This window comes from Xiphophorus hellerii, chromosome 22 (genome assembly GCF_003331165.1).
Source record: "Xiphophorus hellerii strain 12219 chromosome 22, Xiphophorus_hellerii-4.1, whole genome shotgun sequence".
NCBI classification, from domain to species: domain Eukaryota; kingdom Metazoa; phylum Chordata; class Actinopteri; order Cyprinodontiformes; family Poeciliidae; genus Xiphophorus; species Xiphophorus hellerii.
In genome coordinates, this window is record NC_045693.1 from 19,933,297 (window position 1) to 20,154,806 (window position 221,510).

At 37.3% G+C, this 221,510-nt stretch overlaps 4 protein-coding genes across 8 annotated transcripts; 2 read left to right on the top strand and 2 right to left on the bottom strand.

Annotated features, from left to right (window-relative positions):
* Nucleotides 1-1,459: 1,459 nt before the first annotated feature.
* rgs7a (regulator of G protein signaling 7a) lies at nucleotides 1,460-57,522 on the top strand. Of its 2 annotated transcripts, none has more exons than XM_032553676.1 (18): nucleotides 1,460-1,687; nucleotides 3,705-3,823; nucleotides 34,477-34,573; nucleotides 38,617-38,667; nucleotides 44,998-45,104; nucleotides 46,184-46,235; nucleotides 47,646-47,710; nucleotides 47,979-48,055; nucleotides 48,222-48,303; nucleotides 50,315-50,389; nucleotides 50,490-50,588; nucleotides 50,833-50,894; nucleotides 51,313-51,423; nucleotides 51,539-51,664; nucleotides 53,242-53,428; nucleotides 53,669-53,758; nucleotides 54,251-54,287; nucleotides 56,722-57,522. In XM_032553676.1, the coding sequence occupies exons 2-17, from the start codon at nucleotides 3,746-3,748 to the stop codon at nucleotides 54,269-54,271; spliced, it is 1,380 nt and encodes a 459-aa protein (XP_032409567.1). In that variant the 5' UTR covers nucleotides 1,460-1,687; nucleotides 3,705-3,745; the 3' UTR covers nucleotides 54,272-54,287; nucleotides 56,722-57,522. The 2 variants fall into 2 exon arrangements, with proteins under 2 accessions (XP_032409567.1, XP_032409566.1); XM_032553675.1 differs by having other exon boundaries at nucleotides 1,461-1,687; nucleotides 56,727-57,522.
* Nucleotides 57,523-59,264: 1,742 nt separating this feature from the next.
* On the top strand, nucleotides 59,265-69,084 carry grem2a (gremlin 2, DAN family BMP antagonist a). The gene is made up of 2 exons (XM_032553629.1): nucleotides 59,265-59,642; nucleotides 67,724-69,084. The coding sequence occupies exon 2, from the start codon at nucleotides 67,725-67,727 to the stop codon at nucleotides 68,301-68,303; it is 579 nt and encodes a 192-aa protein (XP_032409520.1). The 5' UTR covers nucleotides 59,265-59,642; nucleotide 67,724; the 3' UTR covers nucleotides 68,304-69,084.
* On the bottom strand, nucleotides 69,038-113,251 carry fmn2a (formin 2a). 3 transcript variants are annotated; one of them, XM_032553626.1, is made up of 18 exons: nucleotides 113,093-113,251; nucleotides 109,023-111,222; nucleotides 106,566-106,723; nucleotides 104,057-104,188; nucleotides 99,488-100,290; nucleotides 98,892-99,033; nucleotides 95,799-95,886; nucleotides 91,247-91,308; nucleotides 86,950-87,041; nucleotides 86,742-86,871; nucleotides 85,003-85,149; nucleotides 84,377-84,436; nucleotides 83,586-83,706; nucleotides 79,399-79,491; nucleotides 72,424-72,475; nucleotides 71,397-71,546; nucleotides 70,050-70,131; nucleotides 69,038-69,897 (listed from the first exon to the last, which is right to left on the bottom strand). In XM_032553626.1, exons 1-18 carry the CDS (start codon nucleotides 113,234-113,236, stop codon nucleotides 69,871-69,873), a joined length of 4,683 nt encoding a protein of 1,560 aa, XP_032409517.1. In that variant the 5' UTR covers nucleotides 113,237-113,251; the 3' UTR covers nucleotides 69,038-69,870. The 3 variants fall into 3 exon arrangements, with proteins under 3 accessions (XP_032409517.1, XP_032409518.1, XP_032409519.1); XM_032553627.1 differs by lacking the exons at nucleotides 69,038-69,897; nucleotides 70,050-70,131 and having other exon boundaries at nucleotides 71,446-71,546; nucleotides 72,392-72,475; XM_032553628.1 differs by lacking the exons at nucleotides 69,038-69,897; nucleotides 70,050-70,131; nucleotides 71,397-71,546; nucleotides 72,424-72,475 and adding an exon at nucleotides 77,878-77,987.
* Nucleotides 113,252-114,395: 1,144 nt separating this feature from the next.
* Nucleotides 114,396-200,932, bottom strand: chrm3a (cholinergic receptor, muscarinic 3a). 2 transcript variants are annotated; one of them, XM_032554111.1, is made up of 3 exons: nucleotides 200,685-200,932; nucleotides 168,165-168,279; nucleotides 114,396-117,713 (listed from the first exon to the last, which is right to left on the bottom strand). In XM_032554111.1, the coding sequence occupies exon 3, from the start codon at nucleotides 117,692-117,694 to the stop codon at nucleotides 115,835-115,837; it is 1,860 nt and encodes a 619-aa protein (XP_032410002.1). In that variant the 5' UTR covers nucleotides 117,695-117,713; nucleotides 168,165-168,279; nucleotides 200,685-200,932; the 3' UTR covers nucleotides 114,396-115,834. The 2 variants fall into 2 exon arrangements, with proteins under 2 accessions (XP_032410002.1, XP_032410003.1); XM_032554112.1 differs by lacking the exons at nucleotides 168,165-168,279; nucleotides 200,685-200,932 and adding an exon at nucleotides 146,756-147,691.
* Nucleotides 200,933-221,510: the final 20,578 nt, after the last annotated feature.

Below are 221,510 nucleotides of genomic sequence, written 5' to 3' on the forward strand. Positions count from 1 at the left end.
TCTTATTGTTATTAGTATTATTTTATATCTGTGAAGCCACCATGCATCTTTTTATTTTGTTTTAACTGAGTTTTTAATCCTTGTACATTTAAAATTTGCAATTTATCTTTCCTAGGTTTTAGGTCCTGAAAACAACTAACCATGATAATATTATCAGAGGATTAAAAGTTATTTTGGTTCCATAATATTTTAATAATCTTGTCTACAAACATTTAATGAAAAAAAAAAACCTCCTACCTTTATAAGTCAGTTAAATTCAATTTCTTTATTCAGCACCAATTCACGATAAATGTCATCTTAAGGCACTTTGCAAAACAAAACAGTCCAAATTATGCATTGAATTAATGTTAAATATTCAAATCAGCAAAAGCACACCGACAGAATAAAATTCAATTGCACACATTTCAGTTTGATCCTATGACATAGTGCAGTGAGGTTCTGTTTTTTTTCTTTCTTTTGTTTTTTAACCAGTTGAGGGGAAACAAACATTTCCCTCTAAAGAAACCCAACCAAGATCAAATCATTGATTTTGCAGCAGTGTTTTGTCCACACACAGACAACAGACAGCTTAGCAAAGAATCTATTTTAAATTGGATCTTTAGAGTCTGTTGTTAGCAGCCTGCAATTTCTTCACTTGAATCTAAAAAGAATACTAAAAATCCCACAAGTTGGCAGACCTAAACTAACATTAAACTATCAGCTTTACATATTTGAAGACCTTGGTTATTTTAGAAAAAATGGGCAAAAACTTAAGACATCTGCAAATTTTCATTATGCTTTTTGTCAGTTGTACATACAGTTTGGATTTACCTGAGCCAATTTAGCACATGTATAAGTTTGATCTAAAGCATTCCATTTTAACATTTGTTGTCCTGCTGGAAGGAAAAAACTCAAGACTTTTGCAGTCTGATTTTGTCGAGGCCTGCCCTGTATCTATCTACCTACTTTCAGCTATCTATAAAATATGACCAGCTTCTTTCTCTATACTGTTAAAAGACATTCCCACAGCATGGTCCTGTCACTGCCATGCTTAGTGGTGGGATGAAGGTGATTCAATGACGATGCAAAGACCAAAAATTAAGTCTCAGTTTCACATATTCCTGTGCACCATCTTCCTCTACATGGCTTTATGCAAACCTTAAACTGAATTTTTGAATGCCCTTCTTCTTACCACCTTAAATAAAGGTCGGCTTTGTGGACTAGCCGACTACTATCACTACCAGCTGGGACGTAAATTGCTGCAGCTCCACTATAGTTTCCATGAACCCTTTTAGTCTCCTTTAACATGTTGTAAGTAGTCTATTTCTATCGCTAAAGGACCTTTGACTGTCAGAGCTATCACCGCAGTTAATAACAGTCACATTTTGTGCCAGAAAAATAGCCCCACGCCTCCAAAACAGGTTGTAATTTATTCCTCACACACCATTGGTCACACAGATCGATGCGCGCTCGCGGCGCTCCGCGGCGACGCGCCCGCTCTTCTGAGCATCGTTTCGAGGGGACGAGAGCAGAGCCCGAGCCTGAACTGAACCACACACCGAGCGTCCGCCGAATGTTTGCTTCTTCCCACTGCCAATGCACACCCCTCACATTCCTATGTCCGCCAGTTGACACACTGAACTTGAAGGACCAGGCTTCCAACCCTGCCGGGATTCAGGCGTCCTAAAGCGGGCGGCTTGTTTTTCAGGTAAGCCTCTCCCTCTTCTCTCCCCTCTTGTCCTCTCTTTCTGTCTCTTCTCCTTCGGTGATCGTGGTTCCAACTGTATTCGCGCGTTGGTCGAAGGGGAGCGGATAATAACGGGACGAGGATTTTATTTTACGGTTGCTGTCCGTAGTGCTGAAAGGGCATCGACACTTTGTAGTAAAAGCCCAATACGGCACCACTCTATGGCCTCACGGTAAAAAGGCAGGTCGCATGACTTCGCTCTTTGAATGTTATAAGGTGGCTCTTTCTGCAGACTACACAAGGATGCCGTGAGCGTGTCAATGGGAGGGCAGAATAACAACGCTGCAGATGATTTTGCAAAGTCTTACTCATTTTGACAATGGCTGACCCACTCCAATGGATGTTTCCAAGCTGCGCTGTAGAGTATGATACCTCCTCTAGGGACGGTGTGTTTTACTGTTGTTAAGGTCTTTGTCTCACCTTATCTTTCCTCATCTTTCCATTGCAAACATCCAATCAATGCAATCTCTAATTACAATTACAATGTTTCTGTTTCAGACTAACGCAGAAAACGAGTCCATATGAAACAGTGGCCGATACAACAATTATTTTAGGGTGAACTTTTGTCCTGCCCACAGATAACTTTAACCACTGTCTCTATTTACCAAGCAGGGCTTTGTATAAAATCATTTTTGACACATTTTCTGAAACAGTGTCATTGAAGCATTGTCAGTTTCCTGTATTTATAAGATATATCATGTTTTTTTTATTGTCTTGAATTCATAATTTCCATATCTTTGTAACTTCATGTCCTTTGCAAGAGATACTGGAAAAAGTCCCAGAGTAATGTACTCATATGTATGAAGTAATGCAGTCCTGCCCCTTCCCCACCTGTTGTTCTGCACTGCTGCTCATCTTGCTAAGGCTCCTGCACATTTCCCTAACACTAAATGAGTAAAATGGACCCCTTTGCTGAGTTGTGGTTAAACATCATTTAGCTAAGTAAGAGCAAAATTTGCAACAAACTGCAGACTGGCTACCCGAGCAGATAACAACTAATTAACCGGTTCATATTGGCTAGAGATGTACCGATCCAATATTTATATCTGGATCAGTCCCGATAAAAAAAAAAAAAAAAGATAGATCAGCTATCATGATAATGCGTCCGATAAATGAGGACAGATCTATTCAGTCTATTTCTATTCTTTGTGCTGTGAGACAGGTCATGCTATTATTTTACATTATGTTTAGAATAACTAATTGCACTTTCTGAATCATTAGAAAAAAGGATTGTTGCTGTTAATTTTTTGCATGTTTGACCAAGCTAGTCAGCCTATTGTTTTTGTCAGTTTCTTTATAATTTGTTTTGACACTCGCTGCTATACAAATTGCACTGGCTGAACAAATTCAAGTTGTGTTGTTTTTAAATGTTTGACCTAGCATGTGAAGCTGTTGGTATATTTAAGAGTGCTCTAATGGTGCAGTTATAAAATAAATTTGTCATTTAATACATTAATGCGTTTCCTTTTTCTTTCTTTCTTTATAAGATCTGTTTTTGCCGATGCTGAACCTCAGATATATGTATCAGTATCAAAACTGAAAAAAGTGGATTGGTACATCCTTAATATTAGCTCGCTATTCTTGTGTTTACTTCTTCCAAAGAACATATTGATTCTACAAACTGGGCTTTTTTTATTTTATTTTAGCAACTGTAAAAAGATGGAATGCTTTGCTGTTTTAAATACAAGTTCTTATCATGGTATGTGATTTTGTGCAAACACTGTGAAATTGGGGCATTTTTACCTCTGGTTATCCCATCTCATATCAGCCAGTGCCTACAACTATATGAGTTGCCAATGTTTGAGGGTCTTCACCTTCACAATTCATGTTAAAATGTCCAATGTGTTGAAACATGATCCAGCCCACTAGCATTGTTTATGATTCCCGTCTTGCCAAAGGTAAGCACGAGTCACGTTTGGTCGGCTGCTGCTGCATTGTTTCTCTGATGGGCCAAAATATCCCTCTCTGCCTACAACAGGAGCTCCTGATATTTCCCGTGGCAGATTTACTCAAAGGATCATGGCACAGACCAACATCAGCGGGCAGGGGACCAACGGGGTGGCGGATGAATCCCCCAACATGATAGTGTACAGAAAGGTAAGACTGGCGCTATTTTTAGCTCACTCTTGTGTGAGCATGCATGACTCTCTGGAATCAATTTTGCTTGATAATGAGATGTGGCATAGAAACTGCAGATACTTGTGTCAGAACATAAGACATAGGAGATGTTGTCGTAGTTGTGTGAATATGGAAATCCAGAAATATATAACATACTTGTCTCAATGTAGAGTTGTCTCATTGTGATTTTTTTTTGCGAGTTAGTTAATGAAGTAAAGGTTTCATACATCTTAAATTTTGTTTGAAATGTATGTTTAAGAATCTCTGTGCACAGTAGAAAAATCTAGTTCAGTTTGGCCAGTTATAGTTTTTGATAAAATTCAGTCCAGATTTCTTAAAAACAGTGAATTCACCCTTTAATTAAGCATGAATGTGGAATCTCAAGTCAGACTTCGAATTGGGCATCATTTGCCAGTGGTGAAATATACTCTATATCATTACAGTGCTGCCGCTCTTTACAAGGAGGGGTCCACTCTGTAGCTCACAGAGCCTCCCCCCTAGACAGACTGGTGCCCTAAGCAGTCTGCTATATTTCTAAAATAAAAAAAAAACCTGAATCTGCATGTATTATATTGCCAGCAGTTGTCTAAATATCAGAATCATTGGATATTATTGGACGATGTCTTTTCCCCTTGTTATGCTGACATTAAGAGAACATAAAGGAAGTCAAAGGGAATTAAAACATTTCTTATTACACTGAAAGTCATGTATTTCTTCACTGTTAAATATGTTGCTACATTAGGTAATTAAAAGTAGCAGAGAGAGTGAAATGGCCTCACTGCTGAGACACCTTAATCTGGCACTGCTCCAACATTGAGCAAATTAATGAGATTTTAATCTGCATGGAAGATAACATTTGTTTACTCAAACCATGACAGCCAAGTGTAGTTGCTTTATTTATATATATTTAGGAGATTATTTACACTGCTTCTTGAAGGCGTTTGCATGTTTGCAATTTTTCTCCCTGCTGTACAAAAGCTGTAAAGCTCGATTTAAGATTAACCTACAAATAAGCCATTTAGAAAATTGCTTTTGCTTTAACCGGGAGGGGTTTTAGTTCCCTAGTGGCACTGCCTTTGTGTGATGGTTGGAATTTTTTTCCCTTATCTCCTAATGTAAACCATGCTGTGTATTGGCAAATAAAAGCCAATGCCAATGGATTAGAGCTGATGGCGACCTGCAAATGTATTGAATACCAGCAGGAGTGGTTGTGTATGAAGATATAATTGCCTGTTTTACTTCACTTTTAGATGGTCCAATGTGGTGATCATTTGGTCCCTTTACTTGTGGGTGACTCAAGCAATGATTGGATTTCTTTCTTTCTATTTTCTCATCCAAAAATGCTCCCACACAATGGAAAGAGGATGCACTTAGCATGATAATATAGACTGACAGGCTTTTTGTTTTTTATGGCACTCACACTGCGTTAAGCAATCTCTATGCCAGTGTGGGACAAGAAGTGTTGCTGTGTTTGTCTCAATAGCAACGCTTGCTGTTTTAGAGGTCAAAAGTTTCAGAAGCTAGATTTGAGGAGACTGGTTTGATGGAATTAGTTTAGTCAGTAAAGCCTCTATCCGAAGACTGTTGTTACAATTTGCTTTAGCCTATAGTACACACTACTAAAATATACAAAGTCATGAGGTTCTGACTGCATCCTGAAAGAATATCAACTTGAGGTCCAGATATATAGTTACATGTTATGTTTCTTATTTTGTCTACCTATTGATCTGCACGCCTTGCACTTTTTAATTGTGCAGTTGAGTCTCTGGAATTACATGTACAAAGAAGCAAAATTGAGGCTAACCCTGCATAATAAGACTGCTATTGAATTTTATATTATTTTTTTAATTATAGTTTTGCAAAATATTAAATAAAAAAAAAATCTAAAATTTTTTCAGACTGACAAAATAGAGCAGAAACTACAGTATATATATATATATATATATATATATATATATATATATATATATATATATATATATATATATATATATATATATATATATAGTCAGAAACTGTCTAATCTGATATCCCTAAATAAAACCTATTGCGACCAGTTAACTTCAGAAGTCACCTGATTAGAAAACAGTTTTGCAGCGTATAATTTAATTTCCATATTTTTCCAACTAAGACCTCAGAGGTTTTTAGTGAACACGAGTAAACAAACAGCATCATGAACAACAGCAGAGAGATGAAATCTGGCAAGAAGTCCATGACATCTCTGGAGGACCTGCACCTAAGGTGAAAGAATCTGTTGATAAGACAACCAGTAATTAATCACGGCACAAATTTGTCCTTTAAGGAAGAGTGACAGAAAGTGGTTGGTAAAAGAAAGCCTTTTTTTCCCATTAAAATATTCTGTTGTTCAGGTCACATGTAGAGATGATGATAAACATGTGGAAGAAGGTGTTCTGGTCACACATGACTAAAATGTAACTATGTAACCAATCCGAATGTTTTGCGTGGCAGAAAAATAACACTGCAGATCACACTGAGCACACCATCTGCTCCAAGAATCCTGCTATGGGGAAGACTTTTTTTTCTCAGCAGCAACAGGAAAGCTGGTCAGTGTTGATAGGAAGATAAACGGAGCAAAACACAGGGTAATCCAGTAAGAAAACCTTTTAGATGCCTCTAAAGACTTGAGGCTTTAGAGGCTAGAGGTTCACCACCCAGTAAGACTACAAGCCTAATCTTAAAATAGATTTATTTTTTTGTTATTATTATGGTTTCTCAATATTAAAAAACATGTAATTGTAATGCTATCACTGAATAATGCAGTATTATCCCAATGCCACCAGTGTTCAAGAGCTCTACCATCACTGTCACTAAACTGGGCATTAGATGTGGGCCGTGAAAGTCCATCCAACTGACTGGATTTGTCCATGGTAATTCAGAGCATACACGCATGACACTGAAATTTTAATAGCCTACCAAATATTTCATTAATGCATTCCTTTGTTTTTGTAAAATGTCAAACTTATGCTGTGATGACATTTGCTATTTGACATATTGTGCAGAAGTGTATATCAAAGCATATTCATGTGCTGGAATGGCCCCAACTGAAGTTCTTACACTAAAACCGACTGTGACTTTTAAGCAAGACTTGAAAATGGCCATTTCTTGATGCTCTACATCCATTTTAACTGAGCTTAAGCCATACTGCAAAGAAGAATGGGGAAAAATTTCAGTCACTGGATGATGGTCCCCTATATCCCGAAAGCTTAGCTGGTCCTACAAAGTTTAAACTCAGAGAGGGCTGAATGCATGTGCATTCCACGCTTTTTAGAGGTCATCTACTTAATAATTCGATGACATCTGAAGGCAGTAAAGTGCACTGCATTTTATTTAGGTACTTTAGATTAAAGAGGGCTAAAAATAAGCACGCATCCAAATTTTTATTACATAAAATGCCAATAAAATGCATTAAAGTTTGCTGCTATAACTAGATTGAAAATTAATAAATTCTAGGGGTGTGATTTCTTTTGAAAGTCTCTGTGTTATGCCTGGTGCAACAACATAACACCAGTTCAGCTGAAACCTCCATCTGTCAAGTCATCAAGTTAACGCTGTCAACTTTAGTTGCACTATGTTCTTTTGCTGCAAGTGACTGAAGGCAATTATATTGACATAAAAATTGTCACAATTATCTCAACTGATTGCAAAACTACATAATAATAGTGACGGATTCAACTGTTGCATTTTTATCTTTTTTTGTACAAGTTTGGGGGAACAATAATTGTTTTAAAACAATCCATTCACTGTAAGTCTGTTGTCCTCCTTAACGCATGCATACAAATGGCCACCGCTCGGTGTCCCACCCGACACAACAGACTGAAAGACATTAAGCACACAATCATAATACTGGAGTGGGCTTAACTGAAACTGCAATTGGACGAACACTCTCTGCAGACACGCGGATGCTGCCAAGATGAACAGGTGCTCTGAAGACTTTTCAGACAATGAGATGAGGTGAATTCTCAAGTGGGAAACACACTTCCAGGGTCCTGTTTTGCTGCTCAGACCTCCAGCACATCAATATCATAAGTACGCACTGAAAATGCTGCAAGAAACATTGATAGAGAGCAACGAGCCACATCTACTATGTATCTGGTGATGTGTGAATACAGCATAGTAGCGGATGTGTTATGTAATACGAGCAGAGGGAGCTTTATGGTCGAGGACAGCAGATAGTGGTTTGATAGTCTTTCCACAGGGAGCATAACTATATCCGTTCACTTTCTCAGTCTTTCTTTCTCTCCCTGCTTTGTCCATTCCTCTACTCCTGTCATTAATGTCTAATGAACATTGATATGTGGGGGTGGGCGTTTGTGTGTGTACTTGGATGTTGACCTGCTTGCAGAGGAGATGAGTGCACAGATGCCAGTATGCATCGAGGACAAATGAGAATTGCTTGAATGCACATAAGCAGTCTGAAAAAAAAACCAAGTGGTACAGATAAATAAACAAATACGGCTTTGAGATGAATCTGTCTTTGAAGGACTGGCAATTCTGAAAAATTAATCCCTCAACAGTGTTAAGTGAAACGATAAACTTGAAGTCCCCCAAATTTTTAGAAGAAAAAAATGCCAAAATAGTTTGCATTGACTGGATTTAATACCTGAATATATGATGCTGTTCCCCATTATTTACAATTTAAAGCCTCTTTTAATGTTAAGTCATGCCAAGTTGTGCTCTTTATGGGTCGTTTTATGCGAGCACCATAAATAACGCTGCAATGTGTGTGAGTGCTGTATGTAGGGCGAATGTTGCTAAGAGAGAGTTGTGAATTTTTTATGCAAGCCTAAAACAGCTTTGGTTCACAGCCACTCAGCATGGAGCAGGAACATCTTCTCTCACTTTGTGCGTGCGTCTGTGATTATGTTTGTGTCTTTGCATGTATGTGTCTGTGTGAGCACACATGTGCATTTGTAATCAAGTACAGGAAGTTTGTAACATTCTAATTATCAGATTCTTTTTGCAGAGTACCTGCCTGGTTTTTCTGGCTTGTCAGTTTTGGTTGCAAAAGTAAAAACCTGAGATGATTCTGGATGTTAAATCTTCTAAAATCGATTATTCAGCTATTTGTTGTCAAATGTTGCTATTACTAGAAATGTAATACAATACTTTTAACAACATTTCAGCCAACAGTTTCTCAGATATAAGTTAACGTCAATCGACGCTGCTTACACAGAAAGATAATTTTAGCTCTTGGGAAACGCATTCTCCAAAGACTCAAAACAAAACAGAATAGATTATTAGGTTTGGCGTATTTTTTGCAGTAAATTAGAATTTGATCATCCTCAGTGGCTTGCTAACTGACAGCTGAGACATCAGCCCATTCTTACTTACATCTGAGCTGCCGTAGGGTATCCAGTAATTGGTCCTCCAGCTGCCAGTTTGGATTCTATATTTGTCCAGAGCCATTAATCCTGCACGTGCCGTATTTATTAGTCTTGCTCTATTTTCTCCCAGTAAAAACACAGCGTATTATAAGTTTTTAATTTTGTAGTTAGTAGACACAGTTGAGTAGTGTCTTGCATCATCTATAAGTCCTTTGAGTTAAAAACATAAGCAGAAAAGTTAAATGGAAAAAAGAGAAACATATCTATTACCTAATTTAATAAAAAAAAACTTTAATATTTTATTTTTGAAAACCATACCAACAAAAGGCAAACACAGTTCAATATAAGTTCAAAACAAAACAATTATATTGTCTTCAGAGTAGCTTTAAGAATGCCATTAATAATTTGAAGAAAGACATGTCTCAAGAATTATATGTTGAAACTTATTCCAAATATGTGGCATAAATAACTTCTATGTTGGATATATCTATTTTCCTTGTTCCAGAATCTGCTGAAATCTGTCAAAAGTTGCTCGTCTTCTATGCGTTTCACAAACGGGAGTTTTTCAGGTTGATTCCTGTGCGTCTTGTGAAGCCAGTGACCCAGATACACACAAAGCATAATCGAGTATTTCTCTGTAGCCTTTGTTTAAATGCATTGTATTTTGTATTTTGTGAAATGCTTTGGCAACTCCTATTTCAATACCCTTCTGTGTTTTATAGCATTGTGAGAAAATACACTAATGGATAGCATTTTAAAGAACTTGCTGTCTGTTTTATTGTTCAGCTAATAACTATGCCTGAAGGAGTAGATAATACTTGTGCTGGACAATTAACCTTGTTAAATAATGAAATAAATGAAAAATGTTTTTTTTTTTTAGGCCTGATGTTAACAAAATACAGAGCCTTACTCATCTCATTATTGTGACTTTTTGTTTCACTCCTTTGCAATAATTGGTGTAAAATTAACCAGTCCCCAAGGGAAACATGCCTCAAATCGTCAGCATGTTGTGTAGTCATGCCATTGCTTCCACTTTACATGAACAAATAAAATGCGACACGTTATGGTTGTACTGTTAATGTTGCATCATTTTCAATATTTCATTTTCTGTGCAGAGGCTATGAAAAAATCCAGCTGTGTACCTCTGCTTTCAGACCGTCCTCTGTTCAAAAAACTGCCTTTAATGTAATAAATTAATAAAAACATGATCATTGTTCTAATTATTTCTGTCTGCCAATAGTTATTTAGATAACTGTTTCACAGATATAAATGTGATGTGATTGCTGTGTCCTTTTTTTTTTGCAGCTCAGTTTGTCAAACTGTACTGACTTGTGTTTTTAAGCAACCAAAATGAGACAATCAAGAGCGTCATCTTAACGTCGAGACCAGTTCTTTTTTTCTATTTATATAAATTACCTTGGGATAGATATAGGTAGGCAAGGGGTAACTTTTATGAAGACTACATAACGATTTATTCAGCAACGTTATCACTAGTAATAGATAGTACCACTAGTTATGAAAGACTAAAGCTAAATATTGGTGCTTGAGGAAAAAAAGAAAATAACACAAACACAATCCTATAAAATATGTTTATATCACTACAGATTTGTTTAAATTTTGTGTTATGTTGTGATTTTTTATTTTTATTTTTGCATATGTGTGTATTGTGAGTCTGGTACCATTATTTTCCAATTTGTGTGTTCAAAGCTGAGCGATTGCAAGCATTTACAACATTTAGCTACAATAGATATAGAAAGTTAAAGTAACAAACATGTTCATGTTCTTATGATTAGATTTGAACTGTTGCCCCATCAGCGAGTGTAAGTAATGAGGCACTGAACAAACAGAGAAGACAAACCGAGTCATCGAGTCATAAATTGATTTGTCAATTGATTAGGTTAATGTGTAAAAGAGATTGTTTTGCATAGACAAAACCCTCAATCTTCTCAGTATCACTACAGCACAGCCCAATAAACTTATTAAATTTACAGTAGCTGCAAATTTTTGAGGATTATGTAAATTGATATGTATGCATGACTCTGTAAAAAAAAGAAAAAGAGAGCGTTCACATTGTTACGTTTTATTACAATTTCGGATTACGTAGCTTGTGTTGGATTTTTTTTTTTTAAATGTTTCTCAGGTATCATGACCTAGACTCTTGATTAAGATGGTTAAAAATCAACACAGATCGTCTCATTGAAGGGCACTTCCTTTGTATTTTCAATCTGCATCCGTTAAACACCTGCTTCATCAGCCTTCCACGTTATCAACACAATTTCCAAACCATCCCACAGCGTTTATGACTCATAAAGCAGAGGGAACTGAATACATTTTCAGCGTTTTCTCAGTTAAGAGCCAGATTTGAGGGTTCTTGTAAAGCTTTTCTCCCTTGGCGTGCAATCAGAAGATCACTAAGACCAAGAGAAAATGGGAGCTTGAGGTGGAATGATCCATAATTGGTAGATCAGAGAGAAATCTTTGTGTAAAGTGGAGCGCTTTGTGTGTCAGATTGTGAGCCAGGTGATTTTGCTTTGAATGTATGCAGATATAGATGTTCTCTTTAACATGTCTTTGAGAAAACAAATGATTAGAGTTGGATTAATGGTTGACTTCAGTAGCCTGAGCTAGAGTCCCTAGAAGTTACCGGTATGTTATATTTTCTGGACGAAATGATAACTTCCCTGATGATGCTATATTCTTACTACAATTTAGCTAGAATATCTTAGAAAAACTTGTTGTCATTTGCATGGGTATGAAAAATTACGATCTCAAACTAGGATTCCTCAGTCTTTCAAAACCAGGATTTCCAGTCTCAAATCCTACACTAAAATCTGATGCTACAAGGACTGCTTGACACAGAATCATATATTTACAAATATACATATATATATTTTAACTTATTATGAGATAAGTTACATCAGCCAAAGACTGATTAAGAGGCTGTCAAGGATTTTGGAAAATAAGGATCTTAGTGAAAACTCAAGAAAAAGAGTTATGATCACACTGCAGTTGAAAAAACTCATAATTCAAGAGGCCTGAGAGAGGAACAAATTTATAAGGTGCAGCTAAAAATGAAAAACAATGAGGTTGTTTCAGCCCCAGGCTTTAATGGAGCATGTCTGGCCTGAAAAGGTTAGTTCGGAAACGGGATTTGGAGGAGTTGTGCAAATCAGAATTGGCGAGAAGCTGAGCAGCTTGTCCGCTACGGCCATTTTTGTAGTGGACAATTAAGCTGGCAGATGGGGTGAGATTGATTGCAGACCTGCTAGAATCACTGTGTACCTTAGTATGAATGTGCCCAGGAAGACACAGGGGCAAAGTTGTTGGCAGCCATGAAGGTCAGAAGTAAAATTTTACAAATGACCATAACCGATGCAGAGAGCCAGTAAAGCTGCTGTCAGACATTGGGCAATGTGGTTGAAGGTATTCTGGAAAACTCTGGGTGCAGTTGAGGTTTGAATCTGTGAATGGACAAAAATAACCCCATAAACTGTGGTTAGAATAACCACAACAGAATGCAATCAGAGGTTACCAGAACGGTGGCGCTCTTGGGTGTGAGAAAAGGGTACAGATGTAGAATAGTAGGAAATGGAAGCAAACTGATTCCATGAAATTGTGTATGTTGGATTGCAATGATAGGGTACTTTTAACAATAAAACCCAAACTTTTAACCTGGTTGGAAGGAGCAGTAGATGAACTATCAAGAGAAACAGCAATTTGTTTTGACTCCATTAGGTTTTGGGATGTTGTAAGAGAACTAGGATGTGATTTCATTTAAGTAATGAGATCCGGAGAGGCTCGAGCACATAGCCTTGGGGTACGCCAGTAGATATAGGGATGGGTGAAACTGAAACGACGTGAGTTTCATCATTTGAGCACTAACAAATAAATATAGTTTAAATAGATAGGATTTAAACCAAATCCTCTACAAGAATAATAATCAGACCTCTATCATTTCAGATTTTACCCCATGGCTACTTTTTTCACAGTGGAAAGAAATTGAAGTAATATGCAAAGCCAAACCCATTTCAGCGAGACAGGTACAGAAGACAGAGTGCTTTAGGGAATTAAAAAAAAACAAAGTGACATTTAAATACCATATTTGACTTGAGGGTTTCAATATGCCACCAGTTTGTAGAGTAGATGGTGGTTTATTTGGGTTGTTTCCTTCTTCCTGTTTTAATTTGTTCCTTCAAGGCAATATTACAATCTCATGAATACACATAATGCTTAGCAGAGAAAGAACAATAAATAAAATGACATTATCGGCTCCATATTTTAACTGTTACTCTGTATCTTACTGTATCTTAATACTTTTTTTTTTTCCTCATTTAGCAAAAACAACTCCTGAAACGCTTCAGCTTATTTTGGTTGAAGTTATAAATGATCCCAGGCTGTGAGCCAGAGCTGTTAAAGTGACAATCTGAAACCATTTGTAGAGAATTATTTTAATACTGTATGCCATTACAAGCCTGTTTCTAAAGAAGTGTGGACAACAATGTAAAGTTTAAATAAAAATGAAAACATTTGACTCTCAAACATTACCTAGTAACGAAACAGAAGGAAGTTATAAAGTTAGGACACTGAAAAACATTTTTATATTAGATGCTGATATGTGAGCAATAAAATATGTTGCTAAATACATTTAGAAGTATTTTTCTCACACAGATTACATCAAGAAAATGTCATTCTCATAGCTCTTTTTAATTCAACCAAAACAGCTTTAAATGGCCTTCTCCATATTATGCCAGTCTTTCATGTAGTTCAAACCTGTAAGTCTTTAAGCATATTTGACAGATTTAAAATACAGTGTATTTTAATGATGTAACGTACAATATAGCTCCAAACTGCTGTTAAAATACTATAGCTATAATTAGCTTAGAGTTGATTTTGAAAGTCCCCTAATGATTGCTTGTTTTTATCATGGAAAACCCCCAAATTACAATGATTTAGACTCCAGTTGACCTCTGAGGCAGAGCAGGAGGGAGACTGAGGAGAGCCATGATAACCAAGGATTCACACAGCTCTACAACTCCTAAATATTTTTCACATTTTGTCACATTACAGCTCCAAACCTTAATGTGTTTTATTTGGATTTCATTTGACAGACTGACACAAATTAGTAGAATAGGTGTGGCAGAAAAAATATTCTTTAAGTAGAAAATATCACAACAGTATGTGAATTTGTATATGTTGTATTACTCTAATACTGTAAATAAAAGTCAGCATAACCCGAGAGTTCAGGAGTTACCTCATTTGTTTCAGTATAAACTTTTTCTGTAAAGGCCTCAGAGGTTTAGTTAAGAACATTAATGAACATCTAGCATCACAAAAACCAAGAAACACAGCGAGCTGATCAGGGATAGCATTATGGAGAAGTTACATCAGGGCTAGACTATAAAACAACATCTTAAGCGTCAAGCTATTCTATTTATTGTCCAGAAATGGAAAACCTATAGCACAACTGCTTACATAAAAAGTATACAAAGTATTCAATCATAGGAGCTGAGTACAAATGCACACCCCACTTTTAATAGTTTTATTTTGAAAAAAATGTTCAAAGCTTTCAAAAGGTATTAAACTTTCACATGACACTTTTTGAATGTTGACTTACGAATCCTGCTTATGAACACTTGAGCAGATTGACCCTCAGCACTCGTGTGCGTCAGTGTCCTTGGGTAACATACTGAACCCAGATATTCGCTCCCATTTACCCAAAAGTGTGTGTCTGCAGAGAAAAAGTCTTTAAAGCTTTATCCAGACTTGAAAGAGCACAACAGCTCTGTAACGAAAGTGAGCTGCTACTTGCTTTAAGCCATTCCAGCTGAATACGTCTCCCACAGCTGGACTCTTTAGGGGTGTCTGTCAGGGTTACGTAATGGTGTAAGGAAGCTTGTGCATTCAGATAGAGGCTGACTCAGACATCGTCTTAGTCTAATCATTATTTCAAGTTCAACAAGTGCCCTGAACCAGATCTGCTAATTGCATGCTCTGTCATGATGGTGTTAATGAGCACAGAGATAGTAGGTTTAAAAAAAGAAAAACAACTTTATACAACGTACCGTGGTATTTTAAATTCACCTCTTCACATTAAGTGCACACTGTCTGTATATTCACATAAAACTACTGATAAGTTCTTGCTCTCTCCTCGTTTATAACCCCGCTCGCCTTACTCCTTCATTACAGCACACACCATCTGCAGCCAAACCGTGCCCATACAGTCTCCACTTCTAACACACCATCCAGTCACTTCTTGTGAAGCTTTGCTCCTTCCCACACACCGTCAACAGTGTATAAATTCCCACTTGCCTGCTTGTCTCTATGCCTTGATGTTTATGGTGTTGTGTCTGTTTATTGTAGAAGCTTGGTGTGTTACCTCCCTCATAGTTTCCAGGTATATATCTTAACTGTTCTGAAAGCAACTGCACAGACGTAGCTTTAAATGATGCATGGCGCAGCAAGTCTTTAACTATGAAACCGAAAAAAGAGAAATCTTATCTTCACTCAGTATCACGCTTGAAGCAAGTTCTTGATATTTAGATATGTCTGTCTTCCCAAACTTGTAAAGACAGTTCTTTCACTCACAAATTTGCCTTCCCAGTTTTCATCACTGCCTGTTTGTCACTGGCATTCACACTCTCATTTCTGTCTCTTTTATCCCCCTCCGCCCCGTCACACTCTCCCCCTCCCACCTTCATGCCCTCTTTTGTTCCATTTCAGGTCTTTGATGTTTCTCAAATGCTGAAAAGATCACACTAACTTTCTCTCTTTGTTTCTCTCAGGCTGTGCCCAACACACGCGTGCACTCTCGCCCTCCGCTTCCACAGAAGCATCCATCTATCCCTCCATCACTGTGTCCCCTCCTCTCAGATCCCTCGCCTCTCTTTGAAGTCATCAGAGCCCCGTGCCTCTCCAGTCAGCTTTTATCCTCACATACAGAAAAAGAGAGGAATGCATTTAGACTCTGCTGGAGTACAGTAATCTGTCCTCCTGTGTGAAGTGATTCACTTGTGACTCACAGCTTTATTGGGAGCTTTCCCTAAACAAACAACCATTGGACATAGCGTTTTCCGTCCAAATGGACTGTGGCTGTAGCTGAGAATGCGAGCCTGATTGTGCCCCTGCAGCTTGGTGACCCTCTCCACAATGAGGTGTTGTTTTCCTAGAAGCAATCATGTCTCAGCGATTAGCCTGCCACGACTGAGTGCCAATTCACATATCCAATACAGCAGAAATAATAAAAGCCAAATCACTCCAAAGGGTACATTTGAAAATGGTAGAGACATACTGCATTTTCATCTTAAAAAAAAAGACAGACTTTTGGTCTAAAATTGTGTTTATATGCACCCTTAGCTGCAACCCACTGATTCTAGCAGTTGCACTGTTAGTTAGTTAATATTAAAATGCAATCTAGTCTATGAGCCTAAACGTCATTTTGACTTAATCTGTTTTTGAGCTGGGTATTAGAAAACTTTTTTTTCACATCTAGACAAATGTCTTGCCATACATTTTTTCATTTAAATTCCAGAAGGAGCTGGCTCTCCTAAGTAGCTTAACATATTGCTCAACGTCAGTAAAACATAATATTGCATGTTTTAAACTGATTAACTCAGTAAATCTGAACCTTTTATCAACTTCTGAATATTATGCTATCTTGGGGTGCAATTGAGGTGCAATTGACATTGAAACATTTATGTTTTCTTCTTTTAATGGTTGTGACATCCACAATGGCATAATAATGATGATGGCTCCCTGGAATGTTATTCATGTTGTCCACATCACAGATAGATGAATACATTACCATTGTTTCCTTCAACAACGTTAATAAATTGAAGACATAACACTATATTGTACAGCAAAGATTAAAGGTCTAAACACTCAAACCTTTTTAATGTTTGTGATTCTGATTGTTTTTCTTTAGAAAACTAGATTTTAGGTGATTATTTTTATGTTTTGAGTCAATATCCCAAACTAAATGATGAAACAGCTTTGAACTGTGCAGCCAATATGACTTAGTAAATGACAATAGACAGTTCCCTTCTTAGTTCTTGAGAACATTTACCTCATACTAAAGGATCTGGTTTATTGTGATTCTGGAAATTTCCACTAGTCTGTGGTAAAAGGGATATTTTTATATACTGTTTGTAATTTAATCATCCAATGCATAAGAAAATAGGGTTGAAAGTTAATGAGTAGCTGTGAAAACAATACATTAACACACACCTTGTATATTCATAACATTTAGTCAAAAAAAATCAGTAAACATGGCAACTGTAGAGTGTTGCTAAATTTTACTTTAAAAACACTATTTCATATTATCTTCCTTTGTGGAATAATATAGCCGGCAGCCAAAACAAAGCAATTCTACCACAACATTCATTAGTTATTTGTCATTATTTCATTCCTCTTGGCTCCCAGACTCTGACTGCCGAAAGTGCCTCGTCTGCTAATTGAGAGATGGCATTCCTGTGGACACTGCTGCTGTGTGCAATGGTTGTGCTTTCTCCTGCCCTCTGTTTTGTTTCTGCTGTGTTATTCGCTGGTGGCTGTTTTGATCAGATTCCCAAGACCACCATGCCAGCCGTCTGTCAAACACAATTATCTCATAACACGTCCACGATGTGTCCAGAACCCCTTTAGCTAGCAAAATGGCAGAGCATGATTGTTTATACGCATGCGTTAGCTAACATCTGCCCATTTCAAAAAGAAGACTGTGCGGTCTGTGAAAGCCTGCACAGCAATATTCAAACATCTTTCTCCAGAATATTTTACTTATGAGTACACAGATACAAAGTGTAAAGGCTTATTCTTTTCATATTTGATCATATTATACCAGGTATGGTTGTTTATATTTTGTATGGCTTCTGTTATTTTATTTGCTACATTTCTACAGGTTTGATATCATTATATTTTTATTTTTTGAGATCAAGTCATGATGAGATCTAAGATTTAAGGGTGGAGGTTTGATAAGTTGTTTTTAGGGGGATTGCTCAGGTCTGCTGAGCTCATCATGGTTAACCTACTTCTCAGTGCAACACTCCTAGGAATGGTTGTAAAAGGCATCATGAAAGAGACTGTTGTGATGGCGTGGTGAAGGCAACATGTCGGAAAGAGTAGGAACTTCAAGAAAGAGAGGCCAATGTTATGACGTTAAATTGTGAAGTGAAATTGCAGCATACAGCGTTTTAGCACTGACTAAGGTAAAAATTAATTAAATGTTGCTTTGTTCTGCCTCCAATCTTTCAAATAACTACGACAGATGAAGAAGGTAGTAAAATTACAAACCATGCTCTTCAGTTACAGTACTTTGATGTAGGGCTGTTGTAAACAACTATTTTAGTCATACATGAGCGATCACTTTTCCCAGCCATTTACAGCTTTTGTGTCCATGGGCACAATGGGATTTGACTCCTTCAAATCAGCTGGGAGAAAAACATCTGCCAGCTGCATTCCGATATGGTATACTCTGCCACCCATTTATTGTGACCGGGATGATGGAAAATGAATTTTTCTGTTCGTCTGTGAAGCTATGCTAAGCTTTACAGACAGTCCATCAGCTGCAGCAGCTGCTGTGTTCTGTCTGCATGTCTCCGCTCCACCTGCATACATACACCCGACGTGCACTTCACCGCAATTCGCTAAAAACTAGACAGCAGCTCCCCCGAAAAACAATCAATCAATGAAATCCCCCCAGATACCACAAACCGAATTTGAAAATTGGGCGTCATGCAGCTAGCATTTAGCATTCATCGACAACTCATAGGCAGAAGTGACAGGGTTGCGCAACATTAATAATCACCTGGGTGGAACACAGTGGGCTAAATAGTAAAAGATAATTTAATGAAGCTTCAAAGCAGATAATTTGCATTGAGGAATTTTAATAATCGAGGTACTCAAATCATTTGAGGAATTGTTACAGCCCTACTTTAATGTTATATGGCACATCTAAAGGAGCAGGAAGAAGTCAGTTATTAGTAAATCCTACTCCCAATTGACTCATCCAGAATATACATTATGCATTTTAGCCTTAATACCTGTCTATACTATCCACAGGTATATGTAATTAAATCATTGTTTTGCAGTCTGCGATATTTAGACCTACAATGTAACTATGGACACCTTCCTTTAAGAAGTTGTCTAATCTTCAACCAAAACAAAAAAAACCTTTTACACCATTTAACACAATCTGGTTCTGTTTTCCCCAACAGACAAACTTAACATGCTGTACTCTATGTTCACTCTATAAAACAATAAGTAGTCACACGTTGATAGCGGTGCTTATTGTCGCCCAGTAAAGACCAGTCAGAAGAATAACTTTCATGCCACCTATATTCTATGCAAAAAACAAGAAAATAAAACATCACTGTCTACCCTTGAAAGGATAAAAAAAGACAAACAATACTTGCAAATGTGCTGAAAAGTGTCCTTCTGTTCCTTGCAGAGAACTGACTGGATGTGTTAGCAGTTGCTTTCCTCGCTTGTGTCAGCAGACCCATGTGAACATGAAGTTATCAGTAGTGGAGATTGAACAACACGACAGTGTGAAGGTGACGAGATATGCTATTAATAAAGCCTTCCACTATGAGCATATGAATCGAGACAATTTGTTTTCTGCCTTGGCTTCCTGTATATGGCAGCTTAATCTTTAAAGTTGTCCATGTTCAAAACATCTTAATCTTGTTTGTGAGGTTTTTTTGGGGGGGCTTACCATAAGGAGCACTAATCGTTCGAGCATTAATCATTCCTATCTGTAATCTTCTAAAATATCTACAGGATCATTTAGGTCTGTATTAATGATTTCTTCAGTCTGAGTCACTTCACATGTATTTAGTTCTCAACCATGATCCATGATCCATCATGTCCTCACTCGGCGGTTCAAGTGTCACTTGCTTCAAACACTCTGCCATTATTGGTTTATTGCCTATACTGAGTGATATGTCCTCTGATGTGCATGTGTGCGAGTCCTGTCGGACACCCAGTCCTTGTCTCGACTCTGCAGACAGGAGAAGACAGAAGGATGTCAGCCTGCCAGGATCCAGCTGCTTCTTGCCTATTGATATTCTGGGCACACAGAGTCGTCCCGAGTGTCTGTTGCACGTGCCAAGGAGGAATGTGAGAAATGAAGGGATAGTGAGTCCCACTCTCTCTTATATTGTGCAGACCTAAAAATAGACCGCATCCTCTCTTCTTTTCTATTCCCCGTGCATCTCGGTTTCCATACACAGCTTCTTTCCCTGTTTCTTTTACTTTCCTATCATCCCTATTTCCTTGTCTCCCTGTTTGGTCTACGTAAATATAGTTCCTGGTGCCCTGAGATAAGACTCCTCAAGAGTAATGCCAGACAGTTTGAAAACTAGCTTACACACATTCCTTGAAATAGGATTAACTGTGTGGTTGCTTTTGCTTGCCAGCACTGTATTGCCTTTGCCAGTTTTCCACAATAAACCACCGTAAAGTAAATAATCAATGTCATTAAGAGGTGCAAAAATCGATGTTAACAGTGCTGTAGATCTGTATATGAGCAAATGGGGTGTGTGTAAGAAGAACTGAGCAGTCACAAACGACGGGTTAAGCCACTGGGTAAATTGTTAGAAAAACTTCTGCAGGATTCGTCTGTATCAGGCCTCTCATATTATTATCTGCAAACTTATGATAGCATACTACTGAGTGATAAAATCATGGTGGGTGGGCAGGAGGGATATGGGCTTTCAGTGGATTATTGAGCGGATGGCTAACCTTGGCTTAGTCACTGCGCCCACTACCCGCCCACCGAGAAAAAGAGAGTGAGATGAGGACGATGAGAGTGGCCTCGCCCTTTAAACAATCCCACCAATTAGATCAAAGTGGATTTTGAAAAAGACAGTAAGAAAACAAAGTCAACTAAATAGCAGTGTGATGGGAGTGAAAACAGAAATCCTTCAGAACACGTGTAACCAGAGATTGTTGAGTTTTTGTTTAAGTTGTAGATACTTATTAGTAAATTCAAAAAATCTTGGGCAAGCTAGTGTTTAACTTACTTATTTAATTGATACTATTATTATAAGTTATACTTATTTAAAATACTATTTGATCCAAAATCTTAGTTAAACTTGTATTCACAAATACAGTAAATAATGCTTATTCATGACAATGTGGACTCTCAACATGTAAGCTGTGGATTCGACTATCTTAAATAAGAAGACAGGCAAAATACCTCTGAGTTGAATTAACTCTACTTCGGGTATTCCACTCTTCAAATAGTGGCACAGATAGGGAGGTGCTGGGAGGCACCAGAAACAGGATGTTTTTTTTGTTTTTTTTTTGTATTCTTTATGTATGCTTGAATGATAAATAAGCCTCCAGTCACTAGGTGGCAGCAGTACTCTTGCTAATCAACAGGCTGCCTGTTGAACCCAGTAGAAGAAGTAACCTACAAAGTCAGGCAGACCTATAATCTGATGGCGAAGGAGAGATGGAAAAATTTGTTACAGTGGGGGAAAAAAATGGTGGGGATGCCAGAAACAAGTAAAGCAAGTGACATTACCCACCTGAAACAAACCATGTGATATGACAAAACCTGCATAATAACCCTTGGGTTTACTGTGAAGGCAAAATGTTATGCACTTTACATCTCTTCTGGTAAAGTATAAGCAACATTGTGATGATGTGAATGGTTCACAAAAAATAGCAAAGGAATAAGCTGATGAAGCTGACAAGTTAGCAAGGTCTAGTTTCAAAAGACTTCTGAATGTTACTGCATTTAGATACATGCACATCCGAGTAAATCATTTGCAGTCTTTATTTAATGTTACAAGCTTAGTTAATAAAACTGACTTGAAAAAAATTCTTTTAAGACTTAAACATTAAAATGAGGTGCAATGACTCAAAAATTAAGCTGTTCTCCAGCAGCTCATTTACATGAGTAAAAATGTAAAAATGTCTTGAAGAACCACTGAGCCATTCACTTTTAGTCAGCTTTTTCATATGCTTTTATGAAGGTCTATTTTCTCCTCTTTGAACATTGTACAAGATTTGTAAATATGCTAAACTGTTGCAACATGTTTTACCATATTCCTGAGACCCAGAGAAAAAAAAGTTTTTGAATTTCGTTTTTTTTACACTACATGACTCTTTGGAGTGAAAAAACATCACTACAATTGAAACATCCCTGAAACATGTTCTTATTTATTTTTTAGAGTATGTCCTTTGGAGAGGACATCGGGACTCTCTTGTGGCAAATATGAACACATTTCGAGGCCCAGGATGTCCTCTCTAAGGACCAACAGGATTTAACACAGTGGCATGTATGGTTTCAGAGTTATGAACAAGAAAACCTATGTCCTCCACAGAGGACAAAAATGTATTGCTGGGTCTCGTTCAATATAATTTAAGTATGAAAGAAAACAAGTCACAGCATCAATTTGCTTCTGAAATGGTCAATGAAATAGCTGCTTGGTAAAAATATAAAGGGTTTTAATACACCGCAAGGCAACTAGAATGGTCGTGAAATAAAAAGTTAATCACTTTAACTAAAAAAGATATCACAAAAGGGTAAAGGCTGCCCTAAGATGTGAAGATGTGCTATCATTCTTTCAAAAGTCATTTTATATGTATTGCATAAAGTATAAGCTGGTATATTTGGAGCAGAATCTTCATTAACTGCAGCGCGGTCAAATGGGGACAAATGGTAGGGTTTTTTTTTTATCCTGGTAGCAGAAATATCTGGATGACTATCTCTCATCCATGATTCAATCCTCTTTCTCTTTATCTTGTTGCGGGTGATTAGAAGGAGCCATTGAAGAACAATGGAGAAAATCAAACATCCTTCTAAAGCCATACAGCAAGTACACTGATTATCATTGGATGTGTAGAAGAAAGCTGTTTTGCAGTAAATTGTTAAAAATGATGGGAATACTGTGACAATTTATAGCTTTCTGGAAAGCATTCTTAATGAAACAGTGGCAATACCATCTGTCCATCAAGCAAAAATGCTTCTTCAACAACTGTTTCTTATGCTTCTAGGCAACCTTGAGGGTTAGCTAATAAATATTATTAGACTTTGAAATAAATCATTTAAAATAAAAAAAGTTGAAAAACCAATGCAAGAAAGGGACAATTTAAAACAATGAATAATTGTGTTCTCATAATAACATACATATTTGCTCCTCTGTCTTCACAAACGCAAATTTTAGTGACATCCAATTTTTAACTCATTGGCAAACCATCTGTTGCTATAGCAATCTCAACTCTTTCAAGAAGGTTTTCCTCAAAGTTTAAGAGCATGTTTATGGGCATTATTGACTTTTTTTCCCCAACAACTCCACAACTGGATTTTATTGCACAGATGCCATTCACCGAGTTTCAGAGAGTGACCTGTTCTTTCACAAATGTTTGTTGAAGAGGTCTTCATGTCTTGGTGATGATTTTTATACACCTGTGGGGCTGTGGAAGGTATTGTAATATATGAACTAAATGACTTGGGGGTGGGGAGGCGGGATGAACAGATACTTTGGGCAATATAGTGTACCTTTGACTGCTAATTAACTGTCTTGTCTTTCTATGAAAAATGAAGATACACAGCTTTAAGAGGCTAACGTTCTAAGATCATGATTATATCCATTTGATGTTGTAACATCATCTTTTCATTTTCCGCTAAGCTAAGCTCCCAAAGATTGTTTGGATACTTAAAAAAATTTTACTTAAGTGAGAGTTGCAACTCAGAGACATAGTGTATGTGGGAAACAGATGAGAATGCTATGAAATTTAAATGAATGCTACTCAATTGTTGTAGCACTGACCTAATACTACAGTTGCCCAATCTCATACTGATGGTAGTTTATAGAATTATTTTTTATTGCACCTCCATACCACATCAACATGCTGAAACTTTACTCACTTCGGCATGGCGAGCGGTTGCAGTGAAAGCACCAAGACCATGGAAATGTCTGTGAAAACTCCATCTTATAATTTTTTTGACCACTTCAGGTCTCTTGATGGTCAGGCAATCACTAAGTATGGAAAGAGAAAAAAGTGAACAATGTTTTAACTTATGCCTTCAAACACACACAGTAACACACTGTAAAACACTGACACATCACAAACATCACGTACTTCAAAACATGAAGACAAAGTGCTGGTCTGTATGTCTTCATGTTAGAACTCATAAAAAGACACACCAAGTGTTTTTATGAGTTTTGAGAATAAATTGTTACAGAAAATTGACAAATATATGTCCTTTATTTCAATTGTGTACTTTTGATTGAAATTAACAAAATAAATGCATTGTAAGATATTCTATCCCTAAATGGGCCCACTATGCATCTATTTATGAAGTGTGAGGGATTCTGACCTCTGATCAAACCAAAATAACTACAGCCCACATGCTGCTCACAGATATTTTTCATTGAAGTCATAAAACCACATTTTCTTTAGCCGACATGTAGAATTCAGAAAATTACCAGAAATTGTTAGTTCTCAAGATGACTCATGTTTAGTATGAAATATGCATCAGTAGAAGTAATTCTTACAAAAACAAATTAGGTAGAAAGAAAATGGCCAAAGCTGCAAAGGTTTGAAATTGCAGAGGGAAAATGATCAACATTCACTTTTTCAGCTAGAAATTGTTGTACATTTCCTCGAACTATCAATGCTCCACCCACTTAGAAATGCATGTGGGAGCAATCTGCTTCTTTTTACTAATGCAGTTTGTGTTCACAAATGGTAAAAGTACACTTTATTGTACTGGATAACGTCAATGGTAATATAACTTTAAGTCAGGCCTCTATATCTCTAATACTAGGTAAAAAATAAACAAAAAAACAATGTCTAATTATTTGCACATTAATTTTAAAGTAAATACTGTATCACACAAATAGTTCACGAGTACAGAACAAAATGCAGAACAAACAACACAAGGCACTCAGTCAGTATCATTAAATTGGGAATCAAAGATCTGCTTGTTTGCCTGCAAACATCAGACTCGCTTTCATCCATTAGCCATTCAGCCCAAATCAGATCAAGCCATTAACAGGCTCTCAGTCACACCTCGAACATTTCAAAGCAGGGAAGGCATTATGGTTGACAACATCCAGGCGTAATCTTTCAAATAAATCGATGTTTGTCATCACTGTCCCACCAAAGCTCTCAGTTTTGTGAGAAAGAGGTCTCTCCTTAAATTCTCTCTTGTGTTATGGACAAAGAAGCAGAGTACCAGCTGGTACATTGTGTAGCATGTTAATTAAATTAGTCGTGAGAGGAGGTTTTAGAAACCAAAAATTCCATGGTTTCTTTATAATGTGTGATTAGTTTGTGATGTTATTGCTCATGTCACATGATGGCATATAAAAAGAGACAAGGAATGAAACTGCAGGGAGAGAGAACATCCTGAAATGTGAAACAGTAAAGTGTTCTTTTAAGAAACAGGCATTCACATTCGATTGATTGCTTGCTGGAGCGTGAGTGTGTATGCAAAGGCAGAACTGTATTGATGAATTCAACTGAAAACGAGGCTTACAAAGCAGCAAATTGCAGATGTTGTTAAACGGCTCATCAGTGTCTTTTCACAATCTCCCTCACAGAGAGCAGAAAAAGAAAAAAAACCCTTCTGCTTGGATAGAGTAATTGCCTTCTCTGCGGGCGCTGTTCTCACCTGGGCATCTGCTCCTCTCGTTATGTGACCCTGGCCTGCTGAGAAGCAAACTGTTGTCCGTTCTCCATCTGAGCACCCCCATCAGCAAACCTATGATAAATGAAGGGACAGAAAATCTTGGGCAAGGAAACAAATCAACCAATCATGTTTCAAGTGGGCTGTGTTAAGTTTGTAGCCTTTGTACAGTATTTACGAAGCCAGAATGTGCGTGTGTCTGTTTGTGTCTGAATAAAATCTGTTTTTTGTGTCTCTTCTAGGATATTGAAGTTTAAAAACAAATGTTTGAACAACAACAGCTTTTATGACCGTGTATTGGTTCACATTTTCTGTTTTAAGAAAATAGATCACAAAAATAAAGAAATAAAATCCTAGAAGGTGCTATAAAAATTTTTTTCTGGTTTTTGTAGAGCTTTGACTTGCAAATAAAGACATTAGCTTATTCTAATTCATTTTAGGAATTGTGGGAAAATATTAAAAAATGAAGAACAATAGTTTTTTCTTGACTTCCTGCCTAAAAGTCTTTTAGATGCAGTGACAACATCACACTGCTGTGTGGGAGAACAGTAAGTGTAATAAGGGGAATTACTATTATGTAAAAACAAAGAATAAGTGATTACATTTGAGAATTTTAAATTGTTCTTACAGTCTTGTATTAGCAATTAGCATAGTTATTGAGGTTAGCAGTAGTTTCTGTGTATGTTCAGGAGAATGTAGAGCCTTACCCAAGTCTCAATCTCCAGAAGGCCACCAACACATCCAAATCCTGCATGGATAAAAAAGGCAACTTTGCAGTACTCTGTCAGTCAATGCTATCTACTCAAAGTCACACTTTCTCTCACTTTCCTGCAGCCTAAAAATAGTTATTCTTCATACTTATTATGGTGTTCATAGATGATCATTTTTCATAAGAGCTGAGTGGCCCAAATATGAAGCAGAATCACCCCAGATGTTGCTTAAAATATTCTAAAATTATATTTGATTAAATTTAAACATGAGTTTTGAGTCATTTATGGTTATGAGTATTATCCATAATACTCTTAACATCTTCACAGAAGATTTAATATAATCAAAGCAAACACAGCTCAACTGATTTTCTTTCCTTTTCGTTTTTAGATAAGTATATTTTTGGCTCCTTGTTTTTCTGTTCTTACATAATTGTCCTTTTCAAGTTTTCCCATTACTCTGAATGCTTGATGGTTAACATGCTGTACTTTGGGCCTCTGGGTGATAACCTGTGCATAATGCATATCAGGACTCAGTTTAGATTTATTGCTTTCTGTTTTGTCTAAGACAAAACCACATTGAGCAGAAAGATACCTTTATTTTCTTGGGTAATTTCAGGCATATTTTAGTGTGTGTGGTTAAAAAAAGTATTAATTAAATGAAGTAATATTAATATATTTATGTATTTTTGCTTCAGCTGCAGTCTTGAATAAAATAATGACTGTAAAGAAATAACAAAAAACATGACCGTAGGGTATTCCATTAAATGTACCGTCCTATGCGCTGCATGACTTCTTCCCCTCGCTTTCCTCAAGACTCTCCTTTCTTTTTCTTTCTTTCTCTCATATGAATGAGTGGTGGCAAGCTGCCAAAGATATCCTTACGATAGTGGTTTTAGAATGTGTTGCTGTGGTAACTAATATGGCGACGTCAGTGTAACTTAACATGGAATCTATTCACCTTATCTGCATGACCCTATAATTTTTGCCCCCTATTTGTAGGGCAGTTTTGTCATTTAACAAGTGTTGAACTGCCTTAGTTAAAAGCTAAGGCAGTGTTTTTTATTATTATGTTTTTTTAAATCTTAAAGCACTGTATCCGGTTAGTCAAATTTTAATAATTGTTGTCATTTACTGGCTTTGAACAAAATATCTGCAATCGGTTGTACTGTGAAAATTTGGTTTTTATGCTTTTTCCTGCGTTATACGGCTTGTCCTGTTCCCCTTAGAATTGCACGAAGAACATTTTGTTTCTGTTTTTGCTCAATATGCAAATGCACAAGCCTGTTCAGAAGCAGTGGGTGATTCATGTGTGGCGACACAGCTTTTCAGAGTTATTTAACAAAGTTGTAATGTAGACATTATGTTTTTTTGTTGTTGTTTTTTTTGCGAAAGCTGATCAACTTTAACTGAATTCACTTTTAAAACAGTACATTCAATGCTATTTCCTGTATTTCATGTTGCATGCTGGACATTTTGTCATTTCCTGAAATCACAACTGGCTTTTTGGGGGCAGCAGAAGATAAATATTATCCCTCAGCCTTCACATAGGTTCACTGAGTCTAGCAGGAGTTCAGAGAAAAATAGGATCAACCAGCCTCAAAGACTGTTTTATCTGCTGGTGCTGTCATGGTTTATAGCCACAGGTTCTTCTCAGGCGGCTCTCACTCCACCTCAGGCAGCTGGTTTTTAACTGGGTTGCTCACCTATTTGATGCTGCATTTTTTTATTTTACAAGACAGTTTGCACTTTCAGGCTTAATAATCGTCTGAATACATGACATATATTTGCATAATTATATAATATGGAGTTAGGAGTACTTTTTATTTTCTCTTTGTAGACACATTTGTCCACTGTCAAGATAATACTAAGGTACTACCACAGCATTCAAGGCCGCAACATTTAGAAATCACAGCGATGCTAGTGAGAAGACGGGAGGGGAGTGAGATACAAAAACGTTGCACAAGTTCTTTTAATTTCCTCTCTATCAGTGTTGAACTGACCAACAAAAGCTAGCATGAACTCTAAATTAGTTTTCAGCTGACTGACAAGACTGTAATCATTAGATAAAAGGGAGATATGAATCAACATATTCAGATTTTAAAAAGGGGTTGCACTGTGAACTCTACACTTTATCAAGAGAATATGTAGCTAGATACTTTGAAAGTACATTTTTTGAATCAATATCAAAGCTAGTTGTAGGCACTGGGCTACATTGGTATTTAATGGTGTGCTAATTAGGCCCATTTTAAAAATGTAATTGGTTTATTAACTATTGAGCTTTCTTATTATTTAAACATTGGTTAGTCATGGACCAATACACACAAAAAACTGATTGTTTATATTTTAAACCTAAATTCTGGCTTCATGCTGTTAAGACAGAATTGATTTAGGTTTGACCAAATAGTGTCAAAAACTGTGGTTTAGAGAAAAGAGTTAAAGGCTACCCAGATCACCATTTTCAAGTTTTAAACAACTTGATTAGACTTTACTGAACCTCTTTCCCAGTATTAAATTAGATATGTTGCGCTAATAAAATATTCTATATAAATATTATTGATGGAAATCTATCATGATTCATTTACGATGTTCAAAATTAATGTTAGATTCAAAACAATTATTCATGATTTCGGCTTCAATCTATGGTTGTTCAAAAGATCCTCACTCATCTTTTAAAATTGATTTTGGGACATTTTATATTAAGTCTGAATCATAGTAAATAATAATCATTATTCTTATGTGAATCTCCTTTTAGGAACACACCTAATAAAAATATTAGTTGTCACTACAGAACAACTTTGTCCACAAATCTAAATAGAGTAAGCAAGTTTTATGTGTTTAACAATCACACTTTCACCAAAGAAATTGTGATAAAGTCAATATAGCCAGGTAGTTATTTATAGCTAAACAATGAGCTTGACTGTTGAAAGATCTTTTCATATATTATCAGATAGTCTTAAATTTCCCCCCTGATCATTTAGCACATGCACAGTGGTGCAATGTTGTGTCATAAAAAAGACTTCTGGGTTTCAGTCCTGTTTGGTTGCATGTTCTTCACTGGACATACCTGGATTCTCTACAGATACTCTGACTTTTTCCCACTTTCCAAAAGTATGTGTGTGTTAGCACTATAAATCATCCTTAGATATGAGAATGTGTATGGCAATATGTCTTGTTTGTCTGTGTGACTTGTCCAGGGTGTACCTGACGTCTTCCAATATGTTTATCTCAAAGGCCATTGCAGTATCATTGTGGGCATTATCACAATTGCATATATCATTATAATGTATGCTTACAATATTTTGCGGGATATTATATTCTGAGTGGTGTGCATGCAGATTCTGCATGCCAATCGTGGACACTTTCATTTTTCTCTTTTCCCACACTTATTGCATTATTGTAGTCTACAAGATGAGAAAACTTACAAAGACTGCCAATTGGACAGTGTGATAAAGAAAAGAAATCTGGACATTATTGTTAGTTAGAATCTGGAGGTATACTTTGTGCAGCCTCTCTTCAAACTCTTTGGCATCTCATTATGTGGCTAAAGTTTTAACCCAACCTTGCTGTGTTAACTTAACTAGAGCTGGATAACTATATTTTGCACAAAACTGAGCCAGGAAAACAACCCGGCTCAGGTGTTTCATTGCCCAGCCATTTTCAGAGTATGACCTACATTGTGTACTCAAGCCGTACTTAGAAATCTGCAGGTATTGCAGCCCTAACAACAAATGATCTCTCTTGGCTTGAGGAGCTCACTTAAATGTCAAGGTCATAGCAGTTCCCTGCAATTTCGAGCCGTGTCTCTTGAGGCATCTTGTAAGCAGCTGATTGAAGCCCAGAGAGATGTCCATCAACACTTCACCCACATTTGTATTTCTAAACGCATTAAGCTATAACGGTTCATGCATTAAGTGGAGACTTGTTTGACTGCCACCATCCTCACTGTGATAGCTATTTTTCTCTTGTTGGGGAAACTAACAATAGTCACCTCCACACGGACTCTCTTGAGATCAAATTCTAAAAATACAGCACCTTGCAGATTTACTTACTACTACACATTTAACATTATATTTTTTCATCTTATACTATTTAAACCTGGCCTTTTCAATGAGTGGGCAGGTTTTTCTTAACAGTGGCTTAAAAGAAATCCAAGAGGACAGCCCTGATTTACAAACCGCATTTGAGATGTTTTTTTTTTTTTTTTCTTGCTCCAAATGGTACTTCAGAACATTCTGATTGCACCGCAAGTGCCCTCACTGATAGTCTTTGAAGTGCTTCAAGCTCTGTACTGAAGCTCAGTGTGTGCTTATATCCGCAGCTTTTGTTAGTCACTTCATATGTACTGAGTCCAGTGCCATCATTATTCAGTGATTCACACTGTGCAGCCAAAACATTCACTCTTATCTGTTAAGAGGCTGCAGAGACGCAGTCAGACAGCGCTGGGTGGGTGGATGGGTGGGAGATGGAGAAAGAAAGACAGGAAGAGAGTCTTGGTCTCTCTCTCTTTCCCTCTCTCTTGAGGGAAATGATTTTCCTCTCTTCCTTTTCTCTACATGAAGCCAAAGAGCATCCCAACGTCAAGAGCTTTAGATCTTGAATATTCACGCTGGTGGCATTTTACCATCTGTGGGCGGTGAGGCTTTGCAGGGATTGGAGAGAGCGTGTGAAGTATTGATCACTGTTGCTGTTGTCCTTGTTTGCTCTGTCTCTGTGTGCCAGCTGACTCTCTGAGCAACAGTGAGACGAAGACAGACACAGAAAGACAGTTGGTGTTATAAGGGCATTAGCGGTCTGTTTAAACGCTGAACAAAAATGCCACCCATCGCACAAAAGCAGGTTACAGCAGCTGCATGAATATTGAATTATTAATCATGAAATTACTTATACTGTTTACGCTAAACGTTAGTAATAAATTTGACTGAAATGTATAGTAAAATGTGATATACTCAAAGAAAGTGTCAGAGTATGGTGATACATTACACTGAAATTGACCAAATAAAAAAGCATAAAATCTGCCACCATCTTTTTGGCTCACAAATTCAGATAGTGCTATAAAGTTAAAAACAATAAAACCAAAAAATAGGATGCTTCATTACACCATTTACAGAAAGTAGTGCAATTATGCTAGTAGTGAGAAAAAAATAAACATTTAAAAAAAATGTTATAGGAGGAGACAATAGAATTTCTTGCTGGAAAAGGTGAGTTGTACAAAGGTGACTTGCCTTCACAAAACCAGGAAGAAGTCACCAGAGCCAAACACACTAGACCAGGCATAGGGCACTAAGTGACCTGGAGCAGCAACAATAAAATGGGCTTGAGAAAAATCATTATAAAAGGTCATAATAACATATTTAAATGAAAATCTGTGAAGCATGGTAATAGATGTAAGCAATACAAAAGCAACAAATTTGCTCCAGAAAAAGATGAATCTCTACCAGCGTCCCAGTGGAACTCCCATACATACATACAAAATCCAACCTCCTCCCAGTGATCTATTATATTGTGTTTCATTTTCAAATTTGGAGAAGAGACAGCAGGATGATACTCTCTCACACTCTCTCCTTCCCTCCGGTCACCGTCTTATTCTACTTGATACGGTTTTGGTGGGGGTGGTACCACTGAGTATTTGTGCTTCAGGTGCCCTAATGACTAGCAACAGCCCTGAGAGCAAGCAAGCAATGTTTTAAAAGGGTGACACCATATGTTTACTTTCATCAGTTTAAGACTTGTTCCTTAGGATTGTTGAAAGTTCTGAATTGAAGAACATGTCAAATGGGATCATACCTTTAGGGGTTCTTGAAGTCCTTGAGGCAATCCAACCACTCACAATCATGATCTTAGGCAGGGGTCTCAAACTCCAGTCCTCGAGGGTCGCTGTCCTACAGTTTTTACATGTGTAACAGGTACAAAACACTGGAATGAAATGGCTTAATTATCTCCTCCTTGTGTAGATCAGTTCTCCCAGCCTTGCTAATGACCTAATTATTCTATTCAGGTGTGGTGCAGCAAAGGCACATCTAAAAGTTGCAGGACTGCGGCCCTAGAGGACTGGAGTTTGAGACCCCTGATTTAAGGCTTTCATCAGAAGCGAAGATCCGATTATCTGGAATCTTTAACAGTGTTAGAAAATATTTGTTTTGGTCTCTTTCCATTTTCAGTTTGGTAAAGGTTTTGTCAACACAATGACTTCATAAAAGTTAGGAAAAGACTCTCATTGTGGCTAGAAATTCCTAGTTTGCATGCACTAGAAGTCTTTCCAGGGTTCCTGAGGAACAATTCCATCAGCAAAATTAAGCACACTGTTTTTTTTTTTGAAGAATTAAGGATATGAAAATGATCAAGAAATATTTTTAAGAGTAAATCTGGATCTTTTTCCTTTCATCCTTGACTTTCTTGGTCCTTCTGACTGTAACCCATCAGCTATGTAGTTTCAGTTTTTGCCTGTTCTCTATCATTGTCAATTAGGCTCCAATCACTAACTGGCATGGTTTTTAGCTACAGGGTATTTGAGTAGCTAGAAGCTTTCATCATCCAGTACTGTCACACAAACAGCCCAATCTGAGTGGTTCAGCATTTACATATCTATCCCAGCCTTTTCTTAATCAAAACTGTTATTCAGTGTTGTCAAGAAACTAATTTTCTTCCACACAAAACCCTCCATAACATAAGAAGGAATTGGCCTCAAAGATGAGTTGCTCTGATAAGGTTTGCCTGTGTCATACAGTATTCAAGAGAGAGAGAGTAAACAAAACTGAGGAGGATGATCCTGCAGTTTGAATTTTATTATCTGAGACTTGTTAGATGACAGGTCGTACAATCAGTTCACTGGTCTGCCTGTACTCCTGCTGAAGCACATTAGCCACAACATTAACAGTGCTGTATCCTCTTCATTCAGGTTCCTGTGTTCCTTCCCTTAAATCCCAGGTTCTAAGTGTTTTGTTTAATTCAAAATGTTGGTTTTTGGAGAGTGAGAAGAAATCCAAACCTCCTCTCACCTACATTCATGCAAAGATGATTCTTGTGGCACATGTTTGCTACATCCTTTTTTTAAGTGGCATCTAATCCATTAAAAATAGTCAAAAGGTATTTTCCATAAGATAAATGGTTCTGCCTTCCATCTTTAGAGGACTTTTATGGAAACAGTGGAAAAGGCACTTTTAAAAATATTTCCTATTCTCAAAATTGATTTTCCTTCAACTTTGTTATGTACTGGTACATATTTTCTGAGTCATATGTTAATATCGAAGGAAGACTACGGGGAAATGATGTGGCGAGTGATCTGCTTATTGCATATCAGGTCTGCTCCACTATTTACCCTGCCCCCTTTGGCATGCTGTTGTTAAAGTGGTTGCTGTGTGCCGTCCTGCCAGCTCCTTGAGCTACATCCCAGAAGATTTCTGCCATAGTCGTGTGTGCTAATCTCTGTGTATGTTTGCGCTTTTGTCCGTGTGCTGCTGTTTACCCGCTCATGTCATTCCTGGAGGCAGTTTTTGGTTCAATTTTGTATTACAGCTTAACTTAAAACAGTTCTGCCTGATATATTTTGACTCTGTGCTGCGTAGTATCTGTCTGGTGGAAGACAGAATAATATTGTGGTAGATAATACCAATAAACTTTACAGCAAGGTTTCTAAAGTTCAGCACTCAATAAGCATAGCTTACAGCTTGGTTTATGTGACAAATGACAAGTATCAGTAAGATTTGTCATAGCAGCGGCAGAAATCTGACAGCTGTGCTTGTTAGTCACCAACATCATTGCTTCACTCTCTCTTGCCTGGAGACACAGCTGAACCACATAAGAAACTCTTTGTATTTGTTTGCCTCTTTCTGTCTTTGCTATCTAAGCTCACACTTTTTGGAAAAGGGTTATGGAATGCACTCTTACTTTCTTTTTGTTCCTCACTTTCTCCCTTTCTTCTGTTACTGTGCTGTCCAGATGGAGGAGTTAATAGCACGCATGCAGGATGAGAAAAACGGCATCCCCATACGAACAGTGAAAAGTTTTCTCACCAAGATCCCCAGTGTTTTTTCAGGTAAGTCCCCAACTCCCACCTGTCTGAGATCGCCACTCTTCCCGCCTTTTTGAGCATGACCAACGAAATTATTGTGGTAGTTGCCCAATTTTTGTTTCATTAGCTGTGCTGGTGATAATACTCCACAGTTGCTACTTAAAAAAAGAGAAGTGTTTAAGAGAAAACTCAAATAAAAAAGGGGTTAAGAAGTACCCATTTATTAGAACACAAATATTAAGAAAGCAAAAAAATAACAAAAAACAAAAAAAAAAAACCCAACAATACCACACATTATATTAGAATTCAGTCTTTTAAGTGATAACAGTATTATTCCGAGAACGCAATTAGGACAATTAGGATAATTAGGACAATTAGTTGGAAAATTAGGCAATAGGAGAACGTTTTTGTTTTTTAAAACACACTAAGAAATTTCTTGACATTGTTGCAATAACTGTAAATTGTTTGTGCTTGTATTAATACCTAAACAGGGAACAATTGGTATTAAATGGTGCAACTTTGACCTACATTGGCCAAGGAGATGAAGTTGATTTGTTTTTACTCCAATAATGACTGGTTGAGGTAAATAAGTACATTTCCAGCCATCAATACTGATAGCATTTAAAGATGCTGGACTTCTTTACCTCTACACTAACTATTTATCATCTAAACGTTGATATAGATGTGTTATATCTTTTTTCCCCAAATTATTTACTACTGGGGCAATATTTTTATGAAATGAGGAGTGTGGTACATTGGCTTGATAAGAAAAGCATGAATATCTCTAATAAATACATTATCTGAATGGTTGCATGCATTTCACCCGAATCAAACATGTTTCTTCATCACTGAACTACAATTTTAGCCTTTTAGAGCTCCTGCACACATCCTCCTGGGGATGTGTGTCTAATAATTGCAAAGAGATTCCATCCAACTGGTAAAGTGTATTCTTGGCATGGAGAGTGGGAAAGCATTATGCTTGAAATATAATAACCTGGCATGTTGTGCAGTCCTTGGCAGTTTTAATATTTATCTAATTTAAATTGTCAGTTTCATACTTTGAAAGAACTTTTGGATGTCCACTTTTACCCAACATTTCAGATGCTTCTCATTTAAAAAGACGTTGGTGTGACTATCAGAGAAAGTTAAAAATCTCCTCTAATGTTCAGCAAAGTTTAAAGTTATATTTGTAACTGCAACTGATGCTTAGGTACAGATGAATCCAAACAACTTTTTTTCTTATTGACAGCAAATTAGAAAGGTTTTCCGATCAGGAGATCAATTACCAAATTTGTAAATGCTTTCAGGGATAATTACCTTAATTTTTGAAGACATCTCCTGTGGTCTCGTGAAAGCAAATCTAAGCTGTCGAAGGACAAAGGAGAAAGATTGCAAGTCAGAGAACAGTGTCTGTATTGTGAATTATGGAGGGGCCGGAATCATGTTGTGGAATTCATAAATTTCATAAAATAAACTGCATCATGATGATACCATAATTAATCATCCAAATGGACAAATAGCCTAATCACCATATTACTTACAATGTGGTATAAGGACTATTATTTTTGGAGCGGCCATCACAAACCACCCAATCTCATAACGTTGTTTACAGAGCTGTAAGAACCAACTCAGTTACATCAGCGCTGTCATGAATAATGGGCCAAAATTCCAGTAAAATATTGCAAGAAACTTGTGGAAGAAAACCCAAGTCAAGCAGCTTAAAGGGGAAATTTTTCCACTATACTAAAGGAATGTATATAAATTCCTGAATTTGAAGAAAGCTCAGAAATATTCTCACAAAAATCTCTCTTCTTTCTGCCATAGAAATATGCTTTGACATTTTAACTGACCTAACAGTAAATATTCAAATCTGATATATCAGGCAGTGATGGGAAAATGGTTGTATCTTAATACTGCATATTTATCTAAAGATCTTGCTTCAACTTTATATTTTAAAGGTGGGGATGCAATTACATGCCACCTTCTAGTGAGAATCATCGATTACTCAGTCACCAGCTTTAACTTCACTCCGGCCCTTTGAGCAAAACTCATACAGAAACTAATGATACGATGCAATGTAGACATGCAAAGAAAAAAAAAATGCTTCCACACGACTGGAAATAATCTACTCCTTATACACTCACCGATGCAGGCTTGTGGTGAGAGATATGTTGACTCATCAATTGAAGGCAACAAGGAAAAACAAGATACTGTGAATTCAGTGTGCCTGAAATGAAACTAAATGTATTGCATTGAAATTGAATTGTATTGGCTGATAACTTGTCATTGTAAGATAAATTAGTTTTTTTAATTTGACTTTCTTTCTGATCCCCTTCTGTGCTTATTAAATAATTCAGATTTCAGTATAAAGAAATGGTCTACGCACTAAATATGAGAAACTATCTTGGTATGTTATTATTATAGCGTTCTTAGCATCAATATCAATATTATCAGAGTAGAATAAAGATATATTGCTGCAAAAGTTATGAATAAGAAGAAATATGTGTGAGGTTGCTGCAAACGAGCTAGATTTTTACAAGTTTATACTTCCATCTACTTCTTTGAACGTAACATTTATTGTATTAGTCATTTTATTTATTGTTTATAATATCTAATAAACTTACAAAATAAAATAAATCAAGAAATAAATACTTTTGGGCTTCAATTTTTTTTAAATAAATGTATTACCATTTTTATGTTTTGAAGCACAACACTGTGGATAAATAGATATTTATTTACCATAAGTGTGTCTCTTTAGTGTGAGTAGGTGACATATTATGATATATGTGGCACTTCGTCAGCAGTGGTACAACTGATCTAAAGCTAAAAAAAACATTTCAGCTGCTGTCGTCTGTGTATGCTCAAACACGTGAAGGTCAGTAAAGGATCATCTTCTCTTCTCTTTGCAACAGTAAAAATGTTGCACTTTCATTAATTTTCTCGTGTTTGGATTGCGCTGTGTTTTTAATTAGTTTTTTTTATGGATATGTAATGTTTTTTTTCTGAGCTGTTAAGTTTTTGATCATTTTGATGCAAAAAAAATTACTGCTCACTGAAAATGAATATACCAGTGTATCGCTGTGACTCTTCTCAATTTAGAATCAAGCCTTAATGGAAAATTAAACACACACTGTATTCAAGCTGGCTCTAAGAAAGTAGGTCAACCTTCACAGGATGAAAACGGGGTGGTGCTAATTACGTTTGTCCATCAAAACTCATATCTAGTTAGTGTATGTGCAAATGCAACGGGGGATGCAATAGAGGTGAAATAAAAAGCCAAAATTCAGCCGCACAGAGTAGCAGCTTGATGGACGTAACATCAGCCACAGGGCTACTCTGTCTCGTTGCATGAATTCCCCCATGTCTCCATTTCACACCTTTTTCCTGCCTTCTGTGCCTTTGGTCTGCTCAGCACACCTTCACCTGTCACTATGACAGACAGTAATGATTGCTCGGAAAATATATAGTCAAAGTGCTAAAGTCGCATGTTGTGTCGGAGTGTGAAAATGCTCGAGGGAGAGCAGAGGATGCTGTTATGCTTGTCTGGGATGTGAAAATGATTCAGTCACATTCTCAGCGGTAAAGATGCAAAAATGGCAGCCATCATAAAAGTCGTTTCACGTTCCTGCATGTAAAAGTGGCACATGAGTCACGTGGACAATCTCCTTTTCTCACCTCTACTTTGTTTATGCTGGTTTGCAACATAGAATGCAATCACTGACTTATTAAATGCTTTGAGTCACAAATTCTGTTGTTATGCGGCACATAATACGTGCTTCAACCTGCCTTTATACCTGGTGTCATTTATATTAATGGTTTGGAGCCAAAGAGAGCAAGCCTGAAGAGGGTGTCAGAAAAGAATATTGGATAATGGATGGCCTATTACCCACCTACATGGTGCAAGGCAAGATACATTTATATGCGCTGTGATAATGAAGGGAGGTGGACAAGGTTATGGGTGACAATGTTTTCTGTTTCACTCGCATTTATATGCAGAAGGCATTTGAGTGTATTGGTAAATTCTTAGCTATGTCTATGATTCATACTTATGTACTCTCTTATTACAGGTTCTGATATTGTACAATGGCTCATGAAGAACCTGGACATTGAAGATCAAGGTATGTTTTCGATAAGATGCATTCAATTTTATTTATTGGTGGACGAACAAAACCAACAAAACCTGATTTGGTAACTAAATTAGTGTAACCGCTGATATAGTTATCAGAAAACAGGGACAGCTAGAAGATCAAGAGCACAAATGTTGCTAAGTACTAAGATTTCAAGTCTAATAAACTACTTCTAGTGCCTACAAACTAAAAGTAGCTGTAGTAATAAACCTGCTACTGTAAAAATATCTCTATTTGCCCTTCTGTTCTTCATGGAGTAACCCAGGTAAAACAGGCTGCTGGGATGTTTGGGTAGCCAGCCTGCAGTTGGTTGATTAACCAGCATGCTGCTCGTATTTTGCTGCCGCTAGTCTTAAACAGAGTGAGAAGTGGTGTGATTGTACATTCCTATTATAACTATTCATACCATTTATAACCAGAAACTGCTACACTTGTGCTACATGTAAGTCACTTAAAAGTGTAATAACTTGCTTTTAGCCAGCTGTCAGCCAATGCCATGTAGTGGTTTGGCAGTCAAGGTGTCTAGGCGGCTAAACATGGAACTTCTCCCCAATCAGCGTTCAAAAATACCAGCAGTTTCTAGTGTAAACCAAGCCATGTAAATATTTAATGGTGGCTAATATTACGTCGTACACCATGAATGTTGTTGTTTTAAATAGTCAAAATCAGCTGATTAGCGTTTAATTTTTGTGTACACTACATAAAAAGAACACACTTAGACCTCTAAACATACTACCCGCTAGCTAACGCAAAGGTAGCAGTCCACAGTGTTACATTTCTCTTTCAGCTGTCTTTCTGACCCTAAACTTTTGAACATTCACAATTCCTACTCTTGTTTTTTCTTTTTAATATTCTTATTTGTCTTATTTATTTTGTTTGTGTGACAATCTGTAAGACTTGCATCACTATTTCAACATTTTATGGTACATGCAGTAAAATAATGAACATCAAACAAAGCACTCATTTAAACTGAAGATGGAAAGAAAGGCAAACTGGAATAGCAGCACTGAAGACTTATGTGAATTAAAGAGTGCATAGTAAGTATACCAAATGTGAAAAGGTGCAATCAGGCTTTCATATTGGTCGTTTCAGATGTGTCAACAGATTTTCCATTTTATACACAGTATGTGTAAGTATGTCAGTTGTCAAAACTTGGTGACAATGTATTGTAGATTCCAAGCTTTGTTTTACCATTCTGTCTTCCATCACCAGTGATTGTACTGAGCAAATTACTGGTTGTTGAAAATTTTATGTTTAGCTATATACATGAAAATGTCTTCCAAAAGATTTGTTCTTTCTCAGTTTAGACTAAAACATCCTGTGACAGTGACCTGTCTGAGAACATGTCAGCGAGCAACACTTCTTGTCCCCACAGACCATTTCTTTCAGATCTGAGCGCTTTCCACAGAACGGACACAAAACATGCTGTCAGTTACCCCGCAGTGGCAAACACTATGTTCTTTTTAAATCTCTGTGACTTTCGCTGTGGCCAACTCCTGCAGGAGTTGACAAACAACTAACAGAGATGCAATTAATTGGGCTCAACACAGCACAACAGCAGCAGCCACACAAAGTTTATTAAGTGAAGGCAAATGAGCTTATATTTGAGCTGAGTGGAGATCATGAGTTTTTTACTAAATGAATCCCTCAGATAATACACTCACCACCCCGTTTAACTCATTGTTCTCTCATTTAGAAGTCTCGGTTTATTCAGACCCATTTTAATGTGGCTTATTTTTATTTATTTAAATATAATATGTTAAGTTACACAGTGGACAACAATCTAATTCTAACTATATTTTCCCTATTTTTTCTATAGTTTATATAGGACCTTAAATCATGATGGACAAGGACCTGAGTTATGTTGCAACCACACAGTGAGCTTAATGGCAAAAAAAGCTAAAAACTTCACATTTGAATAAATTCAAAGTGTAATATTTCAATGCCACCAGATCTCATAAACAAATATTAGACACTGTCTCCAGCCCAACTTGTTGTTTAAGAGGCTTTTAGTGGGACTGTGTGCTTTGGTCAGAGGGGAGTAAAGCTTTATGAAGACTGTTATATACGATGCAGGATCTATGATGCTTTTGGCCTGTCTCAGATCCCGAAGCTCCAGAAACCTGACGTTGTGAGAGATGACTATTCTATAAATTTCTGTGCTCAAATTAAAAAAAGTTTGCAGATAAAATTTTCTATGAAACAATTCCCTTTGATTTCTCTGTATGTGTGGATTAATGGTGACATCTGGTGTGAATATCATGTCAGTGGCCCTACTACCTTAACTCAGGAAAATGTGGACATGTTCCATACCTATTTTACCCTGCTGCAAGTTAACACATTGAAAACATTGTTGTCAATTTGACATTATTATGCTGAGTGAATAAAAATCTCTTGATGATGAATTTATTTCATAAATAAGGCTATTTCTGTATTTTCCAAGCATATATTGAGATTTATTTTCTTAAATGAGAAGATAATTATTTCAGTTTTCTTAATTTAGTTAAAGAAATCTGTCAGACATCCAGCTTTTAATTTAATTTATGTGCAGTTCTGAAATTCATTTGAAAGAAATGTACAGCTTAATATCATCTGTTTGACAATGACAGGATAGATCCTTAAAAGATGACAGGTGGCTCTCCATTACGCAAACGCACCAAAATGCCAATATAATGTATGTAAATAGGGTTCAGGTGTAGCTTACAGCTTAATAACGCACTGAAAGTATGACTCTGTTTATATTCCACTGCATGCCTAATGATGAACCCTGCTGGGATAGCTCAAATTATGTTCATCCCACAGGAAAGAAAAACGACACAGATGTGAGAATGTAGAAAATTTACTGATTTTCAAGACTTTTTCCTATATCACTATTTTCATAATAGACCAGTTAGCTGTAACTAAAAGTACAAGTACTGATATAAAGTATATGATAATGCAAATAACTTTTACATAATAACTTGAAAAATTTGATAAAATTTTGCAGTGCAGTATATGGATTAAATTTATAGTTAAAATAGTTTAATGCATCATTGATATTTGCTGTGTAGGATATAATAATTCACCAATGTACATAGTGATTTTATTGTTATTTAAATACATGGTAAAAATATTTCTTGAATAGAACCAGTTATAGACCTTCTATGAATAAACAAATCTCGATAAACACCTGAGGGAAACTCAGCAGGAAGCAACAAATAAAAGGAAACTAATAATAATCCAACAGTGTGTTAAACTGTCAAGAGTGTGCACCAGGTAGGGTCTGATTTTGCATATGAAAGAGCATTTAATCCACACTGGTAGATGTAGCAGGAAAATGATCTCAGGGGGAGGGCACAGGGCTTAGCCTGGAGAGGATACATTTATTTCCCCGTCATGATCTTTATCTTCTGTGTCAAGCTTCTTTTTTTTCTTAAATCTTTTCCCCATCTGAGTCAAAACTCTTATAGAACTGTAGATAACATTTCCCTCTCTGCTGAGATTGCCCCCTTCACACATTGAAGCTGCATGATTAAATGGTTCATTGTCAATAATCACATTTTAAAATCATGTTTATATAAAATATGTCTTACCTGCTGAAAAATGCTAAATAAGAAGCACCAAGTCAAATAAGTGTATTGAATATTATAACATTAAACTTTTGTATCCAAAATCTTAAGCTCATTGAGGAACTGTGATGAAGTTGGGTAATCTCTAGGCTGTGACACTGGGTGATTAGAAGGGTTATGTGTACAAGCTGACATCCAGCATGCAGTAGATATAAGGAAGAAGGATAAGGCTGGTAGGCGACATTGATTGTAGCAATGTTGCCATGCCTCAAAGTCCAAAAACATGACTAAGGTTAATTGGTTACTATCTCTTAGAGTGTGTGCATGCATGGCTGTGTTGCCCTGTGATGAACTAGTGACCTATCTAGTGTCTCCTCCTCTCATCTAGTAACTGCTGGAGAAGGCCACCAGCCTCCCTGTAATGCTGAGAGAATAAGCAGGTATAGACAATAGATGGATAGAAAAGTAAGGCCAGACTTACAGTTTAACATTTCTCTGTGAATATAAAGGAAGCATAAATGTATGTTTTTTTTGTCATTTTTATTGTTTTTTTGTCATCATTGGATGAGATGTGTAAATTTAATCTGAGATGATCAAAACCGTTTTCGATATTTTGTGCTTACATAAATAATTAAAGCACAACTGAATTCAGCTTTTTTTTTTATCACCCCACAAGGGGTCTTTTTGTGGGCTCTAGAGTCCCTTTTTTCAAAGTAGGCTGACAGGAAAGGGGGAAGACATGCGGTAAACGTTGTCAGGTCCGGGAGTCGAACCCGCAACAACTGCGTCGAGGCCATGTTGCCTCTGAATGTGGGTCGTGCTAACCCTTCCGCCACCACGGCACGCCCTGAATTCAGCTTTTAATGACAGATAATGGCCAAGTCATTTTCTCTTTGTACAAATCAGGTAAAATACATAATATTGTATGTTATAGATGAATATTGCATCTTCATTAATGCAATATTTTTTGTTCTTCTACTATTTTAATGTCTAATAATGGTAACTATAATGACAAAACTATATATATATGTAAAATTGTTAATGCTATAGTAGACAAAAAATAAGTCTTGAAAAAAATGGCTTTTCTTTAAAGTAACATACAAAAAGCTGGTAATATTGTGAATTTGACAATGTCAGTGTAGATGGTAGATGCTAGATAGCTGTATGGATAATTTTTATTTTTTTTTATCTAGTATTTTCAGAAGATCTGACGAGCTTTGTCAGGTCCTTAGCTGCGTCTTAAGACTTTATAAATCTAAATGATATGAAGAAATCAGAGCCAATAGTTTATATAAGGAATTGCTCTTAGACATAACACTGAAGCTGAAGAGGAAGGGATTGTGTTATGAGTAAACAGATTTAAATAAAGTATGAGTCATTATTTATTAATAAATTGAGCCTTGTCACAAATGTGCTTATGCACAAACACGCACACACAGACATCCTGACCTCTTAAAGCTGCAACAGTCTCCTCAATGCTAAGGGAAAAGCTGGTCTATATTTATCCTTCACACATGCAACCGGTGTGTTTAGATGTGTATGTGTCAGAGAGTTAGAGGGCTGCGATGTACTTGTTTTCTGCAGTAAGTCTCTGTTAGTGTATTCTTAGACTATAACAGACATTTTAACTCCATCTTCCAGTTTTGTTAGAAACAGAGACTGAAGCTCTGCTTTATGGAAACTCATGTAAATGACGTGTTTCCTGTGCTGGCTGCTAATTAACAAAGTGTGTCAACACATTAAAAGACACATGAAGGTCTTGTAGATTTACAACTGCAGGAAATACCTGGTGGCAGATGAGACACCCGGTGGAGTATGATGAGATGTTTTCATTATCTGATGGTTTTAAATCAGGAACAGTAAACCATGTGCTGTGCAGCGCCTGGGGGGAAGCGGGTTTTCACTCCAACCAGGCACAACACCAGGTGATGTGACTGATGAGTTCCGCCTCTCCCGCTGAAGGTGGGCTAATCAGCCATACCCCCGGCTGTGCTGTGTGTTGTTGGAATGGAGGCCTGCCTATCCATCTGTCAAAGCACTGTCAGATGCTTTTAAAGCAGCACTTCTTGATTCAAGGACTGATGCTCAGAGTCATTATTTAGTTCAGGATGGATGTGCATCTTGGAAAGATGGTGGGCTGCATTAACTAACCTACCCTCTGAAAGCAATTCATGATAGTTGATTAAATTCACGTGTCTTAATAAAGTAGTTTAATACATGCTACCCCCTGTATCCGTCTGGCTTACTTATGGGCCAATTTATCATGGTTCTATCACATAAGGTCCTAATTAAATCTGACATGCAGATTGTTGTTTTTGAAAGGTGTTTTGAGTTAACTGTGATGATTTTCAGCTTACAGCTAAGTAATGCATGACAGTTAAGAGTAGTTTATCACTAATAGCCCAATAAATAATCTTTTTTTATACAGAAATGTGAGCTTAATAAAAAGTATGTTTAGTATTTGTTTAAAGGTTATTTTCAAAAGATGCCTTTTGTCTGACAAACATCTGAACACATAATCCAATTTATTGCACAATTCCTACCAAAGGAGAATTATTAAATAGACATCTCTTTGACTGGACTTTATGCACTATTCATTTTCTATGTGCTTTAAAGCAGAAAAAGTGGAGACCAAAACAATAGCTTGTGGAATATTAGTTGGGGTTTTTTTTAGACTGTATATAGCTATTTGTACCAGCACTTGGATCAACAGAACCAACACTGGAAGATCAAAATATAATCTGACTCTTCACTCTTATCTGTTTTTTCCTAGTGGAGGCTCTTCACTTAGGAACACTGATGGCTGCTCATGGTTACTTCTTCCCTATTTCAGACCATGTTCTTACTCTTAAAGATGATGGCACTTTCTACAGGTTTCAGGTAAGAACATTCGTGCTCAGAAACATTTCACTTTAACACCTACATAATTGGGATCTGGAACCTAATTCATTGCTGCCTGGTCTGGGGCTTTAACTTGATAAATTTTGAAGTTATAAAACTGACAGTTAAGTGTTGGGTTGTTTTTTGTCTTTTCAAAATTTGCCCTGTTATTCTTCCACATTTTTGTGCATGCATGATATTCTTTGAAGTATACTTTTGCTCATGTTTGATCCACTGATGAGTCATTCATTGCTCAAAGTTCATTTATAGCAATTTTCATGCAACATTGTGCAACAAAGTGTTTTGCAAATGTATAAAACAGATTTATATACATAGAAACAGCAGCAGACAATTTCAAGCTAAATACATTTTAAAATAATTTCCAAATAAACCAGGTAATTACAGAGGACACTGAATTGTAAAAATGCAAATAAATATGCAGAGCCACTAACCATAAGGTTTTAATCTGGTGTTATGTAAATCTCAGCCAAGAATTTACAGAAACCTTAACACAATTTAAGATGCGCTCTACACTCCAACAAATATACAGGGTGCCTTGTTGTGTGGCAGAAAAAAGGAATAAATCAGGAGCTGCAATACTTTATTGTTCTTAATGGTTCACAAATATAGAAGAAAAAGCACATTATTCTGAATGCCTGCAAAGACAGACAGTTGTAGTGATTTTTTAACATTTTTTTTATTTGGTTCCCCAAGTGTGCTACAAAGAGCTGACCTGAGTAAATCAATACCTAAGACTGTTTGTGTTGGTGGTTGGCGTCACTTTGCTTTTTATGTGTAATCGGTTCTCATCTGAGGCCAGTCTATACAATGCTGCCCTTAGGAGAGTCAAGATTCATGTTTGTGTCTGCACAGAGCTCTCTTTCTGAAGAGATCGGATGTCCTTTAGACCCAACACCAAACCCATTATACAATAAAGTGTTTTGTGTGACTGATGTCACACTGTAGTTCTAAGCCCCATTATCATGGTGGTAAAAAAATATTGATTTGAAAAACTGTGTTCTTTGTTATGTACCAGTTTCTTTGTATCTTGTTTCCTAATGTTCTTATCTTTCTTTCAGACTCCATACTTTTGGCCGTCAAATTGCTGGGAACCTGAAAACACAGACTATGGTGAGAAAAATGTTGCAACGTTTTCATATTCATGATCTTTTCATTAAAGTGCCTTGCAGAAGAATTCAGCCGCCTTGAACATTTTATTTTGCCAAATAACAACCATAACTTTAAAGTATTTCATTGGGGTTTTGCATAAACCCCAATGAAATAGACACAGGATAACACATTCAGATGTTGACAAAATTGTTGTTACTGCTCCGTTAATGACAAAACCGATTCCGTTGAATCACAATTCAAAAGCATTGTCTGACTTTCACTGGTCAACTTTCTGTATTTTTTTTCTTTTTAGTTTATTTCTACTTTTGTCAGTTTCAAGATATTTCAATGACCATTGTGAGTTTATGACCATTGTGAGTATGTTTATACTGCTCTAAATGATTGACTGCTAAGTGATTGTCCAAAAAGACAGCACCACAAAAAGACGGTGTCCTCACTCCGTAACAATTGAGCAATATGTTTATACTGCCAGAGCAGTGCAATTACATGATTCCACAAAGTATTCACTCAACAGGGCTAAATACAAATGCATGTCACTTTTTTTCACTGTTATTTGTACAAAGAAATTGATTTCTTTCCACTTCACAATTGTCCTTGACCTTCTGTTGCATAAAATCCCACGTTTTCACTTCTCATGTCACAAAATAAGAATAAATGAATGACCTTGAATGCTTTAGTAAATCACTGTGTTTAGACAACGTTATTAGAATTAACTTGTGCCTACATTGTGGTTTTATAAATATTCCTGAAACTGAAATTGTAGTCATGCTCCTCAATTCCATGGAGCAGTGTCCTCGACAGCAGCAATGTGATGTATCTGGACAGAAAAGCAGAGATGTGTCTGTGTGCATGCACCTGTTGTTCACAGTTGGCTGAGCATTTCAATGTTGATACAGGGAGGAGCTTTTTATTTCTACAGACAAGCAGAGTGGAGATGAAGCTTTCATAATGCCAAAAATGTTTTTTTGATGAATACCCGCACCCTGGTAGGTCTGTCATTTGCAGTAGAAGAGGGAAAGGGCTAAAAGCTCACTGTGGGAATAATCCCGGGAGCGCCAGGGGAACTTCGAGAGCAGCAGATGCCGAGGCTGATTCACGTGAATGATGCCCCATAATGAAAACAGTCTAATGGCATAATGAAGCTCCCGCATTACGGTCCGTTAACAAAGAGATGAAGGGACGATTATAGCACAGGAAGAGATCAAAAAGTCAGGGATGCACACACAAGCGCTCGCAGGAACAGACATGCTCGCAGCGCGCACAGCTAAATGACCTTTGCGATTTGCAGGCCAGTTTAAATGTGCAGTTGAGAGGATTAAATGCATAAACGCAGAGCCACTTAAGGCTGTTAAAGCAAAGCTGAGATTCTGTTCTCTTTTTATTACCAGTCTTTCCCTCTGTCTTTTCCAGCTGTTTACCTCTGCAAAAGAACAATGCAAAACAAAGCACGTCTGGAGCTCGCTGACTATGAAGCGGTATGTAAAAGATCTGTTGTTAGTGCCACCTCTTCAAGTATGGCTGCTATTTATGTGTTGGCACATCTCGCCAAGTCCTCTCCATTTACTTTCTTTCAAGATAACGAGCACAACTGTTTTTACTTCATGCTTAATCAGTGAGTTAGGTATTTTCTTGGGTCCTCTTTTGATTTGAAAGATAGGAACTAATCTGCCTGTCAAGCAAATATAAAAAGCCAAGTTTCCTCAAAACCTTTCTTTTCTTGTTGGTTTTTTGTTTCAATCACAGGAGAGCTTAGCAAGGCTACAGAGAGCTTTCGCCAGAAAATGGGAGTTCATCTTTATGCAAGCAGAAGCACAAGCAAAGTAGGTTACTAAAAGAACCGCATATGCATTGAGCCATGAAAAGCGAGTCCTCTTCTTGTTATGAATCATGTTAGGAGTATACCATCATGCTTGTTAACAGATGTGCACATTAGAGGGAGTATGGGGGTTTGATTAAGACAACTGCTAATTTTTTTTCCATCTCCAGGGTTGACAAAAAAAGGGACAAAATTGAGAGGAAAATTCTCGATAGTCAGGAAAGAGCATTCTGGGACGTGCACCGACCAGTGGTGAGTAAATCCACAGGCTGTATTGTTGTGACTTAATAATGCTGGAATTCATATTTCAGATGATCAACACTATGATCCCTTTAAAACACGAATCAACCTGCACACCCTGTTCCAGCATTCTCAATTGGAAATTAGTACCGTGAAGAAGAACATACCTCGTACCTCTTGCTCTTTTTTGTCATCAATCAATTTCACTGAAATTGTATCTGATAGGTGATAAACTGGAAGAAAAATCATGCAGTTTTTCAACATTATTACAAATAAAACTCTTAAAAGATATGTCACTCATCTGTGTTAAACCCCCATTATTCAAATAACCCAAATAAATCCCAATGCAACCAACTGCTGTCCTAGGTCAGCTCACATCATTAATTAAATCTCAGTGTAAATATGATTTTTCTGTGAAAATTAGAGCGGTTTCTTCAAGATCAGAGAACAAAAAGCATGAAAGACAGGGAACATGGTAGAAAAGTCAAAAATTAAGCTAGATTTGGAAAATAAAAATCTACCTAGTCTGACTGAGCTCTTTTTGAAAAGAAAAATGAACACATTTTTCAGTTTCTTGATGTGCAAAGACGATAGAGACAAACCACAGTTTATTTACAGCTAGTACTGAAATAAAAAAATGGTATTGCAAAGCATCAACTCCAGTAGTCTGAATACAAATGCATGCTAAACTTAATTATTTTTGTAATGCATCTTTTAACTTACACGCCACATTTAGACTTTCAAGTTTTTCCTTATAACATGACAAAACTCAAAGGTTAAACGAATTAGGCACTGAACATGCGATAAAGCATAAAACCCAATGTGTTACTGTTTCACACCTTTCATTCCCAGTAGGGATGTATCAAGGTGTTTAATCAAGAAATAATGTTTTGAAAATATTATGCACTTACAAGCACTCTGTGGATTATACAATGTTACGTGCTTCCTGCAACATTTAAATGTTGTAAAGGAGCAAAGCCACTGCAAAGCCACTGACGTGTATTTGCCTTTGTCATACACATGAAATGCCACATCAATAACTGTCACAACCCATCAGCTTCAGTAGCGCTTTTTACCGTGTTCTCTGCACACTTGCTTTGCATTAGCATTTAGTTTTCTCCCTCCTGAGTTTAAAGAGTCTCCTCTGCCGTGTTTCTCCCGAAGACAGTTTGGCGGTTAATTGGAAAATAACAAGTTCAATTTATGCGTCCTTGGAGCAACATAATTAATATTAATTCAAATTTCACAGTGATGCCGTTGAGCTTCTTAGCTCCGTTTTTCTGCAAGAGGGTTAGATTATGACCACTTGTTCAATCAGCCAGAAGCTGTACTCTGAAAGTCTGAGTTCCTGCTCCTTGACTTTTTTTTTTGCATCAGCTGGCACATTCCTTGTTTAATTAAACACCATTTGACAGATTACCTTATATATTTCACTGCATTAGGCATATTAGATTTGATTAGCTGATGCTCATTTAGTGTCGAAAAAATTGCACTTTGAACCCTGAGGTGGTGTAGACTGTAGAGGATCTGGGAATCTTCAGGGAGATAAAATAAAGATCAAATGGGCTGTAAAACTTTTTTTTTAATAATAGAAAAGACAGTACCTTGTGAAGGCCTTAGGGGAATGCCAGAGAACTTTGGAGAACAAGACCAAGAAACTAAAACTACTTAACATGACGAGTACATCTGATGAAGATTATCAAGTAGAATAATCTGTCAAATATTAGTGGTACTCATTACAAATCTGGACTTTGTGGAAAAGCAGCAAGAAGAAAGCCATTGTTTTTCAAAATTTACGTGATGAGCACAACGGGTCTTTTTTGACCCGTTGGAACCTGAATACTCCTGGTTCAAAAAAGACCCACTCACAGAAGACTGTGTAGTCAATCACTCAGCATCAGAGGGTTAACAAAGACTGTAGCTGTATGTAGAAATATTTCTAGTAGAAGGAAAATAACTATCTACAATTGAAATGGTTAAACTAAATTAAACCCTTATTATTTACATTTCTTTCTTATCACAGCCTGGTTGTGTGAATACAACAGAAGTTGACATAAAGAAGTCCTCCAGAATGAAAAATCCACACAAAACCAGAAAGGTATCCTAGTCCGTGCACTGTTCTTGTTCTTGCTAATGTTAGTCTGCGTATTCAGAGCTAATAATTCTGATGCATGCTTGTGACTGGTTTGTCATCTCAGTCGGTGTATGGGCTACAGAATGACATCCGTACCCACAGTCCTACCCACACCCCCACTCCAGAGGCCAAACAGCCCACAAAAGAAGAGCTGCAAGAACAGGTTAGATCTGAAAATGGTTATCACGCTTTACCGACAAGAGGACCTATGAGACAGTTCTGTAAATTCTTTCTAGGAGGTTTTGTTCATTTCAGTGTAATTTGTGCATCACTTCTATTTTCATAAAATGGAGTAAAAATTGGGTTGAATATGGTAAATTTAGTGCACGAAGTAAAATAATCTCATCTGATGGATATAATTTCTTCTGAGTTTACTGCATGCTTGTTGTTCCATGCTGTTGTTTCAGATCACCTTTTGGCAATTACAATTAGACCGGCATCGACTGAAAATGTCCAAAGTGGCAGAGAGGTGAGCAATGTTCCTTGTGTCTTCATTGAGTTTAGGCATCGATCTGTTTATTGAGGCGTTAAATGGTCGTAAAATGCAGAGGAACCGAGGACTTTAGTGACCTTGACAAGAGTTTGGGTTCAGATAAAATCTTTTCTTCTTTCCTGATCCCACAATACTTGATACTTCATGTGCATATTTGTCATTTATTCAATAAAAAGACTGGTGTACAATAATCAGAAAAAGTGCTTCTCTATCCTTGCATCCAAACGAGATAATAATAAATAAATCTTATTTAAAATTTTGGAAATTCTTGACATTGTAAATTTGCCTTTTATTTCTAAGATAAGTGCATGTTTTCCCTCACAATAATTTCATGATTTATATTTCTGATTCGTCACAGTAAAGTTTCTGTTTCCTGTTCTGTTGTTTGCGATAGTTTACTGGGTTACACAGAGCAGTATGTTGAATATGACCCATGCCTCACACCTCAAGACCCATCTAACCCCTGGATGTCAGATGACACCACCCTCTGGGAACTTGAAGCCAGGTAGCTACATGGCCTCATCAAATATTCAGTTCAATACCTTCACCTATTTCGCAAGATACTGCAGATTTATATCTTTTTAAAAAAATATATTCCTGCTTTCGGTTTCCTTCTCTAGCAAGGAACCAGGCCAACAGAGGGTAAAGAGGTGGGCGTTCGGTATTGATGAGGTCCTGAAAGATCCTGTTGGAAGAGAGCAGTTCCTGAAGTTTCTTGAGTCGGAATTCAGCTCAGAGAATCTCAGGTACTTCAGAAAATACAAGAAACGTCAACACAATATACTTTTTTAAATGTTTTATTTTTATTTTATGCGAAGCCTTGCATGGCTTAAAGTAGCTACCTGCGTTGCGTTATCTATGTTGCAACATAATGCAACATAGATGGATTAAATATTGCTTTTTTATTGCAGTAGAGTGAAACCACCAGATCCCAACTGGGTTGTTTTCTTTCTATCACCAAAGCAGCTTTGACTCATCAGAGTATAAACATAGGACATCACGGGTGCTGTGTGGTTTGTCACCTAACGTCTCTTGTGCAGGGGTTGAATTATTATTTGCTATGCGCAAAGCTTTTGTGGTTTCAGGGCTGAACTTTAGATTTGACTGTTATCATCTGGGAAACTTCAAAGATTGTCAGACATCCCTGGAGCTCTGTATGTTTATTATAGCCTCTCTACACACAGCTGGAAGTGTTCAGAGTTGATAATGAATAATAGTGCAAGATTTTTTATTTTTTTTTAGAAAGCATATTTATTTGTTTCAGTGTATATGAGCTACAGGGATTATTTCCACTAAAGCAGATGGCAATATTTAGAAAAAAAAATATGAGAAAGAGTTTCTAATAGTAAACTGGATTTGTTCTGTCCATCCACCCACAATGGTCCTTATGGACTACATGCAACATGGACCGATCACCACTTCAAAACAGGACAACACACGTACCATATACCATGCATTCCATGCACACACATGCTATGTTACACACAGAAATGTCATGCACTCACTGTCACTCATGCATAAGAGGAATTAGTAGAGACCAATATTTTTTTAAGCCATTTTAAAAATGCTCTCTTATAAATTTGATATAATTTGGTAAATCTGTTGAAAGTAACTTTGCAAAATATATGATGCTGTAGTCATATTTAGATATGAATATTTTTACTGTTCACATACCAAAGAAAGTGTAGAGCACCAAAGGGTCAGAGAATTCTTACAGACAGCAAATGGCTCATCAGCGCCCTCTGATGGTATGAGCTTGAACTGTAATTCTTCAAACACCACACAGTTTAACTAAAGTAAAATAGCTGTTCATCACTCTTGTTTTAATTCCTAGCATATATGTAAAAGAAACATGTTTTTAGAAAGTTCCCTAGAGCAGTCTCCTTTGTAGTTTGGATGACAAATCAGGTGTGGCTATGCTGTGACAAGACTACAAGGCCAGTGATTCAGGGAAGCAATAAGCAATTTATTTCCACACAAGCTGATGTCCTCTATAGTTAGGAAATTCAAATCAACATTTTGATTTTGCCATTCACCGACAATTCTTTCATCACAAGGAAGTGTATATTTCAAAAGACATAGCTTAAAATCACAGATTCCAATATACGGGTAAAATCCTCTGTCAGTAGAGCATTTGAACCTAACCACAGTCTATTGTGAAAATCAAAGTTAGGTAATCTATATGTAAAACTCAAGTGGCAAAAACACCAATTTGAGTTGGAAACAGGTTGTACTAGATTATTTTAAGTTGTAAACAAAGCAATCTCAGTACATTTTTAACAAATACGTCTGCACTGTTTTTCTCTCTACTGTTGGGATTCAGGTTCTGGCTTGCAGTCCAGGAACTAAAGAAGCGACCCATCAGAGAGGTCCCAACTCGTGTTCAGGAAATCTGGCAGGAGTTTCTGGCCCCCGGAGCGCCCAGTGCCATCAATGTGGACTCCAAGAGCTATGACAAAACCACTCAGAATGTCAAAGACCCTGGACGTTATGCCTTTGAGGATGCACAGGTGAGTTATAATGTAGCTATTTATAGTGATAAGCAAATCTGCATTGCGTATTTCAAATAGTTAGGCAGAAAAAGTTTGTCTCTGAATATTAAATTATGTCAAAACTATTTTAAAACTGCAGGTTGCAGTATATAGCTCCCTGCTGTTCGGTAGTTCAGATGCATCTGGCATCTCCTTATCTAAAGCACTGTTTTCACTGTATCTGCTGCTGAGAATGTTCTCATTCTGTTTCCTCAACAGGAACACATCTACAAATTGATGAAGAGTGATTCTTATAGCCGTTTCATTCGTTCCAGTGCCTACCAGGAGTTGTTACAGGCAAAGAAGAAGGTACAAGAAAACACAAGTCTTAATTTCAGACACTGAATAATACATCAAATTACATATAAATGTTAATAACTATATAGCATTGACAACATCTAGATGAAACTTGTTATTAATATCTATTATTGTTTAATGGAGTTCAGACAAAGGGTAATTTAAAACAAATATTCATTCAGTAGAAACTGGGACGCAGAGAGAGCAGAAATTGTTAGTATTTTTCAGGTGTGATTGTTGCAGCTCGCCACCAGTGATGTCAAGCTGGAAAAAACTGAAATAAAAGAGTGGGTAAACATGAAAACATGATAGACAATTCAGCATAGCAGTAGTGTATTTATGTTCTTCAAACCTCCTACATTTTCCTTTGCCTGTCATTTTGGCAAAGGTTTCAGGCTTATATTTAAAAAGAAGACATTGCATTATCATCTGCATATGGTGTGACTTTCTATTTTTGATCAAACTAAATGTAAATACATTAATTTGTCTTTTGTGTCTCCACAGAAAAGTAAAAATTTGTTCTGAAGTCTCTTACTTCCAGGTAATGTCTACGATAAATAAAGTATTGTCTGTCTTTCAAGTAATGCTGCAACAGTGCTTATATGATGTTGTATAGTTACATCAAGTCTCATTCTACACACCAAATATTTCAGGATGTAAAGATATATTTAATTATTGGTATAACTCAAATGTGTACAAGTTTCTGGCATTTGAAGGTGTAACGACTACTTAATTTAATTAGCAATAAATTCAGTAGGAAAGTTACTTTTGTTCTAGGGTCACACAGGAGGATGATAAGCATAAAAGTTTTAACAATTCAAGTTTATTTTTCTTTCCCCACAAACAAAGTAATAATCCAGGTAACACTAATTACCTTAATAAAATTAAGGTATAAAACTTAAATTGTCCACCCTTATATAAAAATATCACATTAATATATAGAAAATTGAGGGTATTTTTTTTTTTTAAACAGTAGCTTTAAAGCTTATTTCAACAAAAGAAATTAAATGTGCTGAAATGTGCTTAGTCTGCATAGTCTGCCATTTCTTTTTTCTTCTTCCCTCTTCTTAACTCTTCTTCTCGTACCGACACAGGAGAAATGTGGGTCAGGTGCCCCCTACAGGACATTCTAAGAACTAACAAACAAACACATTAAACATACAGACAGATCAGCATAGTTTATGGGGGTTACAAAGGTTTTGAATCTAAAGATGGGATGCATGCCAAACAGTAGATGTGTTGTTTCAAAATACAAATCAAAGAAAAATTAAAACCATTTATATTAAATGTTGAATTAAGGTACGCTTATTGAAATCAAATATTTATCACTGATAGGATATTTAAAATGCAGTTTGTTTGTTTTTTAAATATCAGAACGTACAGATCAGAGTTTTGTGGATGAATTTCCACCGACAACAATTTCTGATGAGATCTCACTTGCTATGTTTGTAATTTAAGACATTAATAAAAAGTGAACCAAAGACAAAAATGATTATTGTCTTTAGCATCTTAAGTTAGCAATAAGCACAATTGGCATTAATAACATACAATTAAGACAAATTAGAATTATATAATTAAAACGAGTTAGACTTTAAAACATTTCTACATCAATTATTTCTTATTATTTAGTGTTCTAAACTTAAATGTCAGATTTTATTAGCTAAAAGCAGAAAATCCTCATAGCTAACAAAAATATAGACTTACTTGTTTCACTTTGTGAGTAACTGAAATAAATAAACTTTTCAATAATTCTAGTTAGCTGCGGATGCTAAGCTAAACCCCGAGAAAAACAAAAGATTTCCAGCATTTCCAAATCCAGCATGTTCCATGACAAACAGATACAGAAAAAGATCAAAGAGAGCATCTGTGCTGAAATATGTTCTGGCATCTGCTGAAGTTTCACTTCCTGTTTAACAAAAGCAGCCTGAATAAACAGCTGACAAGCCTCGGTGGAAAATAATTAGCTTTTGATTAGTTTCATACACCTTTTGAGCTTCCTCTAACTTCAGTTTTGAACAACTTGAAGACATCTTTGCCTGTACTGAAGTTTTTTTGTAGTGTTCCTTTTAACTTATTTTGTAAGAAGAGCTGTTGGTTATGCTAAACATATACTCAAATGACACCCTAACCTAATTTGCATAATAAACTGTATTTGTGTAACTGCAATGGATGTTATTGGAGAGATACTATTTTAAAAGCGAGAATAAATGTTTATATAATGCCTTAAATATTGGTAGAATCTATTGGTGGTAGGTTTTGCACATCTGTAACTATTATCAGTCTGGATAAAGAGGTAGCAGTGCTGTCTCTAGCTGAGAGGGACTGTAACACGACGACTGGGCGGCATGTGAATGCTTCCAATTGGAATCTTAAAGAATTTAAAGTCAATAAATAAAGTGACAAAGCTGATTAACTGGCTAGCATGACAGAAACCACCTAGAGGTGTTACGTTTACTAACTGGAAAAATATTTAATTTAGAATTTTTGACCATCTCGACCAGTACCAGTTTCAAAATAATTTCCTGGTGCATTCGTTATAAATATATATTGTTTGTTAGTATAATTCTGGATCTCCCTATTCTGAGTGATAATGGTCATTATTTAGTCACATGTACATACCACATGCCCTCTATACATTTTAAAGGGAAATTCTTTAAAATGTCACTTTTATATGTTGTATTGTATTTAAGAATCCTCAATTTGTCATACCGAAACTAATTCAATCCTAAAAGATGTAGTTCATATTTAATTTGCAGGTTATCCGTTTATCGAAGCATAAATAATTAATGTAGATTACTTCTGATGACAAACATGACAAAGTCGATATAAAATGTGTTTTGGTTCTTTTGTTCCATTGGTTAGCAGAAAACTTTGAGAAATGTTGACTAGAAATGTCAATAGTGGGAAATAGGTTTTCCATGGTAACATTTCACAACTTTCTCTATTGAAACTCGACTTTCTTCTTTCCTCTCAAGCACAGGTGGGACCACTGGCTGGCGAGAGACAGTAAAGTTGTGTGCCATGCTAAAAATCAATGGCTTCCCTCTCCCCTGGGGTACAAAGAAGGGGAGCCATCGCATCTCATCATCTTCATCGTTCGTCATCTACTATTGGCTCAGCCAGACAATGAGCCAAGCTGCCTGTTTGTCTGTTGTCCACAAGATGTTGCATGTCCATGGAGAGGATGTTTCAGTTTCTCTCTCCTCTTTCAGTACAGATATTTCCAGTGTTCCCAGAAAGAAGGCGCTGTTGGACTCGAGGGGAGTGAGAGACTAAGAAACAAAATTGGAGAAAGTTCAATCCAGTGTCCCAGTTCTTTCCATGACAGCTACTCAGTTGGGGCACTTTCTCTCACTTCCAGCAGAAACAAATGATGTCAGAGAGAAAAAAGAAAAAGACACTGAGAATCCCCCCCCAAGAGAGCAGCAGCTTACACTGATAACTTTAAACAATGTCATTGCTTTACATGAGGTTACAGAAGCTTTGTCACGCTATGGGAAGTGTTGTGCAGAATGAATATACAAAATATATATATACATATATATTATGATTCTGATTATTTATTGTGCATTTAGTTTGCTTTTCATAATTTGGTTGCACTACAATATTTAGCACATATGATTCTCAATGCACCTGTAAGGTCTCATCCAGATTTACAAAGACACTGTCTTATGTAGAACATTATTCTTTGTTATTCTCTCCTGCATTTATTTTTATACCATATTTAAAGACACTTTTACTTACTTGTATTAATAAAGTTGATCCTCTATCTGTTACAGTGTGGTCTTGTACTTTTATCCATGGAGTTTGTATTTATTTTCCGGGGATCAATGCGCCTTCTGTCCTCTGTAACATGCAATGCAAAAATAGACACCAGGAGCTTTGTTTATGCTGTGCACTTTTACAGTCAAACACAAGAGGGCGATAAGTTATTTCTCCATGACTTGGAAGACTATGAGCATCTTCACAGATCAGTAAATATACAGATAAATGTGAATTTGTCATGCAAAAGTGCCATCATCGTCCGGCCTGCTGAAAAGGGTTATTGTTCATACGTTGGCCCTCTGATGTTTTGCAGGGTCTGTTGATGTTTCAGCTCTTTGATGCCAGAAGTGACCGTCTGTGTTTCCACTGTCTGTGCCCGGCAGTCAGTTTAGCAAGAACCACAAAACAGACAAACATCTTTGTCTCGACTGCATCAAGGAATGCGAACTGTGGCGTTTCTCAAAGCACGCTCTTCATAGATTTGTAGATGTGCATCCAATGATTTATGAACTGGAGGTTATGGGACTTAATGTGATGTGGTTTTGCTGCCAATGGAAGGTTTGCAGAAGACCTTTGTTTTTCCAGTGACCCTGCTTTTATTGTCTTTGGTGGCAAAGATGTAATGGCTGTCTTTGGAACTTACTTAGATATATAGAGACCAGACACACGCACACCTCCGCCCACACATATTGTTTTTTCACTCATTCATATGTGTCACTATGCATTTAGGCTAAAATGCACAATTTTGACTCATCTAATCTGAACAGGACTTCTTATTGCTATTTTTGCCTCTGCTCTACAAAAGGCCAGACTTGTGGAAAGCACAACATGATGTTTGTGAGAAACAACTGACAAACCCTCTTCTAGTTCAGCGTTTAAGTTGACGATGGCTTGATTATTTGCCATACATTTTGGTTTGAACATTATGCCATGACAAATATAAAGATTGGACAAATTATTTTGTAACCTAACTCTTCCTCAAACTTCTTCACAACTTTATGTATATCTGCCCCAGCTGTTGTGTTTCTTGGTCCTTATGATGCTAAGGATCTATAACAAACCTTCATAGTCTCAATAACACAGATGTATTCGTAGTTAAGATAATTTACAAACAGATGGTTATGGAAATTTCGTTGTCCTTGTGACAATGACAATAAAGATTTATCTTATCTTATCTTAATTATTTTATTTTTTTTTAAGGTGACCTTTGGATTCTATTTTTTTTCCACTCTTTTTTATTTTAGGTTATCAGAATAAAGAATATACAATTTGCACATTTTTCATATTTTTTAAATGTGAACCATGCATCCTTTTCTTTCTACTGCACAATTATTCAGTGATTTTTAAGATGTTTTTCTCATAAAATCATAATAAAATACACTGAAGTTTTAAGTTGTAACACATAATACTTATAAAAGCTCACGGGAAATAAACCCTTCCACATAGCCTAATCCGTTGTCATTTCTCTTTGGGAAAGACTGTTATTCAAGGTCTCTATTCTGCATTGACAAGCTTGATCTCTCATTCAAGTGCTTGATGGATTAATTAGTCAGCCTGAAGTGGTTTAGCAAACAATCAGCCTTTTCCTCTGAAAACTGACTGGACCGGAGAAAAGACAGACTGAGGTATATTGACTGAGACAGATATTCACTAAAGCAATGAATTTTGGTTCGATTCCCACAATGAACATGGCCAATAGGAAATAACCCTCCCAGTTTTAAGAAAGGAGGTGGGGTGCAAGGGATTCAAACTAAGGCAGGCTTTAAAGTGACTCAAACCCTCCCAAAGACTGAGTGCAGACAGTCTCCACAGCACTAAGAAGTGGGCTTACTGTGACTGAACTGCAGCTTTTCTTGTCAACCTAAAACAAAAAACAGGAGAAAACCTTAGACTTACTGAAGACAGGCAGATAAGGTGCTGCACACCCAGGACAATGGGAAACTGAGCAGGCTTAGCACTTTTTACTGTATTCATTGTGAAGGACAGAGGAGCAAGGACAAACTGGAGGATACTAGAGATTATATTACCATGGAAACCAAAAGCTGGAAGCGGACACAAGGACCACTGAAGGTGGATGAGCTCCCTTGAATGTATCTTCACGTCGTTATCCTGCTGCACACTGTGGTGAGAGGTAAATGGATCACATGTCATGCTTGAATATGGAGAACACATCTGTAAATGTTAAGGTTAGGGGTTAGAGAAGGATGTATACAAACGAGCAAGCTGAGATTCTCCCTGCCCTCCCAAAAATCATTTGCATAGTCGGTGGTAGTAAACATTTCCGACTTCAAATTGATGCAAATTTGTAAAATGTAAAATCGATAGGGTTTTGATTGATTATGTCACTCCGATTTAACATTCACATGAGGTGGTAACATTTTAATTATAAGCTATTTTACAGAGCATAAGAGGATACAGCTACATCATACCTTACAGTTTAATTGGGGGGAAAAAAAATCGTTCTTCTCTGAGCTCTGCTTTGACAATTCCCACGTGAATGTGAGACCGAGTGACTCACTGAGTCTCTTGGTGACTAAGCACAGAACCATGTAATTGGAACAGCACACATTCTGCAGTTATTCCATATTTCAGGTTTGACTCCCACCAGGGTCACTCAGTGTAAAGAAAAGAAAAAAAGTACACCTCTAAGGTGTCCGTTGGATAAAAGTACCAACTGAATTACTGTAATTAGTGGCTGGAGGTTGCAGATAATTAGTGTTATGAGTAAGAGAATTAGAGAGTGATGACAGCAAGTTGTACTGTGTCTCTTAAAGAGATTAAAAGTATTTTCCAGTGAGCAGAAAAGAAGAGTAAGAAACGTTATGATGAACATAGCACACTTGTGTTTTGCTTTTTAACCCCCGCGCCTGGTCTTTATCTCGTTGCTCGTTCGAACAGGTGTATATTTACAGTTCGTCTGGGTCCATGTTGAATCGTATGTGTGCTAACACGTATCCAAGCGAGTGTGTGAACATATTTGTGGGTGAATGCGTGTGTTCCTACGGTATGCGTCTGGTGAATGGTGGGGAGTTTGCTTTCTGATCCTGCTTACAGCTCCGGCGACTGCACCACCTTGTACAACTTGATCTGATGTCAAAGAGGATTTAGCGTACAGACACACTGCTGTTTCTTTAGTGACAGAAAGCTCCCCCCCCTTCCCCGAGTCAGTTTTAAATGGACGTTTGCCACAGATACCTGGACAAGATATGAAAAGTGTGCTTTGAATGTCAAGAGGCTCCTTCAAAAGAAAAACTAAGGCAAATGATTTAGATTATAGATTATAGAGTAAATCTAAAGTAATCTACTTGTGGTAACATTTACAACGTGAAGCAAATATGGTTTTGAGGAGCTAGTATAAACACTGGCATGCAGAGGCTTGTCGGCTCACTACTCTCTGCTAAGTCATGCCCTAAGGGCAAGCATGAGAAATTTATTTAAAATTCTCTTTGGAGATTTAACAAAAAGAGAGAACACAATTTATGGATACTAATGCTGATGGCATGACATATTTTATATGTGGCGTGTTCTTCAGGACTCACGTTTTTTAAAAATATATATATTTAACGTTAGAATCACAAAACAGTAAACAGTGAAAATAATTAAACATTAAGGGACATAATTTTACAACTGTGTTCTAGCTTGCGGCTAAGTTTTGTATTCCGCTTTTGTTCTGTCTCAGAAGTCGGAGCTCCAACTTTGGAGCATCGCACCCAATCTGAGTGTGTCATTCTTGCAAATCAGAAAACTGGGTTTTAGAACAGAACAGATTAGTCTTTATTGTCATCACACTGAGAGGCACTGGGTGCTCTCATCGAGTAGTTCGTAATGGAAACTTTCAATACATTGTTTATGCATTGGAGTGATATTGGACACTGAACTCTCGTCAGGTCTGCGAGCTCTGACTTTCGAAAAAAGGAGAACATTTGACTTCACTGAATATTGTCGTTGCTTTCCCAACTGCGAAGTCAGAAGATTTGGCTTTCTAGTACATAATGTACAGTTATATTTATTTATGTCTAAATTGCAGATAAAAAAAATATAGAAGAAAAAAAGGGCACTTAAAGCAGCTGAGAACTGAGCAAATAATCGCCAGTGATAACATTACTTTTTAGGAATCAGTGTAACGATGTCCACTCAAGACAAAAGTTGTGAAGGCAAAGCGTACATCACCAATTTTAACTCAGAAATTAAACATTTGAGACATGAATTATCCAATGAGGGGGAAAAAGGTAGAATAAGATTGATCTGAGCATAGGATTTTGTAAGCCTAATAAACCCACAACTTACTGTGGTATTTAAAAGTGCTCTATGGCAAGTTCAGTCTACTTGTAATTTACCAATATGGGAATTGAATGCTTATGAAAAAAAAATTCAATAAACAAAATTTATTTAGTTTGACCACTATTATTACTCTGAATGTACTGTAGATGGGTGTCAAGATCATCATTTTCCTAAGATACTGTTATCAGAATGATTTATGTAATAGAGCAACACAATGTTAATGCAAGTCTCACTTTTCTCCACATAATCAGTTTGTGATTTACTTGTGTGGGTAAATCACAAACTGATTTATACCTTTTCTCAGTGAAAAGTTTTTTTTAAAATCAGGAAAATAAACCATTCTATTGTTACAGTGAGAGACGTATTAGACAGTGCAGCTATAAATGCCACCCAGAAATATTAGTGGCTTCCTCTTTTAGTGGGCCTGACTCAATTTCAGAAAAGTGCTTTTAAAAATTCATTATCAACTTGAAAACCAAAGGACAATCGCGATTAACGTCCATTTAATTCAATCAATTAGTTTTTTTTTACTGAGTCTTAAACAACAAACTGCCGTTTAAAAACTCCTTCAACTATGGGAATACCTGTATTATCATGTTATCTTCAATTGCCTTCACTCTCCAGTAAAATATTTAATATTGTTGAGAGAGAGCCGCCAGCTTTTATACTTACCACTACTTAATTTCGTAAGCATTAGATCAGGGTTGAGAGTCATTATTAAGATGGATTGTGATGACAAATGGCATCCCTGAGTGCCTAAAGCGGCCTTCTGGCAATGTTGGAATTAGACACATTTACATAGCAAAGCCCCCCTAAAGAGCCTCCAACCACTAACTGTCAAGGAGCCAACAACCAAGTGTAGTTTGGGAAAATACAATCTGCAAACACAGATAATGACATGGTTCCTTTCTGTGTAATTGGTTCAGGGTGAAAACATTTCATTTACCTCTCTATACCGTTCCCCTACACTCCTTCCCCCTTCTATATTGTACATCCTGTGTATCTGTTTTAGTCTGTGTGAGACAGCAAGCATGTGGTTTAGGCACTGGTGTGTGTGGACCTTCGTGCGTGTGCATGTGTGGCTAGCCGTGAGTGATTGAGGTTTGTGCTGCACGGTGAATTAAATGCAGTTCTACTGTAATTAACTGCACTTACCAGTCTCTGTGTGAGACTTTCTGACGCACCAGTAATTGAGGCATCATGTTTTGTTTGTTTTAACCTGCCTTTGAAGAAATGCTGGGAAGACGTTACACATGGTTTAAAGGAAATACATCTGTGTGTACAAATTTGAAAGACTTTGAAAAACTTCTCTTTATTCTGTGATGTAGTATTCCAATATTTGGAATAGTCATACATCCAAGAGCCAAGCTGGAAACTGCAGTAGATGATTAGAAAAGAGAACCCATTGTTTTCCAGACATAAACCTCCACTATGGCATTATCATGCCATTCTAAAAAATAAAACACAACGCGTTCCCACTCACAATAATGGATGTTTTCAAAGAAGGTTTGTGTGGGGCTCAACAGCCTCTCTGGTATTCGAAATTTCATTAGAGGCTTGAATTTTGGAACCAGGGTCTTCCACAGTTCAGTGAAGCAAATCCAAAGAATTTGTGGTTCTGGTAAAACATAAAGCTGTGTTTGTGCCCAATATTAGTATTTAGCATACGGAAAAGGTCCAGCTCAATTTTGTCTGAAGATTAACACTGGAAACCACAGTCTCCTTCTGTCTCGATGACTGTGCCATGATTAGTGTCAAGGTGAAATGAAAAAGCAGGCCGATTATTTAAATGTGGGTCTTTTGAATATCCACAGAGCCCAAGAGATGTTGGTTTTATTTCCCAGAGGATTGTTTATCTCAAGCCCGCCTCATCATCTCATCCCTCTGCGCTCTACCCCCCAAACCACTAAGCACCCCTCCTCCACCTCAGGGCTCCCCCAAAGTCGCTGAATCCCAACCCAAAAAACCTCAGTTTGTTTTCCCACAGAAACTGATGAGGAAAGGTTGCCAGGGACTGTTGTGTTCAGGATGAGTTTGGGGTAGAAAGGAACCTGAGCTGCCAGCTGTACGGTTCATCAGTCATGTTCCTTATCCACGGGTACATCTCAAAACATTGGAACATTGCATAAAAGTCCAATATTTCTTGACAGTCATCTGTCAGTCACAAAAAGTGAAACTCACATATTATATAGAATCATTACACAGACAGATATTCTAAGCCCTTTCTCTTACAGATAATGAAAAACCAAAATCCAGTGTTTCAGAAAATTAGAATGCTATAAAAATGATCATTATTTGAGACTTAATATGTGAAATCATAATCAGTTGATTACTTTTCACTTTTTCAGCAATCTCTCATGCTGGGTCAGTAGGCTACACAAACATGGGGAATACTGCTGATATGACAGATGTCCTGAAGAAAGCCATAAACACCGTTCACAAGAAGGCGAAGCCATAGAAGGTCATTACTGAAGATGCAAGTTGTTCACAAAGTTCTGTATCCAACCCAGTAGCAGAAAATTGAGTGGAAGGGAGAAGTGTGGTAGGAAAGGGTCCACCAGCAACAAGCACAACCTTGAGAGGATTGTCATGGGCAACAGATGTTGCATTCTCTGCAACAGAGAGCTATTCCTAAACCAGACAATGTGAGAGGCGTCTTTCCTGGGCTTAGGAGAAAACCAACATTGTTTCCCAATGGTCCAGAATCCTTTTTTCAAATGAAAGTAAATTCCACATTTAATTTTGAAGTCAAGATCTCAGAGACTGGAGGGAAAGTGGAAAGGCACAGATGCCATGTTGCTTGAAGTCCAGTGTGAAGTTTCTACAGTCAGACAAGTCACATGAAGATGCTGATTTCATTTTCAATCAGAACCTGCCAACTGCCTAGACTGCCCACGGTACCAAAAGCTGGTTCAATGACCACGATGTTCCAGTTCTTGATTGGCCAGCAAACTCCGCTGACTTCAATCACATAGAAAATCTATGGGCTGTTGTAAAGTGGAAGATAAGACACACCAGACCCAACAAGGCAGATGACCTGAAGGTAACCATCATGATCATGATCGCCTCCTTGCCATGGCGCATTGATGCAGTAATTTCTGCAAGAGGAGGCCCAACCAAGTTTTTACTGCATAGAAATTTACATCATAGAAGTCTGACATTTGTGCTTTAAACATAAAATTTTTTGATTGGTCTAATCTAATGTGATCCAACTCTCTGAGACAGGAACTTCTTTACCTGAAAGCCGTAATAATAATTAAAATTGAACAAATTAAAACCATGAACTATTTATGCAATCTGTAATGACTCACTTTAAAATGACTTTCACTTTCTCAGATGACTGGTAAGAAGTATTGTACTTTTATGCAATAGTTAAATTCTTAGAGATACACTTGTTGACAATCCCGTCAGTCTTCAGTCTTTACTGAAATAGACTTTGGATAATCTCCAAGTTACAGGGCATATCTGAGAGTACAGGAAGAGAAAAAACTGAGTGAATGCAGATGCTGATCCCCAGGCAAGGGGTTCCTGCATTTAAAATGGCTGTCATCAGTGAAGAAGTTGATGGAGCTTTTGCTAAATGAGACTTCTACATGGAAGATAGATCACTGCGGGAAAAACGGAGGTCAGACTCCTGGATGCAGTAGGTGATGAAAGTAGCCAACGGGAGTCTTCCTCTTCAATTATTTGAACCTCTTGACTCGTGTGTGATGGTGTGGCATCCTAAGAAAAAAAAAAAAAAGAAGAGATGCGTCTGCATGCAACATCTCTACAAGACGAGCAAACAGCTGCTGTCTAGCTTATGGAAACACTGCTGCAATTACTCAAAGAGCACGGGAAAAACATAAACATAAAAGCCTTAAAAACAAAGTGGATTGTGACAAAGTAATTTGTTCCATGTCAGACTGAGGTGCAGGTCCAAGAAAGGAAGAAAGGCGAGCGTACGAATTTGCACAGCAAAGAAGAGTCTGCGAGTAGCAGCAGCCGCCAATGTCCTTGAGGCAGTTTGGTTTCACATCAGAAATTCTGACTTGATGTCATGCAATGCTTGTCAAGAGCAACATCTGTTGAAAAGATGCTTGAGTGATGGTCAAAAATGTGCTGGCACAAATACTGACAGTGCGCACTCAGGCGGATACTCCATCCTGAATGGCAGAGAGATCATTTCTCCAGATCTGGCCCTAGTATCATACATAATGGCATTTATGGACACCATGGGTCACTCTCAGTTCAGGTTTCTCCACAGTATATCACCACAGAGTAAAAGAAAAAAGTCGACTCCCAAAGGGGAACTGTACAATTCCTCAACTCTTCCCCTAATAACATGCAGATGGGCTTCTCTAATGCTTGTTTACATATCTGCGGCATAGTTCATGAGTAAAGTAAGCAAAGACCTAATTATTTTACTCAGCAACGGGACCAATAAAATCAACTTCCCCTTCTCGTTATGGGTGTTTAAGTGTATCCTTTGATGGTCGGGTTTTGTTTATTTTTGTAAGAGTTGCAGAGCCGAGAGGAAAGCAAATAGAAGTAATAACACAGAGATGCTGACAAATGGGGGCCCTGGTGATGGATTCATTTTCTGAATGATGCCTGCAGGGTTGGACTGCAAATAGGTGGTTCACCTTTAATAGGCCTACCACACTTGAAGACATGTTTGGAAGTGTGCGACTGCTTTACCTCACTCTTCAGAAAAACTGTAACCCCAGGTTATATTAAATGAAGGCCATCTTCATTTAATATACACCCAAAATGATTAGTCCATTAGAAGTTAATGATAACTGGACTAAACCTTTATAGCACTTTTATGGTCATATGGATTACTCAGAGTGATTTACAAAAGAGCTGCGTTTACTCAGCCACATTTAAAAATGTGCGTGCATTCATACCCAAATGCTCAGTGCAGCAGGGAACACTGGGTTCAGAGTCTTGTACATGGTCACATCATGTTGAAGGGATTAGTGTGGAAATAAACTCATTGTAGACAATATCATAACAGAACCCCAGTCTCAAAACATCAGTTATTAATGCACCATCACTGCTTCATGGACCCGTATCTGTCGTCTCTTTCATTGGCCTATTACTTACACAGGAAGTGAATGTTGGAGATAAGGCTCCACCAATGATCTCAAGTGAAACATGTACGAAAAGAACTTATGTACCTAACAGAAAAGTACAAACATGTAAAAAAGCTTTAAACTTAAAATAGTATTTTGTGATTGTTCCTTTGAAAAGAAAGGTTGAATTTCACACTGGAAGATAATTCATGATGCATCATGTCCTATGCTCAATTTCCAGTTTAAATACTCATCTCCTGAGTAAAAAAACTGCCTAATGCAAACATAACATTTTAAAGTTGATAAAATATACAAACTCCTATGAGATTTCTGAGTTTTGGAGTTGTTTTAGGCTGGCAGAAGTCCATTTGGGTCTTATTCCCTCTTGCATACAGGTGATATCCAGATTCCTTTATGAATCCTGGTTACTCGAAGCCATTCACTGCATAGAATTGATGTATTTTCATTCATTTAGATCAGAGTTGTTAGTCAACACCACATTCACCCCTAAAAAGTAGGTATCTTATTTCATCTTCTGCTCCTTCTTGGACTCGAGGATTTCTTTATGTGCGGTACCATTTGCACCGCGCATAAATCTGCCTTGTATACTTGACAACAACCTCACATGACGACTCAGATTAATGAAAGCCTTAGACTCAATTGTGAAAAGTGATTCAGTAGGAAATGTGAAATATTAACCTGGGTGACTCAGGAACCAAACAGCATTAATCTTCCACTTGTTATATTCCACATCCAGAGCCGACTAATCTAGAATTATACTAAAAGAGAAATTTGCAATAAAATCTCTTCAAAGTTCTCAGCAAATTGCATCTTTTTACCTTACATTTTATTGTATTTTATTTTTTTTTTGCAGAATGCTGTGGAGAATCACCATCCCCATCCTCTTTGCTGGGTTCTTCTGCGTCATTGCAGAGGCCAAAAAGCTCCGGCCCCAAGGCTCAATACCATCCCCACACAAGGCCAAAGGAAACCTGTCTGCAGATCACCCCCACAGACTTTTGCAGCAGAAACCAGAAGTCCTGTCCTCCAGCCGAGAGGCCCTAGTTGTGACTGAGCGGCGTTACCTCCGAAGAGACTGGTGCAAGACACAACCCCTTCGCCAGACAATCAGTGAAGAGGGTTGCCGCAGCCGCACTGTGGTCAACCGCTTCTGCTACGGCCAGTGCAACTCCTTCTACATCCCACGGCATCTGGGTCCCAGCTCGAGTCATGGACACAGTCGAGGTCAAGCTTCAGGGTCGGGAAGAAAGGGCCACAATAAAGCCCAGGAGCCCTTCCAGTCCTGCTCCTTTTGCAGGCCGCATCGCATCACACAGCTCACAGTGCAGTTAGACTGCCCAGATCTGCAGCCCCCCTTCAGACATCGCAAGGTGCAGAGAGTCAAACAGTGTCGATGCATGTCTGTGGATGTGACCGGTCATGGAAAACTGTGAAGGACTACCTTAAAAGATTTTTGTTGTCAGATTACTTGCCAAAGTAAGGGGTGAGGAACATTGTCAAGTCATAGTAAAAATGGCTTGTCCAACAAAAACTGAACATAAGAAACCTGTGTGATAAAGGCAGCATTGAACTAATCAGAGATTTGCGGCCAAGATGTCTCATCACTTTAGAAATTATTTTTGTTCAAGTTAAAGTTGGTATTCCGCCGTCTGGGTGGAACAGTGGGTATGTTTTGTCTCCCAGCTGTAACAAATTTTATATTTTGAAGGGATACAAGTCTAATGGACACAGGGTGATCATGCTGACCATTGCATCTTAAAATTATATTTTCTGAGCAGTGCAACTAGTTTGTTTCTTTGATATGAACTGTTTCATTGCAAATGAACTGACATTTACCTTGCCAGTTTTCGCCTTGTGTGCAGTCATACCATTACTTTTCAGCATCTTGATTGAACTGAAGCTGCGTTGAGTTGATATAGAGAAACTTCAAGTGCCACGACAGTGGCTTCAACTTGTTGGGACTCAAGCTTTGGCTGCAAGTTGAGCAAAATATACTGCAGCTTGTGTAATGGTTGTGCAATGAAATGTATACAGTATGACATATGTATGTGTGTAAGTATATTTCTTTAAAATATATTAAATCTATTTCATATAAAACAACTCCCTTTAGCGTGCATGCACTTGTGTATCAAAAGAGGACAATGTTAAATAACCAGCGGTTTCAATGCAAATTTATATATTTGATTTTATTCAATAAATATCACTTTTTATGTTCAATGTTATTTAAAAACAGTATTGGTATTGTTCATGTAAAAAAGAAATCTGATCAGGATTCAATTGCATGTCTAATGTAAAGGGATTCACACTGTCACACAGCTAGAAAGATGAATTACATGCGTAGGATTGTGTTTAAAATAAAGTATATTAATAAAGAAATGCTGTTTAACCGGAAAAACATAGAAATCATCAGATCACACCATGTGGATGTGTGGGTTTAAATAACAAAAGGTAATAGAGGAGGTCCTGCTTCTAAAACATTTCAGCCATCAGACATTTCTGATACTCGTGTGAAATTGACTAAATCCAAACCACTTTAGACCATGTAAAATTGATTATTCTCGTTATCATGCATATTATTTACATGAGAGGTTTGGAAAAATAAGACCTGTTTTGAATTGTTCATTTGCTACCTCTACCCTTCAATAAGGCACCATGTTCCCATATAAAAATCTAAGATGCGCCTTTCACCAGACCTAAAAATAAAATGTTTTTGGAATAAATATATGATAGGAAACTTGCACAAAAAAAGTTGAAACACAACTATACCAAAGTTTTAAAAAAATAGATGCAATTTGGAAATAATGCTAAAAAGACTATGTTCTAAGAACATATTCCTGCTAAAATGACTTAAGATTTTTGTTTGGTTGCAGATTAATCTTTTGTATTAAGTCCACTTAAATTCAAGAACCGACCAAGTACTTAAAACAAATTATTTTTAACATCCTCCATGGTAGATTGTGCTCGTGCTAAAAGCTCAGCGGCTGTTATCCATTTTCTGCCTCATATCTTCTTACCCAGCTTTGCTTTCTGTGAAATACAAAAATAGATGGGAGTTATTTACACCCAATAACCTTCACATTTCATATGCAGACAGGCATTTTTAAACAGCATGGTCTTCGAGTGAGAAGACAGAAAGAGCAGAAAGGTGAAAAAAAAAGAGAGAGAAGAAAATGGCGTACTATTCCAGTTGCATTTTTGGTCGTCACATTATAGGTGGCCTTCTGCCTGGCTTGTTTGAAGCTCTCCTCTGCCTTTTTCACCCTGAAAGAGACCAGCAGTGGTGACTGATTCAAGGAAACATCAAGGGCAAATAATTATGAAGACATGGCCTCACACAACTGATTATTTTTAGACAATTGAGTCTGTAGTCATTTGGGATTTTGAGTAATAAATGTGGTTTGTCAAGGCGTCAGCCCTCATCTGTTTTGATTTACTGTTTATTGCAGCATGGAGTGAGAATATTAGTCGCCCATGTTGGCATTGAGAAAGCACAGCGAGTTACGGGCAACACGGTTTTATCATCAGATGCCTAGTCTTTACTACAGTATGTGCCAGGACTACAAAACAACGCAGCACAGGCACAGGTAAGTGTTTGTCATTCTTTGGGGATATAAAAAGGGAACAAAGAGAATAAGAACTGGAATGATTGCCTATAGCAAAGAGCAAAAAGTTAATGCTTTCAAATTCGTTTTTATCCTTTCCTTCTGAACAAGCAGCCCCCCCAGTGTTATCCAACTCCTTTTTCAAATATGTTATCACAATTCAATCTTTATTGAAAATAATGGACCAATTTACTGTTTGTTAACATAAGCAACGACATCTTTATATTCATCAAACCACTGGAGGCTTACTGGAAGGTGTGTGAGTGCATTTGGTTTTGGAGTGACGACAACGATTTGGATCTTTTACGCTCTTTTCTCCTCATGAATTTGAATGAATCTGATATGATCTTTAGTAAGCACGAGATGGACTGGAAGTTATTAATGCCATGACTGAAGTCAGGGAGAGTAACCAAAGTACAACAAATTTTGAATCTTTAATGATGGTCCAAGGTCAACAAGAATTAATCATTGTCATGAGGTTTGCGTTTCCTTGAATGGAAAAAAACATAGACATCTCTGAAGTGTCACGCAAAAGAAGTCATATCACTTAAAATCTTCATAAAATATGCATATCTAGCAATTGTGATGATATGTAAAGAAAATTTGAAGCATATTTTATGGTCTCATCTGCCCACACATTTGTGGTGTACCTTGCATGGATTGTTTGTATGGGAATTAAATACAAGAACAAAGTAGGGGTTTCAGAGCAAATGGCGCTTAAAACAAAACTTCACTACACTTCTATTTGTAAAAAAAAAATATTTTAAACATCTGCCTCTAAAGCATGCCCTACCTATCACACAAAATACAAATGCCTAAAAAAATTGTCCAATGTCAACAAAATATGAACATGTTCAATGAGTAGGAATACGTTTGCAAGACACTTGTTTTAGTTAAAAATATCACATTGTAAAATGTTCTCACCGTTCCTGTAATAACAGCTTATTCTGCTTCTTCCAATGTTCCTTAAAATCTGAAGAAAACTCGTGCCAAATGGAGAAGAATGTGTTGGGTGATACTTCTTTCTCTCCCGCCTTGGGCTTTACCGAGAACGACACACTCAACTCCAAAAAACTGAGGACAAAGAGCAAAAATATCACTTCAAGGCCAAACTATTACAACAGCAGATTACATAAACTTGTACTTAGTCTTGTGAAATCTGGCAGAACAGCAGAAGTATGCAAAGCATAAAAGTTCATCTTGGAATAATTCGGTTTACCCGACATTTGATAGTGGAATGAGGAGAAGGTGAAGACTGACTGTGGATTTCGGACTTGGAAAGCCAATTTATGCCAATGCTGTCATGTCAGACACAGTGTCCATGGCCGAAACAGAACTCGTTACAGAATGTACTTGCCTTCTGCCCTATTAGCTTTCTACACACAAACTGTGCTAATGCTCCAACTGGAAAAGTGAAAGTGTATGACCAGGAGAAAAAGACACATCCACCAAAAGAAAACATGTATATACAAGTGGATGACACATGTTCAAGTGTTAAATGTGGCAGCCATTTGCAGTGGATCAATATAACAGACAGGTTGGCCTGGCTTTGTTTGGAGTGTGCTATAGGAACGCATTCCTAGCCAGCAGAAACAGAAGCCTGGAGCCACAGCTGTCTACTCCTGCTCTACTTAGATAAACAACGCAGACAACGCATAGGGGCCCTCAAGTCTGCTGAAGGCCTGGCAGGATGGTCTGTGCCTTCCAAGCAGGAAGCATAAACATCGACAAAGCAGAAAGCTTATAGATCTCTAAAGAATTAAAAAGTTGCATTTACAGTTGGGTTGAATTGCATTACCACTTAGTTTAGTTAATTGCCGGTATGACAAATATTTAACAGTTGACGAAACACCAAATGTAAAATTGTGAAATAATAATAAAAAATAAACAAATAAAAAAATACCCTTCTTTAAGGTTACCATGGGAAAATGTTGAAGAAATTGAGTCTTACATCTTCTGAGTGTCTGCTAGCTGCTTTTCCTGTGTTTCCAGTTCAGTCTTGGCTGTAGAGTATAAAACAAGTACGTTAGATCACTCGGGTCTAAACATTAACACAAATCTTTCATTTACGATTCAAAGTGCACACTAAAAAAAACCCCCCAAAAAATCAAGATGTCGGTATTCAGTTCAGCTGTCACTTTCAGGTTCAAATGGTGTGCCACCAGATTAAGTGTAAGAATGTCATGACTGTTGCACAACTGATGAATGGCAGATGGGAGAACAAGAGGTTCTTTGTCGAGTGTTACTTCAAATGGAGACAGGTGACTGCGTGTACATACCAGAGAATGTTGCACATAATGATGAAACAGCAGCAGCTACGTGCAAAAATACCGCATTTACAAGCCCAGGTCAGTAAACATTAGATTTTACATTCATATGTTTAAAAGGAACTGCTCCTTAAATTGTTAGATGCTTAAATGTCATCCATGTGGGCCGCAGTGTTTTTAACATGTTATGCAATACACAAATGTAGCGTTTTCCATTATGGAGGACACATTTGAAAATTCAGCGTTGAAGAAAATTTAGAACCATGTCTTTGACTAATAGTTAAAGATCTCATTAATGGAAATCTAAGGGTCCAGATTCTATAATCCTGGCAGCTTGTTATTTGTGATGTATTAAAAAAAGTTTTTGGTCCTGATCTAAGGGCCCCATCTGAACAATCATACTGGGGCGAGGCCTGGGAAAGAGGCTTGCTGTAAAGCATGTGGTCAGACAGTTCATAAACCAAACAAACTGCATGGGACCACCCTCCTGTAGACACAACATCTGAAGGAGGTGTTGCAAGGATTTGTGGCTTTGTGGATTCACCAAGGGGGGCTAGAATCTGTCTGCACCAAGTTGGCTTGCTTAAAACACTCAAGCTTTTAGATTCCCATATTTTCATAGATGATGGGGATTCATGTTTAAGTTGGCAGAGGTATCCTTTGGGTCTTCCAGTCTTCCAGTGGTCTTGTAGCAGGGCGTCTCCATTGCTCTGAGGAGACTACAATGCACAGGAGTTCAGCCTGACCACCAGTATTGATGGTATGTCAGACCAGATGGAGGGGTTCCTTTCTAAATACATACACGCATCCAAGAGTCCAGTGGTAGTGTGCTTCAAATGTCTGACAGAGGCTCTACTCCAAGAGATCTTGAACGCCTACCTTTGGCAGTCCTTCTCTGGTTTACCAAAGGAGACAGAGACAATGGCTCCAAGTGGGTCATGTTTATTGCTGTGGCTGTAGAGTGGTTGGTGGCAGTTGTAAGCATAACATTTGAAACCGGTGGTAGGACGCTTGGGTGTAGAGTTCTGTCATAGTTGATGAGAGTAAAAAAATAAATAAAAAAATTCTACCTTCCGGAGTAGAAATGCAACAAACACCAATGAAATCAAACTGCATTTTGTAACATCCGTGAGAAAGTCTAGTCTGGGCCATAAAGGGCAGAACTGATAGCTGATTTAGGATGAGCAATGTGGTTTCTATTTTATTGGAATGTGGAACACATGATCAGCCGTTAACCTTTGCACAGACATTGAAATGTAAGCAGGAGATTATACCATTGTTTGTGTTTTGTGGTCTTCTAAAAGGCTTACAATTATAACTGTTAGTGGGTGGGTGCTTTAAGAGGTTTTTGGGCCACACTGCTATGGAATATTTGCTGCAGAGCCGGAGCGTGATTTGCATCTGTAACAAGGCAGATTTGACTCCAATAAGTGCTGGGTCTACACCAGGGCAGCCCTTTGTTGCCAGTTCTGTTCATAATTTTCCGAACATAAATTTAAGGCAAGAACAAGGAGTGGAAGGTTAAGAGGAGGCCTCAGAGCAGACTTGGAGTTGCTGAAGATAATATTTCTTTCAGAGGACAGATAGAGCAAGATTTGGGTATTATTGCCAAGAAAACTGCCTCTGAAACCTGGATAAGTGCTAAATACAAACTGGTTCTTAGTCACTGTACAGCTTACAGTGACTCAAACACATATCTTTGTTTTACATCACACTATATTATTTTGATCCATAGTAATTTTGTAGTAATTTCATAGTATTTTGATCCCATTGCACCAGGGACCAGTTATGTCCCTGGTGCTACTTAATTGATTCAGAGACACCGAACATAATAAACGTGACTTCTTGTAAAATTAGTAGAAATTTGTGTCCCTGGAACAAACACTTCATAAGATTTTACTAACAATTCATTGAGAAACGCTTCTACTTGCACCTTTTGTTGGGATTTTGTTTGATCACAAATGGCGCAGAATTCCAAAAAAGAATTTACATGATATATAGTTCTCAAAAACAAATCCAAGTGTTGCAACCCATTTTCTCTGATACCCTCAATAAAATGTAGTGCAACCAAGTGTCTTTTGAAGTCACTTAATTACTACGTGGAGTTGACTGGAGGTCTCAGAGGTTTGTTAGAAAACATTCGTTTGCTAAAAACATCATGAATACCATCGCAGTGCACGTTCTCCTGAACACACCATGTCCCCCAGTGAAGCATAGTGGTGGCAGCAATAAACTGTGGGGATGAGATTTTTTTCTTTAAGAGGGCAAGGGAGACTGGTCAGAACTAATGGGAGATTGGAGGGAGCTAAATATATGAGCTAGTCCAGCTAGTCAAGGGGCATAAACATACAAAAAACATGTTCACATGTTAAAATAGCCCACTCAAAGACCAGATCTAAATTGCTCCACTGGTAAACATGCTCTGCTTTGTATTGATCTAGCACATAAAATACCATTAAAGGATGTTGAAGTTGGCTCCTCCAGCATGAAAAAATGTGGAAACAGTGTGAATACTTTTGCAAGCCGCCATATACAGTAGATCTCTTTTGTAGAAACTGTTCATCTTTATGATATGATTCAGTTTGAGTAATATCTTCATCCACAAATCATTTTGACCCGACAACTATCTGCATGTCTGCCACTCATTTGACAATAACAAGGTATGAAACCTAAGAGTTTTTCATGTTTAGGTGTTGATTTAAGCATGGTCACTTAGGTTTTAGCTGGTTGAAATGGAGTGAAACTTCATGTCAATCTTACTACTACTCTTTACATCCATCAGAAACAGATTATCACATGACCGGCGCTCTTGTGCTGGTCATATTGACTCCATCAAAGACCAGCATGCATGAGAATTTGTGAAGTGAGCGGAGAAAATCAAGCTAGACCAAACAGCCAAGCTCCAACAAGTCCGCTCCCACTGTTATTCTGCGGTTAGTTTCATGGTCAGAAAATAAACAAAAGCGGTTTAAACTGTGGAGCCAGAAACAGTTTAACCTCAGGCTCTTTAGAAATTACAGAAATAACAAAAATAAGACATTTAGCCGTTGCTTTTACCCCCCCTACCCCTCCACCACTGCAATAGAAGAACTCAAAGAATCCCATCTGGAGGGCTCTGATACACACATCCATTCTGTAGTGCTTACATTCTGCTCTCAGGGGAAAAACCTCATCATTTGCATCAAAGAGAGAGCTCCCATATTTGTCTCAAACACACAGCGGAGAAACACAAAAAGAGACGGGACGGAGGTAGAAAAAAAAAAGTGGGCTGCTTTCATTTGGAGACTTCCTTTAAAATGAACATTGAACATTACCGCTGAATAACATGTGCTATATATTATTCTCTCATTTAAATATAAAAGAAGTGGAAGATTGTGAGTTGAGACCTTCAGGAAGGCAAGCCACAGCAAGCTGAATATATGCAGGGTTAACGAGAGGACTACATAAAAAATGTCAATTGGCCTGTTATGTTAAATCAAGCATTAAATTTTAGGTCTTACCCATTTGATGTAGATTAAAATACCCTGACATTGTTTAACGTGTTCGATTTTTAGGATAAAAGCCTCAATTCTGTCTGCCTGGCATCTTGTAGATGTGACTTGCAAAAACTATGTGTGAACTTCTTCAAAGTACGTCTAGACACATAATGTACTTGTGTCATTAGCCATCAATCATTTCTGCTTTTTAAATTATCACAAAACTTTTTTATCCTATGCCAAAGTCATGTTACTAGTTGACCTTTGGGTGGAATGTTAGCACTGTGGGACAGATTAGAGAGGTGTAACAGTTCATCCATGAGCAAGATGAAATAAGATTTTGGGTTTGAGAGAAATGGGATTTTAAAAAAATAATTTGGGAAAACTAATAACCCAAATTTATGTTTGGACTATTAGATTATAAACTGTCTTACAAAATCTACAACCAGTGTACAATAACTCAGTCCAAGTAATGTGTTGCGATTTTGACAACATTAAGGTTTGACAAACAAACTAAGCTTTCTTAATAAATCTCAGACTGTGTTTTCAAGAATTCATATTAAGTGTAGAATCATCCAGTTCAGGTTTTATTTCAGATTTTGAGCACATAATTAAATGCAATCCAGAATCCAGGCAATACAGCCATTGACTGGCATCTGTGTTCTGGCCTGAGGGAGCTCTTTATCTTTTGTAAAAGCACTGTACACAATAGTGGGTTCAAAAGAATATTACATTTTTTGTTTTGTAACCAACAGAATAAAGTTTCATACATTGAAAATTTAGTCCATGTATTTGATTTTGAACAAAAACAGTTATGTTTTGGTGTAGTACTGAAAAGTAACAGGTACAACTTCACAGACTAGCAGAGGTATGACTACATTTTTGATGCATACATTACAACACACATTATACTGGAACCTCCACTTCTATTTGAAAGTAACAATAAGCAACAGAAAAAAACAAGCAAACAATTTTTATGTTTTGAATTGTAAACACTTTTCTAACAGCTCACACAACTTGTCTGACATTTTAGGACAGAAGCCCAAACCCAAAATAAATGTACTGAAATGACTAAAGACTGTGTTCTGTTACAGAAGCATTAAAGAAGCTTTCAAATAAAATACAAATCTTTATTGTAAACAGAAATATTTATGATGAACATTAATCTCGGGCAGCCAAGGTGTTGAGATCGACAGGCAGATTGGCGCAGCGTCTGCCGTCAAGCGGGCGCTGTACCGGTCCGTCGAGGTGAAGAGAGAGCTGAGTCAAAAAGCGAAGCTCTTGATTTACAGGTCAATCTACGTTCCCACCCTCATCTATGGTGATGAGCTTTGGGTCATGACCAAAACAACGAGATCGCGGATTCAAGCGACCAAAATGGGTTTTCTCCGTAGGGTGTCTGGGCTCTCCCTTAGAGATAGGGTGAGAAGCTCAGTCATCCGGGAGGGACTCAGACTAGAGCCGCTGTTCCTTCACATTGAGAGGAGCCAGTTGAGGTGGCTCGGGCATCTGGTCAGGATGCCTCCTGGACGCCTCCCTGGGGAAGACCCAGGACACGCTGGAGGGACTATGTCTCTCGGCTGGCCTGGGAATGCCTTGGGATTCCGCCGGAGGAGCTGGAACAAGTGGCTGGGGAGAGGGAAGTCTGGGTCTCCCTTCTGAAGCTGCTACCCCCGAGACCCGACCCCGGATAAAGCGGAAGAAAATGGATGGATGGATTCATCTCGGGAAGAATTACAGAGACCATTGGCAGTAACATGTAACAATATTTGCTAGAATAAAAAGAAAAGGAAGTTAACTACTGGTTACTAAATGCTGTCAACACCAAATTAATAAAATAGACCCTAACCCTGTTATAAGGTTATTAATACTCAGCTCTGCATTTTTAATCAAAACAGAGCAGTCAATCAAAATCTCTAGAAAAATTATATTGAAACATTCCTGAAATAAGCAAATATTGAATGTCAAGGCAAAACCCTTGAGATCTACATAAACCACAAAAATATGCAAAAACAGACTGAGCATTTTTACCAACCAGAAAAGTAAAGGAAATTTGAAATCGGTTTAAAGCAATTTTTATTCAAACTGTTTTCTTCAGTCACGTCATGGTGCATTGTCATCTCCATTTTTTCTGCAAACGCAGTCCTGACCTAAAATGTTGGAGGCAGATGTTTGATGTCCTATACATTGTGAGCTGCCTCAATGTTAGATCAACTCTGTTTGGGAATCCCAATCTGTCTGCAATCCCTACACACAACAAACTGGGACACAATGCATATTCTAACATGTTTTTATTAAAAGCAGCATTAGCTCCCTTCCTTGGACAAATTTTGATCCCAACTAGTGGACATGGAGGAAAAAATACACATATCACACACAGTCTCTTCTTTGCTTATGCTTCCCAGTTATTCTCCTGGTTTTACTTGACAGAGAAAGATTGACAAGCGAAAGATCTTATTATTCGGTCATAATGTCTGTTTGATCAAAACATGTAAAATAGCATTGTTTCTATTTACTGATACATTGTAACAATCTGTACCCAAACTCCGATTTGCCCCGAAAAGAAGCAAATAATTCCAGGATTTTTGTTTTTTTTTTTAGGAAAAAAACACAAACTGTTTAAGGTTGAAAGCATGCTTTCTTTTGCTGGTATGCTGCTGTGAAAACCAAATGTTTTCTGAAGGTCTAATGTGACCCATTCTCAGGTTTTATCTGGAAAGGTCTCCATGTTTTCTTTATACCCTTAATAACACGACATTTGCATCAAAATGAATTGTTTTTGAGGTTGAATACATCGTCCCTTTGCCAAATGAATGCCACATCTTTCAGTTCAAACAACTCATCTGGCCAGAAAACTGTTTACTAAAAAGCATTCTTCTCTGTCTGTGCAGCCTTTTTTGAAGGCTGATTGAGTTCTTGTTTGTTTGTCCTTGTCACATAGACCTTTCTGCTTGCAATAGAAAAAAAATCCCTGCAGTGCAACCATTTCAGTGCAATGTTTACGCCCTATTGTTTTTGGTCAATAATGGATAAAATATGGCACAAATTGAACTTTGAATTAAGATTTTTATTTTATTTTATTTTTTTTACATATGAGATGCTTTGCATGGTCTCTTTTGAACCATTCCTTTTTTAAAAAAGATTTTCTTTAGTAATTGTTAAGCGACGTTAAAATAGACTCACCTTGTGCTAGAAAATCCTCCATTTTTTCCTTGAAGGGTTGCAGGTTCTCTTCAGAGGAAACCTTGCAAACTTTTTCAGTTTCACCCAAGCATGCTGAAACAACAAGACATGGTTGCAATGAGAAGGAAATAGTCATTCTAGAGAAACAGCATCCCATCAAGCACTTGTAAGGCAACTGCAAATTCTTGTCATACTTGAGCCAAGCCGAGTTTTCTTCAATACATCTCTGTTGAATAAGTAAATAAGTGGCTGTAAAATCATAATGACTACTAGGAAACCTTTAGAAACTAGGTAGGCCAGAACCCGTGGAGAAAGCCGTTGTCACGCTCCATCTGCAACCATAACAGGTACTCAAACTCAGCTCAACACTCAAGAGGCCATGAGTTAAGTGAACGGGGAAACTGGGACTGGGAAATTTATAGTCCATACGGTAAGTCAGCCAAAAAGGAACAGTGCTCTCTCTATACTGGATTATTTGTGAATGTCCCAAAGATCTTCCAGAGCTATTTCTAATGGTCAACCTCCCTCCCGCCCCAATGGAAACTACATTTAATGTCAACGTCTGTTACAGCACTCATCTGATTTTGCTAGCTAATACAGAAGTATGCAGGTATAGCATGAAGTGATGGGCTTTTGCATGGTCAGCATTCGCCCTTAGAGCAGGGGCGCCCAAGTCTGTCCTGCAACTTTGGATGCATACTCCTGCTCTGAGTCAAAAGGCTGAATTCCCTCACCACAAGTAATTCAGCTCTTTGGAGGCCTGAAACAAGTCGTTCATTTGATTCAGGTGTACTAAATAAGAGATGCACCTAAAAGTTGCAGGGTGGTAGTTCTCGAAGACTGGATTTGAGCACCCCGCCCTTAGCGAAGCGTGCTCCATCTATAGACACTGCTATGGAGGTAAAAACAGCTAACATTTTGAGACTCCCTTGACATCTCAATCCACAAATTGTTTTTTTCTTTCTTTTAACAGGGAATTATCAGCAACCAGTCAGATAGCTTCCCTGTTTTAGCCAATCATAAGGACGCTCCGTGGGACAAGACTTATTGTCTGTGAAGTCATGTTCACTTCAGACTTCCTGACACATGTATTATTGTTGTCTGAAACAGAAATCATTACTGTACTGTACACCTTTTATTACTGATACACTCATAAATGTAATTAATGAAAAATACTTAAAAGCATTGTTGTCTTTTCTGCAACTCCTTTACACTTTTCAACATCAGGCACATCCCAGGGATGTTTAGCAGCGATCACTGCTGCTAGTTTAATGCGTCAGAGGAGTTTTATGGCAGAGGAAAATCAATATTTGGAGAAACTGTTCTGAGAAATAATTGATTTAACAGCAAAGTTGCATAAAGAGTAATGAAGAAAAAGAACTGTTTGGGGAATTGTTGATCAGGCTGCACAAACTCATTCATGCAGACATAAAAAGCAGCTAATTTCCATCACCTGCAAACTGTTAAGGTCTTGGAAAGTGTTTTGCATTTGGAATTTGTATTAAAAAAGTGAAGAACATGCTTTCCACATATCAGTGTCACATAAAGCATAAGCCATTCATTTTCTTTTACCTAAACACCAGGCTTTGATAGCGTAGGTATTTATGTTGATCTAAGGTTTCTTTTAAACCTCTGACATTATAGCTTTGATTTAGGAGATATGTAGAAATTTGTAAGTGAAATACAGCAGGATTATGATAACCATTTAAATGTAAATTTTTTTTGTTCTTTTTACACTTAGTTTGTAAGCTTATTATAAGAAAATGACAGCCTTTCCTTTTATGGGAATTTTTACCCCGGAAAATGTTATAACCACAAAATATTATTTTCCAGGGTAAAAATATGATTATAATTAAAACATGTTCAATATATCTCTCATTCTGAAAAAACAATAGCATTAACCTGTTAAATGCAAATCATCTTGATGAAACTGTAATGCATTTTAAGAAAAAAATACTTACTGCATCTAACTTTAAAACATCAACTGTATTGATTGTTTTTTTTTTCTCTTAAGCTTCCTTTGGCAAACTACTGAAACACCAGCATCATTATTCACAGTGAAGTTTGATGTTCAAACGAGCTATGTTGGGTTTTAAACAAAACGGATAGAAAAAAGACAAAGTGAGCCGTCATTGGGTTTCTGAAATCTTGCAAAGGTCCTAAGCTAAGCCCGGTTACAGATTTATGATCTTTGCTTTCCATCCTGGTTTGTGTTGAGAAAACCACCAACTTAAAAAATCTGCTAAACAGAGCATAAAATATACAGTTATAATTATGCTAGAGGCTATTTGTGAAGTTGTAAGCAGAAAGTTGAGCCTTAGTGTTCCCCGATGTCGCGTATAAAAAATAAAAAAAATCCACCACAAAATTAACTTGTCACAGTTGTGTATTTAATCTAAAAAAAAAAAAAGAAATCTCCTAATTAATATAAAAATTTTCCCCATATCTTCTACAGGTGTGCCAATCGATCCACCACCGATCATGATCGGCCAATTTCCGTGAAAAAGTGTATGATCGGTGATTGCTGATCACCGTCTCTTGTTGCCGATCATCTGTATCTCACTTTGCAGCCTGTGTGCAGCTATCCCCTCTTTCCCTCACACTGTGCAAGCGTGGGCATCTAATCCTGTCGTGTGGAACTTTAACGCTCTGAAAGTGAATGGGGAAGTTTGCGTGTTGTGGCGGAAAATTACCTTGGGGGTGAAGCACGTCAAAATGCATCAACACGAGTCTAATATGACATTTAAAAAACAAGCATTTGACTGAGTTTTTTTTTTTTACATCGAGGCTCAATGCAAGAAAAAAAAAGGACACCCAGAGCGGCCAGATAGCAGGTAAAGCAGCGCACAGCTACCAACACTCACCTGGATTATCATCACGGTCAGAAAGCTAAACAAATAACCAGAAAACTAATTCAAGTCTTTGAGCTGGCGGTGTGAGACGTTGGATCTGCCCTCGCTCTTGGACCCCCACCACACGCTACTGGCAGCAATATTTCACAGACATAGTGCCGCCCAACCTCCACCAGACAATGAACTCTCATACCGAACGTCTGCTTAAAGCTGCAGCATATAATTTAAAATAAACAAACATTTTTTTTATATGTGTTAAAATATGTCTATTATGTCTAAATGAGATGAATTTATTGCCAGATAATTTTCCATTTTGCCAGGTAACATAGTATCATTTATACCTAAAGAGAAAAATTAACAGCCATTCCAGGCGATCGGCAGAGATCGGCCTCATGGATGATCAGCATCGGAATCGACAACAAAAAACCTGATCGTAGCTCCGATCAGGTTTTACCTTCCTCATGATAGGTATTATTATTACGCAGTAGCAATAAAAATACTGCCACTAATTATAATGGCTGTCCTTTCCAAAAAATTTTCTTTGACAGTTTCAACATATTAGTAGATTATCAGCAATTGTTGGGTAACTACTTTAAGTCTGCAGGGTTGTGACGTCTTTGTTTTTTGGTCTCATTGTGGAGAATTTGTTGGATAACTATTCTGAATGACCTACACTTCCACTACTATTCTATTACGCCTTTCAGATTTTAAACAAACGGATTTAAACGCCTCAATTGCCAAACGGTGGGTGGTTGGCACACAAATGGCTAAAGATAATCTAATAAAAGAATATATGAGTCAGTCTTTGAAAGACTGATGAACAGTCCTTTTCTCTTCACAGCCACATTCAGCTTTACTAGTACAGTTGATGAAAGAGGGTGGACAGGTAGAGCAAATTCCCTGGCCACAACTGCAAACTTCATATATTCTGAGCTTGGACTACAGTGAGACGGTAATGGCATGCCAGGTCTGACAGAGGTATATCTGAAGAGTCACATGTGGTTCTGGTTACCTCGTCTGTACGACAAACAGATGCTATCTCTCTGTTGATCTGCCTCTTCAGTCCATGCGTAACCATAGCTGGTTAAGTTTGGAAAATTACGATATATTTTGCAAAAAAACAATTTTAAAATGTGTCTCGGAGGATTTTTTAAAAACGATTTATGAGGTGATAAATCAATCAAATTACCAATGCAATACCAACATAATTTGATTGCTTAGCAACACCCAAAGTTTGCAATTTTGTAAACTTTCACTAAATTTACACTTTAAAATGGATGGATACGTCAAAAAAAGAAAAAGAAAAAAATGTGTAATGTAGGTCAGCGGTAGTACCGTTTAAATCTTTCTTCAGTTTGCGCAGATCTCTTTCAAAATCCTCAAACTTCATTTGGGAGGCTTGAAAAAGGTCCTGGGGCTCAGGCAAAGGGTAGAGGCACGTCTCTCTGCCAGCATCCTGATAAATGACAACACACATACATGCTTGAAAAAAATAGATATGATGCAAAACACACCACTGTGTCACAGTCAATCTTCCTTAAGGAGGGGAGGGCCTCTCCATCCCAAACACGCAAAGGCAAGATTTAAATAAATGCCGTCAGAGACAGACACAGACTTATCAACAGGTTAAATATTTTAGAAAAAAATGGACAGAAAGTGCTATAAATAGTGAACATCATCCTTAATGCAGAAACTGCTTGTTATTTCTCACCATCCGAATTTCTAAAAGGTCATTACAAGAGCTACAACCATGTCACGCTGGTTGTTTTTGGCAGGCTGAGTTACTGAGTTCATTTCATCTGGAGCAGAAAATTATTTATGCTAACACTTCTTTGGAAGCGGTGCCAGGGAGCCAACTGAAGATTTGAATGAAGCCAGAAGAAAGCAGAACATAAGCCAGAGATGAAGAGGGGAAGGCAGAACCAAAAAAAAATGTTGTATGAAATAACAAAAAGAGAGATTTGTCTCTGTTGCAAATGAGAAAAGGGAAAATAAATAATTTGATAAAGGATAAGCCATGGTATCCTCTGGCAAGAGAGGAAATGAAAAGAGAGCTCTGGAAGGATTTCTAAGCAAATCAGACTAAAACACGGGAGTGATTCAAATAAACAGGAACCAAAACATACCTCATCAAAGTGCTTCAAATAGTAAGCAACAATGTAAGACAAAAGACTTGTAGAGTTATCCTAAAAAAAGGACAAGAAAGAAAAACATTAAAAATAAATAAACCAACATCTTTTATTTATTAATTTGAAGCAGCATGTTTTAATTTATGCTGACATAAAAACGAAGAGCGATCTGAGAAGCTGGCAATAAATCAAGACAATGGAAGAGCAATGCAACAAAACACAATTGTGCCGGACTAGTCATCATAACTCAGAGTTAGTGGAAAGTTTCAGTACTTGCTCGTTCCACTGCTACATACACTGAAGGCACCCTTTCCTTTTATGGGATTTTTAAGGACACACCGAGTATGTTGTGATACTGACTTCGAGATGTAAACAGACAGACTTGGAGTCTAAATTCTTAACGGCTATTGAATATGAGGCCTGTGAGATTCTTTCATATCCAAAAAATTACAACTGAAAATGTGATAATGTGTGCAATGATTTTGAAATAAAATTGTGGATTAATAAGACATTCGTTTCTAATGCTAAACTCGGACACTGGGGATGGATGTGAAAATTTAAGATTTGGTCATTCAAATGTATACATGTAAATTTAGACCAATAACACACCAGCACACACTCACACAGCTTTTGACATCCTTCAGTTTTGGCAGGATGTCCATGGTGAAGCCATCGGCCTGTCCCCGAGACCGATTCCCTCCGTTCATGAAGTTCCCAAACGCTAGCACGAGGCCAAGCACCTGCAACACAGCCTCACTACTTTGGAGAGTCTGTGGTAAAGCAGAAGACACAAAGCTCAAGCAGATGATTGATGGGTAAATTACAAAGTATGAACTTTTTCAGATTTTGGCTTTAATTTCACATTAAAGCCAGATACAAAGTAGAGCGTAGTTCTTCTGTGAAGAAACTTGATGACTGATGTTCAATTGCTTTTCCAGAAATAATCTGAAAACTGTGACATGCACTTGTATATCCTCTCCTGAGTCAGTACTCATGTGCTGCAATTTTAGCCATTTTGCTGTCTGTCTCTACCTTAGAGAAGTATTACTATGCTTTGATCATTGTCCTTCTGAAAAAAACTCTGCTTCATGTCATTAATGCCTCATTTCCACTGAATGATATGAAACTGGTCAATGTGATTCATTGTAGGCCATGGGACCGACCCATACCACACCATTCCTGAGGCTCCTTCAGTTGTATTTCCACAGGACAATGGCATGGTTAAGGCAGAGCTACTGGCATCCCATAACACAGTCCAAAGATTGGGGGACAGAAAACTGCTTGCGACCATGTTCGGCATTTGAGTTTAACTCTGCCTGCCCTGTGAGAGTCCAATTTACAGTGCAAACACTCTCCTTATGCCAGAATATAAAATAGCACACCCAAATGCACTGACTGACCACTGTCGATCTATGGGAACGAGGTACAGCAGACTTTCTTCCTGGATTTATCAGTATTTAGCTTTCATCTATCTCTTCTCACCAGCTTCACTGCCCCCTACAGCATGATGTAAATCAGTGTTATTCAACCCTGGTCCTCAAGGCACACTGCCATGCATGTTTTAGGCATTCCCCTGCTTCAGCACACATGATTTCAATTGATGGCTGATTAACAGGCTTTTGCTGACTTGTGATCATCTGAATGGGGTGTGTTGCAGCAGGGAAATATCCAAAACATGCAGGTCAGGATGCCCTGACTCTGCACCATGGTGTGTTCAGGGTCATGTGCAGAGTTAGATTTTCCACTTACATATTGTTTGAATACAAGTTACATTTTATCTACCTCCGTTGAATTGTGGATCCCTGCTGAGCCTGAGTTAGTAAGATTAGTAAGATTAGTAAGATTCTCTGTATCTTTTCTGAATTAATGTTTCCTTTTCCCAGTCTGTAATCATGTAATCATGTGAACCTCCAAGTCTTGGGTTCGGGTTAGTCTCTTTCCATTTCTGGCTGTCATAAGTTTGGGATATTGTTTCATAACATTACTGACATTTCTGCTAAAAAGAAACCTCTGGGGCCTTCACCAAGAAGTTGTAGTTATATTACATGCAGGCAAACTAATTCTTATAAGGGGTGACTGCAGAGGACAATTACTTGCATAGGATTTTAATTATTGGTCCCAGAGTCTGAGTCTAAATGTATGCCTGTACATTTTGTTTACAAAGCAACTTTAAGAACCATGTAATATTTTCCTTTGACTTCACAATTATGCACTTCTTTGCATTGGTTCATCACTGTGCTAAAAAAATAAATCAAAGTTTGGGGTTGTAACAAGACAAAATCTGAAAAAATTCAACAGGTGTGAAATTTTTTTTTAATGCTTATTGTATTAAAATAAAGAAAGGAAAAGGCTAACAATTCACCTTACACACTTTTTGCAGGATTTCGATTTTACGCAGAATTGACGTGATGCACTCATGAAAAGTTGATTGGAACAGGATGCAGAACACCCGCTGTGAGAAATTGGGAATTTGTGATAACTGGAACAGAAATCTGGAGACGGGACAAAATGAGTTAAATTAACATTACAATTTAGGTGCCGAAGTTGATTCCTGATATTTTTATTCTTACTGTTCTGGCTTGTCCAGTGGCTTTGCGTCATCCTTGTCTTGGCTGGATTTCATGTGTTTCTTAATAGACTCAATCTCATCATTTTGAGCCCTCTGTCAAGGAAAAGTTCAAGGTGAAATGAAAAATTTACATCATGAAAATGAGTAAAATGTGATGCTTTCTGTAACATAATCCTAAATGACGCTCAACAAAATTAAGTTACAATTAGAAAAGAAATTAAACCATAACAGCAGAATTCAGACACAGCTTTTGAAAAGCAAAACTAAAGGTAAATTAATAAGTTATAAATGTCAAGAGACCTTCAGAAAGCCTAAGTTATCCTAAATGTAATCTAGATGACGATCTGAAGAAAATTCAATTTTCTTTAAAGCTTTAAGGATTTTATTACAAGCCTATCACAAATCTGCTCCAAATCCATTCAGTTTTCTTCCCCGACAGGCTCACCTTCTAGTTTCTTTCTTTTAATATGAACAAACTAAATCTCAACCATATTTTTCTTTTTTTAGATTTACTTTACAAGTTTCACAAATGCCATAGTTGCCTTCTGCTTGATTACATTCCTGACCATTATCCTGCTGCCAGGCGCCGGACCACAGTTTTATTCAAGGTGGTTTTATAAAAGCAGCCAGAAATGCACTGTCATTTCACAAGGAGGAAAGACAATGGATGTCAATGTTTTTGAAGGAGAGAGGTAAAACACTAAAACCATCATCAGGAAGAAAATGTAAACACTGTCTCCAGAAGTTGATCGACCAACCGGTCTGAGCCTCAGCACTTTGGTTTTTCCAACCGCCCCTCCTGTCTTTCTCCATTTTTTCCCCCCTTCACTGGAGTTTGGCCCCGGCATGGATCCTTGGAAAACATCAAACACCAGCATCAAACGAACTGAAAGCCCGATTAGTATTCTACACACCGCTGCCTTGTGTTGGTAAGGGCAGGCTCTTCGAGATGTTTTCAAGTGTAAATATATTTAACGCAAAGCAGATCCTTTTCAAAGGGCAGCGGCAGAGCCCGGCAGTGTTTGGTGTAATTGGGGACAAGTAGGCATTAGCGTGTGATCCTTGAATTGCTAGGGCATGTTGGAGCGGTTGTTAGCATGAGAAATACAGTCCCATGTGGAATATCCAATGCAAACTCAAGTAGGATGATATTTTAATGCTAGAATCCTAGCAGTAGCCAAGTGGTATTCATTAACTAGGTCTCTGGTGCAAGGCTAAACAGATCCAGTCAGAGTATAATCACTGTTTAAGTCACTCAACTTTCAACATTGAGGTTTATGAAATTTATGAGTAAGCCCCTGGTCAGAAATTGCATCATTTGAATTCAATAATAGCACCAGGTGCTCAGAAAAATTCACTCTTCAAAAGATCTATTTTATTCTGCTGTTTATTACAACCTTGCTTTATTTAAAATATATCCACTTTCTGAAGTTTCTTTTTGTTTTTACCTCCCTCTCAACAGTCTGCAATTTAGATTTAGCAACTCTGCACTCAACAAAAATGTAAATATAGACTTTATTCCGAAGCTTAATTTCTGAAGTATTTATTTTTACTCATTATTCCTGGCGATGTGCCTGGAAGGTTGATTATATTAGTAACTTCTGGTATGACACGATCTGCATAGCAGTTTGTGTTTGTATGTTGTAGGCCCCGTTTTTGAAGTATTTGGTTTGCATCTTCTTCTTTATTTATGTTATGATAATCACACACTTATGAACATGTCATTTTAAAGCTCAAGCTTTTACAAAAAAGCCTACAAAAAAGCCTTAACATCCAATTAAATAAGGTAAAAGCATAGAAAACACCAGATCAATTTTTTATAGATTAAAATATTTTTTTCATTAGCTAAAGCAGATAATTATGCAGGAATATATAATTAAAGTACATTTTTAAACCATCTGAAGGATGAACCGATATGACATTTAAGATTGCTGTTCATATATGTTTTTTTTACCCACTCTTGTTCTAATCAACAGATACAAAAGGTAAAAAAAAACAACAACAAATGTATAATTTGAAAACAATATGCATATGTAGACCTGAAATATTTAAATATATCCAAATTTCTGATTTTGTCTTCAAGCATCTCTATGTGCCATGTTTATAAACATGATCATTTGTAGTCTTATTTAATCAGATTCTGGGACATTGAGATATTGTCATGACCTCAATGACATTTCGCCGGCTCAAGCTAAAAAAGTCCTCCTAACTCGCACTGATGTAAGAGGAGAGAGATTAGCGTTCCACCGTCATTGACCTTTTCTGAACGGTGGTGGCCTTGTCCAGACAACACCGCCGTCTATAATCTGTGGTTGGCAGACTGAATAACCCTGCCCGGCCTCCGTGCGTCTCTATCTGCTAGTGCAGAGTGCAATGTGTACACAACTGTGTGGTTCTACTTGTTTGTTTGTGAGCATGTTTGTGAGAATGAGAGGAAAGAAAAGGAGTGAGGGAGAGTAGCTTGTGATCTAGCTCCTAGCACAGCGAGTGAGGGTGTAACCATTAGGAGCCCCTCGCATTCCTCAAGACAGGCTGACTGTGCTGCCAACTGTGGTTTAGGGGGCTGGAGACCCACAGACAGGATGGAGTCTTGCAATACAAAAGAGAAACAATTTGGCTCCTCGACTCAATAACACAGCCTCAGGCCATACAGGGGGAAAGGAGAGAGAGAAGGGGGCTTGAAGTCTCAGGGTGAACGGAGAGGTTGGAAGACTTTTGATCCTAAGTTATGACACATTGGTTCATGACTACAGCTCGTCTCAAGCCACAGTCTCATTCCCATGATCAGCATTATTAATATGCCTCTGGCGGCCAAAGGTCCAGGCCTCTTCTGTGTAGTGGTGCCAAAAATCCCTTCGCAGGAATTTCACAGCATCTTAAACATGCTTTCCATTGAAATGTGGAAAATATGCTCATTTTCATGTTCCATAATTTACTGACCTGACTTTAAAGGGGTCCTGAACCGTTTCATCTGGGCAGAGGAGATTGATGAATATGGATTTACTCTTTATAAAAGAGAGCCTTCATTCCCAATATGAAGATATATTAAGATGTACTGATGACAGCTCAGCGATCCACTACTAATGTCATACAATCCAGAGCGGCCATCATGCTTTGCAAAGCTTTTCAATTTTTGTAAATCTTACTTACTCTTTGCTGTGACACAAATTTTTCTGTTTTATTATTACAAAAGTCGAGTAATTTTCATTCAACGTGTAAAAAAAACATGTTTGCTACGTAAAAGCACTGATTTTCTTCCAGGACAGACCAACACATGAGTGGCAGTCTAGCCAAACAGCTCGCATACCAGTGTGACTTGTGGTTTGCCTGTTTGTTTTTCTGTCTAATACACACTTCCTTTGTTCGCCCCTTTCAAGTTGAACATGGCGTAAGAGCTCCACTAAGGGACATTTGTTCAGTGATGGGGCATCTCTGACAATGTAAATCTCATTTTATATTATAGATAGCAAATATGTTAAAGTGTGTTTTATTTCCCACATTCTAATTGTCATCATCTATCCTGTCCTCTTCTTTTGAAAGTGTAGGTAGGGCAGAAAACCCTAGAAATTTATCTCATCAATGCAAATTTCCAGTTTTTTTCTAAGAGATACCAACTTGGAAACTGGCATTCAAAGTGTCCACAAAATTCTTAAGATCTTCAAAACTACGGCAGTGACTGGAGTCAAATGTAGTGAAGCACAAAAAAAAAAAAATACCATGACTTCAAAATGGACTCCTACATTACCAACATTGACTTGTGACTTTACTTGGACCTGGACCTTCAGATTTCGGCCCCGTCCTCATGGAGACAGGATGAGGTGTGTCCGCAAAGATATTTTGTTATTTAGGTTGCAAGTCCACACCGACCTGGCATTTTGGGAAGTCAGAAACAATTATCTTTGAAAACAGATCCCAAAGTGGATCAATTTCAAAATAACTGTTTCATGTTTCAGTGAATATTTTCAATCATCTGGCTAGGTCACATCAAGACTAGGGAACAAAACAGACTTATCTACTCATCTTTTCTTAGGGTCAGTGTTACCAGAGAAAACATTGGAACAATTTATCCATAGCAATAATTCTGCATCACTACTTTTTTTCTTCCTTTCATAGTAAGGTAATCTAAAATTAATCTAGACTTTAACATGTTGGCACTTAGTATTGTGTTGTTCTTTCTGAAAGCAATTTATGTCTTCTTGTAATTCTTACTAAGACTACAGATATGCCTTTAAATAAGTTAATTTGAAGAATTCATATTTTCTATAGCTGGACGCTGTGTGATAATGAAGCTCACTTACGTTTTCATAAAGTGCTTGCAGAGTCTCCAGATCAACAACGGTGTTGTCCATATTTAGGACAGCTGTGGACAGAACACAAGGGTGACATGGTTAGTGTTAATACTAACACCGAGGCATGTCTTGACATTTCTTTACCTTTAAAGAACACAATTAGCAAGTCAGAAATCACAGCAGCACAAACAGAGCCCCTCTTTCATAAGCAACAGATTAAAACCGTTTGTTTGACATAAACCACAAAACAAGACTGAACGCTTTCTTAGATCTAAAATTCCTGCTTCCCAAGGCCTAAAGGTAGCAGACAACAAGGGTAAAATTACCCCATATCACATGCCATGCGCTGGGAGTAAGTAAAGTTATCAGTTCTCATCGGGATAGCATGTGAAAAGCCACATGCTGTACATACGTAGGACTTAGAAATCTGTCAAAGACACAAAGATCTGTGTTTGAAGTTCTGTGTTTGAATTCCTTGTGTCGCCTTTTTGTCTCGGCGCGAGGACCTGGCGCCCGCAAGCATTAATCCTTTGAAAGTAAATGTTTAAAGACAAACAGAGCCGGGAGATCTGTGGTGTCGAGGCTGAGGTGTTGCCGTACACACAATCGCTTAGTGAAGCAGTCAACACCTAGATGTGTATGTTCATCATGCAGTAGGTGTTGAAGTTATTCACGTTGTTTTGACCTGTTGGAAATCTGATGGGGAGATTCGAGTGTCAGGCTCTCGGAGGAAAGAGTGAACATGATGGAGGAAAATGTTATGAGCCTTTGAGAGCAGTTTCAAAATAGATGAAGAAAAAAAATAAGGATTAATTAGAAAAACCAAGACATGGGGAAGGAGGGGACATTAAGCTTAAAGGTAAATTTGACACCTGGAAATTGACCTCTGTCTCTTTCCAGCACATCATCGCAACAATCCTCCTCCATGATACTGTTTATAGCCGTTCTTAGGAGTGTTGGACAGGAAAGTAGTTCATATGATAAGCTCAGCAGACGCGTAGTTCCACCAGGTCTTTGCCAACTGCTGCTGCCACTAGTTTGGAGGAGTTTTGGAGGAAGACAGAAGGAATGGGTGCTCTGTGGGGTGAGAGCTCAGCAGGATCCTTCGCTCCAAGGAGTAGCTTTGGGTAAACAGGCGGTGGATTGTATGAGTAGGTGTTTAAACACCTCCGTAAAGGGAAATCAACTATTTATCAAACGTGTGAAAGAATCAATGGAACACTTAGTGCATGTTTTTGGTGAGGGAATTATAACATGATATAAAGCTAAATAAAAATTTAAAATTTCAATAAAATGGATACGAGCTCATACGTCTTCTTTGAAGCTCAAAGTGTTTGAAAAATATAAATTCATTCATTCACCACTGACTACTTGAGGGCCTGTTTTGCCTTTGCTGAAGTCTGGCCTTCCCTTTGTACAAAAATGTGCATATTTTTGATCAACTCCTTCTCTGCACTCTTTTGGACACATTTCATTCCTCAGAAGTAACTACAAAACATCCTATTCTGTTACGTTTACCATTTGGTTCTCATTACCATCTTTGCCAGTGTCTGTGTGGGTACGTCGATTTGGAAAACTAGTTATTAAAAGAAGCAGGTGAAAGTTGTGTTATTGCTGTGACATGGAAAGTCCAATCACGCAAAAAAATAAATAAAAAAATAAAACTTGGACCATTTGTCCACATGTATTCTAGACTGCCGCATGTGACCCCAGCACAGCGGCGCCGTCAACCACAGTCTTGTGGGGAGAAGAAGAAAAAAACTGCTGCTCTAAAGCCTCACAGGAAGCAGACACTGCACGGAAGTGTCCTATGAAACGTAGTGTGTCAGCCAAGTCTGAGAACAACCAACAACAGCTGTGAGGAAAGTAAGGGGAAAAGTGTTGATTCCCCACTGAGTGGCTGAGCTGCTTTAAACCAACAACAAAAATTTAATGATTCATAACTTGTTTTTCTTGAAGTTAAACCATCCAAATGACAGTTTTGGTAGTCACTGTCACTATTGTGGAATTCAAAAGGAAATTAAATTGATTCACAACCCCGATTTGGAGCATCACAATGCTTTCATGAGTGAATCTTTTGCCTCTCAAAACAATGTGACGCATAGAGACATAAAATAATTTCAGATAAATGAGATCTCTAATGTCTGTGATATGTTAAAAGACTGTTCTAATATCAATAAATGTTAAAATCCAAACATTCTGGGAATGAAGCAAAAGATACTGAGAATTACTCCACCAAACCACCAAAGACACACACTATGTTCTCAGTCTGTGATAAACTGAAGTTTCCAATTAGTGCTAATTATAGAGCATTTCAAAACTGTCCTAACATAGGAGATAAATGGCAGTGTTAATGACAGTGGCCCTCTCCTGCCCTCCTCCTCTGACCCAAAATGGATGCATCAAATACATTAAAGCTGGAATCTTAACATTTACGTGTGTAATAGCTGAAGATGCTGCAGGTTTTAAACCGTAATAAATGTTCTCCTCTTGAAGGATTTAAAAGGAAAAAAAAGGAGAATGAAGAGTGTTTAGACACACGGATGAGCGAAGACTGGAGCGCAATCAGAGGGTAACTAAAACAGGAAGACTGTCGGTTCCCATCAACGTCTCCAGGATGACTTCACCTCTACAAAGCCGCCTAGACAAGATGGTGACAAGCTCAGAGCGCCGGAGAGCCGCAGAAAAACATGATGTGGGTGTTAAATGCGATGAGATTACCAAAAATGAGAGCAAGCAAAACCAGAGAGGAGGAGGCAAACAAAAGGCTGAATAACTCAAATGACTTTTAGTTTGATGACTTTCCAAAGTGAGAGGGGACTTTACACAATCCGAGTACGCTCTCAACAAATTCCAAGATACATTTTTGATACTTAGTAAAAAAAAAATATATATATATCTAAAAGATTTTTTCCAGAATAAACTTTTTATTGTTAGCTTGTCTTCAATGTTTTTCATGATAAAATATTTTTTGTATTGCATTATTAATTTTCTATCAAACATGAGTGTTTGTTATAACAACTTTTCAAAACATGTTTGAAAGTTTTGAGCCACGCCTCAACATTGTTTTGCTTATACTAGAGTCATCATCTTATATTACCACAATTACCATTTTACTTTGTGCCAAAATGTTATGTTTGTTCAGTCTGTGTTGGCCACAATTCCATATATTGAACATCAATAGCCATCTAGTCCGACTCAGCACTTCTCTCGTCGGAATGGAGGATGGTTGTGTACAGCGGCAAGTTTCTGTAAGTTTCTTAGCGTTGAACTAGCGTATTGCATACATCAGGGCCAAATATTAGTGATTGGGTACAATTTAAAACTTCATCAAAGTCCATGTCTCCAACAAATAACTGGTCCAGGCCCTGTGTACAAAGCGAAGTGTAGAACAAGGGGCTGGGTTTTTACCAAGCTATTAGTTTCCACGTCTTAACTGTTTTATTGCAACCAGATACATTTCTGACGACTCAAAATTATCCATAGTGCAAGAAAGGAAATAAGTGTCAAAAGCTTCTTTTAGCCAGCTCACATGTATCACATACAACATGTAGGAGAGTTGAGCCAGGCGTTGGACTAGAGAAACCTCCAGTCACTCTGAACCAGTGGACCGGTTCTGAAACTGTAACCTTTTAAATCTTTGGAATGACTAGATATTAGTAACTGAGATCATGGTACCTACTGGAGTCAGCTATGACCCCATGTTTCCATTAGAAAAAAAAAAAAAAAAAATCACATTAATATACAACCTAAACGTCGTGGTTGGATTTTTCCGTCCGGAGACAGCAATTACTGAAAACTTTAAGTACTATGGATTATCCACAGATTACAGCTTTCTTGAAATGATGAAACAATCTGTAGAACTATGTTTTAACAAAAATAGAAAACAAAAGAGCAATCATTCTTTCATTTGACAGCTAAAGGTTTTACTGAATTAGACTCTCTAAAGTCTTTTCAGGATAATAAGATTGCTTTTGTTGGGGAAGTATCAGTGGATTATAATGAGATTGTAAAGCCTAAGTAGCCATCTTGTTTCTTTAGGTTGATTGTACCTGCTGTCATGATGATTAATCATGATAATCTTGGGATTTCAACTCAAAATCTGTGCTCACTTATTCACAGCTTTTATTTATACAGTAGGATTGAATTTATGGAACTGAAGTGTTCAGTGTTGGTATAGTTATCAAAAAATAAAAATATTTCACTTAGATAGCAGTACAGAATCCAGGAATAACTATACTTGTCACATACAGAAAGACCAAAACTGGAAATGCAGAGGAATGAATGAAAATCACATTTTTTTTGTGAATTTTTAGAAAATGCCATATTACTTCCATCTTTCCCAAATAAATGCACCTCATTTCTGTCTTGTACTAAATAAACCCTACAGTCAGTACAATATAACTTTTAATCTTTTTTACCAAATACGTGTTAACATTTGAGCCAAATAAAAGTATATTTTACAGTGCCACTTTATTTTTCATAAAATACTGCAGTTATCTGGCACAAAGTCAAAATCCAGATTCAGGAAAAAAAAACAAAAAAACAAAAAACACCTTACCATTCTGGATGTCCTTCATATCCAGGTGAATACTGGACATCAGAATCCCGACAGCTTGTGAACGCTTGTTGCTCAACAATTTTACCACCTAAGAAATGAACACAGAGACAGCAGCGGAAAGGTCAGGATAGGTCAGAAAAAAACAGGTAAACAAAAGTGAAGCATTTGTTTTTGGACTTAAGACCATTACAGTCTGTTCCTTTGTGGGAGCAAGAACGTACCCTGCAAATAGTGATAAACACATTACAATAGATTTGCCAAGAGAAAAAAATAGCAGGATTTTATTAATTAAGTTTCCAGAAGTGATTACACCTAAAAAAATAAAAAAAAAAAAGTCCTGTGAAATTTTGGCTCAGGATTTATGCAAGTCTACAATAAGTAAACAGTTTTCTAAACAGAAATAAAGTCAATCAAAATTACATTAAATGAGTCAAAACCCCAGAAAGATAAGGATAGAGCATCTTAAACACTGTCTAAAGTTAACTGTTAACTTTATTAAGGCGTCACCCAAAACTAATATCATTATTGTTTGTAGTTATGACTATGTAATGAGTGAGAATTAATAACATACATTGGACAAATCATAAGCCACAGTGTTCCTTAGTAAGCAAAAGCGTGAGCAGGATTGAAGAGAATGAACAAGACAGAAAACCCAAAGCTTACTGTGATCCAGACAGAACCCTTTCACTGAAACCAGATCACACAGACCACAGACCTTGTAAACATACAGGAAGTTGTATCAGCAGGCCCCAAATGTCTGTTTCCCTGGAAATAACCACAGCTTTGATGGGAATGGACTGATGAGATACTGACTGGGCATCTCTTTTTAATAGGCCAATTTATTCTATATAATCCAACAGAAGTATTCACACCACTTCCACTTTTTCACAAATTGTAAAGTTACAACCAATAACTTTACTGTGTTGGATTTTTTATTATTCTAATTTTGTTTGTTTGTTTTTATTTTAAAAGGAAAATGGATACATTGGTTTATTTTTTTGTTTAACAAAATCTCACGAGTGCAGGCTCCAACATTATTTATTCTGGGAACATCATGTATTCACCTCAGTTCACCTTTTCATCAACTCCAGACAGTTTCTAATGTGTTAGTTTTCCAGCACACAGGGTTTTATCAGGCACTGTGAACTCATAAATAACTTTTACTCATAACAAAACACATTTATTGACTATTATTCATCTTAAAAGTCAAAAATTCCATCAACACTCCCAACAATAATTTATACTTCATAACATTCAGCTTGATAAAAGACTGAAGATGGTTTTATTCCTTTTTTAACCAGTGTCTGAAAGATTCATCAGATGCAATGGTTTAATATTCTCCACGGAGTCGCTTGTTTGTCCTTTTAGTTTTCCTCTGAAATAAATAGTTTATTCAGTTATTGTAACGTCTGCCAGTATGGGTTGCCATAAATCCTGTACAGCTCTAAAAAACATGTCTGAAAAAAGCAAACTGAAAAGTTGAACATGTACCAATACAATCTATTTAGAAAAAAATTACACAACTTAAAAAAAATGGAAAAAACTAGATTATCTGAAAGACTCACACACTCTACAATGCATTGTATGTTTATATTTTATAATTTCCCTGAGGGAAAATCCTACAGGGATTAATAAAGTTTTTATCTATCTGTCCGTCTGTCTATCTATCTATATACTGTATATCTATACAAGTTCAGAATAAACATCTTGAACCTAAATGTCTCATTTTTAGGCCTTGAAATGTTTTTAATTCAGTAAAATTTATTATAGTAGTTCTTAAATATTTAGTTAAACCCTAAATTAATAAGAATAATGAAAAATAAATAAAAAATAGACTTGAAAACAGTTTGCTAAAACCCATTGTCACCATTCTGAACCTTAATGTAGGTCACAGGTGTCAAACTCCAGTCCTCAAGGGCCGGTGTCCTGCAACTTTTAGATGTGCCTTTGCTGCTTCACACCTGAATAGAATAATTAGGTCATTAAGGCTCTGGAGAACTGATCTACACAAGAAGGAGGTAATTAAGCCATTTCATTCCAGTGTTTTGTACCTGTGGCACATCTAAAAACTGCAGGACACCGGCCCTTTGGGGACTGGAGTTTGACACCCGGGTGTAGGTGAAGAATACAAAAAACATACCAGTTTACATCAGGAACAATTGAAACTAGCTTAGTTGTACAGTTGAAAGCTGAGTTATTTTGCCGTAACTGATTAAGTCTTACATTAAAATTATTGTTTTAAACAGGCATTATTTTTCACTCATAGAAATGTGCAGTTTTCAGTGAACTACAGGGCAGTTTACTTAAAGCTAAGATCCATGTGTTTGAGCATAACTTTCATAAACTTTAAACTTGGTGCGTTTCTAGAAAGTTTTATGTTAATTTTATGGTTCAGTTCAACGTCTCATAAACTACAAGATTTCCCAAAAATGTTTATGCCTTAAGACTAACATTTAATCTCTGCCATAAGTATAAAGTATCCCCCAGAGTGTCAATTAGATGGGTAAAACGTTGTTCCCCTGTGCAACATTATTTGTGATTTACACGCATAAATTTGACCAACAGCACATCAATTTAAGGATGACGACAAGAGCAGCTTTAAACTGTAGATCAAATGTTTGACTTGGAAATTGATGGAGTGGCGTAAAGTGTATTGGGGAGAGAAACAGTCTCAACCATTAAACCAATTCATACAGAAAGCACAATGGGAGGAACCACACCATGAAATACAACTCCCAAGCTTCTCTTGCTCTCCCTCACTAATTTCCCTTCCCGCTCTCTCTTAGCAGTCATCGTGGCTGTGAGGTTTCCTCACCGCACGCGAGTCTTTGGCTCGGTGCCACTGGATGGTCACAAGGGAGTCGGTTGGGAGCCAGAGCTCACACCACATAATAACTGTCTGGCTGCAGCAGTTCCTCCTGCCACTCAAAGTGACTCTGGGAGCGACAGTGAGGAGAAATGGAAAGAAACGAGGCATGGATGGAAAGTAAAGATTGGGAAAGCTCCAAAGAAGGCCAGAGGAAAAAAAAAAAAAAAGTAATAAAATCAGAGTAGAGAGAGAGGACTATGCCCAACAGTCAGGAGGACACGTACCTGTTTGGCCTTTGATTTGCTGATTGTATCTGAAATTGGTTTCTTCTTCTCCTTAACAGCACTTTTGGAAAACAGATCCACAAATTCTCCGAAATCAATAGTTGGCTCCTCTATTTTTTCCCACACCAGTGGTCCGGGGATTCTGCAGGCAGGATGACAGATTAACTATTTACTTTTAAAACAAGAGAAGTTTAATATGTCATTCCGTGGTTGAAAAAGTATACCGAAGCTGTTTTCTAAGTACTTATGTGTCATCTTTTGGAAACTACAAATCCTTATAATACACTTGTCTAGCCCATCAGTCAACAAACTTAGAATCGAGTTTCTCACTTGCAGCAAAAATTGTGAGATTTATTTTTAGCATCCGTTCATTCAGCTGCGTTTTTTTCAAGCCCTAATGGAGGAAGAAAACCTGGTTAGAGTCAATTCTGCCCTAACCACAACGCCTGGACTGCATTGCTTTCATTTTCCACAAGGTTAGCATCTCCATTACCATCACAACATGTGGCTGATCTTTATCTTAAGTGGACATGTTTCCTCTCAAAAATCTCTACTGTTAAAATGTCTGTGTGCAAATGATCCATATCTGCCCTTACTTTTTAGCGTGCAGCTGGATGCGGGTCCAGTAGAGCGGCTTCATTGGCTTGGGGGGCTCTATCACGGCTTTGGCAGGGGTCGCTTCCTGAACCGCCAGGGAAGAAATGGGACCTGGAGGTGGAGGGATGCAGCCTGGAGGAGGGGGTCCCATTCCCAGTGGAGGTGGTGGTGGAGGAGGGGGTCCCATTCCTGGTGGAGGAGGTGGAGGAGGAGGGGGTCCCATTCCCAGTGGAGGAGGTGGTGGTCCTATTCCAGGCAGAGGAGGTGGCGCTGGAGGGCCAAAGCCTGGTGGCAGAGGTGGAGGTGGAGGCGGAGGAGGGGGTGGCGGACAAGGTCCAAAACCAGGTATGGGAGCAAGTGGAGGTGGAGGCGGAGGTGGAGGAGGAGGAGGCATGCCTCTTGAGGGTGGAGAGGCAGCAGAAAGAGGGGTACTTTGGGTGATGTTGTTTTGCTGCCTCTCTTTGCAGGTGCACACAAAGCTTTCTGTAGACTTGAGGCTTGACGATTTGACTGAAAAGGACTTGGGGCCAATTCCTCCATTTAAAGATGCGTCAAATTTAAGCCCCTCATCCACGGGTGAAGTTTGAACAGATGCCTCCAGTCTTTCTACCCTTTTCTGTGAAGCCTTGGGTTGTGCATTTCCCAGAACTTCCACACTGTCCTCACCGCTCTTCGGTAAGGAGGGCCGATGAAGGACAGCGATCTTACTCTGCAGCTCCTCAATTTTCTTCTCCAGCTGAGGGATGAGGCAGTTTTCATCCTCTGAAGATGACTGGCCTGACTTCAACCTGCTGGATTCTGTCTGTCAATGAATGACAAAAAAATAAAAAAAAATTAAAAACAGCTAAGAAAATGAAACAAATACAAATTTGAAGTTGGTACAAAGATCCTAAATAATAATAATAATAATAATAATAATAATAATAATAATAATAATAATAATAAACAAGTGTCAAACTGTGATTTCTGTGTTATAGTTTCTGACTTAAGGTCAATTTGCCACTTTTTATCCCCATTTTTTGCACATTGTTATTGTGTTCACTTAAAATTCCTTTCATAGTCATGAATTTACTTCTTGTTACACATTTTGCACATCATAGAAATAATTGCAAAAACGCTCCACAGTTTAAAATCTGTTAATGCATTAACAGATATTCCTGAACATCTGAAGACCCTTCACTTGGTGGACCCACAGTGGTGCTTTTTATTCTGAAAAACACTGCATTAAATTATAAGGCCACAAACTTTGCTGATGTGACCCAAGGGACAGAGAGTCGTGGCTCAATTAGTTACCTCGACTTTTTTATTTTACTGTTCTTGAAACCATGGACGTCTTTTCCTTTTATCATTTCTCTAAACAAGCCTGACCTCTGGTGGACAAAAACATTTTTACAGGGTAAGCCATCAAGCTGTTGCAGACAAACCACAGAAATCTGAGTAGGTGTTAAAAGAACATTAAGTCGAGTACATTCCTGAACATTGGGAACAACATAGAACAGATAATTTAATGTTGCATGTGAAGCCATTATAAAACGGGAACGTTTTCACTGTATAGTCCATAATCGCATGGCTATTTTTTAGCTGACCAAGAACAATTCTTATACTCAAGTCTCAGAGTAGTTCCTGTCCTATCTGGCATGACATGCATTTGTGCTCACCAGATTAATTCTTGCACCCTTAAATAGAATTCCCAATTATTCACTACTTTGCTTTGATCCATCACACAAAACCCTGATAAAATATGTTATATTGCAAAAGGATCAGCTTGTCAGCCTTCATATAATTTTTTCCATTAGGATTATCCATCATATTAATCTGAAGGGATTACTATGATGTTGATCCATATTTGCAGCTCTAATAGCTCCTGCTCTTCTAGAAGCTTTCTAAAAAATGTAAGAGTGAATATACACTGCTCAAAAAAATAAAGGGAACACTCAAATAACACATCGTAGATCTGAATGAAAGAAATATTCTCATTGAATACTTTGTTCTGTACAAAGTTGAATGTGCTGACAACAAAATCACACAAAAATCATCAATGGAAATCAAATTTATTAACCAATGGAGGCCTGGATTTGGAGCCACACACAAAATTAAAGTGAAATAACACTACACGCTGATCCAACTTTAATGTAATGTCCTTAAAACAAGTCAAAATGAGGCTCAGTATTGTGTGTGGCCTCCACGTGCCTGTATGACCTCCCTACAACGCCTAGGCATGCTCCTGATGAGGTGGCGGATGGTCTCCTGAGGGATCTCCTCCCAGACCTGGACTAAAGCATCCGCTAACTCCTGGACAGTCTGTGGTGCAACGTGACGTTGGTGGATGGAGCGAGACATGATGTCCCAGATGTGCTCAATCGGATTCAGGTCTGGGGAACGGGCTGGCCAGTCCATAGCTTCAATGCCTTCATCTTGCAGGAACTGCTGACACACTCCAGTCACATGAGGTCTAGCATTGTCCTGCATTAGGAGGAACCCAGGGCCAACCGCACCAGCATATGGTCTCACAAGGGGTCTGAGGATCTCATCTCGGTACCTAATGGCAGTCAGGCTACCTCTGGTGAGCACATGGAGGGCTGTGCGGCCCTCCAAAGAAATGCCACCCCACACCATTACTGACCCACTGCCAAACCGGTCATGCTGAAGGATGTTGCAGGCAGCAGACCGCTCTCCAAGGCGTCTCCAGACTCCGTCACGTCTGTCACATGTGCTCAGTGTGAACCTGCTTTCATCTGTGAAGAGCACAAGGCGCCAGTGGCGAATTTGCCAATCCTGGTGTTCTCTGGCAAATGCCAAGCGTCCTGCACGGTGTTGGGCTGTGAGCACAACCCCCATCTGTGGACGTCGGGCCCTCATACCATCCTCATGGAGTCGGTTTCTAACCGTTTGTGCAGACACATGCACATTTGTGGCCTGCTGGAGGTCATTTTGCAGGGCTCTGGCAGTGCTCCTCCTGTTCCTTCTTGCACAAAGGCGGAGGTAGCGGTCCTGCTGCTGGGTTGTTGCCCTCCTACGGCCTCCTCCACGTCTCCTGGTGTACTGGCCTGTCTCCTGGTAGCGCCTCCAGCCTCTGGACACTACGCTGACAGACACAGCAAACCTTCTTGCCACACCTCGCATTGATGTGCCATCCTGGATGAGCTGCACTACCTGAGCCACTTGTGTGGGTTGTGGAGTCCGTCTCATGCTACCACGAGTGTGAAAGCACCACCAACATTCAAAACTGACCAAAACATCAGCCAGACAGCATAGGTACTGAGAAGTGGTCTGTGGTCCCAACTGCAGAACCACTCCTTTATTGAGTGTGTCTTGCTAATTGCCAATAATTTCCACCTGTTGTCTATTTCATTTGCACAACAGCAGGTGAAATTGATTGTCAATCAGTGTTGCTTCCTAAGTGGACAGTTTGATTTCACAGAAGTTTGATTTACTTGGAGTTATATTGTGTTGTTTAAGTGTTCCCTTTATTTTTTTGAGCAGTGTATTTTTAACCATTCTTTCAGGAACAAATTTACTGAGGTCAGACAGTAACTTTGGATGAGAATACCTGGTTTGCGTTGTCCATTCTATTTAATCTCAAATATGCTCTTTACGAACTCAGGACTCAGGGTCAGGCCAGTAAAGGTCTGTCATACAAAGGTCACTCATCAAGGTATTTATGGATCTTGTCATGTACACTGGTTCACAGTGATGTTCAGTCTGTCCCTAGACTAGCTCAAAGTTAGGAACATAAAATTGTCTTAAATGTCTTGGTTAGCTGAAGCATTAAGAGTATTCCTTTCTAGAACTAAGGGGTGGAGGTCCTCTCCTGAAAACCAGCTTCACACCATAATCTGTGCTTCACCGAACTTTTTATGCCCGACAACTTGCAGCCAGGCGAGAAGTTATCGCCAAACTCCTCAACTGGATAGGCAGCCAGAGAGGCAGAATTTGTCCTCTAAAGGTGACATCTCCACTCTAGAGTCCAGTTGCAGCGTTCTTCATGCTGATGCATCTGACCGTTTGCAACACACACTGCAGCTGCTCCGCCATAAACCATTACATGAAACGTTTCACACCATGCTCTTGAGCTTATCTGAAGGCCACATGAAGTTTGGCGGTCCGAAAATCTTTTGAACCAGTGACATTGTATAATAGTACCATGGTTTCTGAAAGTGACTCATTGTGCACAATTGCTTGCAGAGTCAGTGTAGATGATGAGGTGCTGGATTTTAAACACTTATGGCCATTAAAGTGATTGAAATCTGCATTTAATTACGTGGATGGATGGGTGAGTACATACTTTTGGCAATATAATGTACAATTACTTTTTACCATGTCAACTTTTTCAAATAGGGAACATGTTTGAGGCATATGAGCACTTTTGAAAGACTATAAATGCCAACTGAAAAGACGTCACCTCATCTTGGTAATGGAGGTTTGATTTGATGCTTCTTTTGCTAATATTGTAAAATTGTGTAAAAAAGAGAAAAAGATACAGAAGAAAACCTCTCAGTTTCTCTTCAACTACGTTTTGACAGTCAAAGACTTAACATTGTGCGAGGGACAGGGGCAATGTAACTAACCTGAAAGTGGAATGCACCGGTTGGCTTGGACGATGAGCGGTGCAAAGGGGATCTCAAACCTCTCCCATACAGCTCCCACAAGTGGGACGACACTGGGAGGCCCACAGATGCCCAGGTGTACAACTGCTCCTCCTGCACACAGTTTAAAAAAGGAAAGCAACATTTATGACACTTCTACACCTCATTGAATTATACTCTGATTTGGAGCCGAGGTTATTTTTCCCCTACTAATGAAAGTAACCTTTAAAATGTTCAAACAATGGCTCAAGATACTGAATGAAGGAGAATGATCTAATGTTTAAGCCATTATATCAATTCCATATCTTAGCCCGAAGGTCACTTCCCTGTCTGTATATTAATCTTGCCATCTGTTCTTTTCTAAGGTGAAAACTCCCTTAGTAATTGCAATTATATGGACTCATATTACAGAGGTTTACCAGCGTAAAATACTTTGTTTTTGCAGCAGACCATAAAAAAACTATTTTTTTTGAAAAGCCATTAGGTAACAACTGAGAAAGTTTTTTGTAAATATCTTGATAGGCAACTGTATTTCTGTCCTAATCCGTACCAAATAACACTAATTTATGTTTTCTTGCAATGATTATACAATATCAGTTTAAAACTACTTCATCCATAGATGTAAAAATACATCTATGCTTTAAATTCTTCATTTAGCCACTTAAGGTAAGAAATAAACAACTATTATGAACTATTAAGAACTATTATGGTACAACAGATAGCAGACATCTTCTGCAAAGGAAAGTTTCAATTTGAAACCAACAGTCTCACAGTGTCCTAAAGTATCTCAGAAAATTACGAAAAACATTAAACAAGAAAAGCGCACGTGAAAGTAGATGTAACCATTCTTGGAAAAAAGGTAGCTAGCTATGATGTTCAGATTTGGAAAAAATAAATGCTGTAAATTATAATTTTCCTACCATTAGCAACAAAATCTTGAAACCCATTTTCACAGACTGAAAAACATATAGTTCATCTTTGAAAGACATCCATCTCATTCTCAGAATATTGGGAAATACCCAATGTTAGGTTGTGTGTGGTACAAATGGGCACAAATTATTTAATGCTTATTGCATTCATGCTCAGATTGTGCACTAATGTGTGATGTATTCGTCAAAGACGGTGAAAAATCTTAAACTGAACTGACTTTCATGCAGGATTTCGTGCTGAAAAATCAAATATGAATATTCCCACTGATTTAAAGCTGATTTAAATTAGAAGGATTAGATTTTGGGTAAAACAAGGACAGCAAAAACAAGAGTTTCTTTTTTGTTAAATGTGTCAACTAACACAAGTGGTCAGAATGTTGCACCTCCAAACACATCAGACCAACTTTTCATCAAAAGCTCACAAGGGTTGTATTTTCAATAGGTAAGTTGCCATGCCCCACTTCAAAGTCTGTACTTTCTATGGCAACAGTAAAGGTTATTCATGGTTGAGCTGAATAATGCAGAACTCCAGGGCACAGCCAGAGCAGTGACAACTCTGTCCAGTCGTGTCATGATGAGCTTTTTGTGGGGAAGAACAGCCTGAGCCCAAGGCACGTGGAGTCGTTACATAACTCAGTCAGCAGATGGGCTATGCAAGCACAGATGCATGCTTGTGTGTGAGCAGGCGAGACTTCATGAGCATTAGCGGGAGTCCGGTCAGTCCGATGCTGCCAAACGCAGCCAGTGTCAGCGTTTCAGACTGGCCTTTTGTATCAGAATATCTGTAATAAACTCCTGCATGTACCCCCTGGCAAAATTTACAATAAAAAGAGTTTGTCAATGACATTCCTAGATATAACAACAACATACACACCTAAGTACACCTGTAAGTAAACCTGCACAGAAAAAGAATTGGTAAGGATATACTCCAAGAGCACATAACAATGCTGTTCAGCTAGAGGAATCAGCTGCCTGAATGAAGTACCTTGACAAAAATACCCCGACAAAGTCAGTAAGTAAATTAGATGCCTCAGTGATTCCATCTCTGCTGGAACAGAAATGGAAAATAACATTCATGAAGTCAGCTCACATGATTGGGTCGGTCTGCATGCATCCCTGGTCTTTCCCTAATAAAATTAAATTTGTCTGACAGGAGACGGCTAGGCAAACTGCTTTACATCTGCATTACACATTGCAAGTAAAAAAGAAACTGAAAAAAAAATAGTTATATTAATGAGAACATGTCATGATCATGTGCTCTTTCAGCCACATCACGTCACACTAATTTGGTTTTCCAAGCAGAAATTCTGTTAAAGGAAAGTACAGGGAATATTTTCCTTCTGTTAAGGAATGTCATACATGCAGAAAATGTAAAGCAGTGAAATTCTATCCTCATCTAAAAGGGGATAGACAAAAGGTTTAAATGTTCGTATATGTGCACTAAAAAAATATTACCTGCCTGCCTAGTTTTTCAACGTCAATGGAAAGGTTAAACCAATCTAATAGAATTAACCTAATTTCTGAAAAAGTGTGTGATGGCAGAACATGGAGAGTGGGCTTACACTGAAGATTGTGGAGACGGTCCCATCACTGCGGTGTTCTGTGTTGCTGTCACTGAAGGGGTGCAGCAGACCATGGGCAAGCATTCGGTGACACAGTTCTTTTGCCTCATCATCTGCATCCCCATGGTGTGTGCAAAGCTTTTCCAACAGAGTCTGACCTGACAACAGAACAGAGGAGGATGAAACTGAAAAACAAGCTGAACCATCATTCTGAACCCTGAAGTTTGTTTTAGTATGGGATTAGCAAGGAACTGAACAGACACTTTGTTAATCTAGCTAGTTTGGCAAGTTTCAAATTTAGATGCGATAATGAAACACTTTCCTGGGCAGACTCTGCTCACACATGCTGAAGCAAGACACCGGAGATGTTAATTGCTACTAAATGTGTGAACTGTTGCGAACAAGTACTGATTAAAAGATTTAAGGCATTTAAATTGCTGCATAACAGAGCTAACTGCTTTTATTCCACATCTAAATATTGTACACATCAAAATGAGTAAGACATTGTTGGTAAACATAATATAGTTTTACTACAAAGTGAGAATCAAAGACTTAATAAAAAAAAAAAAAACAATCTTCGTTTTTGTAAGATACTTGGTAATCTCCAGCAAAAATGAATCCTTTTTTCTGTTGCAGGTCAGCAGATGTTTTCAAGAACTGGAACAAATATTCACTGTGACATTTTGACTGTAAACCATACAGTTTTTTCCCCCTTACATTACAGTTATATGCTGAAATAAAACTATATTTTTAAAACTCAAATATTATTGTGCCTTCCTTCAGTTATGCCAACAATGCAAGTTCTACTTTCCCCCCCTCATCAACCTCTGAGTGTGAATCAAGGAAAGTTTACAATTAATTAATAAAGGTCCCATGACACAAGATGCTGTGAGAATATCCATAAAAAACCAGGTTTGAGCTGCTGTGTTCTGAATATAGCAGTCACAGCAAATGTGTGAAATAGCTAAATAAGTTTTCCTCTGTTACAAGCAAATATGTGACCTGCAAACATTGCATTATGATCAATATCACATGAATTTGTAAAATCATGACATAGCATGATCTAAACAAAGAGGTAATTCTGATTTTAGTGCTGATTTTTTTTTAAAGGCAAGGCACCTATTACAGATTGGTCAAATCAGATCCAGTATCCATGTTGGATTTGAAATAGATATTTCCTAGAGAAACTGATCCAGACTTCATGGCACTCTGTTATTCAATAAATTGCATATTTTGCAGATGCTTCAAATATATATTTGAATATTTTGGGATTTGGAAAATTCCTTAAAGTTTACATGAATGACTTCTGCTTGCTACAAAGACTGTCAGCTGATGCAGCTTTACTGAACCAGCCCTCTGTTATGGTGCCATGCATACTGGAAAAATAAAATGGATGTTGTTGATTGTTGTAAGAAAAAAAAAGTTGATAATGGACTTGTGTATACTTTGTTCAATGTGGCATCCGTACAGCTGCCAAGCAAATACATACATAGATGATCCCTTGGACGAGTATTGTGCATTTGAGAATATCAATATAACTAAGAATGGGTGCAATGATTACAGCAGTTTTCCTGGTAATTCCTGTATGGTGTATTAATATTAACTCATTCACCACCATGACCATAAACAACATTGATTGTTTCAAAATGTGTATGAAATATTGCATTCTGCATTTATTTAAATTCAGATGCTTGGACTAAAAATCTAGATATCAAGATCTCTAGAAACCATATTCAATTGTAAGTTTCATTGACAAAATAAATAGCCTTCCACCAGACCTTGTTTCTCTCCTGCAGGCAAACTGTCACATGTGTTTAACACCCACTAGTGCACCCCGATGAGTTCACGAGAGGCCATGTGTGATTTTATGTCTAAGCTAGTGGAATCAGAGGATTTCATTGCCATGGGTGGGGAGGCTGCAGATTTGTGTGCCTAATGCATCAGGACAAAAACATATAAACAGCTGAGCCTCTGAAAGACCCCACAGCCTAGAAAAGGACACGGCACCATGCAGGTAGACTGAAACATCTACTCTGCAAATATGTTTCAGTGAAGAAATCTAGCTGGTTTAATAAACTTAAATAAATACATTTTAAAAACTGCTGTGCTTAAAATTTATATTTCGAAAACTCCAAATGTAAAAATTTAGTAATGACTGAGTAAACATTTTAAATACATTTTAATTGGCAGGTTCCTTAACTGTAACCTGAAAATAAAGAAACAAATAGAAAAATACAACAAAGAAAATGTTTTACTTCCAGTAAAGATTTAGAGTGACATTAGATTAATTGCGACATAACTCCTCTAATATGGGAAAATGCGTTAGAATACCAATATGGAAGCTTGCTGGGACAGAGGGGTAAAATACTGTAGTTTCCTGGCCAAAACAGGAGACTTGACAGATATGGACTTAGTTCTTTTCTACAGTTGTAAAGTTAACTAGAATATGTGACTCACCAGAGAAGACATCAAGGTAGGGTGTTGTGGAGGATCTCTTGCCATAATGTGCCCTTTTTGACCCAAGAGTCCAATAAGTCCCCACTGTGTGACTTTTCTCTGGGGTTTCCTGTTCTGGAGACTTTGCTAACCCACTCTGACTCTCTCCCAAGTCCAATTCTGCCAACCAGTCTCCGGAGACTCTATGAGGTCCGGTAATGGAGCTTGATCTGTGCTTCCGCTTTTCAAAGCCCTCAGGCTTGTTGGATTCCAAAGGAGTGGTGGCCTCCCTTTTCCTGGGCACATTGGGACTAGTAAGCGGGGATCCAACGGGAGAGGTGAGCTGCCTGGTGGTGGTCTTGACATATGATGGGTGTACTGGAGGGTAGAGTTTTACAGTAGAAGGAGAGGTGGCAGATGTTCGTCTAGTCAGAGATCCAGGGACGCAGTCAACCGTCAGGTGACTTACAGACATGCTGCTCTTCCTCCGTGTGAGTGGCAGAAAGTCTGGTCTAACACTTTCCTCATCATCCCTCGCAAGCGAGAGATCCAAACTGCTCGCACTCTTGTGGGTTCCAGCTGGGCTTGTTCCAGGTGATACTGGATCCAGACAGACACATGGTACACATGCGTTTCTACACTCTCTACCATGAACTTGACTGTGCTGTGGCGGTACATCAGGGCTCTCTAGATCATCCTGGGGCTCTTCAGCACTCTCGTATGAAGTAGTTGCTGTTGTGTCCTGGAAGCTGTAGTCACTGTTGGTTTTTGGAAGAATGCTGCTGCCACTTATTTCTGTGTCCAGAGCAGAGGATGGTGCTGCGCTTTCACTCGATGAGTTTCTGGATATAGGTATGTCTGTACTTTTATTCTCTATTTTTCTAAGTGCTTGAGCTACACTTTCACACGGAGACAATTTTTCTTTTTCCAAAGTAAATAGCTGTGGAGATATGTTTGTCTCCAAGACTTCACTCACCTTACTGGTCAGCCCTTCAGATGCAGGCCTAGGTAATGCTTCTAATACCCTGGTGCTGGCTATACATTTTTCTTGAATTGCCTGCTGGATATCAGAAAGGAGATCCTCAGTTTCAGCTGTAGCTGAGTGAAAACTGTACAGGTCAGTGTCCGACCCCGAGCTTGTCTTGTGGCCAAAGTCCTCCACAGACTGCCGACTGTCTGCAGTCAAACGGCTCAGATCTCCCTCGACATCCGACACCATGCCCACCTCATCGGGCGAGAAACTTGCTTCTGTGCCAGTCTTAAGCTCATCCTTGCCAACATGCACTGATTTCCCAGTTTCCAACATGTCATCCTTAGACAGACCTTTCACTTTGGATAGACTTTTCCTAATCTTCATGCCAGAAAACACAGAACCTTTTGACTCAGGCTTGATTTTCTTCTTAGCACTGTGTTCTCCTCCTTTACTCGCCTTGTTGTTGGACTTTTTAGATTGTTTGTCCACCTCTCTTTCATCAGCTTCACCGTCACAGTTGACATCTCCTGCAGTTCCACCACTTCCTCCTCCTTTCTTCTGCTTTGTCTCCTGGTTCCCCATATTCCTTATCAGGCGAACACCCTTGGCTAACAGGCCATGCTGCTGGGCCTGAGGTGGGGGATTCTGGGCTTCCCCATGGGTTACCACTGATGCTGCTCCTTGTTTGGTCCAAGTTCTTCCAGAGCCAGTTAATCCTTGCTGTCTTCCCACCACAGCTGACAGCAGATGTGAGGATGATGCTGGCTCCCCCAGCACTGCTGCTCCTGATGATGACGATGATGAGAGGAGGAGGAGACTGGCACTGTCAGCCACAGGCTCCCCCCTGCTTCTCCCCTGCAAAGCCTCACTCATTCTCTGATCCCTTCTCTCCTTTAGCCCCTCCTTTCTGTCCCCATCTGCCTGTGCAGGCTCCAGCGTCTTGCATAACGGGTTGCTGATCGAGCGAGCAAGCCGCTGCTTGGGGGTCTGCTGCCCTGCTCCATTTTCAACTGAGCTGGGGAGAATCTGCTTCGGAGTTAGCGGCTGGTGCTCTAAAATGCACTGTTGTTGATCCAAGAGCGATTGCTGTTTATGGAGGATGTGGGTTACACTACTCTTCCTCCTGCCTTTGAAGGTGGAAGTAAAGAAACTCTCCTTGAGGAAGGGAACCTGGGTCTCCACTGTCTTGATAGTGTGCATTATGGCCACTTTGCCTTCATTCAGAAAGAAAGAGATCTGTACAGGTGGCTGTAAACAAAGAAGTAAAAAAAAAATACAACAACACTGAATTAATTTAAAATAGTTTAAGTACAAACTGTCTAACAGGAGGGGCAGAGAAAAGATTTAGACATACCAGTTAATTTTGAAAGTGTCCAAAGTTTTAACATCTAAGAGTTTACTAATGCATGTCAATGTTACAAGTTCCTTAGAATAACCACATATTTCCCTAAATGGTAGTGGTATCTAACTTTTTGTTCATTTTTAATTGAAACATTACATACCAATATGTTTATTTTCTGTATGTGATAATAAATCTTCATTTTCAAAGCAAAAGCAACATTAAAGTAGATGTGCAGATGACATTGCTGGTGACAAAACAAACCAAGTGGTCACTTTTAAGCTGGAAAATTTGTTAAATCTGAATAACATTTTGGTAAATATAGGATAAAGACCACTGACTAAGCCTTGTGATGGATTTATCACAAACCTTGAGAAATGGTTTACATTGATATACAAATATACAAATGATATACATTTGCAAAAATAAAATATAGACTAGTAGAGAACGCCTGCTGATTGAGTCTGAAATTGAATATATGCTCTTTGATTCAATGACTCTTATTATGCAACTTGTTTTATTTTTATTTAGGCACCCAAAAACATTGATTGAACTGAGTGCCTGATGTTCTTGACATTATGTGTAAGCACCTCCTGCCTTGAGACAGGCATACACGCATAAAAATTATAATTATAAAAACATCATATTGTTTCTAGAATAAGATATATATTTATACAGACAAAAACTACTGACAAAAGAAACAGAATCAACTCTTTGAGCAACTGAATAATATGTAAATTGAGTTTGTGTTCTCTTTTTAACATCTTAGTCTCCAAACTCGTGAACACAGACTGTATGTGACAGTGGGTAATCTCCATTTCCTTGCCAGTACATAAAGACAAAGTCTTAAAACTTTTTCAGAAAGCCCATAAGCCTGTGCATCTGCTGAATGTCCTGAACAAATTTAGAACTTTTCCCCAAGCTCCTCATGGCATGTTCCCCCATTTACATCAGCGATTTTATTGACTTTATACTGCCTACCCCCACTCCATACGATTGAAAAAGAAAAGCCAGCATTCCCCAAGATACTGTATATATTTTTGAATCATTCTAAACATTTTAATGAACAAACCAACAGGCAATGTTCTGTATTTTAGGCTGCAACCATTGAGGACACTTTTTTAAAGCCAAATTGTCACCTATTTGAGAAACTCTCCTCTTGACCGCAAGAGTAGTTAAACTCCTCTTCTGTGATGTCACCATTTATAACTGGGTGATGTGCAATAGAATCACAAAGAACTACACCCACTAACTCCTCATAACTCTCTAACGCTAATCAACCCCATTAAAAAAAAAAAAAAACAACTCTTAATTTAAGTGTTCAACAATCAAAAAATTAACAATATCTACTTATGATAAAATATTTGGGGCATTTGGTTTCTCAGATATTTACAAGTGCTTAGCAAATAGTTAAAAATCACAACAAATTAGTTCAAGACTTCATAAAAATGCAAAAACATACTATCCCCAGAGTGTGTATGAAAACAAACACAAGAAAAAACTTTCCAAATGGATGCTTTATCATAATTACTGCTAGAAAAGCAGCAACATTTGTCCCATATACAATGTCTTGTTGACTCTACACCCAATAGAAATAATAATTTATTACATTATAAGGATGAGTCCTCAGCTAATACAAACACACTTTTCCTTTTCAGACAAGTGAAGAAAACTGTAGCAGTCAAGGTATAATGTTAAAAAAACTACTTTTAAATTCAATAGTAAGGTTTGACGAGTGTGTTTCATAGTTTCCAGTATGAAAAGTTGTGCTATACTTGCCTGGCTGCTGGATTCTCGTTGCTGGTTTAGTGCCGACTGCTGAAAACACAAATGATGGTCTGTCTCCGTCTCTGGGCCGCTCCTTAGCAATGGGTCACATGAAGTTGTTATTTTGCTCGTCACATGTTTAAACTCCATGGCCATTTCCCATTTAGCGCCGTCTCTGACTCCCTTCACTAACTCAATCAGGCCTCATTGTGGAGCCAAATAAAACTATATAAATGTATAAGAGAACAACAATGTTTATTCAGTTAATATTTGTAGAGGAGTTGGAAAGCTAAAAGTTGACATAGGAATTGTCAACTTTCCAAATGGATGTTTTATCCATTGAAGAAAAGTGATTGCACCGTCTAAAACTATCACAATTCAGATTTTTTATTTGATTTTTTTCCCCACTTTTGGCCTGTTGCCACTTTTAAGGCCATATTTTCAATCATCTAACTAGCTTCAGCTATGGCCTCTCAGCTCACGCTAATAAGTATGCAGATCCTCATAGAGTGAATACAGCTATAGAGTCAAGTCTAAAAATAAATAAAATGCACAAACATGTTAACTGTGGCCTAAATTACCAAAGTTGCTGCAGAACTAAAATTTTCAGCGTCAAGTAAATTATTATATTATGTGCATCTGTGATACAATTAGAAAACTTTGAACTCTGTCTTATATGTGTTTTTTTATTATTTAATTGTGCAGTTTTACAGAATTTGCAGTTATTTTTTAAGTGCTTAAACTACTGGAATTAGCTGTTTTTTCGACAGTCTTCAGATTTTTTTCTAGATTTATATCTGTAGTCAATCCCCTATAATGAACCACTATCAGTCGCACTTATTAAATAAGGTGCTGATAATCTCAGAAATCTGAATGCACTAATTAATTGACATTATTTCAATTAGTACCTTGAAAAAATGCTGTAAGAAGAATTTCATGAATTGCTTTTATTTTTAATGATCTATAAGATTGTACGACATTTTCCCCCCATTAAGTCATAACAATTATGAGGTCATGCTCTCAGTTAGAGGACACTGTATATTCAATAATTTAAACTTCTTTGTGTATTTGAAGGGAAAGTAAAATCTAAATATTAAGGAAAACCACACAAATCAACACAAAAACATTGTTTTTATTTTACTTAAAATATAATGATAGGCATACCTGAACATAAATAAATTTGAGAGAAAAAAATATATTTTGATGACATTGAAGCACATTAAGTTCAAAGCAAGCTAAAATATCTACTGTTGGCAGATGGTGTCTTATTTGGACATCCAATTTGCACATAATTCAAAAACATAAAGATGAACACTACATTCACCATAATAATTTATTTTTCTTCATGACACCTGTTATATTACAGATTATCTTTTACCGTCAGTATATTTTGCACATCATTAGAAATGTTTCTGCAGATAAAAAACCCCCCCAAAAAACTAATGTGTATTGCAAAAAACAAATAAATTTTTCAAATACATTGTGACTGCTTTTAGTTTTTGTGTTGTTTGATATTTCTCTGTATACTACAAAAAGGTTTCAACTTTATGTACAAATCATGTGACATGGCTTTATAATACTTTGAAGGAACTCAACACATGAAAGTAAAATCATAGTTATACTATGAATGTGTATGGAAATTCTACTTGGAATTACTCGACATTTGGAAATATATGCATGTTAAAATTACACTGCAGCAATCGGATGTATGCCTCCAGAGGGCGCAATTGCTGCTTTCATGACTAGAAATTTCAAAGTGAGAAACCAGGCCAGAGCAAATAAAAATGTACATCTTTGTGTGTATTTAGTCTCAGTATGCTAGGTCAGAAATATACACAGAACCTTTTTATCATTGTACAGTCATTGCTTTTGACAGAAAACTGCAAGCACAGAAAACACAACCAAAGTACCCATTGTGTTCACCATAGAAAAAACACAACAATCACATTGAACACAACAGCATTTCACTGTGGTGCCACAATATATTCACAACTCACTTCATCAAATGTATCATTTTTAAACTGGCTCGAAATCTCTGGAGTACCTAGAAAACCAAAGATGAAAATCACAAAAGAAAAAAAAAAAAACAGTTCTCTGATGAATGAGAGTAAGGACACATTTTAAGAATTTTATATTTCATTACACAAGAAAGCTATATCGATGTAGAAATATGATCCACAGACGTTCTGCTAAAAACACATGCCATTTAAGAAGTCACTGCAAACTAGTAAAATGTAGAAGCCAGTGAACACAAGTCTCCTTTTTACCTTGGCTTTCAGGAACATTTTATAGACAGTTTTGTTTGAAATGTAAAACCAGTCTACACATTACAATTCTAGCTACCCACAGAGGGAAGTTGTAAGAAATGTAAATCCCTTACATGGACATGCTTACGTTTTGTCAATTGCACTTTCATATTTGTCCTGCAATGCCTTTTAAAAGCCCTTTGTGATTATTTCCTCATCATCTTCTGCCAGAAGCACTAGAGTGAAATGGGAAAAAATTCTTTCATAAGAAAGACAAAACTTTCATCTGTGGACCTCACCTCAGGCAAAACGTCCCACTGGTACCCATTTGCCAAAGTACATTTATGCTTCAACATAAACACATATCACAAGACCACCAGGTAGTGTTGCTGTATTTTACATAACAGCAGACAAGGACAGTGTGGATTTTTAGGCCAAGAAACCTGTATTTCCATTGTCCTGTGTTGAAAGTTGAAACTGTCAACAACCGACTCATTATTCAGTTATTTTACGTAGACTCCCTGGGAATGCCCCTGTGGAAGACCACTGATTGCCTCTGTTGAAACTGCAGCTTTCGTCTTTTCTTCTGATCCCAGCGGCACAGCAGTATCATCTTAAATGTGGTTCGAAAAGTCTTGTTGCAAAGCGCGTAGCACATGGGGTTGACTGTGCTGTTTACATAGCACAGCCAGTACCCCACTGCCCACAGGGTCTGTGGGATGCAAACTTTACAAAAGGTTGTGATTAACACCATGATGTTGTATGGTGTCCAGGTGATGATGAAAGCTAAGAGAATAGCGCTGAGTGTTTGAGCCGCTTTCTTCTCCTTCACTAACGACATTCGTTTCCTCTTTGTGATCTGAGTCCGGGTTCGTGTGGCAAAGCGCTTTGCCATAGCAGCTTCTTTAAAAGAAAGGGGGACAGAGGAGGACTTGGTGGCCGTGCAGGTGGTAGAGTCATCAATGGCAGTCGTTGATGGGGTACCATCCAGAAACCCTTGGTGAGACTTGGCCTGAATGGTGGACATTGACTGTGTCTTGCGTGAGCTGAAGCGTTGGTGGTAGCTATTTTCTGTATTGTTTGTTCCCTCAGGTGTAATGGGAGAAGTTGTGGTAGTGGTGACTGTTGACAAACTGTCTCCCCTCAGTGGGTCCTCTTCTGAGGCCACATCCAGATCCTCGCAAGAGGTAAGCTGAGAGTTGACTGCTGCCTTAATGCCAGGTAGGCTGAGGACAATTGAAAAAATAGCATGACTTTGAGAAATCATCTCTCTTCCCTCACAGTCCTCATCCTCTGAGGACCCAGAATGGTCCAAAGAGGCCGCTGCATCATTGTTGTTCCAGCTGTCACTGCTGCTCTGGTCCGGATCACCATCCCCATGCCTGATACTTCCAGGTCTCCAAGAACGAACACCTGGCCAGCAGTGGAATCGCCCCACCAGCTCCTGACAAGTGCTCTTTTTCTTAGGCATCCTGTTCAACTCATAGCTACCACAGCTCCTAGAACTTCCAGTCTGATGTACAAAGCGAGCTCTCTCACCTCGTTTATTATTTCCTGCTCTTCCCCCTAGCCCTCCACGACCTTCCGAACCTTGCAGTCCAGCCAACTCTTTTGAACGGTTTTGGGTTTCCTTATAGATACGCCAGTATAGAATACTCATTATTGTCACAGGGAGGTAGAAAGCCGCCATTGCTGTGCAGAAAGTTGTGATTGGCTCTGTGAGGAACTGGATATAGCATTGGTTGTGGGGTACCGTCCTTTTACCTACAAAATACTGCCACAGCAGTATGGCTGGGGCCCACAGGACAAGAGAAACAAGCCAGGCTAGGCCAATCATGATGCCAGCTCTCTTTGTGGTCCGTTTGGCCCGGTAGGTCAAAGGTCTGGTTATAGAAAAGTAGCGATCAAAGCTAATGACCAGAAGGTTCATAACTGATGCGTTGCTTGCAACATAGTCAATAGCCAGCCAAAGGTCACAGGCCCATGTGCCTAGGGCCCAGTAGCCCATTATAAGGTAGACTGTGTAGAGATTCATGGAGATTACTCCTATAATGAGGTCAGCTACAGCCAAGCTCAGTAGAAAATAGTTGTTGACTGTCTTCAGCTGGCGATTGACCTTGAAGGAGACCACTACCAGAATGTTGCCAACGATGGTGACCAGTGACAGCGAGCCTGTCAGTAAAACAATGAGGACAACTTGCCACACAGGATGACCACCAAGAGGATCAAGGGCTGTGGTTTGATTCTCGGGTTGAGGGGTGAAATTAAGGTTCTTGTGATGTGCACTGGATTGAGAATAGGCTCCGGCTGTTCGCGGTGATGTGTTGGCAGTCAAGAGGAGACCAGGGTCTGTGATGTTGGAGCTCATTGTTATGTTCTTGCATATTCTGAAGAAAGGGATAGAAAAATAAGGAAATAAGGGGAAGGAGTGGAAGGGAATAAGATGTGGGATATAGGAATTAAAGGAGAAAAGGACAGAGGGAAAAAGAAAGATAAAAAGGAGAAAAATACATGAGTATAGTTGGCAATGTTATTAATGTCCAGCAGGTGAGGCTGTAGGACTACACTACAAATTGCATGTTGGACAAAGAGGTTTGTCTAATTTTTCTCTTTCTTTATCTATTTACATGTAATTTGAAACAAACTGCATGTACACTATATTGTACAATATTTCTTTATATTATTATTATTATTATAACTTGACAACAAAATCATCACAAGAGTAAATTAAACAGAAAGTACATTCATTGCTTGTTTTTCATTATATGTAGTACATTGCACAGTAACTTCACCTATACTCAGGTTTTATGTTTTTACACATTTGCCTATATTCTACAAAAATCTCAGTGTTGATACTGTAACTTATTTAACACTGGGTGTATGGACACCGTAGACATCTTTTTAACTCACCGACAGATGAATCACTCCGATGTTTTTCTAGAGACCAAAAACTGTTTTCTCGTTAAAATACCACAGCAACAATTTTCCAAGAAAACTATACCATCAGATGATGTGAAGCATTTTTTAACACTAACAAAATGGGAATAGTTATAACTTTAAAAATGCTTCAAGCCAAAGCCAATTGTAATGTTGGCAGCTTATACTGGGCAAAATGACAAAACCTGGCTAAGTGAGACATGCAAATAAACCTGAAAAAATAACATTTGGTACATGTTAAGGATAAATGTTTTCTTTCTATTAAATACAATTTCATTGCACAAATGATGAAATAAGCAGAAGACACGGATGTTATTTGTAAAACCCGGTCTTGACAAATAGAAAATACGATGGGAAACAATTTGTTTGACCTGAATGTATCGCTTACTTTGAGTTCCGCACTCAAATAATTTAATACCACTGCTGTAAGACCAACAAATGCAAAGGTTGAACAGAGGAGTCTGAAAAGGCTTGAAGTACTCTAATTATTGTCATGCACTGATTAAACACACCGTAATGGCTCCCTGCCCTATACTGAGTGGTTCCTCCTTTAGCACAGAGGTCTTATAAAAAAGGCTTGTTGATGTCAGAGGCTGTTTGTTACCAGCAACACATGTTTATTTAACCCTTTTATTTGTTAGATATAATCTCTGTGATTTAGGCAACTTGACCACAGATTAATTTTAAAGGGAAAGATTGTTACATTAAAATGAATGTGAAAACATCTAGTGCCCATTTAATGGAACAGCTTGTAAAGATGGTTAAAGAGTTTTTGATGAGAAGCAATTCATAATAAATTAATCATTCCTTGCTACCATTGAGTCTCTCTCTGAACTTTTATTTTTTCATCCAACTTTTCATCTGAATAAAAGTATTCAGTGAAAAGGAAAAAAAAACCTTCAATGGCAACTCAGCTTATTTTAGTTTATTCATATTGGGCAAGTTATAATGTCATCTAAAGGTACTGAAACAGATCCAGATTGTATGCATCCGTCCTTCGTCGGCTTATCCATGCATAATTGTTGATTGGGCTACAGCAGGGGAGTCAAACTCCAGTCCTCAGGGGCCGGTGTTCTGCAGTTTTTAGATGTGCCACAGGTACAAAACACTGGAATGAAATGACTTAATTACCTCCTCCTTGTGTAGATAAGTTCTCCAGAGCCTTGCTAATAACCTAATTATTCTGTTCAGGTGTGGTGCAGCAGAGGCACATCTAAAAGTTGCAGGACACGGGCCCTTGAGGACTGGAGTTTGACACCTGCGGGATAGAGAAAGGAATACTCTCGACAGATTGCCAACCCATTACAAATCAACATAGAGACACACAGAATCATACAATCATACACACATAAACACAAACTTAATGACAGTTTAGAGAGGTTTGCCAACAGTCACGTGTTTAGAGAACATGCAAACTTTAAGCAGAAAGAAGCCAGTATTAGAACCTAGGACCTTCTGTCTGCAAGGTAACAGTACTACCAACATCACTAAATAGTCACAGATAGTATCCAGATTTTTTCCCCCATAAAATCAGGACAATAGAATCACAAAACAGATTTGATCTGAATTTTAAACATTCCAATAAAAATATAATGTATTCAGTTTATCATACCAGCTGGGAAGAATAGCTGACTGCATCAAGCAGACACATCAAAGAGCAAAACCAGGAGACAGGGAGTACTTTCTATGTTAAGACTGAGTTAGTGGCCCTGTTAGCCTCATACACAGTTGCACCATAAGCTTCTGTGATGGATTTGTCCAGGGCATAGAAACACAGAATGACAGGGATTCTGGCACCCAGCCTATGCCTAAATTTAAGAAATTGAATGCACATGGTGGTGTGCTCAGCATTGCAGTAAAGGTTCCAGAAGTCATATCTTATACATATTAAAAATATATATATATTTCAATCCCCATAGGTTGTACAAAACTAGAAACACATATAATCGTTTATTTCAAGTATGCTTTTAAAATACTGATTCATCAATTATCAACTAAGAACATGGTCTCCAACCGAGAAGAAGCAAAACCTCCTGAATCTTCCTACAGCCCATCCACAGTGATATCAACACCATCATACATTGATTTCCGACTCCAGCAGCCCCATGCTGATTACACTGAAAATGTCTCTCGCAGAGTATAGTATCTCACAGACAAGCATTTGAAGGTAAGAGCAACACCTGCGCCTAGACCCTCAGACCTCCCACAGAACTGTTAAATAACCCCAGCAGCGTCTTAGAACCGTTTGGGACACTGAACAGAAACTGCTACAATTATCAAGGGACACCCCTGCTGTCTATGTTGGAAACACATACCACCTCATGATTCTTGCTCAAATAAAGACAGAATGCTCTATCATTTCACATATGTACCATTCGCTTTGCTGGGCACAAGCATGCTCAGAGGCATACTGTACATTGTGTGCATAATATCTACACAGAAACACGCACTGCATGCATGCACTGAAGCGCAAGACTAAATAGAAGTGTTGTAGCCAAAAGGAAAAAAAAATAAAATACAGAACCGCAAAAAAGGAAACAATGTAGATAAAAGAGTGGAACATTTATGATAGATGAGCTTATAAGCCTCTTAAGAGAACAAAGCCTATTTTAAACTTCTACAAAGTAAATTTTATGAAGGATATGATAAAGCAACATGCTTTTAATGAATTCTGAGCATCTCCTAGTTGGTTTAGAGGGGCAAAATGTGTTTGGGTGAAGATAAGAGCTTAGAAGGTACTGAAACACATTTTCTGTTTTCAACTTGGCATGTTAAAAAGAGAGTAGAGAAATTAACAAATGCAAGAAAAAATACATTAACAGCATACAAAATTTTTAAATGAACATCGTCCGTGACACATTTAGTATTTTCATCTGCTGACTTGATGTAAAAATATCCATATACAGAAGGGACGAGTCCTTTATTTTGTCATTTCAACAACTGTAAAAGAATGTCTATTGAATCCAGAAATATACAGATGCAACAAAGGTCAAATAACTTGGAAGGAAATATTGCTTTTGCTCATATTTACTTTATTTGTATTACTTTTTATGCTGTAACACAAAATGAAATAGAAATGGTAAAATATTGAATAACAAATTTTCATGCCTCCACAGCTCAGGAAACAAAATAAAGCTGACTGCTCTAAAGAAATGAAAAATATCGATGCATTTTCAGGAAAAAAGGAAAAAGTGCCAGTTGATATCAACATTCCCATCATGTGGGCGACCAGCTGCAGCTGCTGTAACATCATTGCGAGGCCTTTTACTCCTGTGCCTTGAGTCAAGCAGTATACAGAAAGTTTAACTCTCAGGCACATATAGGTGTAGCAGGCTCAGTTACAAGGAGATTGATACTTATCTTCTATGCTGCAACCCAAAGCATTATCTCTTGTAAAGGCACAGTGGCCCACCATGGTGGACTGAACAGTCCAAGTCGGCTCCAAAAATCTGTCTAAATTGGGTGACTGGGGCATGTGGTGGCAACTCAGCGGATTTGCATTCTATCAAATTTCTATTTTGAGCAATCGAATGCAGCAGGGCAGTGATATAGACATTTGAGATGCCATATGAACCCGCTGGTCACCATTGATTTAAGTGAATTTATATCAAATTGCAGACAGATTTCATATAAACATTCGTTGCTACTAAAAGTGGTTTGTGGTCACATTGCTACAATGATCTGGTTAATAATTTGAAATAACAAGAATCAACATGATTTTTTGCAAAATTCCAGGCATTTTCTATCATGAGGTTTGGACAGTCACTCTGCAGAGAAAAATATACTAAACCAACTCAGATTAGACACCCAAGAAAGTCTTATGTGGATCTTTTTTAATGAACAATAATTTAAGAATGAAAAGAAAAAGCTTCATTTGGTCTTGATTTATATAGACAGATTCAAATTCACTTGCAAACAATTCAGTTTGAACATAATTATAACACAATGTCAAATTTGGCTTATAATACCCACTGGTTTATTGAAATACTAAGTACTAGAATATCATGATTGGCTAGATTTCTCTGGATCTAAGCAATATTCATATGGAAAGGGACGAGCTGCTAAGGCTATTCTGTTAATTTCATCTTCAAAGGCAAATAATGATGAAGTTTTGCCAAAATTTAAGACCATGAGGGAAACATGACTGTAAACTTTTAAGAGTGCAGGTGCTCTCTTTGGAATAGCTGAATAACTTTTTGAGCTTAACGTACATGACTGAGAAAATGTGTAACATCATTTTGTACATTGCATTTCAGAACAGTATTAAACTAGACAGTCAGTTTTAATTTTGTGCGCTATACAAATTTAGGAAATCCTAGAAGCAAGACCACTAAAAGAAAACGAGGAGGACTGGTTTGTAAATAACAATTTTCTGTTGCCAGATCTAAGAGCACACACACATAAATCACAAGTTGGACTTGTGATTTATGCAACAAAGTCTATGATAGCCTGAGGCCCAGTGATTTGGAGAGAGTAAAAACAGTGACATTGGATTGATGCCAGTACTGATTAATTTATTGATTGCTTATTAATTAATGTTTTTTAAGTAAGGCCTCTGGCTGTCTTTCAGAATTCGATGCTGTGGTGTTGCTCATTAACAGACAGGCCCTTCACTACTACAGTTCACACTGGGCAAATGGTGACTGAAACATGATCAGGCAACAAGTGCCACATAGCTGCAGAGATATTGATTTTGTCTACACTGTATGAAGATAAAGGCTTGCTGGAAATCACAAACTCTGAGTCTGCCATGTTATCTTACAGTAGATCAATTAATAATGACATGATGTACAACTGCAGTTGCGAAATAGTACATTAGGATTTAGATTGCCCTAAAATTATACCCATAGGAATGAAGCAGCTGCTAGGTGTATACTAAATTCTGACTTATATTATTTTCCATAACACAGTTAGTGAATAAATCAGGGCAATGTAATACGTAGCATAGATCTATTTTGCTAAACAAAATAAGCACTGATACATCAGCAACTTGTACTGCAGCAGTAGACTCATAGATCAACTGATGCTTTACTTCACTGCAGTTTTTTTCCCCCCGCTGATGTAATATTGCACACTTCATCAGCTTAGTGGTACTTCTTTGAGTAAGAAGGAAATGTGTAATAACTCAAATAAATTGAATCAAAGTTTAGATGTATACTGTTATGTTACTAGTCAGTGATTCAGTACTTGAATTTTAATTACTATTCCATTTGCACAGCATGACCCTGTATTCCCTTGCACTTTATAGTTTTCTGTCAGGTGCTCCAACAAGTCAGTGTCCCCACTTTTCTTATGAACAGTTGAACACATTAAAGAAAATGTAATTATGTAAGGTAATTATGCAAACATTGTGCTATGCCCTGTTCTTTTAGTATATATTTACAGCCTTACCCACTCATATGCATTAGCCTCAATTTCCATATACACCTTACTGCCATTTCTCACCCATATTTCTATATCTTGTGAAAATTACATCCTTATATTTCCTTTTAAATTGTATTAAATTTTGACTTTGCTTAAACTCCTTATTTAACTTATTCCATAATTTTACACCATGAATTGACATAGAAAAGCTCTTTCTTGCTGTGTGTACACTACAAATCCTTAAGTCTGAATAACCTGAATAATAACAATAATAAGTTAAAAACCCCTTCTTTTATTCCCACTGCTTCTGTAGATCTGTGTTTGATGAACAATAAAACTGAGTTTTTGACATGTAGCACTAGTTAAATATTAATGTCAAATGTGTAAACTAAATATTATTACTAATTATTAATTTGGTAGTCATTACAACTGGTAATGACATTTCTGGATGAAACAACATATTCATAAAACACAACATCTAAAAGAACCACAACATTAACTATACACAACTACAAAATACGATTGCTTGTTCTTAGTTAATCCTGTTGTGTTTTCTAATTTGTAGTTGTGTTTAGTGTTGTTTGCACTGCTGGGTCACCATAAGTAACAGTTTAATTCCTACAACATAAAAGGAGCTGATGAAGCTCAGCTAAAGGCCAAGGTCACTATTAAAACTGATGTGTCTGAAAAAGAGCAGAAGATTGCAATGGATAAAATGAGCCTTACAGAAAATCCTCTTTTTCATTTATGTAGATTTTTGGAAAAGGTCTAGCGAATTTATCATTTAGTAATAAGAATACAATCAGTTGCCCCCTCACTTTGAAACAACCCAGAAAGGAGCTAAACTCCATTTACATATAAAAAAAACTAAAAGAAAAATTCTGATGCTACAATTTGCCTCAGAAAGGTGTGTATACTCACCCTTTTACTTTGTAAATAGAGTAAATCTTACCACCACAAATGTACATAAAGCAGTTTGTGAAAAGTCCATAGACTTAGAAAACTCTCCAAACGATTCAGTCTAGTATTACCTCAGTCACATAAACACATTATGAGAGCCTCTATAAACATTGTACACGAAGCCATTAAAAGTGAGCTGATGTTTTGATCATTTGCAGAAACACTGCCAAAGCATATAAGGGCTATTAAGAGCTACAAAAGATTCATAATTACATTAGATGTGTTTACCATAGATATACAAGTATGAACCACATGCACATACACACAGACACATTTGCAAAAGGCAAAACAATCAGAGATGTACATATGTTGCCTCAGCTAGAATAAAACAGCAAAAGATGATTTACAAAAAACTAAATTGAAAGCAGAATATTAGAGATCCTTCACTCTTGTTAATAAGACATTCTATTAATTTTCTAAAGACTTTTTTTATTATTTAATTTTTTTTTTTTTTACTAAACACACCGAACCTTAACACACCTTACGAGTACGGTGGTAGATTGCTGAGTGAACGTTCACATTCAAAAGTCTGAAGAAGGTCGTCAACTAAACCCATCTTTAAACTTTGGCTTTTAGAAAAGTGAGACCTCCAAGCTTCTCACTAAACTCCATCATCGTCAAAACGTGTTGATCTCATCTCCTTTTGATACAGAGAAAGAATATAAATGCATATAAACTTAGTTAAGAGTTTATCTCTTAACTAAGTTAAGAGATCGGTTGCATCTATTCTCTTGTACATAATCGAGCATATAAATGATTCATTTTGCTGTTTTCTTTAATAATATCTAAATGTGCTGAAGAAGAAGAGGGGAAAATCTTTCTTTATAGTTGGTCAGGAGGAGTTTAATCTATCACAAGCTGTTGATGATGGTGTTGCTGCCAGAGGATGGTAGAAAGGCTTGTGGAACAGCCCAAGGCCATCTGTCAGGTGCTCATGCTGACAAGAACAACCATTTAGTGCTTTTCTTGGCAACAGAATTTCCTGAGTGCATGAGGGATGTGTCTAGTCAACTTTTAATGTTCACAGCTTCTCAGTTTAGCCACTTTTAAGTGAGGAATTTTGATGTAAAGCCTCTGGAGCTCCTAATCTAAATAAAACTGTGTTGTGCCATAATAACAGTCTAGTTTTGGTTATAAAAACTACAAATAATAATCCATTATGGAATTGTGCATGGGTTATGCAGTGGGATCAATGGATGGCATGATTCCATGACATGCTGAATGGGCGTGCTGGAAAGGATAGAAAGGACAGAGCCCACTTAGAAGGCATCAGATATGATTATGACGCCAAGTCAAATTTTTTGTTGACATAACCAATGATAACATAGTTACTTAATTGTGCCTAGAAAATACATACTACCACTTCTTTAGCAATAGCAGAGCAGTGGATTTCGAAGAGTGTACTAGTTCTCAATGCAGCTGTCTAGGTTCTGATTCAAGACCTTTAGTCCCCCTTATCTTTGCCCATTTCCTATCTGATTATTACAAATAAAGACCACTAATGCCACAAAACCCTTTAAAGAGGTTATTGATTGATGAGTTATATATGTGAGTAGACAGCAGAAGTAAATCAAATATCCTCTTCCACACATTGTTGCTGCAGCAGAATAAAAGTAAGGCGCCGGAATCAACTCATAGCTAGTTTCTATAAATCAAAACAGGGTTGGATTGCTGATTCTACAATACATTTAGGGCATGTGTGTAGTGAAGCAAAAATAGCATCGTTTTATGTAATAAGTGTGCTAAACTCTAAATGTGATCACTGTAAACTCTTCCTCCTGGTGATTCAGAAAAACAGAAGTGCCTGCACAATAGAAGAAGTTCTGCCATTCGCTTAATACCAGGAAGCAGCTCAGCATAATTTTTCCGCCCTAACCTTGTTTATTTTCCTTTATGACTGTGGGCAGGCAGGAGATCTGCTTTTATTGAGGTGTCCTTTTTTTTTTTTTTCTTGTGGCGAACCAGAGTACTGCGCCACAGAGTCTTCATTCCTGCTTACACTGGCACCACAAGCCATAAACAGACTGTAGCCTGACAGGATAAAATAACAATGTGAGGAAGTAAAATAATAATCAGAGTGAGAGGTTATGCTCAGTGCCAAGGAAGCCGTACTTGAACTCCAGCCAAAACCTGACAGTCGGATAGATCTCTGTTGAATTAAGACCACAGTGGCAGAGAACATGAGACACAAACTGTAGTATTAGATTTAGTGGCATGCTCCTGTTCAGTGTTCCATTATTTACTTTTTAGAAACAGCCAATTTTGATTTATCAATTTGAGACTGGGACTGTATTTTATGACTGTTTTGAATTTTCACAGAAAAGAAAAAGAGTTTTAAGTTGTCTTGAAAGATAAAACCCCATAATGACTTATGTTAAAATTGTTGATAGAATAGGTTTGTGTATCTGTGATTTCAATAAGTTAAAGAGATGAGAAAGTTTCCCAATATTTTGAAGAAGAAAAGTGGAGCAAATAAAAAAAAATAGGACAGAGTCTTATGTTTGACTTAGGTGTTAATTTTATGAAGATATTCCGACACAGTTGCAGTAAGATATTATATTTTATTGTCCTATCTGGGCTTTTCCACGATACAGGTGCATGCCTTTAAAATGTTGCTATGGTGACAGCCTATTGTCACTCCTCACCGAAAATTCTTACGGTGAGGAGTTTGGAGTCGCAGGATGGGTCGATAGATGTTCAATTTTAGTATATGAGCCCTGAATGTATAAAACTGACGTAATCATACAAATAATTGGTATTTTAGTCATGAAAGAAAAAGAGTGACACAGAGACGTAGCTGTAAATGCATTATTCTGAGGACAGCGTCTAGCAAGCGACTATGTCTATCTCACACAATGTCGGAACTTTCCTTGTTTCCTAATGGAAACTACTTCCACAGTTTGGAAGTTGTTTCCAAACTTTTCTTGTTTCTCACATTTTCTGCAGCAAAAAAGATGCATTTAATTCATTTTGTTTGTTGCCAATAAGTAGCACATCATTAATAATATACAAGGACATTACTCAAAAGGCATTTTGCGTAAAAAAAAAAAATGCTTATAATTTAATTTACAACTTTAAAAGTAACTTGAAAGGTAGATTCTAATTTATCAGCTTCATACTTTAAAGATTTTAGGTTTTTGGCTCTAAAATATATTATTCAGCCTTAAACTGCTTGACTGAACCCCTAGTAAATGTTGACATTGTGTGCATTCTTTTGAGATTTCTTAAAATATAATTGCATAATTTTAGACATACTTTAAGAAAAATTATTAGGGTTTTTTCTGCACTGACAGTAATTTTAGATTAAATCAATTGTTGTGTTAAATCTGTAAAGTGAAGAAAAATAAACTGTCCATGTGAAAACAGCAATAGGCTTTTGTGCTACAGTCTCACAGGATTTCACACACATCCTCACTTCTGCGGTGGGTCTCCGCACGTTCTGACAGCCTCGGTAACAAGCTGCTGGAACTCTTTAGACATGGCACTCTAAGACACTTAGACATGCCTGTGTTGTATATGTGTACATGAAAGCAAGAGACAGGAGGAAGAACAGAGAGGCAAAATAGAGACGGTGAGAGGAGGCTCAGGAATATGTCAAGGGGAAAGGCTGCGGCCACTTCGAGGTGACTCCAGAGAGAAACACTGTACGTTAACGTTTCCTTCACTCCCACAGTAAATCTGAATCTGGATAAGGTCCAGTACATACCTTTCTGTGTGGTTTTAAAACAAAAGCAAAAGGTGCTGTCATTGAAATTATCCCGGGTTTTATGGTGAGTGTTGCCTAGTAGCACAGAGCAGCAGAGGAGTACTTTGAGCAGTAAATTAACCACAGTGACAGCTAGTTCCTAACAATTCCCACAATCCAAACTATGAAATACCACACTCTGAAAAACAATGTTGTTTTGTGCAAATCCAATTCCAGCCCTGACCCTCTGTGTTCGTCTCCATGCCAGAGCTGAAATAGAGTCCTCCACAGATGCTATACACATGTAACTGGCGCGATAGGTTATTGCGATCATTCCTTAAAAGGAAGCGCAGCCATCTGCCTATTGAACAGCCGCTCAAAAGAGAAGCAGAAAGAGAAAAAGCACACACTCTCTTCTATGTAAACAGGCTTGAGCAGGAGAAAAGGGGTCTCAAAATAAAAAAAAAAAAGTGAAGAGGGGAGGGTAAAGGATTCAGGGCTTAGGATGTGCAAGAAGATGGAAGTGGTCACACCTCCTGCTTGGTAAGTTTAACTTGCTGGGTTATTATCTGTTTAAATAAAAACAAAAAGGTGGAATAAAACAGATGTCTGATGTTAGGACAAAAGGCTGTCAGGTGATGGAGACCATGTCTGCCAACAGTACACATCTCACACGCATGCTTACATAAGGCTGACGTGAACAAAAAAAAAAAAAAACACCCCTCAGTAATGTTGACTCAAATACTGTCTCTCTTTAACACACATCGTCCACTGCCAAAGCTCAAACACTTGAAGGAGCCGTGAGTCAACAAGGTGATAACAACGGAGTCTTGAAAATGGTCCAAGTTCTGCGTTTCCCCAAAGAAAGGTGCCGCTGACAGGACCGGCAATAATGCAGTCCAAACACTTGTTCTGCCGGATATAGACAGGCCGCCTGCGCAGACGGCTAACAAAGCACTAAACGTATTACAAACATGGATGCTCGGCAGGGATGTGGAAACACACACACAGTCTTAAGTATGTGTCTGCCCTTCTGCCTCATTCACTCAACAATGCTGACCCAGCCTCCTCATCTTTTTCGATGCCTGTACACGCACACACACACCCACACACGCACACCGCCTAAAACAAACTTGGCAATGAAAATATCCTATTTCGTCCAATGATATCAAACCAGGTGACGTGACTCTACCTCGCATTGGAGCTGAAAATAGCTTTTAAATTTGATTCCTTAAATTCCCTGGGGAAGTCATGGTGGTCTCATCTGTCTGTCTCGATACCGCAAGCCTGTTCTCTATTTAGCAGCCGCATAGTAACCCAAACACAGTGACAAGATCCTAACAAGCAAGATGGAATAAAGGCAACACTGCCTGCCATATTTAAATTTTGAATATGATAAAATAGTTAGAATTATTTACCATTTCACATTACTTATAGCAGCTCCAGTCCTCCAGGGATGGTGTCCTGTTGGTTTTAGATTAATCTTTGTTCCAACACAGCTGATTCAAATTGTCCAACTATATCATCAGCATGTGAAACTACTGGAGAGATCTGTTAATGAGCTAATATTTAATTCAGGTGTGATGAACCAGGAAAAGAACTAAAACATGCCAGATACTGACCCTTTGAGGAGTGATTCTAAACTCCTCTGACGTATAGTAAGAGAAAATATGTTTGTAAAATTTGAAGTTTATTTTGCACCTATTTTTGCCAGTTGTATGAATAATTTTGGGATAAATTGCATGCACATGAAGGAAAAACCTGCTACTTTAGGCAAATTGTTCATGTTTCTCACATCAATATCGCTTGAACACTTAAACATTTTGTCACATTACAACCACAATCTTTAATGTCTTTTTATTGCGGTTGTGTAATAGATCAACATAATGCAAAGGATAAGAGTAAGGTGAAAAGAAAAGTAAATATTTTTCCAAAAGTTTTTGCAAATCGGAAATATGTGGTGTGATTTTACAATAAGCCTCCTTCACTCCTTTTACTACAAAAGTAAAGTGAAGACAATTGAATAAAACTAAACCCCAAGGTTTGAACATGTCTGAGAGTAACAAAATGTAGCGGAATACTCTTCAAGTCATGCTAAACAAATTTTCAATGCTATGAAATATGGTGGTGGTCGCATCATGTTGTGGGAATGCTTTTTTTTTTTTGGCAGGAACAGGGAAGCTGGTTGAAGTTCATTGGAAGATTGAAGCTAAATAGAAAGAAATCCTGCAAGGAGATCTGTTAGAGGCTTTAAAGACAACAAACCTAAAGATACAGCCAGCTCTACAACAGATATTCAGTGACCTCAATATAACAAGACCTAGCAAACTTTGGATTGGAGGGAATTTCTGTCCAATCCAAATGAGATTGAGTTGGTTTGCAGGATGCAAAATATAGGATTACTTTTGCAAAAAGTGGTTCTACAAAAATGCACCACGATTTTCAGATTTAATTATTAAAAACTATTGACAGCTATGCATACTTTTGATTTTATTTCACACACATTGACCCATTTTATTGTTCTCATTGTAATGTGACAAAATCTGGAGAAGTTCAAAGAGTATGAATATTTTTGAAAGGCATGGTTGCAAAAGTATTAAGTAAATGTTCCAGAGTCTTAGCTCTTGCATTTGTATAAAAATACAAAAACTATGAATTTAATTTGGTAAAAAGTTTTGTTTTCTCTGTCCCTTTACTCTCAATCTTAAACCAATTAGGCCATGAACCTTTAGGCAAAATCATATTCACTGAAATCCCAAATTAAATTGTGTTTTTCGATTACATGGAAGAATAACATTTCTTCTCTAGAGGTAAGGATTTTTTAAACATTCATTCAAAACTGGTACAAGCTGCCAGACAAGATTAAGACATGGAAAGTTATTTCAAATAAATACAAGATTTGTGCATTATGAAATTCCTTGCAAGTTTAACTCCAAAGCGTGACTCAAATAATAATTGTCTTTAGACAATGGGAGTAGATCAGTCTGTTGTAATTAGAGTGGGATGTTTGTACTGGTCCAGATGCCTGAAGGCATGGGTTTACCAGCACGCAAAATAACACAAAAGAAGGAGTGACTTATAAAAAAGAAGTTGCACTTAAGTTGTAAAACTAAGTAAAGTCTAAAATAATAAATAGAATAGAGTTGCATCAGTGCAAATGCACTTTGAAGAAAAACATCTTATATCAAGTAAAGTATTGAAAAAACGCTAGTGTCTGATTTTACGTGTCCTTGAATATCTTAAATTGTTTAGGTATCTCCGTGTGTATGGATGTAAACGTCCTTTTCTCAAGGTCTTGTCATGTTTGGAAACACACAGATATGCTACCAGGAGAGCTGAAAGAGACCAGGACACTGTGGCACGTAAGAATGATTTCTAATGTTCTCTGTGAGCAAAGACTGTTTTGGATAAGATGGTTTAAAAAGTAAACATCTACACTATAGGAGTAGGAATGAGCCAGTTAAACATAGATCAAGGTTTGAATTATGCTTTTATTAAAACTTCAGAAATTTAAACTAATATTTAAATTCATTTTACTGCCAGAAAAATTGCTAATTAGTTGGGATTTTCTTTGGGAGCAATCCCACTTCCCCACCTGCTGTGGGGCACTATAGGGAAATAGACTGATATACTGTTGGTTATTCAACCAAAACAAATTTGGCTGCAAATACCCTGACTAATCACCCTGCCATTATCAGCCTTTTTCTACACTTGTGTTAGTCTATAAAGGTACAAATATCAAAACTATGTAATATTCTCTGCCAAAACCACTTAAATACTACTTCTCGATTTTATGGGTGTTGATTATGTATATTTGCTTCTTTTTAGATAATGGATTTCAATAAGTAAATCTTATGAATGACAGCATCAAACTGTTAAAATCTATATAGTATTTACTTACACCTTGACAAAAAGTGGCTTTTCCGGTTTAAATAAAAGCAGTTAGCTCAGGGGATACAGTAGTTGTGTTAAACTTGCATGTAAATACAGTGATGCTATGTAGCAATGGGTGATATATTTACTCAATGTAACATGAATTGAGAATTTAACATCAAGTGATGCCACTCAATGTACCAGGAACCTGAATTTTTAAATATCCATGTATGCAGAAAATACACTGACCAAAATTATAAAGATCAATTTTCAAACATACTGTAAACTCATCTGAAATGGACATAAATTATTAATGTTCATGCAAATACAAAGTTAGCAGTCAATCTTAAGCAACATATGTTTTATGTGCACAAATATAACACTAAATGTGACTTAACCACTTCAGAAATATATGAAAACTCATCAGCCCACATAATGTGAACAGATACACTGAAAGCCCAAGTAATAAAACATTCTCCATGGGAGCTTGTGTTAGAGTGCTACAATAAACTTTATGGCCTACAATTAAAATTTTATATTAGCTACTTGATGGCTAATGGACCATGAATGCTGCAGATTAGTGATGGATAAGACACACTGGCCTTTTGCCACAGAGATTGACTGAGCGAAACATGAAGAATGAACCATATCATAGATGGGGAAGCTGTTTTGAAAAGAAGACAATGATACGAAATCAACAGGCTATTAACATTTAACTCCATTTTTTGTTTGTTTGTTTTGCCATCCTTACCTGAAAAAAATAAATAAATAAAAACTCTGAAATTAGGCTAACGAGGCAAACTCCTGTGCTACATCACACAAACAGACTAATATGGTGTGCAATAAAACCAACAGCATCTACGTAAGACTGCATCTTGTGAATGATGATCAGTGGGATGAAATGGTTCCCATCCGGCACACTGTCAGAAACATTACCAGGATGGAGAGTGATGAGATCCTCATAAGGCTCTAATACTGCATGGATCCATGCTGTGGGGAAGCATGCTCTCTTTGGCTCCTGTTGCTCTTGCAACACCGCTGGCATCAAAGAAAGCCCTCGATGAAAGGCACATTGCAGAACACACAATATTATGTGAGTGCTTTTGTGATATATATATATATAAAAGAGTAATACAACTCAAGTATTTTTTTAAACAAAACGCTATATTGCTCTAGATTTACTTGTCTATGTTTCACTTACATTTTTCTTTGATGTTCTTCTCCCTACAGGACTCAGAGTCTATGTCTTTGAAAATTATTCGTTCCCCATGAAATTTTTTGTTGAGTATACCAACTTTGGTCAGATCGGATGGAGGGCATCGAAGAACAAATTTTTGCTTTGTAAGAGATTTTCTGTTTAATTTAAGTCTGGACATCACAGTTCTGTTTGTATGTTTAGTGACATTTATTTACCCAACTTCTCAGTCATTTGCACCCTCTAAAACAATGTCTTCTTCCAAGTATGCCTTGGACTAGTTAGCGGGTGTTGCCCGTAAGATGGATATACAATCTTTTATTTATATAGGAAAAATCTCTTGAGACTCATTGTTTTATTTATAAGAGACACCTGTTACAGGGATGTTTGGGTTTGCCTACTGGATCTGTTATCTGGAACTGTGGCTCTTTAAAGTTCCTCCAGAATAACCATGGGCTTATTGTTTGCATTTTTGATTATTGCTCTCCTTACCCAACTTCTCAGTTAGGGCAGACAGCCATACCCTGGTAATTTTGCAGTTTCTTTTTCAAATACTGTATTAAAGAATGAAAGTGCTGAAGTTTTGGATATATATATATTTTTTTAACCTCCCTTTTCAAACCTCTCCGCAACCTACTACAAGACTTGTTTGCTTTGTTTCATGCTGGTTCTGATGCTGCTTGTTCTCTAATGTTATCTAGCAAACTTTTGGTCCATTTTTACTAAAGTTAAATAACATAGAGGTGGACTTCTCTTGCAAATTAAATGGCTTCTTCAGACAATTGATAGTACTGAATTTTATTTAAAGGATTCAGAGTAAAGATTGCTGAAAACAGATGCAAATCACAGTCTGAGATTTCTTTTTGTAATTCTTTTTAGACAACGCATCGTTTTCCTTCCACTTGACTGTCATGTCCCACTTTGTGTTGGTGTATCAATTAACGTTCTAATAAAATACAAGATTCATTTTGTGGTTGTTGTATGACCTGTGAAAAGTATTAGCATGAATAATTTTAGAAGTTGTTGCAGTTCAGTTTTAGTAATAGAAAAACTGAATTCCAACACCATGAAACCAAAATTAAAAACAAGCTGAAGCAGCACTTAACTCTGTTGAGGGCAGCAAGAACTGCAATCATTTGAATTTATGAAATTGCAATGGGGTTACTTCTAAGATATAAAGCCCTTGTTTCCTGTTCACATCCTAGTATATCCTGCCAGAAATAATATCCATTGCATTCCTATCACTTGTAGCAGAAGAAATTAGTTTTTCTGGGTTTTATACTTTGAACTACCTCTTTTTTTTTGAGAAACTGGAACATTTTTTCCCTTCAGGCAGTGGACAGGCTCCCTCTTCAGATGTCAGAATCAAGGAAGGAGGTTCTGAGTCTCTTAGACTTATTTAAACAGAGGCAAGAGTGAGCATATTACTCATTGCCGAGGTTAGTGGCTGAAGACAGACCACATAACCTCTCAAGTGTCACAGTAATTTTTTAAGTCGATATGACAGAAAGATTCCAACAATCGGCTTAAAAAAAAAAAAACTAAACATACTCAACATCAAACATACCAGTCAGAAAAGCTTCTGACTTTATATCTTTCTATGTGCAGATTTTCTAGCCCTATGGGCTAACGGCTTTATTTTATGCATTTCAATGACTCAATTTACAGCACAGAGAAATACAGTAGATGTGCTTAAGACTAAGGCAAGTAGCAGTTAGGCAGTGGAAAGTATAACATAAGTAGTGAATGGCAGCAAGGAAATCCCAGAGTGTCCTGGATTCCTCTAATAAATGTCCTGGATTCTATTACCTGTCTTCCTCTAAAGTCAAAACGCAAGTTGTTGCAAGACATCAAGCTATAACAAAGATTGAGCATGGACCACAATTCTATTTATAGCATTGTTGTAAAGTTAGCTAATTAAATGTTGACATACCTCACGTTTTTCATGACAGATGGTATGACAGTAATTTTTAAAGAAGAACCTGCTAATGTCAATCCTCCTTATACGAAAGGTGGGTTTCCATAATGTTGTAAACCTTTATTCTCCTGAACTTAATTAAACTGAACTCTTAATTTTCCAAATGATAATAAAAACAACAAAAAAAATCAATTTGATTTTCACTGAGAAAATTATATAAAAAATAATTCTCAGCAGTTTTACTCTTCAACTTCTGTAAAAAATAACTTCCAACTGAGCAAAAATTTAACAGAATAACGTTTTAATCGTACTTCAGATCTTTAAGGTTGTGTGTTGCATTTGATACACATTCGACCTGAATAGCATATAAGTAATGGGATAAAGAATGTAGGATTCATAATGCTCTTGGAAGAGGTACATCATGTTTCCTCTCTTGTCTCCTTTCTTTCATGTTAAGTGATTAACTGATTGTCAAAGAATAAAATTCACTGTTGATTAGTCTCCTAAAGAAGTCTGATTATTATTAGCCAAATTAATCACAAAGCATCCGGTCACTTTCACCTTCAAGCAAAAGCCATGTCTGGTGAGTAAAGCATGTGCAACAGAGGCTTGATTAAATAATGTATTTATTGCTGTAATATTTGAGTTATAATGATGGAAATTGTCCAGCAGTGATGCACATCTGCAGCATAAATATTTTGTGAAAGCTGCTGCACTTAACTGGCAACATTTTATGACATGTCTAAAAATCTGTGGCAGTCTGGTTTATGTGGTGATCAAACTGTAAGCTTCAGTGTCCTATTCATATTAAAGTTTTATAAAGCCCTTGGAAGAAAAAGCAGATGTGGAGTAGTATGACAGGGCCATCTGTGCACTTTAAAAAATTAAAAGTACTACATCTGTGTTTTTCAGTATTTCTTTCTCGTAACCCCGGGTCGATGGTGGCAGATGGGGTCTGAAATTGAAGCTGGTTTTGCTGGAGGTTTCTTCCTGTTAAAAGCAAATCTTTCCTTTCCAATGTTTCCACATGCATGAGGACAAATTGCTGCAAAGTCAATAACTTGATTCAAGTGGCTGGCTAACTTAGACCAAATTTTTACTAACTGGTGCGAAATGATAAACTAAACTTCACTCTACCATATTCCAATTTGGATCAAAGGCACACTCGTTTGAATTTGGATAGAACTGAATTTCATATGACTTCATGAGAATGGGATCTATTTGAAACATGCCTTAAGATGACATTCATTGTAATTAATTGCTCTTTGAATTATTTCTATTGAATTAATCCAAAGCCTCAAGTTTCCTTTATCAATCTATAATCGGTTAAGCAAAAAATAAGATCAACACTTTTGGGACGTTGTCATGGATTTCACTGAGAACCTGAACAAAGGTTTTGGACAGCAACATGACCACAATACTGAAGTTGTAATGTCTGTTCTGTTGTAAATTACAGAGGCATTTGATCAACTTATTTGTATTCAGCTCGATCAGCACTATATTAAAATCATTTGCAAATTTCAAGAGACTGGTTGAGGAGTCTCTGAGGATATAGTTATTTTGTGCAGAGGAAAAAAAGAGCTCACATATCCAGATAATACCAACGTTGGTTGAATTTTGGTTGCATAGGTTACTGTTAACATTCTTACTCTGTCTCTTAAAGATGTGGTTATGCTATTTCAACAAAGTGAACTGTAGGAGTTTATTGTGTAACTTAAAAGGCAGTTCTAAGACTCTGGAGAAGAAATGCATTGCGGGATTTAGTGTAAAATTATATTTCTTGCATCATCGTCTAACCTGTCAGTGGCAATCTGTAGATCATCCAGTAGGGGGATTGATTGATCATTAGCCTTTCAGAGATTATTATGATGTTTGAGCAAATTAGGTCAGAAATTACAAGCTGTATAGTCAGCATCATGAAAATGTCAACAGTTCAAACTTCTGACTTTAGTTTTTTTTTTACACACCTATGTCTTTTCATGCTACTGCTGCAATTTTTCTAAAAGATCTACACCTACTTTATTATCAGCTTGAACAGACAGCTTCCTTCTTTGAATTCCATAATGTGATTCATGAATCATCTGACAACCAGCTGCCAGGTGCACATGACTTAGTACATATCCTGCCTGAACAAACACAATGCTTCATTAGCTTGTTTTATCTATTCTTCTTTCAAGTCCCAAAATGGCAAGAAAAAAAAAGGAGTAAAACATTTAGCAACTCGAAGTCATATTAAGGAAGTGATATCTTCTCATGTGCTAAATCCCAGAAAAACATTACTATATGAAATACCTTCATCTGATTCACACAAAGCCTGAGGGTGAGGTGCCTGCCATTTTTGGTGAATAAATCCTCAGAACAAGGGAGGAATTGCTGGGGGTTTTTTCACCATCTGTGCAAAAAAGTGAAACTGGACACCTTTTATGAAACTTGATACTCCTCTTTAAAAAACAACTGGATGACATGGTCTGCTTCACGTCACTGGTGAGTGCACAAATCTCTAAGATCAATCAAGAGATTATCTGCTGACTAACAACGCCTGTCACTACTGAGGTTTGTAGGGCACATAAAAAGTTTGAACCAGGAAGCCTGGGAATAATCCACATCCGGGACCTGTCATGTTAATGGATTCATTGCCACCTCTGAAGTTGTTTGTCTTTCAGCCGCAATGCTGCTCATGCCGTGAGGGCAGGCTCTTCTGTAAACACAGCTCAAATTTATGGATCATATTTCAAAATCTCATGGATTACCACAGTACAAATGACGCCCATTCTTCAACAAGAAAACGCAGCTCGCCGGTCTGGAAAATAGAAGCAAGCATCCCTTTATTTCATCAGCTCTGGGCTATTGCACTCTGTTTTATTTTTTTCCTGCTAGGGATCTGTAAGTCCAGAGGCAGGGCAAGAAAAACATTTTTAAAAAAGAAAAAAATATATATATATATAAAACACTAGTTTTCCCTGCAGCAGCTTCACCTTAAATTTGGAACTCAATATAAGATCTAAGAGTTTTGCAGAGTTAAATGAGACCTGAGCTTCAGTTACATCATTGACTCTGTGGCCTCCCACTCACTTACTTGCATGGTAAATATTTAATCTAAAAGAGACCAAAAAAAGTTCCCGGGGCCACATTTTGAATCCATATCTTTAAAATAGTCAAAACTCAGCTGAAGGTTTGTCCAGTGGTCTCTATGCGTGTCGGCACTGGAAGCTAAATTAATACTTTCCAGATAGGACTACGTTCCCAGGGAGAGGTCAGAGAGAGGATATTATGTAGATTACTTGTACTGCGGGGAAAATAAATATTTTATATGCTGGCTATTGTGACTGTTTACAAGGAACTTAAAGGTCTGGGATCTTTTTGGTAGGGACTCCATCCAGAAACTGGAATCAGTTTTTCTCTGTTGGCTCAAGTCAAACACTGAAAAATATGATTTTTTTCCCCTCTTCGTTAAAGTTCATAGACCGTAACATACAACCAATTATACAGCTTACTTTTATATTTGCATTATTCTTTTCTCAATCAGCTTGTGCAAAACAGTATTATTTTCTAAATGCTGTATACGAATATGTGTAGATTCTGATATGTAGTTAAAATTACAACCTCTACACTTGAGGTTTACAGGCATTATCTTTGGCAAAACTAAATGTGTGCTTGTAAAATTTGTGCAACATTATTAAATGTGAACTCTCTCCTTTTAGACTTTTGACATTTTTTCAAAATGTTAAACTTGAATTTTTTTTTCCTTTTTTTGTGTACTTATTTTAGCCAATTCTATTTTATTCTTTAATTTTATTCATCTTGTTTATACATTATAATTTACTTTCAATGTAAATAACTATTATTCTTTCATTTCTACATTTTTACAGCTATATATTTAAGAAAATTCTGCTCAAGAATTCAATTTTAAAATATGCAAAATATCTGATCTTATAAACTAAAAAAAATGTCCAGCTATTTACACTGACAACTTTTGTTGTGATTCTTTTTTGGGGGGAGTTACATACAACTCTCACACTACCAAATGTAGAAAACTATACAAAATAATACAGTAGAAAACCCCACTTCACTTATGCACTTAACATAAGTGAAATTAGACTAAATCTACTTATCCAAATCACATATCTCACAAGATTCCAATAAAAAAAACAAACAACAAATAATTTTTTTTCTTTCTTGTGTCATCCTCAAATTATCATCTCAGGATCTTCAACAATTATCTGCCTACCATCGTTAGAAAACCTCAGCCATTATCAGCTTAAACAGAAACAGGCTCATTACACATTAATGCTTCTAGATAACATTCAATACATTTCTGGTATGTCTGCCATTTTTCATTTCACAAATCAATCTCTGTCAGTTTTGTAGTAGAGATGTATCTAAATAAGCCAGAATTTTAGTGCTGCAAGTTGTAAAACTGGCTGAGCCTTTGAATTTTTTAAAATGTCATATCCATTAACTTAATCTAGTGGTCAACATTAACACTGACGAATGAGCTCTGTTGACTGTGTGGAATAAAAAGGGGAACGATGACAGGCTGCCTTGGTGGACAACAAAAGAAACGTAGGCTGGTGTGAAATGACAGTAATGTTGTTATTTGCACTTTCTCACTTCTCTTCTTAACACGGACATACATATTGTTATTATTAGAGTTAGCAAGGGTGCTTTGTTAAATCCATTTGTGTTAAGATTTGACAATTATCTAAATTCTGTAATTTAAAAAAGGCACACAAAAAAAAAGGCAACCTGACCTTTTTTGGATTTTGTGATGTCTGGAGTCTAAAAAAGTGTGTAAATAACAAGCGCAAGGGGAGTTATGGAAATCTGCTGCGTTTTAAAAAGCATAAACAAATATTTAAATAAACCCTCTGGTAGGAAACCACTTACTCTATGGGTTTTGATTCTTTTTTTCTCTTGGTGTCATGGAAATATAAGTCACTAAAGATACATTTGTGACAATGTAGCGACTTGCTTTAAAAGGAACATGGCTCACCACCCAGGAAGCAATTCCATTAGGAGACGCTGTGAGCAAATGGGGAAAAAATCTGCTAATTCAGTAAAAGTTTTCAGTTTTTTATGTGCATGTTAAGTCAGTATAAAGTGGGCACTGGAGAAAACCTGGAAAATACATAATGCCACCTGTTGAAATAGGTTTAACAGGCAAAAAATAGAAAACCAGGATGGGGCCAAACGCTTTTTCACAGCACTGTTTTTATATTTGGCACTAAAAGTCTATAAAAAGTCTATTACATCAAACCAACAACTGCACTAGGCAACGGACACTGCATATTCAAACTGATTAGAAAGTTAGCATATTAATAAAAATAAACTTCAGGACACTGCGTGCTGCAATAAGATCACATCATGTTGTGATTAGAGACCAAGTCAATCCATACAACCTCTGTAGCTTCTAGGCAGCCATCTATTATGTCAGCCATTCACGCTTAAAGCCCTCATGAGCTCACTGGGATATGCAACCAGTGAAGCTCACTCAGAGCTACAGCATTTAATTTACGTGAGCCAGCTTGCTGCCGGTTAGATCATAATGTGCATTGTGTAGCAATAATATTGTTTCCTAGGGAACAGAAAAAGAATGGGCTTTTTCCATCTGGTTTGAAGTTGTGTTACTTCTTCCCCTCTCCTGTTGTTGCTACACGAAATGCAAAGTATCACAGCACAACAAACAATAGCTCAAAGTTTCAAAGTGGATTAAGAACCTATTATTATTATTAACTATTATTTTGATTAATATCTTGAGAGAAATTACTAATTCGTAATTTATCAGACATTTGTTCCTATTTGGTAACAGTGATGATCATGATTCTTTAATTAAATTACCAGTTAGATGATATTCTTGTTTAACAGTCTGTTATGACATTGTATTAACTTTACGGAAGTATGTCAGTACTGACTAATCTCTGCTTTCCTCTTATTTCCATGCAAATAAGATCAATGTGACAATGTCAAAGTAAAAATAGACCAGGGAAATTATTAACATTTGCTTTAAAGCTCAATTCAGCTGTTAATCAGCCTTTGTGTTTTGTCTCTTGGTGCTGTGTCCTGTTTTTTTTTTTTTTTCTTTTGTATTAGACTCTTAACTTACAATCAGCATGATCCACCTGCACAAAGTGAAAATACCTGATAATTTGATCAGTGATATATATACATAGTTAAGCCCAACTTTATTCATACCCCTGGTAATTTTTGGTTTAAAATTATTTTAAAGCTTGTTTCTGAAAGGGAAAAAGACAGGTCTATATTTGGTGATAGTCTGTGAGACTGGAAGGTCTCCTTTCCTGTAGCTCATTACTCAACGACAGCATCTACGTTGTGCAGAAAAACAGAGGTGTCCTAAATAATCTGTAACTTCTGATGATTGGGGAATGAGCGATCAGTTTAAATTGATGAGCTTAAAGTCAAGAGAAAAGTTTTTGTGAAATTTAGCAAAGCGACAGGAATGCATTATACTTCTCATTGACTAACCTTCTCTGTTTAAAGATAATTTAAAGCTCTTGTTGTTTCTTTTACATAAACTGCTCAAATGTTTGCTTGTGACAAATGGAAGTTTACACATTTGGTTAATTGCTCAACAGAACACAGCGTAATGATAAGCCTCCAAAAAAAAAACCAAAAAAAAAAACCCAGAGGCTCTCACCTTCCACCAGCACAGTGAACTGAATATATATGAACACTGTGCCATTTAACTTTTAAAAGATAATTTCACAAGGCCCTACCCTTGTTATTTTTGGTTAATGGAGTATTGTTTTCTAGTGAGTCAAAGTCAATAGAAGTCTGAGTTAAAAATCTATTATGAGGGATTTAATTAACAAATGTTGAGCTCTGATCTTGAGTTAGTGTCTGTTATGACATTAATGTGTCGATAAATGACACTGGATGCTATAAGAAGCTGAAAACATATTTTCTGTATAATCCACCTCAATGTGTCTGACTAGCAAAGATAACATTACATGAAGGGAAATGAATTAACTTTCACTGATGAACCCAGAGCTTTGCGACTGAAAACCACAGTTTCCATGTTTGCTGTGTGCTCAGTCACACTACTCATTATCTTGTTTATCTCACCAGTCTGTACATGTTGGTAGGTTTTTAGTGAAGGGTTTTGCCACGAATTAGGGAACCCTGTTTCATGGAGTTCACCCTTTTTTTCTCCCCATCATCAGCTACTGAGTTAGTATGCTCTGTTGGAAACCAGATAATTGTAGCTCAAAATCTGACCCTATGTGCCCTGTCCACTCTTGTCACATGCTAAAAGAAAGATATTTTGCACACTTTCTGCCCATCTTGTTTGAGGGAAAAAGCTAAAAGGCAATTTTCTCAACAGTTTTAAGCATTTCTAATAAAAATAAAGAATAATGTTGGAGAGATGTACATTATTGATTGCATCAACACAATGAAAATATTGTGATGGATTTCTTGCACAAATTGAAGTAATTTGTTTTGTCTAATTCTCTACAGTATGTCATAACTGCACTATGTGCTTTTATGACACTTTCCATTAGCAATCAGGCATGAAGCCAAAGCGTTTTACGACGTCTGCAGTAACTCTGACTGATGGCGCACTTTGTGCTAAAGTAACATTTTCACTTAAAAAGACAGCATAAATGTGCCAGTGTGCTTCTCTCCTCTGTGCATTTGTCATACTTTATACAGAAACAAACATTCGTGGAAATCCAGACACAAAACCTCTTTTCAAAAATACTAAATCCAAAAGTACAACAATCTGCCAACTTAAAACTATTTGAATGAGTCACATTTCTGACATTGGTTTGCAACAAGTATCCCTTTTACACAAGTTTAATATAGAGGAAAAATTGACTTTGAGCAATGCAATAAACATATCTCCATGCAAACATTTTTTTTTCCCTTTTTGTTATGATATTAATATTTTTATTTAACAACCTAGCTTTAAAAAAATACAACTTTCATGAGGCTAATCTTAAAATTATGATTTCCAAAGTACTACAATCCAGCTTCAGACGCCAGTGGCCACTGTATTTTTGCCACAGCATTTTTGCTAAACCTCAAAGATGTGCACCCCAAACAAAGGCCTATTCAGAAAATAACTATTTGTAACAACAATCCTGTACAAACAAGTCCTGCTTTTTAAACTATGTTTCACATGAATAAAAATGTATTTTTGATACACCAAAACAACAACATAAAAAGCCGACGGCTTTGACCAGAAATCTTCTCACAATAATTCTGCCTCCTTGTTATGTAAAATACACAGAAATAAAAGTCAAAGTATCAAAAATCAACACCAAGATCCAGCAGATCGTGACATGATAACTAAGCGAGTTTTCAGAACGTGATTAGAAAAAAAAGGAGATAATAATATAATGACACCTGCGAGATGATGCAACTTCAATGCAATCCATAAAAGATCTATTCAAATTATACTGATGGGGAAAAAAGGTAACATGCAAACAAAAAATTACCCAAGAGAGAGACAAGTGAAAGTACAATAGTCTTATTTTAGGTAGAGCAGCAAAATCCGTTGCTGGTTTCCTTTTCTCTCCTCAAAATTTCCAAGTTAGGCTGTTTTACTTCTGACCAAACAACAACATCCATAGGGCAATTTCCAGTTGGATAATAAATCACCCACACCCCAGAGACACTCAAACATGCATTCATGATGGATAGCTGGGCTGTTAAAATGTGAAAAGGCAGAGTAAGAATTGAGAGCATTCAGAGTCACAGTGCCAGGAGGCCTTTTGCCAAAATGAAAGTATGAGCTATCATGAAAAATAAACTTTAGGGTAATAGGTAATGAAAAACTTTGTTGCTCCAGGTAAAAACAATGATGGACTGAAGAGATCACAAAAAACTGGCTTTACAAAATATAGACAGATAAGGAAAAAAAAGGGACGGTGTACACAGGTTGCAACTGCAGAGGACAAAACTATAAGGAAGCAGAAGATTCCAGAAAAAACAAAAGCAGCAATGCATGACATTAGCGAGAAAAACAGACATGTCAAGAAGAGAGATAAAATATAAGCATCATAACAGCGGTTATGAGCTATTATGAAGTGCAGTGATTATGTCGTTGTAACATCTGAGTGGGATAGACAAGTATTGGGAGCTGCATTGCAGGATGGGAGGGAGATGGTGGATGGTGCGTTGTTGGAGCAGAAAAGCAGAGAAAGCATCTTCTCTTGTGAGGTAAATTGTCTGTGACCGGTTTGCGTGTCCATCATCTCTCTCCGCGGTCTAATTACTGCTGGTTCCACCTGGCTACACCGCTCCCTCCTCCTCAGTGCACAGCAGCAGTGACAGACGACCACAATGAGATTCAGAGAGGAAAAGTTAGCCTTTTCTTCTTTGATTAATTTTTCACACCAATAAGGTGCAGAAAAATAAGTTCAGATATTTAGTTGTTGTAAGATCCTCCAGATATTCACAAGTTTTGAAATAAGATTGCAACCCCAATAGTCAATAAATCTAAAGCATTTAAATGGGATTGTCAGTAATAATCTTAGTCTTACTTTGCATCTTCCTAATTGTTTAAGTTATACTTCTTGAAGTAAATAATGCTTTAGACTTGGAGTTCCTCATCAGCAAGTGTAATCCTAATTCTAATTGCTGACATGTCAATAATGTAATAATCAACTAAAAACTGAACGTACATATTGAAGGAGACACCAAAGAAAACCGTCAGCTCAACAATCTGCCAACCACCTGTTTATTTTGGCAATTTCATTTAAAAATATATATTATCAGCTTGGATGTAAGAAAGGCCTCCTCTTTACACATCCCTTTTCAAACATTCAGAAAAAAAGTATTGTGAACTTACAGAACTGCTCCTAAGATATGACATAGTGAAAAGCCCTTGTCTTAGTATCTAATAAAGTGCTGCAGAAAGCTGAATAATAGAAATGTGAGTCTCTCTTCATCAGGCAACACATTTCATCTTTTACTTCAACCCCGCAGCCGATTTTAATGCTATCTGTCAGAATTATTCAAAATAAATTATGAAAAAATACAGACGAATACAGTGGCTTTGACTTGTGAAGTCTTTGAAGAGCTGAGGCTAACCATAAGAACAAGAAATATCATTACCAATGCTGCTTTTAGATGTTTATGACCCATATGGTAACATATACAGGAAGGTGGAACAAACTCTCCAACATACCAACCTAGTAAAGCGACACCTTCTTCCACATAAGACTGTAAACAAGAGGTAATTACAATAGCTTTTTAAACTTGAAGTCTAATTGCACAATAGGGAATCATACTGAGAGTAACAGTCTCCTTAGTGGGCTCATTACTAAGAGAAGGTGATCATGTTAGCAGTCCACCAAACCCCATACACTTCAGATGAATGACAAGTGGTCCACATCAAAATGCACAACAAGCCTTTGTTTGACATTAGAGGCTTTGGCAGTCCCACTTCAAAATAATCATCCAATTACAAAAACCTGACAGCTTTGACTGAGTGCCTTTATTATTATAATAAATAAATTTATTATTATTATAACACCAAAACTGCCTTGTAAAATTAGATAACAGCAATAGTTTAATAAAATAAGAATGAGTGTTGTAAACTTCATTTGGTCAAAGAGCCTTTTCAGTTATGAACATAACACAAGTAGGATGATTCTGGGAAATTACGTTGAGGTGAATAAAGCAGAGGCGGAAACTGAAGGAATCTGTCTTGGTATCTAAGACCAAGACAGGGGAAAGAAATCTATCACCCTCTTCAAGTAACAGCAGGCTGATTAGCAAGCAGACAGGCTTCCCAACTATACAGAGTTACACACATCCACCTGGAGAAACCTTTGTGAAGGGAAACTTTTCGGCTGCTTTAACAATTGTTCATCCAGGGTTTTCCACAATAATCGCCTGCTAAGCAGTGAACATCACAACCCACTGAGCCAGACTTCGCTCACAGAGCACAAAAGAGTAGTTTCACCCACAAGAAATGAGCACCTCTACACAGCATGGTGTCACTTCAAATACAAGCTGAGACCATTCCAAAGGAGAGAGGATTGAAAGCTACTTTAAGAGGAGGAAATCCATTAAGGAAGCTACAGTGATGACACAGCAGTCATTCTGGGTAAAGCTGCAAAAAGAAAACGGTCTATAAACATTGTGTTTAGAAGCATCACTCTCAATAGTGCAACAGTTGGGTTATGTGGTGACAAGCACGACTAATGTAGATCATTTTGTTATGATGATGACAGTACAGTGCATTGCAAAAGTATTTTTGTGTCTTAAGGTTGCAGCATGTAAATTTAGCAAAAATATGTTTTCCGAATATTTGTTAAAACTGTCACTGTGTCGTGACAATATAATATGAGATAAATAACGTGTGAAAAGATCTAGCTCCACCACCTCCTCCGGGTGTTCCTACTGCCATCTGCAGAAATACAGCCGGTCAGAAACAACCAATCAGAGCCAGAAGAAAGGTCTTAGCATTGTCAATCATCCTCATATACACGCTGCTCAATGTGCAAAAGACAGAGAAACAAGTCACCAGAAAAACTGTTTCTCAGCCGTCATCGGTAGCTAGGCTAACAAGCCAGAGCATTCATGGCAGGCTCCGTTGGGAAGAAGCAGAAGGGAATGATTTGTTTTCTTAGATTATCTGGCTCACATTCTACTGTCAGGTTATAGTGACAGCTTCCACAAATATGTAAAAATTACACTTTTATAAAAGTAACATGCTGCAGCTTTATGCTGCACAATTCCTCTACAGGTCTTGTTTTCTTTTTGGAGTTGGAAAGTGAATGTCTCCCTTCTCTTCTGTGTATTGGAGGTTTAGCAACTTTTTCTCTTATGCCTTCAATGGAGAAGTATCTCCCAAAGCATGATGCTGCCACCACCATGTGTCACTACGGCGTACAGATTGTGTATCTGGGTCAATGCGATGTACATTTTTATATTACACATAGGCCTTTGCACTTGTATTTGTGTCTCTTTTAAAGCTTCTGAGAAACTGTAAAGATGACTTCCTCTACTTCCTTTCAAAAATGGCATTCTTCTTGTTAAAAGTCATATTTGTAGAATCCATAATTAACGTGAAAACAGATTTTCTTCACCTGAGATGTGGCTCTTAGCAGCTCCTACAGATTTACCACATGTCTCTTGGCTACTTCTATTAATGGTCTTGTAGTTCAACTTGTCACATGTTGTGTGAACACATTAGAACAGAGTATTATGTGTTCAAAGCTTAAAATATGGTTTTATAACCTTACCTTGACATAACTTATCTAAAACCTTTTCTCCTAAATGTGTCTACTGTGTTTTTTTTATTTGTTTTTTGGTCTTCTTTGTTCATTTATATTCCTTTACCCATCTCTGAAGCATTTATAGGACAGATTGAGTTATGCTTTGATTAAATTACATCCAAGTGGAAATCTATGCAGTGGATTTCATTTTTATGAAAATAAACCAATTTCCACATTTTTGCATGTAGAAATATTTTTGAAGCTATATGTCATTTTCTTTCACTTTGCAATTATATAATTGTACTATGCTCCTCTACCATATAAAATCACCTCAATGTCTACTGAAGTTTATTGTTGTAGGGTACATGAGCGATGGCTGTGCATGAAGGACACAGAGGACAGGCCCAGATGGCATTCAGTGTATTTTTAGTTAGTCTGCCACATGAAATTCAAATAAAAGGCACTTAAGTCTGTGATTGTAACATGACAAAACATGGAAAAGTTCAAAGGGTGTGAATAATTTTGAATGTGAATAAAAGTCGCAGTAACTCGGTAACTACAGTTTGCTGGTTTTGAACAATCATAAATACAAAGCAAAACAACGTAGGCTTAGTTTTACTTCTGCCTGCTTGAATCCCATTTAAACTCTCACAGCATTATGTAAAATGTCAAGGAAAGGACCTCAGAGCAGTTGGGAAAAAACAAACCTGTCAGGCATGTCATGGCACAGTTACGTTGTGCTGCAGCTCAAATTAATTCCAACAGATATGGATTCGTTAAATAAGATTCTGCTGCTGGTGTCATCTAGCATGTTCCATCACAAAAAAGACTAGAACCCGCTGACAAAGAGCTGTCAGTTTTAACATGCATGCCTTTTAATTTAGTTTCCAACAGAATTTGGTAGAGGAGACATTTCCTGCAGCACGACTCTGATTTCACACTCTTCTTCTTTGCTCTGTTCTCTTTTGCGGTATCTTTTTAATGTTTTATTCTACCATCAGCTGTCCTAAACATTTCCCAAAGTTTTGATTGGATGTGTTCCTCTCAAAAAAAAGTTGAAAGTTGAGAAAGAAACCAAAACATTCGACTTTACAGACAAAAGTTTGGCTGCAGTTATAATGAAATATATCTCAGCATCAGTATTTAATCAACTCTTCATTATCCCACTCAATCACAGTTGTAAGTACAGAGAAAGGTTTTTATGCTTACCCCTGCTGTTTCTTCACAAGGACACATTCATAAGCACGGTTCATTTAGCGTTACTGGTTTTTGAATTATGTTGCTTCAGTAAAATAATTAACACCATGCCACTGCAAACGTTTCTCGGTCAGCGGCCGCACAGAGGTGGCTGTCAGAACCCACATCAGATCAAAGCTCATTGTCTCGGCTTTTCTCTCCACTGGTAGCAGGTGCGGCTGTGAAATCGACCAGACACCATTCATTGCAGCAGGTCACGTTGGAAAAGTGATTTTCTATTTTGTGGAGGGGACCCTAAAGCAGAGAAGACCTGAGTGCAAAAACAGACGTTTGCAGCATGAACAGGGTGTATCTGGAGAAACAAAAAAAAAGAAAGAAAAAAGAATGGTTTGTTTCATTGACAGTAATCTGAAGTGAATAGAATGAGGCTAGCTAAAGCAGGCTATATTAGGGGTAACCCATGTTAGGATGGAAAATTCATCTTGCAACCAATCTATGCAACCAGATTATATTTATCTAGATCTGCAGTGACTATCACAGGCTGGGTCATAAGAAGGAAATTTGCAAAAGTCAGAAAATGTCATAACTGAGGTCAAACTCCATCCCTTTAAAGGAGAAAGATAGAAGATTAAACACCCATTTATTTTCCAGTCTGAAGAAACCAACGATATCATGCACATGTTCCTGAAATGTGAATCATTACTCCTCTAAACAGCAGTGGAAACGTGTTTCTGTCTAAGTCTCTGCACCCTACAGAGCTTCTCTAATGGTCTGTTTAATTTGTAATTGGAAGTAGGAATTACTGGCTTTCAACTTAAAAAATCACCCACAATGAAATTCAAACTTCAAAAATTGTGAGTTCCCCAGCCCACCACAAGTTCAAAATCTAGCATAGCTGTCTCTTAAAAAAAAAAGTCAAAGTAAAAGACAAAAGTTTCTTTAATTTGGCTTGTTTTGCTGCTCTGATTATTTGTATCACATCTAAATACTGGCACACATAGTAACACGCAATCTACACAGTATAGCAAAATCACAGGGGGTGAAGTTTCAAGACATTGGAATGTCAGTATGTTTCTTGTTACTCACAAATTATCTGCACCATCTTCAGATGTGAACTGGATTTGTATATCCTGAACAGTTACTTTAAAACACAGCTTTAATCAGTTTGTGAAAATGCATACTTAACTTTTTTGGCATTAAGACCACTACAGATTGAAACAAGCAGAAAAAACTCATTTACTAGTCAAACCTGCAAGGATTCATTCAGAAGCTGATTCTTTAAAACTTTTCGTGAAACCTTTGATGAATGTAAAAAAAAAAAAAAGAGAAAATACATATATATATTGGCTTGCTTTGCTAATAGTACTTAACCTGATCACTGACCATCCCACTGGTTATGTGGTCAGTTGAGAACAAATTACATGCATCATTTTATCAGAGGTTCAAGGCATGCTTACATTTAATATTCAGATTCAATCAACTAGTAACAGAGTGATCAAGGCAAAGTCATTAAAATCTATGAATAGATGCAAACTATTGCTTGTATGCTTTGTCTTTCACTGCCTTATAAAGACGCATAATTTCAAGCAAATTACACTATCTTCAATTTTTTAGCCATTTGACCATGTGAAATTTACAATAATCAGCTGAGCCATGTATTATTTTTGGATATGCATCAGAACTTGTATCATATATCCCTGAAATGCTACACTACTATATAATGAATGTAAGCAGCTCACAAATCCTGTACCAATAATAACATAACTTAATCTAACATCTACAGTATGCAGATGCTCTTTCTGCTCTAAAACTGTGTTTTGCATCTCCATATGATGAACTGCTCAACTGGTAACAGCATAACCTAATATTTGATTTATTTTCCTTATAATGTATATGGAAACATAAATATAAAAAGAAAGAAACAGACCTCTTATCGTACAACACTAAATTCTTCACCCTTCATCCAAATACAAAAGGCGGTTGCATAAAAGTGAAACACTTACTTTATTGGTGAGAAAGAACTTGATGTTCTACAAAACATTTCATTTTTTCATGCTTAGTCTGATTTAACACGTTTTTTCGACACACCAGCAAACCCGGTGAGATAAGAAACAGTGTGACAGTGCTTAACAATGCGCCATCTTGTAAACAGGGAAGTTGTGTTAAAGAAGTAAATCTGTGCAAATGTTATACAGTGAACTCTGTATGAAGCAGAGCCACTTTGATTGTTTGTGGAATTGTATGGAAAATTTTTATGGAAGGCAACCCGGGGTCGAAAAATATGTGTAGAGTCGCACTGTTATCGTTTACTCCCTACTTTTTTATAGCTGCATGAGATTTATAGAATCATATCTTCTCAGAGTATACACAGCTCAAGTGAGGAAAATCTATTTGAGGTTTATTCAGGGTAAATCTTGTATGCCTCATGCCATAGCATCGGGAAGTTAGCAGTTTTTTAAATGAACTACAATCCACTCACAACTTCAATTTTCCTGCTGCTATGTCACCTGCCGTCTATCCAGATGGTTTACGTCGTATCAGAGGCATTCTCCTCTGCCTCATATGGCTGGAATCTGTGTCCTTTAGTATTGGATTGGGACCAGTAATACACTCCCTGTCCTATAATGCTGATGGAAGGTTTTCTCTGCCATCTGCCAGATGAGAATTTCGGAGCTTATCTGTACATCTATTCCTGCCTGATCTGGGTGTGCAATATGTAGAGAAAGGGAAGACGAAGACAACAGGAGGAACAATAACTGAGAGACTGAGAACAGGTACGGGATGACAATCGTTTTACCTGCTGCCATTTCTCAGAATAAGAGACGGGGAGAAATATCATAGAAATGTCAGAGACTGGTCTGAGTCTTCAGAAATCTACTGGGATAAGGAATAATCCAAAGAATTGTGGCAATCTTAAATTTCAATTCAAACCATAAGCACGCTAGTTGAATTTCCCGTTTTAAGAGGATCGTTTTTTAAATCCCAAAAGTACCCTGAACTGATCATGAATATTCAGGTCTCAGTGAATTTGAACTGACCTCAGTCTCTCTGGGTGAAGTCAAAGCTAAAAAGCAGATATGTTTGACTAGGCATAACACTCCACAAGTAAGGCAGACAGTATATTGCTTGCACGCTAATTATCAGGTGGGGTTAGTTTGCAGTCTATTTAGCTTAATATATGGGTGAAGCTCTAATGGTTAGGACCCTTGAGGATTTTTATTTATTTTGTTTACTAAAAGCATTAGCTAAAACAAACTGTGACAAACAGTAGGTCCTGAGGGAAGCACAACCCTGCAGAGAGGTTAGAGGGGAACACGTTGAATCGACAAAGAGTCATTAATTGTGGGGAGGGGCGGTATTTTTGGCACCGATATTTCACTCAGGAAAAGACCATGAGCATTATTGCACTCCACAAATCACTATGCCACAGACAAGCGGCTGCAGGACTTCAAAGTCTCCATGACATAAACAATTAATTATAACTACAGAACAGAAGATAAGTTCAGTTGAAAATGACATTATTAAGCTCGTTATACAAAACAGCAAAAACAAAAACAAAAACAAAAAGACATGTAAGACATGTAAAACGGTGCAAACTAAATATTTCAGAACATTCAATATTTTGAAAAAAAATTTCTGGACAAAGATAAGCAAAGCTGATATGAAAAATTCTTTTTTGAATCTACTTTAATTACCTAATAAATTATTGAAAGAAGCATTTTTGGTCTGGTGGGAAAATTATTGATCATGATTTTGTTAAAAGTTATTATAAAAGAACTACAACCAGGACTCCTAAAAGTCCCGCTTACCGAACTTTTAGGCGTTCACAACCTAAAAGTTTGGTCCACAACATTTAACATTTAGATAATTTTAGCATTCCCAAAAATAAAAGTTAATTGATGATTTTACAAAGGCAAAGATTCTTATTTCACATAGAATAAGATTGGTTTGGAAAGCTGTATTTCTATTAAAATTATATGTTTGACCTAAACAAATCCTCAGAAATGTAAAACATTTGTGTGACAAAACAGCAAAAAGAGAAGCTAGTACAACAGAGAAAACAAAAACAAGGAAGTTCCTCTAAATGTGATTTATCAGTGATGGTAGAAAGATTGAGAGATTCTCAACATGTAGCATCAGTCAAGCAGCCACATCTCATAGCAGGCACTTAAACAGCAGAGCTACAAAATCACAAGCAGCATACTAATGCATTATTTAGATGAGGTGAATACATTTGTTATAATAGGGAGCTTTATTTCTGCTAAGTAATAGAAAAATGGGATGATCTGCAAATTACACTTAATTCTTCACAGTATAGAATCAAAATTGCTATCTGACAAAATGTTTATATTAAGAGAGGATGTCATTGATAGAATGTGGTAGTAAAGTGGTTTAAATCACATTTAATTTGGTTCTGTGCTTGAATACAAATTGGTAAAAACCGCTAGGAACAACACTGTTAGACACATAAAGCAATACAATACAATGCAATAATTAGTAGATAACACATATTTACAGTACAAAATTTATTATCTAAAAGATGTCATTAAAAAACACAAGTATATATATGTTTTCCATTTCGTTATTATTTGCTGAAAATTATTTTAAATGTATATTTCAAGAACAGTACGGTTTAGTAATACTGCTTGAGCAAAGAATGTGAATTCCTCTTACAGAACTCACAATTATCCAGGAAAATAGAACATCATTTCCTCTGATGAGACAATTGAGGAGACAAAGGATTGTCAGGGATAAAAGCCTGACTGGGGAACAGATAATTGGTAGCATTAGCTTTACAAGCTACAAGCTGATGCAAAGAGTGGAAATGTAATCCTTGATTTTCCGTACAGTGGAAAGATACAAACAGCTACATTAGCTTTTTAAACACAGACATGATGGACGGACTGTTAAACAGCTAAGTTAATGGATGTTGCCACCAAAACTGACTATTCATTAACATAAATGTAGATACAATGGCACAGTAGGCTGCTGACTAATTTATTACATTTAATCTTCCAGATTCCTCAGCGCACTGCAAATTTCAGAGAGATAGAGAGACTGTGCAACCCAATCATTTTCCTTGCTAGACTCCATTTTCCGTGCAAACTAATGGCAAATTACTTAAAACATTAAGCTTTATAGTTTGTACATTAGAGAAATTCTGAGGGGGATCATGTTAATGAGAGTGCATTTACTCCCCCAGCTGCTTCAAAGTGAAGCCCACACAGGTGGGTTGATACTCCTGCTCCAAGTCACACAAAGCAAAGGGGGCTTCAGGGCTTAGTGCAAGGCCAGTGGATGTGTGTGGGGGTGTGCAGGGGGGGAGGGGGTGTGCGTGTGTGTGTGTGTACTTTTGCAGGGTCTGATCAGAGTGCTTCCAGATGCTGCTGCCATTTACTCCCCTGCCAATCAAAAACCACAGCAGAATGGCAATTCCTCAGAGTCCCAGTGTACCGCCACTCTACCCGTTAGTCAGCAATACTTGAATCCTCTGCTCTTACGGCAGATGAAGCATGTTAGCCATAAAAATGAATGCATAACTTTAAATAAGATACTTTGAGAAAATTGTATTTTACAGATAGTTTAGCAGTGCTAAAGGCAGATCCTGTGCATCCTCTTGCCCTTGGATCACAGATTATTCATTGTATAAAAATTACATTCACCGACTGCATTGTTTTTTATTTTTAAGATTACTTAGTATGCAATTTTGAATTTAAATAAGTGTATGTACAGTATGGTAGAAGCCAATGCTGTATTCAAATAATATGTTGGCATCAAGCAGACAATAACATCTGAGCAGGCTGAATGGTTTTGTTCACTTCCTCCTCTGCCATTAGAAAATTACCACCATACGCAGACTACAATTCTAAAACAGAGCAGAAAATCAATGACACCGTTCAAAACTCCTCCGTCTGTCCGCTGATTGGCCCAGTTGAAATTCAACAGGATAAATCAAGTTCAATAGGAGAAACTCCAGACGAAGAACTGAAGCGAGATGAGAATCGAGAGGAATTAGGTTGGAAGACAATGGCCACGCTATGCGTTTGATTATCGTCCATTAAGTCTTATGCCTTAATCCTAATTTAGCTTTATTCTTTTCAACATAGAGGATAACATCAGCACTAAAAATAGTTCAGGTGCAAGTTGCAATCCTCTGCTTTCACAAAACTCATTTATGAGCAACAATGAAAGCAGCTGAGAAACCACGAATCCGGCCTCATAGATTCTGGTTGTATTTTAAAGAGTATTGTTGTAAATTGAGACATTTTAAATGCATGCAATTATCCTGTTTATGAACCTTTATAGTACAAATGTGTTGTACTTTTATTTGATTAATTAAATTTAAGTAGGCAAATGCTGTCTGTTTTATGCTAAGTCTGGGTCAATGTAATGACTCATTATTTTATTGAGTGTAGTCTCTCAGGTGCTGAAGTTTCTGAATTTTTACTCAAAAATATTAAATAAAATGATTAGAGTATTTCCCAATGTATATCTTTGTCTCTTAATTTTTCTTAAAATTAAGTAAACATGGGGGGAGAAAGTCTCACGTCAAAAGAATTGTTGGCAAAATATTGTCCACAGCTCAAGTTATTGTAATTTTCAGCAGAATATAATATGCTTGGCCATAGGGAGAACATTTAGATTACAAATAATGTGCAGGTCTCATATTTCAAATGTTCAAACTACATACATACAGGTTTTCCTGGCAACAGCAGAAATTGCAGTTTTCCGGGAGCAAATTATTTTTATATAGTCTCATCTTGCACAGAAATGACAAGAATTTAGCATCATATTCAATTTAATTGGAAAGAGCTTCACTTAATGGGAAAACCGAGGTTATAAAAGTTGGAATTTTAACCATATAGCTGCAGCTAGAAAAGCTATTAAAAAAAAGAAACATCAAGCAGATGTTCCAATAACTAAACTTTGGTATTAAGTTGTGTCCAGCATTTCTGTCATAGAAAGAATACAATTTTCCCTGAAATTAATAGAAGGCATATTTGAGATAAATTAGAAGAAACAGACATGGTTTAGGAATCTGAGTGCACAAGTAAGTTAACTTTTTTATTTGTCTTGTATGTGGGGCTTATTGTATTTTATTTTAAGCATTTGGTGATCTTTCAATCTTTCAAAATAGATATTGAAGCAGATGTAGATATATATCTGCTTCAAAGTGTGATATATAGATATATATCTATAGATATAGATATATAAGTATATATCTATATCTATATACTGTAAGTATATATCTATATCTATAGATATATTAATACCAAAGTTTAATCATATATGAAAAACATCAAATCCTACAGCAGGAGTCGCCATCTCCTGTCCTAGAAAGTCCTGCAACTTTTAAATCCCTCATTGCTTCAACAAACCTGGACCAAATGGCTGAATTACATCCTCGGCATGTCAGCAAGTTCTGCTCACACGCTCATGAACCATTTGCTTGATTCAAGTTTGTTAGAACAGGGATGCCAGTAGAACTTGCAGCACAGTTTACTTCGAGCACTGAACTTGTAAAACTCTGCAGTAGTATGTAGGTATAAAGAAATAAATTGAGAAAAATACACACACACAAAAAACCCCAAAAGAAAAACAAATAAGTTGCTTTTCTCCAAAAAGAAATACTTTGATTTTAGGACATTTTTATGTTTGGCACCAGGTTGTCGTTTAACATTTATTATTACAGAGGTCAAATGAGCTCCTGACCTTTTCGCTTACAGACTGTCACACTGTAAAATAAGTGTCTTTCAGGTCATGACCTCTTACATACCGGGTTAATTGAAAAAAGTTCCATGCAAACATGATCACTGCTATGGATCCAGTATTGTGTGTACTTTTTTTCAAAATGATGATCCACTTTTCCCAACGATGAGCTTGAGATACTGACATCATCTTTGACATTTACACTAATAAAGGCTTCGCCCAACAATCCCTGTAAAGGCCACTTTATTGTATCACACAAGACATATAGGCCACCTGGTATTTTCCAGTTTTCATTATCACAAATTATTGTTTCAACTGCAGTCTGACACCAGGACAAGAGGTCATTCGTTACCAGTAACCATCCATCTTTTTGTGTCACTTATATATCGAAGCTTTGACAAAGTACTAAATAAAATGCATTGGGTTTGCTGGGTTAGGTGTCATCAGTGCCAGAAAACCATCTAAGTTCACATCATGGAGACATGCATCCATCCCAATTGCATTGCTGATTCTGGCACAGATTAGCATAGCCTGTAAAGAATTGCTGATATCACTAAAACAGGCTATACTAATTAAAGCCAGAATCATCAATTTTGATCTTCAGACAGCTGGATTCCTAAAACAGAAAGGTGTCGCTGCAAGTGAGGTTAAAATTAGAAACAAATCAACATTAGCATCAGAAACAAGGTGACGTCCAAAAGGTTGACAAAAAACATACAAGTAACTCATTTTCTGCAAAGGGGGAAAAAATGGATTTTATATGGTTATAAATTAAATAATAATTTGTTTGTGAATCCCTCTCTGAAATTAAATACAAGTTTAATTTTAGCTCATAGAACAGCCCATTTCCACCAAAGAAGAAGTAGATTTCTATCAAACAGGAGCCAAATCTGGGGATTATAATTTGCACATTGCATCACACCAGAATGATACCCAATACACAATGAATGGCCTGGTAAAAGAGAAATGAAGGAAGCAGAACAGGGAAAAGGTATAGGAGACGAGTGGGATAGGGCAGAAATGAACTTCCAAGATAAAAATTAGAAATGTCCAGTTTGACAGAAAAATAAATGAGTTTGTTTTGAGACAAAAAATACAATATATTCTAATTTAGACCACCAGCTCAATAACAATACAATTGTTGGATAACAAAAAAACAGCCGAATGTCCTATATAGGTGACCTAAGAGAGGACTAATAGTACAGGTGAGCCAAAAAGCATTTTAATTAAGTTACTTCTCTGACTTTGAGTCTGAGACTTAAATGTCAAAAGGATGATGTTCCCTTTGTTTGGCTTGTTTATTGAATAAAACACCTGCGATTTTGCCTCTTGGTCAAAGCTGGAAGTCTAGAAGCTTTACTGCCTTTCAGAGATTAGCAAATGTGGAAACTGTAATAATCTATCATCGCAATGATGCGCATCCCAGAAACAACATCCAGGAGATACAGTTCAGCAATTCTTCACCAACCTACTATGACGCATGGCTTGCTATTTATCATAGACTTAAAAATGGGAAGATTCTTGTGCAGTTGCGTACCCCAAATAATTAAACTGCTTAGACAGAAGTTCAAAAGATAAAATGAAGAAAATATGACCATTAATTTTCAAGCTTCTGTTTCATTTATCTTTTCTGACTAATTTGGGAGAAGGTGTAACCTGTCAGACCGGCAATTTCCAAAAACACACACAAAAAAACATCATAAAAGTGCACACAGGGTCAGTGTGACCCTGCCAGACTGCGCACAGAGTAAAAAACGTTGAATTTCCTGCAAAAGCCATCATGTCTGTGGTGCTTCACTCGCCTTATCCTGACTACTCCTGAGGGAACACAAATAGCTGAAATGTTTTTGGCATAATTTTCAAAAACCAGATGGGGTATTTCACTCATTAACTATCAGGTCAGCTTTGAGTTTCAGTTGTTGCTTGCATGTGCCTATCTGTCTCTCTAATGTACCCTCAACTAAAAAACAGAACATACTGTACTCAAAGCGATTGGCGAAGGACAAGGTAAGCTTTGCTTTCTTGACTGCTCTCACTGCTATGTCCAAGGTAAAATGTTTAGAAATTACCCATATATTTCAGAACATTTGATGGTTTGTCTAGCAAACAACAAAACTCAATCACACAGACCCATCTTCTCTCTTGTTCTCGATTTTGGTTCACCAAGAGTGAAAATCTTTACCAGCATTATGAAATCTCAATGAAGATTCCTTTATGAAATGAAATTTTAATGAAAAAAACTAGGATAAAATATAATAAAATAAAAATAATATTGTGGAAATGTGTCTTGTACAGTGTTTGAATAATTATTCATATCTCTCAAAATGGTTCTGCCATGATACACGCACAAGTGCTAATGCATCTTAATGAGAATGTTTTTGGTAGACCAACACAAAAAAGCTTATAATTGTTGCCTTGTAAATTTTACAAGTGAAAATTTGAAAAGTGTGTATTCATCCACTCTTATTCAAAAATGTAGAATCACAGTTTAGTGCAAATGATGCCATGGGTCTTTAGGTTTCTGCCATCGTTGCCCATGTCGAGACTGACATCTGTTTGCATTATTCTTTGGATGAACTGAAAAACAACAATTTCTTCATTTTTGCAATGAAGTGGGACCTTCACATTTTCAGTGAAGGTCTCTTTTGTTGGAGATGTTAGCTTCTTTATAACAGACAGGTCAAGCACTTCTCTCTTGGACCATTTTTGCTCAAATATGGAAGCCTGACAACTTATGTTACAGCAGTATATAGCTGCACTTTTCTTTAAAATCTGTAAGCTCAAAAATGTGACGCTAGCATGGATTTTTCTACAGGTATATATTTTGTGTGCATCTTTTTTCTCCTTTCCAGAGCATCAGATCCAGACCTTCATCTTTGCTGCTTATCACAGTGTCTCCACAGCATAACTCTTCAGTTTGCCAAGCGACTCCACCAAGGCTGTCACACTTTCAGCTCTATGGCATTCACCCACTCAAACCAGCAGCTACTCTTTCCTCTCCACTCAACCGACGCAGCCCTGCACAACAGCCATACCATCCAGCTACACCAAACCCAGTTCTTTCCATTTAAATTACTACTTATGCAATGTGAAGCAGGGTTTTTTTCCCCAATAATGTCTGTGTGACATCCTGTTTCATCTGATTGTTTAGACCTGAGCCCAAACCACATGCTTTCCTGTTTATTACACGTACATTTTTCTTCACAGTTTCATGTATTTGGAATCAATGCAATTCTCAACAACCTGTCTGCTGTAGACTGTGCATGAATTAGAATGTAACAACCATCCCACATGAGGCTATATAAGTATCCTGCTTCAAACTAAAAGTAAGCACTAAAATCATGGAATAAACTTTTCTCTCTAGCTGGCAGTGTACAGTGACAACTTGTGTCGCCTTATAACTTTTAGTGTTAAAATAACACTTGTAGTGTGATTGAGTCACCAACAGCTAATAAAATGTAAGTGTCCACATTAGAATGAAGAACATCACTATAAATTATCCCTTGAAATTAGCGGTTTAGTGTTGGATTAAAGTATGCCGTTGTGTAGTTTCAGTTTCCATGACCGTAAAGAAAAGAAAATACGTCATTATGTGTGTTTAACCTATAAGAAAAACTTTAAGTTGCAGTTGAGGTCAAAATAGAAGGTCAGTGTATATGATGAGTCCAGTAAGATTCGTGTTGTGCCAAGACCGAGTTGAAGGTCTGTGAGATGTTTTCTGAGCTGAGAACAGGTTGGGAATTGTTGTTTTTGTTTTTTTCAGCTAAACCATTCTGTGCCTCACAGGGAAAGAAAAAAAACCCAAAAAACATGCCTACAAGCTGACTGAAGAACTGCAAAAAATCGAAACCACTCATAAAAATATATTTATGCCACAGGAGAGAAACTGGAAAGGTCCATCTGCACAGTGTCTGTCGAAGGTACTGTGTTTTCTGGCAGCTAAAATGGAAGGAATAATAAAGCAGGGAATTTCGTGGGTAGGAGGGAGAAGGAAGAAAGAAGAAGGAAATTTCACTCAAACAAAAGTAAAGTTTTCTTTAGGCCTTTAAATACAAGTTTACTTCCAAATGTTACCATTGGAATTCAATAGATATATTAAAACAATAGAAAGTGCATCGCCTATCAAAAGATTCTTTAAATTTCTATTTAAAGCAAGTCAGAGCTTGAGGGTTGTTTACATCGTACATATGACATGTTTGAAATCTGATGTAATGAAGAGTCTAAGTTGTATGTAGAAAAAAGGAAAGAAAATCATTTATTTTGGGACAGAACAATATACAACACATTTATTGATATGGCAAGATCATCATCACAGCATTCAAATAGAGGGGAAAAACAAGTTGAATAGAATAATTCAACAGTTTGCCTATTTAATAGTATTATAGGTAATTATTTATGGACCATGAATTCAAGCTCTGTAGGCTTGTGATATGTTTGTTGAGGCGTGTTGATTAATGCAACATAAAACTGTGGTCATGAAGTGGAAAAGTCATTAAGAACCTGCAATGAACCAAAATACCAAATGATTAACACTATGGAGTTAGGTATTTGACTAATAATCACAAGTCTTATAAATACCAAACATCATCACACATAGCAGTTTTCCTAATGTCATACAGTAAATTGTGTTTTTATATTTTTATTAAATCCAGAAAAACACTGATTGAGCTTTTAATTGTTAAAACCAATATTTCAGTTTTATTTTCTTTTTGACAACAAAAAAAGTCTAAAGAAAAGAGGACATTATAGTGACAATACAGTGACAAAGATGAAAAGTTGAGCCAAAGCTAAATTTAATTAAAGTAGTCATAGAATGAGCAGGTTAGATTTGCATCCTGGCTTAAAACCAAACAACAACATACCAGTTGCCAAGAAATCAGAAAATACCAAGTTAGAACAGAAACTCATTACACTACGCATTGAGCTATTCTTACACATTAAGAACTGCAAAACAACCTATTTATAAACATTCAAAACTCACAGATAACTAAGAACTGCTACTGTTAAGAGGAAAACTCAACATGTTTAAGTTTCAGTAGCATAAATCATGACTAAATAAAATACACTAATATTAACTTCTAGTTTGTTCATGTCTGGTTTTTGTGGCATACTTTTAACAAAAGTATTATTGTTTCTTAAAAGCTATTTAAAATAGCTACAATGTCAAACTTGTTCTATCAAACCTGGCTAAGTTCATCAGTAATGTGACTATCACAAACCACCAACCGAGAGAGGGTGTACTTTCTTTTTTTACCATGGCTGTTCGTGGTGGGACTGAGACGGCTTTCATTTTTACATGACAGTAGCTATGAGTTTTGACTCCAGCATGAAAAGTCATCAGACACAATGTCACGCCTGTGGTTCTGCACCATCCCAGCTGTGATACTTCTCCTTTCTTTAATACCCATGACTTCTTCAATCTGTACACATAGGCTTCACTGCTTACCCGCAGGGCAGCTCCATCTCTGCAACCATTCTGTGTGGTTTCCAAGCTCAATAGTGTCCCCAAATGCAGCTGACACATATGGCACAAATACATTTACAAAGTAAAAGATACTGAGTATAAGAACATAAAATATTTAGTAATATGTTGCCATAATATTTGCGCCTTTTCTGAGAATTTGTGTATGCTCAGAGTAAATTGGGTGTAAAATATGTTTTTTATTAGCTCTTGTAACATTTAGTAGTGAGGTAAGTTGAGGTAAATGAATCAGGTTTACTTGTCTCATCTTCATCTATGTTTTCCAAAGGTTGTCCAGTTTGGCTGACTTTTGGTCCTCTGACAGAACTTTTGTATAATTGAAGTGAGTTTAAGTTTTAGAAAACATAATGTGAAGCTATGGAGAAACATATTACGTAAATATTTTGTAATATTTCTGTTACCTGTGTTTTACTCATTTTACTATATTCAGTTTTGATATGCATCTACTCTTATATCCACTTTCCATTTTTTGCTCAGAATATTAAGATTCTTTTTATATTTAATAATTAAATTGTTTTTGGCGTATCATTTACTCATTAATGTTATTTTATGCTCATTTACCTTTAGAGCTCTGAGACATTTGTCTGTGGAAAGGTCAATGTAACCTTTTGATGACTTTTGCTGTCTGTGGCTTTGTTCAGACTCTTCAGCATTGCAGAAATGTATTGTTCCCTGTGATGAATAGCAAAAAGCCATTGCATGAGATGCTTTTACAGGTTTGCAGGGCACCCATATTCAATTCTGCTAAGACAAACTATATAGGTGAGTTGATTTCTGTTGCAGACAGAGAGTGAGTTGACCTGCATTTGTAAACTCATCCCACTCCTTGATAAAGTAAAAATCTTTGAAACAAACATTTGTCAGTATCCGTCTCTGATTTGTTTCCATCTTGACTTGTTCCTAATACCTTTTTTTCTAACAAGAGTGTTAATAAAAACCAGCACAAACTAAATCATACTTTCTATAATGTTGTTGATACTCAAATATAAAATAAATATAACATACATTATAACCACTGCTTTTCTATGAAGCAATATGAATTTTATTGCAACCTGGGTTCCAACAACAAAACACACATAAAAGCTAATTCACAATGAACAAAATATGCATGCTGGCAATGCAGATCCATATAGCAGCATGTATAATATGTTGTTTCCAGAGATAACTGAGTAACATAAGGTACTTTGCAAATTTGTTCATAATCTTTGAACTGTTTCACACCAGACGTCATTGGAGAGCCCATAATTTGCTTTAGTCAGTCATGCAAAATCAGAAATAATACATAGAGTTTGTGGTTGTAATGTGACAGAAGTTAAGTTCAAGTGGTGAGATTGTTTTAACAAGGTCCCTTATGTGCATAAGATAATTTGGCACACACTTTAGCCGCTATAAAAAAAGTAAAGTTTCACCAACCGTGTAGAAGATGAAAGGATTCTAGAAATAAAATGAAGAGGAGTCAGATATTTTAGTAAGATATTCACAAAAGTGTCTGTAAAGAAAACTGTGCTCAAAATCAGTGATGGTACAAGTTTGGGCAAAGGTGCCACACTTTGCAAGGGAGAAAGTTGTGCTTAATCTTTGATGCAAAGATTCCTTATAAAATATATCTGTCCTTGCTGATCCCACTGCACTGAAGGGCCATTATGAAAATGGGAGATATACAGGAAAATGACCATTAACACCAGTGAGCCTGGTGAATCATGCCTTGTGCTGCTGTGCTCCTGTGCAAAGAAATGTCAAGTTTTACATAGTGCATTTCAAATGACTTTAATCATGTTTTATGCCATGAATTATGATTGATATGACTCTAAACACCAACATGGTTTCAGAGGAATTTAAACAGAGATAGCCATTTGTTGAAGAGTTTCTTTTGGTAGGACAGAAAAAAAACCTCTGCTTGTTATGATTCTTTCTCCAGCAGAGAGACCTCAGTGTAAATACCCGTGTTTATTTATGTGTTTATTAAAGGACTAAGATTAGTCATTAATTGTGAATTTGAGTCCCTGAGAACTGGAGCTGAATACCAAATAGGGCTTTACAATGTTTGAAGTATTATAATACGGAGCCCTGACTAGCTAATGAAGTCCCTGTGGACTGGATCCCTCACTATAATTCACCTTTTATTCTCACAATCCCTTCATCAGTTCCACTTTGACGGATTTCCATCTTAAAATTGAGAGGAATAATAATAGAGACTTAGCGAGGTCCTTAAAAATAGTTGATGGAAAAACTTCCTATTGGCTTAAGCAGATTGATTGCAGTTTAACTGAATTTTAACTCCATGATTTAGCCTACAGACTTCAACAATTTCCTTTAAATGAGATTTTCATTAACAAAATGTCACTGAAGTGCAGCACACTGTACAAAAAAAAATAAAAAAAATATTTTCTATGCAGGAGAGTGGTTGGGTATTTTTTATTGGAAAAAGGTTCTAAAAAGTACAGATTAAAAATTTCAAAAATAATTCAATCATACCATTTATGTGGTTCAAAAAGCATTAATGAGACGGATGAAGTTTTATTGAGGTGACAGAGAAATATTTTTCTGTCAAAATAGTGTAAAAAAAAACCTGTTTGTTCTCTTACCCTTGTTAAAAGTAAATGAATAATAAAGACAAACTCAATAATTTGTCAAGAAAAACATGGTGTGGAAAACAAAACACCAATATCACCAACTTAAAGCAAACTGTCTGTTGTGTAGCATACACAAGTATAATTGACAGCACTAAGACCTTCATCCTGGCTCTGATTGGTTGTTTCTGACAAAGCAGTATAATATCTGCAAATAGCAGATTTTTTATGTACAGCATAAAAAAGTGAAAATTAAATGCAAAACACTTCTGATTTATCTTTAACAAACATTTTAAAAGTCCTTAAAACCCAAAATTAGAAAAGAACCAACAACACTTCTTCACCATGTACAGTGAGTCATAATGAAAAATCTTCAAATATTTTTTCTAACGACAAGAAGAATAAACAGTGGACAACCATTGTTAATGTGTCCTGTCACACTTGCACACAACTGTATTTGTTATTATCTCTTGCATAACTGCGCCTGGGCCTCGTGCTACCACAAACCCAAATTACAAGTGCACTGAGGGAAGTCTGTCTGATGCTTGAGTGCTTTTAACCACTCTTGCTGGTATACCCTCACTCAGGGAAATGCTGGGTGACAAACCGTAAACCCACTGACATCTACAAAGTGGCAGCATTTACTGTGTACCCATTACTTCAATAATAGATGTTCTTTCCCCTTTGGCTAACTTGCCTGAGTTAACATTTCTGTATGTCTTTGACTGCAACAATTATTACTCGGAGTTCCTTACTTTCAAATTAATGCTTAATATCAATCATCAATTCAATACCAGACCTATAATGTTCAAAAAAGACATGCCCTCTCATTAGAATGATAGAAATGTTATTTCAGTATAAGATTATTATATTTAGACTGTGTTAAAGGTTACTGCTTCAGGAATTACGTCTTACAAACAAATATGTTTTTGTTTTCCTAGGGAATAAATATAACGTGGAAGAGCAGACCATTTCTCATTACTACTCCTCAAAATGCAAAAACGCATGACAACATGACTTTCATGTATGGCAGGTATGTGTTGATCTTCTAGGAAATCGCCAGAAGAAAATGAATCCAGACCTGAACTTGCTCATATCTAGAGTAGTAATCATAGTTTAAGTCAACTAGAACTGAAACTGGAAGTTTATCTTACTGCTGCATACAGTGAGGACTAATAGCAAAAGAAAATCTCCAAAGCCCACTGTTAGAGAGCTGTTTTTTTCAGTGTCATATTGCATTGAAAGACTATTTAAGTACAAGACTTCCAATTCATATTTTTAAGAGGTGCTGATGAATGTGAACAGTTGTACAGAAGAGAGAAATGTTGGGTCGGAGCAAAATAAAGCGGAGGAAATACTCCATAAAAATACATTTTCCTACTTTCCGGTCCACACCAGCTCCAATTAGACCTTGGTGACTGTTTTCATTACTGTTGTTTCAGCCACAAGTCAGTCACAGAAATAATTGAATGTATTTCTGCAAGTTCACAAGTATAATTTTAAGTCTTGCGTCCAAAACACTGGCGTCTCCAATCTTGTTTGCAGCTCATGTATTAATTGAGCTGCAGTGCTAAGGAACTGCCCGATACTTCTGATGTAGTAATTATACTTTGGCTTTAACATCATTTCTGGTGTTCTCTTTTCAAATCAATTCATTTGGTTTAATCAAGCCCTGCATACCTTCTGGGTCTGTACGTTCCTCTAGTTGCCTCATCACAGTGATTATGTCACATCGGTGCAAAAAAAAGAAAACTTCTTCAGTTACTTTTGTGATTGTTTTAAATCATCCCAAAAAAGCTTCAGGGTGAGGGTGAGTTTCTGTGTACTTTTTTGATAAGGAAGTAACAGCAGGAGTAAGTTGGACATGTCACTAAGTCCAAACAAGCTCAGAGACAAGTGAAGTCCTTAACAACTGATTGCTTCCCATGGCCGTTTCCTTTTTTTAGGCACAGACAAATTTTGTGGGTGCTTTGTAGACGAATGTGCAAATCCCAGAGATGGAATTAAAGCAATGTAAGGTTAAAGTCCAGACCAATTGTATTGTTCACTGAGTATTGTATTGTTCAGTGTGGCTTTAGGACTGAAGCTCCTTGCAATTATCATCAGGCAAGAAAATGGTACCTCCAAAGCACATTACAAAGAAAGACCAGACAGCAAAGCATGCATGCATTTGCTTTTTCCTTCGGTCAATTTAGACTCACAAGCCAATCAAACATGTATAATTTTTGGACTCTGGAACGACACTGAAGCAACATATAAAAACTTTAGACACACGGTGAGAATACCAACTCAAACTGCTGATCTTCTAGACAACAAGATCCCTCTATCAAAGTTCTAACCCAATTAATGAGACATAAGACAAAAACACCCGTCAAGCACTACTCAAGATTGTGGTGTTTTATTTGATATTGTTAGTTATTTTAATGACTGCGTATAATTTGCATGTAAACTGCAAGCAGAACATTCTTCCATTTATTTCAAAAGAGATAATTCTCATGCCTGGACTAATTTTTTTCTAAATTATTTAAAAGGATGGTAACTTAGGGGAATGTTTAGCAAAGAACAATTGCAATTGTTTAAAAAAAGAGATAAACAATAGATATACTGTATATTATAGAAAAGGGAGAAGTTTAATAAAAAAATATCAGTACTGGACCTGATTCTGTCATAAATCTTGAAGTCAACCAAGTTATATTTTAGTTTATTTTAGATGAGACGATTAGGGTTACAACCAAAAACATTGTTGCATAGTTACAAATGACAAGATGCATCAAATAAAGTGTTGAAAAAAACATTTGCCCCTTAATAGATTCACTGCTTGTTTTTTGTTTTTTTGGGCACACCTTCGTGTTTCAAATCATCAAACAAATTTTAGCATAAAAGATCATTTGAGTCAATAGAAAAAGCTCATTTCAACTTAAGATTTTCTTAATTAACGGGAAAAGTTATCAAACCAACAAGGCCCTATGCGGAAGTATAATTGCACCCCTTGTTAAAACACGAATTAACTGTGATTATGTTGGTTTTATTTCAGTAGCAATAGGCAGCCTGATTCGTGCCAAACCAGTGGAGTCAAGAAATGGATATAAATACAAGCTCTGACAACATAAAGTAGGGTGAAAGATCTCAAATATCATCATGCCTACATTTAATGACATTTAAGAACAGACAAGAAAAAATGTCATTCATATCTATCAGTCTGGAAAGGGATTAAAAAAAGTTTTTGGGACTCCAGTGACCCAAAATGAGAGTAATAATTCATAAATGGATGATAAACATGAACGATCTCATGAAAATATGTAATTTCGATGAACTTGCTATATATTGTGATTTTGCTTAACCCATATTTTACTGTTTTCCTCCTTGTTGACCAAAAAAAAAAGACATATTTCCAAAAACATCTTGAATCATATTGTCTACTGCGTAATTCCTTGTAGGTCAGAGATGCATCCTTCAATATAAGTCACCACTTTACAGGTAAAAACATCAATTCTACTTAACATTACATGACTCAACAAATGGTTAAAAGAAATGGTTTCTTTCTAAAAAAAAAAAAAAAAAAAAAAAGGGAGGTTGTAATAAAAGTCACCATTATATAATAGGCTCTGTTTTTGACAGTGCAATTTAAAATATTGTGAACGTGAACATTAGGAAAATGCCCTGAAGGTATAGACAGTTGACAGGGCAAGAGATGACAGTGTCATTTGTGAATACAAGAGGTTTCTTTTTTTTTTTTTTTTTCCATGGGTAACTCACCAAGCGCTGCCGGGAGGTGAAGAGTCTGGAGGTCACCTTTCAGCAGAGCGCTTTTCGGTGTCTATGCTGTCAACTGGGGGTGCACGATCATCTTCTTTCAGTCGGATCATAGTGTCTTGGAGACAGACAGGGAGGGAGGAAGAAAGGAGACAAAAAACAACGAATGTGTTAAAAAGCATATGTCCAAATTAGGAAGTGGAATACCTATAGCATTGCTGCGTTTGAAAACGGAGTCGAACAGGAGAGAAAAACTATGGCAGTCAGAACGATTGCCTTGAGCCAAAATGGCTGCTCTCTCCAACAAGGAATTATACATTTTTCATCATAAAGCAAAGCAAAAAAAATAAAAATAAAAAAATCTTCTATTTGCCGTTGAAGCGTCATCTTTTTAGCGTCTATGATGACCTTTTATGCGTTCCCTGCAATATACCTTTACATTGCAGCATTGCTGAAATCTTTATTCTTTGTTTGTCTAATGCACTTTAATCAAAGCTCTGCTTGAGGTATGTGTCTACCATTTCCCACTGGATAATATCTGTCAAAGGGAAGAATGGCATGTCTTCATGTCTAGGGAAGTGTTCATGCCTTATATAGTCTGGGTCTACTAGAGTTCCCTGCTGCACATAGCTGGATGTAGCCAAGGGCTAAGGAAGGAGACCTTTTGAGAGCTCATTAAAACAGTCTTCAAGTCTTGAGAGACAAATATGAATGCACTACAAAAGAATGAGCCTGCCATTAAAAATAATCAGAAGTAATGGAGCTGTTCCCAGACTGAAAGTACATTTAATAAAAAAAGTGGAAGCTGGATTAAGTGGAGAAAAAAAGGCTATGAAGTGGAAGATGGAGAAGATTGGGGCTTGATACTAATTTTCAAATAACTTTTTTATTTTTCAACACCTTCAGAAACATTAAGCAAATGAACACTGTATGTTCTGTGTTGCAAGTACAAATTATATCCTAAAGGTCAATGTGTAAAATATTTGTTCCAAAAGACATCCACATGGCATTTATTACAATTCTTTTTGCATCATTTTTTTCCACTACTGACATTTACACTAGCTGCACACAGACAAATAAGAGACCACGTAGAATTTAAATATTTCCTCAGCTGCATCCTATTTTAAGGCATCCTAACAGGATGGAGTGCTTCATCTTAATGCTAACAACCTCGCTTGGCCTATCTGCTCTAAAGCTAAGCTGGGTCTGCAGGGGCGTTTTTGAGTGAGCCGTGAGGAGGACTGAGCGATACAATTACTGTTTTCAAGTTTCCACTTTAAATCTGCGCTGAGCCTTGATCTGAGCCTCAAATGACACGGCATATCCAAGTAATGACAAAGACGTTCCCACAATGTTATGAGACGGTTATTACCCAGATAAACACAGCAGTAACTTGTCATACAGTATATATGAAGAAGTCTTGTGTAAAGCAGAGAGATAAGACGTCATGAAGTTTTAATTCCCAGTCTCATAATGAATTATTCTAAGGAAATAAACCTCAAACTTCTCAATTTTATTCATTTTTTCATAGATATTTTTGGCACTAGAGATCTTCACTGACAGTCATTGAACTCACAACGGCCACATCGAGGACTACGGCCTCTGCATATTGGGAGTCTACTCTACCCTAAAAACAAGGGTTGAGGAATGTCTGTGAAAAAAGCATCTAAAAGTTTATGAAATGTATCAAACATGAGGATATATTTTTGTCAATTTTATTGCCCAGATTAACCATATTAGTCCTAATCGAAGCGGCGGCGATCCAGTCAAATTTGCAGTACCGTAATTCCGCCACACTTTGCGGAATCTGAAAAATTACAATGATTTCTGAAAGGGGAGACGATGCGCTTTTCAGCCAATTATTATCGGGGTCTCACTTACCCGATAATATCGGGTTATTACGGTACTTTCAACATAATAGCAGGGAGTGAAATTAGGGCCGTTCTTTTAATAGATGGTAAATTGTGCAAATAACTTGCTAGATATTGAAAGTTCCAGTTGTTATGGATAAATGGGCAAATATATTTACCCACAGGACATTTAGAGAAGTGTGGACAGTTAAAATAAGCAAAAATATCCAGGTGGAGATTTTAAATTTAGGGTTAAATTTAGGGTCTGCGACAGACTTCTGTACGCCGCTTCTCGCCCCGAATGTTAGCTGGAGATAGGCACCAGCACCCCTCCTGACCCCACCGGGGACAAGGGTGTTAGAAAATGGATGGATGGATGGATGGATGGATGGATGGATGGGTTAAGTGGTTTTTGATTTTTTCTGCATTCAATCTATTTCGTGCCAAAGTGTCCAACCAAAATACTTCCCCCGTCTACATTTAAGTATCACATGGACTGTTGTAGCCCATCATGTTCTATTAAACAGAATTAAAGTTCATGTCTGAAATGTGAAAAATGAATCTTCTGTTCTTCTTTTTCCTAAGTTATCAGAGAAAACTGGCAATTACTGCAAATTATCTCAGTAAAAGAAAACATGGTAGAAAGTATTGCTGCAACAACTCATATGTGAGAGGCTGGACTGTTCACATTAAACATAAACAGCACGAAAGTCATGACAACTTGAAATCTCTCTACTTCCGAAATGGAGACTCTTATCTCGCCCAGCTTAAGTACAATATAAATCTACCAGGAAAGCCCTTGACATCCTCGTTTGCTCACTGTTTGACTTACTAAGAAGAACTGATTCTCTAAAAACTGCTTTTGATTCATGTGTGCTTGTGGAGTAAAAGAATAGAACAAAAATTTCAGGCACGAAAGTAATTTTTTATAACCAATAAAAATAGTTCTACAGTTGGAAAAAGGATGCAACTATTTTTCTAATCAACTGCATGTACAGGAAGAGCCTTTGCACCTCAGTGTGGTAAAGTGGAGGAGTATATTTTGTCTCTAGCTGTAGCTATTCCTGTAGGAATGTTTAGGAACAAAGCAGTTTGTGTGCGAGTAAAGTAAAAACACTGACACAAACAGAAAGACGGGAGGAAAAGGACAGAAACAGAGTGTTTCTTACAGCTGAACTGTGGCTGAGACTCAGCCAAGGTCATCCTCTTACTTATGACATACATGGAGCCAGACTGAGCCTCTCACTTGGACGCTCTCCATCTGCTCCCGCTGATAAGACCGGCTACTCCGCGAACAGCATGCAGACACCACAGCTCTGCATTGTGGATAACATACAGCAATTACACAAAATCAATATCCTTTTTTTCCTGCTAAATAGAAGACAGACTTTCTGGAATGGTTTAGATCTAGATGATCGTGTATTTAAAAAAAGAAAAACAAAAAAAAACAAGTTTTTGAATGCTAATGCAAAGGAAGTACACAATAGATTTCTAGCCACAAAGATGGAAAAGAGATATCCTGCTAATTGGTTTATGTATATCAACCAGAAAACTCAATTGCATGCAGTCAGGGGGCCAGAACAGCTTATCTTAAATTACAGGAACTCAACTAGACAACGTGGATTGTTGGGAGTCCAGAAGATTTTCCAGAGCGTCTCTTCCAGTTTATATAAATTGGGAGTGGTTAATAATGTGTGCAGCTGGCCGACCGGCAGACCTGCTCTGTCTCCTCCTGTTCAACACCCCACTTTGTGAATCAAAGCACACGTTAAAATTCATGAGAGGAAAGAATATATTTCGCTGTCACTCCAGTGAGGACACAGAGGATTGTTCTGTAAACCCCTCTGCCTTGCTGCACTTCAGAGTCGGACTTGAATAAGGACAGAAGCTCTGACAGCATGGGGAATGTGAATGACAAATACTTCGTGGGTATCAGATTGCTCTTTAAAAAAAACAGGAAGGCGCCATGCTTGGGGTAGCTTTAAAATAAATGCAAGATGATGATAAAATTTTACAATGTCTAAGAGAGTGGCAATAAAACAATAAGGAGGAATATTCGGAAGACTCGGAGGTTCACCTGTTTAACGATGGCCGTCAAAAGCGCACACGCCCCTGCAGAGAGGCAGGGACTGAAAAAAAAAGAAACTTCATAAATCATTTCACAAGTGTTTACATGTATAATGTGACGTACGTGGTGTACAATTCATGTGCTAAAGAAATGTCCAACAACCTTGCATTAGTAAAGGACGTTAATCTAGCACTTTTTGTAAATACCTTTTGATTTAGATTCAACTTTGAGTTTACACTGATCTGGGAGGTTGCTAAGAAGCCAACAACAAATTTGTTTGCTGTCTAAATGTATAAATATATTATCTGGGGTTTTATTTTTATGTTTCTGTGTAAATTTTGACATTTCCATATGAATTTGTCTAAACAACTGGCAGCATCCCTCTATGGATTACTTTTCTCCAATAATACATGTAACAATATGCTGTATAGTAAACAAGGTTTACCATGGTGTCAAATATTTGATCTTTTCACAGAGCTGCATGAAGATTTAAGAGTCACTGTCCATTTAATTTGGTGCAGTGTCTCTCGATGGTTTCTCCAGAATGAAAAAAAACATGGATAAAAGAAAACTACAGAAACTTTTAACAAAGAACTGACCTGCAGACTCCCTGTTTTTCCTCATTAACTTCCTTCTTTGTTAAATTGATCAATTAGATGAGCCATCTGCTAAAGCCCACCATTTTCTTAATGCAAGCACACATTTCAAAATATCTCCATCCAAATTACCTCTAACACTGAAACCCAGACAAGCTTCTCTAACGCTAAAGAGGTTGGTGATCTCATCACCATAACTATAGCTGATGAGTCTCAACATGCAACGCTTCCTATTAAATGAGCCTTAACCCATGGAGGTGGACCAATTGGCAGGAAATGAGATCAAATTGATTGGGAAACAGATGGAAGCGAAGCAACCCCGATAAAGCTCATGGGTGCAGATGAAAACAAGACAGAGTCGGAGAGCAGACAGCATGAAATCAAGGACAGATTGGCTGAACTATGGGGCTTAATTTTCCAAGGCTTAAAGGAAGAAAAAGGATCTTTTAAAATCAGAATGGTTAAAACTGAGTCTGTTCTTTTGTTGGAATTATTTTAAGACTAATAGGAGAAAAGAACAAAAAAAAAAAAACTTTGTACAGTATCTTTGACTGCTGCTTCCACATTTAACCACAACAAATATTCTGCCTGTCACAAAACTCATAAAGGGTGAAAATAATCAGCCACTGTCAGTTGCTGAGTATTCTTGTGTAATATTTCCAGGGAAAAGGGCAAGACAACACAACAGCTAGGCCTTAAACCAGAGGTGCCCAAAGTCGGTCCTCGAGGGCCGGCATCCAGCATGCTTTTGTTCTCTTCCTGGTGGGAGTAACAACCTTCTCAGCATGTCAGTGTTCTTCTTAGGCCTTTAATGAGCCATTATTTGATCCAGGTGCGTTAAACCAGGGAGAGAACTAAAACACGCAGAATGTCGGCCCTCGAGGACCAACTTTGGACACCCCTGCCTGAAACCTTTGCTAAAAGCAAACCACTTTCTGCTTAGCAATTATTTAAAGGCATCTAATTCCGTACGTAGACAATATCTCTGCTTTTTGCAGTCAATTTTAAAAGATGTCAACAACCAGTCTGCCTATGTTGTTAAAGACATCAGCGGTTATGTTAAAAAAAATAACCACCTGGATATGTAAACAGTCATATCATGTCAAATCTTGTCAAATCTTATCCAATATTTCCATGGGGATTAAGATTCAACAGAAACTTGACAGAAATGTATGAACATTAGATTGACTGATGATTCGTTAAATATAAAAGAGTGTGTGGGTGTTTGGACTGGGTATCAGATCCAGTTAAACCTTACTTCTTACCTGATGATAGTTCAGATAGACCTCTCTCCCTAAAACTCCCTTTCATTACCCTGAACATCACACTAAGGCCATGAAAAATAAATGAGCTCATCCAAAGAAGAAAAAAAATATTAGATTGTCTAATGAGGAAAACAGACTAACGTCTAAGTTTAACAAATTTGATTTTTATATAGACTGGTTTTCACTTTTATACACAATTTAAAAAAACAACAATTGTATGGATATCTCAACCATTTGACAGCAGCTTGTTTGATTTGTAATCTACAAATATTTCATACTATTGCACTGAATTACTGTAATGCCAAGTGGAAGAAACACAGGGACCTAAAATATTCAATTAGGTGCGCAAGAAAAATGATAAACGATCTGCACACTCTCCCTGGTTTCACCTCTGATGAGAAACAGCACAGTTCCACAAATTAGTTTGAATTTTTACTGCATCGGGGTCAGCTCAGGTGGCAGCGAGACGAGTAATGGTTAAGAATGCAATAAACAGCTTCCGAACGGCTTGGGAGACTTGCTGAGTTCATGAAACTTTTAAACTGAATGGAATGTGAGATGAGAGGCTTTTGAGATGTAAATGACTCATGGCCATTTAAATAAAATGAATACAACACTCCTCCCAGCATATAAATCCCCAACTTAATTTAGCTGAGTCAATAGATCGCCGTGTTATGACTGATATGAAGTTCCTCATAAAGCTGCAGCAGAGTCTTTAAATGTAACTGAACAGAAAACAGCGCTGCTACAAATACACACTGGACTGGATATTCTTAAATAAATCCATGTGTTGCACTGAGAAAAATACACAACTTTTTAAAATAAAATTGAGTTTTTGATGTTTGTGTAATTAAGTCTCCCCTTAATTACACAAAACCTGACAGGCCGCAACACATTTTAAAAATGAAGCCTGCTGCACGTCTAACGCTATTGATCCTGATTGAACAAGCAGTGTGAAATATTGGCTCTTCTGTGTTAAGACAAGTCAAATCCATGTCAAACACACTCATGCAAGTGTTTTAAATTAAAAGGTTGTTGGGTAAATTGCATGAGTTATACTCAGAGGGGCATAAGTCACATGTCGAGGGTAGTTATGAGCCCAGAGGGTGAATAAACATTAAAAAAATAAATAAAAATCAGAGCATGGTCTCCAGATCATTAACCCTTCAGAGCTCCACTGACCTCAGATGTTCATTTAATCTCATGTTTTGGTGAGTGTGGAAGAGACATAGTGTGAGGATGTGTGTGAGGGAGAAGGCACCACTTTGATGTTGTAATGCAAAATTTCTTTTATCTCACACGGAGCGTTTGAGGCTTGGCTGGCTGTCCAAAACTCAATTAGAGACGGTCTGAGTGTGAGCCGACTGCATAAGAAGAGGTGTGAGGCACTGAGGTGTGAACAGGATGGATAGATGGATGGATGGATGGATGGATGGATGGATGGATGGTGGACAATGAGATGTGATTAACAATAGTCTTTGGAAAGCTTAAGTCAAATCCAATAGCTACATGCAAGACTGACCACTGCCTGACTTGTACATTCAGTGAGTTTTGGTACAGTGAGGGGCACAATCCACAAATGGAGAAAATGTGAAAGATTTTGAACATTCCACCCAAGTATCTACAAGAGCAACACAGACTCATCCAGACAAGAGCCCAAAACAAAATCTACAACACTGTAGACCTCAGTGGGACCAAGTAAGTTCAGTGTTCATGATGTAACAATAAAAACGGCAAAAACACAAAATCTTAGAAAGTATTTTTGGTCTAGTTTCTAATGAAAATATCTTATTGCTCTTGAAATAAGACAAAACCAACTGACAAGTAACTTTTCAACAAGATGTAAGAGCTTGTTTTGTGTAAATAAGTCATTAAAATTGATGGAAAAAGTATTAGTTGCATTGGTAGTTTAATATAAGAAAAATGCCAATAGAACTAATGCTTTTTCACTTAAAACAAGCTCCTATATCTTGCTTGAAGGTTACTTCTAAGTTATTTTTGTCTTACCACAAGTGTACTGAGATATCTGCACTAGAAATTAGACCAGAAATAATTGGTAAGATTTTGTGTTTTTGCACTGCTGACCAAATTGAACACGAAGGCCCATCCCACATTAGCCAGAAAACATCTTGATGATCAGCAATACGTTTAGTAGAATATTCTGTGGACCGAGAAAACTAATGTGTAACCTTTTTCAAGGCATATGTGCAATGACATCTGACTAGAAAATCCAGAAAAAGAACATCACAGTGACAGTCAAACATAGAGCTGGTAGTGTAATAGTCTACGTCTGTTTGCTGCCTCAAAATCTTTATTACTTGCTGTAATTGACACTAATTTGTAATTCCATAATTTTAATAGTTTTACAGACTTTATATCATTCATGTTTTTATATGGGATTCTGAAGTGCAACACAATACTGGTGTAAGGACAAGTATGACATTCATTTTCTTTTCATTAAACCATATTTATATTTGAGGACAGCTTGCTTATTAAATCATCTGCATCCTGGCTGCACATTAAGAAATATTCCTAAGCTTATTTAGTCCAGCTGTAACTCAAGGTTTCATCATCACAATAACAACAAAACCTAAAATAGTTCAGCAACAATAAAGCCCCTTTTTTATATGCTCCCCTCAGTCAACCCTGTCTTTGTTGTTATTCTGTTGATTCCCTTGGTAAAGTATCCCAGTGGAAAGAAAAGGTGAATTAGAGAAATGTACATAGACTGGAGAAAAGGAAGGTAGACGAGGCAGCATTTATTTGCTGTGACATAAACTGGATTGGGAGACCCCCTTCCTCCCTTGCATTCTTTGATGACACTCAAAAGATGAACGGCAGCTAGGTGAGGAGGCAGAAAGGAGAAGAGGAGAGGAAGAAGGGAGGAAAGAAGCAGAGGTACGGCTTTTTACATTGGGATCTTTCATCTCTCTCCTACCATCGGTCATCAGAAATGGGAGAACACTGACTCCCAAACACAGCGCCTCATTCCATTTCCATTTAGCTATGAGAAACAGGGCTTTATTGCTGTGTCCCGAAAGGCGCAAAAAGAGTTATCCATACGCAGAGGAATCCAACTGCACTCTCAAAGTTCCCATGCCAACTCAGAAATATTCTCAGTCTTCGCATAAAGAAGGTCATTCATCAGGGAAAAGCAATTTCTAGCCTTTATGTTGCAGTTCCTAAAAGATTTTGTGACATCGACAAAATCTTCCAAAAATAAATTGCAATTTTTAAACGTATCCCATGGTTATACAGTACATAATCAGAGAATACGACTAGATGTCTCAACAAAAACATATATTGACTAGACTTGTGGGGAACTTTTATAAGGGAAGAGTATTAAACATATAAATTATCCTAAAATGTTTGTCATTTCTAAGAATCTACTTAGAACAAATAATACGTTTGCTAGTATAACCATGGGAACAACATTCTGGGCGATTTGTTTGGTTTTTGCCAAGTTATTTGTGTGGTTTGACCTTTTGATATTTCACAAACAAACAGTAGGAACTAAACACTTAAAGGCAAATGAAGGACTCCCCACTGGCGGCATATATAGAGAAGTAAGCCACAACAGTCAGAGGAGTCAAAGTGAGAAGAGAAAAACAACTTGATCAGATAAAAAATAGATCAGAAACAGTTTGAACACAACTTCAATAATGCCGGAGCTTCAGGAGAGACACAGATAAAATTTAAAAAAAGAATAAATAAATAAAATAAAAGTGATATACTGACTCAAAGCAGTTACTAATAAGCATGCAAGTACAAAAAAAATTATTCATTGCACGTTCACAGTGAATGTTTCAGGAGACAAAACTATTAGGTGACTCAAAGATTGTAAGCAAACAAATTTCCCCTTGATCTGCTGTGACTGGCGGATGGCAGATAGAACATGAAAATAAATTAAATTTTTTTATTATTATCATTTTTTAAAGAGTGCAGAGAACCAAGAGGTGTATAAACATATTAAACAGCAGAACCATAATTCACATTTTTAACTACAACACAAAACAATTAAAGGTTAGGAGTAAACGTGCATAAATGGGAATAAACTTATAACTCGATATTCTGTTGTAAACTTCCTATTTGCTCTATCAAACCTGGATTTTTTTACATTTATTTTTATGTGTTATAGTTCTTAGGCAAAAAAAAAATTGTAAAATCTGGAACATGTACAACAGCAAAAGCCTAAATGGTGCATCTCTAACAGGAAGTGGTGAAGCTGTATTGATTCCCTTGGAAGACTCTTTCACAACTACTGTCCACCAGAGGTTTTGACATTTGCTTTACCTTCTCTTTTACATTACTGAGTCAATCAGAGCCAGGAGGAGGTCTTAGCACATTCAATCATGCTCACACTGTCCTCTCCTGCATTACAGCTGTGGTAAGCATAGCCATTGATGACGAAGGATAAACTGTTTCCCTATAGCCTTGGATTGTATCTCTGCCATTAGCACCGATGCAGCATACCAGTGTGAGAAACACATACACAAGCCTGTTTGACAGCTCTAAGACCATCCTCCTGGCTCTGATTGGTTGTTTCTGACCATGTGTGATGCATTTCTGCAGATGGCAACAAGTCCACAGGGAGAAGGCAGAGGAGCAGATTGTCTCATTTTATGTATTTTTTATAAAAGTTACTGCAGTTTTAAGAACGAATGTGTTCATTTCATTCACACAGTCTGCTGATTGTTTTTTTTTAATCCTCTACAGAAACTTTCTCAGTTTTAAAAACATGTCAGACAATGAAAGCAATATTAAATGCATAACCCTAAACTAAGAGAGGATAGCACGAGGGTCTTCAAAACACAATATTTTTTTAAACCATTAGCAGCGAGCTGGAAGCATTCCTTTGGTGTTTAACAGGATTACAAGGAGCGTCTTTCAAGCAGAAATTTATTTCACTCCAAGTTTGTGCATGACTTTCTTCATGAAAATACAGAAAACTGCACGTAAATGTCTGCATCATGGTTTTTAACTGGGTTAAAATAAGTAGTTAACAGAATTATTTGAGACTTCAAGTTGTTTTATCGATTCTAAAGTTATTTATGTACAGTATATTACCAACTGGCTGCTTTTGAATATGTAACAGTGAATTATAAATGTAACTTCAAAACACTCAACATTTAGCAACTGTACATTGCTCACAGCTATAGTACTTCAACATTACCATCACCATATTCTTTTATCTTCTATGCAAATATAAATTAATTTAATCATAATTTCCTCTTCTACCTGCCACGGCTAAAAAAGTAATTTCTTAAAGTACTAAACTCAGTTTAAGTGAATACTTGATCTAAAAAGTACCTATACAACAAAAAAGAAAACAAAATGAGCCAAAGGTTGCAGAATAATAAAAGACAATAGGATTACAAAAGTGTGAAGCACGATCAAAACAACTCGCAGCAGCCAGAGCTGGGTAACAGCTTCATCAATTCAACTCATAAACAGATTCCTGGTTTCCAGTATGGACCGAAACAAAATGCAAAAAGGTTTGAGATCCTCCATATCTGCGTTGCCTCCCTCCCCTCTCTGCTGAATCGAGAGGTAATTCTGCTCATAGTGACTGTGGGCTGCAAAGTGACAGCGGTGAATTAATGATTCATTACGCCTAGTGTAAGCAAACAGCGAGTCGGCGATGGAGCAAAATGGATTTATACACATATCCAGCGCCAAACCGTGGTATTTCTTTGTCCATTAAAGAATATTCAAACACCCAGGCAGGTGGAAAAAACAGTAAAAGCAGCAAAAACCACAGGATTTAAAAAAAAATGTTCTGGTTAGATTCATCCTCTGACAAGTCTGAAAACCCGAAAACTCCAACGCTCCTAATTATTCATTATAAATGAGATATATGGAACCCTAAGCTTGAGGCTAAAAGAATTTTCCATTTTCCTCTCATTAAGGCAGGTCACTTGAGCCACTGCTGCAGTTCAGCCTTGCCATATGTCTGTAGGTACAAGATCAAGTAAAACTGTAAAAAAAAAAAAAAAGGCTGCACAGTCCTTGGGATGTTTGATGCTGAAAAGAGCTTCATAAAATTTTGAGTGAGCATGTCAAAAATAATTCTCCAACGAGGGATTAATATGGAGAAAATTACACAATTGCGGAGCGTGGTGTACATGCATATCCCATTAAGAGACGGGGAGCTTTGACTCATGATGTGGCTAAGAAAATGCTTATGTCTGATAGAGGAAATTGTCTGTAGTTCAGAACTTCATGCAAACAAATAATACAGCAGCTTTTCCACCTGTACAAGACAACAAACTCGTTATTCTCCTGTGTCAACGGATTCCCTAAAACACAAAATCCAGCCGAGCATAACAGATTCACAGATGAATGGTATTTTGGGGTTTTTTTTCTGTGGTTTATTCAAAGGACACTGCTGCTCAAGTTCACAAATCATCTGCTCCTCTTATGTTTCAAAGCCTTTTCTGACACTAATCAAAAGGCATGCGACAGTCATTATTATTTACAAAAGTTATTAAAGTTGATGGGATCTTTTTATAAATATAAATATTTACTTAAAAACAGTTTGGTGTCACTAGTGAATTGGAATCTAACAACATCCCCCCAATATTAAAAATATGACGGTGTTTTTCATCAAAATGATTCAAAAGCTTTACGGTTGTTGCCTCAGCCTCAGTTGATCCAATGAAATAAAAGCAATTTATTGCTAATCTATTACAATTATCCCCCAAATTTGAAAATGTATGTGTTTTGTGAAAGACTCTTATTTTCAAGTAAGAATAAAATTTGTTCTTAGGTTGCCTTTTTGTGTGGATAGAGTGCTTTCAGGCTGGCTAACACTGCTCACTTGTAAAAGCATTAATGAAGACATCATCAGTTGTGTGGCTACGATTTGGGTAACTGGTAGAAAAAAGAAAAAATGTTTTGGGTACCGCCAATCACAGATGATGCTATATGCTTTTCACCGTCCACAAAATAATAATCATAATAGTAATAGCTTTTCTTCAACTCCTTAAACTTGGCTTCTATTTTAGCCAAGTTTAAGATTTATGAATGGCTTCCTATTCCTAAGCAATTCCTATTCTGTTTTTATTACATGTATTTCACTTTTCCGCAAGTTTTCCTTTACAAAAATACACAGTTTGACATTTAATAAAACCTTTGAATTAACTCTTTAAAGGTTTGATTTGTAGTGACTTCAAATTCAACGCCAAAAGGGAGAGAAAAAAATGTAAACTAACTCAAAGGCATGCCGATTAAAATAAAGTCCCACTGCTGCATTTGTTTTCAGCAGAGTTGAGTAGAAGCAGCCTCCTGTTCACAGTGAAAAGTCATTACTTTTTTTTTTCCAGCTGTTGTGCCTTTATGTTATGAGTTTCATCTGAGATCAAATAGTAAGTCGGTGACTGTTTTGCTTTTACACCACTACAGCACACATCTCCTGGAGCTAATTGTACCATTTAGTTCTGACATTTCACATCCTCTGACAACAAACAGTTTCAAATAGATAGATGTTGTACACTTTAATGGCATAACCTGAGTGTATTTCATAAACAACTGTGGTTTGGGTTTGCTAGACTGTTATTTTAACCAATGAGCAAATTTCTCTCAGTGTCAGCTTCCTGGTAAGTTTATATAATTTCTGTAAGCTTTGTTTTATGTTTTTCCATATTTTATTTATTTTGATCTCTTTCCTGGGTGTACTGCTTTGACGAGATGAGTTACTCCCAGCTGTGAATATTTTATCATTTTCTCAGCCAATTGAAGTAGTTTTTTTTTTTTTTCCCTTATGAATTATTGGAATCACATATGAGAAGACGGGTTTAGACTGCTTGGGTCACTGAACTACACTTTCCAACTGCAAAATGCAAATTATTTGAAACTAGCAAACAGTTCCTATTAAGGCTCATGCAAGCACTTTCTACAAGAAAAAATATTCAGCATTTTTTTCTTTCATGGAAACCCAAATGGAGAGTATTTGAAATGAATAGAAATAGACAAGCATCAAAACCGGATGGTTTTACACTTAAAACCTAAACTTCTTAGTAAACAAGTTTGTGATTTGCAAAACATTTACTCTGTTAAAACAACAATTAAATGATTTCAAGTATTCCCAAAAAATTGCTAAAGTTTCTTTTCATTGCATCTCATCTTTTGAACATCATGCACCTGCTGGTGGAGCTAATGTATTGCTACACTCTATATATTGAAAAGAATTCATAATTGCATTTTTTCAACCTTACAGTAACCTTGCAATTTTATGGTATTATTTTTACAGCCAGTCTTGTGGTTGTCTGAATGCACAGGAAGCAGCATATGTCTTACTGATGGATGAAACATAAGCAAAGATTGAATGACCTCAGTGTTTAGACAAGTGCTGTGTAAGGTTGAGCCACATCCTGTCACTTCCACTGAGTGATTGCAGCGAATGTGAAAATGGCCCAGATAATCACGACGAGGTTCTGTTAATGGCAATGAGGGCCTAAGAGGGGCTGAGCAGGGAGCTAATCAATGTGTGGCCTGCCAGAAAGACGAATTAGAAGTGAAAAGAAATCTTAGCGTGTGTGATGCTAAATAAAAAAAAAAAACTGAGTTTTTTTTTGTGGATGAAGATATCTAGTAAATCTTAATATATGAATGATTTCTTTATTTGTCTGAAAGGGTTAAAATCATGGATTAAAATTGTTTTACCTCAAACATGTGAGCCTCTGAAGGATAAACTGTAATAAGAATAAGAATGTAAAAAGAATAAATGTAAATAAAATAACCATGTTACCTATCCATTTAGTGCATGTCCAGATATTGACACTAAGGAAAAATGTGAAACAATTAGCTTTTTTCTTTTTTTTCATTCTAACTAGATACCGAGTCTACTGTATTGTGTTGAGGAAACTATTTAAAACAGCATATCTGCAGCAACATAAAGGGTAGCTTTTTCCTTCAAGGTGAGGAGTTATTGCAGCTGGAATGGTATAAAAATATTGTACACAATATGCTCTTTTTGGCAGCAGTTAAGTTTTAAACATAACAGGGACAAATGCTCCAGAGAAATAATGCCTCCCCTGGATGAAAACTGAACAACATTGTTTCATTTTACTTTGTCCTTGGCTGTTCAAAGCATTTCACAAAGAAACAAAGTGATTCTGGAAAGATCCCAGTCTGCAAAACACAGTCAACTGCTGTGTTTATTTAGGTTCTTTTATAAAGCTATTGCAGTTTTATTACCGTCAGCAAACATGCAGTTAAAAAAATTAGGATGACTCTGTGTTGCGCCACCACTCCCACAGGCTGGTCCTGTTTTACAGGGAAGTTAAAATGCATGATGGTAATGAGTTTGCATGATGTTCTCAAAACATTGAAGCACATAAAGCTGTAATTATGTGCAACAAGTTGTAACAAATTGAAACCTAATTCATTTGAAACATCGGTAAGGATCATCTTTCTTGATATAAAACATTCTCATTAACATAGAATATTGTCAAAATAAGACCAGTAGGAATTAGACTTTATGGCCCACACATTTTTGACACTCCGCAAAGAAGGTAAATTAAAATAGGTGAAAAGTTAATTTATTTCACTAATCCAGTTTAAAATGCCACACTCTCACTGTTATGACCCACAAGGTGATGTGGCATATTTTATATATTTTCTGGATATTTTGGCTTATATCTAATGAAAACCTGAAGTGATGGGCGGGGGGCGGGGCGGGGGGTGGGGCGGGGGGGGGGGGGGGGGTTATTAAATAAGACCAGTAAAAATAAAACTTAAATTTAATTTCAAAGCCCACTCAGTCAAGAAGAAAACAGCTGACAAATGGAAACACCACTTCAGTCAGTGTCCAATAAATATCATGATAAATGAGTTTTACTTTCAGAATGAAATTTCCTAAATAAAGTTATTGTTTAATACTTCTAATTTAAGGAGCTGTACCTGTATTTTGAATTAAATACCCTTAAGCCTTCTGACAGATGTGTCATTTCCCTCCTCAACTGCTTTCAGACACATTCAGCAGAAGGAAAATTAAACACTGGCCTAAACACCAAAGACTGATTCAGACGATTACAAGTTGAAGAATTTAAACTGTCTGCAGTCTCCTCCTCTCCTTCATCTGCTTGCCTTGTTAATGTTTCTGGTCACTGCTGAAGTATTTCATAGCAACAGCCAAATGGTCTGAACCCTAACTCCACCGAGCCACTGGCAAATAAAACACATGGACCTGGCACTAATGTGATTACGTTTCTCGACATTAGCGTAAGATAGTCTTTGGGAACTAACCACCGAATTAAGAAGTCCAAACAGTGGATTGAGAACAGTATAAATAACCTCTGCCACATCCTGATTATGATATATGGAGAGTAAAGTGTTTTGCTTAAACCTGCTGCCAAACCCAAGTTACAATAAAAGAGGTAATTACTGAACCAGGGAAGTGACTCACACACTGTTGTTCTCAAAAGAGTAGTTGATTGTTGTCAACTTATTATATCACATTGAATCCCGATTCTCAGTGTTCAAATAATAAGCAGAGGTAGGTCACAAGGTCACTCCTCACCCCTGGTGGTTCTCACCCAGCTGAGGATTAAATGGGATCTGACTCCTGTAATAAAAGAGGCATCAGAAATATTAGGCGGTCAATTATAAACTCTGGTAAAAATGAAATGTAACAAGATTACATTAAAGAGCTTTACTGGGCTAATCTGGCTGAAACAGAGCAGTGAGAAAGGCCTGGACAACAAGGACAGAAAACAAAAAGGTGGCAAGGAGAAATTTCAGAGGATTAAAAAGGGTTTACCAAAAAAACTGAGCAGTTTTATTGTGAACTGTAAGTACTTTTATCCAACCAAGATACATGTCAATAAATATACGGTTTTAGTGTGTCGTTTACAATAAAAAAAAATCTCTGAATATGAAGGCCTAGACAAGAAACGGACACTGTTGTGTGTTGTGATAAAATGTTGCGATGCCATTTGTTTGTCTACAAAATGATTAAACAAAAGTGTTTAAAACAAGTTTGGACATTGCACCATCCACTGACTGTACTCGCTTTTCCTTGCAAGGTTGCCCTAAAGCCTAAGGACAATTTAGACAACAATACTTGTTTTCAAACTCAAGGACATAGCCAGACACCTTGAAAGAACTCAAATATACACATTAAGAAAATGCAAACCCCATCAGGAAGACCCAAACCCAAGGCTCAAACTTACTACCGTAGACATGCGCCTTGTTTCCACTGAGCAGTACGGCACGGGTTGGTGAGGTTTGGTACATTGAATTAATAATCAGGAGATTTTTGAAACTGTTAGTTTTCCATACATCAACAAAACATTTAGTTGTTGCCAAAAAGTGCTTGGACTGTTCCTAGAGGTAGTAGAGACCCAAATGGAAGTACAAAAACTTGCAAAAGGAGAATATTACACAATAGATTAGCTTTAAAATTGATTTTAAATGCCTCATAGACACTGAGAAAGAGCATCACGGCAACTACAGAGAGATAAACAGCAATAACAAGGAGAAATATAAATGCAAACAGACATAAAATCCTCAAAAAGCAAGTCAAAGCAAGTACAGAAAGATTTAACCACAGCTACCCAGAGAACATGTCTGTTTGTAGCTGCCTCAATTTTGTTTGACATTGTTTTCCCCATTGAAGACATCTTCTTTAACACAGCTTTGAAATAAAATGCAAAACAAATTCCATATAAAAATTTGTGCCCACTCCAGAAATATATAAAATCAATCACCGGAATAATGATAAAGTAATTCAAAGATCATAAAAAGGTCTGAAAGTTCAATAGAGCAGTAGTGCTGACACAAATTAATGGCAAGAAATGTTAACAAATCTGCTTTGTGCCTCCCCATCGACATAAACGCAGATCCAAATACATACTTGAACCTTCACAGTGAGCATGTTTATTTGAAGCAGCAGACTCCCCAAACTACCAACTAACATGGCACCTTGCTTTATCTCTGGCTTTAGTCTCCTGCCAGTTCTGCCACTACAGAACAGCAAAAGTCCATCAAGTCCTACATCGTTCATTTTTGCCGTTTTCATTTGGACAGATCTACACTAAGCTCATGCCAGGAATCTAAACAAATACATCAAGCAGATTTTACTTTTATGTATTTTTATTTGTATGTTTATGTTTACATCACTGTTTTAGTTGATTAAATAATAAAAATAATAAAACCCAGTAACCTCTTTGTGGTGCCTGTATATGCAATTAATAAGCCTATATCAGGTTATGATTACATTTCACTGAAACACAGAGGGTATCAAGCCAATAAACAGTCTTTCTAACATTAGCCATGCCAAAAACCTGTGTGTGGAGAAATGCCAGGCATTTCCATTCTTTCTACCTTCTCTCTCTCTCTCCGGCTTCTGGACTGCAGCTTATCCCAAAGACACCACTGTAGCTTATGTATTTATGGAAGACCTTTCAGTAACATTCTTGGGGATAGTTTTTAATTTAGTTTGGACAAACAGACAAATGAGAACTGGTTCTAAAAGGTAGCTCACCGACTCATGTCATTGTAATTCTCCAACAAAGCTTTCATATTGTGCCAAGTTACTCAAATTCCTGCAATGATCTTCAGTCTTATCTCTCAGTTAAGAGGAGGTAATCCTCAGAGATGTATTAAAGGTTTGCACAACTCAATCCACAAAAAACTTGAGAGGTTCGGAAATAGCAGGTGCATCAAACTGGCAGTCACTTAAGTGAAGGGAATGTAACTCCAGAGACTGAATCAAAACAGTGGGTCTGAATGCAATTATTTAATTTCACTTTTCCTAATTAAAGGTTTAAGAGTCGCTAATTACGCTGCACTGTGACGGCCTTTTTGTCGCTGTGGTTAAGAAGACTCGTTTTCTCCGTGGCAGCTTGTTCTCAAGCTGGCATGTAGAGTGCAAGGCAAATTAGCCACAATGTAGTTGTGTTGTTGGCTAGCCCATCTCTCCCCAAGAGTATTCTCCATTACTCCTCCTGAAAAACATCTTCAGGTTCAGTCAGTAACAGCTTCTTAACTCTGAGACCAACCTTAACAAATTTATTCATGTTATGCTAGAGAAAAAAAACATAAGAAAGCTTCAAAACTTTTTATTTACAAGTCATAAGAGCCTGAAGTGAAAGTAAATAAACTTTAATTTGGGGTGTCACTTCTTCTGACACCATTGAACATGGTGTTAATTTTCTTTATTAACATTTCTGCCAGTATCCTGTCATCGGTCTATTTAAATAATCTAAAAATAAGAAAGAATATTTTGGAAAGCTATAGGGCCTTGTGAAAGCATTCAAGTCTTCTAAGCTTTTTCAAATTTTCTCAAATTACAACCACAAACTTTCACGTTTTTCCACTCAGATTTTATGTGATAGAGCAATAAAAAAAGACAAACTAAAAGCACCAGCAAGACCAGAGGTAATTTTGTGAAGAAGTTCAATCTAAAGCAATAGCTTTTGACAACTGATAGGACACCATTCAATCCAGAATCTGCAAATAAAAAAAATTTATGGCACAACTGCAAACCAACCTGGACAAATACATTGATAGATCTGACAAGGATGACATTAATCAGAGAAGAAGCCAGGTGGATCATGCTAACTCTGAAGGAGCTGCAGCGATTCACAGCTGAGGTGCCAAAGCCAGTTGACATAGCAAATATTAACGGTACCATATAAAGATGGGTTTTATGTGAGAGCTTGATAGAAAGTCAAGGGAAGTACTGTTGCTACATACAATTTCTTTTCGAGTACATTTTTGAAAAACATGCATTATTTTCATTTCACTTCACTTTGTTTTGGTCTTTTACTTAAAAATCCAATAAAACACATTAAAGTCTAAGTTCAAATGCATACCTGTTAGAATATACTGAGGATACGCCGATTTTTATCAATATCTGATCCAGTCCTTAGTTTGCTGCCAGAAGGAATAGATAAACATATAGAATGTACAGAAGAAACATCAAGATGACTTTCAAATGATTAAGGCAACAAGCAATACTTTTTTAACAAACCAAGACAGCATCTCTTACTCCTCTAGATTGCAATCAGATGTTTTCTTGTTGCAATTCTGAAAAAAAGACACTTTAAAAGCCCCAAAGAAGCATTGTCCACATCTGTGTCCCTTTTGTCTCATTTTGTTCTCAGTTTTCAACTCATCCAATACGAGTAACCAACCGTGCCGCTCAAGATAACAAAATATTGACCCAAACACCTCTTTAGGCACAGCCTGACAAAACAAAAAAGTGGAACAAAATTATTTCCACTCCCTTGGGTTGCTTCAGACTCATGTAAATGTCATGTGCCTGAAGGATGAGGCTCTAGCTGGCATAGATTAATTTTTACTCCCCATAGTTTAGCCAAAGGGGTTTGCTCTTCATCTTGCCCAAGTCTGGCAGAAGTTCCAAAACTCATTGTTCCTTTCTTAAATGTCAGTCAAACAAAGGAAAGACGAATACTTAAAGGCAGATGCTGAACCAGTCGCTCTTTAAGAACTCCACAAATTCCCTTGCTCCCACCTGCTTCATTGAGAAACATTAAACAGCAAAGTGGCTTATTTCAGTTTCCTTTGAAACCAACGCTCCAACTTTGTTGCCTGGTGGGAAGCTGATATTGCATTAAGCTACACAAAAGGCAACCTTCAAGCCTCATCAAGTACAGGAGCAGAACAACCCAACCTGAGATGAATTAATCAGGCGAATGGCTACAATAAAACAACAGTGTAAGTAGTTTATATGAAGTTTACGTGTTAACTGTAACATTAAAGACCAATAATTGATCCCCAAAACATGAGTGAAACATCTGGTGTAGTAGTTAATTTTGCCGTTCAGGGACAAAGAAGAACAGATGCTTTTCCTAAAAGGCACACAAGCACTAGTGTGTGCGATTTCAGCTAAATATTTACGTCACAAGGCAGTAAAAGTTGCTATTAACCCCTTACCTGCCATCCTCAAAAAGCTTACACGCAAGACAATGGGGCAGTGTCATCATGACAGTTTAAAGGTCAATACCCTACATTCATGTTAGAGACACATATTAACAAGAATATAGTCATAAAAAGAAAAACATAAACCAACCTTAAATGAGATGCTACAGAGTAGGACTTTTAACCACAGAACACAGTTTTGTTCATGTACTATGCTGAATTTCTGCAAAAAGAATCACTGCCAAATCTTCTAAGACCTTATTAAGTGCAGCTGGCCACTGTTCCACATAGCTGAAACAAGTTGGCAGAGGCTCCTATCAGCAAGTTCAAATCCCTCTAAAAATGTTCATGCTCATCCTTCGAAAACTGCATGGCATTGGGAGGGAGCTTTACGAGTGTCCTTGTTCTCGATCCACAATTACGATCACGTCATTAGAGCATTCAGTCTCTGTTGTGCTACATACTGCTCCTCAAGGAGTTTTTAATTAGTTCTTCAGAATCGGATCACTCACTTTGTTTAATGGCGTAACAGGTGTTGGATAAAAACAAATTGTCTTTCACTGTGTAAAGCAAGTGTGACCACGAGATTAAACGAATATATTCAACTTGTCAACAAGTTGGCCTTTGTACAGGCAACATTAGGAAATATTGGATCATGTAACATTTGTCTCACAAATGTGAGAAACTGTGAGACACAATAACAAAAATGTGACTTCGGAAAAGATACAATCAGTTAGAAACAAAGTTATATTTGGAGAAAATGAAACATTAATGATACACAAGAATGCAGAACAGACACATCCCACTATTTTGAGATGTTGTTTCCTGTCACTGATTTGTTCTTCCGTACTATTGGCTACGTTTTAGTTTTTTTGACAAGTTAGAGGTTCTTTCTATTGGGGATGTCTGGGTCAGTACTTATGTTAGACATACACAAAGAAAAAAAAAACAAGATGTCAAGATAGGAATTTGCATTTGCATACCCATCATCTTTAAGAGGGAAAAAAGATTAAGATTATTACATCTGTGACTTATCATGATAAACTCAGATTGACCACTTCTGTAAACTATAAAAAAACTGAGAGCAAGACTGGACGGTTACTTTTGCTGTTAAGCTCTCACTGACTGACAAAGAGAGCACAAATATATACAAAAAACATTTAAGCACCATTAAATGACGACATTGCATCCTGATTAGAAGCATAAATCTTCTACTGAACTAATTAGTTTACAGAGGAGATTATGCATTGATGAGTGAGTTTAATTTTTAGAGCCTTGTTAGTTTTAGGAGCTCTGATGTTCTTCCTCAGCAGTTTTATTACCCAAAATTTAAATAGGACTGTGCAGATACTAATGGATAAAAAAGGTTCATATCAGTTTTGAGTTGCTTTGATATTTAGACAATCCAGTGTATGAGATGTACTTGAATACACCATGAAAACACATCTATTTGCTCTGGTCAGAGAGACCCGTCAAAACAATATGAGTGTATTGTCACATCTCAAATGATGTGCACAGTTTTGAAGTGGTTGAATGTTGCAGGCAGCTGGATTTGGACATTTTGCTGAGTTTTCCCTTGTGCCAGTGACAATTCAGCTTGACCTTGTTTCAGGTGAGTACGCCGGTTAAGTGCAGTGCGAGCAACGTACCTTATTGCTGTCAAAAGATGTCTCTGCCGACATAATGTTGTGGTTCAGTCCACCTTTCTTTCTCCCCTGTATCTCCACAAAAGTTTAGCGATAGCTGGGAATCGTCTCTCTCTCTGGTTTGGTGTCACTATTTAAAGATGTGCGACGGATGTCCATTATGCACTTAGTTCTGAACATAAACAGCCTGCATGTGTTCATATTTAAAGAAACACTGTATTTGTTTTGGTTATTTGTTCATGATGAACCAACAAAGTCCCTGTGACTTTGCTAGTCATTTGGGAGACCTAAACACAAATGCTTTGCGGTGAAACATTTTCAAAATAGAATAAAGCAGCCTTTTAGCAGCTTTGTATGGTGGTTAATTAAATATTAAAAATAACTTGACAAATATGGCTATCTTGAGAGACAGTTATACAATCGCCAGGTAATAATTTAGATCTAAAGACAAACAGTAGGTTTTAATAACTGACCCAAAGCAAATACAGGGTTACAGGTGATTAGAGTCATTATAAACCTGAGGTTTGACTTGGTTTTGCCCCTCAAAGACTTTAGACCTGACATGGACTTGGAAATAAAAATACTTTTAAACATCTCTTGCTGGGGTGCAGCTCCACTAACAAAAAGCTTTCTAAAGATATGTTTGGTCTGATTATGACCATTTACAAAACACCTCAGGATATTGCTTTCAATGTGGAGATTGCTAGTTTCAATCCATTTACCTGTGGAAACAGGTTTACTTTTAATTTCATGAATCAGTGTTGGCTTACCATAAATATACTTTTGCTTCTGAAAATGATTTTTTTTTATGCTATTGCCTAATGAAATGTAACATTTTCTGACGTGCCGATGTGCTTCGATTATTACCCACACCATCGTCTTTCTTTTCTTCACTGCACTACGAGCATAAAAGGTGTATGAAACAAAGACAGAAGAAAGTTGAAATGATAAAATCATTTGGTAGATTTCCACCACACACCTGTCTCTGCAACAACTTAAAATGTGATTTCGTAAGGATATGCTTTCATGCCCAGGGCCCGCCATGCAATTTGCCTTGGTTGAGACATGCTTGATGAACTGTATCACAAAAGCGAGTGGGAATTTGACAGAAACAAACAAATGGAGGTAAAAAGGGTGCAGCAGATATTTTTCCCATCTAACGTGGAAAACACTTCATGACAGAACCCTAAAAACCCTTACGCAATGATAACTTCAGAAAAATTTGTTTTGACAGGAACCTAATGATATAGCAGGATGCAATCTTGTTTTATGCTGGAGAAATTTGACTTCAAACACTTTCAATTTTGTCTTAGATAAGACTCTTGTTTTGACATTAGTTGGGTTCATCTGCAATCATCTCATGCTGATGTAACCACTACTTAATTTAATTAGCAATAAATTCAGTAGGAAAGTTACTTTTGTTCTAGGGTCACACAGGAGGATGATAAGCATACAAGTTTTAACAACTCAAGTTTATTTTTCTTTCCCCACAAACAAAATAATAATCCAGGTAACACTAATTACCTTAATAAAATTAAGGTATAAAACTTAAATTGTCCACCCTTATATAAAAATATCAAATTAATATATAGAAAATTGAAGGTAGTTTTTTTTAAACAGTAGCTTTAAAGCTTATTTCAACAAAAGAAATTACATATTCCAGTTAGTCCTTCAATATAACAGTTCAGTCAGTCAGTTCAGTCAATGTGCACATAAGTTGTCCGTTATGAAAATGTTCATGAACAAATAGTTTGTGGAATAAAAAAAAAAGATTTGGGGGCCCCCTTTTTGTTCAATAAGCTTATCTGTTGTCCACGCAAAACATCCAGCTCCAGCAGCACCAGGCCCTCCGTCTTTCCAGGCTTCAGTCCGAGTCACAAAGATGGCGGCGGAACCCTCCTGGTTCTGGAACCACTGGCTCGTTCAGGTATCGGTAGTCCAAAAAAAAAAACCCAACCTGCATGCAGAGCGTTAACCGATCATGCAGGTATACGGAAATCATAGAAATCTTTCAATTACTTCTCAGTGAAAATCAAATTAGCGTTTAAAATAAACCAAAAACGCTCAGTAATAAAGAAATTACTTAATAAACATCACTTCATCATAAACAGTCTCATTTCACAGAGCTATGCTGCTTACAGAGCGACACTTTATACTCCGGTTAGTTTTTTCTCCAGTTCGAAAAAAACTGAGCAACTTTAGCTCCAGCTAGGTAGCCATTCTGCGTAAGTAGTGATGTTACGTGATGTGCCGAGGCTTCGAGGCGTGTGTCGAGTAATGGAGGGGGCGTTTCCGTAAAGCGCGTATCGAAGCTTGCTTCATTTAGGGGAGGAGCCGAAAACGATGACGTCCGAAGCCTTGCTGCCTGGCTGTACCATGTGACTGCTTCGGGAAGTGGCTCAGAGTTTGGCGCGGGGTTTGACAGCTTTAGAAACCCCACAGGCTCCATTCAAAATGTGGGTTGTTGTAGGCGAGTTGCGGTCAGTTGAGAGAGTGGATAGAGTTTTGATAGTTTGGATAGCAGAGTTTGGATAGTGGTTATTTAGTTTGAGACAGTTATTTTGGTGTTTGGAGAGTTTAGGAGAGAGATAGATAGATAGGAGATTTAGGAGCGCGAGGACCGGATAGGAGTAGGATGGAGCCGGCGAGAAAGAGGAGGATTTCCCCTATGTGGGAACATTTCGATTTGATAAGCCCTAACAAGGTAAGGTGAACTGAACATTTGCAGATGCATTAGGTTTGCTTATGAGGAACTGTATTTTTCACTGTTTCTTATTTTCTGTAAAGGTAAGGTGTTTATTGTGCTCCAAGGAGTTGGGGTACAATAATAACACCTCATCCATGTAGTGTCAAAAAAGAGAAATCGTTTGAAACCAAAAACTGTGGAGAAATTGGTGTTTCTTAATAAAAATGCATGAAATCATCCAAGCTACACAAGCATTAGCCTATTCACTACCCCTCCCTAGTTCCACAAGCACTTTCACTGTCCTCCGCCTGATTAAGCCCATGCCATTTTTCTAGAGTCACAGAAAAACATTATTACACAACATGCCATATCACATGACACTACTATTTTGGGAATAATTACACACAGAGAATACATTCAAACAATATTTTATTATACACATATGTGTATACATAATTTATGTAGACAAATGATTTTGTCCTACACCTTTTGTGAAGTCATTCCCAAGAGCCATAATAGACAAAAATTCAATGCATCACACGTGTTAAGATACAGCTGGCTGTGATTATACACCTGGCCAGTAGGTGGTTTCGTGTGCACATGAAGCTTCAAGAAATGAACCCTTTCTCGAACCAGTTGGCTCAAGTGGTTCAATGCCTCATGAGGCTTCATCTCACCATCACTATGCGTAAGTAAGCAGCTGAAAATAAAACAACAGACTCACCGGAGAACTCTCAGAACAGAATGTACATTATCCAGTTCAGAATAAACAGATTTCTTTCATATCACAGCAGCACTTATGCGTAGTAACTTCTCTACTTCTGCTAAAATGTGCTTAGTCTGCATAGTCTGCCATTTCTTTTTTCTACTTCCCTCTTCTTTACTCTTCTTCTCGTACCGACACAGGAGAAATGTGGGTCTAGTGCCCTCTACAGGACATTCTAAGAACTAACAAACAAACACATTAAACATACAGACAGATCAGCATAGTTTATGGGGGTTACACTGACAACGGAAAGAAAGCCTTGCGGTTCCAATGAATGTCGAAATCAAAATTTTTTGATCATAGTGATTGAGGATTTTTTTGAAACCGAATTCAAAATATTGCAGAAGGATTAAAATTTATTTAGTGTCTGTGTTTGAGTAATCTAATGAATTTCTTGATGACATTTTGGGATTCACAGCATACGGGTAAAGGTGTTGAGGCAGATCAATTTGGATAACAGTGATCACTCAGTACCACCCCATTGATTTGCACTGACCTTTCCTACTGTAAACACAATAAAGTCCAAATAGCCAAGAGACACCCCATAGAGTCACAGATTCCTCAAGTCCCTTTATTATTTTTCAATTATACCCTCTGGAACAATGACTTATGTGAATACTTCTCTTTTTTTCCTCAAAATCAATGCATATTCATGTCACTAAGATGTAGTAATAGCGTTTTTGCTAATCATCATTTATTTTATACTGTCGATGGATTAACTTCTCTCATCGACCAAACCTTGTCTTCCCACGTTAACTGACAAAAATCAAGTCTTTTTGACTTATTATTTTTGCATTGTTTTCCTGAACCGATCATTTAAGTCCCACATGTCTTCCATTTTCCAAACTGACAAAAACACAATCAACCAAGCCATCCAAAAGTTTAATACAAGCCACACAGAGCAGTCATGGATGGTTAATGTGTTATTCTTTTTCTTACTTTAGATGTCAAGTACGTGTCGAAAATGTACCATGGTGCTCACTGAGCAATACCTTTTAATAGAACAGAATGAGAGAAAGGAGTTTTAAAAATTTAGGTGAATAAAATCATGCAATCATCCATTTAGAAGCGGCGGCTTCCTTGGTCAGACACTCAGCTGAAAATGTACTGCTGCTCCTTCATACATGGTCTGCCTCACATTCCACACAATATAAATATCTTCTTTCAATATGGACAGGAGGTCTATTTAAGATACAAACATCTTGGTCCTTTGCACAGGCTACTACTGCTCCTAGTAATGTCTACACCTTTTCAGCCCGTTCACAACCCACGCCTCGACCTGCTGCCTCTAAAGTCTCTGTAATCCGCTCATCCATGTCATAGAGGTTATTTAGGGCTCATGATCAGGGAAATATATGATGGCAGAGTAGATACCAAATGCATAATATTCAGTTAAGATTTCCTTCACATTGTGATGAGAACTTCTTCGATTTTGTTTTTTACAACTTTATTATCAAAATATTATGAATTTATTATTCTATTTTCTGTTCTCTAGAGTTTACCTTCATCCCCAGCATCACCTCACCCACACTCTCAATCCCTGCTCTTTAATTGTGTCATTTGCAAGTTTTCAAGGTTTGCAGAGAAATTTGAAAGTCAAACCAATAACACATTCAATCAGAATACCTAAAACTACATCCGCCTTCTCTTTTATAAAGACAGAAGTGATGGTTCCATCACAGACTTTACTAAATATTTCTCACATCAGACAAAAAAAAAGTCTATTTGCACAGAACCTTAATACGCTTCAGAGCTATGGTGAGACAAGCATACCAGAATTTACATTTGATAACAAAACATTTCTCATGAAATAGCCGTGATGGGTTGGCCCCAACTTCAGGATGCACAATTTGAACTTTTGTATGCCAAGTTCAGTATAGTTCACACCTGCTAACTTTTTTTTAATCGATCTCTCTTTGTCCCAATGGACCTCCACTGCAAATAATGACAGGCAGCTTATCAATTTACTTTCTGAGAACAAACAGAGAGCAACACACCGTTAGCAGTCATTCATGGGGCATAAACGAGTTTGCTTTCATCGAGGGAGCAGCAGAGAGTGAGGCAGTGTGAGAAAACCAGTGGCACATAACAGAGGGGGGTTAGTAAAAGCAAAAAAGACTAACTACAGACTCAGAGGGAAGAAAGGGAATAAACACGGGCCAAGACTGACAACCCTGGAGGAGCCCAAAAATGGGGTAAAACACATGAGTCCAAGCAAGGATTGCAGTGGAGTGCACAAAGACTTTGTATACATAATCAAACTAAATGCAAATAGTTGTACCTAATAGTTAAATGTGGTCTGTTTGTTAGGGCGACATGTATGGCCACAGTGGACAAATTCAAACATGCATGCTATGAGATGTACTAAACACAAAGCTTCGTTGCCTGCTTCTTCATTTCTTCATTTCCTGCTCAGTACACGACACTTGAACTGTAACCGAATCGCATCATCTTAATCTGTGTGTAAATTGTTGCTTGCTCGACATGCACAATTTCCTGAGGTAAACACAAACCACCTGCGCTATTAACAGTTGCAAAGTTTCTACCTTATTGCTCCCAATAATTGGCTGAAGTTAAGACAATCTGCAAACGTCAGGGAGTGATAAATGTCATCTCATATTAGCAAGGGAAGACTGAATTGCATCCTCAAGGCACAATATTTGCCAGTAGTAAAACAATAAAAGCATGAGAAACAAAATAAAAACATCATCTTCTGTCAAGATATTATTTGCAGTGGGAGCCTGTAAAACCGTGCCCAAACCTCTTCATCAACAGCCACATTAAATATGCAGCCTTTCTGTCTAAGACATCTAAAATGTCAAGCTCAAGTCTGCTTCTGTCTTCCCAGCACTGCGTCTCTGAGGCAAAGCAGGCGCCATGAATGTGGGACAACAGTAGCTGCCCAGAAAGTGGAGGCAAAGACATGGAGGCAAAGCACTCACCTCATAAGGCTTTACTGTAATCACACCCTACGGCAGAACGTCTGCTCAGCAGAGGAACAACAGGAGATGGGAGAGGGAGGCTGCATAAACACAGCTGTTTATGGGAAACTTAATTGAGCAGAGGGTGATTGACAGCCTTCTATCCAAAGCTTAAAAAAAAAACAAAAAAAAAAACAAACACACCTAATTCTGTCAGCTCTGGTGGAGATAACCAACAAAACATTTTTTTTTTAAACATAAAAACTAAAAAAAACAAAAGCCTTCCCAGCTGAGACATTTAAAGGCCAGCTGCTGGAATATTATTTATGCAGTTGTTTTAATAATTGAGCTGAAGATGGAAAAGTTTGAGCCCATGTGCCGTCTAAAGATAGACACTGCGCTTTGCTTTGTTGCGTTCTGCATGGCTGTGAAAGTGGATTAAACGGGCTTTAACATCAAGACGAGCTCTAATGAAACCCAATGGGGGAGTTAGCCTTTCTGTTTGGCCAGCTGACTCCTGTAAAATACCCATCACTGTCTCCTACTTCATGCTCTTGAAGCAGGCTGCTGGTGCCAGAGCGCATGCAGGCTAATGACCGTGTTACTATATAGCTTTGTAAAAGTAATCAAACCTCTTGATTTCTAATGTTTCCATTGGTTTTAGTGGGATTCTAGGTAAAAGTGTAGCATGCCAACTGGAAGTACTTTGCAAATTAACATATTGAAAACATTTGAACATATAGACTGATTTTATTTTTTTATTTTTTGCCCTTTCTTCTTTTCAAAACAGCTAAAGCTAAGTCAGATTGCATTAATTTCCAAGTCTTGGCTCAGTCCGTGGAGATGGTACATTCAAACTGTTGTCGTAGTTTTCTACCACATAGCCATGTTTGCCATGGCCTCTAATTTGCTTATGGCAAACTTTGAGACTGTTTGTTTTCTTTCAACTGTTTTTTCTTGCCATTCTTCAATAAAGGCCAGACTTTTAGACTCACAGTTGTTCTATTAAGAGATTCTACGGTCTGAGATGTAACTATCTGCAGCATTTCTAAAGTTATATAGAGCCTGTTGGCTGGTTCTCTTAATAATAATCTATGCCTGTGAGTGCAGGTGGACGACCATGGATTGTAGTACAATACTATCTTTCCCTCATGACTGATTGGACAGTGTTTTGTGAGATGTTCAAAGCTTTGAATATTATTTTACAACCTTTATACCTAGACAAACTCTGCAAGAACAGAGAAAGTGCTCTTCTCTGCCAAAATAATATCACTCTGTTCTTGCAGCATTGCTTTTGAAATTCTCACGGCTTCTACTGGATGCTCCATCAAACAGAACAAATATTTTATACACAATTTGCTGTAGGAGTGACCTGTGAGGACTACTCAAGAGTACCTCAGTTGAGTTCTTGTGAAGCATGGCCTGTTTGAACTTTGTTCTTGCCACCTTAAATAAAAGATCACATTTCTTTCTTAATATGTATTGGCCTTACTACAGTGGTTTAAACTTCTCCACAGACTTGTTCACTTACTTTCTCTAACCTACATCTGAGAGTCTAACAGGAGAGCTGTATTTATACTGAGATTAAATCACCCATGGTTGGACTCTATTTCTAATTAGGCACCTTCTGATTGTGGGTATCCAGGATATCCTGGATTTTATTAAGAGGTATCAAAGTAAAGGGAACTGAACAAATGAATACGATTCATATCAGATGTTTATTTTTGTACAGATTTGGAAAACATGTTTAGCATTCCTTAAATACCAGCAGACATACACAGATACTCTTGACACTGGCTCTTGGTAGTTGTTAGAACACATTTTGAAGTATTCAAACTACTACTGCGTAATACTGAATACATCAGTATTCACGCTACACACTGCTACAGAACATTACGTAGCCAGCATCTGGTTATCTAAGGCAGCCTTTGATTCCTGACTAAAATCTAAGGTGGGCAGAATATTTCAGCTTTTGGCTCCAAGGCTGGGGGAAAGTTTGCCTCTAACACACTGCTTTGATTCTGCAGATATATTAATAAACCAGTTGAAATCCATTCTGATTTCAGGTTGGTATACTGTTTGTTGCTTAACTTTTCAGTAAAGCACTTTGGGACTATCAGTGAAGGAAGCTTTTAAATGTGTTGTGCTTAATTTGTGGGATGTTGGATTTTATGGTTGTAACATGACAAAAGCTGATGAAGTCTAAAAGGAATGAATACTATCTTCTTTACATATTTTTTAAATAAACTTACTATGTGAAGTAAATAATTGCCTCAGACTTTTGGTTTTGCTTTTCAAATATCAAAAAGATGACGATCTTGCTGGAACAGTGAGATACGTTAACACATTTTGTCTACCGAAGAGCCACGGCTGCAATCAACATGCACAAGTTAAAAAAACAGAACTGTAGCCAGCCTAAAATTCTACAAATCCATTTGAATTCCATTTGTTTATCCCATAAAATAGACCGCATCCAAAAATATGTTGTTTTCACATCTACAGTCTGTGAAAACCAACGCATCAGCGCAGTCTGGTAAGGCAGCACCCTAGTACAGCAGAGACTGAAAGCAAACAACATTCTCATCCTGCACTGAGCCATCCAGACCTCTGTCACAAGGGTCGGTGCTCTCAGTGTCCTGCCCTCCACCCACAACCCATTTGCGAAAGTCATCACTGTGATCAATACAATGGCTTCGGCTCCCTTTCAAGCACAACAAAACTATCTATCAAAAGAAGAAAGCCTAAAAAATATATATTATTGACCGCAGCTCAAACAATACATCACTCCTTGAAAGCTCTATTGTGTTTTCTCCTTCACATGTCTTTTTTGAGGTGGAGGACTCCTCTGCTATGTTTCTCACCAGAAAATGCAAACAAAGTCGTAATATCCCTTAATTCCCCCCCCCCCCCCCCCAGTTTGCACCTTAACAGGCCTTACTTTACCTTCACCATGGCACAAACTTCATTTCACAGCTCTGTAAGCAAGGATTTGTTGACTTCAGGAAAGGAATACACCTTAATTGTGTGTGTTTATACGTATGCAACAGAATTCAACTCAGAGCCATAGAGGTTCAAAGTCACGGTGTAATGCTTTGTGATTTATGCACAACTACTGGAAATGTCAAACTCGCACTCTGGCTTTTGTTGTGATGAATAACTGCTGCAAGGAAAATATTTGTACCATGGCACAGATGCCATTCGCTCTGCTCTCGCTCGTTATGCAGCACAATGTCAAAGTACCCCCCGGTCACATTCCTTCACATTGCCATCTACGGCCTTCATAAATAAGCAATAAGACTAATACATGAAAGCCTTCCACTTGCCATGTAAGGAGACCATTAATTTTCTGCACAGTCCGAAGCTAAAAAAAGAGAGAGAGAGAAATAAGAATACGCAACTTTTAATACTCCCCCCCTAATAATAATAACTTTCACTTTCATTTATTCAGAAGAGTAAAGCATTTATCTTCTTTTTTTGAGAGTTTTCAATTATCTTCGCAAAATCCTTCTCTCTCCGTCGTATTTTGGGAGAAGCAACAGAGCGCTGAGGGATGGGCAGGGATGGATGCACCGGGGGGAATCGGCAGCAGCAGCACTTGTTTGCCAAACTTGCAGTCGAATAAAAGCGGATTACATCGAGTTTGGTTTAAATAAACTGCGCGAAGCTCTTTCACTCTGGAGTCATACAAAAAAAATTCTGAGAAGGTGACACATGTCAGCAAGTTTTAAGTGCGTCGAGGAAAATTTGGCACATTTACGCAGCTTCTAGAATCGGTTCTGTACCACACGTCAAAACGAATCACTCTCACTCAGTAATTATAAACTTTCATTACTTACCTCACAACAGTCATTAAAGTCAGCGGCCACATTCAGCAGAAGCAGAAGATAAAAGGACAATCCATTCAAACTCCTCAGTCCGTGTTTTTGGCTCCGTGGCTTCGCCGGAATTCCAGTACCGTCCGGTCACACACGAAGCGCTAACGGCATCTCGCTGGCCAGGTTCTCCACCTTCCACGCTTGCCGAGCCCGTGGCTTAGGCTGGGGATGAGAGGAGAGGAGCACAGTGCGATCTCCAAGAGCGCACGGGAGAGTCACTGCGTCAGGATTGGCCAGGGGGAGCTGTGACGCACCGACAGGTGGCACACCAGTCGGATAAAAGCAGTTCGGATTCATTCATGGGCAATGGCTCTGGGGAGGCGACCGCAGCAGCAGATTTAACCGAAAAACACATTCAGCCAGACAAGCTTGTTGTTTTAGCGCTTAAAAAAAGGAAACGAAAACTACAATGAAGATAGTTTTTAATTGAGGCCATATATCTTAGCATTTACTGCGGTTTTGAGAAAATAAAACAAATGGCGACATTTCAAACAATATGCACAAGTCAACACGAAGAGTACGTAATAATAAAACAAAGCAAAAATAAAATATATTTAGCTATTAAAATGGTGTACAGTACATTCCACTTTAGATTTTAGTAAATATTTCTAAAAATAAAGTATGTTGAACAGTTAAAAATTTTATTTGTTCAAATTAGTCATTTTGTTCAACGCATTCATTCACCAAATTAGTTTAACAAGCTATTTTTTTTATATAATTGTTGTACTCAAATTGTTCCAATTCTGAGCTGAACTGAGCTAAAACTGAGCTAATTTTCAATTTATCTATATAATGGCTGTTCATAATAGGCCTCATTTTAAGGCAGCTAAAAGAAACGGGTCTGATTTAGTCAGTTCAATCCAGTCATATAGATCAATAGAAATTAATACATATTAGATTTAATGATACAAAGCAGTCAAACTCAGTTTATTACACCAACAACTTATTTGTGCAAAGAAGCCCAACCAGATGCATGGAATCGAGATTTTACAGCAGTTCTTCCTCTCAGGACAGTGGACAGGTTTTTACATAAAGTCTTTAAATTTTCAGCAATCCTTCTTACTGAGCATTTTTGTGGGAACGTCGGAAAAGAGAATTCCCTTTTCACGCAAAGAACCTCCAGCATAACTTGGCTCAGCGTGAGCAGCCACCTGCTCCAACGGGTTTCAGAAAGACAGAACAGACACTCAAGCAACATGGAAGCACTGTTTCAGGAGTACTCTCTTCCTTAAAGAAAAATTCAAGGGTTGTCGGCAGAAGTGGCTCGTCTATGTGAATAACTTGGTGGATGAAATATTGCAATGTAAAGTGTTTTTTTTTTAGTTATTGGACTTGATATAAGCAGGCCGTTTTCCATTTACACATTACATTACATCATTGCATGTTACCCATGACATTGTTGCATAAGAACACCATCCCATGTCTAGCATTATTGCAAATGATTTATATTCTAGATGCCATAATATTTAGGGTAATTTTCTTGCTGGAAGGTGAACCTCTAGCCTTCTGTCAAGTCCTTTCTCATCCTCTAGCAAGTTTTCTTCAAAGAATGTTGTGTATTTTACTCCATCCATCCATCCATCCATCATTTTCCATAAACTGTGAGTAGCTTCCCTGTGCCTGCTAAAGGAAAGTGCTAGTATAGTGCTGCTACAGGCAAGTTTCATTTTGGGAATGGACAAAGTGCAATGTTAACTTTGCATTGGTCAAAACAGAGCATCTTCTTTTTGCCCCTCCTATCCAAATGGTCAGATTTCTGGAATACATAACTAATAGCTGTCCCAGCTATGTTTTCTAAAACTATATATTACTTTCTACCCCCTTGCCAATTAAGCACCGCTTTACAATTTGCCTATCAGAAACAAAATGGTAACACTTCACGGGTTGTGAATAAGACTGTCATGACACCGTCATAAACATGACACAACAACTGTCATGAACATGAATAAGTCTTCATGAATATTTATGACTGTTGTCATAAAGTGTAATTCGGTAAATTATGACACTTTTAATACAAAGTTGACATTATTCAAAATGTCTTCGTTATGACAACTTGACATTAACCAAGAAATCTTGATCTGACATAAATTTGTTATAAAAGTATTACTGATTAAACTTTAAAAAATATCTAACTTTATGTTATTAAAGCTGAAGTGTCACGATTTACCAAATGACACTTTATGACAACAGTCAAATATTCATGAAGACTTACTCATGTTCATGACAGATGTTATGTCATGTTGATGACGGCGTCATGACAGTCTTATTCACAACCCGTCAAATGAAGTGTTACCAAAAAAAAAATCCCGTGAAAACATTTTCAAGTTGGCAAAAGTTCTAAATGCATGAATATTTTTTTCCACCATTTTTCTGTACATCTGGTGGCAGCAGGGATGTGGGAAATGAACCCTTCAAACAAAGCTTCCTGCTCAGCGTCGTCACAGCAGCCCACTGGACTACATTTCCTGTCCCACTGCATGAAAATGCAGAATGGTGAGGGGTACTGAGCCAACTTCCACTAAAATATGCAATACTCCCGTCATCCTAATGCCGCGTAGACTGGTTGACACTCTACAAGCGCATTTTCCCCATCGGCAGTTGTTTTGCATCCTGTAAGAAGAGAGCCACTTCTTTCCATCTGGATAGTCTGCGCATAAAACTGTGTCTGCTGCAAATACATGGGGATGATAGAAAGTTGCTGATTTAAGGAGTTAATTTTATAGAGTTCAAGTTGGGTTTGATGTAAACCAATTTCAATGTATCTGTGACTACAAGTGTGAAAATATATTTTGTTGCAATATTGACATGAAAGGCAATTTATCCCCTTGTTGTGTAGCAGCAGCCAGACAGAAAACACTGCAAGAAGACGCATCTAAAATTATGGATGAAAAACTGCTGTTCATGAAGTTATTATGTTTTTTAATTTGCTATAAGAACTACATTGAAAAATCTGAAATGACATGTCAAACACATATCAAGGTAAAATAAACCTTAGGTCATAAATAGTAAAAAAGTTTTTTTTTTAAAACTCGACTCAAGGCAACAATACTTTCCATAGGTGACTCCTGCAATTTCACACTGTCTGACTCCTGAAGAACTGCATGAACAGTCTGATAACAGAGTAACTGTCAACCACTGCACTGAGATATCACTTTAATTCTAATATGACCCGTACAATCTAGCTCACCTTCTGAAAGGTGCAAGCAAAAACGGAAAACAAGGCTTATAACATTTGAATAAATGTTTACTTGCTCGGCTTCTGAAAAAAATCGACTGAAGCTTTTGAGATTCTACAGGCAGTCAGAGCTCCAGACAGTTAAGCTAAAAAGATAAATCCTTTCTCAGATACATGCTTGTCCAATTCTATTATAGCCCACAGGGAATCACATTCAGTGAAAAAGAGTAAAGAGCAAGAGGAGCTCAAGACTGCAAGATAAAGATATGATCTGAAAAAAATAAATAAAAATCACCACAAATGTTTGTTATACTAACTGCACAACAAAGCCGTAAGGAATATGAGAAATGCCTAAAAAGGTCACCGATTTCAGAGGCAGTCCAACTAGCATTAGAACCAAAAACACACATTTTGCACAGGTGATATAAAAATATCCACATTTATTTATGAGATTTTTTTTTTCTCCTTCTTATAAAAAAAAGACACACTCTCCTGAGAAGCATTTTCCTTCACAGGAAAGGAGGAAAATGCCTTTGTCAAAACTAAGGACACACCATGAATGATAATAACTGAAAATAACATTAAAAAAAAAACATACATAATTGAATCAGAACTCCCATGTATAGAAATGGTTACTTTTAAGATAAGTTTATTAAGAAGATAAATAATTATTTCATAACGTTTTGCACTTATAATAACCTCAGTGCCATATGTGGATAAATATGTTTTCGGACTTTCAGAGGACAATATTAGGAAACAAAGTAAGATTAATTTAATTTTTATTGTAGTTTTATAAAATGTAGGATATGGCACATTTACTACTGTGTTGCATCAGTTTATTTTCAATAGACCATAAGTACTAATAAACAGAGTAATGCAGTGGCTGTAAGTTAAAATGTGAAGGGTTTTCCTGTAGTGGCTTTCATAATATTTCATTTGCTTATTTGTTGTTATCTTATTTTCCCTGTTCTATTTGTCTCATTTTGTGAGCCACAAGTGTAGTGGTAAGACAGCATCTACTGTGCTGCATTAATGCAGAGTTTATACATTGATTGACTGAACTGAGAATCAACATTTGATGACAATGAAACAAAACAGTGAACTAGTTTAAACAGAGGGGGAAAAAAGGATTAGTATATTTGCTATTTTCGAATAATAAAATACAACATGAAAACTTCTCGCGTCACTACTTTAACCTTAAAGGATTTTCTTTTTGCTAAGAAATTATTGCCTCGAATCCAACAGAATGGTAGATGCGATTTCACAGTGCGAGTAATATCCAATCATTCTGCTCAAACCTTTGCACTGAGTGGCAAATTGAAACCACAAAAAATAAAGAATCACATTTTTACAAGACCTTTAATATTAACAGAAGCAGCATTTACAAAATGAAAAGTAAACGCTGCCATACATGTTTTGGTTTTGACCTCCAGCAGTGACGATACAATAAAAACAATCTCTCTTTGAATGTCTAGCGGAAGACAAATAAGTATTAAATGCACGCTTTTATAGAACCGTATTTGTGAATGTTTGTGCTGAGAAAATTTGAATTCATCATCCCAGGAGCAATTTCACCGCGTCTGTGTGTTGTTTTTGTCTGTATGCGACACTTTTTGACAAAAGCAATATTTGCATATGAATACCAATAATGGGGAAAATTGTGAGGCAATCCCCACTCTGTTTTGCTGCTCCTCTATTATTCTCTAATTTTGTTTGGTTTTTAGACCTGCGTTGCTTATATCATGTCCAATTTCTTTTGTTTGTTTTTTTTTTACAAGCAACCTTTCAGCTTCCTCATACTATAAATAAAAAGTTAATCCTGTGTCTATTCCCAAAGAGCTTCACTTTTTTTTTTTTTGACATTTTTTCATTGACCTTGATCATAGCCTGACTTATCTTTGCCACTGTCATCCCATTCCTTTTCGAAGTTGTTAGAAGAATATACAAGTAAGCCCAGTCTCCCTCGATCGCCTTGTAGAGCTTATTTGCCACACAGTCCGTCAGTCAGACTCTGGGCTTATCACCATCAAAGCTCTTCAAAGTGAACCTTGTTGCATGAAATATTTGGCAACATTTTTCTCAGAAATGTACAATGTATGACAGAGAATTGCTCACACAATGTGGAAATCTTGGCTAAGCCAAACCAAAGGATTGCACTGTATCCGAATGTTGCTGCTTGCTTGAGTCACAGCAACTCATTTACAAGAAAACCATGAGGAGGACAAACAGCCTGTAACACCTGAGAGGTCAACAGCCTGCTTTCAGACGTTGCGCTTCATCGTGACAACGATTAATCACAATCAAACGGAGCTAAACGCAGAGAAAGAGCTTTGTCGTCTCGAGAGATGCAGCGTAATGTTTGAATTCAATAAGCTTTCAGCTCGGCTTCCATTCAGTGTTGCGTTTGTTTCAAGCGGAAAAGCAGAGCGAGAGACAAAGTTTGTCTTCATCATTGCCTGTGCGGCAAAGATGGATAGAAGTGACAAGACTCAGTTGTCATTTATGCATAAAGATGTACATGTCGAACGCATAAAGGCAATGGTGCACAACGCAATCAAATAGCAGTTACAACAATACATCCAACTGCTGCCAATATCCTTACGCCTAATGCCACACAGTATATCTTAAGAAGTGGAGGAGCCTTGTTGATTTGGAGCAATATATTTGTCCTAAAGCAAATTAGAGCATTCACTGACAGTTTATTGGTTTAAGGAGTGGCTGTTTGGTGAATATATGTTTGAAATCAATGATGAGTAATGAAAGGTTTTACAACTAAGATGAATGTATTTCATTAAAATGTTCATGTGATAGACAAACAATGTTCTTTTTCAACATTTGACAAATAAAAATCAAAGGAATGTTATGCTCATTTGTATTCAGCTCTCCTCTTAAAGCTTTACATAATATCCTTTCATTGCAATAACATCTGCTGTCTTTCGATGCATATTTATACAAGCTTTGCACATGTAGAAATTAAAATGTTATCCTCTCTGTAAATATCGCAGATTGGAATGAGAATGTCTGAACAATAGATTTTTAAGTCTTGCCAATATTTCCCTTTAGATTTAGGTCTAAGCCTTGCTAACACATAAATATACTTTGATTCAAACTTATAACTCTGGATTTATGTTTAGTGTCATTGTGTTGCTCAAAAGTGAAACTGTCAATTCTTTTCAGTATACTTGTTAACATGTATTAACATGTTGTTAACATGTTTTCCATCATACTGTTTATCTCTGTCTCCCCATCAACTCTGCTTTATCATCACTGCTGAGGATAAGTATACACACTATGATGCTGCCAATGAAAATTTTAATGTTGGAAATGTTGTGTTTAGGGTGTTGGCTTTCCTCTATACCTGCCATTTTGCATATAAACCAATATCACCAGTTTTCCATAAAAAAAAAAAAATAGCTATCCTGTCAATCTATTCTCCCACCTGAGCTGTGAATCTGTGCAACGTCTCTAGAGTTAACATGGGGTCTCTGATTTTATTTAAATGTTTGATGTAATTAATCTTACTGAGTTTATACATTGGTTGACTGAACTGAGAATCAGTATTTGGTGGCAAAGAAACAAAACAGTGAACTGGTTTAAATAGAAAAAAAACTATTTTATTTGCTATTTTTGAATAATAAAATCTACAGCATGAAAACTTCTCGTATCACTGCTTTTACCGTAAAGGATTTTCTTTTTTGCTTAGAAATGATTGCCTCAAATACAACAGAATGATAGATGTGATTTCACAGTGTAAGTAAGCTTGGCTTGTTGATTTAGATGGACATGTCCTGTTAAGTTCACAGTTGAACTGTACTCTTTCCAATCTCGTATGTAGAATTAAAGAGTGGTCCATGAGATTTTCAAAGCGCTGGATATTATTTTTCAACGTGTTTGAGCCAGTCTAACCTGATAAGAGGTTTGTCCCGTGTTCTACGCTTTGCTTCGTGTAGAGGGTTTGTTCTCTTGGCTATTGGGAGGTGATTGTTTGATGGGGACTCTGTTAAAGTTTTAAATTTTACCCATTCACTAAATCAGCAGAGTACAATCCTAAAACAGCACAGAAAACATTGCTGTTCACAACTCCTCCTTCTGTTTGCTGGTTCGCCCAGTTGAGACTCAACTGGAGAAATCAGACTCAATGTGAGAAATCAAAGCTGGGACACAGAAGGGAGATGAGGATACTGGTGTCATTTTGACACGCAAGGGCTTAAAGAAAAAGCCACCATAGGGTTGCATTTATTAAATACAACAGGATTCAGAGTTGCCATACACTTTAAGACGTATTGCATAATGTCAGATCACTTTTGTCAAAACTGTAGAAACAGAACACATCGTTTCAAACAGTGTCCTCCAGAAAACTCCAAGCTATTCTGAATACAGTCAGATAAAACTAAATGACTGTTAATATGAACTCTTGTTCTAAATGCACCAATGTAGCATTTAAAGCTGATTTTGTAAGCAGCGTATCGTTCTGAATCATTTAAATCGGGTCAGCCCTTCTGTGTGTCATTCCTATATTCCAAAGCTCTTCGGTCAGAACAAAAGTCAGATTATTGTGGGTTTTAATTAAAGCCAGAGGAATAAGCTAATTAATTATCACTATCAATGGTATGGAACATCCCCTTCAGATAAAGAACATGAATCTAATTATCTTTTGACCTCTCTCTCTTCCCTCAGTAAGCTCCTCAACAAGTCTGCTATCAACGCACATCATGCATGAGCTCGAAAGTCAATAATTAATCCTAAAATTTTGCTGCCAGGATTCTTCACCAAATCACATCCACTGGCATTCCCCACCTTACAAGCCCACATGGGGACGGACCGAGGCTTTTTCATGCTTCAGATAACATGGAAGCACGGCTCGGAGCGTTGACAGACTCGGATGAACCATATCTTCCACGAGTCACAAAAAGCAGGGTTTTCCCCCCCGCAACAACCAGCAACACAAAGCCAAACTGTATAAATCACCTATTTATATCAGTGTGTCATAGAGCGACCGCTTGCTCACCATATGTTGCTTTGTCTCTCTTCCCCAGATCCTCTGCTCTATTCTTCTCCAAATGATTTCCCAGTTGTGCACCTGGCTACTCAAACACTCTCCCCAAAATACTCAAAAAAAAAAATGAAACCGCCCTGAGAATATTTTTAGAGTCCAACTCATAATGCTAACTTCTGAAGTGTGTGTGATAAAGAATAAGGGTGAGACGGTGAAAGAAGAACAAATAAGCAATGTCAGAACATGAAGTGAATGGATGGAGTGAAACGGAGCACAATTCTACATCTTCAAACCTTATATGTGCTGGATAAAAGCTGACCCTTAAAGATCAAAATAAAGATATTCATCCCTTTTGCCTCCAGAACAGATTCTTGGCTTCAGCGCACAGATCGAGCACGTACGCATGTCCAGCTTTGAGCACCTGCTTTTCCTCTGCTTATCTGTCTGCACTTCATCATATTAAGTGCTGGTAAATGTACCCCCTCCTCCTCAGCTCCTTGGCCATCTGAATAAAGCCCACATCTGGTCTGAATTGTTGGACTCATTTTATCTCCTCATGTGGTGCTAATCATAGCTATCCCAGCTGGGCTTACAGGATAATATGGGATCATAGTGCTTTGATGGACAGGGAGGCAAAGTTCTGCCACCAATTTATCATGATGTTAAATTAAAGTGTAACATTACGGAGTACGCTTCTACTGATGTTGCTCAAAACTAAATTAACACAGTGTCATACAAATAATGAATGAATTTTCTGCCTACTCAAGAGCAAAGTATGTTAAACTTTATTGAAATAACAAAATAGTGAGATTTTTCTACAGAAGAGATATGTGAATCATTGTAAATCCAAAACATTAAAAATATATATATCTTGCTTCCTTCCTTTTTAAAAGAAAAGGCTGAAAATATGGCACATTTTTGGTTCAATTTAATCATTTTTTGGACTTGTAGATTTGTCTATCATGGAGGTCGCCCTTCTGACTAGAATTTTGTGTTGTAATTGATATTTTAAGACAAGCTTAAAATGCTAATAATTTACTTTGAATTGGTGATTTTTTTTTTATCCTACCCAATGTTGGCAGCCAAATTTGCACCATTTTCAAATTGTAGACATGAGTCCCAGAAAATTGTTCCAAGGATTCACATGAGTCCTGGGCTTCACTTTGAATAACCCTGATTTAGATCAAAGAATAATACTGCGCTGGAATGACCTAGTTAAAGTACAGGCCTAAATCCGGTAGAGAATCTGTAGTAAAACTCAAAAATGCTTGAAAAGCTCTTTGTTGAATTTGACTTGGCTTGACCTAGTTTTGCAGAGAAAAACTTTTCTGTCTCTGGATGTGGAAAGCTGGTAGAAATATCCCTCAAAGGACTGGCATCTGAAATTGAAGTAAATCAAGTTCAATCAATCAAGTTTATTTATGTGTCACATTTTGGCAACACGGCAGATAAAAGTGCTTCACATCGTGAAAACATAAAATAACATAAGCACATCATATAGTCAACAGTTGTAAAAACTAATAGCAGACATTACATTTTGTCAAGTGCCATCATTAGAATCATTAATATATATTCAATATATTAACAAGTGAAAGGTACTTCTAATAAATATTGACTTACAAACAGAAAAAATGTTGACAACAGTCATTTTCTTTCCACTTCCCAATTATTTGGAGGGTAATATGAATACTTCTGTAAGGTTTTTTGTTGTTGAGGCCTAATTCTATGTTAACAGATTCATTTTCTATGGGGATTTTCACTTGCCAACATCGTCCACAGTTAATGTCTAATCCGTCAAAAATCTTCATAAAATGCAGCAAGTGTTGCAACAAAAAAGCAACATTTATATGCTAAAGATAAAGTGCTGTATTTCATCAATAACACCAGGAGTTTCTAGCTAGGTCCTGTAAAAAGTACCATGAAGCAATATGACCAAACATAAGTGAAATACTTCAATCAGAAATGTGTGCTATTTGCAGTTTGTGGAATAAATTTACAGTACATACCTTAATTTACCACATAATTCCTCTATTGTAAAGGATAAGTGGATGCTGCGCAGTTAAACCTGTAATACTGTAGTGTAAAATGTTTTTTTTTTTCCCCAAAGATCTTTGAAGATACTATTTTGGCTCTACTGTATCTGGCAAGTATTTTGCAACAGGCTTCACAGAGCAGACTAGGGAGTCAAAGCTTATGGCGTTAGATAGGCTTGTGGATATCTGGAGCAACTCTGTGCAATAAAAAGCTAAAACCTCACCAAGAACAACTTATCCCTTTCAAATTATTTTGGCAAATGTTTTGCTTCTCACACAAATTATTAGCTGCTCTCAGCTTAGTTATCTCAAATATGACGGCTTAACATAGCCAAGTGCTTTTTGATAAAAAAAAAGATTAAAAAAAAGAGTCAACTCAGGGCACTGTGCAAAAAAAATAAATAAATAAAGCCCTGCTCAAATTAGATAAAATTCACTGTGTTCGATGATTTATTAATAGAATATCACAATGGTCACAAATGAAAGATCCAAAGTCAGGCAGAAGAAAAAGTGGAAATTAAAAATTTACTTCATGAACAATGAATGAGTTTCAGTCTTTTGAGAAACTTCCTAAATAAATAAGACTGGTAAAGTGGAGCCACAGTCTTACGCGCTCACACACATGCACACACGCCAACAACCCACCAAGAGGAATATCTACTGGGTCTCTACCAAGACCTCCAACAGAACAAGGAGGTCATCTGCCTCAATTTGCAGGAAGGGGTTGGAAGGGTAAGAAAAGAGTATGAAAACACACATGAAGCATGCAGCTTATTCTAGGAAGAAAGAGGAAAATAAGAGGACAATCACAGAATCAAACAACTCAAACCAGATATTTACATACACTGTATAAAAAGACCCATAATCTTCTGTTCTCGTTGTCTGGCATTAAATCAGAGTAAACTCTTGCTGTTTTAGGTCAGTCAGACTACAAGATTCTTGATAGTTGCTAAAAGTCAGATTAAGAAGGGAGAATTTTTTTAAAAATAATAATAATAATAATTTTCTTTGAAGATAACTCCTGAAAAAGTCATGACATCTTGACATTATCACTACTAAAAGTCATAGTGATCTTGTTGTGATTAAACCTCTGACCCAGAAGTTATGAAACAAGTCTGATTCATCTGTATTCATATATGAAGAGTATAGTGTGTAAAGACAGCAAATTATGAAGGGATGGTGGGACTGCTTATTTTATTTTTCTAACTCAATTAAATCATAAAATTTTTTTAGGTCAAGATTTCCAAAATTAGTCTAGGCATTGAGAAAAAAGGTTTGTTTTCTCATGCAGTGTGTGTAAATGTAAGATTTCTGCTAAAAATATGAGTAGATAGTTCCTGCCTTGTCTGTAAATAACACATACAGCATTGAGCCTATAGAAAATAGCTCCCCTATTGCAATACTTATAAAGTTTTACTGGAGTTCATAAAAATAATGCACAACACATTGATCGCTCTGCACAAACAGGATGATTTGTTGTTTTCACCTGTTTCACAATTTGCTTAAGACTGTTTATACGGGCGTGAAGCCTCTGAGGTCTCACGCATGGGTAAACAGGAAATGGCGAATCTGTACAATTTGAAATTCCACGCTTGATCTGTTTCATCAAGTTTCAACTGTTTGATAAATTGCCAAGTGCCACACATTGATGCTCGCAGAATATATTTATCATATTTATCATCTATGCACTGCGTTGGGTCTCTGTTCAAAGGTATCTCATAGCTGTGCAGTCTTTTCACAGAAAATGTAACAGAGCTATACTTTATGCATTTTTAAAAAGGTTGATACATCTTAAAAAAAAAGAGCATCAATAATGCTATTGAGTTCATCTCACTACACATGGGAAGAAACCTCAGCTTCAGCTGCCTCGACTTACTGGGTGATTAATCAAGCCACTTTCGGGCTTTCTTAGTAACAACCTGCATTTCCGTGTCTCCATATTAGTACCACTTTTCATCTGTGGCAGAATTCTGTTATCTGTTTAGGATCACTCCTCCTTGTTATTGGTTCAACCACTGAAGACTGCCAAGAGACCGCCACCAGCGGGAGGACGGGCACAGCGTGTGCCGCAGGTGCAAATAACATCTGGGAAGTGAGTGCTCACAAAAACAGGCACAGACAAAAGCACAAAGATAGAGCCAGTCGCCCATTCTCAGGGATGAGCTCCCACTGGCCTTATCTTTCCCCATGTAAGCTTATTGCTTAATACAATAAACAGGAAGTACTTGGAAATGCAATGGTGGATTTTGTTTTCTTTTTGGTGGGGGATAAACAAAGCATAAAGACAAAGAAAAAGCAACTGGATAATGTATGAGGTTTTTGCAGGATGTAGGTAGGAGTTGGGGGAGGGGTATGGTTCTTGTAGAACGAAAGCATACTTTCTGTTCTTTTAAAGGGTTTTAAGGTACAACATAATTGCCTGGTGTTTTTATTCTCAAATGCAGGGGAAGCCCACTGTGTAAAGGCAAATGCTAAGGGCACCATAAACGAAGCAAGAAAAAAAAAAGCTAACTATTCTATTTGAAACTTAAAGATAATTTAATTTCCTAATCTGACAGACTCTACAGTAATTTAGCTGCACATCAAAGAGTAACATTTAATAGTAATGATGCTTTTGTTGTGTTTTAGTCTGCATAACCCCGAGATCTTTATTCCAGGTGAGACCAGACCCAGACTTCTATTCAGTCATTCAACTTAAAGAAATCAGGAGATTATTAGACAAAAGAAAAAGAAAAGAAGAAAAATAGAAAAAAAGGTGCAGAGAATAGAAGTAGAGCAAGGACATATAATGATACAACCATAACACACAATCCATCCATCCCTCTCTTTGTTCATCCATCCATCCAACCAACCACTTATCCAAGCGAGGTTTGGTTCTACCCTGGGTTTCCCCCAGTCAAACACTGAAACAAACAAAAGAAAATCTCCAACAGGAAACATCAGTTGGTCGAACATCTTGAACTGACCCTTTTCAACATTAAGAATTGGTGGCTCCTCTTTGAGCTTTTCCCACCTCCTCAATCCTTAGTGCATAAGTTTCATCTCCTTGTTCCCAGCATCTCATTCTTTTGGTTTTGGACTGTGGACTGAAGCTGGATTACTTGGAGTGAGAGAGTAAACTCCCTGCAGAAAGATTGCATTTCAGGATTTGAATCAGGACCTCCTTGTTGTCAGGTAACTGTGCTAAACAACTTTACTACATGCAGCCTCATTTATTCATCGACTTCGAAAGGGTGTTTTTATTTCAGTTTTTTGACTAGACATCTCCTTCAGCCTTGTTTAGATTGCTGGGTTTCCACATCTTTCAGCAAATCTGGATTGCATATTAACTGCACTTTAGTTCTTTTCACGTCTTTCACCTCCATTTCCAATTTTCCTGCATGAAATTCCATGAAGCTCACAACTAAAAAAAAAAACAACTAAAAATATACACACATGTATTGAAGACTTAAATTCCCTCTCTATTTGTACAACACAAACTGAGCCAAGTTTTAAAAACTATTATGGAGTTGCTTAATTAAAGAACTCCTAAATAGCTGCGTGAATGTGTCTTGCTGCGTGTTTGTGTCGTTTCCTTAAGTAAACAAAATGCCATAAGGCGGGGTGATTTGTTTGTCTTCCCTATTAGAGTAACAATGAAGGGTTGTGACATGCTGGTTGCTTTCTCTAAATTAGACTGTAAGGAAGCAATTAGTGTTGCATAGAACAGTTAAAATTTCCATCTCCTCCTGTGCCAATCATCATAACACAATTTCAGCTTGTAAATTAAGTGTCATTTGTTGAGAGTAATATAGCTGAAATCTAAAACTAGGTTAGATTCACTTCTTTCCTTAATCCCGCATTAAGTGATTATCCAGGAATTTCCTTGAGAAAGAAATAAACAAACATTTATCTCTACCACTTATTGATAGGAGTCCTCATTCCATTTACTTACACAGCTGAGAAAGACACAATTGAATCCAGAATGATTACTTTTGAAATGAGCATTCGCAGGTTAGAGGAGCTGAACAAAGTCTCCAGGTAAGACACGTAGAGAAGTGCATAGGAGGGAGAGTTTACAGAGGTGATAAAGGCAGGGAGCAACGAGAGAACAGATCTTATTACCTGCAAAAGTTGACAATGAAAGGCGAGCACTCAGGACAGATAATAAGAGCGATCGATGGATGTCTGAATGTTGGAGAAGAAGAACCACAGAGAGGTTAAAAATCATTATCTGAAAGGCCAGCACAGCCAGCTGACCAACTGACTGCTGCTCCGATTCAAACATCAACTCCACTTTGTCTGCATTAGATAATTACAAATACACAGGTGCTAATGAGATTTTTTTTTTACAGGACTTGGAAAGTCTTCATCCCAAAGGTACCTTTAGTCACCTTTAGAATGCTGACGCAACCTGAATGAGATCTCAGCAGGCTATTCCAATGGAAAAAGAAATGTAAGGAAGTGTTAATTATGCTGCTGTTTACAAAAATAGCATTCTAATTTGGATTTGTGTAAATTAGCAAAAACTGACCCATATCAACATTAATACTAATGACACTCACCCATCAACAATATGGTAACATGCAGTAATAATGTGGTCTTTCTAATAAGTAAACCATAGAAAAAAGTTTATCCATGTGTTTCCTTTAAAAAAAAAAAAATAAGAATACAAGAGTAACAGTATAAAGCAATGGAAATAGAATAGAATAGGATAGAATAGAATAGAATAGGCTGGTGTTATGAGGTGGATCAGTTTTGTTTTACATTAAATGCTGCTTCTTAATTTTTTAGACAGTTGTTGCATTTCTTTTTAGATTCTTGCCAGATTAAATATTAGGTATTGAATGTTTCAGTAAGAAAAAATCCCCCAATAAATAGTCTGTTAAAATAGCATTTAGGCCTAAACACCAAAACCTTAATAGAAACAATTCTTACTGCTTGAAATCGTTTATATATTTTTTTCATATCACAACGACCAGCCTTAATGTATTTTATTGGAGTTTTGTGTAGAAGATCAACGAAAGGAAGCAAATAATTATGAAGTGAAAGGAAAATGAGACATGACTGTCAACACTTTTTACTCTTTGGTTTTTACCCCCCAATATGTAGTAGAAGCACCTTTCACTGCAATTAGATTTGCTATTCTTTTGAAGTACGTAACTACCACCTATCCATTTCACTAGATAGGTGCCATATAAATTTGATTCATTTACAATTTAGAAATAACCTTTATTGTACCTTAATGGAGAAATTCAGAAGTATCAGCAGCGAAGTGTCAGACAAGTCAAAGAATGGCAGCACATTATGCAGTAAAAAAACAACAAAAATGATTGGGTTATGAAAAATAAATGACCAACATTCTCATGCTAAAGGGTGAAGGGATCAGTAGACCGATTTGAAAATCCGTGATATGATCCCAGTCCCCAGCACGCATCAAACTGAACTTGAGCACGACTTTTCATGCTCTACATCAAATTACTCTTGGATGAACACATTTATTTTAATTGGATGGCTGTGACTACGTTGTGAAGTTCAACAACAAGTCGGTTCAAAGTCCCCAATTCAGGAGAAATGTTGTATCGCTCGTAACTCGTTTGTGCAATCCTCCTCAAAAATAATAATAATATCTCGAAATAATATCTTCTTTCGAGACAAAAATGTTCCTACTGAAAGGATAAGGGCAGCTGCTTCGGATTTGTTTGTCTCAAATAGAGGAGCTACCATACCAAATTAAGCATTGGTCACATTGTTTGAGGAACAAGGATTCAGCTTGTGAGAAAAATGCTGATTATTACTATGATATTGATATAATTATTCAGTTCAAAACTGAAAGAACAGCCTGATAACTGGAAGTATTTGATTTTAATTAGCTGGCTCCAACTTTCACGTTTATTTTAACTTATTTAGTCTGTTATGAATCAAATAATAAGCACGAATTTTACTGTTTGCTACTGCTTGGGTAGCTTGGGAAAAGCTATTTTCTCAATTTATGAAATATATAAGGAAACAATGGAAAATCTAAAGGGTTTAAAGGGCCCTGTGTGTTTCACACTGAGAGTAAAACTGGAATCTGTATTCAGTGACAGCAGTGCTCAGTCTGTATCTGTTTGAAACACTCTTTCCCCCTTCGCTGACTGAAGGCAACACCTTGCTCTGTGGAGACTGAGTGACGGACTGTGCTTGCTGCTACATTATGTAGGGACACTGTGTCCAATGACGACAAAACATTCTTATCATAGCCACGCAATGTTCTCCACGTTGCACATCATATAATATCCCTGAAAAGAATCCACTTGGAAAAAAAATATTGAAACTTTCTTTCTTTTTTTTTTTCCTAGCCTCTTTCAAACTGTATTAGTATTACAGAGCTGCAGTCTTAGCCTTCATAACCATAAATCCCTCAAGAGGTACAAATATTGAAAAAGACGAGGCTCGGGGATATTGAGTTAAGCACTCGTATGTCTGAGGGGTTGCTTTCTTTAAAACACAAAAATAAGTCTGTCAAAGCATTTTCTTCCAATGTGGGATGCACTGGAATAAAAAGAAGGAAGTGTGCTCATCTTGTTACAAGTCTTTCGCTTCTTGTATCAGATCTGTTTTGTGCAAATAAACACTCGTTTATCAGTTAGTGTCAACCGCCTGCAGGCATATTTTGTATGTCAGTTTAAGGTGCACCTTAATGCATTTATCTTTAAGTAAGGATAAAAAACACAGATGTGACAAGAGTGTATTATGTATCTTTTCTCTGTCTGAAACTATTTATTGTCATGGTGAAAGAACAATACAGGATACTTGGAATAGAAAAAGAAAAGACACTACATGTAGCATAAGAAGGTCTTTGCTTTCTGATTAATTTCAAAGTAAATTTGAAAAAAACGCTGAGCAGAAAGTTTTGGAGGCATGGGGAATGTATGGCAATTAGAGAGCGGGAAGTCAGCCTGAAAACTGGAAAGTGAGCAAAAAATTTGGCCTGGCTCAGTGTTGAAGAGACGATTTGGTTTGTCTAGGCATAAAGACAACATGGGGATTAACTACTTAATTTGTCAGCTAAAGAAAACAGCTGCTACCAAACAGTGGGATGATCAAACCAAGGATGTGAAACACTGCTGAGCCTGCACTGACTGACTGACCGACTGTACATTTCTGTCAGCCGGCGGTTGTGAACAGGCATGGTGAAGAAGACGCAACAGTCATCTCAAATACAATACCAAAACACCGCCTTTTGAAGAAAGGTCAAACGGGTAAGAAGAAGAAAATGAACTAATACCATTTAAGTGGAACTCTAGAGCTCACTTTTCAAAGCATAATTAAAACCTTTAACCAATTAAGGATTGATTAGGATAAGAGGATAAATGTTGTACCTACTAACTAAGTGTATACCTGACAAAAACTGTTGCATAATTGGGTCATTGGGTGATCGTGATTGTCCATAATGGGTGAAAATATTCCTTCAAGAATGTGCAGCCAGACAGTTCATTTGGCAAAAAAAAGTGTTTCCCTGTGACCTTACCAGCGGTGCAGACACATTTCTCTTTCTCCCTGCATGCGAAGGCTTTAAGCCTGTTGCTTTTCTGATTTGAAGCAATCAGCAACAGCTGGTTTTTTCCAGCCAAAAGCTACACGATGAAAGAAACCCAAACGGAAAACACTACGCTGGCTTGGGTGAGTCAATATTGACTGGTACTTGGAAAGCAAATTTTTGAGCACTTATGGATTACCTGGCCTTGCTTTGAGCCCCATCTATGGCGACCGCTATGAAAAGTGGTTAATATTTTTTATATGATCAAATCTGTTACTTGTAAGTGTCTAATTGGCTCTTCTCTGGATAAGAAAAGCCCCATGTGTTAGTACGGCTGTGTGTTATTGTAACGCTTAGCCTAATTATGACTGGGTGCACATGTGGCTCCCCCTTGGCAATATCCAGGTCATTTTACAAGACAGTGAGGCCATTCACACTCAACACACTTACTCTCATTTAAGTGTGTGCCATCAAAGGCTGTCAAAGCCATCTGCCACCCTGCTTTGTGTCCTGGCCAGGTAGTGCTGGTAGTGATCCAGGCTTATCTTTTATTTCCAGACCACAAGATTTATTTATTTATTTTATATTTTTCTTTTAAATATTTATGCTGTTTTCAATTACATTCTAGCAAAAAGCTCATTTATTGAGACACAGCGGTGCAAGGGAGGGTTAGATGTGAGGATTCACATTACTATGCAGAACTGATGCTGTGGACATAATGAACAGAATGACTTCTGCAACCGTGTGTGTTATCAGGCAGCAGCTGCTGCCTCGCATTTAAAGGACTTCTGGCATTACACTGGCTACAAAATGTAGCTGTGCCACAGTGTGTCTGCGCCCTCCATCACTGTCAGCATCATTTAAAGGACCTGGTTAGTATCCAGAAACATTGATACTTTGTCATGTTTTGACAACTGGATTGTGATCAGTTTCATGTCACCAGCTAGTTTTTATTTATTTCTTTCTTTTGTGTGTGTATGGAGTCAAACTATCACCAGAAAATTGACAATGAAGAATATGTTAAGTCTGATTTAAGATCGATAACATATAGAACTAGAAATTTATTGAAATAATATTACATGAAAAACTGATAACTGTGGTTCTCAAAAGGCATTCACTAAAGAAATGTGACAAAAATCTTATAAAGAGAAAAAAAGATATGTTTGGCCCAACACTTAGAACACCATGCCTAAAGTAAAACGTGGTGGTGGTGGTGGCAGCATCATGCTGTAGTATTACTTTTCTTCAGATAGAACTGTTTTTTTGTTATCAATTTCAATTTTAAAGGGGGTTTTATGTGTTTTTCAGCCACATAGTGCCATACTACTGCACAATCAAGTACCTATATTACCTTTAGTTGTTATAAGAAGGCTGTGTATATTTAAACATAAGTTTAAAAAATTGACTTTGTAACTTAATGCTTTGAAATTGAGCCTCTGTCTTTTTAAGAAGCACCCACTCTTTCCAACTCCCCACCTTCAGCACATCGTCTCAAATGCAGACATTGCAACAGACTGAGAAGCGGTTTGTGTGATAAGCTCAGCAGAGCTTTCTGCTGCTGCTAGTCTGAAGGAGATTTGTGGTGGAGGAGTGGGGAGCCTGCAGCTCTAAGGAGGAGCTTTGTGGAAATAGGAGGCACTTTGTGAGAGTAAGCACTGCGAAGTCCTCCAAATGGCGGGGAGATTCAAGGACTCTTAAAACATGGATGAAAAAAAAAATTGATTTGTGCATGAAAGCTACTTTTCAAATCAACAAAAGACAGATTTGAAAGAAAAATTACAGTTATGGGATGGCCCAACATTCAGGTTGAGTTCAAAACTTAACCTGATGGAAAATTTATGGGGCACCCATACAGGGCGGTGGACAACAGAATTCCTTGCAATCCAAAGGATCTGGTGAGGTTTTCGCAAGGGAAAGTAGTTAGATATTCCAATATCAACACGTTTCTGATAAAATCCTTACAAAGATGGCTAAATGATGAAATTAAGTAAAAAGCTGCTTTTAGCAAAGTATAGGCTAAAGGGTGAGCACAAATATGCAACAGGGTTAATGCATCTTTTTCCCCTCTAAAGAATCCTAGATTCTGCAAGAAGGAGAAAAAACAAGATTATCTTAAAAAGCAATGCAAGGATGGATGGTTTTGAGTTCAAAAGGAAATTAAAACCAGTGAAGAAAAACAAATCACAATATAGCACAAGAAAAAAAAAAATCAACAGATCTCAAAGAAACACAGTTAGGGAATATGTGAATGTGAACATGAAATCTAGGTACACACGCAGATTAAAAAACATTTTCAAATCTTATTCTCAATTAATATTAAATAGAAAAAACTGTACATTTGCTTAAATAAAGGCCTTTGATTATTGATTTGATTGAACAAAGAAACAGCAGGAGTCAGGCCAGTACCCCCTCCCCACAAGGAATTTCAGGAAGAAAGCTTGTAAGAGGCAGAAAAGGACTTGAAAGTGGGACAGACGTTCACCTTCTATAACAAATAATTAAAGATACCACCAGAGCTACAGTAAAATGACTGAGAATCTGTGGCAAGAACAGGGAGGGAAGCTCATGGATGATCTCCTGTCAGATCTGCCTAACCTTCAGCTATTTTGCAAAGAAGAATGGGCAACATTTTAGTTTACAGATGCAAAAAGCTTTTTGCAGTACATTATTTGTGAGAATTTCTTAAAAATATAATTATCATATCTAAAGTGCAGGAGAAAATATTTGCTAAAATGCTAAAAGATTGCCTAATAGTGGGGCATATTTACAATAAGTAAAAAGTCTGGAAGAATTAGAAATACAGATTTTTCTGAATACTCATTTTAATGAAAATGAAACAGAATACGATTTATCTGACCGATGTCGTGAGGGTGAAATTCACCCAACCCTTTAAACTTGACCTCAACCCAAACTTCTGTAATCCACCCACAAGGGCTGCTGAGTAACAGCTGAGCATGCAGGTGTCCAGACATCTGTCGATTCACATCACACCTTCAGCCATGTTTTCTTTTGAACCGCGTGGGCTCAAAAGCCAGATATCCTTCTTTTAAGCTGAGTCTGATAGTCAGGACTGCAATCTTTC

Bases quoted from the DNA above. Each gene is read 5' to 3' on its own strand.
- rgs7a (XM_032553676.1), top strand. From the start codon at position 3,746: ATGGCACAGACCAACATCAGCGGGCAGGGGACCAACGGGGTGGCGGAT. The intron at 50,589-50,832 runs GTTAGATCTGAA...CTGTTGTTTCAG, and splicing joins AAGAAGAGCTGCAAGAACAG to ATCACCTTTTGGCAATTACA. The intron at 51,665-53,241 runs GTACTTCAGAAA...GTTGGGATTCAG, and splicing joins TTCAGCTCAGAGAATCTCAG to GTTCTGGCTTGCAGTCCAGG.
- grem2a (XM_032553629.1), top strand. From the start codon at position 67,725: ATGCTGTGGAGAATCACCATCCCCATCCTCTTTGCTGGGTTCTTCTGC.
- fmn2a (XM_032553626.1), bottom strand. From the start codon at position 113,236: ATGGCCATGGAGTTTAAACATGTGACGAGCAAAATAACAACTTCATGT. The intron at 72,476-79,398 runs GTGAGTCTATTT...TATACTCTACAG, and splicing joins GGAGGATTTTCTAGCACAAG to CCAAGACTGAACTGGAAACA. The intron at 70,132-71,396 runs GTGAGAACATTT...GGTCTCTTTCAG, and splicing joins AAGCTGTTATTACAGGAACG to GGTGAAAAAGGCAGAGGAGA.
- chrm3a (XM_032554111.1), bottom strand. From the start codon at position 117,694: ATGAGCTCCAACATCACAGACCCTGGTCTCCTCTTGACTGCCAACACA.